This window comes from Aegilops tauschii, chromosome 7, assembly GCF_002575655.3.
Source record: "Aegilops tauschii subsp. strangulata cultivar AL8/78 chromosome 7, Aet v6.0, whole genome shotgun sequence".
NCBI classification, from domain to species: domain Eukaryota; kingdom Viridiplantae; phylum Streptophyta; class Magnoliopsida; order Poales; family Poaceae; genus Aegilops; species Aegilops tauschii.
The window spans coordinates 605,339,805-605,628,162 of record NC_053041.3 but is presented as its reverse complement, the minus strand read 5'-3'; the positions used below and the strand labels follow the sequence as shown (position 1 = coordinate 605,628,162).

Below are 288,358 nucleotides of genomic sequence, written 5' to 3'. Positions count from 1 at the left end.
CAGGCCCGAGGATACCTGCCTGAAAGTAACGCTCATGGCTCTGGAGATGAAGATAAAACACAAGATGACCGACGCATGCTTCGACGAGAACATGTCATTCTGGCACGAACGTCTTCCCAAGGGGAACAAGTGCCTGACCAGTTTCGAGGAGGCGAAGAAAATCGTGTGTCCTCTGGATTTACCGCACGTGAAATACCATGTGTGCATGAACAATTGCATCATTTATCGGGACGAGCACGCGGAGTCTACCATATGTCCGGTGTGCGGCGTCACTCGATACAACAAGAGGAAGAAAGCTCCTCGAAAAGTGGTGTGGTACTTTCCGATCACTCCTCGTCTGCAGCGGTATTTCGCGGACCCTAAGGTAGCAAAGCTCTTGCGTTGGCACGTGGATAGGGAGGAGAAGAAGCGAGAAGATGACGCAAATGATCCGGAGATAAAAAAAAAGATGCTGAGTCACCCTAAGGATGGGAGCCAGTGGCAAGCGTTGAACTTCGAACACCCAGAATTTGGGAACGATCCAAGGAACATCGTGCTGGGCGCGAGCACCGATGGAGTCAAGCCGTTTGGCAGCCAGAGAAGCACACATAGAACCTGGCCTGTGTTTGTGTGGATGTACAACCCTCCCCCCTTGTTGTGCATGAAGAGGAAGTACATTCTCATGAGTATGCTAATTGAAGGGCCGAAACAACCAAGGAACGACATCAATCTGTACCTGGGGCTGCTGAAAGAGGAGCTAGACACGCTGTGGAAAACGCCAGCCAATATGTGGGACGCCGCAGAGAAAGAATATTTCCCTATGAGAGCGGCACTGCTCACGACGGTGCACGACTATCTCGGTTACGGATATGTCACGGGGCAGGTGGTCCATGGATTTTCTGGATGCGTCAGGTGCATGGATGACACAACGTATCGCCAGCTAGATAGAGATCCCGGGTCTTCGAAAACCGTGTTCACGGGACATCAAAGGTGGCTTCGCGACGATGACTCATGGAGGAAACGCAAGGATCTGTTCGATGGTGAAACCGAAACCCGAAGACGCCCACGTACGAGGAGCGGCGAGGAAATAGACGAGCTGTTGAAAAATTGGAAAGATTGCCCACTGCTGGGAAAGAAGCAAAAGGCGCCAGAGCCGGGAAAGAAGCGAAAGGCGCAAGAGCCGCTGCTTAAGGTATGGAAAACGAGGTCTGTTTTCTGGGACTTGCCGTACTGGAAGATCCACCGTGTGCCTCACAGCCTTGATGTCATGCATATCACGAAGAACGTGTGCGAGAGTCTGCTTGGTACCCTGCTCAACATGCCAGAGAGGACCAAAGATGGGCCGAAAGCAAGGGCAGACTTGAAATCAATGGGCATCAGGGAGGAGCTTCACGCTAATGATGATGATGATGAGGCGAAGCAGGACACGGAAAGTCGTCGCAAAGGCAAAAAGGCCAAGAAGACCAGAAATGACTTCCCTCCCGCGTGCTTCACTCTAAGTCAGGAGGAGATCGATCAGTTTTTCACCTGCCTCGTAGGAGTAAAACTTCGTTACGGTTACGCGGGGAAGATAGGCAGATACCTAGACTCAGCGAAGCAGAAGTTCAGCGGAATGAAATCTCACGACTGTCACGTGCTGATGACGCAGATACTTCCAGTTGCAATCCGTGGGATCATGGACGCGCACGTCCGTGAAATGCTATTTGGCCTATGCAACTTTTTCGACGTCATCTCTCGGAAGTCGGTTGGCGTGAGGCAACTCAGAAGGCTACAGGAAGAGATCGTGGTGATACTATGCGAGCTTGAGATGTACTTCCCGCCTGCATTCTTCGACGTTATGGTGCATCTGCTGGTCCATATCGTGGAGGATATCATCCAACTCGGGCCGACGTTCCTGCACAGCATGATGCCATTCGAAAGGATGAATGGTGTCATCAAAGGATACGTTCGCAACATGTCACGTCCAGAGGGAAGCATAGCCAGGGGCTTTCTGACCGAAGAGTGCATCTCCTACTGCACGAATTATCTAGGCATCGAGAACCCCGTTGGTCTGCCCGTCAACAGGCACCTCGGCAGGCTCGCTGGATGGGGTCACCGTGAGAGTCGCCGCGAAATGCATGTCGACTTCGAGGGTCGACTCGCTGACTTTGAAAGAGCAAACCTAGTCGCGCTACAACACATAGACGTGGTCGATCCTTGGGTGGTAGAGCACAAAACCTTTATTGAGAAGACGTACAATGACCGAGGCCACCAGAGGACGGACGGAGATATAATGAAAGAGCACAACTCATGTTTCACACGTTGGTTCAAGCAGAAGCTTTTGTCGTACCCTTTACATGAGGATTCTTCCGCGGAAGAACAACTCATATTCGGCTTGTCACAGGGCGCCGAGCACAACCTGATGACGTATGAGGCGTACGATATCAACGGCTACACATTCTACACCGAGGGAAAGGACATGAAGAGCGATGGTTATCAGAACTCCGGTGTAACGATGGAATCCTACACCGGTAACGACAAGGAAAGATACTACGGAAGGATCCAGGAGATCTGGGAGCTGAGCTACGCTGGAGAGAAGGTCCCGATGTTCCGTGTCAGATGGGCCAAGAGCGTCCTAAAAGAAGACCGGTATTTCACCACCATGGTTATACCCGAAGCCAAATCCAAGACCGCGGGCGCCAACGTCACCGTGAAAAATGAGCCATGGGTACTGGCTTCCCAAGTGGACCAATGCTTCTTCATTACCGACCCGTCAAAGCCCAGTCGTGTTGTCGTGAGGAGAGGCAAAAGGAAGATCATCGGAATGGATGGAGTCGCCAATGAGCAAGACTTCGACAAGTACGGCGACCCGAAGATGGAACATGACGACGACGATGAAGTACCAGCATACACCACAAGAAGAAGCATGACCACCCTACCTAAAGGACGTCCGTTCAAGAGAAGAACTCCATTTACGAAAAATAAGGGCAAGAAGATTGTGAACAGATAGCTAGCTAAGATCGATTGTATTTAAATTGTAGCCTTCATTTCTTGATTGTATTTTGACATATTGAAATGATATTTCTTCCGTTCTAGTGTCCTCATGAATATTTATTTATGTTTATTATGGTATTGAATTTCTAACTCACAAAAAGTATTGAATTTGTTAATATTTTTTGAACTCATGGATATTTTTAAATTTCATGGGCACTTTTTGAATTCATGAATATTTTTTCAAATTTGATGATATTTTTTCATATTCAATATGAAAAAATATTGAATATTCATGAGGACACTCGATCCCGATCCCCCTCCATCTCGATCGCTATCCCCCCTCGCCAGACCCCCCTCGCCGCCGAGCACCCCCACCCTCCCCCGCTCCACCGCCGCCACCGACCCCCGCACCCTTCCCCACTCCACCGCCGCCGAGCACCCACCGCACCCTCCCCCGCTCCACCGCCGCCGCCGACCCCCAGCACCCTTCCCCGCTCAACTGCCGCCGAGCACCCACCACACCCTCCCCCGCTCCACCGCCGCCGCCGACCCCCCGCACCCTCCCCGCTCCACCGCCGCCGCCGACCCACCGCACCCTCCCCTGTCTCCTCGCTCGGTTCCCCCTCCCTCCCCCCGAGCGCCATTGCTATACAAAAAAAAGATTACTAATGGCGCACCTCTCTGGGGTGCGCCATTGCTATTCAAAAAAAAGATTACTAATGGCGCACCTCTCTGGGATGCGCCATTGCTATACAAAAAAAAGATTTCTAATGGGGCACCGCGTGTGGATGCGCCATTGCTATAAAAAAAAAATTCTAATGGCGCACCGCTCGGGGGTGCGCCATTGCTAACCCTTCCCCCCCACTAAAAAAATTTCTATCTTCCCCATCTCTCTCACCCGCCCACAGCTGCCCCGACCCGCCCACTGCCCCGACCTGTACTGCGTCGCCGCCGCCCCCGCGCCCCCGCCGCCTCCCCCGCTCCGACCCTCGCCCCGGCGGCGACGAGCCCTTCCGCCCCACCATCTCCTTCCCGTTCGAGGTGAGGCCCTCGCCTGGCCGCCCCGCCCGGCCGCCCGGTCCTCCCCTCCACCCCCTCCGCCTCTTCTTCCTCGGGGAAGCAGAGCCAAAGCGGAAGCAGAGCCGAACTCGCCGCTGTAGACGTGCTCGTCGGGGCCTCTCCTCCGACGTCACCGGTTAGCCACCACGCCCTGCCCTCTCCCTCTCTGCTCCTTCCTCCTTGCCCTCTCCCTCTCTACTCGATCCCCTCTCTTCTCTGTCTCCACCTTCTGTTCTTGCCTGTGAGGTGTTTGATTAAATGTCAATTCAAACAATTGATGCAGCCGCGTCCACCAGAGCACCACGACTGCGTCTGCGACCACCACCACCATGGCAACGACAGGGGCCACCACCACCACCACGGCAACGGCAGGGGCAAGGGGAAGGCCACGACGTGCTGGACGACGAAGTCACCTTGACGCTGCCGCACAACCAAGGTCTGCTCTGCTCTGCTCTAGCTTCCTTCGTTGCTGCACAAGGAAAACAGAGACATACTTGTAGTATTTGCTCCTGTTATTATTACCTATAAGTAACATGGCTACTGGTGGATACACATTGCTGCTTGCCTAGTGATGCCCCTGTTCAGGGTGTGGTGGACTAAACTTGTTTTTGTTCAGGAAATGTGTCTGTTGTAGGGCATCTTACTGATTATATGCTGGGGCTGCTAGTTATGGAAATGTGTCTGGTTGCAAGGCATTAGGCCATAAACTTCCATTACACCAGTGATATGCTACTTCTCTGCTCTTGCTGGTGTGCGCACATAGATTACCAAATCCCAATAGCATGATTGTTTATAGCATATAACAAAAGTGAGCTGCCATTTTTCACTAGAGCCACATCATGAAATTCTGTTTTTTCTAGTGCTCTTGTAACCATCTAGTCTCATACCAGGATTTTCTTGGCTCTCATTGCACTCACTTTGGTGTTTAACACGGATGTCTAAGTTTGTTGATTTATTTACCAGTAAACTATTAACCATAATCAAATGCTCAGCCCAAGCCCGACTGGAGTACATGATTTCTTGTAGCAAATTTTCCATATAACTTATTTCAATTGGTCAAATAATATTATTTCCAGTTTCAGAAACTAGTATTGAAAGTGGTTCCTAACTCAATTTCATTTTAATATGAGTGTCTGCTTGATTGCTAGGCATAAGTAACACTCCACTACATTTCTGAGCAATACAAATGGTTGAAGTCAAATGCTTTACACTGTTATGCCATCGTTTAGAAATTTGAATGTAAAATCTTTCTTATCCATATGGTCTTAACAGCTGGTATAATATTGCAATTCTTGATAGGAATTATTTTATACCCAACAGATTAGGAAAGTAAATTCATTCACAAAGACAGAAAAGAGTAGTCATTTTGCTGAACTATTGCAGTTCAGTTAACCACTAGTGCAGCAGGACTATTCAGTGCATACTTAGAACACTAACTTACTGTACCCACAAGCTTAGTGAGTTTTGAACCTAATTAGGTTCAAATGATAGTGCAGCAGGACTTCCCGGATTGGCGATTCAGGGCTGCTAGTGGTTTAGTGTGAATATGCACAGTAACTACCATTTTTATTCAGTTTGCTTTCTGCTATTTCCAAAGCCAGCATACTAAGTCATTTTTATCCAGTTTGCTTTCTGCTATGCCAAAGCCACCATACTAAGTCATTTTTATTCAGTTTGCTTTCTGCTATGCCAAAGTCAGCATACTAAGTCAATTTGTGGCTAGAAGATATATTGCTGGGTTTTGTCTCCGACCATCGTGTCGTGTTGTGGGGTTGCAGCGGGGAGGGGGTGGGATAATGATTTTCCAGGTACCCCGAGAGGCCCTTGAGTTTGCCGGAATGTCGATTAACTTCCGTTCCGGCAAATTCGGGTACTCCATATGTCCTATTTTCAGCAAAGGTCATGCTGAAATTTTCCGTGAATTTTAGCATGACTTTGCTAAAAATAGGACATATGGGGTACTTGCGACTAATGCATGGGCCAGGGTATCTTAGTACTTAATTAAGTAGGATCCTCTTTGTTTATTTGCCAGCGTAATCTCACGATTGGAGCTGGGGCGGCCACGTGTGCGCCATCCATGAGCCGTTGACCTCGCTCCTGTCCTGCCTGCCCACCTCCCCTACCTGGCCCTGACCGCCATTAAAGTAACCAATCAAGCTCCTCATCCACTGTGATCAGAAAGAAACTATGAAAATGACACAACAGAAGACAATACCCCCCGATGTAGTCTAAACACACTGGCTGGCTAGTAGTTAGTGTAGGTGTATATATACACATGAATCCACCTACATCCTGGAAATCCATTTAATCAGAGGAAGACGACGAACAAGAAGAGGAGGAGGAGGAGGTGACGTTGGTTAGCCAAGAGTCAAACCCTAAATGATAAAACCTTGGCTTTTAGGGTGCCTCGGTGTCGATAAAAACCTAAATGATCAATTTTCAGCCCTTGGATTAGTTTAGTATTTTTTCACACACTCAGACACCCTTGCTTGCCATGTGTGTGAGAGAGATAGTGAGAGGAGACAAGAAGAAGGGGGTTAGGAAGGGACTTGGACCTTAGCAACAACACACTAACAGCGAATTCCTCGAGAATTAGGTTATTTGGTCAACTTAGAGATCTTGTTCCTTGACAATAACCAACTTTTTGACCAAACTTTTTTCCTATTTAGAGTGAAACATGGCCCACAAAGATGAGGCCGGCGGTTCGGGCGGCAAGGCATTCTGGGAGCTGTCCCAGGAGATGGAGGAAGAAACTCACCGCTATGAGGACGCCGCGGAAGACACCGATCCTGACTACACAACCCCTAGTGGCGTCGGGGATGACACCACTGATGGTGCCGCGGAGGATGCCACCACTGATGATGGCAGCGCACGCAGAGATGGCAGCCAACCGAAGAGGCAACGGAAGGACCGGCGCCCGAACATGCTCGGCACCGTCAAGGAGGAATTTACTAAAGTGAACTGCGACAGGGATCCAACGGCGCCCAAAGAATTAGTCAAGGGGTACTCGGTTCAGCTCGGGTGCATTCTCCGGAGCACCGTCTCGATCAACACCGAGAACCTAAGGCATAAGGACTAAGGGAATTTGCGCAACCTCCTCTTCACGAAGCTGCACGAACGATACAAGTTCCCCGCTGAGTTTGCAAACACACGCCTCTCAGGGAATAAAGTGAACAGTGCCGCCCTCACGAAGATGAGCACGGCCCTGTCTACTTGGAGAAGCACGGTGAAGAGAATGATTAACAAAGGTGATAGTTATGAGAAGATCAACGCGAAAAATCCTTCGATCAGCCTACCGCCGCGCTTCGAGAAATACCGTGAGAAGCAGACCAGGAACTATGTTAGGGCCCAGTACAAGGAGGACCCGGTAACAAAGGAGCTTACCACGGATCCGAAGACCAAGGCGCTTGAGAAAGTTCTGGTAAGGAATACACCCCCGCGTAATTAGCTACATATATGGTTGCATTCTAGTTAATGAAGCCAAATTTCTAAATGGTTCACATTCCTTCCGCAGGAGACTGAAAGCAGTAGCGCGGGGTCGTCTCAGAGCTCCCCAGCTTGGGACAGCACTCTAACTAGGGCGTTGAACATGATGAAAAACAAGGATAAGCTCGGTAAGCCATCGTCAGCTGGTTGTGTGGCCGGCAAAGGCTTGTCCACAAAATGGTCGTCATACTATAACGCTGGTGGGCGAAAGGAGAAAAAGACCAGCTCGGAAAGCCAGTCACGCGAGGTTCAAGAACTCAAGGCACAAGTGGTGCGGATTCCGGAGATTGTCCAAGAGCAAGTGCAACAACAACTGGGAACGACGCTCACCGCCACTGTGCCTAGCTTGATTGAGGGGCTGCAGGCGTGGATTGCGGGCGGCCAACAGGGGCCGCCCCCGGATCCCAGCTTCACGGCCAGCAACTCACACAACACGCAGGCGGCGCCATTGGTGTCTCCGGCGGAGGCGGTATTGGTGTCTCCGGCGCCAGCACGGGCATTGGAGCTTAATGCACCCGGGTGTACGCCGGCCGGCACCTCGGCAGCAAGCGGCCCCTCCGTCAGTTGCACGCCCGCCATTGGCGTTGCCTCGACATTAGCCGAGCTCGACGCCATCACGGTAACTAAGCCTCTCGGCCGATGACTTCATCTCCTTGCCTTTGACTGGGCATCCCTGACGCCCTACATGTTTTCGTAGGGCGCCGCCGACATTCCATGCACTCTCCTGCACTTCGTGCGCGGCGAGTTGATCGATGTCGCCAAGGGCAGAATCGTTCAACTGGGCAACCCCGTGTTCCACGGTAATCCGATGCCACCCACTGTGTATAGGGTTGAACTGGTTCGGGTGCTGCCAGGCTGCGACGAGTGTTACCTCAGATTCGACCCGCTGGGGCCGACGAAGATGATGTGATGACCCTCAGCGCCTGCGTAAGCTGGCCCCTGCTTTGGCCGAAGAGCCAGATTCGTTTGGGGGCGGGGGACACCACCCCACAGACAACACGCCAGTCGTGCCGGCGCCAAGCCATGGCAAGACCGCCGCAACGCTACCGGACATGCCGGACATCCCTATGGCACAGGATCCGGAAATGCATATGGCACAGGATCCGGACGACGACGACAACGACGACGGTACATTTACCAACGTCGATAAGTACTTTGCCGAACATGGGTACGGTGACGAATTCCTGGGGCCTCCTTCTCAAGAACCCAACCCTGAAAAAGACGACCGCGATCGAGCTAGTACCGCGGAGAAACCCAATTGCAACAGGCGTCGTCTGGCGTTTAGTTCTCAGGAGACGCCTCCAGCTGCCGCCTTCACCGAGCCTCAGATAGCCGAGGTGCGGAATATTATCAGCCCCAAAACACTCAAGAAGGCGGTCTCTGAGTAGAACTCGATCCCATTACAGGAGATGAGGAAGAAGGGACGGAAACGAAAGAATAACAAGGGCGGTGCGAGCCAGCCGGCACCGAGTATGATCCGTGCTCAGGACGGGCCACCTTCACCTAAGGATATCTCGAGGAGGGTGCATGTGGCGGGTAGGCCGATGCTACCGACTAATCTGCTCAATGCTGCAACTGGTGCTATGCGGAGTCTGCATGACAGTATTCTTTCTTTGGAGAAGCGGTGTCTCTCCGAGAATGATGTGGCATACTCGGTTTTCGTGGCCAAGGTGCCAGAGGGCAAGGGCTTTGTGGGTAGCGCCATCGGGGGTACGATCGTCTTGCGGTTTGATGACATCTTCGCTATGTTTAACCTTTGTCCGCTGCACTACACCTTCGTTCGGCTATTTTCCCTGAGTATGGAGATGCGGATCATTAGAGACAAGACCCCAGACATTGTGATAGTCGACCCCTTCTACATGCGTGCCAAGATCTTGGGCAGCGCTGGGGACCGGCAAGTCGCGAGTTCACACCTCGAAGGCGTCATTCTGGCAAACCCAGATAAGGATAACTTCCTCGTGCCTTACTTTCCCGAGTAAGTCATCCCCTCACCGCGACGTAACATATGATTTCTTAGATTTCGATCGTTCTTTTTTTTCTAACATTCCGTGTTTTGTGTAGTGACACACATTGCACACTCATCTTCTTAAGCCCAAAATATTCCATGGCCACGTATTTCGACCCGGACCGTCAGTCGAAGAAAGACTACACAAATATCAAGAAAGTTCTTGATGATGTTCTCCCTGGCTACACCAGATCTAGAGGCACCTTCAGCAGGCCAATTCGTAGGTATGGCAAGCACATCTTCAGCCACAATACAACGTTCTCCTGCGTCAAGCAGCCGCCTAGCGGTCAGAAGGATGCCTATTACGCCCTCCATCACATGCGGGCGATCGTACGGGACCATAATCACCTTCTGCTACCAAGGAATCTCAAAGATTGGGCCGCATGCTTGTCGGCAATCCAGGACGCAGACATCAGACAAGAATTCTTTCGCATCCAGTCGGAGTTTGTGGAAATCATCCATCAAGATGTCCTTCGTACCTCGGGGCAGTTCTATCTTAGACATCAACCGTCCAACAGTGAGATAGAAACAACGCTACAAATGCAGCCTGACAACGCCCGCGATTTCATGACCATCACGAAAGACGGCGGCTTCATCCACGCTCCGGTCCCTGAGTCGAGTCGAAAGTAGTGATACTATGTAGTTCTGAAATGTCGATTGGCTCATGTTGTAATATTAAACTTTAATGAACTTGTATGTCTCTTTGGTTTGGACAGTCCTTCAACTTATATGTAATCGATGCTATTTATTAGTAGGACCATGAATCATGCTATTAATGTGTTGCTTTTCTCTTCCGATCTTTTTGTTGCATACTTATATATTGCTTATGTATTGTCTGTGAACTGCTACTAACTTTTTGTTTGGCTAGTGCATAGAGATTCCATCGTATGTCGTGTACAAGGGTAAGGTTCCCAGAGTCTACGACGACTGGGAGGAGTGTCGGAGACAGGCTCACCGTTTCAGCGGTAACAGTTACAAAGGGTACACCACTAGGGCGGAGGCGGAAGCTAGATACGCGCGCTATCCAGCAGGAGAGAGGAGGGAGCGAAGGAGGAACCGGATGAATACCAGTTTCATCACGATTAAAAATGATACTAATCGTGATGACCGCAACTCTCTTCTATGTGATGGTAGTTTAGATGATCGATATCGACTTGTAATGTGAAGACAAACTCGCTACTCGCGGTTTCGAGACTTGTAATGTTCTAACTTTGTTCGGTCTTTTGAATTCGGAGACTAATATGATGAATTGTATTCGGAGACTAATCTTCTATTGTATTCGATAACTCTGCTGTTTATATGTTGTGCTGTCTATATTCTATGTAGTAATATGTTTTGTAACCTGTGCAAATATCAGAAAAGAAAAGAAAAATAATCCCTAATATTAATACTAGCGGCGCACCACCCAGAACTTTAGTGGCGCACTGCAAAATGCACACTAGTGGCGCATCAGCAACAAGTGCCCCATTAGTAAGCCACAGACATGGTTAAATATGGCCCCCTGGGAGGCATTCTAATGGCGCACCGTATGGTCTACTAATGGCGCACTACATGGTGCGCCATTAGCCATTAGTAATAAAATCTAATGGCGTGGTGCTAGTGGCGCACCCGTAGTGCGCCATTAGTAGGCAAAACAGGTGCGCCACTAGCAGGCCTTTTCCTACTAGTGAGCGACAGTCTGGGTTAGTTCCATTAAAATCATGCAAATTAGAGTCCAAAACAAGAGCAAAAGTGTTTGGAAAAATAGATACGTTTGGGGCGTATCACGCGGCAGGGACGGTGGCTCCTCCTTGACTCGTGCTGGTGGCGATGGTGGTGTCGGGCCTATCTAACGGTGCGAATGCTCCGTCATGATCTCTATTTGCTATGGCTGTTCCTACTACTGCGGCATCTGGTCCTCCTCATCGTCGGAGGAGATGATGATCTCCTCCTTGCTGGAGGATCCGGTCACCATGGATGTCAAGGGGCACAGAGAGCAAGGGCAGCGGCGCCAAGATTCCGCTGATGATGAACTACCACCGCCATCGCCCCCGCCTGCCGGCGCGGGATCCATGACTTCGGCGTCGACGCTGGAGTTGGAGGGGCTTGGAGAGGAGGAGGGTCCCGGAGAGGACGAAATGCGGCTGCGCATCACCGGCGCATAGCTGAAATTTCCGCGGCCATGCCATGCGAAGGGCCCGTTAGCCGCTTCAATGAGACGGAACGACCGTAGTTGATTTCTCAGGAAGCTGCGTCCGCATTGATGTGGTGGCTCCCAAGAGGTCGCATAGGTCAGTGCTGCCCTCCTGTCCGGTCGTGTCGCTTGGCATTAATGTCGGCTGCTTGATACGTCTCCAACGTATCTATAATTTTTGATTGTTACATGCTGTTATATTATCAATCTTGGATGTTTTATAACCATTTTATAGTCATTTTATATCATTTTTGGTACTAACCTATTGACATAGTGCCAAGTGCCAGTTGCTATTTCCTGCATGTTTTTTACATCATAGGAAATCAATATCAGACGGAGTCCAAATGCAACGAATCTTTACGAAGATTTTTTAAGGACCAGAAGACACATAATGGGCCATGGCTGCACCTGGGGGTGCTCCGAGGAGAGCACAACCCACCAGGGCGCACCAGGAGGCCCAGGCGCGCCCTGGTGGGTTGTGCCCACCTCGGGTGCCTCACGGACCACCTCTTTGCTCTATAAATACCCCAATATTCCAGAAACCCTAGGGGAATCGACGAAATATTGATCCAGCCGCCGCAGAGTCCAGAACCACCAGATCCAATCTAGACACCATCTCGGATGGGGCTCACCACCTCTATTGGTGCCTCTCCGATGATGCGCGAGTAGTTCTTTGTAGACCTTCGGGTCCGTAGTTAGTAGCTAGATGGCTTTCTCTCTCTCGCTGAATTCTCAATACAATCGTCTCTTGGAGATCCATATGACGTAACTTTTTTGTGATGTGTTTGTTGGGATCTGATGAACTTTGAGTTTATGATCAGCTATATCTTTTTATATCCATGAAAGTATTTGAGTTTCTTTGATCTCTTTTATGCATGATTGCTTATAGCCTCGTATTTCTTCTCCAATATTTGGGTTTTGTTTGGCCAACTTAATCTATTTATCTTGCAATGGGAAGAGGTGCTTTGTAGTGGGTTCGATCTTACGGTGCTTGATCCCAGTGACAGAAGGGGAACCGACACGTATGTATCATTGCTACTAAGGATAAAACGTTGGGTTCTATCTCTACATAGATAGATCTTGTCTACATCATGTCATCGTTCTTATTGCATTACTCCATTTTTCCATGAACTTAATACACTAGATGCATGCTGGATAGCGGTCGATGTGTGGAGTAATAGTAGTAGATGCAGTGTATCGCTTTATACTCATTAACGACCCATTATTCTGTTGGGCCGCTTCCAGCCCGTGTTAACTTTCGGCCTTCTAAGGGCCCATTTATTCTTGGGCTCATTTCCAGCATTCGGTTACTTACGGTCCATTACTGGCATGTTCCGCTTGTGTGCCAAATTCAGCCCTTGGTATAGTCGGCCCGTTTGTGGCCCATTAATCCATTGGGCTATTTTCATAGTGTCATCAAGCGTGTGATGCCTATCGATAGACCTACGGGTCCGTAGGCAGTAGCTAGATGGCTTCCTCTCTCTCTTTTGATTCTCAATACAATGGTCTCTTGGAGATCTATTTGATGTAACTCTTTTTTGCTGTGTGTTTGTTAGGATTCAATGAACTTTGAGTTTATGATTGGATCTATATCCATGAAAATTATTTGAGTCTTCTTTTGATCTCTTATATGCATGATTATTTATAGCCTCGTATTTCTTCTTCGAGTCTTTAGTTTAGTTAGGCCAACTAGATCGATTTTTCTTGCCTTGGGAAGAGGTGCTTTGTGATGGGTTCGATCGTGCAGTGTTCTTTCCCAGTGATAGAAGGGGCAGCAAGACACGCATGTATCATTGCTATTAAGGATAACAAGATGGGGGCTATTCCTATATGAATAGATCTCGTCTACATCATGTCATCGTTCTTATTGCATTACTCCGTTTTTCCATGAACTTAATACACTAGATGCATGCTGGATAGCGGTCGATGTGTGGAGTAATAGTAGTAGATCAGGCAGGAGTCGGTCTACTAATCTTGGACGTGATGCCTATATAATGATCATTGCCTGGATATCGTCATGATTATTTGAAGTTCTATCAATTGCCCAATAGTAATTTCTTCACCCACCGTTTGCTATTTTTCTCGAGAGAAGCCACTAGTGAAACCTACGGCCCCCGGGTCTCTTTCTCATATATTTGCCTTTACCATCTACTTTTCCTTTGCATTTATTTTCAGATCTATTAAACTAAAATACAAAAATACCTTGCTGCAATTTATTCTTATTTATTTTGTTTGGCGTTTGATCTATCAATCTACTACAATTTCCTCACGTCAGTTTGCCCATCTTGGGGCGCCGCTACCCGAAAGGGATTGACAACCCCTTTAACACGTCGGGTTGCGAGGATCTGTTATTTCTGTGCAGGGGCTGTTTACGTTGTGTTGCTTGGTTCTCCTACTGGTTCGATAACCTTGGTTTCTTCACTGGGGGAAATACCTACCGTCGTTGTGCTGCATCATCCCTTCCTCTTTGGGGAAACACCGACGTAGTCCTAGCCGACATCAAAAGGAATTTCTGGCGCCGTTGTCGGGGAGAATCTTCAACATCTTCCATGTTCCTAATCACAAATATCATCTCCTTGCAATTTATATTATTTGCCATTTGCCTCTCGTTTTCGTCTCCCCCACTTCACAAAAAATTGCCGTTTTATTCGCCCTCTTTTTCGTTCTCTTTTTCTCGTCAGATCTGTTTTTGTTTGCAATCTTGTTTGTATCTCTGCTTGTGTTCCCATGTGTCTTCTATTTGCTTGCATCTTCGCTTGCTAAAAATCTATTGATATGGATCCTCATCCACTTGCTAATCTTTTCAAAAGATCCAATTATGTTGAACCAATTGCTAGTGAGTTGTGTGCACTTGATTATCTCTATGAAGTTTTGCTTGAAATTCATGAATCTGAAAATTTTGATGAAGTGTCGAAAGAAGAAATTGATGAAGTGACTCATGATAGCTCCTTGAATGAAAAGCATGATTGCAATGATGTTATTATAAATTCTATTCATGTCAATTGTGCTAATAATATGCAAAACCCCAAGCTTGGGGATGCTAATTTTGATATGACCACTACTTATTGCAATGATCATGATTGGGGTGATTCTTATGATCTTGAAAATTTATTTAAGCCTCATGATGAATATGTTTGCAATAATATTGAAAGTGGGTTTGGAAGAGTGTCAACTTTGCATGCATGTAGATCATGAAAAGAATATTTTATGTGAAAGTTATATTGTTGAATTTGATTATGATCCTACATGTAATTATAATAAGAGAGGAAAATATGGTTGTAGCCATTTTCATGTTACTAAATTTCTCTCGTTATGTTGAGATTGCTATAGTTTATTTGTTCTTCTTTACATGTGCTAGAAATTGCTTGTCTTGACAATTTGTTTTCCTATAAGATTCCTATGCATAGGAAGTATGTTAGACTTAAATGTGTTTGTCACATGTTTCATGATGCTCTCTTTGTGTTTCAATTATTATCTTTCGTGTGAGCATCGTTGAAATCTTATGCATAGCTAGGGGTGTAAAACGATAGCGCTTGTTGGGAGGCAACCCAATGAATAAAATTTATTTTTGTCTTTTTCTTTCTGTTCTTGAGTGTTTGCACAATTATGCTACTGTTATGATTGTGTTTTAATTAGTCTTTGTGCCAAATAAAGCCTTTAGGACCTTCTTGGGTTATAGTTGTTTGATCTTGCTGAAAAACATAAACTTATGCACTCACGAAAGTAATTTTCATAAATCACAGAAAAGTGCTTTTTCCCTGATTCTTTTTGTAGAAGATTAATATACAAATTACCCTGATCGTCCTAATTTTTCAGAATTTTTGGAGTTACAGAAGTATTCGAAATAGTCAGATTGCTACATACTGTTCTGTTTTGACAGATTCTGTTTTCTTTGCGTTGTGTGCTTGTTTTGATGGCTCTATGGTTTTCTTTGATGAGTTTTTGCCATAGAAAAGTTGGAATACAGTAGATATAATGAAAAAAAATGAATTTGTTTGATACATTACTTATTGTAGTGGTTTGCTTTCTTATACTAATGGATCTCATGAAGGTTTTGTTGAGTTTTGTGTGATTGAAGTTTTCATGTTTTGGGTTATCTTATGATGTATGAAGGAAGGATAGAAGAGCCTAAGCTTGGGGATGCCCCGGCATCACAAGCTATTATCCAAAAATGAGCAACCAACTAAGCTTGGGGATGCCCCCCAGTGGCATCGCCTCTTTCTTCTAACGACCATCGGTATTTTAATCGAAGCTATATTTTTATGCGTCACATACTATGTGTTTTGCTTGGAGCGTCTTGTATGATATGAGTCTTTGCTTGTTTTATTTTGTGTTAGAGGTCTTAATCCCTTGCTGGACACATCTATTTGAGAGAGCCAAAATTATGTCATGACTTGTTAGAATTGCTCTCTATGCTTCACTTCAATTTTTATGAGCTATGGACTTGCTCTAGTGCTTCACTTATATGTTTTTGAGCACGGTGTGCTTTAGTATTTTTGAAGAAATGCTCTCTTGGTTCACTTAGATTTATTTGAGAGTTAGTAAAATTTTCAAGAAGTTCTCTCTTGCTTCACTTAAATTATTTTGAGAGAAAGAAAAATTATGCTCATGATCTTCACTTATATTTGTTTGAGCTTATGAAAAGCAACACATGAAAATTAGTCCCAAAGTGATAGATATCCAAGAAGGATATAATAAAAACTTTCATGAAGATCATTGGACAAAATAAACTTGATTCTTAGTAATAGTTTTGAGATATGATGATGTGATATGTGAGTTATGTTGATAAGTAATTATGCTTTAGTAAGAATATTGGTGTTAAGGTTTGTGATTCCCTATGCAAGCACGAAAGTCAATAGTCATGCAATGAAATTATATCCTACTGATGGTGCATTATTCGGTGTTAAGTATGCTTAATGCTTGCTTATGAGATTATTCATTTCTTGGTTGGTCGCTTCTCAACCTTTTGCTAGCCTTCATTTTGCACTAAGTATGATCTCTACTTGTGCATCCAAAATCCTTTAAACAAGTTTTGCCACATGAGTCAACTATATCTACCTATATGCAGTATTCTTTTGCCGTTCTAAGCAAATTTGCATGTGCCATCTCTAATTTTCAAAATAAACTTCTCTTTTGTGTGTTCGTTTCGCTCGCTGAGCGGTGAGGGGTGGCTAATATTTTCCATGCTGGATGTCTTATTCTCACGATGAGTGTTTATTCACTTGTCATTGCACGAGTGTAAGCAAAGATTTTAGAGATGCCCAGTCCCGAAATAAAAAAATGAATTTACTTTATGTTGTCAAATAATAAATTTCTTGGAAAGTGTTGGTATGGAGGGCAACCGTGGATACGGCTAGTCATGGAAAGTGAAAGTATGGTGGAAAAGGAATAAAATTTATTTTTTGTTTGGGAACCGCCTATGATATATCTAGTATGGAAAGTGTTGGGAACTCTAAGTCGTTTTCGTTGGTGGGATGCATACACCTCCCAAAATGTTTTTATCTCTAAGTTTTTCGCTTTGAGCTTTGGCACCTCTAAAAATCCCTACTTCCCTCTGCGAAGGGCCTTTCTTTTACTTTATGCGATTTTTATTTTGAATTTGAGTCTCCATGTAACATCCCAATTTTCAATTTGGATGTTGATAAATAGATCATTCATATGCATCCATGATTTAAGCATTTTTTTCCTCCATTCGTTTTATTTGAATTTTGATCCAAGGAACTTTGAGCAACTCAAGGACCAAAAGAGAGAGTTGGAAGTTTCCCTAAGACCATTAAAAAAAAATTCAAAGTTGAGAATTTGGATCAATTTTGGTTTCATCAAAATTCATTTCCATTATATCAAAAATAAAATAAAGAGAGAAGATAAAATGACTTCTTCAAAATCTCAAGGAAAATATTGGAAATTGAATTTGAAATCAAAATATATTTATTTGGATTTATTTGCAAATTTATTTTTATGCACATTTTAAATGTTCATTTTTATAAATTTTTACTTGGGCCAGGAAAAATGTTCACATAAGTCCATTTATTAGGTGGGATTTACGAGAATGTTTCCAGGATTTTTAGAATGATTTATATATGTATTATCGGTGTTTTAGTGCTGCTGTAAAAAAAACGTGGGCAGCCAAGGCCGAAGGAAGGCCCAGCCTTCGTCACGACAGGGTCGTCTACAACCTCCAGTATGTACGCACGCAAGCAGGGCAGCATCCCACCCTAGCGCCCCACCCCTCCCCTTCCTCTCCCTCGCTCCAAAACGCCTCTGAACGGAATCCCTTGCCTTCCCCAACCTTTTTCCCTTCGCTAGTGCGCCATCAATCGAGGCGTAGTGGCCATTACAGAGAAACTGAACAGCCACCATTATACTCCATTGTCTGCTCGAATTCGGACCTCCCGAAGCCTATAAGAAGCACCCCGCAAGCCTCTCTCACCCCTCGTCCGAATACCTCTCCTTCTGGAGCTTTTCCCCCTCCCTATCCACGTCAATTGCTCGCCGGAGTTCGTGGATTCCGGCGGCTTCTCCACCACGCCAGGAGACGATACCGACCCCACGACACCGCTCCTCGGATCAGCCTCACGTTGCTCTTCACCGTCCCGCACACATCCTTTGCCGAAGCACACCGGAGCCGCTTTCTTCCTCGTCGCCGGTGACAAGTCCGGTGAGCACCCAGCAATAGGTCTGATTTTTTTCTCCTTTTCCAGTATTTTTTTCAATCTCAGATTCTATATCAAATCTTCTTTCTAATATATCTTTTAATATATAGATCTGATTTAGGTGATTCTTTTTCCTACTAGTTCATAAAAAATATCCTCTATCCAGAGAACCAAATGAAAAATATTTTTGAAAATTTTAAATTTTTAATTCAAACTATTCTGAATTCAAACTCCGTTAGGCCGTAACTCGAGTTCTGTAACTCCGTTTTGGGTGTTCTTTTTGCAAATCAAAGCTGATGACGTGTAATTTCTATTAAAACCAAAACCATTTATTTTTGCTTCTGTAAAAAATACGTTCTGTACAGAAACTTTATTTGGTTGTTTTTGAAGTTTTTCGAAGTCTTTTATTTCTTTTTCTTTTTGGATCTTTGCTTGTATGCTTATGTATGTTATTGCTTACTTACGCTAGATCATCCGGAGTATGAAGCTTGCTACCACGAATCTTTACAGTTCAACGAACGTCAGCAAGGCAAGTTCACACTTTGATCATACTTTTCAATACCCAGTTTTTACCATGTATTAGTTTCATCCTCAAAGATTGCATGAGTAGGATTGGGAACATGTGGTTATTGTATGTAGTTCATGTGATAGGAACCTATGACCTTTGATCACCCCGGGAATATTCGTTATGTCATATATTGCTTAGCCATGCTCGTAGACGGGGATTGGTATGAGTGATCCATGCAAGTTGTGAGAGATAATAATTTTGGGACAACATAAGGTGGCAACTTTAATACACATCTGGGTGGATTGTTTGGGGCATATGGAGTAACCAGTGCTTGCCCAAGGGGAATCCCGGAGTACCCGTGTGATTACCCTAGGTCCGCCACCCAGGCTCAAAGGGATCAAAAGATATTTCATGCCTAGAAACTTCCATGTGCAGCCACAAGCCATTATGAGCTCTGACATAGTTGAGTAAGTTGTGTGACCTCTTTCCGTGGTAGACTAGCTGATGTAGGGGAAAGTAGGTGTACCGGTCTACCCAGGGTTTGGAGGAAATATTTCAGAAAGGCTATGTCTCGATCTTCCGATCATGGAGGTGGTCGAGTCTTGTGGGGAAAAGTGCGCAAACCTCTGCAAGGTGTACAAACTAATCATGATTAGCCGTGTCCCCGGTTATAGACAACTTGAGTATGTAGAAGTGAATTATTGGTTGATCTCATCACTCTTTTTAATGAAATTATTGGGTTACTAATAACTTGGGAATTCTGGGATTGAGTTGGAGGAACTTTCTCAATAATGGCATTTTAATTTAGTAGTAAATAATAATTTATTCCTTGGTTGTAGGGAAAAATTAGCTTTATGCAAAAATTAGCTTTATGCAAAAATTTAAACTTAGAGCCTCCACCAGCTAAATTTGCATATAGAGATAGCCTTTTCATTTATTATTATTCTATGGTGTGAAATTGCCAGCATATTCCATGTGTTGACCTACGCGGCTGCAACGTCTCATGTTGCAAACTTTTCCGATGAGGATTAAATGTGCGATAGGTCGTTGTTCTGCATTAAGTTTGCCGTGGAGTTGGATGGACTCATTTACCTTCGATGCTTCCGTACTTATTTTTTATTTAGATGGCCTTTGGCCACATTATTGTAATAGATACTCGTTTGAGGACCTCAATGTAATAAAGTGTGTGATTTAATTTTGTTATAATTACTCGAGTACTGTGTGTGTCAGCATAACGATCCAGAGATGACACTTAAGCACAGAGACTTGGATCCATTTGGGTCGGGTCGCTACTCCACCTTCTCTTATAAAAGCACCAACTAGGAGGCAATATGGTCGTACTTAAGTATTGGGGGTAGCTAATATGCGAGTGTGTTTCATGAATGGATCAATAGTTGAGCATGACGTGCTAGAGATAACTTATTTTAGCGTTGATATTTTGAAAGACATGGTTGCTTGTTGATCTGCTTGAGTATTTAAATTATCATGTCAAAACTAGACTATTGCTTTGAATCACATAAAAGTCGAAATGTCCATGCTATAAAGAAAAGAATATGATATGACATGTTAGGCAGCATTCCACATCAAAAATTCTGTTTTTATCACTTACCTACTCGAGGACGAGTAGGAGTTAAGCTTGGGGATGCTGATACGTCTCCAACTATCTATAATTTTTGATTGTTCCATGCTGTTATATTATCAATCTTGGATGTTTTATAATCATTTTATATCATTTTTTGGTACTAACATATCTTATATTTACTAATTGAAAGCACCAACGGAGACTCCACGTTAATTCTTGAGAATTAGATTATTGACCATTAGATCTATCTAATAGTTATTGACAGCCGTTAGATGTATACAGAGTCCATGCATGATGTTCCACGCCTACCTCCCATAGTGTTTTTTGAGGGAGACTCATGACTAGATGGGCCGTACAGTCTAATTAGACTTTTCTTTAGAAAAACGTCCTAACTAGATGGACGTGATATCTGATCTGATTCTAATTCCTCAAAAAAAAATCTGATCTGATTCTAAAAAAAGATAGATGTGATATTATTTACCCTACCCTTCCTCACCTTCGTTTGTTCCTTGCAGAATTGGCCGCCGCCTATCCTGTTCGCTAGACATCCTCTTGGGGAGGTCTCCAGCGCCTCCTCCGCGGGTGTTCTGACCTTTCTTGCTGCTGCCAACAGAAGAGAACGATGGATCATCAGATCAGCGTGATGGATACAGACGACCTCACCCATCCACCCCTTTCTCAAGGCTGCAGCGACCACATCCCAGGTCCCATCGCCTCCGCTTCTGAAGTTTCTAGGAGGATTCGTCACGATCTCCTCTCCCGAAGGCCCCACACCAGTACATACGTCGCCTCTGCTTCGGAAGTTTCTATGAGGATCCGACGCGATCTCCTCCCTCGAGCACGTCACATGAGTAAGTACGTCCCCAGTTGTCTCTCCCTTTCTCCAAAATTGTTTGTTAGATTATTATTTATTCATCATATCGATATTGTTGTCTGCACGAACTATGTCATCGGTTTCTTTGAGGTGCTTTTGATGGTTTTTTTTCATCGAATTTTCTCACCAATGACGTCAGCGCCAACCTCGGAGTTGAAACAAAGAGCTGCAGATTTCAACGAATCAAACTGGAATCACTACCACAATACTAGCCTAGCTTCCATACTAATATGCCTAAAATAATGATGAATAAATAATCATAATAGAAAGGTATTCTTTTTTGTGCGTGTATAAAGAAACATGATCTAATCTTCTATAATATATATATATATATATATATATATATATATATATATATATATATGGAGACTATAGTAAGCTTTATGGTTTTGTTGGTGCTAAATATACAACTAAATATCCAATCTGTATGTGAAGTAGGTGACATATGCTCATACTGTCATGGTAGTCATGCGCATATCAGATACTGTCGCCTTTTGCAACTGAATAAACATACGGGTTCATGATTGACCCGTGTTTTTGCTTCTGCCGACGACTCTAGGTAATCAATGTCTACAGATTATGTTGCCGTTGGCATGTCTCCTACTTTGTGTCTCCCAAGTGATTAAGTACTTCCCTTTGGATTTTATGGATGGCATCAAATCGGTTATTATTTTTCTATGGGCTGTGATTTCTAATCCAAACTGAAACTTAGTTGACATTGCAAAATACATACCAGGTATTTCCCAACATCAAATTGCTTAGGTTATTTTTTGTACAAATACCATCCATATTGAAGCTACTACAGAAGTCAATACTTATGTACACATATATATTATTATCTTACACATGTACAATATAAAATGGTAAATATTTTCCTAACAAAAGAAGGGTTGAACCATGCCGACAAGTCAGCCACGTGGCACATGCTTAATGTCCATCATACAACTTTTTGGGCGTAATTTATGGTTTGTATATAGTAATTAAATAGTAAGGGTTACAATGGGCTTAGATTGTTAACTAAAATTGTTTTTGCAGGTATATACCACATAAAACTAATCTACTTTAATTTGAATATGCACTAAACTTCTCGCTTGCTCGAATTTAGAAATGAAACTTGCTTTGTGCAGAAGTTAAAGCCCGGGTCAATGGAAAGTTATCACTTTCTTACAAGTTGTCATGGTCATTGTGAAGTTTTCAAATGCCACCGAAATATCTTCTATAGATTATCGTGAAGTGTAATCCATTAATTATTTATCCCCTAACCTGTGGTCAATAGTGACCGGTATAATGTTTCCCACTTATGATTGTGACTTGGGCTCTTGGCACAAACAATGACTACTCTAAGTTTATCCCTTTCTCATGTTTTGTGACAAGTTGCTTTTCAAAATGTTATTATTCTGTGAATTTGTTCTTATTTAAGGAATCTGTATACTGTTCCCATGATGTTTGCTTACCTATTTTTTGACCTGTTTGTTCCTCAGAGTGTACAAATTATGGCTGACCTTTTCTTGCTCGATGCGACATCCCTTTCGAAAATTGCCAAGGATAGACAAACAGTCACATTGACCGGGAACTAAGAAAAGAATTATTATGTATATTTTCCTCATTTTTATCTCGTGACAATGTTTTATATAAATCATATACAAGAAACTAGCCCGTGCAGCCTGCACGGGGTGATGACTAGTTGACATAGTGCCAAGTGCCAGTTGCTGTTTTCTGCATGTTTTTTACATCGCAGGAAATCAATATCAGACGGAGTCCAAATGCAACGAAACTTTACGGAGATTTTTTATGGACTAGAAGACATGTAATGGGCCCTGGCTGCGCCGGGGGGGGGGGGTGCTCCGAGGAGGGCACAACCCACCAAGGCGCTCCAGGAGGCCCAGGCGGGCCCTAGTTGGTTGTGCCCACCTCGGGTGCCCACCGGACGTACGCCTCTTTACTCTATAAATACCCCAATATTCCATAAACCCTAGGGGAGTCGACGAAATATTGATCCAGCCACCGCAGAGTCCAGAACCACCAGATCCAATCTAGACACCATCTCGGATGGGGTTCACCACCTCCATTGTTGCCTCTCCGATGATGCGTCAGTAGTTCTTTGTAGACCTTCGGGTCCGTAGTTAGTAGCTAGATGGCTTCTTCTCTCTCGCTGAATTCTCAATACAATGGTCTCTTGGAGATCCATATGATGTAACTCTTTTGCGGTGTGTTTGTTGGGATCTGATGAACTTTGAGTTTATGATCAATTATATCTTTTTATATCCATGAAAGTATTTGAGTTTATTTGATCTCTTTTATGCATGATTGCTTATAGCCTCGCATTTCTTCTCCGATATTTGGGTTTTGTTTGGCCAACTTGATCTATTTATCTTGCAATGGGAAGAGATGCTTTGTAGTGGGTTTGATCTTACGGTGCTTGATCCAAGTGACAGAAGGGGAACCGACACGTATGTATCATTGCTACTAAGGATAAAATGATGGGGTCTATCTCTACATAGATAGATCTTCCACACCATGTCATCATTCTTATTGCATTACTTCGTTTTTCCATGAACTTAATACACTAGATGCATGCTGGATAGCGGTCGATGTGTGGAGTAATAGTAGTAGATGCAGGCAGGAGTCGGTCTACTAATCTTGGACGTGATGCCTATATAATGATCATTGCCTGGGTATCGTCATGATTATTTGAAGTACTATCAATTGCCCAGCAGTAATTTGTTCACCCACCGTTTGCTATTTTTCTCGAGAGAAGCCCCTAGTGAAACCTACGGCCCCCGGGTCTCTTTCTCATATATTGGCCTTTACGATCTACTTTTCCTTTACATTTATTTTCAGATCTATTAAACTGAAAATATAAAAATACCTTACTGCAATTTATTCTTATTTATTTTTTGACCTGTTTGGTGTTCGATCTATCAATTTACTACAATTTCCACACGTCTGTTCGCCCATCTTGGGGCGCCGCTACCCAAAAGGGATTGACAACCCCTTTAACACGCCGGTTGCGAGGATTTGTTATCTGTGTGCAGGGGCTGTTTACATTGTGTTGCTTGGTTCTCCTACTGGTTGGATAACCTTGGCTTCTTCATTGAGGGAAATTTCTACCGTCGCTATGCTGCATCATCCCTTACTCTTTGGGGAAATACCAACATAGTCCTAGCTGACATCACTGCTGCATGCTTTGGGCCGGCATGAATGCGGCGGGTGCATCAGACGAAAATTGCGGGAGGGTGTTTTGGTGTGCCAGGTTAGTTAGATTCTTGATTACGGGGATGGGGTGCTTCACATCAAGGATCTCAAAGGGCCGAAAAAGGAGGGAGACAAGAAGTCCACACTCGAAGACGTGGAGCAAGAACTCTTCAAGTGCCAGAGGATGGTGGAGCATGGAGTTGATTCTAACCACTCCATGATCAGGGATTTTGTCCATGAGTGGAAGTGGGACAGCGACAAGATCTCGGAGGCCATTGATCGTCTCCACGTCAGGATGGAGGATCTACAAGCACAAGTCTATGACCTATAGAACCAAAACTGTGAGTATGAAACTGGGTTTAAAAAGATGAGTTTAACTGCGGATTTCAGGATGTGGGAGACCATATCTACTCTTCTTAATGGAGAACCTATGCCTTGGAACAAAGATGACAAGTGTGCTGTTTCATCTCCGAAGAAGGAGACTTGAGTACTCGGGTATGGGCAGAATGATGATAGGACTTTGCATGCTTTGAACCTACTGTAGACACACCTAAGAATCCAAATGATATTTCTATTTCTGATGCTGATGAACATGAACCTAGTAATAAGGATAATGATGATGTTCATGTAGATGCTCAACCTAGTAATGATAATGATGTGGAGATAGAACCTGCTGTTGATCTTGATAACCCACAACCTAAGAATAAAAGATATGATAAAAGAGACTTCATTGCTAGGAAACATGGTAAAGAAAGGGAACAATGGGTTCAGAAACCTATGACTTTATCCCCTAAAGCTTCAAAGAATAAAAACGATGAAGAATTTGAATGGTTTGTTGAAATGCTTAGACCTGTCTTTTTTTGTTTGCGTTCGACTGATATTTTGAAAACTCCTTATGCTAAGTATATGAAAGATATTCATACAAATAAAATAAAGATATCAGAAGCTGAAATTTCCACCATGCTTGCTAATTATACATTTAAAGGTGGAATACCAAAGAAACTAGGAGACCCAGGAATACCAACTATACCTTGCTCAACTAAAAGAAACTATGTTAAAACTGCGTTGTGTGATCTAGGAGCCAGTGTTAGTGTTATGCCTTTCTCTTTATACAAAAGACTTGATTTGAATAAGTTGACACCAACTGAAATTTCTTTGCAAATGGCTGATAAATCAACTGCTATACCCATCGGTATTTGTGAGGATGTGCCCGTCGTTGTTGGAAATGTTACTATCTTAACAGACTTTGTTATTCTTGATATACCTGAAGACGACAGTATCTCGATCATCCTTGGTAGAACATTTTTGAACACTACAGGGGCTGTTATTGATTGCAACAAGGGCAAGGTCACTTTCACTACCAGAAACCGTAATATTTCTGTGGGTCGACTAATTTTACTATCGGGCTCGCAACTAGTCCACAGGAAAACGAATTGGGCTGTCGGTCGCCTCCTGCACGCCAGGGATATGTCCAATATTCGTGTGGGCTGAGTAAGGACCGACAGGAATACAAGTTTCGGCCCACTCGCGAAACACTAGGGTGCAAAAAAAATTCAGGCCCGCGCATCTGGAAACTATGCCCCGCCATGGCCCTCTTTTCTCGTCCATCATCGACGCCCAAATCCACCCCCAAATCTTATCCCTTCCTTCTGCGCCACCCAATCCCTCCCTTCCTTCGAGGCCTCCGACCACCATCCATGCCTTCCAAGGTCACCCGAGCGCCTCAACCTGCTCTATGTTATGGATCTGTACCCGCTGAACACCATCATCCATGGTTCCTCTGCTATTGGGACACGACGTCGTCCCATCTCCGTTCTGGACATTACCCTACGACACCAACGCTTGGCCTGCTCCTCCACCACGGCCCTGCTCGGACCACACCACCACCGACGCCACCATTGAGAATCCACCCCAACTTGAGCAGTTCACCGGCGTCATTGAGGTACGTGACCTAAATCTCAAATCTCGGTTGTTTCCTGTTTACTGCATCTCCGGATCCCCAAATCTGGTGCAGCTCTAGGAATCCCCAAATCCGACCTCAGATCTGATCTACAGAATTGTGGTTTGGATGCATAATAATCCCCAAAACTGGTGCAGCTCCTTGGATCTCAAATCTCGTTCTGGATTTCTGCAATGTCTTTGAGGAAATTGCAACCATTTATTGCTGCCTTATTATTACTTAAATAAGTATGGATACAACAGTACGTATCCGCAGGATCTGAAATTTTACTAAGAATGGGTGGGATACTTGGGGAGTTTCAATTAGTTCTCAAACTTGTAGTACAAATGGGTTGGATACCCATAATTTTGCATGTAATGTTATTTCAGCCTAAATGATAATTTTCTTTCTATTTCAGTGGTTTTTTTCATTGACTTACTGTACAACACCATAATTATTCAATCTCTATTTTTTTCTGTCCATACATTTTGATTTTACCTACTTTAAATATGTTGACATTCAGGAAGCACTGAGCTGCTGCATTGGAAATACGAGGAACTGTGCAAGAAGCTGATATTCACTAGACGGCAAGAAATAGTCTCATATTTTTCTTCCAAGTAGTATGAACCATTCCCCACTTTGATACTTATGAACACCCATTTGGTATATCCTTTTCCTAGTTACAGTTCATCCAGATCAGGAGTAGGATTTATGGTTCATGATCCAACTAAAAGAGAGGTGTAATATCCTCTGCCCTTGACATGGTACGGTACATACTGTTATTTCACTACATGTCTCCAAATTCATGTATTGATTAATTTCGATTCAAGTTTTCTATCTCGCAAGATCATGCTATCTTCAGTATGCTCGAGAACATCTGAAATGCACCTAGACGTTATATTTCAGATTATTGACAATGAAACTGTACCAGGAAACGCCTATTACCAACAACTATGCTCAAGATATGAATGCTCTGTTATAACAATTAACAAGACAAAGATATGCTCAGGGGCTCCTATTGTAGGCCATACTATATGTCATCTTAATTTAGTTAGTCCTTTTACTACTTGCTTCTTAGAATTTCTTACTGTCTTATTATCTAGTACTTAACAATTCTTGTGTATTCCTCATATTTAAGCTCACAGTGTTCTTCCTTCTCCCTTAAGTTGTATTTTGCTTTCGTTCTTATATTAAAGATTGAACAATTGCAGTGCAAGCACACAATTGGTTGTTCCTGCTGGAGAAGGTGCACAATCTTGCCGAGTTGCACACAATCAATTAAAATAGTATATTTGTACATTTTTGGAACTAGTTGATTGTAGCTCTTAGTTGTACAAGGTGGATGCAAGTGTCTGGGTGCGATGACCTGTAGATATTGCATTGCTCTGAAAATTATCAATACATTGCATAGATGAATGGATGTCACTCCTTACATTGTTGTTCTGAACTTCTGTACTAATTTACTGAAGCATCAAGTAACAACTGTCCTCTGTTTGGGGTCACCCCTTTCCCTAGTAGTATTGCATTCTATTTCCTTATGATTTTTTGATTGTCTTACTATCCATTAGAGTAAGAGTCTGCTCTCTAACTTGTTTGTCCATACCTTCTTATTTTAGTCTCTTTCATTATGTTTTTTTGGGAAGAATTAAATAAAATTATCAGTGCAACATAGAGGTTAAAGCAGGTGGTTGAGCTATCACTCAATTTCAAGAAATTGAATAAGATTCTTCCAAATTAAGTGGAAATATTCCCTTTCATATTTTGTTGTTCTATGCACGTGAACCTAGAAATTAAATATTGATCAACACCTGATCGATGTCTTATTTTGCTAGTTTGCAGTTCATTCTTATTAGGAGCAGAATTTAAGATTGGGGATCTATGAGAGATGCAAGAGCCTCTAATCAAGGTATTTTACTTTTGCTTTCACCATCATCTGCAAGTTTTATCAAGAATAATTGCCAGTAAAGTTTTCTCGCGTATATTAAAAACATATCATGCTATGTCCAGTGTGCCCAAGATCATGAGACCAACATCATTGAGCCAGTTGTTGCTATGTTGGTTTAGTGTGAACACAACCTCTTTGTATTTCTTTGGGGTCTTTTATTGTCTCACCATGATGTACAATTCCCATGCTGTTACATTATCGAATAAATGCATAATGTTTTTGCTTTTTTATTCTTATGGAGATATGGAGATGATGATGACTCTTCCCATCTTTCTTGAACATTTGAAATGGATAGACTTAAGAGTATTGACATTGGTAGTGTGGTTTCTTGCAAGAAGTCTCTAATGACTTATCTGCTCAGGAAGTTAGGTGATAATTCTGTCAAACTAATCCAGTTGTCATTTAAGTGGATTTTGCCAGTTGCATGGTTACTATCAAATCTGAGATATGATGCTAGAAAAAACCACCCCATTATTAGTCTATAAGCTGTAGAAGTTGGTAACTTTGCTGAGACAAAAACAAGTTGGGTATATATGCCAATGTTATTGGGAGAATCTGAGATACCAAATAGATTATGCTTATTATATCTTATAGATATCGTTCCTGTTTCTCGTACCTTTTTGTAGCAAACAGTTGGCACTTGCACATTTTTACAAGTTCAATAATATATCCACTGCAGGGTAACCTTGAAGAAAAGCTTGCAACTTAAGCTGCAACAAAAAGATTTTAGAAAATGAGATCTCTTGTGCATATTTAGTTGATGCACTTGTGTGTGTTTAGATGTTGCAGCTCTGTTTTCATTGACCTTCGATTCATGTACGTAAATTCTATGGAACTGTATCCGAAGACATGTGAATTTGTATCTCTGGTTGATGGAAACAATTGATAGTGATGTTTCTATGTTCTAAATATCATGGGTTATGGAATAACTATGTATAAAACCATCAATATTATTTTTCTTCATTGGTTTCTTTTTTTCCTGACGGTTATGTATGACAGGGATATACTATTTCCCTGGTTTGCCAATCCTGATGCCCATATAACCCTGTAGGGCCAAACCCGTCAGGGAAATATGGAAACCCGACAGGAATATAGTTCCTGTTGGCCAACCGACAGGCATAGTTTATTTTCCCTGTCAAGCTATCCCTGACGGCTAACCCTGACGGGTGGCCGACAGGAAATACTTTTCCTGTGGTACATCATATTTTCCTGTCGGTTTTGGACTCACAGGAAAATTCGAGTTTCTGGTAGTGTTTTCATGTTAATGGTAATGAACATACTATTGGAATAATTTCAACGATTACTATTGGAGGTTTTGAATTACCTATTCCTCCCGTCAAAAAGAAATATGAAATTCTTATTGTTGGGGACATGCATATCCCCGTTGAGGAAACGTAGTGCTATACGAAGATTCTCTGATTTCATGTCATTCGGAAGAAGTTTGTTAATAAGACTTAACCTTATTAATGGATTCCTTTTGACGGGCATGTTGTCGATGAATTTAGTAAACAAAATTTTCTGTACCCACTTTTTACTTTCTGTTATTTAGAGATAATAAAGTAGAAATACCCTGATTATGTTGTTTTCTGAATTATCCGTGCAATAAAAATGACCAGAAAATAAAAGTTCTCCAAATGCCCTGAAAATTTAATATGATTTTTTGAAATATTTGAAATTTTTTGGCACTGAACACACCCCAGGGGGGTGCACCTGTGAGCCACAAGCTCACAGGGTGTGCCACCCCCTGAGCGCGCGTAGCAAGATTGTGGGGCCCATGTAGCCCCCCTCACTTATTCCAGCCACCCATGCACTTCTTCCTCCAGAAAAAATCACACCATTGCTCAAACCCGTGTTCTTGCTCATCTTGCTGCTATTTTCGATCTCTTTGCTCGGAACTTTGTTTCTGAAACTGTTTTGGGGGATTGTTCATCAGTATGTGAGTCCTCCGTTGGTCCAATTAGTTTTTGCTCTAGTGGTTTATTATTTGCACATTTAGCAACTGTTGGTGATCATGTTCTTGAGCTTTCATGTCAAATCTATATGGTTGAAACTAGTTTTGATGCTTGATATAGCCTCTAGACACTTGTAGGAGTAGTTTCTATCAATTTTGTTGAGTTTTGTTCACTTTTATTTTGAGTCACTAAAAATTCAGAAATTTTCAGAGGAAGAAAATGTTTAGGAAGATGTTCCAAGGTGGTTCCTCCAAGAAGAAATCCCCAAGGCTCGCGATACGTGAGGCAAACCTTGAACCAGCGCGGGAAGCTCTAGTTAAACCTTGTGAATAGGCATTGATGTCGCTTGAAGCTATGTCGGTATTTCCCCAAAGAGGAAGGGATGATGCAGCACAGCTACAGAAGGTATTTCCCTCAGTTATGACACCAAGGTATCAATCTGGTAGGAGAACCAAGCAACACTATGTAAACGGTACCTGCAGACAAAGAACAAATACTTGCAACCCGACGCGTATAAGGTTGTCAATCCCTTTTCGGGTAACGGCGCCAGAAATTGTCAAGTTGACGGGATAAAAATTGTGGTAGATTGGATAAATAGATCTCGATAAAACGCGAAATAAAATAAGTAATAAAAAAGTGCAGCAAGGTATTTTTGGTTTTGTGGAATAATAGATCTGGAAATAAAAGCAAATAAAAATAGATCTCAAAGGAAATATGATAAAGAATAGATCCGGGGGCCGTAGATTTCACTAGTGGCTTCTCTCAAGAAATAGCACACGGTGGGTAAACAAAATACTGTTGGGCAATTGATAGAAGATTGAATAATTATGACGATATCCATGGCAATGATCAATATATAGGCATCACGTCCAAGATTAGTAGACTGACTCCTGCCTGCATCTACAACTATTACTCCACACATCGACCGCTATCCAGCATGCATCTAGTGTATTAAGTTCATGGAAAAATGTAGTATTGCAATAAGAACGATGACATGATGTAGACGAGATCTATTCATGTAGGAATAGCCCCGATCTTGTTATCCTTAATAGCAATGATACATGCGTGTCTTGCTGCCCCTTCTATCACTAGGAAAGAACACTGCACGATCGAACCCATCACAAAGCACCTCTTCCCATGGCAAGAAAAATCGATCTAGTTGGCCTAACTAAACCAAAGAGTCGAAGAAGAAATACGTGGCTATAAATAATCATGCATATAAGAGATCAAAAGAAGACTCAAATAATATTCATGGATATAGATCCAATCATAAACTCAAAGTTCATTGAATCTTAACAAACACACCGCAAAAAAGAGTTACATCAAATAGATGTCCAAGAGACCATTGTATTGAGTATCAAAAGAGAGAGAGGAAGCCATCTAGCTACTGCCTACGAACCGGTAGGTCTATCGATAGGCATCACGGGTCGTTAATGGGCCGTATTTGATGACACTATGAAAATAGCCCAACGGATTAATGGGCCACAAACGGGCCGACTGTAACCAAGGGCTGAATTTTGCCCACAAGCGGAACAGGCCAGTAATGGACCGTAAGTACGTAACCGAATGCTGGAAATGAGCCCAAGAATAAATGGGCCCTTAGAAGGCCGAAAGTTAACACGGGCTGGAAGCGGCCCAACAGAATAATGGGTCGTTAATGGGTATAAAGCGATACACTGTTCATTATGGCCCGGTTTCACCTCGGGCCTTTAATAGGCCCAGAGTTACAAAGGGCCTCATATGGACCGAAAGACGTCATGGGCCATACATGGGCCGGAAGTTACAATGGGTTGGAATCATATTGGACGGCCCAGATGACGCTACTGGGCCTAATTCGGATAGGCCATAACCTGGCTCGGATGGGCTATAACAGGCCATGAGTTGGCAGGCTGTAAATGGGCTATATGCGAACGGGCCGTTAACAGCCTTTCCGTGGGCTGGCCCGGTACCTTTTGACCAAGTAAAACGGGCCGTGCCACGTGTCGACGTACCTTAGGCGCCTCCTATCCAATGAGTGGATGACATCTGTCCAAACGCTGAGCCGACACGTAGTTCCTCTGGCCATTGAGAATTTTACACGTGGAAAATCCCCATTGGTCCGGGCTGTTAACGAGTTATCGAATCCAAACTGGAATCCGATAGCTTAACGGCGACCCATTATGTTGGATGCCACGTGTCAGTTACCCTTGACGAAAGAACTTCCATGACGTGTCATTTATCATCATGGAAGTGGACACTTCCGTGATGATAATTTTGGTATTGTCATGGAACACTTCTACGACAACACAGGTATGACTATCTTGATTCTGTCATAAAATCTTCATGGATGTACATGCATGAAAGAAAACGTGACCTACTGTGACAAACACGTATCATCACGGAAGTGGTATTTTTTATAGTGTAGGCAAATTAATAGGCTATGGAGATGCCCATCAATTGACATCGATGCAAGTGAGTAGGGATTGCCATGCAACGGATGGACTAGAGCTATTAGTGTATGGAAGCTAAATAAGAAACTAGGGTGTGCACCAACTTTCTTGCTCAGGAAGACCTAGGGCAATTTGAGGAATCCCATCGTTGAAATATACAATCCAAGTTCTATAATGAAAAATTCCCACTAGTATATGAAAGTGATAAAATAGGAGACTCTCTATCATGAAGAACATGGTGCTATTTCAAAGCACAAGTTTGGAAAAGGATAGTAACATTGTCCCTTCTCTCTTTTTCTCTCATTTTTTCGTTTGGGCTTCTTTGGCCTCTTTTTTTATTTGGGCTTCTTTGGCCTCTTTTATTTTCTTAAAGTCCGGAGACTCATCCCAACTTTTGGGCTTCTTTGGCCTCTTTTTTTATTTGGGCTTCTTTGGCCTCTTTTATTTTCTTAAAGTCCGGAGACTCATCCCAACTTGTGAGGGATCATAGCTTCCATCATCCTTTCCTCACATGGGATAATGCTCTAATGATGATGATCATCACACTTTTATTTACTTACAACTTCAAGAATTAGAACTCGATACTAGAACAAAAAATGACTCTATATAAATGACTCATGCATATGAGAACAATATGACAATGATGGTATGTGTCATAAAAAAATGAAACGGTGGAAGTTGCATGGCAATATATCTCAGAGTCGCCATGGAAGTGCCATAATAGGTAGGTATGGTGGCTGTTTTGAGGAATTATATATCGTGGGTTTAATGCATGGGCGAAAGTTGCGCGGTACTAGAGATGCCAGCAATGGTGGAAGGGTGAGAGTGCGTATAATCCATGGACTCAACATTCATCATAAAGAACTCACATACTTATTGCAAAAGTTTATTAGCCATCGAAACAAAGTACTAATAGGCATTCTCATAGGGGGTAGATTGGTAGGAAAAGACAATCGCTCGTCCCCAACCGCCACTCATAAGGAAGACAATCAAAGAATAAATCATGCTCCGACTTCATGACATAACGGTTCACCATACATGCATGCTATGGGAATCACAAACATTAACACAAGTATTTCTACCAATCCACAATTACTCACTAGCATGACTCTAATATTACCATCTTTGTATCTAAAAAAAATGCAAGGAATCAAACTTCTCATATATTCAATGCTCCTTGTATGAAAGTTTTTATTATATCCCTCTTGGATGCCCATCATATTAGGACTAAATTCATAACCTAAGCAAATTACCATGCTGTTTAAGACTCTAAAAATCATATACGTGAAGCATGAGAGTTCAAAATTTTCTATAAAATAAAACCACCGCCGTGCTCTAAAAAGATATAAGTGAAGCACTAGAGCAAACTTCCTAGCTCAAAAGATACTAGTGATGCACATAGAGTATTCTAAAAAATTTACGATTAAAGTTTTCCCTCTCAAAAGGTGTGTACAGCAAGGATGATTGTTGCAAACAAAAAAGCAAAGACTCATATCATACAAGACGCTCCAAGAAAAACACATATCAAGTGGTAAATAAAAATATAGCCTCAAGTAAATTTACCAATGGATTGAAGACAAAAGAGGGGCACTACTAGGAAAAGGCCTACTAATGGCGCACCTAATTTGGCCATTAATGGCGCATTAGTGGTGCGCCATTAGTGCCACGCCATTAGTATATTTTACTAATGGCGCATCACTGGTGCGCCATTAGTATCTGGTATACTAATGGCGCACCCCAGATGCGCCATTAGTATATACAATAGTGCGCCATTAGTATGCCTTCCAGGGGGCCATCTATACCCAGGTGCTTTGGCATACTAATGGCGCACAACTACAGGATGCGCCATTAGTAACTTCGGCATACTAATGGCGCACTGTTTAGTGATGCGCCATTAGTATCCTTTGGCATACTAATGGCGCACTATGATGTGATGCGCCATTAGTATGAATATTAGGTTTTTTTTATTTTTTTTCTTCTGTTTTTTGCACATGTTACAAAATGTATAATTGGACAAAATATAGACAGCACACATCAACAACAGATTCATCGAATACAATAGAAGATTAGTCTCTGAATACAATTCATCATTTTAGTCTCCGAATACAATTCATCATATTAGTCTCCGAATTGAAAAGACCGAACAAAGATAGAACATTATATTACAAGTCTCGAGACCGCGAGTTTGTCTTCACATTACAAGTCGATATCGATCATCTTAACTACCATCACATAGAAGAGAGCTGCGGTCATCACGATGAGCATCATCACGATGAAACTCGTCTTCATCCGGTTCCTCCAACGCTCCCTCCCCTCTCCCGCTAGATAGTGGGCGTATCTAGATTCGGCCTCGGCCCTAGTGGCGTACCCTTTGTAACTGTTACCGCTGAATCGGTGAACCTGTCTCCGACACTCCTCCCAGTCGTCGTAGACTCCGGGAACCTTACCCTTGTACACGACATACCACGGGATCGCTATGCAGTAGCGAAACGAAACGTTAGTACCAATTCACAGACAATACATAAGCAATATATAAGTATGCAACAGAACAATCGGAAGAGAAAAGCAAGACATTAATAGCATCGATTACATCTAAGTTGAACGACTCTCGAAACCAAAGATACATACTACAAGTTCATTAAAGTTTAATTACAACATGAGCCAATCGATGTTTCAGAACTAGACACAGCATCACTGCTTTCGACTCGACTCAAGGGACCGGAGCGTGGATGAAGCCGCCGTCTATCGTGGGAGTCATGAAACAACGGGCGTTGTCAGCCTGCATTTGTAGGATTGTGTCGATGTCACTGTTGGACGGTTGATTTCTGAGGTAGAACTGCCCCGAGGTACGAAGGACATCTTGATGGATGATTTCCGCAAACTCCGAGTGGATGCGAAAGAATTCTTGTCTAATGTCCGCGTCCTGGATTGCCGACACGCTCGCGGCCCAATCTTTGAGTCTACTCGGTAGCAGAAGTTGATGATGGTCCCGTACGATCGCCCGCATGTGATGGATGGCGTAGTAGGCACCCTTCTGACCGCCAGGCGGCTGCTTGACGCAGCAGAACGTCGTATTGTGGGAGAACACGTGCTTGCCGTACTTACGAATAGGCCTGGTGAAGGTGCCTCCAGATTTGACGTAGCCGGGGAGAACATCATCAAGAACCTTCTTGACATTTGTGTAGTCTACGTTCGACTGACGGTCTGGGTCGAAATACGTGGCCATGGAATATTTGGGGCTTAGGAGGATGAGCGTGCAATGTGTGTCACTGCAGAAAACACGGAATGTTAAAAGAAAAACGATCGAAATCTAAGAATTCATATGTTACGGGGCGGTTGAGGGGAGGACTTACTCGGGAAAGTAAGGCACAAGGAAGTTATCCTTATCTTGGTTTGCCAGAATGACGCCTTCGAGGTAAGAACTCGCGACTTGCCGGTCCCCAGCGCTGCCCAAGATCTTGGCACGCATGTAGAAGGGGTCGACTATGACGATGTCCGGGGTCTTGTCGCGATTGATCCGCATCTCCATACTCAGCGAAAATAGCCGAACGAAGGTGTAGTGCAGCGGATGAAGTTTCAACATAGCGTGGATGTCATCAAACCGCAGGACGATCATACCCCCGATGGAGTTATCCACAAAGCCCTTGCCCTCTGGCACCTTGGCCGCGAAAACCGGGTATGCCACATCCTTCTCTCCAAGACGCCGCTTCTCCAAAGAAAGAACACTGTCATGCAGACTCCGCATAGCACCGGTTGCAGCATCGAGCATATTTCTCGGTAGCATCGGCCTACCCGCCACATGCACCCTCCTCGAGATATCGTCAGTTGAAGGTGGCCCGTCCTGAGCACGGATCGTACTCGGTGCCGGCTGGCCCGCACCCTTGTTAGTCTTTCTTTTGCGTGCCTTCTTCTTCTCCTGTAATGGGGCCGAGTTCTGCTCACAGACCGCCTTCTTGAGTGTGTTGGGGCTGATCATATTTCGCACCTCGCCTATCTGAGGCTCGGTGAAGTCGGCAGCTGGAGGCGTCTCCTGAGAGCTGAACTACAGACGACGCCTGTTGCAACTTGGCTTCTCCGCGGTACCAGCTAGATCGCGCACGTCTTTTGTTGGGTTGGGTTCTTGAGAAGGAGGCCCCATGAAGTCGCCACCGTACCCATGATCGGCAAAGTACTGATCGACGTTGGCTAATGTATCGTCGTCGTCGTCATTCTGATCCTGTGCCATATGCATGTTTGGATCCAGTGGCATAGGGATGTCCGGCACCGTTGCGGCGGTCTTGCCATGGGGCCGACTTGGCGCCGGCACGACTGGCGGTGTTGTCTTTGGGGTGGTGTCCCCCGCCCCCAAACGAATCTGGCTCTTCGGCCAAAGCAGGGGCCAGCTCAGGCACGCGCTGAGGGTCATCACGTCATCATCGTCGGCCCCGATGGGTCGAATCGGAGGTAACAACTCGTCGCAGCCTGACAGCACCCGAACCAGTTGAACCCTAAACAAGTTGGGTGGCATCTGGGTACCGTGGAACAAGGGGTTGCCCGGTTGAACGATTTTGCCCTTGGCGACATCGACCAACTCGTTGTTCACGAAGTGCAGGAGAGTGCACGGAACGTCGGCGGCGCCCAGCGAAAACATGTAGGGCGTTAGGGATGCCCAGTCAAAGGCAAGGAGATGAAGTCCTCGGCCGAGAGAGGCTTAATTAGTTACCGTGATGATGGCGTCGAGCTCGGCTAATGTCGAGGCACCGCCAACGGCGGGCGTGCAGTTGACGGAGGGGCCGCTTGCTGCAGAGGTGCCGGCCGGCGTACACCCGGGTGCATTAAGCTCCCGTGCCGGCGTCGGAGACACCAATGCCGCCTCCGTCGGAGACACCAATGGCCCCGCCATCGCGTTCTGCGAGTTGCTGGCCGTGAAGCTAGGAATCGGGGGCGGCCCCTGTTGGCCGCCCGCAATCCACGCACTAATCCCCTGGATCAAGGTAGGCACAATGGCGGTGATCGTCACTCCGAGTTGTTGTTGCACTTGCTCTTGGACAATCTCCGGAATCCGCGCCACCTGTGCCCTGAGTTCTTGAACCTCGCGCGCCTGGCTTTCCGAGCTGGTCTTTTTCTCCTTTCGCCCACCAGTGTTATAGTATGACGACCATTTTGTCGACAAGCCTTTGCCGGCCACACGACCAGCTGACGTCGGCTTACTGAGCTTATCCTTGTTCTTCATTACATTCAACGCCCTATTTAGAGTGGTGTCCCAAGGGTTGCTCTTAATCGACCCCGCGCTACTGCTTTCAGTCGCCTACGGAAGGAATGTGAACCATTTAGAAATTTGGCTTCATTAATTAGAATGCAACCATATGGAGCTAATTACGCGGGGGTGTATTCCTTACCAGAACAAGCTCAAGCGCCCTGGTCTTCGGATCCGTGGTAAGCTCCTTTGTTTTCCTGTCCTTCTTGTACCGGGCCCTGACAAAGTTCCTGGTCTGCTTGTCACCGTATTTATCGAAGAGGGGCGGTAGGCCTTGCTCGGCACGGTCCGCCTCCTCCTTGTCCCATATAGGCTCCGCCACTCTGTAACCGCCGGGACCGAGTGTGTGTTCCCCTAAGTTCAGCTCTCGCATTTCTTTCCCCCACTTACTTGATTCGGAGTTTGCGGTGCTCGAGCAATTGATCTTGAAGTCGTTGTAGTCATCTTCGATGATCGAAGGATTTTTCTCCTTGATCTTCTCATAACTCTCACCTTTCTCGATCATTCTCTTCACATTGCTTTTCCAAGTAGACAGGGCCTTGCTCATCTTCGTGAGGGCAGCATTGTTCACTTTATTCCCTTTGAGGCTTGTGTTTTCAAATTCAGCGGGGAACTTGTATCGTTCGTGCAGCTTCGTGAAGAGGAGGTTGCGCAAATTCCCTCGGTCAGGATGCCTCAGGTTCTCGGTGTTGATCGAGACGGTGCTCCGGAGAATGCACCTGAGCTGAAGCGAGCACCCCGACTATTCGTTCGGGTGCCGTTGGATTCCCGTCGGAGTCCTCTTCAGTAACTTCCTCCTTGAGGGTGCGGAGCACGGTCGGGCGCCGGTCCTTCCGTTGCCTCTTCGGGTGGCTGCCATCTGTGCGTGCGCCGCCATCATCAGTGGTGGCATCCTCGGCGGCACCATCAGTGGTGGCATCAGTGGGGTCATCCTCGGCGGTACCATCAGTGGTCTCAGGATCGGTGGGGAAGGCGGCGTCCTCATACAAGTGAGGTTGTTCCTCCATCTCCTGGGACAGCTTCCAGAATGCCTTGACGCCCGAACCCCCGGCCTCATCGTTGTTGGCCATGTTTCTCTCTAAATAGGAACAAAGTTTGGTCAAAAAGTTGGTTATTGTCAAGGAACAAGATCATGGTCTCATCATTTAGGGTTTGTCGACACCGAGGCATCCTAAAAGCTAAGCTTTTATCATTGAGGGTTTTTCGACGCCGAGGCACCCTAAAAGCCTAAGCTTTCATCATTTCGGTTTTTATCGACACCGAGGCACCCTAAAAGCCATGCATTAGTCACAAGTACGCCGGGGCACTTGATCCTACTTAATTAACTACTAAGATACCCCGGCCCATGCATTAGTCACAAGTACCCCATATGTCCTATTTTTAGCAAAGTCATGCTAAAATTCACGGAAAATTTCAGCATGACCTTTGCTGAAAATAGGACATATGGATTACCCGAATTTGCCGGAACGGAAGTTAATCGACATTCCGGCAAACTCAAGGGCCTCTCGGGTGGACAAGGCAAAAAAGGCCTCCATCACAACATGGAAAATACATTGGCATGTGAAGAGGTGAAACAATATATGCATCTCCAAGCAGTATCATTCAACATTTTGGACAAAACACTACAAGCAACATGAGACACTGAAAACAATTGCTACCAATGAATCTACACTTCTATAACAAAATAAATCAGAAACTTAGTCTATCATCATTAGGCAGCCACCATTAGTTATTCCGTTATGTTAAAGCAGAAATAGAAAAATAGACTGAAAACACTAAAATCAGAAACAAATCCAACTGTACAGGCCAATGCATATAGGAAAAGTTAGGGGTTGAACTTCATTTTTTTTCAGGTTTTCTTGGGTGTATGAGGTCTGCTCTAATTTGTTTTGAAAAGTGAACCTGCTGTACTGGCCAATGCATATAGGAAAAGTGAAGCTGCTGTACAGGCCAATGCATATAGGAAAATTAAGTCATGGAGAGTTGTTCATGATGTTCCTTGCCTTTTTTTGTGATACATAAGGTAAGGTTCAACAACTTCAGAACTTTTTCTGTGATACAAATACTGCTTCAGTTTAAGAACATGTCTTAGTTTTGAATTCTCTTAGTGAAAACCTACTTCAGAGCATCAACACAAGTTGGGATACACAGCCAGACATACGCACATAAACATAAATGAATTCAGATCTAAAAAACTCATACAAAATTCGTTTTGCAGGAATTCGTTTACTCCCTATGCACACTCTATCAGTATAACAAACTTCCAACTAAACAAAGAAAGAAACTACGGGTGTTGGTAGCAAGAAACAATGCAACCACCTGAAAACTTCTTATGTTTCAGTCAATCATCACAACCAATATGATTTGCTTGGAGATTCAGAGCACAACCATGATACTGAGGATATCAGAGTGGTGGAGACATTGACTGCAATAAAGATGACTAAAAGAGAACTTTTCTGCCTCCTTAGATCTATCAAACGAAAAAGTGTACAAAATGGGCTGTCTTTGAGTGGAATGCATTTTCTCAAGGTAAAACAATCCAAGGTAAACCAGATATAAAGTTGTATTCCTTTATGCTGATCTTGACCATCAAAACTACTCCTCGAAAACAATTATAATGACCTGGTGTTTATAGTGATTCCATCAGGACTCATGCATAAGCTACTCATAGTGTACAAGCTGATTTCTCTTGCTAACCCCATTCTCTTTAAAAGGCAACCGAAACAAACAAGACAAGAAACACAATTATGTTCCTGAGCTTTCTTAGTTTTCCCATGAGCACAAGAAATGAGACGCTACTAAATCAAACAAGAATTAGCAATTGTCATAATGAACATGAAGCAATAGACAAGTCCGGGTGGTGGTGGAGCTCACGGGGGCGGTGGTGTGGACGGGGCGACAAGGTGGGGCGACGAGGTCCGGGTGGTGGTGGTGCGACGAGGTCCGGGAGGCGACGAGGTCCGGGTGGTGGTGGTGCTCCGAGGAGACGAGGAGAGCGGCGCCGAGGAGACGAGGACGACGGGGCGGCGGGGCGGCGGCGTCGGGAGAGGATAGGGCGGTCGCGGCGTCGGGGCATCGGGGCGGAGACGAGGACGACGGGGCGGCGTCGAGGCGGCGGGGCAGCGGCGTCGGGAGAGGAGAGGGGAAGGGATCGAGGGCGAGGGCGAGGGAGAGAGAGGGGATAGGTTTGGGCCGGGGATAGGAGAGGGGAAGGGGATCGAGGGCGAGGGCACAATACTAATGGCGCACCACCCCTCGGTGCGCCATAAGTACATCCATACTAATGGCGCACCTCACCCTGGTGCGCCATTAGTATTTTTTTTTGATTTCTGCTCGAGCCAACAGGTTATCTTCCACCTGACCTGATCCACACCAAGTTTCCTCTACTAGCTTGACTGGTCAGCAGCCAGTTCTCACACCAGGAGGTCCTGGGTTCGATTCCCAGGCTCCACAATTTTTTTATGCATTTAAAATGCTGTTTGATATTTATTTGTGTTTAAATATGTTCAAACTTGTTTAAATCATAACAGTAATATATTTTTATAAGACAGTAATAATTTTTTAAAAAATATCATCAAACAGTAATGCCGGTGGAGCGGGGGAGGGTGCGCGGGGTGCGGGGGGCCGGTGGACCGGGGGGTGCTCGGCGGCGAGGGGGACCGGATCTGGCGAGGTGGGATAGCGATCGAGATGGAGGGGGATCGAGATCGAGTGTCCATGAAATTTAAAAATATTCATGATAGTTCAAAAAGTGCCCATGAAATACAATCGAGAAATGAAGGCTACGATTTAAATACAATCGATCTTAGCTAGCTATCTGTTCACAATCTTCTTGCCCTTCTTTTTCGCAAATGGAGTTCTTCTGTGGAACGGACGTCCTTTAGGTAGGGTGGTCCTGCTTCTTCTTGTGGTGTATGCTGCTACTTCATCATCGTCGTCATGTTCGATTCTCGGGTCGCCGTACTTGTCGAAGTCTTGCTCATTGGCTACTCCATCCATTCCGATGATCTTCCTTTTGCCTCTCCTCACGACAACACGACTGGGCTTTGACGGGTCGGTAATGAAGAAGCATTGGTCCACTTGGGAAGCCAGTACCCATGGCTCATTTTTCGCGGTGACGTTTGCGCCTGCGGTCTTGGATTTGGCTTCGGGTATAACCATGGTGGTGAAATACCGGTCTTCTTTTAGGACGCTCTTGGCCCATCTGACACGGAACATCGGGACCTTCTCTCCAGCGTAGCTCAGCTCCCAGATCTCCTCGATCCTTCCGTAGTATCTGTCCTTGTCGTTACCGGTGTAGGATTCCATCGTTACCCCGGAGTTCTGATAACCATCGCTCTTCATGTCCTTGGCCTCGGTGTAGAATGTGTAGCCGTTGATATCGTACGCCTCATAGGTCATCAGGTTGTGCTCGGCGCCCTGTGACAAGGCGAATATGAGTTGTTCTTCCGCGGAAGAATCCTCATGTAAAGGGTACGACAGAAGCTTCTGCTTGAACCAACGCGTGAAACATGAGTTGTGCTCTTTGAGTATATCTCCGTCCGTCCTCTGTTGGCCTCGGTCATTGTACGTCTTCTTAATAAAGGTTTTGTGCTCTACCACCCAAGGATCGACCACGTCTATGTGTTGTAGCGCGACTAGGTTTGCTCTTTCAAAGTCGGCGAGTCGACCCTCGAAGTCGACATGCATTTCGCGGCGACCCTCACGGTGACCCCATCCAGCGAGCCTGCCGAGTGCCTGTTGACGGGCAGACCAACGGGGTTCTCGATGCCTAGATAATTCGTGCAGTAGGAGATGCACTCTTCGGTCAGAAAGCCCCTGGCTATGCTTCCCTCTAGACGTGACATGTTGCGAACGTATCCTTTGATGACACCATTCATCCTTTCGAATGGCATCATGCTGTGCAGGAACGTCGGCCCGAGTTGGATGATATCCTCCACGATATGGACCAGCAGATGCACCATAACGTCGAAGAATGCGGGTGGGAAGTACATCTCAAGCTCGCATAGTATCACCACGATCTCTTCCTGTAGCCTTCTGAGTTGCCTCACGCCAACCGACTTCCGAGAGATGACGTCGAAAAAGTTGCATAGGCCAAATAGCGTTTCACGGACGTGCGCGTCCATGATCCCACGGATTGCAACTGGAAGTATCTGCGTCATCAGCACGTGACAGTCGTGAGACTTCATTCCGCTGAACTTCTGCTTCGCTGAGTCTAGGTATCTGCCTATCTTCCCCGCGTAACCGTAACGAAGTTTTACTCCTACGAGGCAGGTGAAAAACTGATCGATCTCCTCCTGACTTAGAGTGAAGCACGCGGGAGGGAAGTCATTTCTGGTCTTCTTGGCCTTTTTGCCTTTGCGACGACTTTCCGTGTCCTGCTTCGCCTCATCATCATCATCATTAGCGTGAAGCTCCTCCCTGATGCCCATTGATTTCAAGTCTGCCCTTGCTTTCGGCCCATCATTGGTCCTCTCTGGCATGTTGAGCAGGGTACCAAGCAGACTCTCGCACACATTCTTCGTGATATGCATGACATCAAGGCTGTGAGGCACACGGTGGATCTTCCAGTACGGCAAGTCCCAGAAAACAGACCTCGTTTTCCGTACCTTAAGCAGCGGCTCTTGCGCCTTTCGCTTCTTTCCCGGCTCTGGCGCCTTTTGCTTCTTTCCCAGCAGTGGGCGATCTTTCCAATTTTTCAACAGCTCGTCTATTTCCTCGCCGCTCCTCGTACGTGGGCGTCTTCGGGTTTCGGTTTCACCATCGAACAGATCCTTGCGTTTCCTCCATGAGTCATCGTCGCGAAGCCACCTTTGATGTCCCATGAACACGGTTTTCGAAGACCCGGGATCTCTATCTAGCTGGCGATACGTTGTGTCATCCATGCACCTGACGCATCCAGAAAATCCGTGGACCACCTGCCCCGCGACATATCCGTAATCGAGATAGTCGTGCACCGTCGTGAGCAGTGCCACTCTCATAGGGAAATATTCTTTCTCTGCGGCGTCCCACATATTGGCTGGCGTTTTCCACAGCGTGTCTAGCTCCTCTTTCAGCAGCCCCAGATACAGATTGATGTCGTTCCCTAGTTGTTTCGGCCCTTCAATTAGCATACTCATGAGAATGTACTTCCTCTTCATGCACAACCAGGGGGGGAGGTTGTACATCCACACAAACACAGGCCAGGTGCTATGTGTGCTTCTCTAGCTGCGAAACGGCTTGACTCCATCGGTGCTCGCGCCCAGCACGATGTTCCTTGGATCGTTCCCAAATTCTGGGTGTTCGAAGTTCAACGCTTGCCACTGGCTCCCATCCTTAGGGTGACTCAGCATCTTTTTTTTTATCTCCGGATCATTTGCGTCATCTTCTCGCTTCTTCTCCTCCCTATCCGCGTGCCAACGCAAGAGCTTTGCTACCTTAGGGTCCGCGAAATACCGCTGCAGACGGGGAGTGATCGGAAAGTACCACACCACTTTTCGAGGAGCTTTCTTCCTCTTGTTGTATCGAGTGACGCCGCACACCGGACATATGGTAGACTCCGCGTGCTCGTCCCGATAAATGATGCAATTGTTCATGCACACATGGTATTTCACGTGCGGTAAATCATGAGGACACACGATTTTCTTCGCCTCCTCGAAACTGGTCAGGCACTTGTTCCCCTTGGGAAGACGTTCGTGCCAGAATGACATGTTCTCGTCGAAGCATGCGTCGGTCATCTTGTGTTTTACCTTCATCTCCAGAGCCATGAGCGTTACTTTCAGGCAGGTATCCTCGGGCCTGCATCCTTCATACAATGGAGTAACCGCGTCTATCTCCAGTTGATCCAGCTTGGCTTTCTCTCGGGCGGCAGCTCTTGCGTTATCCGTCTGCTTGAGAAGCAGCTCTTGAATATGAGGGTCCTGCACCCAGCCCATCGATGGTCCATCGTCGTCTGCTCCGGCATCTTCATCTTCATGATCATGCCATTCATCTGCTCCGGCATCTTCCTCATCATCATGTCCGGCATCTTCTACATGATGACTGTGTACTGCATCTACTTCGTGATCATGTCTGGAGATTCTTCGTCTTCTCGCCCGCCCTCGCCGCGGTTGTCTTGCTGCCCTTCCTCATGATATCTAAGGCAATGATCATGAATATAGGCATCACGTCTGTGACAAGTAGACCGACTCCTGCCTGCATCTTCTACTATTACTCCACACATCGACCGACTCCTGCTTGCATCTAGAGTATTAAGTTCATAAGAACAGAGCAACGCTTTAAGTAAGATGACATGATGTAGAGGGATAAACTCAAGCAATAGGATATATATAAACCCCATCTTTTTATCCTTGATGGCAACAATACAATACGTGCCTCGCTACCTCTTCTGTCACTAGGTGAGGACACCGCAAGATTCAACCCAAAACTAAGCACGTCTCCCATTAAAAGAAAAACCAATCTAGTTGGCCAATCCAAACCGATAGTTCAAAGATAAATACAAATATATTTTAATCATGCATAAAAGAGTTCAGAGAAGACTCAAATAATATTCATAGATAATCTGATCATAAATCCACAATTCATCGGATCTCAATAGACGCAACGCAAAAGATGATTACAACGGATAGAACTCTGAGCACATCGAGGAGAACGTTGTATTGAAGATCAACGAGAGAGAAGAAGAAGCCATCTAGCATGGAACAATCAAAAATTATAGATACGTTGGAGACGTATCACATATCAATACACCCGATGGCCCGACCCCGATGCATGTGCTAAGGTGCTATCGCAATGAACGTTCGACCTGAAAAGTCCGCCTCTAGTCCCCCACCCATCAGGAGGTCTAGTAGTGTCTCATGAAAAAAATTGTTTTCGCCAATGTCCACTAATTCATTTTTAGAAATAAAACATGTAAGCTACTTCTTCACTTGGAATTTGTAGAGACAAATAGAGTATGCCACTTTATCGTTCAGATCATCTTCCTTTTTTGATTGATTAGAATAGTTCTCTAAGATAGCTTTGGATGCGCTCTTACTTTTTAGACCCAAATATCTCAAAAAGAAACTTTTGATTGAACTCACACCAAGCTTCTAAATTGCATGGGCCAGCCCTGACCCAGTCCACTAACATGATATCTCTCCACTCTAGGAAATGTTGGGAAACCAACGTATAAAGTAAAAAACCAGCAAATGGAACGTGGTTTTCTCCTACTCATGGAGGAAACCATGGGCCAGTACACAAATAGACGTGTTGATATTTCCACGGGAAAAATATTATAGGTGCAACAATTATGGAGTGGAAAGTATGACACATGCAGGGGATGGGGGTCACCTTCCATCTATTGACCAAAAGATTTCCTCTCCTTCCTGGCTACTACCCCTATAAATAGCCCCCTACATCCTTAGCTCTTCCCATCAATTCAACCCTGCTCTTCGACCTCTGCATTGTTCTGCTTGTGGCGAGGAAGCCAATGTAGCCCTGTAGGAGGTAAGGAAGGAGGGACGTTTTAGTGTTTTGTGTTCTGTTTGTTTCTTGGTGTTTGTATTAATGATGTTGACTTTGCTAGGGTGGTAAGTCCGGAAGACAAAGTCAAGGTTGGTGAGGAAAAATGCAAGGGATAGAGGCGGTGGTTGAGGGCAACTTCACAAAGGGGTTGCGTATACTCATCGTTGAGGACGACCCCGTCTCCCTGAAGATCCTAGAGTCCCTCATGTGCAACTGCAAATACCATCGTGCGCCTACCGATCTTCATGCTTTCTCTAATCCATTAGAATCGAGGTTATATGAGTTATTCTCTATGAATAATGTTTTTTCTTAGTTTGATTTTGTGCACACAAAACGATGTAGCAACGATGGTGATGGATGCATAGATGGAACTAAAGATGCCCAGGAAGGGGAAGGATGAGTTGGACCGGGTGATTAGCAACATGCACATACCAGACATGGACGGTTTCATGCTCCTTCAGCTCATTAGAGTTGAGATGGATCTCCCTTCCATAAGTAGACTCTCTGCTTAATCCAATATCCTACTTTTTACACGAACTAGTGGTGGTGATTTGGACATTTATTACTATTAATCATTGAATATACAATGAGTGAATGTTCCTTGATAGAATTTAAGAATGGTCATCAATTGGTTCGGGATCCCATTCTTATGATTTTCACCAAGAAAAAATAGGGTGAGTGGAGGTGTATGTGATTTCATAACAAAATCTTGATATTGGTATTAAATGTTATCAAGGAACATTCACTCAATGTATATTGAACGCTTAATAGTAATAAATGTTCTTAATGACCACTGCTAGCTCATGTGAAGAAATAGGACTTTGGATTTTGCAGGGATATCCATCTCAAGTCTGATGAGCTGAAGGAACATGAAAGCATGGCATCCACATGTTATATATTGATCACCAGGTCAAACTCCTCCTTCCCCTTCCCGAGCATCTTTAGTGTTGTCTTCACATCCATCACCATCGTCGCTACATCATTTTGTTTCCATAAAATGAAACTAAGCAAGAAGCATTATTAATAGAGAACAACTCATACAACCTCAATTCTAATGGATTAGAGCAAGCATGAAGATTGAGAGGCTCTCGATGGTATTTGCAGTGGCGCAAGAGGGCCTCTAGGATCTTTAGGAAGACAGGGTGGTCGTCAACGGCAAGTACATGCAGCCCCTTTGGGATGTTGTAGTCACCCACCGCCTCTATCCCTTTCCTTTTGTCTTCACCAACCATCACCGTGTCTTCCGAATTTCGCACCCTAGTAAAGTCAACATTGTTATAATACATACCAAGAAGCAAATAGAAACCCCACAGATCCAGTAACTGAATACACAACCCTAAAAGATCCCTCCTTCCTCACCACTTACAAGGCTACAATGGCTTCCTCGCCACGGTCAGAAGCCAGGAAGGAGTGTAAATCTTTTTGTCCAAAGACAGAAGGTGTCCCCCAACCACGCATGTGTGATACTTTCCACTCCATAATGGTTACAGTTGTAATATTTTTCTGTCGGAAATTTCAACATGTCTATTTATGCATGGACATGTGGTTTCTTCAATGAGTAGGAGTAAACCACGTTCAATTTACTGGTTTTGCACTTTGTATTTTGGTTTACCACCAATTTCTAGAGTGGAGAGATATCATGTTATTAGGGCGTGTTAGGGATGGCCCATGCATTTAGTATTAGCTGAAGAGAAGTTACTTTTTGGGAGAATTTGGTCTAAAGAGTAAGAGAGCATCCAAAGCTATCTTATAGAACTGTTCTAATAAATCTGAAAACAAAGATGATCATAACTATAAAGTGTCCTAACGGCTCGAGAATTTGTGATATTTTATTTCATTTAATCGGAACTTTGTTACTTCTCGACTATTTCAAACGCTTACCCTTCAAAAGAGAAGAAAATTAATTTTTCCATTTTTGGTTGGAAATATCATATATGGAAGGAAACCAAGGAGAATTAGCCAAATGGAGCAACTTCCTTGTGGAAAGCCAAGCCACCACACAAAACAAAGAAAAAGACGGTCTTCCATACAACCACAAACGGTCATATGAGCGATCGCATGAATTGCCAAGAGCTCCGCCACGTCTATAAAAGACAATTTTGCGAAGGAGACCATGGGAGAAGAGAACCCTAGCCGCTACCACCATGTCGAGAACAGAAGAAGAAGGGATCCGAAGAACCTTCAGAATTTTTCTTAGTTTTGGTACTTTTATCATATCCATCATCCTCTAATCCTTCACTATTGTAAGAGGAATTCAAACTTGTGGGAACAAGTTGTAAACTCTATTCACTCTCATCTGGAGATCAATTCTAGTTGAATTATCCTTTTCATCTTATTGTGGATCTTCACGGTATTATCGATATGGCTTTCCTGGGTTTAATACCATGTGTGAATTGTTTCTCACTTACGATGTGTGATTAATTCCCCATAGGCGTGGAAGTTGTAGGTGAGTGGCAAGATTCGTCTATGTCTAATCTAGATGTCATCATTCGTATTTGTAGTAGGATGATCTGTGTAGTATGTTGTTATGATGTGGTGAACTCTATGCGTGTTGTCCAATTTAAGGGCCCACGCAACATGATCTCAAGACCTACATAGGTAACACATATTGTTTAGGAAATCTGCGACCTCCGACGTGACCGGTGGAGATATCTATGAGGATCAAAGGCAATATGAGATAACGGTGATCCACAAAACCTAATGCTTGTTTCCGTTCAAAGGACCTTAATTGTGGAAACGACCACTCTATGGCAACGGTGAAGCAGGACCATAGAATGAAATACAATCCCGAGAGGAGGAGGTTCATAACTTTAGTGTGATCCGCCTATAGAACACACATATCAAATACTTGATATATTATTACCATTAACTGAATTCTCTCCGCGCGTGATCTCTTCATTGCAGGAAACACAATTCTCATTTTCATTTATGTTATTTGCTTAATTGGTTTTTACCTTCATTACTACAAACCTTTTATCTGCTTTATTTGTCCACCAGGATAGTAGCAACATTTGCGAAAGTTCAAGCAGTTACTTCACACAAGAACTGTGATACCTTGTGTGCAACAGAAGCGCGACTATAAATACTCTCCGCTGCTCCTCGTTGGGATGATAACTAATTGGGATACTTCCACGAAAGTGCTACACAACCCTGTTTGGTTTGCATGCATCAAAACATTTTCTGGTGCCATTGCTGGGGTAAAGCTCAGCGTAGAGTATTTATTTTGTAGCTATTTCTGCAGGTATTGTTATTGTAGATTCTTCATGTAAGTCACAGGGGATCTACTCGTTCTGGAAGAATGTATTTACCAGATTATATTACTCATTTTCCTGAGGAGCAACAAGCTTCATTAATATATAAATACAAAAATAATCAAACAATTGAGCTTAACACTTTGTTTGCAGAGATGTCGATTACTCTGAAGCCAAAGAAGATTGTAAGAGATTATTGTGCTCCAGTTATTTCAAGATCTCCTATAGTATATACTACAAATTATTCGAAACAATAGTCGATTGACTATATGATCTCATTATGGAAGTTAAAAAGCATGCCTTTGTGGGAACCGAGGAGGAGGAGGACCCTCAAGCACATCTCCTGTTCTTTGATACATTATGTGGAACTATTAAATTGAAGAACATGTCACGGGAATTCATACTGTTAAGATGTTGGGGTATTCTCGCGACAGATGCGAGGGGGTGGCTTATCATGGGTGGGGCCAAGAGGATGTTGTCGGGCCCTGGAGGCGGGAGTGAGCACGAGCTCGATCGCACACAAGACGTATCCAGGTTCAGGGCTCTCATAGGAGACAACACCCCTAGTCCTACTCTGCGGGGTCTCCGCATGATGACTATGATCAAATGCTGGCTAAAAGGTTGCTCCTTGAGCTGAGTTGCTAGACGAGGAAGAAGGGCATAACTGCTACCTTGCTTCCCCTAGCTATGGTGTGTGTGTGAGTGAAGTAAGTGCTGAACCCTTTGCATGGGTGATCCTGGGGGCTTATATAGGCCTGCCTCCCAGGGGTACAATGGTAATATGGCCGGGTGTAGGACCCGGACTGCAGTGTATTGGGTCTCCGGGTTCTCTGCCGGGTACTGGGGCCAACCGCTTGGTGGGCCCTACCGGCTGCCGAGAATCTGTCCGATAGGTATGGCCCGCCGCCTGCGGGCCACGCTGATTGCCTTTTCCTGTAGCGTTGTACTTGATGACGGAGGCCTCGTGAGGAGTCGTATGGCTACAGTCCCGCCGCTTGGCCAGCGCACACTGTGGCCATACTCCGTCTCATTGGAGTAATTCTGCGTGGACTCTGAGCGAAGGGAAAAGAGGCCGCTCCGCCCCCGTAGCCGCCTTCTGGGAGCTCACGTATAGGTAGGGCCCGCCGCCTGCGGGCCGTACTGACCGCCCGTCGTGGGAGCATGGCCCTTGCTGACAAGGGCCATGTCATGAGCCGCATGGCTACAGTACCGCGCCTAGCAAGGAGGTGACCGCTTGGTCAGCTCGCACTCCAGCCACGCTCCTCCGGGATCTGAAGGAATGGGAGGCCTTGTAGCCATGCTCCATCTTGTCGTAGTGGTTGGGTGCAGATTTCAAGGGGAGGAAGGGCCACCTGCTAGGAGCCTGCCTCCCAAAAGCTGCCTTCTAAGTGGGCGTCGCCTTCTGGAAGCTGGCTGCTTGGACCCAGCCGGCGCAAGGAGCCGGCCGCGTGTCCGGAAGGTGCGAGGGGCTTTGCTAGCCCAGATGTCTTGAAACGCTAAGGGGTGTGGATGAGACTACCCATGGTTAATCCCTCCGACAGTAGTCCCCGATGCTGGTGAGGCACCGCGGCTCAAATCCGGAGTGACTCAGTAGTTTCCTCCTTCGAGAGATCCTGTGCCTTTGCTTTGTCCGGCTGGGAGAAGCCGTCTGACAGGAGCCGGCCGAGGCAGGGCCGGCTGCTTGGTGAACTTGAATCTTCATGGCGGGCGCCGGGCTGACGCCACCGGGTGGCGTGCCTGCCACCCGTTGCTCGCTTGCCATGCGTCGCCAGTAGGCCAGGGTGGCTTGCCAGCCCACACGCGCGATGGGACGTCGCCGCAGGCCCGGGCCCACCACTACAGGACCTCGGCGTGCGCGCGGATCCGCTGCGGCCGAGGAGGGCGGTTGCCCTTCCGAGGTGGAGTAAACACGCGCCATTACGATGCGGAATTCGCGGGATCGTGTGGGGCGTGGGCGCAGTTAATCCCCACGCCCCGACTTGGCGTCTGAGGGATCCTGGATTTAGGGGTCACCGGGCGTCCGGGCTATGTGATATGGGCCGGATTGATGGGCCGTGAAGATGCAAGATCGAAGACCTTCCCTCTTGTCCGGTTGGGACACTCCTTTGCGTGGATGGCAAGCTTGGCGTTCGGATGTGAAGATTCCTTTCTCTCTAAACCGACTCTGTACAACCCTAGGCCCCTCCGGTGTGTATATAAACCAGAGGGTTTAGTCCGTAGAGGCTATCACAAATCATAGAGGCTAGAACGTCATAGTTTTTCATTTGCGACCTTTTTGTGACAAAAAACAGAAGGTCAAAAGCTGGCAGTCGTAAACTGAAATTAGCGACCTTCTCTGTGAGAAGGTCGTAGATGTTTATGACCAAAATAGAAGGTCGTTGAACACATGACCTTTTGTTTTGGTCACTGGCTGTCTGCCTAGGCCATGTCGGATCCGACGTGGCAATCTGACGTGGCAAAATTGCGACCAATTGAAAATGTCAAAAATTAGAATCGGCCCGGTCCAATTGGTTGTTTATATGGGCCAAGCCCATTAATTCAACCCATTTATATAAAAAAATCTGCCAATTTTTGTTAGCTACCTGGGCCTGGACCAACAATTCGGCCTTTTATTTATTTCTGGGCCGTGGCCTTTTAACATTGTTTGGGCCATTATATTTTGAAGCTGGTCCCACCAATCAGATGGGTCCCACTTGTCATCATCTCACACATTGGGCCCACTTGACAGAAATTTCAAAACTGCTCAGATTATTTTCATAAAGTTGGTCCCACGAGTCAGGTTTCCATTCCACACGTTTTCAAATCACATACATAATCAATATTTCAGACCGAAGAGTACAAATGTAGTTCATCAAATAACACTAAGTCTACTACAATCTGTACATAGTCTATTACAACCCCAATATGCCTAATGTTACAATATTACAATATTTACAGTCTATTACAGTCAAACATAAGAGACAACTCTTTGCTGAGTAGGGCTATACTATATGGCTTCAAACTTCAAATTTCATAGAACTGGAGCTCCTGTAAAAGAGTGAACACATAGACTACCAGCATTAGAGTCGCTATTATTCCTGGACAATCGAAAAATTATATATTGAAAGAGATCTCATAGAAATGTAGATTTATGGACCAAATATATGATAAAGCAACAAGTTCAGCCAACTTCAAAGACCTAGATGTTTGTGATGCATCTTCACAGAACCACAAGAACACTATATATAGTATAATATGATTCCAGGAGACCAAAAGAGCATCAATCCGGAGACCAAAAGAGCATCAATCAGTAGCAGGTATATAGCTAGCAAACTACTACTAGACATCATTGACACTTGAACCATAGCATGTCCAGCAAGGAAACAAAAAATGGGACATCCAATGGATAACATGTCCAGCAAGTACTAATTATGGATAACATGTCCAGCAAGTACTAATTCTGGATAACATGTCCAGGAAGGCCATCCAATGGTTTCAGCCACATCCTAATAAACTAGCGGCACTCCAATACTACTAATTACCAGCAGCTAATCAAATGGCCAAATGAAGCACCAGCACTTGATCATCAACGCAACAGTCGGCAAGGACTCAACCACGGCGCAAAAAGCATCGAAATCCTAACTAACCCATGAAACAGAGCATGGTTGTAGCATAGCAAAGGGAGGAGCTCACAGTGGTGGTTTCTGCAACCGATGTCGAACAGCCTCCGTTCGTCGCTTGCGAGCACCATACACCTTGGTTGGCCATGAAGCCCTTGTCCTCTGATGCACGGATAATATCTAAAGCATCGCTGTTGCACATGGATAGGAGGAGTCAGAAATTTTGAGGTCAAATCGAAAAGGGAATAGCATATAGTTTGCAAGTGCATGAGGAAGGAAAGCAATGCAAAAGTATCACTTCGAGGTGTAGAATCCTAACCACAAGAGCATCAATTAGCAGCAGGCATATATATATATATATATATATATATATATATATATATATATATATATATATATATATATATAGCTAGCAATAATACCATGCACTCTCTTGTAAAGAAATATAAGAGAATTTAGATCACTCAAGTAGTGATCTAAATGGTCTTATATTTCTTTATGACGGGAGTAGTCAACAGCAGCATCAACACTTGTACCATGACATGTCCAGCAAGGAAACAAAAAATGGGAAAAATAATTTATTCTAGACTAGATACCAACTGAACTAGGCCATCCAATGGATTAAGGAACGTTCATACTAAACCTACAAATTCTAATTACGTGCAACAAATCAGTAGCATAGGCTAAACCTACAAATTCTAATTACGTGCAACAAATCAGTAGCATAGGCAGACTATACCGACTGAAGATCAAACTCCAGCCACATTGCTCTGTGTTCCTACACTAAACTGGAAACCACAGAAATCAAATGGGCTAAACAGCGAGTCAGAGCCCTCTTTCTAGAGTAGAGACTCCACTCTTACCTCCACATCACACTCCTAATGCTACTGATGCAAAACTACTCTTAATGGACTGCTAAGCTATACTGCAAGAAGTTACAGCTATACTCCATGTACTGCTCTCCAGGAGTACTCCAGTTCATCTTTTAAAAAATGTTCAAGGACTGACTAAAAAAGGAATGCAAAAAGAGATCCAGTACCCAGCTGTACTCCAGTGGAGAGCATCAGCCCAAAAGAAAACAAAGATAATGGCTGAAAAAATTACTCCAGTTTATACTCCTCTTTTAGCAGTATAGATTATAGCTAATGCAACATCATGGGAGCTGATGTATAGATCCAGCGAAGGGTTTCTTCCACTCATTGCCCAAGTCGCTCTTCTTGTATGCCTGGTTAGCCCACCTCTGGTTCCAGCGGTGGGTCTTGAGCTTGCGCCCAGCTCCCATACCACGTGTCTTACTGTAATAAGAATCCATCCACAATTACATTAATTAAAAAGATCTCAAAAGTTGTGTAGATGTGTATAAGAGCATGTCACTGAGCTGAGCTGATGAATACTGCATGTATACACAGATGTTCCAAGCATTTCACCTCGAATACTAAACTAGAAACTAGTTAACATATTATAATCATGTTATTGCAATCACAACAAGGAGGTGGATATATTCTAAACATGGCAACCATACAGAGCATCATGAAAACCAAGGTAGATATTATCTAGCTACCTACTCTAATAACAGGCAACATGCGCCAGCCTAGAGGCTAAAAAGGAAGACGTCCTGTATGCTACCATGCATAACTTCCATGGCCCAATCATCTGGATAATGGAATACAGATACCACGGCAGCAATGAATTCATGTCGCTCCACACATCCTAGTACTGAATTTCCTCACACTTGATAGTGCTACAAGCAAGCAAGCATGCAAACATGCAAATACAAGCAGTAGTATTGGTTGTCTAGTGAATGGGATACAGGATTCTCCTCAAATAAAATAGACAAAGTTTTCTTCTTCTTTTTTCTAGTTAATGACAAGCAGTCATCAATCAAGCAAGCAACATCACGTTGGTACAACAGCTAGCATCGTTCAGCATATAACACCTACTAATTTTATTTTATTTGTTTGCATCGAGTCAGCACCTACTAGATGGGATGGAAATGCATCTTCTATATTAGTTGTGGAGCATGCGTGTATTATTAGCAACGAAAGCACTTGTATTTTTCATCAGCGCAAGGCGAGGCGAAGAGCAACTCCTCGCTACGTGCACAAGAGCTTGATGATCCTCCTGCCCCACATCCACTTCAGCAGGATCTTCATGTGGGTCTTGCTGTTCAGGCCGTCGATCGCAGCATCCTGTCGCCATGGTCAGATATTTTTCATCAGCGCAAAGCATATAAGCACTAGTATTACATGATCCCCAAATCATAAGGTCTTGATTAGATATAAACAGTAGTACTGAATGTTAGATATAAAAAGTAGTATTGCCTGAGCTCAATTTTTTTTGCAAAGACAAGCATGTCCTAAACCGCCACGGCGCCACTGTGAGATCGTTCAAGTACTAGATGCCAGAATGTAAGAATGGATAAAACAGAACATGAATGTTCTCAAGTGCCATGAATTGAGCAAGCAGGTAGTCAGAATAACTGCATGTTTAGAACAGATTCAGACTCACTGCATGTCCTGAAGGACGGGCCATTCCCAAGCATTTCAAGACACCGACAGAAACTTGGATGCTATCTATCCATACTAGTATATAATGATACGAGGCCAGTAGAAACTGTTTGCTACCGACAAGCTCACCAAGGTGCACAGTTGTTCAGAAAGGAAGCACATTTGACTAAAGTACCATATTTCAGAGTTTGTAATAGCATCATGAACAACAGTTGTAAATTACTAAATGTTACCATACTGAATGCTATCTAGAAAGATAGATATGATGCAGGTGGTGTCCATTACCGACGATCTTACCGAGGTGCATGGAGATGGAGTTGAGCTGGGCATTGTTCTCGTAGAGGTGGTTGACCGCCTTCCTGGACTGCACCAGCTCCTTGGCCAGCGCCTTCAGGAACAAGCATCACCTGCAGAGGAAACCAAATCAGTAAATTAGCCCAAATCGATCCATGGCGCAGAGTATACATGTAGGTAGGTACCTTGGCGGCGTCCCGGATGGCCTTCTCCACCTTCTTCTCCTCCTTCTGCACGTCTGCGCACCGGCCCCAAAACCAAAAATCAGCAACCAATTGAAGGCCTAGAGCCCTAAATTGGATCGAATCGGGGAGGGAGGGGAGGGGAACCTTGGATCTGGCGCTCGATGTTGCGGCCCTGCGGAGGCGGCGCTGCCACTCGCGCAGCTGCTGCTGCGGTGTCGACTTCGGCTTCAGGAGGCTCTTCACCACCTCCATCGGCGCTCCGCTCCGATCCGCGCGGTGGAGGCGGCGGGTGGTGGTGCTCCGGTGGGATCGATCGGAGGCGGAAGCAGTGGGGAAGGAGGAGAAGGAGTTGCTGCTGTGTGCGGAAGTGGAAGCCCCAGACCTGGTCGAGGAGGCTGTGTGCGGAGGCGTGGTGGACGCCGACGCGGAGGAAGTTGGAGAGGAGTGCGGGCGGGAGCAACAGGTCGAGGAGGACGATGAGGAGCCCGATGAGGAGCAGGTCGGGGCGGCGGCGCGTCGAGCTCCAGAGGGAGGGAGTGGGGGCGGCGGCGCGTCGAGATCCAGAGGGAGGGAGTGGGGTTGGGGGCGGCGGCGGTGGATCCAGAAGGAGGAGTGGTGTGCGGCGGCGGTGGATCCAGAGGGAGGGAGAGGGTGAGAGCGCTAGGGTTCGCTACGCGTGGAGAGAGAGGAGTGGTGTGCGGTGGTTTTTTTTTGAGGGGTAGCTCGCGGTGGGTGGGTGAGAGGGTGAGCTGCGGGCCGTTGGATCCCGGAGCATCCGACGGTGATTTATCCGCGATCCGCGTGAGAGACCCCTGGACCAATCAGAACGCAGTATACAGATATGATATTTTGACCATTTAAATTGGTCGCAATCGACTAAAATAAGGTGCTAAATCATGTTAGCTATTTTATTATGACCTGAAAAATTGAAAAAAAAACTTCTCATTGTGTCAGCAAATTTGACTATAGTTTTAAGGAATAATCACAAATTGAAATAAGACAAATATTTTTTTAAAAAGTTATGAGAAATGAGTTCTTTTAAATCATTTTTTTATTTTTCGACAGTCCAAATTGAGTTCTTTTGTGAAGGACCTATAATATATTTGTTGCAAAATTGGACCAAATCAATTTTCTAAAATACTAGGACATATTTAATGCACAATTGACCAAATGGTTGGGTGTCAAAAGATTGGATCCACCTCTGGTGAAAAAGACAAATTTCCGCCCATTCAGCAAGAAGCAGGTCAAATTTGAACTGCAGCTGCCTCATAGTTTGCTCTTTATTTTTTCCAAAAATCATTTCTAGGTACATAAGTATCTACTTAATCATAGAAACACCAAAAAAACCAAGATTCAACCACTAGCTAGGAACGGTCAAGCCCGCCGTTTTGACCGCATTTTGAAACGGGCATAAAAAATTAAAAAAAATAAAAAATTTGGAAAACCTTCGCATTGTGTCATTATATGTGACCAAGTTCCCAGGAAAAATAATAAACTTGTAATACGGCAGTTATTTTAAAAAAGTGTTCTCAGAAACGAGCTATCACGTGTGGAGACCAATGGCTTTCAAGCGAAATGATCAATCTTATGGCCACATTCATGGCATAGTTTGTTTAAATGATCTCATATTGTGCACAAGGGTGCATATTGGAATGGCAAACAATGTTGCCTAAGGAAGTTTTCATTTTCTTTGGACGAAAAAACCATTTTTCATTTTTCGAGTGCCCAAAAGGAGGTTTTTTTGTGAAGGACCTCCCAAATAATTGTTGCAAAATTGGACCAAATCATTTTTCTAAAATACTAGGCCATATTTAATGCACAATGCACCAAATTGTTGGGTGTAAAAAGTTTTGATCCACCTCTCGTGAAAAAGACAAATTTCCGCCGATTGAGTTGGAAGCGGGTCAAATTTGAACTGTAGCTGCCTTGTAGTTTGCTCTTTATTTTTTCCAAAAATCATTTCTAGGTACATAAGTATCTATTTGATCAGAGAAACACCAAAAAAATTCCAAGATTCAACCACTAGCTAGGAACGGTCATTCCCGCCGTTTTGACCGCATTTTGAAACGGGCATAAAAAATTCAAAAAAAATCAAAAATTTGGAAAACCTACGCATTGTGTCATTATATGTGGCCAAGTTACCAGGAAATATAATAAACTTGTAATACGGAAATTATTTTAAAAAAGTGTTCTCAGAAACGAGCTATCACGTGTGGAGATCGATCAATGGCTTTCAAGCCAAATGATCAATCTTATGGCCACATTCATGGCATAGTTTGTTTAAATGATCTCATATTGTGCACAAGGGTGCATATTGGAATGGCAAACAATGTTGCCTAAGTAATTTTTCATTTTCTTTGGACGAAAAAATCATTTTCCATTTTTCGAGTGCCCAAAAGGAGGTTTTTTTTTATGAAGGACCTCCCAAATAATTTTTGCAAAATTGGACCAAATCATTTTTCTAAAATACTAGGCCATATTTAATGCACAATTGACCAAATGGCTGGGCGTAAAAAGTTTTGATCCACCTCTCGTGAAAAAGACAAATTTCCGCCGTTCAGTTGGAAGCGGGTCAAATTTGAACTGTAGCTTCCTTGTAGTTTGCTCTTTATTTTTTCCAAAAATCATTTCTAGGTACATAAGTATCTATTTTATCAGAGAAACACCAAAAAAAATTCCAAGATTCAACCACTAGCTTGGAACGATCATTCCCGCCGTTTTGACCGCATTTTGAAACGGGCATAACAAATTAAAAAAAAATTGGGAAACCTTCGCATTGTGTCATTATATGTGGCCAAGTTCCCAGGAAGAATAACAAACTTGTAATACGGCAATTATTTTAAAAAAGTGTTCTCAAAAACGAGCTATCACGTGTGGAGATCAATGGCTTTCAAGCCAAATGATCAATCTTATGGCCACATTCATGGCATAGTTTGTTTAAATGATATCACATTGTGCACACGGGTGCATATTGGAATGGCAAACAATGTTGCCTAAGGAAGTTTTCATTTTCTTTGGACGAAGAAACCATTTTCCATTTTTTGAGTGCCCAAAAGGAGGTTTTTTTGTGAAGGATCTCCCAAATAATTGTTGCAAAATTGGACCAAATCATTTTTCTAAAATACTAGGCCATATTTAATGCACAATTGACCAAATGGTTGGGTGTAAAAAGTTTTGATCCACCTCTCGTGAAAAAGACAAATTTTCGCTGATTCAGTTGGAAGCGTGTCAAATTTGAACTGTAGCTGCCTTGTAGTTTGCTCTTTATTTTTTCCAAAAATCATTTCTAGGTACATAAGTATCTATTTTATCAGAGAAACACGAAAAAAATTCCAAGATTCAACCACTAGCTAGGAACGGTCATTCCCGCCGTTTTGATCGCATTTTGAAACGGGCATAAAAAATTCAAAAAAAACAAAAATTTGGGAAACCTTCGCATTGTGTCAGTATATGTGGCCAAGTTCCCAAAAAATAACAAACTTGTAATACAGCAATTATTTTGAAAAAGTGTTCCCAGAAACGAGCTATCACGTGTGGAGATCAATGGCTTTCAAGCCAAATGATCAATCTTATGGCCACATTCATGGCATAGTTTGTTTAAATGATCTCATATTGTGCACAAGGGTGCATATTGGAATGGCAAATAATGTTGCCAAAGGAAGTTTTCATTTAGTTTGGACGAAAAAACCATTTTCCATTTTTCGAGTGCCCAAAAGGAGGTTTTTTTGTGAAGGACCTCCCAAATAATTGTTGCAAAATTGGACCAAATCATTTTTCTAAAATACTAGGCCATATTTAATGCACAATTCACCAAATTGTTGGGTGTAAAAAGTTTTGATCCACCTCTCGTGAAAAAGACAAATTTCCGCCGATTGAGTTGGAAGCGGGTCAAATTTGAACTGTAGCTGCCTTGTAGTTTGCTCTTTATTTTTTCCAAAAATCATTTCTAGGTACATAAGTATCTATTTGATCAGAGAAACACCAAAAAAATTCCAAGATTCAACCACTAGCTAGGAACGGTCATTCCCGCCGTTTTGACCGCATTTTGAAACGGGCATAAAAAATTCAAAAAAAATCAAAAATTTGGAAAACCTACGCATTGTGTCATTATATGTGGCCAAGTTACAGGGAAATATAATAAACTTGTAATACGGAAATTATTTTAAAAAAGTGTTCTCAGAAACGAGCTATCACGTGTGGAGATCGATCAATGGCTTTCAAGCCAAATGATCAATCTTATGGCCACATTCATGGCATAGTTTGTTTAAATGATCTCATATTGTGCACAAGGGTGCATATTGGAATGGCAAACAATGTTTCCTAACTAATTTTTCATTTTCTTTGGACGAAAAAATCATTTTCCATTTTTCGAGTGCCCAAAAGGAGGTTTTTTATGAAGGACCTCCCAAATAATTTTTGCAAAATTGGACCAAATCATTTTTCTAAAATACTAGGCCATATTTAATGCACAATTGACCAAATGTCTGGGCGTAAAAAGTTTTGATCCACCTCTCGTGAAAAAGACAAATTTCCGCCGTTCAGTTGGAAGCGGGTCAAATTTGAACTGTAGCTTCCTTGTAGTTTGCTCTTTATTTTTTCCAAAAATCATTTCTAGGTACATAAGTATCTATTTTATCAGAGAAACACCAAAAAAAATTCCAAGATTCAACCACTAGCTTGGAACGGTCATTCCCGCCGTTTTGACCGCATTTTGAAACGGGCATAACAAATTAAAAAAAAATTGGGAAACCTTCGCATTGTGTCATTATATGTGGCCAAGTTCCCAGGAAGAATAACAAACTTGTAATACGGCAATTATTTTAAATAAGTGTTCTCAGAAACGAGCTATCACGTGTGGAGATCAATGGCTTTCAAGCCAAATGATCAATCTTATGGCCACATTCATGGCATAGTTTGTTTAAATGATATCACATTGTGCACAAGGGTGCATATTGGAATGGCAAACAATGTTGCCTAAGGAAGTTTTCATTTTCTTTGGACGAAGAAACCATTTTCCATTTTTTGAGTGCCCAAAAGGAGGTTTTTTGTGAAGGATCTCCCAAATAATTGTTGCAAAATTGGACCAAATCATTTTTCTAAAATACTAGGCCATATTTAATGCACAATTGACCAAATGGTTGGGTGTAAAAAGTTTTGATCCACCTCTCGTGAAAAAGACAAATTTTCGCTGATTCAGTTGGAAGCGTGTCAAATTTGAACTGTAGCTGCCTTGTAGTTTGCTCTTTATTTTTTTCCGAAAATCATTTCTAGGTACATAAGTATCTATTTTATCAGAGAAACACGAAAAAAATTCCAAGATTCAACCACTAGCTAGGAACGGTCATTCCCGCCGTTTTGATCGCATTTTGAAACGGGCATAAAAAATTCAAAAATAACAAAAATTTGGGAAACCTTCGCATTGTGTCAGTATATGTGGCCAAGTTCCCAAAAAATAACAAACTTGTAATACAGCAATTATTTTAAAAAAGTATTCCCAGAAACGAGCTATCACGTGTGGAGATCAATGGCTTTCAAGCCAAATGATCAATCTTATGGCCGCATTCATGGCATAGTTTGTTTAAATGATCTCATATTGTGCACAAGGGTGCATATTGGAATGGCAAACAATGTTGCCTAAGGAAGTTTTCATTTAGTTTGGACGAAAAAACCATTTTCCATTTTTCGAGTGCCCAAAAGGAGGTTTTTTGTGAAGGACCTCCCAAATAATTGTTGCAAAATTGGACCAAATCCATTTTCTAAAATACTAGGACATATTTAATGCACAATTGACAAAATGGTTGGGTGTAAAGTTTTGATCCACCTCTCGTGAAAAAGACAAATTTCCGCCGATTCAGCTGGAAGCGGGTCAGATTTGAACTGCAGCTGCCTCATAGTTTGCTATTTATTTTTTCTAAAAATCATTTCTAGTTACATAAGTACCTATTTAATCATAAATGCATGGTTTGGTGGCGATACGTCGAGGTTTGGGCGGTGGCCGAGGGCCCCAACTCTAGAGCACGTAAACTCGCATGCCCGCCGCGTGGTCACTGCGTGACCGTGGCGTTGCCATGTGTTCTGGGCGGCCTAGGCATGTCTAGTGGGTTGGGCACTCCCCAGGTAGGTGCTAGGAAGAAAATTACAACATAAGATTCTCACGAGGAGACTAATCGATGCTCAAACATGAATGAGCAGCCAATTGTTTGATTAGCGGTACGGGAAATGTACATGGCTAATGGGCGTGAGTTTTGGCTGAGGATGATCAGTTACTAAGAAGACCGTCTTCACAAATTTTCAGCTCAAAAGGAGGAGCCTAGGTGGTACTTGCTTTGCAAAGTACCACACTGGACATAAATACGAATGTTGAAGCTGGGCTCAAAATAATGAATGGATTGAGCTGGCATTTGGTGGAGGATGGTTATTTGGGCATAGGAAAGCACTGTAGAAAATGGATACTATTTGGACATGCCAAAGTGGTACTTCCTTCACAGTGTTGTTCTGAACAGAATAAGAAAATGAATATTGTTGAATTATTTTTGAACTAGGCAAGGAAGGTTTTTTTTACATATTTGACGAAGATATAACCCAAAGAATTTATGAGATTTTTTTGGGAATTTTGGGAATGACAAAAATATAGGTTGCTTCACAACCAGGGGCAAAAAATGCCACATGGACATGACACATAGGCAAAACTGATAAGGTGGCGCCTAGTCATAGAAACCCACCACAATTTACGAGGTTATGACCATCTATATTGGTCGTGATCAACTAGAAATAAGGCAGCGCACTAGTGCTATCTGCTTTATGACCATTTCGTGTATGGAAATTGCGACCTTTCTGACCAAAATGGTTGTTATAGTTTAGGGTTTGGAGCCCTCCGAACAGCTTTTGACCAATTGGTCTGAAATGGTCATAGATCTATGACCAATTCTTCCAGGGTCACTGACGAAAGGTCACTAGTTGACATATTTCTTGTAGTGTAGACAACTAGGGTTTAGCTATTACGATCTCGAGGTACATCAACTCTTGTAACCCTTATACTCATCAAAGTCAATCAAGCAGGAAGTAGGGTATTACCTCCATTAAGAGGGACCGAACCTGGGTAAACATCGTGTTCCCCGCCTGCTGTTACCTTTGATCCTTAGACGCACAGTTCGGGACCCCCTATCTGAGATCTGCCGGTTTTGACACCGACATTGGTGCTTTCATTGAGAGTTCCTCTATGTCGTCGATAGAAGGGTTGATGGCTCGCCTTGTCATCAAGGACAGTATCACTTCCGGAGGAGCCCTAGTTTCAGGGCAAACCCTCCGGCTTGGCTGCTTCACTATGGGCGCCCGTTCGGCCGTTAAGCCAAAGGCGGCCCAGCTTGTCACCGAATACTCTGACAAGATGGATCCGGCCGATGTATCGTCCTTGAACGAACTGCTAGATCGCACCGCCGCCCTGGGGGTCGCAACTGACTATGATCTAATTGGGCTTAAACCCGATCATTGAGAAATCAAATCTCCACCGATCACCTATCAGGTAGCGGTTGTGGAGGAACTAGCTGACAATAACTCTTCTCCTACGTTGAGAACAGTCTATGTTCGGATTTCCGAGCCCGGAGAGCCAGATACCCATCTTTGGGAGGACACTTCCTGTCCTCCGAACAAAGAATCGGGCGTTGGGCCTGAGAACTCACCGGACACTCCGGAGCCCAGGCTGGTAACCTCGAAAATTCTTCAAACTCTGGACTTCACAATGGGTCAGGATTTGGATTTAACCCCAACCACCCACCACAAGCAATATTCCCCAAGAAATTCCGGTCCTCCGGATATATGCGACCTAATGTACGTGTGGCAGCAGCATCAGGAAGCAGTCCATAACTTGTGGGCCAGATTCCTCCTTGTTAAAAACAATATCAGATATTGCTGCGACGACGACACGATCTCAGTATTTTGTAACAACTATACGGATGTGGGAATCCTTAATGCCCTCAACCGCCGCCGCGTACTGGACTTTGCAGATTTGGCACACATAGTACAGAAGTATTGCCTAGCGGTGTTCCAGACTTCAACTCCAAGTTTTCTGGATTGCGTTTGTTCCAAGAAACATCATCGCGAAGGTTTCATTCCGTTACGATTCCGTTTGGTATTCCTTTTCTGTAAAACACTGAAATAGGCAAAAAAACAGAAACTGGTACTGGTCCTTCGGTTAATAGGTTAGTGCCAAAAATAATATAAAAGAGCATATTAAAGCCCATTAAACATCCGAAACAGATAATATAATAACATGGAACAATCAAAATTGTAGATACGTTGGAGACGTATCAACGTGCTAGGGATAACTTATTTTAGCGTTGATATTTTGAAAGACATGGTTGCTTGTTGATATGCTTGAGTATTTAAATTATCATGTCAAAACTAGACTATTGCTTTGAATCACATAAAAGTCCAAATGTCCATGCTATAAAGAAAAGAATATGATATGACATGTTAGGCAGCATTCCACATCAAAAATTCTGTTTTTATCACTTACCTACTCGAGGACGAGTAGGAGTTAAGCTTGGGGATGCTGATACGTCTCCAATGTACTATAATTTTTGATTGTTCCATGCTATTATATTATCAATCTTGGATGTTTTCTAATCATTTTATAGTCATTTTATATCATTTTTTGGTACTAACCTATTTACATAGTGCCAAGTGCCAGTTGCTATTTTCTGCATGTTTTTTACATCGCAGGAAATCAATATTAGACGGAGTCCAAATGCAATGAAACTTTATAGAGATTTTTTATGGACCAGAAGACACGTAATGTGCCCTGGCTGCGCCTGGGGGGGGGGGTGCTCTGGGGAGAGCACAACCCACCAGGGCGCTCCAGGAGGCCCAGGCGCGCCCTGCTGGGTTGTGCCCACCTCGGGTGCCCCCCGTACGTACGCCTCTTTGCTGTATAAATACCCCAATATTCCATAAACCCTAGGGGAGTCGACGAAATATTGATCCAGCCGCCGCAGAGTCCAGAACCACCAGATCCAATCTAGACGCCTTCTCGGATGGGGTTCACCACCTCTATTGGTGCCTCTCCGATGATGCGTGAGTAGTTCTTTGTAGACCTTCGGGTCCATAGTTAGTAGCTAGATGGCTTCCTCTCTCTCGCTGAATTCTCAATACAATGGTCTCTTGGAGATCCATATGATGTAACACTTTTGCGGTGTGTTTGTTGGGATCTGATGAACTTCGAGTTTATGATCAATTATATCTTTTTATATCCATGAAAGTACTAGAGTTTCTTTGATCTCTTTTATGCATGATTGCTTATATCCTCGTATTTGTTCTCCGATATTTGGGTTTTTTTTGGCCAACTTGATCTATTTATCTTGCAATGGGAGGAGGTGCTTTATAGTGGGTTCGATCTTACGGTGCTTGATCCCAGTGACAGAGGGGGAACCGACACGTATGTATCGTTGCTACTAAGGATAAAATGACGGGGTCAATCTGTACATAGATAGATCTTGTCTACATTATGTCATCGTTTTTATTGCATTACTCTGTTTTCCATGAACTTAATACACTAGATGCATGCAGGATAGCGGTCGATGTGTGGAGTAATAGTAGTAGATGCAGGCAGGAGTCAGTCTACTAATCTTGGACGTGATGCCTATATAATGATCATTGCCTGGATATCGTCATGATTATTTGAAGTTCTATCAATTGCCCAGCAGTAATTTGTTCACCCACCGTTTGCTATTTTTCTCGAGAGAAGCCACTAGTGAAACCTACGGCCCCCGGGTCTCTTTCTCATATATTTGCCTTTACGATCTACTTTTCCTTTGCATTGATATCGACAGGAGCCCCCGGGCCTGGGTCACACATAAGCGCGACACGTTGTTGGGCCAGGCCCAAAATGGTGCGCGGGCAGGCGGGGTGGTTTTTACCGTGGTAAGACTTTTCGCGCGCTGCGCTTCCCACGACCCACGCGCGCGGCGGGGCGTGGAAGGGTGTGCGTGACGTGGGCGGCATGCGTGGGGCGGTTTCCACACCCTTGCATCACATCGCAGTAAATGGGCAGCGCGACTCGCGGCTTCCCCATAAAAAGGGATAAACGCGGGCGCACTGTTCCTTTTACCCTTCGCGCAACCCCAATCTCGGAAACCTCTGCTTGCCTTCCTCTTCTTCTCCAAGCTTCGTTCCTGCTCGCCGCCATTGCGCTTCCGCCGCCCTCTGTCCTGCCCTCCTACCCCAGCCGCCATGGCGCCAAAATCCACCAAGGGCAAGGGAGTGGCCAAGGACGCCGGAACCGTGGAGCCGCCGGAGAGTGCGCTTGCAGTGCAGCGGGCGCAGTCTGCCTTCTTCCCCTCGACAGTTGATGTGTTCGAGGTTTGGGACTCCTTCAGGCCCCTGTGGGGAGTGAAGATGGGGGGGGGGAATTCGGCGCATCCAGCCACGCGCGTCATCCCTGCCGACTGCGCCGAGGCTGCCCCCAATCGGTACCCCTTCTTTGTCGATTATTTTTCCTGTGGGCTCTGTCCTCCCTTCTCTGATTTCTTCAGCGACGTCATGCATACCTTTGGCTTCCGCCTCCTGGATTTTACTCTGAATGCGGTGGCGTGCATGGCCCTTTTCGCGCATCTCTGCGAGGGCTTCGCCGGGGTGCACCCCAACGCAACGCTCTTTCGCCATTACTTCTCCCCTCGGATCCAACCAGGGGGCGCCATCTCAGGTTGCATTGCCTGGGTCTCAAGATCCAAGGGAGCGTATCCGGAGGGCGCCATGAAGGAGAGGTGGGAAGAATGGCGGGGCCGGTGGTGCTGGATCGAGGAGAAGGACCCGCCGGCGTTCTGCGAAGTTCGCCGGGCGCCGCCGGTCCGCAAAAGCGATTGGAGCGACGTCGATGCTGACGATGAGAAGCTCAATGTCGCCACCACCAGGATCCTCCGGCTCACCGAGGCCGGCTTCACCCTTGAGATGATCGGGGCGGACTTCATCCGCCGCCGGATCGCTCCACTGCATAACAAGGGGAGGCCAGCCTGGCTCTTCACGAACCCCGCCGACATCATGCGGCTTCGTCCCGGCCTCGACCACAATTTAACGGTGATGGGGCATGCCCATCTTTGCCAGCGGCTCTTCCAGCTTGACGTGGGCCGCGACGGCGAGGTCGAGCGGACCGGCAAGGTCGCGAGGGCGGCCGCGAAGGCCGGCAAGGTCCTCAAGGGGCCTCTGTTCAAGGTACCGACGGGGGTGGTCCCGTTGTGCAATAACTCGCGCCGGTCCGATATCATTGCCATGATGCCGGACTGCAATGCGCATGGCCTTGACCCGAGCTGGAAGGAGCCGGAGGACACCGAGATGCAGCAGTTCTTTGATATTCTGCACGAGGGGTACGTCAATGCCGACGCTGAGCGGCTGCTTGTCCAGGACACCACCCAGGCGGAACTGGACTACATTGCCACCAGGGCGAGGGAGGCACAACTTGCCGAGGAGGCCGGCAGTGCTGGCGTTGTGGAGGACAAAACCGCGACGGCCGCAGAGGAGGAGCTCGCCCGGTGGGCGGCGGCCGCCGGGGAAGCCAGCAGCGCCGGCACCGAGGCTCCTCTGGTTGAAGATGTGGTCCGCGAGTTGTCGTCGGAGGAGGCCGGGACCGCCGGCCCGACGCCGGCTATGGGAAGAGGGCGAGTCCTGCGGCGGGCCAGTTCCGGCGAGCCGGTCCGGCCCGGCAGGGCTGCGTGGCCGCAGCTGACCTTGGAGGGGTCTGGGCGCCATATGAGGGCCGCGGCGGCAAAGAAGCCGGCGAAGGCCGCGGTGAAGAAGAAGACAGCCGCCCCTTCTTCGTCCACGCGTGTCCAGACACCACCTCCTTCCCCCCCTCCGGCGGATGCTGACACGGAGGTTACTTTCGATTATGGATCCTTCAGCCCGAGGAGGAAGAGGAAAACAGCAGAGGAGGAGGCGGACGATGAGTAAGTATCTGGTTTCTTTTTGTTATCTCTGCCTCCTCAATCTGTGTTGCTCGTCTTGACTTGTCTTCGCCTTTGCAGGGACGTGGAGATGCTGGCCCAGAGAGTGAAGAGGGCCAAGGTCTCGGCGGGTGGCCAGCCCCCGGTTGGTACTTTGAGGGCGCCACTTGTGGTGTTGAGGAGCCCGGACAGCAGCCCCCGGCATAGCCCCCATGCGTAAGTTCATCATTCTTCCCCCATCGACATGTGTCAGGGGCACGACACTTTGGTGCTGACCTTGCCAGGTATGCAGGAGGAGAGCAGCAACAGGAGGAGCCGCAGAGGGCTATGCCTAACACGCCGCCTCCATCGACCACGCCGCCCCGAGGGACGTCCCCGGCAAGGGCGCCAAGCACCGAGCCCACACACATGGAGGAGGAGGAGGAGAACTTGGGCGCCGGCGGCTTTGCCTCGACGCCAAATGTTGGCGGGGAGGGGACTTCCGTTTCCCAGCCTGGTACCGGCATAGGTAAGTCGTTCGCCGTTCGTCCCTGTTTCTTTTTCTTTCTGGCTCTTGGTCCTGGCCTTGCCTCACCCCCTTCTTCGGCGTCTAGATTCCTCCTCGGTGAACCCAGAGGACGTGGACACCGTCATCGAGGACGTCGCCAAGGCTGCCGAGGCGGACGCCGAGAAGATCGCCGCCGAAGAGGCCGCCAAGGGCGCTGCCAAGGACGTCGCCAAGGGGCCTACCGGGGAGGCCGGCAAGGCTTCCGCTGAGGAGACCGTCAAGGGGCCTGCCGGAGAGGCCGGCGGGGCCGCTGCCGAGGAGGAGGAGGAGGTGGCTGATGACCAGCCTTCCTCTTCTGCTGCTTCCGGCTCCGGCAAGTACCTGCGGGTGAGCGACGACTTGTTCGTCCACCTTCCAGGCACGTCGATCACCAGGACACCCGTTGAGGGAGAGGTGTTCGACGACGAAGTGCTTGCCGCTGCCGGGCATGAAGTTGTTGACGAGCCGATCGTTGGTGGCGACGGTTCGCAGGAAGAGCGGCTCCTCCACGCCCTGGGCGCCAGCTTCCGGAAGCTCCAGGCGCTCCACCACGCCCGCCTGGACAAGGCTAACTCCAGGAAGGCGGTGGTGGAGATGGCGGAGGCGGACCTCCAGAAGGCGGAGGTGGAGAGCTTGCCAGAGGGTACTGACCTCGCGCCGCTCAGGGAGCGCATCAAGCCCATCATCAGCCGAGTCGGCGAAATTCAGAGGGTGGAGGGCCAGCGCCGGGATTAGGCACCCCGTTCTTTATCGCCGCTGCAGGTTCACAACCAAGACAATTGCTATCTCTAGTTAGAACCGCAGCAACAATTCGATGTAATATAACTCTGCAGCACTTTCAGTATCATGCATGTTATTTTCCTGTTCGATTTTCCTTTGTATGTCCACCCTACGCTACCTGGGTAGGTTTGCCGGCGCGTAAACCCAGGGCGGCGTCTTGGGGACGGATCCCCATTGGCCTGCCGGGTGTGCTTGCTGCCGGGCAAACCACCTTCCCGCCCTTAGCGCGGCCGCCCGAACTGTCGAGCTTGACTCGAGTCAGAATCGAGAGCGTTGCCAGGTGCGGAAGGCTACCCCGCCATTCTCGACGCGGCTTCTTGAGCTGTTGAGCAGACTCGAAACAGAACAAGGGCGTTGCCAATTCTGGGAGGGCCCCTTTGCGTGCAGGTCTCTCATACATAGGCGAAATCTCCGAGGACGATAACCTTATATATAGGAGGAAATAACTCAAAGCTCTGAATGACTTAGCTTTTCTGTTGCCGCGCTGGCATCGTTCCTCCGGCCGCCTTCTTCTCAGGAGCCATGGCGACGAGGAACTGCTAGGCTAACTACTAGACCACATTCTCACAATTGCGCCCTCTACCTGGCACGCCAAAGATGTCGGGGGAAACGACACCTATGGGATCACAAGAATCCCTACTATGTTGCGGGGGCGCAGGGTTGGAAGAAGAGCAGGATCAGTAGCCAGCACAAGGAGCATTTACCCAGGTTCGGGCCGCGAGGATGCGTAAAACCCTAGTCCTGCTTTGGTGGGTGTATTTCAGAGGGTTCTTGAACTCTCGAACTAGCTGTGGTGAGTGCGTGGTTCGAAAGAGCCGAATCCTTCTCCAGTATGCCATGGGCCTCCTTTTATAGTTGAAAGGGGCTGCCAAAGTGGCACACAGGAGGTGGAAAGGCGCACAGTGCCCTGAGCTTATCGCTCGTATTACAGGACAAGATGCATTTAATGCGTAGCTTAGGTGTCCCCCTACTTTAGCGGGGACGGGGGCGAGGCCCGTCCCGTCTGTCGCCGCTCCTCCTTGCTTCGACATGCACTTTGGCCAGCGATGCATGCGGCGCCATGTAGGCAGGCAGGCAGCTGAGGTGGCGCGGTGGTGGAGCCTTCACGAAGATCTGCATGCCGCCACGCAGGCGCTCGATGAGTTGGCCTGGGGGCTGCAGGTTGCCACGCAGGTGCCCGCCCAGCTGGTTGGGCTGGCAGCTGCATGTGAACGGCGGTGGAAGCTTGGTTGGCGTGGGCCTGGTGGTGGCCCTGCTGGCGTCCTTGGTGAGGGCCTTGCCGGGTGGCCCGGCAAGGGTCTTGCCGTGTGGCCCGGCAAAGGTCTTGCCGTGGCGCGCTGTCGTCCCCGGCAAGTGCCTTACCGGGGGTCTAGTGGCCTTCCTCGGCAAGGATCTTGCCAAGGATCGTCGTCTTCTAATCCACATCTGATCTTGAATATGTCTTCACAAAGATCTGCATGCCACCATAGAGGTGCCTTCTCCAGCCCTGGCCCCACATGGATGATGGCGTTGGGGACCGTGGGCTCAAGGGTGGCTCGCTCTGTTGGTGTGGGGCGAGCTGCCCCGGGAAGGGTCTTGCCGGGGCTGCAGAGGCTGCCCCGGCAAGGGTCTTGCCGGGGGAGCCTGCTTCGTCCCTCTGCTCCTTGTGGTCTCGGCCTTGGCGTTGCTCTGATTATCTTGGGCTTCGGTCTTACCTTCACTCACATCCCCTGTTCTGCTTGGTGTGACCGTGGGCGCGGCTCCGGCTGCCCGTGCATAGGTAAAGGGGTACAAAAGCGTGCCCCTCTTTTTGTACACCGACAACGTTGGAGACGTATCACGTATCAATACACCCGATGGCCCGACCCCGATGCATGTGCTAAGGTGCTATCAGAATGAACCTTCGACCTAAAAAGTCCGCCTCTAGTCCCCCACCCATCAGGAGGTCTAGTAGTGTCTCATGAAAAAAATTGTTTTCTCCAATGTCCACTTATTCATTTTGAGAAATAAAACATGTAAGCTACTTCTTCACTTGGAATTTGTAGAGACAAATATAGTATGCCACTTCATCGTTAAGATCATCTTCCTTTTTTGATTGATTAGAATAGTTCTCTAACATAGCTTTGGATGCGCTCTTACTTTTCAGACCCAAATATCCCAAAAAGAAACTTTTGATTGAACTCACACCAAGCTTCTAAAATGCATGGGCCAGCCCAGACCCAGTCCACTAACATGATATCTCTCCACTCTAGGAAATGTTCGGAAACCAACGTATAAAGTAAAAAACCAGCAAATGGAACGTGGTTTTCTCCTACTCATGGAGGAAACCATGGGCCAGTACACAAATAGACGTGCTGATATTTCCATGGGAAAAATATTATAGGTGCAACAATTATGGAGTGGAAAGTATGACACATGCAGGGGATGGGGGTCACCTTCCATCTATTGACCAAAAGATTTCCTCTCCTTCCTGGCTACTACCCCTATAAATAGCCCCCTACATCCTTAGCTCTTCCCATCAATTCAACCCTACTCTTCGACCTCTGCATTGTTCTACTTGTGGCGAGGAAGCCAATGTAGCCCTGTAGGAGGTGAGGAAGGAGGGATGTTTTAGTGTTTTGTGTTCTGTTTGTTTCTTGGTGTTTGTATTAATGATGTTGACTTTGCTAGGGTGGTAAGTACAGAAGACATAGTCAAGGTTGGTGAGAAAAAATGCAAGGGATAGAGGCGGTGGTTGAGGGCAACTTCACAAAGGGGTTGCATGTACTCATCGTTGAGGACGACCTCGTCTCCCTGAAGATCCTAGAGTCCCTCATGTGCAACTGCAATACCATCGTGCGCCTCTTGATCCTCAGGATTTCTCTAATCCATTAGAATCGAGGTTATATGAGTTATTCTCTATGAATAATGTTTTTTCTTAGTTTGATTTTGTGCACACAAAACGATGTAGCAACGATGGTGATGGATGCATAGATGGAACTAAAGATGCCCAGGAAGGGGAAGGATGAGTTGGACCGGGTGATTAGCAACATGCACATGCCATACATGGACGGTTTCATGCTCCTTCAGCTCATTAGAGTTGAGATGGATCTCCCTTCCATAAGTAGACTCTCTGCTTAATCCAATATCCTACTTTTTTACACGAATTAGTGGTGGTGATTAGGACATTTATTACCATTAATCATTGAATATACAATGAGTGAATGTTCCTTGATAGAATTTAAGATCGATATCTAGAATATTCTTAACATACACATCCACTCACCCTATTTTTTCTTTGTAAAAATCGAAAGAATGGTCATCAATTGGTTCGGGATCCCATTCTTATGATTTTCACCAAGAAAAAATAGGTGAGTGGAGGTGCATGTGGTTTCATAACAAAATCTTGATATTGGTATTAAATGTTATCAAGGAACATTCACTCAGTGTATATTGAATGCTTAATAGTACTAAATGTTCTTAATGACCACTGATAGCTCATGTGAAGAAATAGGACTTTGGATTTTGCAGGGAGATCCATCTCAAGTCTGATGAGCTGAAGGTACATGAAAGCATGGCATCCACATGTTATTGATCACCAGGTCAAACTCCTCCTTCCCCTTCCCGAGCATCTTTAGTGTTGTCTTCACATCCATCACCATCGTCGCTACATCATTTTGTTTCCATAAAATGAAACTAAGCAAGAAGCATTATTAATAGAGAACAACTCATACAACCTCAATTCTAATGGATTAGAGCAAGCATGAAGATTGAGAGGCTCACGATGGTATTTGCAGTGGCGCAAGAGGGCCTCTTGGATCTATAGGAAGACAGGGTGGTCGTCAACGGCAAGTACATGCAGCCCCTTTGGGAAGTTGTACTCACCCACCGCCTCTATCCCTTTCCTTTTGTCCTCACCAACCATCACCGTGTCATCCGAATTTCCCACCCTAGTAAATTCAACATTGTTATAATACATACCAAGAAGCAAATAGAAACCCCGCAGATCCAGTAACTGAATACACAACCCTAAAAGGTCCCTCCTTCCTCACCACTTACAAGGCTACAATGGCTTCCTCGCCATGGGCAGAAGCTAGGAAGGAGTGTAAATCTTTTTATACAAAGACAAAAGGTGTCCCTCACTCACGCATGTGTGATACTTTCCACTCCATAATGGTTACAGTTGTAATATTTTTCAGTCAGAAATGTCAACATGTCTATTTATGCATGGACATATGGTTTCTTCAATGAGTAGGAGTAAACCACGTTCAATTTACTGGTTTTGCACTTTGTGTTTTGGTTTACCACCAATTTCTAGAGTGAAGAGATATCATGTTATTAGGGCATGTTAGGGATGGCCCATTCATTTAGGATTAGCTGAAGAGAAGTTGCTTTTTGGCAGAATTTGCTGTAAAAAGTAAGAGTGCATCCAATGCTATCTTATAGAACTGTTCTAATCAATCTAAAAACAAAGATGATCATAAATATAAAGTGTCCTGACGGCTCGAGAATTTGTAATATTTTATTTCATTTAATCAGAACTTTGTTACTTCTCGACTATTTCAAACGCTTACCCTTCAAAAGGGAAGAAAATTCATTTTTCCATTTTTGGTTGGAAATATCATATACGGAAGGAAACCAACGAGAATTACTTCAAATCAAGCTAAATGGAGCAACTTCCTTGTGGAAAGCCAAGCCACCACACACAACAGACAAAAAGACGGTCTTCCATACAACCACAAGCGCTCATATGAGTGATCGCATGAATTGCCAAGAGCTCCGCCACGTCTATACAAGACAATTTTGCGAAGGAGACCATGGGAGAAGAGAACCCTAGACGCTACCACCATGTCGAGAATAGAAGAAGAAGGGATCCGAAGAACCTTCAGAATTTTTCTTAGTTTTGGTACTTTCATCATCTCCATCATCCTCTCATCCTTCACAATTGTAAGAGGAATTCAAACTTGTGGGAACACATTGTAAACTCTATTCACTCTCATCTCGAGATCAATAATAGTTGAATTATCCATTTCATCTTATTGTGGATCTTCACGGTATTATCGATATGGCTTTCCTGGGTTTAATACCATGTGTGAATGGTTTCTCACTTATGATGTGTGATCAATTCCCCATAGGCGTGGAAGTTGTAGGTGAGTGGCAAGATTCGTCTATGTCAAATCTAGATGTCATCATTCGTATTTGTAGTAGTATGATCTGTGTAGTATGTTATTATGATGTGGTGAACTCTATGCCTGTTGTCCAATTTAAGGGCCAACGCAACATGATCTCAAGACCTACATAGGTAACACATATTGTTTAGGAAATCTGTGACCTCCGACGTGACCGGTGGAGATATCTATGAGGATCAAAGGCAATATGAGATAACGGTGATCCAGAAAACCTAATGCTTGTTTCCGTTCAAAGGACCTTAATTGTGGAAACGACCACTCTATGGCAACGGTGAAGCAGGACCATAGAATGAAATACAATCCCGAGAGGAGGAGGTTCATAACTTTAGTGTGATCCGCCTATAGAACACACATATCAAATACTTGATATATTCTTACCATTAACTGAATTCTCTCCGCGCGTGATCTCTTCATTGCAGGAAACACAATTCTCATTTTCATTTATGTTATTTGCTTAATTGGTTTTTACCTTCATTACTACAAACCTTTTATCTGCTTTATTTGTCCACCAGGATAGTAGCAACATTTGCGAAAGTTCAAGCAGTTACTTCACACAAGAACTGTGATACCTTGTGTGCAACAGAAGCGCGACTATAAATACTCTCCGCTGCTCCTCGTTGGGATGATAACTAATTGGGATACTTCCACGAAAGTGCTACACAACCCTGTTTGGTTTGCATGCATCAAAACATTTTCTGGTGCCATTGCTGGGGAGCTCAGCGTAGAGTATTTGTTTTGTAGCTATTTCTGCAGGTATTGTTATTGTAGATTCTTCATGTAAGTCACAGGGGATCTACTCGTTCCGGAAGAATGTATTTACCAGATTATATTACTCGTTTTCCACAGGAGCAACAAGCTTCATTAATATAAAAATACAAAAATAATCAAACAATTGAGCTTAACACTTTGTTTGCAGAGATGTCGATTACTATGAAGCCAAAGAAGATTGTAAGAGATTAGCGTGCTCCAGTTATTTCAAGATCTCCTATAGTATATCCTATGAATTATTCGAAACAATAGTCTATTGACTATATGATCTCATTATGGAAGTTAAAAAGCATGCCTTTGTGGGAACCGAGGAGGAGGACCCTCAAGCACATCTCCTGTTCTTTGATACTCAATGTGGAACTTTTAAATTGAAGGACATGTCACGGGAATTCATACGGAGAAGATGTCGGGGTATTCTCGCGACAGATGCGAGGGGGTGGCTTATCATGGATGCGGCTAAGAGGACGTCGTCGGGCCCTGGAAGCGGGAGTGAGCACGAGCTCGATCGCACACGAGACGTATCCAGGTTCGGGGCTCTCCGAGGAGATAACACCCCTAGTCCTGCTCTGCGGGGTCTCCGCATGATGACTATGATCAAATGGTGGCTACAAGGTTGCTCCTTGAGCTGAGTTGCTAGAGGAGGAAGAAGGGCATAACTGCTACCTTGCTTCCCCTAGCTATGGTGTGTGTGAGTGGAGTAAGTGCTGAACCCTTTGCATGGGTGATCCTGGGGGGCTTATATAGGCCTGCCCCCCAGGGGTACAATGGTAATACGGCCGGGTGTTGGACCCGGACTTCAGTGTCTAGGGTTGCCGGGTTCTCTGCCGGCTGCTGGGCCCAACCGCTTGGTGGGCCCTGCTGGCTGCCGAGAATCCGGCCGATAGGTAGGGCCCGCCGCCTGCGGGCCACGCTGATCGCCTTTTGCTGTAGCGTTGTACTTGATGACGGAGGCCTCGTCAGGAGTCGTATGGCTACAGTCCCGCCGCTTGGTCAGCGCACACTGTAGCCATACTCCGTCTCGTCGGAGTAATTCTGCACGGAGTCTGAGGGGAGGGAAGGGCGGGCTACTGGACGGCGCTCCGCCCCCAGAGCCGCCTTCTGGGAGCTCACGGATAGGTAGGGCCCGCCGCCTGAGGGCCGACCTGACCGCCCGTCGTGGGAGCATGGCCCTTGCTGACAAGGGCCATGTCATGAGCCGCATGGCTATAGTACTGCGCCTGGCAAGGAGGTGACCGCTTGGTCAGCTCGCACTGCAGCCACGCTCCTCCGGGATCCGAGGGATTGGGAGGCCCGGTAGCCACGCTCCATCTTGTCGTAGTGGTTGGGTGCAGATTTCAACGGGAGGAAGGGTCACCTGCTAGGAGCCTCCCTCCCCAAAAGCTGCCTTCTAAGTGGGCGTCGTCTTCTGGAAGCCGGCCGCTTGGGCCCAGCCGGCGCAAGGAGCCGGCCGCGTGTCCGGAAGGTGCGAGGAGCTTTGCTAGCCCCGATGTCTTGAAACGCTAAGGGGTGTGGATGAGACTACCCCTAGCTGGTGAGGCACCGCGGCTCAAAGCCGGAGTGCCTTAGTAGTTTCCTCCTTCGAGAGATCCTGTGCCTTTGCTTTGTCCGGCTGGGAGAAGCCGTCTAACAGGAGCCAGCCGAGGCAGGGCCAGCCGCCTGGTGAACTTGAATCGTCATGGGAGGCGCCGGGCTGATGCCACCGAGTGGCGTGCTTGCCGCCGGTTGCTCGCTTGCCACACGTCGCCAGCAAGCCAGGCCGGCCTGCCAGCCCGCGCGCGCGATGGGACGTCACCGCAGGCCCGGGCCCACCACTACAGGACCTCGGAGCGCGCGCGGATCCGCTGCGGCCGAGGCGGGCGGTTGCCCTTCTGAGGTGGAGTAAACACGCTCCATTACGGTGCGGAATTCACGGGATCGTGTGGGGCGTGGGCGCAGTTAATCCCCACGCCCCACTTGGCGTCTGAGGGATCTTGGATTAAGGGGTCCTCGGGCATCCGGGCTATGTGATATGGGCCGGATTGATGGGCCGTGAAGATGCAAGATCGAAGACCTTCCCTCATGTCCGGTTGGGACTCTCCTTTGCGTGGATGGCAAGCTTTGTGTTCGGATATGAAGATTCCTTTCTCTGTAAACCGACTCTGTACAACCCCAGGCCCCTCCGGTGTGTATATAAACCAGAGGGTTTAGTCCGTAGAGGCTATCACAAATCATAGAGGCTAGACATCTAGGGTTTAGCTATTACGATCTCGAGGTAGATCAACTCTTGTAACCCCTATACTCATCAAAGTCAATCAAGCAGGAGGTAGGGTATTACCTCCATTAAGAGGGCCCGAACCTGGGAAAACATCGTGTTCCCCGCCTGCTGTTACCTTTGATCCTTAGACGCACAGTTCGGGACCCCCTAACTGAGATCTGCCGGTTTTGACACCGACATTGGTGCTTTCATTGAGAGTTCCTCTGTGTCGTCGACAGAAGGGTTGATGGCTCGCCTTGTCATCAAGGACAGTTTCACTTCCGGAGGAGCCCTAGTTTCAGGGCAAACCCTCCGGCTTGGCAGCTTCACTATGGGCTCCCGTTCGGCCGTTAAGCCAAAGGCAGCCCAGCTTGTTACCGAAAATGATTTCCACGTCGGCCCCGAATAATCCGACAAGATAGATCTGGCCGATGTATCATCCTTGAGCGAACTGCTAGATCGCATGCCGCCATGGGGGTCGCAACTGACTATGATCGATTGGGCTTAAACTCGATCAGAGAGAAATCAAATCTCCACCGATCAGCCATCAGGTAGCGGTTGTGGAGGAACAAGCCGACAATAACTCTTCTCCTATGTTGAGAACAGTCTATGTTCGGATTTCCTAGCCCGGAGAGCCGGATACCCAAGGACACTTCCTGTCCTCTGAACATAGAATCGGGCGTTGGACCTGAGAACTCACCGGACGCTCCGGATCCCGGGATGGTAACCTCGGAAATTCTTCAAACTCCGGACTTCACAGTGGGTCAGGGTTCGGATTTAACCCCACCCACCCACCACAAGCAATATCCCCAAGAAATTCCGGTCCTCCGGATATATGCGACCTAATCTACGTGTGGCAGCAGCCTAAGGAAACAGTCCATCACTTCTGGGCCAGATTCCTCCTTGTTAAAAACAAGATCAAAGATTGCTGTGACGACGACGCGACCTCAGTATTTTGTAACAACTGTACGGATGAGGGAATCCTTAATGCCCTCAACCGCCGTTGCGTACTGCACTTTGCAGATTTGGCACACATAGTACAGAAGTACTATGCAATGGAAAGCGCCTGGAAAACTCAGACAGCCCGATGGGTACCGCAGGCCTTTAAGCCATCTCCCGAACGGGCAAAAAGGATGCACCCTCACGGGGCATCTTCTCATCATCCCGTGGACAAGAAAATCAAGCCCTTTACAGGACATAGAACTGTCCTTGAGGAATGGCTCGACAGGCCGTGTCAAATTCACATGACACCGAATACCAAACCAACCCACAGCCTCCAAGCATGTTGGATACTCTGGCAAGTGGCCAAGAGCGGCGAGGTTATCCTCACCAACACTACCCTAGAGAAGTACTCTTCAGAGGACGACAATCTCAAAGTATTTACGGTCTCTGAGACTTTTTCATCAAATAATCGGCGTAAAAGGGCGCTCCACAACCTTGCCGAAGTCTGCCAAGTAGCAGAAATAAATCCTTGGAACGATACGGTGATCACTTTCAATACCGATGACGAAGCAAGATCCCGCTCAGTCCGGGCACCAGCCGATTTGGTCCTAAATCCAATCGGGGACATATTTTGGCTCACTAAAGTGCTAATGGACGGCAGCGGACTGAACCTCATCTACGAAGACACGCTCAATCAAATGCAAATTGACAGGAGTCGTATTGAGCAAAGTAACACAACCTTTCGAGGCATTATCCCCAGTCGGGAAGCAAGATGCTCGGGGAAAATCAAACTCGATGTGGTATTCGGTACGCCGGCGAACTATAGGTCCGAAGAGTTACTCTTCCATGTGGCACCTTTCAACAGTGGGTATCACGCCCTGTTGGGGCGAGACGCATTCACACGCTTTCAAGCCATACCCCATTACGGGTATATGAAGCTCAAAATGCTTGGACCAACCGTTATCACTATAACTAGTGATCCGGACATAGCACTCCATGCCGAAAACAAAACTGCCTCCCAGGCCCTCGAGGCACTATCCGAGGCCCTCGCGGCCGAAGAATTAACCACCCTACGTTCCACAGCGGATAGGGCGACGTAATCCTCGATAAGAGACCTAAGTCCACTTCCTTCAAACCAGCCGACGAAATAGTCAAATTTCAAATTCACCTGACGGACCCCAAGAAGACAGCTTCCATTGGGGCACAGCTGGACCCGACGGTCGATGCTGCATTACGCGTGTTTCTACGCAAGAATTGGGACATCTTTGCGTGGCACCCTTCGGATATGCCAGGTATCCCACGGTGACTGGCCGAACATAGTCTCAATATACTGAAGGCATACAAACCAGTCAAGCAAAGGCTGCGGCAATTTTCCGAACCCAAACAACAGGCTATGGGGGAGGAGCTAGCCAAGCTACTCGAAGCCGGGTTTATCAGCGAGATCAAACATCCGAAATGGCTAGCAAACCTGGTCATGGTACCAAAGAAGGATAAATCCTGGCGCCTGTGTGTCGACTTCAAAGACCTAAATAAGGCCTGCCCTAAGGACCCCTTCCCACTACCTCGCATTGACCAGATTATTGACGCAACCGCGGGACACGATTCACTGTGTTTCCTCGACGCATACTCCAGATACCATCAAATTAAGATGAAGGAATCCGACCAGGCCGCAACGGCATTCATCACCCCGTATGGGCCTTTCTGCTTCAACACTATGCCTTTCGGGCTCAAGAACGCCAGAGCCACTTACCAACACATGATTCAAACATGCCTGGAAAAGAAAATCGGCAAGACTGTTGAGGCATACGTAGATGATGTAGTCATCAAAACCAAGCATGTTGAATCATTGGTGGATGACTTACGCCGTACATTCGACAACCTCCGAACATGTGACATACGGCTCAGTCCGGAAAAGTGCGTTTTTGGCGTTCCCGCCAGAAAACTGCTTGGGTTCATTGTCTCCAATGGAGGAATCGAAGCAAACCCAGCCAAAATTTGAGCCTTGTCACAATTGGAACACCAACAGACCCGAAGCAGGTCAAAAAAACTAGCCGGGTGTGTGGCAGCTTTGACCCGTTTCATCTCCAGATTAGGACAAAAGGCCTTGCCTTTGTATCGCCTGCTCCGATGCACCGACCACTTTGCGTGGACAGACGCTGCGACAGCCGGACTGGAAGAAATACATTTTTTTTAGCGAGCAACCCGATCCTTGCTGCACCAAACGTCGGTGAACCTGTGTTGCTCTACATATCCGCAACTCACCAGGTGGTGAGTGCGGTGCTCGTCGTCGAACGAGAGGAAGAGGGACAAAAATCCCCACTCCAAAAACTAGAATACTACATATCGACGATCCTTACGCCATGCAAATCCCGATACCCGCATTATCAAAAGATAGCATATGCGGTCTTTATGGCATCCCAGAAGCCGCGGCACTACTTTCAGGAGTGCTCGATCACGGTGGCTTCTGAAGTACCACTCAATGATATCATAAACAACCGGGATGCCACCGGACGGATCGCCAAATGGACCATTTGAAATAACATACAAGCCATGCCAAGCCATTAAATCTCAGGTGTTGGCCGACTTCGTCGCCGAATGGACAGAGGCCGAACTCCCTAAAGAGTACGGCACATATTCTAACTGGGTGCTGCACTTCGACGACTCTAAAATGCTAGCAGGACTTGGGGCTGGTGTCCCGGCCCCGCGCCAACCCTGTCGCCGCGCCGCCTCGGCGACCCCGACCTCGACCTCGACCGCTCCTCGCCCTCAAGTAAGTGTGCCCGGCCTAGGGTTCAAAATCTGTTATGATTGCCTGGTACTGTCTGCCCATGATGCCAAAATGATAGCACAATCAAAAGGCCTACCCTAGGTTATCTCAATGTCTTAGAAGAATGCATCGAGCAGATCAAGGTTGGTGTGCTATTATACACCACTCATTTTAACATAATGTACAGTGCTAACAACCCGCTGGTCATAATTTTAGATCCAGCAGAAGTTGCAAACACCATTTCTGCAAACCATGAGCTCGAGGAGAACATATAATAGAAGAATGCATCGAGCTTTAACTATCAGTGCGCTACAAAAATTCAATCCTATTGTTGAACATTGCTAAAATGCAGTCAAGTTTCTAGTTTTGAAAGCAAGGGTTCACTACACAAGTTCTAGTTAGTTTTTGTTTTTGGTTTAGATTGAATGCTCCCTCTTGATTGTTGTTGAAGATCTGCATCGGTAGTAATAAGTGCGAGAAACACAGAAGATCTGGTGGCTGTCATAAAGGTTCAGAAATTAACAATTTCAGAGTAGTTTCAGACTTGTTTCAAAATTTCAGAGTATATTTCCATGTCAAGTTTTTTTAGCTGTTAAGAGTTATGGTCTCGTTGAGGGTGAACACAATACACCGGGCATAGTTGTGTATATGTTGTTCTTATTTTCACGACCCTCAAGAAACCATGCTTTATTATTACAGTCAATCTCCACCACTCTTAGATCTTCATATCATGGTTGTTCTCATGATCTCAAAGCAAATCATCTTGGTTGAGATGACTGACCGAAACTGAAACTTTCAGGTGATTGTATGTTAGCAGTTCTGTAAGATACTAGATTAGCGTGGGCACCCTGTTTTTGCTTTCCTTTCATTTTGGTAACTTATTTTTTGTACTGGGATCTCTCAACCAACACTCCTAGTTTCTTTCTTTTCTTTAGTTGAATGTTTTTATACTGTTAGTTGCCTAGGTTGCCGACCGAAAGAAGTTAAAATAGTTATTATATGAAATTCAACTAAAGTCAGCATTTATGTGTCTAGCCCGTGCGAAGGCACGGGTTGTCGACTAGTGCTACTAATAAATCTTGTGCTCAGCCATAGTATGTCAACCTAGAGCCATCATATGTCCACAAGTGCATTGCTTTTTGAATGTGAAATGATCACTTCATGTAGTTGATTATCTTCTTCTCAAAACTTCTGCTGCTATAATGTTGTAACGGTAGTAATTTGGTCTCTTCTGCTGCTTATCAGAGATGGGGGGAAGCCGCTACCGCAGGCTCCGCTCTGCCACACCGGTGTACGAGTTCTGTAACTCCGTTTTGGGTGATTCTTTTTGCAAATCGAAGCTGGTGACGTGTACTTTCTGTTAAAACCAAAACCATTTATTTTTGCTGCTGTAAAAATTACGTTCTGTATAGAAACTTTATTTGGTTGTTTTTGAAGTTTTTTGAAGTCTTTTATTTGTTTTTCTTTTTGGATCTTTGCTTGTATGCTTATGTACGTTATTGCTTGCTTACGCTAGATTATCCGGAGTGTGAAGCTTTCTACCACGAATCTTTACAGTTCAACGAATGTCAGCAAGGCAAGTTCACACTTTGATCATACTTTTAAATACCCAGTTTTTACTATGCATTAGTTTCACCCTCAAAGATTGCATGAGTAGGATTGGGAACATGTGGTTATGCTATGTAGTTCATGTGGTAGGAACCTATGACCTTTGATCACCCCAGGAATATTCGTTATGTCATATATTGCTTGGCCATGCTCGTAGACGGGGATTGGTATGAGTGATCCTTGCAAGTTGCTAGAGATAATAATTTTGGACAACATAAGGTCGCAACTTTAATACACATTTGGGTGGATTGTTTGGGGGCACCAGGAGTAACCAGTGCTTGCCCAGGGGGAATCCCGGAGTACCCGTGTGATTACCCTAGGTCCGCCACCCAGGCTCAAAGGGATCAAAAGATATTTCATGCCTAGAAACTTCCGTGTGCAGCCACAAGCTATTATGGGCTCTAGCATAGTTGAGTAAGTTGTGTTACCTCTTTCCGTGGTAGACTAGCTGATGTAGGGGAAAGTAGGTGTACCGGTCTACCCAGGGTTTGGAGGAAATACTTCATGGAGGTGGTCGAGTCTTGTGGGGAAAAGAGCGCAAACCTCTGCAGAGTGTACAAACTAATCATGATTAGCCGTGTCCCCGGTTATGGACAACTTGAGTATCTAGAAGTGAATTATTGGTAGATCTCATCACTCTTTTTAATGAAATTATTGGGTTACTAATTACTTGAGAATATTGGGATTGAGTTGGAGGAACCTTCTCAATAATGGCATTTTAATTTAGTAGTAAATAATAATTCATTCCTTGGTTGTAGGGAAAAATTAGCTTTATGCAAAAATTTAAACTTACAGCCTCCACTAGCTAAATTTGCATATAGAGATAGTCTTTTCATTTATTAGTATTCTATGGTGTGAAATTTCCAGCATATTCCATGTGCTGACCTACACGGCTGCAACCTCTCATGTTGCAGACTTTTCCGACGAGGATTGAAGGTGCGATAGGTCGTTGTTCTGCACTTAGTTTGCCGTGGAGTTGGATGGACTCATTTACCTTCGATGCTTCCGCAGTTATTTTTTATTTAGATGGCCTTTGGCCACATTATTGTAATAAATACTCGTTTGTGGACCTCGATGTAATAAAGTGTGTGATTTAACTCTGTTATAATTCCTCGAGTACTGTGTGTGTCAGCATGCCGATCCTGGGATGACACTTAAGCACAGAGACTTTGATCCATTTGGGTTGGGTCGCTACACTCCACCTTCTCTTATAAAAGCACCAACTAGGAGGCAATATGATCGTACTTAAGTATTGGGTGTAGCTAATATGCGAGTGTGTTTCTTGAAATAGTTGAGCATGACGTGTGCTACCTCTTGAGCATGCGTTGGTTTTCCCTTGAAGAGGAAAGGGTGATGCAGCAAAGTAGCATAAGTATTTCCCTCCGTTTTCGAGAACCAAGGTATCAATCCAGTAGGAGATAACACGCAAGTCACCTAGTACCTGCACAAACAATCAAGAACCTTGCAACCAATGCGATAAAGGGGTTGTCAATCCCTTCACGGTCACTCGCAAAAGTGAGATCTAATAAAGATAGTAAAGTAAATATTATTCGTATTTTTGTTGTATAGATTGGAAAGTAATAAAATGAATAGGAAACTAGAATTGTAGATCGGAAGCTTATATGATGTAAAATAGAAGATTATATGATGGAAAATAGACCCGGGGGCCATAGGTTTCACTAGTGGCTTCTCTCAAGATAACATGTATTACGGTGGGTGAACAAATTACTGCCGAGCAATTGATAGAAAAGCGCATAGTTATGAGAATATCTAGGCAATGATGATGAACATAGGCATCACGTCCTTGTCAAGTAGACCGAAATGATTCTGCATCTACTACTATTACTCCACACATCGACTGCTATCCAGCATGCATCTAGAGTATTAAGTTCATAGGAACAGAGTAACGCATTAAGCAAGATGACATGATGTAGAGGGATAAAATCAAGCAATATGATATAAACCCCACCTTTTTATCCTCGATGGCAACAATACAATACGTGCTGTGCTGCCCCTGCTGTCACTGGGAAGGACATGATAATCCCCAAGTGCAGGGAATCATCGTAGCAATTTCCAAAGGTGGAAGTGATAAGTATGGAGTGTCGGACCCACAAGGAGCTAAAGGTAAGATCAGTATTCTCTCAAGCCCTATCTGCCACTGATACGACTCTACGTACACCGAACGTTTGCTTCCAACTAGCAACGAGAAATAAAACTACGTTGTGGGTATGAAGACGATAACTTTGTATGGTATCGGAGAGCTAAAACATAAAAGTAGGTGCTGCTATCATAAAGTTAGAATATAATACTAAATATTATAAATAGCGAGTGTGGAATACTGGTGGATCAGTGTGCGGAATTGTCCTAGGCAATTGTTATCAAGACCGATAGTCATCATTGCAATTTCATATGAGGGAGAGGCATAAGCTAACATACTTTCTCTACTTGGATCATATGCACTTATGATTGGAACTCTAGCAAGCATCCGCAACTACTAAAGATCATTAAGGTAAAACCCAACCATAGCATTAAAGCATCAAGTCCCCTTTTATCCCATACGCGACAATCCCCTTACTCGGGTGTATGCTTCTGTCACTCAAGCCACCCACTATAAGCGAATCATAAACGTATTGCAACACCCTACAGTGGGAATCCCTCACGCTTGCGCGACATGGAGGGCACCATAGGACAGCACCAAAATAAAACAAACAACTCGTACCAATCTTGATCATCAATCAACCTGAGGACAAAAGATATCTACTCAAAACATCATAAGATGGCAACACATCATTCGATCATAATATGTGGCATAAAGCACCATGTTCAAGTAGGGATTACAGCAGGGTGCGGGAGAGTGGACCGCGTAAAATAGATGAGTATGGTGATGGTGATGGTGATGTTGATGAAGACGATCACCACCGTGATGATTCCCCTCCCGATGGCACTCCGGCGCCACTGAGAGAGGAGGAGAGGTTCTCCCCCTTGTGCTTCCTCCTCCATGGTCTCCCCCTTAGATGGGGAGAGGTTCTCCCTCTGGTCATTGGCCTTCATGGCGATGATGGACTCTCCGGGATCCTCCTCCATGGCCTCCGGTGATGATGGCCCCCTCCGGCAGGGTGCCAGAGAGGGCCTAGATTGATTTCTCGTGGCTACAGAGGCTTGCGGCGGCGGAACATCCGATCTAGGTTAATTTTCCGAGGTTTCTGTATTTATAGGAATTTTTGGCGTCGGTCTCACATCAAGGAGGTGCCCGAGGCGTCCACGAGGCAGCCCCACGCGCCTGGGGGGGGGGGGCGCCCCCACCCTCGTGGACGCCCCGCGACTCTCCTGGCCCAACTCTTTTACTCCGGGGTCTTCTTTTGGTCCATAAAAAATCGTCAAAAATTGGCACGTCAATTGGACTCCGTTTGATATTCCTTTTCTGTAAAACTCAAAAACAAGGAAAAAACAGAAACTTCATATAAAATAGCATATAAATGCATATAAAACATCCAAGGTTGATAATATAATAGCATGAATACTTCATAAATTGTGGATACGTTGGAGACGTATCAGCATCCCCAAGCTTAATTCCTGCTCTTCCTCTAGTAGGTAAATGATAAAAGAAATAATTTATGAAGTGTGAATGCTAGCAAGTGCATAAGTTTCATCAATGATAGTTTCAAACACTTTTTATAGCATCATTATATATCATAACAGTAGCTCATCTTCATAAAACTCTTCATGATCAAGTAACAAGCTATTCACATGTTAAAGTATAGATCATAAACTTTCTTAAAACTAACAAACTATATTCTCAGTCATCAAACAATTGCAATTCATCTTATTTACAGGAAGGGTCTATGTCAGAGCTTTGATTTAGCAAACTCCACATACTCAACTATCATTTAATCTTTCATAATTGCTAACACTCACCTGATATTTATGGGTTCAAAGTTTTAATCGGACACAGAGAAAGATAGGGGCTTATAGATTCGCCTCCCAACCTTTATCTCAAGGGTAATGTCAACAATAATAGTTCATGATAACTTACATCCAATTGGATATATATATCAGGATCTTTCCAACACAATGTGCTTGTCAAAGGATAAAATGTAAAAAGGAAAGGTGAAGATCACCATGACTCTTGCATAGGGTAGAAGATAAAAGTAAAAGATAGGCCCTTCGCAGAGGGAATTAGAGGTTGTCATGCGCTTTTATGGTTGGATGCACAAAATCTTAATGCAAAAGAACGTCACTTTATATTGCCACTTGTGATATGGACCTTTATTATGCAGTCCGTTACTTTTATTTCTTCCACATCACAAGATCGTATAAAGCTTATTTTCTCCACATTAATAGATCATACATATTTAGAAGGCAATTTTTATTGAATGCACCGATGACAACTTACTTGAAGGATCTTACTCAATCCAAATGTAGGTATGGTGGACTCTCATGGCAAAACTTGTTTTAAGGGATGTTTGGAAGCACAAGTAGTATCTCTACTTGGTGCAAAGAATTTGGCTAGCATGAGAGGGAAAAGCAAGCTCAACATGTTGGAGGATCCATGACAATATACTTTATTTCGGATATAAGAAAACATAACCCATTACGTTGTCTTCCTTGTCCAACATCAACCTTTTAGCATGTCATATTTTAATGAGTGCTCACAATTACAAAAGATGTCCAAGATAGTATATTTATATGTGAAATCTCTCTTCCTTCAATATTCTTTCATGAATTGTTCAAGTGACCAATTCTACGTTTGCTAACTTTCAATGAGTTTACTACCTATACTTATTATGTGTGAAGTCATTACTCCCCACGTTATAAGCATATGAAACATATATAAATTCAGATTTATGCCATTCAATTCATTCAACCTTTTACTCACAGTATATACATGAAGCACGTGAGTTATTGACAAACTACTCCAAAACGATACAAGTGAAGATCAGTGAGTAGTAAAATAATTAACTAGCCATGGGAGGATTCTTTTTCATTAAATATTTCAGATCCAATGATTTTATTCAAACAGCAAGTAAAATTGAAAACACGCTCCAAGCAAAACACATATCATGTGACGAATAAAAATATAGCTCCGAGTAAGGTATACCGATAGTTTTGAAGACGAAAGAGGGGATGCCTTCCGGGGCATCCCCAAGCTTAGGCGCTTGAGTCTTCCTTGAATATTACCTTGGGGTTCCTTGGGCATCCCCAAGCTTAGGGTCTTTCCACTTATTATTCTCCTCATATCGATATCTCACCCAAAGCTTGAAAACTTCAATCACACAAAACATAACAAAACTTCGTGAGATAGGTTAGTATGATAAAGGGTAAACCATTAACTTTGGTACTGTCTAAGACAAGGTTCATAATTGTTCCCACACAATGCCTACTGTACCATATCATTTCTACAATCTATATTGATAAATATAAGCCATAGAAACTAGAAAACAAGCAAACTATGCAATGAAAACAGAATCTGTCAGAAACAGAACAGTCTGTAATGATCTGAACAGCAACCATACTTATCCTACTCCAAAAATTATGAAATAACTATCAAAAATGCCCGTGCGTTGCAATGGGAGAAAAAGAATATCATAGGACATAGTTCAATAAACATGAACCAATAATATGTGCATGCCCTAATATTTGAACATAGGTACCCATATGTATCGTTCACTTCAAAAAAATGTGTTATGGCACTGCTAATAGAACGTTATAGCACTAAGAATAATGTCTCGCTAATAGCACGCTATTGTTGCTTATCCTCCTTGTCTTGCCGACAAGTGGTCATGGTATACACTTGCTAATATAACAAATGTACCTCACTACATATAAGTGAATCAAGGAACTTCTGCAATTGACATGAGCAGATGAACAATATATGCTCACCTCAAGGAACAAAGTCAGGTCCATTTAGATGCTACCTCCAGGTTAATATGCCATAACGTCACACCTTGTGAAAGGAACATTGCGTTAAACCGTGAGCCACAAACAATCTAGTTTATTGACATAATTAAAGTAATTATTTATTTTATTTTTTCAGAACCTATGCAAGGTAGCCAACCGTTGCAGACCTCTCTTCCCTATAAATAATTCAAAGTAGACAGAATTTTTGGGCAAAAAGTCTAGTTTATTGACATAATTAGAGTAAATTAATTATTTACTTGATCAAGAACCTATGCAAGGTAGCCATCCGTCGCAAACCATTCCTATAAATAATCTGAAGAAGACAAATTACCAAGTTTTGGGCAAGCAAATTACCGTTGAAACGGTGCCGTTATAAATAATTCTCAAGTGGTTGCTTGTTTGTTTTTTATGAAATGCAACAGGCACCATTTTTCATTCGTTAAGAGGGAAACGGAGAAGTTATAAGGTATATAGGCCATTTTAAAGTGACCGAAACAGAAGAGAAATGGCAAACACTATTAGTTACAAGCTAGAAGGTTCACTGCAGACCATAAGATGACTACCCCATCCATTTCACTCCTTTCATTCCCTGCATCAAGGAAGGCTCAGAGCTCTTCCGTGATTGAGGTGAATCATTAGCCCACGTGCCACCGCTATCTAAAATAAAGATCAATGGAACCAATGTTTTGTTGGGCTTGGCACTAATTTTAAAAATTATTAACATGCATTATAATAGCATATTTGGAATCTACACATTTTTCTGATGAATTTTAATATATGACATGTTAGATTTGGAGCTAGGATTTAAAAGGTATAATTTTTTAAAGTATTTGATCTTTTAAAAAAAGAAAAGAAAAAGGTTGAAGGGGGTTCGAACCCACGATCTCCAGCATGGTAGCTGAAGACCCCAACCACTGGGCTACAAGCATGGTTGTTTTACTGGATGGGATTCCGCCCTATTGACCTAAGCTAACGTTTTTTTCTACTTACCGGTGGCATGGTGGGTAATTATTCACAACTTCGGGGATAATTTAGATGATGGACGACCAGAAACACTATTTGCTTTATTATTAGGTAGAGAATTGGTTGACGTGAGGAATTTTCCAATTAATCTTCTGCAAAAAGAATCAACTCAAAATCACTCTTCTGTAAAAATGGTAGCTAATCTCGTGAGCGCAAAGTTTCTGTTTTTACAGCAAGATCATATTAACTTTCACCCAAGTCTTCCCAAAGGTCTTACTTGGCACTTTATTGAAAAAAACCTATAAAACATGATTACTACAGTAGCTTAATCATGTAAACACACAAAAACAGTAAGGGTAAATATTGTGTTGTCTCCCAACAAGCACTTTTCTTTAATGCCTTTTAGTTAGGCATGATGATTTCAATGATGCTCACATAAAAGATAAGAATTGAAACATAAAGAGAGCATCATGAAGAATATGACTAGCACATTTCAATCTAACCAAGTTCCTATGCCTAGGGATTTTGTGAACACATAATTTTATAGGAACAAGAATCAACTAGCATAGGAAGGCAAAACAAGTATAACTTCAAACTTTAAGCACATAGAGAGGAAACTTGATATTATTGCAACTTCTACAAGCATATATTCCTCCCTCATAATAATTTTCAGTAGCATAATGAATGAATTCAACAATATAACCATCACATAAAGCATTCTTTTCATGATCTACAAGCATAGAAATTTTTTCTACTCTCCACATAAGCAAAATTCTTCTCATTCGGAATAGCGGGATCACTAGTTCCTAAAGTTGACACTGTTCCAAACCCGCTTTAGATGATAGTATTATTCATACTCCAAATGATATAAGTGAAGTTCATGGAGAATCCTACAATTAATATAGGCTAACCAATATCCAAGCTCAAAGTGTATAAGTGAAGCACACAAAGCATTCTATAAAACCATACTCAAAAGATTTAAGTGAAGCACAAAGAGCAATTCTATAAGATCATATTTAAAAGATATAAGCGAAGCACATGAAGTATCCTATAAATTGATGAAGGGACATCTCATACTATCATGGTTCTTAAAGAAAAAGAAAAACTCAAAGGACACAAATCATGTGAACAAAACAAAAACCGAGGTAGACCGATATTTGTTGAAGAAGAAAGATGGGATGCCAACCGGGGCATCCCCAAGCTTAGATGCTTGAGTATCCTTTGAAATATTTACTTGGGGTGCCTTGGGCATCCCCAAGCTTGAACTCTTGCCTCTCTGTATTCTTCTCACACCGGTAACTCCTCGTTCTTCGAACACTTCATCCACAAAAACTTAAGAAAAACTTTGTGAGATCCGTTAGTATAACAAAGCAAATAACTACTATAATTACTGTTGCAAACCAATTCATTTTTTGTTTTTGCATTATAGCTACTGTAACATAACTTTTCCATGGCTTAATCCACTGATAGAAATCGATAGTTTCATCAAAACAAGCAAGCAATGCATCAAAAACAGAATCTGTCTTAAACAGGACAGTCTGTAGTAATCTCGAAGTTCAGCAAACTTCTGTAACTCCAAAAATTATGAAATAAATTTGACAATTTGAAATTTTTTTATAGAAGTAATGTTCAAAAAGTTTCAGATCCATTTGAATTTCCAGTAAGAAATGTAAAATCACGCGCTACAGCCAAAGTTTCTGTTTTTGTTCTGCACATAGTAAACAAGCAATCTAATCATCCTAAAACCAAAGATTGGCACATTATTTTTATGATACAATGGATATATACAAGGGGATAATTATTTACAGAGAAACTTCCATGAAAAATTCTACATTGTTTCCGTGAGCATGAACACGAGTGCTCAAGGTCGACCCTCACTTCTTCAACGCATAACTTTCCAAACACTTCTCTTTTTGAAAAAATACTTTTTAGGCATAAAGTTAGAATATAATACTAAATATTATAAACAGTGGGTGTGGAATAATGGTGGATCAGTGTGCGGAATTTTCCTAGGCAATTGTTAACAAGACCGATAGTCCTCATTGCAATTTCATATGAGGGAGAGGCATAAGCTAACATCCTTTCTCTACTTGGATCATATGCACTTATGATTGGAACTCTAGCAAGCATCCGCAACTACTAAAGATCATTAAGGTAAAACCCAACCATAGCTTTAAAGCATCAAGTCCCCTTTTATCCCATACGCGACAACCCCCTTACTCGGGTGTATGCTTCTGTCACTCAAGCCACCCACTATAAGCGAATCATTTTGCAACACCCTACAGTGGGAATCCCTCACGCTTGCGCGACACGGAGGGCACCATAGGACAGCACCAAAATAAAACATACAACTCGTATCAATCTAGATCATAAATCAACCCGAGGACAAAAGATATCTACTCAAAACATCATAAGATGGCAACACATCATTCGATCATAATATGTGGCATAAAGCACCATGTTCAAGTAGGGATTACAGCGGGGTGCGGGAGAGTGGACCGCATAAAATAGATGAGGATGGTGATGGTGATGGTGCTGTTGATGAAGACGATCACCGCGGTGATGATTCCCCTCCCGATGGCACTCCCGCGCCACCGAGAGAGAGGAGGAGAGGTTCTCCCCCTTGTGCTTACTCCTCCATGGCCTCCCCCCTAGATGGGGAGAGGTTCTCCCTCTGGTCCTTGACCTTCATGGTGATGATGGCCTCTCCAGGATCCTCCTCCATGGCCTCCGGTCATGATGGCCCCCTCCGGCAGGGTGCCAGAGAGGGCCTAGATTGATTTCTCGTGTCTACAGAGGCTTGCGGCGGTGGAACTTTGGATCTAGGTTAATTTTCCGAGGTTTCTGTATTTATAGGAATTTTTGGCGACGGTCTCACGTCAAGGAGGTGCCCGAGGCAGGCCAACGCGCCTGGGGGGGGGGGGGGGGGTGGGCGCGCCCCCACCCTCGTGGACGGCCCGGGACTCTCCTGGCCCAACTCTTTTACTCCGGGGTCTTCTTTTGGTCCATAAAAAATCGTCAAGAATTGTCACGTCAATTGGACTCCGTTTGATATTCCTTTTCTGTAAAACTCGAAAACAAGGAAAAAACAGAAACTGGCACTGGGCACTAGGTTAATAGGTTAGTCCCAAAAATCATATAAAATAGCATATGAATGCATATAAAACATCCAAGGTTGATAATATAATAGCATGAATACTTCATAAATTATAGATATGTTGGAGACGTATTAGGACACCACAAGATTGAACCCAAAGCTAAGCACTTCTCCTATTGCAAGAAAGATCAATCTAGTAGGCCAAACTAAACCGATAATTCGAAGGGACTTGCAAAGATATCAAATCATGCATATAAGAATTCAGAGAAGAACCAAATATTATTCATAGATAGACTTGATCATAAATCCACAATTCATCGAATCTCGGCAAACACACCGCAAAAGAATATTACATCGAATAGATCTCCAAGAATATCGAGGAGAACTTTGTATTGAGAATCAAAGAGAGAGAAGAAGCCATCTAGCTAATAACTATGGACCCGAAGGTCTGTGGTAAACTACTCACACATCATCGGAGAGGCTATGGTGTTGATGTAGAAGCCCTCCGTGATCGATTCCCCCTTCGGCGGAGCGCCGGAAAATGCCCCAAGATGGGATCTCACGGGTACAGAAGGTTGCGGCGGTGGAAAAGTGGTTTCCTGGCTCCCCCTGATGTTTTTAGGGTATAAGAGTATATATATGCGCAAGAAATAGGTCGGTGGAGCTCCGTGGGGCCCACGAGGGTGGGGGCGCGCCTACCCCCTGGGCGCGCCCTCCTGCCACGTGACTGCCTCGCGGTGTTCCGGACTTCAACTCAAAGTCTTCTGGATTGCGTTTGTTCCAAGAAACATCATCGCGAAGGTTTCATTCCATTTGGATTCCGTTTGGTATTCCTTTTCTGCAAAACACTGAAATAGGAAAAAACAGAAACTGGCACTGGGCCTTCGGTTAATAGGTTAGTGCCAAAAATAACATAAAATAGCATATTAAAGCCCATTAAACATCCAAAACAGATAATATAATAGCATGGAACAATGAAAAATTATAGATACGTTGGAGACATATCAACGTGCTAGGGATAACTTATTTTAGCGTTGATATGTTGAAAGACATGGTTGCTTGTTGATATGCTTGAGTATTTAAATTATCATGTCAAAACTAAACTATTGCTTTGAAGCACATAAAAGTCCAAATGTCCATGCCATAAAGAAAAGAATATGATATGACTTGTTAGGCAGCATCCCACATCAAAAATTCTGTTTTTATCACTTACCTACTCGAGGACCCATAGGAGTTATGCTTGGGGATGCTGATACGTCTCCAACGTATCCATAATTTTTGATTGTTCCATACTTTTATATTATCAATCTTGGATGTTTTATAATCATTTTATAGTCATTTTATATCTTTTTTGGTACTAAGCAATTGACATAGTGCCAAGTGCCAGTTGCTGTTTTCTGCATGTTTTTTACAGCGCAGGAAATCAATATCAGACGGAGTCCAAATGCAACGAAACTTTACGGAGATTTTTTATGGACTAGAAGACACGTAATGGGCCCTGGCTGCGCCTGGGGGTTGCTCCGAGGAGAGCACAACCCACCAGGGCGCTCCAGGAGGCCCAGGCGCGCCCTGGTGGGTTGTGCCCACCTCGGGTGCCCCCCGGACGTACGCCTCTTTGCTCTATAAATACCCCAATATTCCATAAACCCTAGGGGAGTCGACGAAATATTGATCCAGCCGCCGCAGAGTCCAGAACCACTAGATCCAATCTAGACACCATCTCGGATGGGGTTCACCACCTCCATTGGTGCCTCTCCGATGATGCGTGAGTAGTTCTTTGTAGACCTTCGGGTCCGTAGTTAGTAGCTAGATGGCTTCCTCTCTCTCGCTGAATTCTCAATACAATGGTCTCTTGGAGATCCATATGATGTAACTCTTTTGCGGTGTGTTTGTTGGGATCTGATGAACTTTGAGTTTATGATCAATTATATCTTTTTATATCCATGAAAGTATTTGAGTTTCTTTGATCTCTTTTATGCATGTTTGGGTTTTGTTTGGCCAACTTGATCTATTTATCTTGCAACAGGAAGAGGTGCTTTGTAGTGGGTTCGATCTTACGGTGCTTGATCCCAGTGACAGAAGGGGAACCGACACGTATGTATCGTTGCTACTAAGGCTAAAATGATGGGGTCTATCTCTACATAGATAGATCTTGTCTACATCATGTCATCGTTCTTATTGCATTACTCCATTTTTCCATGAACTTAATACACTAGATGCATGCAGGATAGCGGTCGATGTGTGGAGTAATAGTAGTAGATGCAGGCAGGAGTCGGTCTACTAATCTTGGACGTGATGCCTATATAATGATCATTGCCTGGATATCGTCATTATTATTTGAAGTTCTATCAATTGCCCAGCAGTAATTTGTTCACCCACCGTTTGCTATTTTTCTCGAGATAGGCCACTAGTGAAACCTACGGCCCCGGGTCTCTTTCTCATATATTTGCCTTTACGATCTACTTTTCCTTTGCATTTATTTCCAGATCTATTAAACTAAAAATACAAAAATACCTTGCTGCAATTTATTCTTATTCATTTTGTTTGGTGTTCGATCTATCAATCTACTACAATTTCCTCACGTCCGTTTGCCCATTTTGGGGCGCCGCTACCCAGAAGGGATTGACAACCCCTTTAACACGCCGGGTTGCGAGGATTTGTTATCTATGTGCAGGGGCCGTTTACATTGTGTTGCTTGGTTCTCCTACTGGTTCGATAACCTTGGTTTCTTCACTGAGGGAAATACCTACCGTCGTTGTGCTGCATCATCCCTTCCTCTTTGGGGAAATACAAACGTAGTCCTAGCTGACGTCACTGCTGCATGCTTTGGGCCGGCATGAATGCGGCGCGTGCATCAGACGAAAATTGCAGGAGGGTGTTTTGGTGTGCCAGGTTAGTTAGATTGTTGATTACCGGGATGGGGTACTTCACATCAATGATCTCGAAGGGCCAAAAAATGAGGGAGACAAGAAGTCCATGCTCGAAGACATGGAGCAAGAACTCTTCAAGTGCCAAAGGATAGTGGAGCATGGAGTTGATGCTAACCACTCCATGATCAGGGATCTTGTTCATGAGTGGAAGTGGGACAGCAACAAGATCTCAGAGGCCATTGATCGTCTCCATGTCAGGATGGAGGATCTACAAGCACAAGTCTATGACCTATAGAACCAAAACTGTGAGTATGAAACCAGGTTTAAAAAGATGAGTTTAATGGAGAACCTATGCCTTGGAACAAAGATGACAAGCGTGTTGTTTCATCACCATCTTCTCCGAAGTAGGAGACTTGAGTACTCGTGTATGGGCAGAATGATGATAGGACTTTCCATGCTTCTAGTGAACCTACTGTAGACACACCTAAGAATCCAAATGATATTTCTATTTATGATGCTGAAACACAATCTGGTGATGAACATGAACTAGTAATAAGGATAATGATGATGTTCATGTAGATTCTCAACCTAGTAATGATAATGATGTGGAGAGGGAACCTGCTGTTGATCTTGATAACCCACAACCTAAGAATAAAAGATATGATAAAAGAGGCTTCATTGCTAGGAAACATGGTAAAGAAAGGGAACCATGGGTTCAGAAACCTATGACTTTGCCCCCTAAAGTTTCAAAGAATAAAGACGATGAAGAATTTGAATGCTTTGACCTGTCTTTTTTTGTTTGCGTTCGACTGATATTCTGAAAACTCCTTATGCTAAGTATATGAAAGATATTCTTACAATAAAATAAAGACATCATAAGCTGAAATTTCCACCATGTTTGCTAATTATACATTTAAAGGTGGAATACCAAAGAAACTAGGAGACCCAGGAATACCAACTATACCCTGCTCAACTAAAAGAAACTATGTTAAAACGGCTTTGTGTGATCTAGGAGCCAGTGTTAGTGTTATGCCTTTCTCTTTATACAAAAGACTTGCTTTGAATAAGTTGACACCAACTGAAATTTCTTTGCAAATGGCTGATAAATAACCTGCTATACCCATCGGTATTTGTGAGGATGTGCCCGTCGTTGTTGGAAATGTTACTATCTTAAGGGACTTTGTTATTCTTGATTTACGCGAAGACGACAGTATCTCGATTATCCTTGGTAGACCATTTTTGAACACAGTAGGGGCTGTTATTTATTGCAACAAGGGCAAGGTCACTTTTCATGTTAGTGGTAATGAACACACTATTGGAAAAATTTCAGCGATTACTATTGGAGGTTTTGAATTACCTATTCCTACCGTCAAAAAGAAATATGAAATTCTTATTGTTGGGGACATGCATATCCCCGTTGAGGTAACCTAGTGCTATACGAAGATTCTCCGATTTCATGTCATTCGGAAGAAGTTTGTTAATAACACTTGATCAACCTTATTAATGGATTCCTTTTGACGGGCATGTTCTCGATGAATTTAGTAAACACAACTTTCTGTACCCACTTCTTACTTTCTGTTATTTAGAGATAATAAAGTAGAAATACCCTGATTATGTTGTTTTCTGAATTATCCATGCAATAAAAATGACCAGAAATTAAAAGTTCTCCAAATGCCCTGAAAATTTAATATGATTTTTTTGTAATATTTGAAATTTTTTGGCATTGAGCACACCCCAAGGGGGTGCACCTGTGAGCCACAAGCTCACAGGGCACGCCCACCCCCTGGGCGCACGTAGCAAGCTTGTGGGGCCCACGTAGCCCCCCTCACTTATTCCAGCCACCCATGCACTTCTTATTCGTCCAGAAAAAAATCACACCATTGCTCAAACCCATGTTCTTGCTCATCTTGCTGCTATTTTCGATCTCTTTTTTGGAACTCCGTTTCTGAAACTGTTTTGGGGAATTGTTCATCGGTATGTGAGTCCTCCGTTGGTCCAATTAGTATTTGCTCTAGTGGTTTATTATTTGCACATTTAGCAACTGTTGGTGACCATGTTCTTGAGCTTTCATGTCAAATTTATATGGTTGAAACTAGTTTTGATGCTTGATATGTCCTCTAGACACTTGTAGAAGTAGTTGCTATCAATTTTGTTGAGTTTTTTTCACTTTTATTTTGAGTCACTAAAAAATTCAGAAATTTTCAGAGGAAGAAAATGTTTAGGAAGATGTTCCAAGGTGGTTCCTCTAAGAAGAGATCCCTAAGGCTCGTGATACGTGAGACGAACCTTGAACCACCGCGGGAAGCTCTAGTTAAACCTTGTGAATGGGCATTGATGTCGCTTGAAGCTATGTCGGTATTTCCCCAAAGAGGAAGGGATGATGCAGCACAGCTACGAAAGGTATTTCCCTCAGTTATGACACCAAGGTATCAATCCGGTAGGAGAACCAAGCAACACTATGTAAACGGTACCTGCAGACAAAGAACAAACACTTGCAACTCGACGCGTATAAGGTTGTCAATCCCTTTTCGGGTAACGGCGCCAGAAATTGTCAAGTTGATGGGATAAAACTTATGGTAGATTGGATAAATGGATCTCGATAAAAGGCGAAATAAAATAAGTAATTAAAAAGTGCAGCAAGGTATTTTTTGTTTTGTGGAATAATAGATCTGAAAATAAAAGCAAATAAAAATAGATCTCAAAGCAAATATGATAAAGAATAGATCCGGGGGCCGTAGATTTCACTAGTGGCTTCTCTCAAGAAATAGCACACGGTGGGTAGACAAAATACTATTGGGCAATTGATAGAAGATCGAATAATTATGACGATATCCATGTCAATGATCAATATATAGGCATCACGTCCAAGGTTAGTAGACTGACTCCTGCCTGCATCTATTACTATTACTCCACACATCGACCGCTATCCAGCATGCATCTAGTGTATTAAGTTCATGGAAAAATGGAGTAATGCAATAAGAACGATGACAGGATGTAGACGAGATCTATTCATGTAGGAATAGCCCCCATCTTGTTATCCTTAATAGCAACGGTACATGCATGTCTTGCTGCCCCTTCTATCACGGGGAAAGAACACTGCACGATCGAACCCATCACAAAGCACCTCTTCCCATGCAAGAAAAATCAATCTAGTTGGCCTAACTAAACATAAGATTCGAAGAAGAAATACGAGTCTATAAATAATCATGCATATAAGAGATCAAAAGAAGACTCAAATAATATTCATGAATATAGATCCAATCATAAACTCAAAGTTCATTGAATCCTAACAAACACGCCGCAAAATAGAGTTTCATCAAATAGATCTCCAAGAGACCATTGTATTAAGAATCAAAAGAGAGAGAGGAAGCCATCTAGCTACTGCCTACGGACCCGTAGGTCTATCGATAGCCATCATGGGTCATTAAATGGGCCGTATTTGATGACACTATGAAAATAGCCCAACGAGTTAATGGGCCACAAACGGGCTGACTGTAACCAAGGGCTGAATTTGGCCCACAAGCGGAACAGGCCAGTAATGGACCGTAAGTAACCGAATGCTAGAAATGAGCCCAAGAATAAATGGGCCCTTAGAAGGCCAAAAGTTAACATGGGTTGGAAGTGGCCCAACAGAATAATGGGTCGTTAATGGGTATAAAGCGATACACTATTCATTATGGCCCAGTTTCACCTCGGGCCTTTAATAGGCCCAGAGTTACAAAGGGCCTCGTATGGTCCGAAAGACATCATGGACCATACATGGGCCGGAAGTTACAACGGGCTGGAATCATTTTGGATGGCCCGTATGACGCTACTGGGCCTAACACGGATAGGCCATAACCTGACTCGGATAGGCTATAACAGGCCATGAGTTGGCGGGATTTAAATGGGCTATATGCGAATGGGCCGTTAACAGGCTTTTCGTGGGCCGGCCCGCTACCTTTTGACCAAGTAAAATGGGCCGTCCCATGTGTCGACGTATCATAGGCGCCTCCCATCCAATGAGTGGATGACATCTGTCCAAACGCTGAGCCGACACGTAGTTCATCTGGCCATTGAGAATTTTACACGTGGAAAATCCTCATTGGTCCGGGCTATTAACGGGTTATCGGATCCAAACTGGAACCCGATAGCTTAACGGCGACACATTATGGTGGACGCCACGTGTCAGTTACCCTTGACGAAAGCACTTCCATGACGTGTCATTTATCATCATGGAAGTGGACACTTCCGTGATGATAATTTTGGTATTGTCATGGAACACTTCTATGACAACACATGTATGACTATCTTGATTCTGTCAGAAAATCGTCATGCATGTACATGCATGACAGAAAACGTGACCTACTGTGACAAACACGTATCATCACGGAAGTGGTATTTTTTGTAGTGCAGGCAAATTAATAGGCTATGGAGATGCCCATCAATTGACATCGATGCAAGTGAGTAGGGATTGCCATGCAACGGATGGACTAGAGCTATTAGTGTATGGAAGCTAAATAAGAAACTAAGTGGGTGTACATCCAACTTGCTTGCTCAGGAAGACCTAGGGCAATTTGAGGAAGCCCATCATTGAAATATACAAGCCAAGTTCTATAATGAAAAATTCCCACTAGCATATGAAAGTGATAAAATAGGAGACTCTCTATCATGAAGAACGTGGTTCTATTTCAAAGCACAAGTTTGGAAAAGGATAGTAACATTGTCCCTTCTCTCTTTTTCTCTCATTTTTTTCGTTTGGGCTTCTTTGGCCTCTTTTTTTATTTGGGCTTCTTTGGCCTCTTTTATTTTCTTATAGTCCGGAGACTCATCCCAACTTGTGAGGGATCATAGCTTCCATCATCCTTTCCTCACATGGGACAATGCTCTAATAATGACGATCATCACACTTTTATTTACTTACAACTTCAAGAATTACAACTCGATATTAGAACAAAATATGACTCTATATGAATGACTCATGCATATGAGAACAATATGCCAATGATGGTATGTGTCATAAAAAAACGAAACTGTGGAAGTTGCAAGGCAATATATCTCGGAATCGCCATGGAAATGCCATAATAGGTAGGTATGGTGGCTGTTTTGAGTATGGATATATGGTGGGTTTAATGCATCAACGCAAGTTGCACGGTACTAGAGATGCTAGCAATGGTGGAAGGGTGAGAGTGCGTATAATCCATGGACTCAACATTCATCATAAATAACTCACATACTTATTGCAAAAGTTTATTAGCCATCAAAACAAAGTACTAATATGCATGCTGCTAGGGGGGTAGATTGGTAGGAAAAGACAATCGCTCGTCCCCGACCGCCACTCATAAGGAAGACAATCAAAGAATAAATCATGCTCCGACTTCATGACAAAACGGTTCACCATACGTGCATGCTACGGGAATCACAAACATTAACACATGTATTTCTACCAATCCACAATTACTCACTAGCATGACTCTAATATTACCATCTTTATATCTCAAAACAAATGCAAGGAATCAAACTTCTCATATATTCAATGCTCCTTATATGAAAGTTTTTATTATATCCCTCTTGGATGCCCATCATATTAGGACTAAATTCATAACCTAAGCAAATTACCATGCTGTTTAAGACTCTCAAAATAATACACATGAAGCATGAGAGTTCAAAATTTTCTATAAAATAAAACCACCGACGTGCTCTAAAAAGATAATAGTGAAGCACTAGAGCAAACTTCCTAGCTAAAAAGATAATAGTGAAGCACATAGATTATTCTAAAAATTTTACGATTAAAGCTTTTCCCTCTCAAAAGGTGTGTACAACAAGGATGATTGTCGCAAACTAAAAAGCAAAGACTCATATCATACAAGACGCTCCAAGCAAAACACATATCATGTGGTAAATAAAAATATAGCCTCAAGTAAATTTACCAATGGAATGAAGACAAAAGAGGGGATGCCATCCGGGGCATCCCCAAGCTTAGATGCTTGGTTGTCCTTGAGTATTACCTTGGGGTGCCTTGGGCATCCTCAAGCTTAGGCTCCTGCCACTCCTTATTCCATAGTCCATCAAATCTTTACACAAAACTTGAAAACTTCACAACACAAAATTTAACAGAAAACTCATAAGACCCATTAGTATAATGTAACATCCCTACTATCACACTACTGTGATCTCTCTGTAACAGTGGCCATGTTACCATGATCACTCAGTCAATCTGCCACTTGTCCAAAACCAAACTCAAATTCAAATTGAAATTGCATGTCAAATTATTTTCTTCAAAAATTAAAAGACAAAAATGTTTGTTGGGTTGAAAATATTAACTAGCTAATTATCATGTAGAAATCAACATCAATTGGTTCACCATTTAATTCCTAGGAGAATATAAAGTGGTCCAACAGCATATTAGTTGACCTATTCAATTTCTAAAAATGCTTGAACAATTCCATTGGCTCTAAAACTTTTTATGCAACACCACAATATTGTTCTTGAATTGTGTGCCAGTTTTCAAGTTAGAATAAATTCATTTTGTCACTCAAATGAATACTAAACAATAGCTAACTTAAATACATAAAGGGGAAAATAGAAAATGCCCTAACTAACTACTGTGCAACTGGGCCTTTGATGACCATAGTGCTTTTGGCCCAGCCCAATCGCGCCTCTTCCTACCTCCTGTTCACCTCGTTCCCGTGGACGCCCGTGTGCCGTCCAGCATGCGGATGTCACGCTGCCTCCCATCCCGCGATTGAGGAGCTGGATAAGAGCCCCCCTCGACTCCCCTCTCTCCCTCCTCGAACCCTAGCCCCAGTTTTTCCCCTCCCCCTCGCTCTCCTCCCCGATCTAGAGAGGCCCCTGTACGCAACCGTCAACGCCATGGCCTTCGTCATCTTCGTGGCCACCGAGCTTCCCGCGACCCCTACCTACGCGCCAGAAGGACCGCCGTCGACCGCTTCGTCTACTAGTGAATCGTGTTGCCGTCGGGAGCCACTACAACGTCGCCATCTTCCTTGTCTTCTTCCTCGGGCAGACGAGAATGCCGCCTTCAACACGTCGTCTCCGGCGCTCCATCGAGCCCGCTAGCCTGCCCTGCTGCTTCGCTGTGAGCCTCATCTCCTCCTCAACCTCCCCTTGTTCCTTACCGTGCCCCGTAGGCTAGCTTCCGTAGAGCACCGCCGCTTAGCCGTATTCGGTAGTCGCCGTTGACGCCGATGCCGACCTCGTCTACACGCGCCCGTAGCGCCCTTAGCTCCTCCCGCCGCGCTCGCTTGTGCACCCCCCTGGCTCCTCTGCCCGCGCGCCGCCTCTGCCGCTTGCGCGCTGTGCCCCCTGGCCAGCGCCGTAACCGCCGGCGCTCCCGTGTGTGCGCGTGCGTGCTATGTGTGTGTGGTGTGTGCGTGCATGCAGTGTGTGTGCATTGGGTGAGTGGTCGAGCCCGCCTCTGCCCGGCCACGCCCACCTCCAGCATCGCCGCGCCGCTGTACTGCTGCTCCTCTGCTACAGTAACTGAACGTTACTGTAGCAGTAGCCAGCTTTGCATCTATTACGCTGACTGGCCCTCTCAACAACCTCAAACCAGCAACTAAACAAAGCCTAACATAGCTAAAATAAATATGTGCGGGTAGTACACTTGACAGGGTTCAATTCTTTCCATTGGACCAAATCCAAAAGTTGGCTGGATTAATTCCTACGAAAATCACAAAACGCTAAGTGAAGAACCGAAAAACAGCTTTATTTTTATAGCTACTTTAGAGCTGTTTATGATCAAGCTAATGAACTCTAATATGGATAAAAGTGATACAAACATGTAGATCGTAGGAAAATGCTCATAATTGATGTAAGGAATAGCCTCCGAAAAACAGCTAAGTGATGTTTTAAAAAACTGATGCAATCCTCAGACTTGGCCAATTTTCAGGAATTCCAGAATATGTCTAAAACCTTTGAAAATTCAAAGAAAATAAACCGTAAATCGGATGAAAATGTTTTCTACATGAAAGTTTCTCAGAAAAACGAGATGAATCCGAATACGCGGTCCGTTTACATGTTAGATGCCTCTATCTATCTGAACATAGAACATTCCCCCTCCGGTCATTTGTCTGACACAGGTCCGGAACCAGGAATACCTTCCCAGTTGAATTCCATCTTCACCTTTAATGTCTAGCACTGCGTTAGTTCATATCTAACACCGCCTATTACCATGTTATGCTTTATGATGCTTTGTTTGCTGTATATTTATTGTTTCTTCCCCTCTCCTCTCCGGTAGACCCCGAGACTGATGTTGCCCCTGTGATCGAGTACGTCGACGACGACCCCCTCCTTGCCAGAGCAACCAGGCAAGCCCCCCTTTGATCATCCCGATATCGCCCATTTCCTTTCTCTCATGCTTCCATTAGATTTTGCTACTGTAATTGTTTGCTCCTATTCTGATGCATAGCCTGCTTTTGTAACCTGCATATTGTTACCTACCTGCTTATCCTAAACTGCTTAGTATAGGTTGGTTAGTAATCCATCAGTGACCCCAGCCTTGTCCTTGTTGCCCCTGCTTCATCATCGAAGACCAGATCAACGGGATCGAAGACCATGCCCCGGTACCGCACATCACTTTCCCTTAGTTGCTCGACACTACTGGGTTACTATTGAGTGCTGAGGGTGAGACCTCATCGTCACTTCTGATGTTAACCCTGTAGTGTAGCTATTCGGTCGTGGTCATCGAGGGTGATTCCGCCTTAACCACTTCCGATACGACTCTGTCGTGTAACCCCTCAACTGTGAACCTCGAGGGTGGATCCTCTTACATTCACCTTGATGATTACATCGAGTGGAATACGTCAAGGGTGATTCCTCAGGTTTTCCCCTCGGTGTTAGACACATGGTTACTATGGTTACTATGACTTTACACTGAACCCTGTTACTAAAGACGGGTCGGCCCTAAGGGATACCCGCGCGAGAATATTTGCGAGTGATGAGGAGTCGGGTTAACCTGGAGGGTGCCTGCGAGATAATTATGAGGCATGGCCGGACATTCTTAGCCCTTCCGCAAGTCCTCGAGACGGGGCGACAGGGTCACATCTTTCGTGAGACTCTGCCTTTTATCGCGCCTTCCTAATCCACTACGATTTGGTTATTTGATCCGAGGGGCCTCTGGCCTGATAGCACTAACCATCATATGGGCATAGTATGGGTGTTCTGCGTCGTATGCATCAGCCGAAGCTTAATAGACGTCTGCGCCTGAGCGGCGAACGCCGGGTTGGACTGCGTAAGTACCTGCCTTTTTAAGGAGGTAGCTAGGTCTCCTCACCGGCCGCCCTCGCAACATGCAGGAATTCCCGGGGTGATGGCCCATGACCCCTGGGGCATAGGTTTAGTCCGGCGTGCTTGACTTCTCTATTAATCCTAGGTTGGGTTGCGGCGTATTGTTTGGCCGAGGCCGGGCATGACCCAGGAAAGTGTGTCCGGCCGGAGTTAATCGAGCATGGTGGGTAAGTTGGTGCACCCCTGCAGGGAAGAAAACATCTATCGATAGCCTGTCCTACGGTAACAGACAGTTGGAGTTGTATCCCGATCGATACAACTAGAACTGGATACTTGAGGTGATAACTGGATAGTATGGCTCTAGGATTCCTTTCTCGCAGGGAGTCGAGAAAGGATCTCTGGCCGAGGTTGATAACACTACTACTACTTTACTTTATGCTATTCTGTACTCTTCTGAATGCTGCAAGATGCTTGGAGCTGCTTGAAGATGCTAGTCTTCGATAGGCTAGGCTTTCCACTTCTCTTCTGGCATTCTGCAGTCCAGTCCACAGATACAACCCATTTCATTGATACCGATGCATATGTAGTGTAGATCCTTGCTTGCGAGTACTTTGGATGAATACTCATGGTTCCTTTGCTTCCCCTTTTCCCCATTTCTTGTTCTTTCTGGTTGATGCAACCAGATGACGGAGCCCAGGAGCCAGTTGCTACCGTCGATGCCTACTACTACGTGGAGGCCGCCGATGACCAGGAGTAGTTAGGAGGCTCCCAGGCAGGAGGCCTTGCCTTTTCAATCGTTGTTGCTTTTGTGCTAGCCTTCTTAAGGAAAACTTGTCTAACTCATGTCTGTACTCAGATATTGTGGCTTCCGCTGACTCTTGTGTTTTCGAGCTATGTATTCGAGCCCTCGAGGTCACTGGCTTCTAATATAAAGCTTGTATTATTTTAATTTGTGTCTAGAGTTGTGTTGTGATATGTTCCCGTGATTCCTTGATCTTGATCGTACACATTTGCGTGTATGATTAGTGTACGATTGAATCAAGGGCGTCACAAGTTGGTATCAGAGCTGACTTCCTGTAGGAATCCCCCTTTCGAACTCCTTGGCCGAAGTTGAGTGTAGTATTTGAAAACTGTTTTACTAACATGGCTGTGTGGCTTACGGGCCCACGTCGCCATTGGGTGGTATTAGGATCTTTTATTCCTCATCTATACTCTGGGACTCTGATCTCTCGTCTATTCAGGTTAAACATTTTACTAACTCTAACATTAGGTTGTCGTACCCACTTCCTCCCGGAGAGCCCCGACATTACCGATGATCGCTTGCTTCGGCAGAAGATTCTGCAGATACTCCTCGATGATTCTCGAGACCCTGTGCCCACTGACTTGCAGTTCCTAACAACCGATAATCCCCGTGAATAACATCCTTGTTGTTTGTACCTTCATCCCCAGTTGCTCTTGTTGTTACAAGTTACCACTAACACTCTCCTTTGTTCCAAGAATCCTTTGTGCCTTCTCCTTTGCAGCTTCTTTTCGCATGGCGGATAATTCACTTACCCGGGGTCCGTTCACCCTCAGTTGTTCATATGCTTTCCAAAATACTTGGAAATGCTATCTGATCTTCCGAAAATTGTCTGCAGCCTACTACTCTTGATTTTCCTTGCCTGCTTGCATTATGGTTAATTACATATGACTAGCAGTATTCATTGACGTCCCTTGTCATTATAATCTAGAGTCCCTCAATTCGAAATGGTTGTAAATAGTAGCAACCAGTAGTTCACCATTATAAAGTATCTTTCCGGCTCAGACATCTTCCCGAACATGAGCTGGTTCCCGATGAATCAATTTGTCGTCGCTTGTACCCCTAAGTATATTCTATTAACCATCCTTAGTCAGAGTGTTTGCTTCTGATCGCTTGCTAATGCCTTTGCATTTGAGCTTTGAATTAATGCCTTTGCATTGATTCTTCTTCTGGTTGTCTGCCTTTGCTCACGTCAGCTCCGTTATGGACTGTCAGGTCCTTTGATGAGTTATCATCCGACAGTCCTTAACATCCAAAATACTTTTGAGTTATTTCCCCGATACATAATGCCTTTCGTTAAATTGTATCCTCTTTTTTGTCAACCATGCTCTGCTGTCCAGCTTTTCTGCTCGATGGCATCTACAAGAGTCTCCCAAAAAAATTTGTCGTGATCACCATGAACACTTTGGTTTCTTCAGGGATGTCAATTGAATTCATGGCTAGAAATACCATCCCTGCCCCTCGATGATTTGTGATATCATCGATGACATCTTGACTTTCTACCAACACAGACCTGGTTGTGCTTGGTTATTCCTTACGTTCTGAGACAATCTTGGAATTGTTTCTCGGTATCTCTTGAGATCTTCGAACCAAATCTTTACTTGACAACATATCATTGCTGCATCGAAGCATGACTGTGGTATTCCGAATATCAACAAGAACATCGGAAGCATAATACAAAATGTTTCTCATTCAATTATCCTCACACCATTGTATGGGTAATATCATGATTCTTCCCTCGCCCCATTATGTAAATGCTTTTGAACTTGCTGTCCTATCATGTATATCCTGCTCTGCTTTTCCTTGGGAAGGATATACTCCCAACTCTTATGTGTAAACACATCTTCCTTTCCATTGGACTGTTGGATCTGATAATCATATTTTTCCTGTCCATTGGTTTGTTTAAACCTTTCTTGTGATCTATATGATATAATCAGAAATAAATTCTTATAAAACACCCCGCTGTACAACCTTGTCAGTGAGACCCTGTTACTAATGTTGCTGACATTTCGGTATCATCGATGGACACGAACTTTGCCTATTGGTCCGCCTCGAATTAACGAGCAGGAAAATGGTTCTCTTCGTCCCTCGTCCATGGAACTGATGTTGTTACCGACATAACTGACAGACTATCCTCTGACATACCTTGTTGTCGCGGCCAGTAAGATGTCACCTTCCAACCTACTATCGATCGACTTTCATCATAGTTCCAAAGGATCGGAAACTGACTCTCCTGTACAACCTTGATTTCGAAGAATCCTATGCCCTTGGTTTTGTGTGTTATCACGAGCCACCTTTCGAGAGATGATCTATTCTCGATGCTCTGAACCCCTTTTCACACTCTGTTAAGGTATCGATCAGATGTCCATTCGCTTGAAAACTTTTTATTGTACCTTCATACTTTGCTCTCGATGTTTCCTAAGTTTCAACTCGAGAGATACTTCTTCCACATTTCCTGAAATGTTCACCAAATAATTAACCCTATCAAGGGTCAGTTCTCTCGAAGTTAACCTTCACTTCCCCACATAAATCGCGGGACGATATTTATTGTAGTGGAGGAGATTTTTAACATCCCTGCTATCACAGTACTGTGATCTCTCTCTAACAGTGGCCATGTTACCATGATCACTCAGTCAATCTGCCACTTGTCCAAAACCAAACTCAAATTCAAATTCAAATTGCATGTCAAATTATTTCCTTCAAAAATTAAAAGACAAAAATGTTTGTTGGGTTGAAAATATTAACTAGCTAATTATCATGTACTCCTAGCTAAAAAGATACTAGTGAAGCACATAGATTATTCTAAAAAAATTACGATTAAAGCTTCTCCCTCTCAAAAGGTGTGTACAGCAAGGATGATTGTCGCAAACTAAAAAGCAAAGACTCATATCATACAAGACGCTCCAAGCAAAACACATATCATGTGGTAAATAAAAATATAGCCTCAAGTAAATTTACCAATGGAATGAAGACAAAAGAGGGGATGCCATCCGGGGCATCCCCAAGCTTAGATGCTTGGTTGTCCTTGAGTATTACCTTGGGGTGCCTTGGGCATCCTCAAGCTTAGGCTCCCGCCACTCCTTATTCCATAGTCCATCAAATCTTTACACAAAACTTGAAAACTTCACAACACAAAATTTAACAGAAAACTCATAAGACCCGTTAGTATAATGTAACGTCCCTACTATCACACTACTGTGATCTCTCTGTAACAGTGGCCATGTTACCATGATCACTCAGTCAATCTGCTACTTGTCCAAAACCAAACTCAAATTCAAATTCAAATTGCATGTCAAATTATTTTCTTCAAAATTTTAAAGACAAAAATGTTTGTTGGGTTGAAAATATTAACTAGCTAATTATCATGTAGAAATCAACATCAATTGGTTCAGCATTTAATTCCCAGGAGAATATAAAGTGGTCCAATAGCATATTAGTTGACCTATTCAATTTCAAAAAATGCTTGAACAATTCCATTGGCTCTAAATCTTTTTATGCAACACCACAATATTGTTATTGAATTGTGTGCCAGTTTTCAAGTTGGAATAAATTCATTTTTTTCACTCAAATTAATACCAAACAATAGCTAACTAAAATACATAAAGGGAAAAATTAGAAAATGGCCTAACTAACTACTATGCAACTGGGCCTTTGATGGCCATAGTGCTTTCGGCCCAGCCCAATCACGCCTCTTCCTACCCTCCTGTTCACCTCGTTCCCGTGGACGCCCGTGCACCGTCCAGCATGCGGATGTCGCGCTGCCACCCATCCCGCGGTCGAGGAGCTGTATAAGAGCCGCCCCACCTCGATGCTCCTCTCTCCCTCTTCGAACCCTAGCCCCAGTTTTTTCCCTCCCCCTCGCTCTCCTCCCCGATCTGGAGAGGCCCCTGTACGCAACCGTCGACGCCATGGCCTTCGTCATCTTTGTGGCCACCGAGCTTCCCGCGACCCCTACCTACGCGCCAGAAGGACCGCCGTCGACCGCTTCGTCTACTAGTGCATCGTGTTGCCGTCGGGAGCCACTACAACGTCGCCATCTTCCTCGTCTTCTGCCTCGGGCAGACGAGATTGCCGCCTTCAATACGTCGTCTCCAGCGCTCCATCGAGCCCGCTAGCCTGCCCTGCTGCTTCGCTGTGAGCCTCATCTCCTCCTCAACCTCCCCTTGTTCCTTACCGTGCCCCGTAGGCTAGCTTCCGTAGAGCACCGCCGCTACCGCCGCTTAGCCGTCGTCGGTAGTCGCCGTTGACGCCGATGCCGACCTCGTCTACACGCGCCCTTAGCTCCTCCCGCCGCGCTCGCCTTAGCACCCCCTGGCTGTTGTGCCCGTGTGCCGCCTCTGCCGCTTGCGCGCTGCGCCCCCTGGCCAGCGCCGTAACCGCCGTTGCGACCGTGTGCGTGCGTGCGTGCTGTGTGTGTGTGTGGTGCGTGCGTGCGTTCGGTGTGCATTGAGTGGGTGGTCTAGCCGTCCTCTGCCCGGCCACGCCCACATCCAGCATCATCGCGCGGCTGCACTGCTGCTGCTTCTCTGCCCGCTGCTGCTCCTCTGCTACAGTAACGTTCAGTTACTGTAGAAGTAGCCACTTTTGCATCTATTACGCTGACTGGCCCTCTAAACAACCTCAAAACGGCAACTAAACAAAGCCTAACATAGCTAAAGTAAATATGTGCGGGTAGTAAACTTGACAGGGTTCAATTCTTTCCATTGGACCAAACCCAAAAGTTGGCTGGATTAAATCCTATGAAAATCACAAAATGCTAAGTTCTGTTAAGTGAAGAACCGAAAAACAACTTTATTTTTATAGCTACTTTAGAGTTGTTGATAATCAAGCTAATGAACTCTAATATGGATAAAAGTGATACTAACATGTAGACCGTAGGAAAATACTCATAATTGATGTAAGGCACGGGATCATACGATATACAGATCAACAGCTATAGCCTCCGAAAAACAGCTAAGTGATTTTTTTAAAAACTGATGCAATCCTCAGACTTAGCCAATTTTCAGGAATTCCAGAAAATGTCTAAAACCTTTGAAAATTCATAGAAAATAAACCGTTAATCGGATGAAAATGTTTTCTACATGAAAGTTGCTCAGAAAAATGAGAGGAATCCGAAAACGCGGTCCGTTTACCTGTCAGATGCCTCTAACTATCTGAAGATGGAACATTCCCCCTCCGGTCATTTGTCCGGTACCAGGAATACCTTCCTAGTTGAATTCCATCTTCACCTTTAATGTCTAGCACTGTGTTAGTTCATCTCTAACACCGCCTATTACCATGTTAGGCTTTATGATGCTTTGTTTGCTGTATATTTATTGTTCCTTCCCCCTCTCCTCTCCGGTAGACCCCGAGACCGATGTTGCCCCTATGATCAACTACGTCGACGACGACCCCCTCCTTGCCAGAGCAACCAGGCAAGGCCCCCATTTGATCACCCCGATATCGCTCATTTCCTTTCTCTCATGCTTGCATTAGATTTTGCTACTTTAATTGTTTGCTCCTATTCTGATGCATAGCCTGCTTTTGTAACCTGCTTATTGTTACCTACCTGCTTATCCTAAACTTCTTAGTATAGGTTGGTTAGTGATCCATCAGTGACCCCCACCTTATCCTTGTTGCCCCTGCTTCATCATCGAAGACCCGATCAACGGGATCGAAGACCAGGCCCCGGTACCGCACATCACTTTCCCCTTAGTTGCTCGACACTACTGGGTTACTATCGAGTGCCGAGGGTGAGACCTCATCAGCACTTCTGATGTTAACCCTGTAGTGTAGCTATTTGGTCGTGGTCATCGAGGGTGATTCCGCCTTAACCACTTCCGATACGACTCTGTCGTGCAAACCCTCAAGTGTGAACCTCGAGGGTGGATCCTCTTACGTTTACCTTGATGATTACATCGAGTGGAATCCGTCAAGGGTGATTCCTCAGGTTTTCCCCTTGTTGTTAGACACACGGTTACTATGGTTACTATGACTTTACACTGAACCCTTTTACTAAAGACGGGTCGGCCCTGAGGGGTAACCACGTGAGCATATTTGCGAGTGATGAGGAGTCGGGTTGACCTTGAGGTTGCCCACGATATAATTACGAGGTGTGGCCGGGCATTCTTAGCCCTTGTTGTTTTTATAACTACTTTGGAGTTGTTGATAATCAAGCTAATGAACTCTAATATGGATAAAAGTGATACTAACATATAGACCGTAGGAAAATACTCATAATTGATGTAAGGCACGGGATCATACGATATACACATCAACAACTATAGCTTCCAAAAAACAGCTAAGTGATTTTTTAAAAAACTAATGCAATCCTCAGACTTAGCCAATTTTCAGGAATTCCAGAAAATGTCTAAAACCTTTGAAAATTCATAGAAAATAAACCGTTAATCGGATGAAAATGTTGTCTACATGAAAGTTGCTCAGAAAAACGAGAGGAATCCGAATACGCGGTTCGTTTACCTGTCAGATGCCTCTAACTATCTGAAGATGGAACATTCCCCCTCCGGTCATTTGTCCGGTACCAGGAATACCTTCCTAGTTGAATTCCATCTTCACCTTTAATGTCTAGCACTGCGTTAGTTCATCTCTAACACCGTTTATTACCATGTTATGCTTTATGATGCTTTGTTTGCTGTATATTTATTGTTCCTTCCCCCTCTCCTCTCCGGTAGACCCCGAGACCGATGTTGCCCCTATGATCAACTACGTCGATGACGACCCCCTCCTTGCGAGAGCAACCAGGCAAGGCCCGCATTTGATCACCCCGATATCGCTCATTTCCTTTCTCTCATGCTTGCATTAGATTTTGCTACTTTAATTGTTTGCTCCTATTCTGATGCATAGCCTGCTTTTGTAACCTGCTTATTGTTACCTACCTGCTTATCCTAAACTGCTTAGTATAGGTTGGTTAGTGATCCATCAGTGACCCCCACCTTGTCCTTGTTGCCCCTGCTTCATCATCGAAGACCCGATCAACGGGATCGAAGACTAGGCCCCGGTACCGCACATCACTTTCCCCTTAGTTGCTCGACACTACTGGGTTACTATCGAGTGCCGAGGGTGAGACCTCATCAGCACTTCTGATGTTAACCCTGTAGTGTAGCTATTTGGTCGTGGTCATCGAGGGTTATTCCGCCTTAACCACTTCCGATACGACTCTGTCGTGCAAACCCTCAAGTGTGAACCTCGAGGGTGGATCCTCTTATGTTTACCTTGATGATTACATCGAGTGGAATCCGTCAAGGGTGATTCCTCAGGTTTTCCCCTTGTTGTTAGACACACGGTTACTATGGTTACTATGACTTTACATTGAACCCTTTTACTAAAGACAGGTCGGCCCTGAGGGGTACCCACGTGAGCATATTTGCGAGTGATGAGGAGTCGGGTTGACCTTGAGGGTGCCCACGAGATAATTACGAGGTGTGGCCGGGCATTCTTAGCCCTTGTTGTTTTTATAGCTACTTTAGAGTTGTTGATAATGAAGCTAATGAACTCTAATATGGATAAAAGTGATACTAACATGTAGACCGTAGGAAAATACTCATAATTGATGTAAGGCACGGGATCATACGATATACAGATCAACAGCTATAGCCTCCGAAAAACAGCTAAGTGATTTTTAAAAAAACTGATGCAATCTTCAGACTTAGCCAATTTTCAGGAATTCCAGAAAATGTCTAAAACCTTTGAAAATTCATAGAAAATAAACCGTTAATCGGATGAAAATGTTGTCTACATGAAAGTTGCTCAGAAAAACGAGAGGAATCCGAATCCGCGGTCCGTTTACCTGTCAGATGCCTCTAACTATCTGAAGATGGAACATTCCCCCTCCGGTCATTTGTCCGGTACAAGGAATACCTTCCTAGTTGAATTCCATCTTCACCTTTAATGTCTAGCACTGCGTTAGTTCATCTCTAACACCGTTTATTACCATGTTATGCTTTATGATGCTTTGTTTGCTGTATATTTATTGTTCCTTCCCCCTCTCCTCTCCTGTAGACCCCGAGACCGATGTTGCCCCTATGATCAACTACGTCGATGACGACCCCCTCCTTGCCAGAGCAACCAGGCAAGGCCCGCATTTGATCACCCCGATATCGCTCATTTCCTTTCTCTCATGCTTGCATTAGATTTTGCTACTTTAATTGTTTGCTCCTATTCTGATGCATAGCCTGCTTTTGTAACCTGCTTATTGTTACCTACCTGCTTATCCTAAACTGCTTAGTATAGGTTGGTTAGTGATCCATCAGTGACCCCCACCTTGTCCTTGTTGCCCCTGCTTCATCATCGAAGACCCGATCAACGGGATCGAAGACTAGGCCCCGGTACCGCACATCACTTTCCCCTTAGTTGCTCGACACTACTGGGTTACTATCGAGTGCCGAGGGTGAGACCTCATCAGCACTTCTGATGTTAACCCTGTAGTGTAGCTATTTGGTCGTGGTCATCGAGGGTTATTCCGCCTTAACCACTTCCGATACGACTCTGTCGTGCAAACCCTCAAGTGTGAACCTCGAGGGTGGATCCTCTTACGTTTACCTTGATGATTACATCGAGTGGAATCCGTCAAGGGTGATTCCTCAGGTTTTCCCCTTGTTGTTAGACACACGGTTACTATGGTTACTATGACTTTACATTGAACCCTTTTACTAAAGACAGGTCGGCCCTGAGGGGTACCAACGTGAGCATATTTGCGAGTGATGAGGAGTCGGGTTGACCTTGAGGGTGCCCACGAGATAATTACGAGGTGTGGCCGGGCATTCTTAGCCCTTGTTGTTTTTATAGCTACTTTAGAGTTGTTGATAATGAAGCTAATGAACTCTAATATGGATAAAAGTGATACTAACATGTAGACCGTAGGAAAATACTCATAATTGATGTAAGGCACGGGATCATACGATATACAGATCAACAGCTATAGCCTCCGAAAAACAGCTAAGTGATTTTAAAAAAAACTGATGCAATCTTCAGACTTAGCCAATTTTCAGGAATTCCAGAAAATGTCTAAAACCTTTGAAAATTCATAGAAAATAAACCGTTAATCGGATGAAAATGTTATCTACATGAAAGTTGCTCAGAAAAACGAGAGGAATCCGAATACGCGGTCCGTTTACCTGTCAGATGCCTCTAACTATCTGAACATGGAACATTCCCCCTCCGGTCATTTGTCCGGTACCAGGAATACCTTCCTAGTTGAATTCCATCTTCACCTTTAATGTCTAGCACTGCTTTAGTTCATCTCTAACACCGCCTATTACCATGTTATGCTTTATGATGCTTTGTTTGATGTATATTTATTGTTCCTTCCCCCTCTCCTCTCCGGTAGACCCCGAGACCGATGTTGCCCCTATGATCAACTACGTCGACGACGACCCCCTCCTTGCCAGAGCAACCAGGCAAGGCCCCCATTTGATCACCCCGATATCGCTCATTTCCTTTCTCTCATGCTTGCATTAGATTTTTCTACTTTAATTGTTTGCTCCTATTCTGATGCATAGCCTACTTTTGTAACCTGCTTATTGTTACCTACCTGCTTATCCTAAACTGCTTGGTATAGGTTGGTTAGTGATCCATCAGTGACCCCCACCTTGTCCTTGTTGCCCCTGCTTCATCATCGAAGACCCGATCAACGGGATCGAAGACCAGGCCCCGGTACCGCACATCACTTTCCCCTTAGTTGCTCGACACTACTGGGTTACTATCGAGTGCCGAGGGTGAGACCTCATCAGCACTTCTGATGTTAACCCTGTAGTGTAGCTATTTGGTCGTGGTCATCGAGGGTGATTCCGCCTTAACCACTTCCGATACGACTCTGTCGTGCAAACCCTCAAGTGTGAACCTCGAGGGTGGATCCTCTTACGTTTACCTTGATGATTACATCGAGTGGAATCCGTCAAGGGTGATTCCTCAGGTTTTCCCCTTGTTGTTAGACACACGGTTACTATGGTTACTATGACTTTACACTGAACCCTTTTACTAAAGACGGGTCGGCCCTGAGGGGTACCCACGTGAGCATATTTGCGAGTGATGAGGAGTCGGGTTGACCTTGAGGGTGCCCATGAGATAATTACGAGGTGTGGTCGGGCATTCTTAGCCCTTGTCACAAGTCCTCGAGACGGGGCGATGGGGTCACATCTTTCGTGAGTCTCTGCTTGTTACCGCGCGTTCCTAATCCACTACGATTTGGATCTTTGATCCGAGGGGCCTCTGGCCTGATAGCACTAACCATCACGTTGGCATAGTATGGGCGTTCTGCGTCGTATGCATCAGCCGAAGCTTAATAGACGTCAGCGACTGAGCGGCGCGCGTCAGGTTGGACTGCGTAAGCACCTGCCATTTTGAGGAGGTAGCTAGGTCTGCTCACCGGCCGCCCTCGCAACGTGCAGGAGTTCCCGGGGCGATGGCCCATGATGCCTGGGGGCATAGGTTTAGTCCGGCGTGCTTTACCTCTCTACTAAGCCTAGGTCGGGTTGCGGCGTATTGTTTGGCCGAGACCGGGCATGACCCAGGAAAGTGTGTCCGGCCAGAGTTAATCGAGGGGGATGGGTAAGTTGGTGCAAACCTGCAGGGAATAAAACATCTATCGATAGCCTGTCCTACGGTAAAAGACACTTGGAGTTGTATCCCGATCGATACAACTAGAACTGGATACTTGAGGTGATAGCTAGATAGTATGGCTCTGGGATTGCTTTCTCGCAGGGAGTCGAGAAAGGATCTCTGGCCGAGGTTGATAACACTACTAATACTCTACTTTATCCTATTCTGTACTCTTCTGAATGCTGCAAGATGCTTGGAGCTGCTAGTCTTCGATAGGCTAGGCTTTCCCCTTCTCTTCTGGCATTCTGCAGTCCAGTCCACAGATACATCCCATTTCATTGATACCGATGCATATGTAGTGTAGATCCTTGCTTGCGAGTACTTTGGATGAGTAATCACGGTTACTTTGCTCCCCCTTTTCCCCATTTCTTCTTCTTTTCGGTTGATGCAACCAAATGATGGAGCCCAGGAGCCAGATGCCACCGTTGATGCCTACTACTACGTGGAGGCCGCCGACGACCAGGAGTAGTTAGGAGGCTCCCAGGCAGGAGGCCTTGCCTTTTCGATCATTGTTGCTTTTGTGCTAGCCTTCTTAAGGCAAACTTGTCTAACTCATGTCTGTACTCAGATATTGTGGCTTCTGCTGACTCTTGTGTTTTCGAGCTATGTATTCGAGCCCTCAAGGCCCCTAGCTTGCAATATAAAGCTTGTATTATTTTAATTTGTGTCTAGAGTTGTCTTATGATATCTTCCTGTGACTCCTTGATCTTGATCGTAAACATTTGCGTGTATGATTAGTGTACGATTGAATCGAGGGCGTCACATATAATAAAATAAATCACCACTTTAGGTACTGTTGTGAACTCATTCAAAATTTTTATTGGTTTAATATCTACTGTATTCCAACTTCTCCATGGTATAAACCCCCTGATACTACCCATAGATTCATCAAAATAAGCAAACAACACATAGAAAACAGAATCTGTTAAAAACAGAACAATCGATAGTAATTTGGAAATTTCGTATACTTCTGTAACTCCAAAAATTCTGAAAAAATCAGGAAAACCTAGGTAATTTGTATATCAATCTTTTGTAAAAAAAACTCAAGAATTTATCACGTTCTAGCAGCTCAGATCAATTCTATTACTGGGCGCAAAAGTTTCTATTTTTCAGCAAAATGAAATCAACTATCACCATGACCACCCCAAAGGTCTTACTTAGCTCAAACACTAATTACAATACCAAAACACAATTACTACAGAAGTAATAATGTGTATACTCATAAAAATAGAAAATAAAAATATTGGGTTGTCACTGGTGTGCGTCGGTCCCCTTCCATGACGGCATTTGGAACCATATCCAAGTGAGTGTGGGTGATAGGGGGGTCCTTCCCACACGACCCAGAAACCGTCGGGGATATGCCCTCCTGGCACACACGTTCGGCAAAATGAGGTCATGTGCGACCGGCGAGCGCTCAAATACGAAAGTACGTACAGTAGAGCTAAAAAATATAATTAGACGGTGAAATTGTTTCCGGTCACAAGTACATCCCACACAGTCAGTCCCCGCTAAACGTTTCCGTTCGTATGCACATCCCACACAGTCGCTACAAGGAAAACGTTTCCGTTCACAGTTACATCACACACAATTTTTCCCGTTAAATCGTTTGCATTATTGAATGTATCACACACGGTCCGTAGAAGAAACTGTGTGGCGAAGGTTGTCCATCACACACAGTTTTTATGTGGTAACGTTTGCGCAAGGTGGCCTAACGCAAACAGTTTTCAAGAAAAGTCATGTGTGATTGTTCATTGATCCAACACGGGTTATTCCTAGAAACTGTGTGTGTTGCCTGAGGTCATCGCCCGCGGTATTATTTCAACAACCGTTTGCAATAGCAAAACCCAATTAGCAGGCAAATTCGCCATTAGCAGGCTAATTATCCGATTATTCATAATCCATTTATTAATTTAATTGACATTTCATATTAAGCACACAATATATTTCATTTCTATATTTAGGAAGCAGAATTTCATAATTGAAATACATCAGAGTACAACATGATATAGCTTCAGCACTCAGCTACCCCATTACACAATTGCACCAGCAGCAAGTTTCACATGCAAGATCTAGAACCTTACGAAATTAGCATCATAGATGGTATATAGATAGATGCATCTCATCTGGAAAACTGCTGAAGTGGAAGGCGAATATTAAGTCTTCATTCATGTTGAAGGTCTTTGCAACTTTAGGCCAGTGCCTGTGGATGATTGACCGTCCGTCCTTCGTCCTCTTCAGGAACACTTCAATATTGAACCTGGGTGTTGTATGAAAACCTTCCTTGCCTCCTGACCATAGAGGTGGTTTGAGAGGTAATCATTAGTGAACTGCTTTGGAAAGGCCTGAAAACAAGGATGTGCATAAATATCTTCTCTATATTGAAAATGGGGCAAAGGAATAAAATTATGAACAATGGTTGGTATGTTTCAAATGTATGTGAAATAACAAACATTCAGTGATTTATGTAATTTGGATCACCAATATGTGGTACTACTTTGGTAGTGCATTTAACATACTAATATAATGGTTTGTTGGAGTATGTATTTTACACCACTGTTTTTTCAAAATTCAATGTGTATAAGAAAAAAATATATACTAGCCCGTGCGAATGCACGTGTTGGCGACTAGTACTCCTAATAGAAGATCAGATAGTTAACCAAAAATTAACTACAACCAATTGTAGCAATTGTATTTGTTTCTCATGTATTTACTACAACCAAATTCAATTTATTCCTCACATGGTATACAATAACAGAATGCACCCACAATTTTGTAAAGATAAATTCGATTTATTTCTCACACGGAAGACAATACAAAATTGCAGCCTGAAGAATTGAACATCACATTTGCAGAATTGAACCAAACACTTAACTGAAGACGAGAACTAATTAACAAAACAGTTAATAAGTGAGCACTGCACTGCACTGCACGACATATAGAACATATACACTAGAGCAACAGATTGCATGGTAAAATTAGATAGCAGAATTCACTAGAATTTGTGAAGGAAAGGGAGGAGCAGCACACACAACGGGTAAACCGAGCATCCTTAATCGGCGTAGCTAGCAAATGGCAAAGTTCTCCTTCAAGATCCGGGTGTCGGCACGAATGGCAGCCATCGCGTCCTCATCTGCGCGTGCGGCCGCGATTTGCTTCCCCGCTGCCAAATGCTCCTTGAGGTCCTGGCTATACTGCGTGCACCATGGCTTAGGCCAGCGCTTATTTGGTGGAGGGGTCGATGACTTGGGTGGAAGGTGTAGCGCGCTCTATGACGGTCGGGGCATGTGGGATGTGGAAGGAGGAGGAGGATGGTGGTCGGGTGTGGATTACCTGCCTGGATAGAGGAGGTTGAGCAGCGTGAAGGAGGGTCGCCGACGAGGAGGCGGCGCTGCAAGCAAGGAGTGAAGGTTTCAACTTGGAAAGGAAGGCGGAAAGAGGGGAAATGTGACTTTTGGTAGGGGGAGGGGGCGGGGAGTTAGATATTTCCGCGGAAGCCAAAAATTTGGAATCGCTTCAGCGAAAAAACTGGCGCGCAAAGTGTCATCAGACACGGTCCCTTATTCGGAACTGTGTACGATATGTGGACATCACAAACGATTCAGATAGCTTAACCCGTTTGAACGTCAAAAGTTTTGGTTCGAATTTCCTTGCTTACAGTGGTCATCCACGTCATTGCATAATTTGGGTACACAAAGGAGACTACAGCACACCCACACTTCTTAATCGAGCAAGTTCAAATATTAAAAAGATCTAGCTGATCTAAACATTAATCTAACAAATTAAAGACCAACGCTCTTAATTAAACAAAACAAATAGTGCTACTACGGCTGGTGCTCGTCGATCTCCACCGCCACCTCCATGTCCAGCTCGCGCCCGACGGTTTCCTAGGGAAGGGGTTCCATGGCATCCATCGCACCATACTTGGCAAGCACCTCGCCATCTGCGTCCGCCATCTCTTTGGAAAAGGCCGCCACGAGCTGGGCATGGGCGGACTCGATCTGGACATGGACGGGTTCCGTCATTGCAAGGTATGCGGTGGAGGAACGGACGACTGCTCGAACGCTCTTGGCGTTTGCCAGCTCTTCGGCCGTGGGTTGCCGACCGTTGTCGGAGAAGCTTCGTTCGATTTGTGCGGTGACCGCCAGGAGCTGGGCGTGGGCGGCATCCATCAGGGCTAAGGCCGCCGCTGCGAAACGGACAGCTGCTGTGCCGCTCTCGTCAGTTGCTATCCCCGAGGCAGATGTTGCTGCCGCCACCTGAGAAGCAACAGCAGCCATTTGGGCTGCCTTTGCCGCCCGGTCGCAGATTGTGGCCGCGCTCATGCACCTTGTTAGCACGCGCATGGTGGCTACGACCGTGCTCTCGCCGGAGTGGGCCACCGAAGTTTCCCTCACGACGCGGGTCCACGTGCCCATCTTTCACCGGCGATGATTGAACAGTGAAGTGATATTTGGGGAGCGAGCTAGTGTGCTAGAGACGCCGGTTGTGGACTGTAGCGGACGCACCTTCTCGCGTAAGACATAGGCGTACTATACACCGACGGTGCTCCAGGATATTTTGTGCTGCATCTCACACGGTTGCTGATAATAAACTATGTGTGATCTACTTGATTTTTCATCTTGATTTGAATTACATAATGGGGTCACAGCGGCAATGGACGGTGTTTGAATTGCTAGACCTTTTATCTAGAGTGAACATCCAACTATATGTGTGTAGTAAAAGAATTGGAATTATTCAGGGGTCGTTTGAACATTTAATACATTAAATTGGATTTCTAACCATTTTAGGTGAACAATTCAAATTTGAACTACATGCACATGCTCCAGTGCATATAAATTGGTCGAAAAATCAAATCTGTGTCCTTGGGTGCATGCTTAGGTCCCATGCAAGGAATGGGAATGAATTTCAAACACTAGGACATCGTTGATTGCCGGCAAAACATTGAGATGCCTAGTTTTTAAATTCTAGTAAATCAAAAACTCGTCTGAAATTCATGAAACTTGGCATGCTATCAAGGAGCTGCATCAACATGCCGTGGTAAATTTTTTGTCCCATTTGGGGCAGGTTTGGGTATATTCTTTTGACTTTACATGGTAAGGCAATGCCCCACTGCAATTTTTATAAATATAACAAAAGGTCTAAAACAGAAGAAACAAAAGGCTTGAGCTAAGCCACAGTAGAAAAGAAAAAAAAGAAAGATGGAAAGGTTTGGGTATATGCTTCTCACAAACCGGAGCTTCTCACAACAGTATATTTTTTTGACTGTACACCGTTGATTGCCGGCAAAACATTGAGATGCCTGGTTTTTAAATTCTAGTAAATCAAAAACTCGCCTGAAATTCATGAAACTTGGCATGCTATCATAGAGCGGCATCAACATGTCGTGGTACAAATTTTGTCCCATTTGGGGCAGGTTTAGGAATATGCTTCTCACAAACCGGAGCATCTCACAACAAGCATGATGGTTTTCGGTAGGGAACGTCCCACCTTTGGGGACAAAACGATATCCATTGCCTCTTATTGCTTTCAATTTTTTTCTCATGTCAACATAGAACAATAGGAGTGTTGTGCGAATATTTGTGATTTTTGGGGGGTTCGTTTGGAATTTTTATGCATTAACTGAGTTTTCAATTCATTTATGTGCATAATTCAAATTTGAACTACGTCCACATGCTCCAGTGCATATAAATTGGTCGAAAAATCTAATATGTGTCCTTGGGTGCATGCTTAGGTCCCATGCAAGAAATGGGAATGAATTTCAAACACCAGGGCATTGTTGATTGCCGGCAAAACATTGAGATGCCTGGTTTTTAAATTCTAGTAAATCAAAAACTCGCCTGAAATTCATGAAACTTGGCATGCTATCATGGAGCGGCATCAACATGCCGTGGTACAAATTTTATCCCAATTGGGGCAGGTTTGGGTATATGCTTCTCACAAACCGGAGCTTCTCACAACAAGCATGATGGTTTTCGGTAGGCAACGTCCCACCTTTGGGGACGAAACGATATCCATTGCCTCTTATTGCTTTCAATTTTTTTCTCGTGTCAACATAGAACAACAGGAGTGTTCTGTGAATTTTTGTGATTTTTCGGGGTTCGTTTGGACATTTTTATGCATTAACTGAGTTTTCAATTCATTTATGTGCATAATTCAAATTTGAACTACATCCACATGCTCCAGTGCATATAAATTGGTCGAAAAATCTAATATGTGGCCTTGGGTGCATGCTTAGGTCCCATGCAAGAAATGGGAATGAATTTCAAACACCAGGGCACCGTTGATTGCCGGCAAAACATTGAGATGCCTGGTTTTTGAAATTCTAGTAAATCAAAAACTCGCCGGAAATTCATGAATCTTGGCATGCTATCATGGAGCGGCATCAACATGTCGTGGTACAAATTTTGTCCCATTTGGGGCAGGTTTGGGTATATGCTTCTCACAAACCGGAGCATCTCACAACAAGCATGATGGTTTTCGGTAGGGAACGTCCCACCCTTGGGGACGAAACAATATCCATTGCCTCTTATTGCTTTCAATTTTTTTCTCGTGTCAACATAGAACAATAGGAGTGTTGTGCGAATTTTTGTGATTTTCGGGGTTCGTTTGGACATTTTCATGCTTTAACTGAGTTTTCAATTCATTTATGTGCATAATTCAAATTTGAACTACATGCACATGCTCCAGTGCATATAAATTGGTCAAAAAAACAAATCTGTGTCCTTGGGTGCATGCTTAGGTCCCATGCAAGGAATGGGAATGAATTTCAAACACTAGGACATCGTTGATTGCCGACAAAACATTGAGATGCCTGGTTTTTAAATTCTAGTAAATCAAAAACTCGCCTGAAATTCATGAAACTTGGCATGCTATCATGGAGCGGCATCAACAAGCTGTGGTACAAATTTTATCCCAATTGGGGCAGGTTTGGGTATATGCTTCTCACAAACCGGAGCTTCTCACAACAAGCACGATGGTTTTCGGTAGGCAACGTCCCACCTTTGGGGACGAAACGATATCCATTGCCTCTTATTGCTTTCAATATTTTTCTCGTGTCAACATAGAACAACAGGAGTGTTGTGTGATTTTTTGTGATTTTTCGGGGTTCATTTGGACATTTTTATGCATTAACTGAGTTTTCAATGCATTTATGTGCATAATTCAAATTTGAACTACATGCACATGCTCCAGTGCATATAAATTGGTCAAACAATCAAATATGTGTCCTTGGGTGCATGCTTAGGTCCCTTGCAAGAAATGGGACTGAATTTCAAACACCAGGGCACCGTTGATTGCCGGCAAAACATTGAGATGCCTGGTTTTTAAATTCTAGTAAATCCAAAACTCGTCTGAAATTCATGAAACTTGGCATGCTTTCATGGAGCGGCATCAACATGCCGTGGTACAAATTTTGTCCCATTAGGGGCAGGTTTGGGTATATGCTTCTCACAAATCGGAGCTTCTCACAACAAGCATGATGGTTTTCGGTAGGGAACGTCCCACCTTTGCGGACGCAACGATATCCTTTGCCTCTTATTGCTTTGAAATTTTTTTCTCGTGTCAACATAGAACAACAGGAGTGTTGTGCGAATTTTTGTGATTTTTTGGGGTCCGTTTGGACATTTTTATGCATTAACTGAGTTTTCAATTCATTTATGTGCATAATTCAAATTTGAACTACATGCACATGCTCCAGTGCATATAAATTGGTCAAAAAAAATCTGTGTCCTTGGGTGCATGCTTAGGTCCCATGCAAGAAATGGGAATGAATCTCAAACACCAGGGCACCGTTGATTGCCGGCAAAACATTGAGATGCCTGGTTTTTAAATTCTAGTAAATCAAAAACTCGCCTGAAATTCATGAAACTTGGCATGCTATCATAGAGCGGCATCAACATGTCGTGGTACAAATTTTGTCCCATTTGGGGCAGGTTTAGGAATATGCTTCTCACAAACCGGAGCATCTCACAACAAGCATGATGGTTTTCGGTAGGGAACGTCCCACCTTTGGGGACAAAACGATATCCATTGCCTCTTATTGCTTTCAATTTTTTTCTCATGTCAACATAGAACAATAGGAGTGTTGTGCGAATATTTGTGATTTTTGGGGGGTTCGTTTGGAATTTTTATGCATTAACTGAGTTTTCAATTCATTTATGTGCATAATTCAAATTTGAACTACGTCCACATGCTCCAGTGCATATAAATTGGTCGAAAAATCTAATATGTGTCCTTGGGTGCATGCTTAGGTCCCATGCAAGAAATGGGAATGAATTTCAAACACCAGGGCATTGTTGATTGCCGGCAAAACATTGAGATGCCTGGTTTTTAAATTCTAGTAAATCAAAAACTCGCCTGAAATTCATGAAACTTGGCATGCTATCATGGAGCGGCATCAACATGCCGTGGTACAAATTTTATCCCAATTGGGGCAGGTTTGGGTATATGCTTCTCACAAACCGGAGCTTCTCACAACAAGCATGATGGTTTTCGGTAGGCAACGTCCCACCTTTGGGGACGAAACGATATCCATTGCCTCTTATTGCTTTCAATTTTTTTCTCGTGTCAACATAGAACAACAGGAGTGTTCTGTGAATTTTTGTGATTTTTCGGGGTTCGTTTGGACATTTTTATGCATTAACTGAGTTTTCAATTCATTTATGTGCATAATTCAAATTTGAACTACATCCACATGCTCCAGTGCATATAAATTGGTCGAAAAATCTAATATGTGGCCTTGGGTGCATGCTTAGGTCCCATGCAAGAAATGGGAATGAATTTCAAACACCAGGGCACCGTTGATTGCCGGCAAAACATTGAGATGCCTGGTTTTTGAAATTCTAGTAAATCAAAAACTCGCCGGAAATTCATGAATCTTGGCATGCTATCATGAAGCGGCATCAACATGTCGTGGTACAAATTTTGTCCCATTTGGGGCAGGTTTGGGTATATGCTTCTCACAAACCGGAGCATCTCACAACAAGCATGATGGTTTTCGGTAGGGAACGTCCCACCCTTGGGGACGAAACAATATCCATTGCCTCTTATTGCTTTCAATTTTTTTCTCGTGTCAACATAGAACAATAGGAGTGTTGTGCGAATTTTTGTGATTTTCGGGGTTCGTTTGGACATTTTCATGCTTTAACTGAGTTTTCAATTCATTTATGTGCATAATTCAAATTTGAACTACATCCACATGCTCCAGTGCATATAAATTGGTCGAAAAATCAAATCTGTGTCCTTGGGTGCATGCTTAGGTCCCATGCAAGGAATGGGAATGAATTTCAAACACTAGGACATCGTTGATTGCCGACAAAACATTGAGATGCCTAGTTTTTAAATTCTAGTAAATCAAAAACTCGTCTGAAATTCATGAAACTTGGCATGCTATCAAGGAGCTGCATCAACATGCCGTGGTAATATTTTTGTCCCATTTGGGGCAGGTTTGGGTATATTTTTTTGACTGTACACAGTAAGGCAATGCCCCACTGCAATTTTTATAAATATAACAAAAGGTCTAAAACAAAAGAAACAAAAGGCTTGAGCTAAGCCATGGAAGAAAAGAAAAAAAAGAAGAAAGATGGAAAGGTTTGGGTATATGCTTCTCACAAACCGGAGCATCTCACAACAAGCATGATGGTTTTCGGTAGGGAACGTCCCACCTTTGGGGACGAAACGATATCCATTGCCTCTTATTGCTTTCAATATTTTTCTCGTGTCAACATAGAACAACAGGAGTGTTGTGTGATTTTTTTGTGATTTTTCGGGGTTCATTTGGACATTTTTATGCATTAACTGAGTTTTCAATGCATTTATGTGCATAATTCAAATTTGAACTACATGCACATGCTCCAGTGCATATAAATTGGTCAAACAATCAAATATGTATCCTTGGGTGCATGCTTAGGTCCCATGCAAGAAATGGGACTGAATTTCAAACACCAGGGCACCGTTGATTGCCGGCAAAACATTGAGATGCCTGGTTTTTAAATTCTAGTAAATCCAAAACTCGTCTGAAATTCATGAAACTTGGCATGCTTTCATGGAGCGGCATCAACATGCCGTGGTACAAATTTTGTCCCATTAGGGGCAGGTTTGGGTATATGCTTCTCACAAATCGGAGCTTCTCACAACAAGCATGATGGTTTTCGGTAGGGAACGTCCCACCTTTGCGGACGCAACGATATCCTTTGCCTCTTATTGCTTTGAAATTTTTTTCTCGTGTCAACATAGAACAACAGGAGTGTTGTGCGAATTTTTGTGATTTTTTGGGGTCCGTTTGGACATTTTTATGCATTAACTGAGTTTTCAATTCATTTATGTGCATAATTCAAATTTGAACTACATGCACATGCTCCAGTGCATATAAATTGGTCAAAAAAACAAATCTGTGTCCTTGGGTGCATGCTTAGGTCCCATGCAAGAAATGGGAATGAATCACAAACACCAGGGCACCGTTGATTGCCGACAAAACATTGAGATGCCTGGTTTTTAAATTCTAGTAAATCAAAAACTCGCCTGAAATTCATGAAACTTGGCATGCTATCATGGAGCGGCATCAACAAGCTGTGGTACAAATTTTATCCCAATTGGGGCAGGTTTGGGTATATGCTTCTCACAAACCGGAGCTTCTCACAACAAGCACGATGGTTTTCGGTAGGCAACGTCCCACCTTTGGGGACGAAACGATATCCATTGCCTCTTATTGCTTTCAATATTTTTCTCGTGTCAACATAGAACAACAGGAGTGTTGTGTGATTTTTTGTGATTTTTCGGGGTTCTTTTGGACATTTTTATGCATTAACTGAGTTTTCAATGCATTTATGTGCATAATTCAAATTTGAACTACATGCACATGCTCCAGTGCATATAAATTGGTCAAACAATCAAATATGTGTCCTTGGGTGCATGCTTAGGTCCCTTGCAAGAAATGGGACTGAATTTCAAACACCAGGGCACCGTTGATTGCCGGCAAAACATTGAGATGCCTGGTTTTTAAATTCTAGTAAATCCAAAACTCGTCTGAAATTCATGAAACTTGGCATGCTTTCATGGAGCGGCATCAACATGCCGTGGTACAAATTTTGTCCCATTAGGGGCAGGTTTGGGTATATGCTTCTCACAAATCGGAGCTTCTCACAACAAGCATGATGGTTTTCGGTAGGGAACGTCCCACCTTTGCGGACGCAACGATATCCTTTGCCTCTTATTGCTTTGAAATTTTTTTCTCGTGTCAACATAGAACAACAGGAGTGTTGTGCGAATTTTTGTGATTTTTTGGGGTCCGTTTGGACATTTTTATGCATTAACTGAGTTTTCAATTCATTTATGTGCATAATTCAAATTTGAACTACATGCACATGCTCCAGTGCATATAAATTGGTCAAAAAAAAATCTGTGTCCTTGGGTGCATGCTTAGGTCCCATGCAAGAAATGGGAATGAATCTCAAACACCAGGGCACCGTTGATTGCCGGCAAAACATTGAGATGCCTGTTTTTAAATTCTAGTAAATCAAAAACTCGCCTGAAATTCATGAAACTTGGCATGCTATCATGGAGCGGCATCAACAAGCTGTGGTACAAATTTTATCCCAATTGGGGCAGGTTTGGGTATATGCTTCTCACAAACCGGAGCTTCTCACAACAAGCACGATGGTTTTCGGTAGGCAACGTCCCACCTTTGGGGACGAAACGATATCCATTGCCTCTTATTGCTTTCAATTTTTTTCTCGTGTCAACATAGAACAACAGGAGTGTTATGCGAATTTTTGTGATTTTTCGGGGTTCTTTTGGACATTTTTATGCATTAACTGAGTTTTAAATTCATTTATGTGCATAATTCAAATTTAAACTACATCCACATACTCTAGTGCATATAAATTGGTCGAAAAATCAAATCTGTGTCCTTGGGTGCATGCTTAGGTCCCATGCAAGGAATGGGCATGAATTTCAAACACTAGGACATCGTTGATTGCCGGCAAAACATTGAGATGCCTAGTTTTAAAATTTAGTAAATCAAAAACTCGTCTGAAATTCATGAAACTTGGCATGCTATCAAGGAGCTGCATCAACATGCCGTGGTAAAATTTTTGTCCCATTTGGGGCCGGTTTGGGTATATTTTTTTGACTGTACACAGTAAGGCAATGCCCCACTGCAATTTTTATAAATATAACAAAAGGTCTAAAACAGAAGAAACAAAAGGCTTGAGCTAAGCCATAGAAAAAAAAAGAAAGATGGAAAGGTTTGGGTATATGCTTCTCACAAACCGGAGGTTCTCACAACAAGCATGATGGTTTTCGGTAGGGAACGTCCCACCTTTGGGGACGAAACGATATCCATTGCCTCTTATTGCTCTCAATATTTTTTTCGTGTCAACATAGAACAACAGGAGTGTTGTGTGATTTTTTTGTGATTTTTCGGGGTTCGTTTGGACATTTTTATGCATTAACTGAGTTTTCAATGCATTTATGTGCATAATTCAAATTTGAACTACATGCACATGCTCCAGTGCATATAAATTGGTCAAAAAAAATCAAGTCTGTGTCCTTGGGTGCATGCTTAGGTCCCATGCAAGAAATGCGACTGAATTTCAAACACCAGGGCACCGTTGATTGCCGGCAAAACATTGAGATGCCTGGTTTTTAAATTCTAGTAAATCCAAAACTCGTCTGAAATTCATGAAACTTGTCATGCTACCATGGAGCGGCATCAACATGCCATGGTAGAAATTTTGTCCCATTTGGGTCAGGTTTGGGTATATGCTTCTCACAAACCGGAGCTTCTCACAACAAGCATGATGGTTTTCGGTAGGGAACGTTCTACCTTTGGGGACGAAACGATATCCTTTGCCTCTTATTGCTTTCAAATTTTTTTATCGTGTCAACATAGAACAATAGGAGTGTTGTCTGAATTCTTGTGATTTTTCGGGGTTCGTTTGGACATTTTTATGCATTAACTGTGTTCTCAATGCATTTATGTGCATAATTCAAATCTGAACTACATGCAAATGCTCTAGTGCATATAAATTGGTCGAAAAATCAAATCTGTGTCCTTGGGTCCATGCTTAGGTCCCATGCAAGAAATGGGAATGAATTTATAACACCAAGGCACCGTTGATTGCCGGCAAAACATTGAGATGCCTGGTTTTTAAATTCTAGTAAATCAAAAACTCGCCTAAAATTCATTAAACTTGGCATGCTTTCATGGAGCGGCATCAACATGCCGTGGTACAAATTTTGTCCCATTAGGGGCAGGTTTGGGTATATGCTTCTCACAAATCGGAGCTTCTCACAACAAGCATGATGGTTTTCGGTAGGGAACGTCCCACCTTTGGGGACGAAACGATATCCTTTGCCTCTTATTGCTTTCAAATTTTTTTCTCGTGTCAACATAGAACAACAGGAGTGTTGTGCGAATTTTTGTGATTTTTCGGGCTCCGTTTGGACATTTTTATGCATTAACTGAGTTTTCAATTCATTTATGTGCATAATTCAAATTTGAACTACATGCACATGCTCCAGTGCATATAAATTGGTCAAAAAAACAAATCTGTGTCCTTGGGTGCATGCTTAGGTCCCATGCAAGAAATGGGAATGAATCTCAAACACCAGGGCACCGTTGATTGCCGGCAAAACATTGAGATGCCTGGTTTTTAAATACTAGTAAATCAAAAACTCGCCTGAAATTCATGAAACTTGGCATGCTATCATGGAGCGGCATCAACAAGCTGTGGTACAAATTTTATCCCAATTGGGGCAGGTTTGGGTATATGCTTCTCACAAACCGGAGCTTCTCACAACAAGCACGATGGTTTTCTGTAGGCAACGTCCCACCTTTGGGGACGAAACGATATCCATTGCCTCTTATTGCTTTCAATTTTTTTCTCGTGTCAACATAGAACAACAGGAGTGTTGTGTGATTTTTTTGTGATTTTTCGGGGTTCGTTTGGACATTTTTATGCATTAACTGAGTTTTCAATGCATTTATGTGCATAATTCAAATTTGAACTACATGCACATGCTCCAGTGCATATAAATTGGTCAAAAAATCAAATCTGTGTCCTTGGGTGCATGCTTAGGTCCCATGCAAGAAATGGGACTGAATTTCAAACACCAGGGCACCGTTGATTGCCGGCAAAACATTGAGATGCCTGGTTTTTAAATTCTAGTAAATCCAAAACTTGTCTGGAATTCATGAATCTTTGCATGCTACCATGGAGCGGCATCAACATGCCATGGTAGAAATTTTGTCCCATTTGGGTCAGGTTTGGGTATATGCTTCTCACAAACCGGAGCTTCTCACAACAAGCATGATGGTTTTCGATAGGGAACGTTCCACCTTTGGGGACGAAACGATATCGTTTGCCTCTTATTGCTTTCAATTTTTTTTATCATGCCAACATAGAACAATAGGAGTGTTGTCTGAATTCTTGTGATTTTTCGGGGTTCGTTTGGACATTTTTATGCATTAACTGTGTTTTCAATGCATTTATGTGCATAATTCAAATCTGAACTACATGCAAATGCTCTAGTGCATATAAATTGGTCGAAAAATCAAATCTGTGTCCTTGGGTCCATACTTAGGTCCCATGCAAGAAATGGGAATGAATTTAGAACACCAGGGCACCGTTGATTGCCGGCTAAACATTGAGATGCCTGCTTTTTATATTCTAGTAAATCAAAAACTCGCCTGAAATTCATTAAACTTGGCATGCTTTCATGGAGCGGCATCAACATGCCGTGGTACAAAATTTGTCCCATTAGGGGCAGGTTTGGGTATATGCTTCTCACAAATCGGAGCTTCTCACAACAAGCATGATGGTTTTCGGTAGGGAACGTCCCACCTTTGGGGACGAAACGATATCCTTTGCCTCTTATTGCTTTCAAATTTTTTTCTCGTGTCAACATAGAACAACAGGAGTGTTATGCGAATTTTTGTGATTTTTCGGGGTTCTTTTGGACAGTTTTATGCATTAACTGAGTTTTAAATTCATTTATGTGCATAATTCAAATTTGAACTACATCCACATACTCTAGTGCGTATAAATTGGTTGAAAAATCAAATCTGTGTCCTTGGGTGTATGCTTAGGTCCCATGCAAGGAATGGGAATGAATTTCAAACACTAGGACATCGTTGATTGCCGGCAAAACATTGAGAAGCCTAGTTTTAAAATTTATTAAATCAAAAACTCGTCTGAAATTCATGAAACTTGGCATGCTATCAAGGAGCTGCATCAACATGCCGTGGTAAATTTTTTGTCCCATTTGGGGCAGGTTTGGGTATATTTTTTTGACTGTACACAGTAAGGCAATGCCCCACTGCAATTTTTATAAATATAACAAAAGGTCTAAAACAGAAGAAACAAAAGGCTTGAGCTAAGCCATAGAAGAAAAGAAAAAAAAAGAAGTAAGATGGAAAGGTTTGGGTATATGCTTCTCACAAACCGGAGCTTCTCACAACAAGCATGATGGTTTTCGGTAGGGAACGTTCCACCTTTGGGGACGAAACGATATCCATTGCCTCTTATTGCTTTCAATATTTTTTTCGTGTCAACATAGAACAACAGGAGTGTTGTGTGATTTTTTTGTGATTTTTCGGCGTTCGTTTGGACATTTTTATGCATTAACTGAGTTTTCAATGCATTTATGTGCATAATTCAAATTTGAACTACATGCACATGCTCCAATGCATATAAATTGGTCAAAAAATCAAATATGTGTCCTTGGGTGCATGCTTAGGTCCCATGCAAGAAATGGGAATGAATTTCAAACACCAGGGCACCGTTGATTGCCGGCAAAACATTGAGATGCCTGGTTTTTAAATTCTAGTAAATCCAAAACTCGTCTGAAATTCATGAAACTTGGCATGCTACCATGGAGCGGCATCAACATGCCATGGTAGAAATTTTGTCCCATTTGGGTCAGGTTTGGGTATATGCTTCTCACAAACCGGAGCTTCTCACAACAAGCATGATGGTTTTCGGTAGGGAACGTTCCACCTTTGGGGACGAAACGATATCCTTTGCCTCGTATTGCTTTCAAATTTTTTTATCGTGTCAACATAGAACAATAGGAGTGTTGTCTGAATTCTTGTGATTTTTCGGGGTTCGTTTGGACATTTTTATGCATTAACTGTGTTCTCAATGCATTTATGTGCATAATTCAAATCTGAACTACATGCAAATGCTCTAGTGCATATAAATTGGTCGAAAAATCAAATCTGTGTCCTTGGGTCCATGCTTAGGTCCCATGCAAGAAATGGGAATGAATTTAGAACACCAGGGCACCGTTGATTGCCGGCAAAACATTGAGATGCCTGGTTTTTAAATTCTAGTAAATCAAAAACTCGCCTGAAATTCATTAAACTTGGCATGCTTTCATGGAGCGGCATCAACATGCCGTGGTACAAATTTTGTCCCACTAGGGGCAGGTTTGGGTATATGGTTCTCACAAATCGGAGCTTCTCACAACAAGCATGATGGTTTTCGGTAGGGAACGCTCCACCTTTGGGGACGAAATGATATCCTTTGCCTCTTATTGCTTTGAATTTTTTTTCTCGTGTCAACATAGAACAACAGGAGTGTTGTGCGAATTTTTGTGATTTTTTGGGGTCCGTTTGGACATTTTTATGCATTAACTGAGTTTTCAATTCATTTATGTGCATAATTCAAATTTGAACTACATGCACATGCTCCAGTGCATATAAATTGGTCAAAAAAACAAATCTGTGTCCTTGGGTGCATGCTTAGGTCCCATGCAAGAAATGGGAAAGAATCTCAAACACCAGGGCACCGTTGATTGCCGGCAAAACATTGAGATGCCTGGTTTTTAAATTCTAGTAAATCCAAAACTCGTCTGAAATTCATGAAACTTGGCATGCTACCATGGAGCGGCATCAACATGCCATGGTAGAAATTTTGTCCCATTTGGGTCAGGTTTGGGTATATGCTTCTCACAAACCGGAGCTTCTCACAACAAGCATGATGGTTTTCGGTAGGGAACGTTCCACCTTTGGGGACGAAACGATATCCTTTGCCTCTTATTGCTTTCAAATTTTTTTATCGTGTCAACATAGAACAATAGGAGTGTTGTCTGAATTCTTGTGATTTTTCGGGGTTCGTTTGGACATTTTTATGCATTAACTGTGTTCTCAATGCATTTAGTGCATAATTCAAATCTGAACTACATGCAAATGCTCTAGTGCATATAAATTGGTCGAAAAATCAAATCTGTGTCCTTGGGTCCATGCTTAGGTCCCATGCAAGAAATGGGAATGAATTTAGAACACCAGGGCACCGTTGATTGCCGGCAAAACATTGAGATGCCTGGTTTTTAAATTCTAGTAAATCAAAAACTCGCCTGAAATTCATTAAACTTGGCATGCTTTCATGGAGCGGCATCAACATGCCGTGGTACAAATTTTGTCCCATTAGGGGCAGGTTTGGGTATATATGCTTCTCACAAATCGGAGCTTCTCACAACAAGCATGATGGTTTTCGGTAGGGAACGTCCCACCTTTGGGGACGAAACGATATCCTTTGCCTCTTATTGCTTTCAAATTTTTTTCTCGTGTCAACATAGAACAACAGGAGTGTAGTGTGAATTTTTGTGATTTTTCGGGGTCCGTTTGGACATTTTTATGCATTAACTGAGTTTTCAATTCATTTATGTGCATAATTCAAATTTGAACTACATGCACATGCTCTAGTGCATATAAATTGGTCAAAAAAACAAATCTGTGTCCTTGGGTGCATGCCTAGGTCCCATGCAAGAAATGGGAATGAATCTCAAACACCAGGGCACCGTTGATTGCCGGCAAAACATTGAGATGCCTGGTTTTTAAATTCTAGTAAATCAAAAACTCGCCTGAAATTCATGAAACTTGGCATGCTATCATGGAGCGGCATCAACAAGCTGTGGTACAAATTTTATCCCAATTGGGGCAGGCTTGGGTATATGCTTCTCACAAACCGGAGCTTCTCACAACAAGCACGATGGTTTTCGGTAGGCAACGTCCCACCTTTGGGGACGAAACGATATCCATTGCCTCTTATTGCTTTCAATTTTTTTCTCGTGTCAACATAGAACAACAGGAGTGTTATGCGAATTTTTGTGATTTTTCGGGGTTCTTTTGGATATTTTTATGCATTAACTGAGTTTTAAATTCATTTATGTGCATAATTCAAATTTGAACTACATCCACATACTCTAGTGCATATAAATTGGTCGAAAAATCAAATCTGTGTCCTTGGGTACATGCTTAGGTCCCATGCAAGGAATGGGAATGAATTTCAAACACTAGGACATCGTTGATTGCCGGCAAAACATTGAGATGCCTAGTTTTCAAATTTAGTAAATCAAAAACTCGTCTGAAATTCATGAAACTTGGCATGCTATCAAGGAGCTGCATCAACATGCCGTGGTAAAATTTTTGTCCCATTTGGGGCAGGTTTGGGTATATGCTTCTCACAAACCGGAGCTTCTCACAACAAGCATGATGGTTTTCGGTAGGGAACGTTCCACCTTTGGGGACGAAACGATATCGTTTGCCTCTTATTGCTTTCAAATTTTTTTATCGTGCCAACATAGAACAATAGGAGTGTTGTCTGAATTCTTGTGATTTTTAGGGGTTCGTTTGGACATTTTTATGCATTAACTGTGTTTTCAATGCATTTATGTGCATAATTCAAATCTGAACTACATGCAAATGCTCTAGTGCATATAAATTGGTCGAAAAATCAAATCTGTGTCCTTGGGTCCATACTTAGGTCCCATGCAAGAAATGGGAATGAATTTAGAACACCAGGGCACTGTTGATTGCCGGCTAAACATTGAGATGCCTGCTTTTTAAATTCATTAAACTTGGCATGCTTTCATGGAGCGGCATCAACATGCCGTGGTACAAATTTTGTCCCATTAGGGGCAGGTTTGGGTATATGCTTCTCACAAATCGGAGCTTCTCACAACAAGCATGATGGTTTTCGGTAGGGAACGTCCCACCTTTGGGGACGAAACGATATCCTTTGCCTCTTATTGCTTTCAAATTTTTTTCTCGTGTCAACATAGAACAACAGGAGTGTTATGCGAATTTTTGTGATTTTTCGGGGTTCTTTTGGACAGTTTTATGCATTAACTGAGTTTTGATTCATTTATGTGCATAATTCAAATTTGAACTACATCCACATACTCTAGTGCATATAAATTGGTCGAAAAATCAAATCTGTGTCCTTGGGTGCATGCTTAGGTCCCATGCAAGGAATGGGAATGAATTTCAAACACTAGGACATCGTTGATTGCTGGCAAAACATTGAGATGCCTAGTTTTAAAATTTAGTAAATCAAAAACTCGTCTGAAATTCATGAAACTTGGCATGCTATCAAGGAGCTGCATCAACATGCCGTGGTAAAATTTTTGTCCCATTTGGGGCAGGTTTGGGTATATTTTTTGACTGTACACTGTAAGGCAATGCCCCACTGCAATTTTTATAAATATAACAAAAGGTCTAAAACAGAAGAAACAAAAGGCTTGAGCTAAGCCATAGAAGAAAAGAAAAAAAAGAAGAAAGATGGAAAGGTTTGGGATATGCTTCTCACAAACCGGAGCTTCTCACAACAAGCATGATGGTTTTCGGTAGGGAACGTTCCATCTTTGGGGACGAAACGATATCCATTGCCTCTTATTGCTTTCAATATTTTTTTCGTGTCAACATAGAACAACAGGAGTGTTGTGTGATTTTTTTGTGATTTTTCGGGGTTCGTTTGGACATTTTTATGCATTAACTGAGTTTTCAATGCATTTATGTGCATAATTCAAATTTGAACTACATGCACATGCTCCAATGCATATAAATTGGTCAAAAAATCAAATATGTGTCCTTGGGTGCATGCTTAGGTCCCATGCAAGAAATGGGAATGAATTTCAAACACCAGGGCACCGTTGATTGCCGGCAAAACATTGAGATGTCTGGTTTTTAAATTCAAGTAAATCCAAGACTCGTCTGAAATTCATGAAACTTGGCATGCTACCATGGAGCGGCATCAACATGCCATGGTAGAAATTTTGTCCCATTTGGGTCAGTTTTGGGTATATGCTTCTCACAAACCGGAGCTTCTCACAACAAGCATGATGGTTTTCGGTAGGGAACGCTCCACCTTTGGGGACGAAACGATATCCTTTGCCTCTTATTGCTTTCAAATTTTTTTATCGTGTCAACATAGGACAATAGGAGTGTTGTCTGAATTCTTGTGATTTTTCGGGGTTCGTTTGGACATTTTTATGCATTAACTGTGTTCTCAATGCATTTATGTGCATAATTCAAATCTGAACTACATGCAAATGCTCTAGTGCATATAAATTGGTCGAAAAATCAAATCTGTGTCCTTGGGTCCATGCTTAGGTCCCATGCAAGAAATGGGAATGAATTTAGAACACCAGGGCACCGTTGATTGCCGGCAAAACATTGAGATGCCTGGTTTTTAAATTCTAGTAAATCAAAAACTCGCCTGAAATTCATTAAACTTGGCATGCTTTCATGGAGCGGCATCAACATGCCGTGGTACAAATTTTGCCCCATTAGGGGCAGGTTTGGGTATATATGCTTCTCACAAATCGGAGTTTCTCACAACAAGCATGATGGTTTTTGGTAGGGAACGTCCCACCTTTGGGGACGAAACGATATCCTTTGCCTCTTATTGCTTTCAAAAAATTTTCTCGTGTCAACATAGAACAACAGGAGTGTTGTGCGAATTTTTGTGATTTTTCGGGCTCCGTTTGGACATTTTTATGCATTAACTGAGTTTTCAATTCATTTATGTGCATAATTCAAATTTGAACTAAATGCACATGCTCCAGTGCATATAAATTGGTCAAGAAAACAAATCTGTGTCCTTGGGTGCATGCCTAGGTCCCATGCAAGAAATGGGAATGAATCTCAAACACCAGGGCACCGTTGATTGCCGGCAAAACATTGAGATGCCTGGTTTTTAAATTCTAGTAAATCAAAAACTCGCCTGAAATTCATGAAACTTGGCATGCTATCATGGAGCGGCATCAACAAGCTGTGGTACAAATTTTATCCCAATTGGGGCAGGCTTGGGTATATGCTTCTCACAAACCGGAGCTTCTCACAACAAGCACGATGGTTTTCGGTAGGCAACGTCCCACCTTTGGGGACGAAACGATATCCATTGCCTCTTATTGCTTTCAATTTTTTTCTCGTGTCAACATAGAACAACAGGAGTGTTATGCGAATTTTTGTGATTTTTCGGGGTTCTTTTGGATATTTTTATGCATTAACTGAGTTTTAAATTCATTTATGTGCATAATTCAAATTTGAACTACATCCACATACTCTAGTGCATATAAATTGGTCGAAAAATCAAATCTGTGTCCTTGGGTGCATGCTTAGGTCCCATGCAAGGAATGGGAATGAATTTCAAACACTAGGACATCGTTGATTGCCGGCAAAACATTGAGATGCCTAGTTTTAAAATTTAGTAAATCAAAAACTCGTCTGAAATTCATGAAACTTGCCATGCTATCAAGGAGCTGCATCAACATGCCGTGGTAAATTTTTTGTCCCATTTGGGGCAGGTTTGGGTATATTTTTTGACTGTACATAGTAAGGCAATGCCCCACTGCAATTTTTATAAATATAACAAAAGGTCTAAAACAGAAGAAACAAAAGGCTTGAGCTAAGCCATAGAAGAAAAGAACAAAACAGAAGAAAGATGGAAATGTTTGGGTATATGCTTCTCACAAACCGGAGCTTCTCACAACAAGCATGATGGTTTTCGGTAGGGAACGTCCCACCTTTGGGGACGAAACGATATCCATTGCCTCTTATTGCTTTCAATATTTTTTTCGTTTCAACATAGAACAACAGGAGTGTTGTGTGATTTTTTTGTCATTTTTCGGGGTTCGTTTGGACATTTTTATGCATTAACTGAGTTTTCAATGCATTTATGTGCATAATTCAAATTTGAACTACATGCACATGCTCCAGTGCATATAAATTGGTCAAAAAATCAAATCTGTGTCCTTGGGTGCATGCTTAGGTCCCATGCAAGAAATGGGAATGAATTTCAAACACCAGGGCACCGTTGATTGCCGGCAAAACATTGAGATGTCTGGTTTTTAAATTCAAGTAAATCCAAGACTCGTCTGAAATTCATGAAACTTGGCATGCTACCATGGAGCGGCATCAACATGCCATGGTAGAAATTTTGTCCCATTTGGGTCAGGTTTGGGTATATGCTTCTCACAAACCGGAGCTTCTCACAACAAGCATGATGGTTTTCGGTAGGGAACGCTCCACCTTTGGGGACGAAACGATATCCTTTGCCTCTTATTGCTTTCAAATTTTTTTATCGTGTCAACATAGGACAATAGGAGTGTTGTCTGAATTCTTGTGATTTTTCGGGGTTCGTTTGGACATTTTTATGCATTAACTGTGTTCTCAATGCATTTATGTGCATAATTCAAATCTGAACTACATGCAAATGCTCTAGTGCATATAAATTGGTCGAAAAATCAAATCTGTGTCCTTGGGTCCATGCTTAGGTCCCATGCAAGAAATGGGAATGAATTTAGAACACCAGGGCACCGTTGATTGCCGGCAAAACATTGAGATGCCTGGTTTTTAAATTCTAGTAAATCAAAAACTCGCCTGAAATTCATTAAACTTGGCATGCTTTCATGGAGCGGCATCAACATGCCGTGGTACAAATTTTGCCCCATTAGGGGCAGGTTTGGGTATATATGCTTCTCACAAATCGGAGTTTCTCACAACAAGCATGATGGTTTTTGGTAGGGAACGTCCCACCTTTGGGGACGAAACGATATCCTTTGCCTCTTATTGCTTTCAAATTTTTTTATCGTGTCAACATAGAACAATAGGAGTGTTGTCTGAATTCTTGTGATTTTTCGGGCTCCGTTTGGACATTTTTATGCATTAACTGAGTTTTCAATTCATTTATGTGCATAATTCAAATTTGAACTACATGCACATGCTCCAGTGCATATAAATTGGTCAAAAAAACAAATCTGTGTCCTTGGGTGCATGCCTAGGTCCCATGCAAGAAATGGGAATGAATCTCAAACACCAGGGCACCGTTGATTGCCGGCAAACATTGAGATGCCTAGTTTTTAAATTCTAGTAAATCAAAAACTCGCCTGAAATTCATGAAACTTGGCATGCTATCATGGAGCGGCATCAACAAGCTGTGGTACAAATTTTATCCCAATTGGGGCAGGCTTGGGTATATGCTTCTCACAAACCGGAGCTTCTCACAACAAGCACGATGGTTTTCGGTAGGCAACGTCCCACCTTTGGGGACGAAACGATATCCATTGCCTCTTATTGCTTTCAATTTTTTTCTCGTGTCAACATAGAACAACAGGAGTGTTATGCGAATTTTTGTGATTTTTCGGGGTTCTTTTGGATATTTTTATGCATTAACTGAGTTTTAAATTCATTTATGTGCATAATTCAAATTTGAACTACATCCACATACTCTAGTGCATATAAATTGGTCAAAAAATCAAATCTGTGTCCTTGGGTGCATGCTTAGGTCCCATGCAAGGAATGGGAATGAATTTCAAACACTAGGACATCGTTGATTGCCGGCAAAACATTGAGATGCCTAGTTTTAAAATTTAGTAAATCAAAAACTCGTCTGAAATTCATGAAACTTGGCATGCTATCAAGGAGCTGCATCAACATGCCGTGGTAAAATTTTTGTCCCATTTGGGGCAGGTTTGGGTATATTTTTTTGACTGTACACAGTAAGGCAATGCCCCACTGCAATTTTTATAAATATAACAAAAGATCTAAAACAGAAGAAACAAAAGGCTTGAGCTAAGCCATAGAAGAAAAGAACAAAAAAGAAGAAAGATGGAAAGGTTTGGGTATATGCTTCTCACAAACCGGAGCTTCTCACAACAAGCATGATGGTTTTCGGTAGGGAACGTCCCACCTTTGGGGACGAAACGATATCCATTGCCTCTTATTGCTTTCAATATTTTTTTTGTGTCAACATAGAACAACAGGAGTGTTGTGTGATTTTTTTGTCATTTTTCGGGGTTCGTTTGGACATTTTTATGCATTAATTGAGTTTTCAATGCATTTATGTGCATAATTCTAATTTGAACTACATGCACATGCTCCAGTGCATATAAATTGGTCAAAAAATCAAATATGTGTCCTTGGGTGCATGCTTAGGTCCCATGCAAGAAATGGGACTGAATTTCAAACACCAGGGCACCGTTGAATGCCGGCAAAACATTGAGATGCCTGGTTTTTAAATTCTAGTAAATCCAAAACTCGTCTGAAATTCATGAAACTTGGCATGCTATCATGGAGTGGCATCAACATGTCGTGGTACAAATTTTGTCCCATTTGGGGCAGGTTTGGGTATATGCTTCTCACAAACCGGAGCTTCTCACAACAAGCATGATGGTTTTCGGTAGGGAACGTTCCACCTTTGGGGACGAAACGATATCCTTTGCCTCTTATTGCTTTCAAATTTTTTTATCGTGTCAACATAGAACAATAGGAGTGTTGTCTGAATTCTTGTGATTTTTCGGGGTTCGTTTGGACATTTTTATGCATTAACTGTGTTTTCAATGCATTTATGTGCATAATTCAAATCTGAACTACATGCAAATACTCTAGTGTATATAAATTGGTCGAAAAATCAAATCTGTGTCCTTGGGTCCATGCTTAGGTCCCATGCAAGAAATGGGAATGAATTTAGAACACCAGGGCACCGTTGATTGCCGGCAAAACATTGAGATGCCTGGTTTTTAAATTATAGTAAATCAAAAACTCGCCTGAAATTCATTAAACTTGGTATGCTTTCATGGAGCGGCATCAACATGCCGTGGTACAGATTTTGTCCCATTAGGGGCAGGTTTGGGTATATGCTTCTCACAAATCGGAGCTTCTCACAACAAGCATGATGGTTTTCGGTAGGGAACGTCCCACCTTTGGGGACGAAACGATATCCTTTGCCTCTTATTGCTTTCAAATTTTTTTATCGTGTCAACATAGAACAATAGGAGTGTTGTCTGAATTCTTGTGATTTTTCGGGGTTCGTTTGGACATTTTTATGCATTAACTGTGTTTTCAATGCATTTATGTGCATAATTCAAATCTGAACTACATGCAAATGCTCTAGTGCATATAAATTGGTCGAAAAATCAAATCTGTGTCCTTGGGTCCATGCTTAGCTCCCATGCAAGAAATGGGAATGAATTTAGAACACCAGGGCACCGTTGATTGCCGGCAAAACATTGAGATGCCTGGTTTTTAAATTCTAGTAAATCAAAAACTCGCCTGAAATTCATTAAACTTGGCATGCTTTCATGGAGCGGCATCAACATGCCGTGGTACAGATTTTGTCCCATTAGGGGCAGGTTTGGGTATATGCTTCTCACAACAAGCATGATGGTTTTCGGTAGGGAACGTCCCACCTTTGGGGACGAAACGATATCCTTTGCCTCTTATTGCTTTCAAATTTTTTTCTCGTGTCAACATAGAACAACAGGAGTGTTGTGCGAATTTTTGTGATTTTTCGGGGTCCGTTTGGACATTTTTATGCATTAACTGATTTTTCAATTCATTTATGTGCATAATTCAAATTTGAACTACATGCACATGCTCCAGTGCATATAAATTGGTCAAAAAATCAAATTTGTGTCCTTGGGTGCATGCTTAGGTCCCATGCAAGAAATGGGTATGAATCTCAAACACCAGGGCACCGTTGATTGCCGGCAAAACATTGAGATGCCTGGTTTTTAAATTCTAGTAAATCAAAAACTCACCTGAAATTCATGAAACTTTGCATGCTATCATGGAGCGGCATCAACATGTCGTGGTACAAATTTTGTCCCATTTGGGGCAGGTTTGGGTATATGCTTCTCACAAACCAGAGCATCTCACAACAAGCATGATGGTTTTCAGTAGGGAACGTCCCACCTTTGGGGACGAAACGATATCCATTGCCTCTTATTGCTTTCAATTTTTTTCTCATGTCAACATAGAACAATAGGAGTGTTGTGCGAATATTTGTGATTTTTCGGGGTTCGTTTGGAATTTTTATGCATTAACTGAGTTTTTAATGCATTTATGTGCATAATTCAAATTTGAACTACATCCACATGCTCCAGTGCATATAAATTGGTCGAAAAATCTAATATGTGTCCTTGGGTGCATGCTTAGGTCCCATGCAAGAAATGGGAATGAATTTCAAACACCAGGGCACCGTTGATTGCCGGCAAAACATTGAGATGCCTGGTTTTTAAATTCTAGTAAATCAAAAACTCGCCTGAAATTCATGAAACTTGGCATGCTATCATGGAGCGGCATCAACATGCTGTGGTACAAATTTTATCCCAATTGGGGCAGGTTTGGGTATATGCTTCTCACAAACCGGAGCTTCTCACAACAAGCATGATGGTTTTCGGTAGGCAACGTCCCACCTTTGGGGACGAAATGATATCCATTGCCTCTTATTGCTTTCAATTTTTTTTCTCGTGTCAACATAGAACAACAGGAGTGTTATGCGAATTTTTGTGATTTTTTGGGGTTCGTTTGGACATTTTTATGCACTAACTGAGTTTTCAATTCATTTATGTGCATAATTCAAATTTGAACTACATCACATGCTCCAGTGCATATAAATTGATTGAAAAATCTAATATGTGGCCTTGGGTGCATGCTTAGGTCCCATGCAAGAAATGGGAATGAATTTCAAACACCAGGGCACCGTTGATTGCCGGCAAAACATTGAGATGCCTGGTTTTTAAATTATAGTAAATCAAAAACTCACCTGCAATTCATGAAACTTTGCATGCTATCATGGAGCGGCATCAACATGTCGTGGTACAAATTTTGTCCCATTTGGGGCAGGTTTGGGTATATGCTTCTCACAAACCGGAGCATCTCACAACAAGCATGATGGTTTTCGGTAGGGAACGTCCCACCTTTGGGGACGAAACGATATCCATTGCCTCTTATTGCTTTCAATTTTTTTCTCATGTCAACATAGAACAATAGGAGTGTTGTGCGAATATTTGTGATTTTTGGGGGTTCGTTTGGAATTTTTATGCATTAACTGAGTTTTCAATGCACTTATGTGCATAATTCAAATTTGAACTACATCCACATGCTCCAGTGCATATAAATTGGTCGAAAAATTTAATATGTGTCCTTGGGTGCATGCTTAGGTCCCATGCAAGAAATGGGAATGAATTTCAAACACCAGGGCACCGTTGATTGCCGGCAAAACATTGAGATGCCTGGTTTTTTAATTCTAGTAAATCAAAAACTCGCCTGAAATTCATGAAACTTGGCATGCTATCATGGAGCGGCATCAACATGCTGTGGTACAAATTTTAGCCCAATTGGGGCAGGTTTGGGTATATCCTTCTCACAAACCGGAGCTTCTCAAACCAAGCATGATGGTTTTCGGTAGGCAACGTCCCACCTTTGGGGACGAAACGATATCCATTGCCTCTTATTGCTTTCAATTTTTTTTCTCGTGTCAACATAGAACAACAGGAGTGTTATGCAAATTTTTGTGATTTTTTGGGGTTCGTTTGGACATTTTTATGCACTAACTGAGTTTTCAATTCATTTATGTGCATAATTCAAATTTGAACTACATCCACATGCTCCAGTGCATATAAATTGATTGAAAAATCAAATATGTGGCCTTGGGTGCATGCTTAGGTCCCATGCAAGAAATGGGAATGAATATCAAACACCAGGGCACCGTTGATTGCCGGCAAAACATTGAGATGCCTGGTTTTTAAATTCTAGTAAATCAAAAACTCACCTGCAATTCATGAAACTTTGCATGCTATCATGGAGCGGCATCAACATGTCGTGGTACAAATTTTGTCCCATTTGGGGCAGGTTTGGGTATATGCTTCTCACAAACCGGAGCATCTCACAACAAGCATGATGGTTTTCGGTAGGGAACGTCCCACCTTTGGGGACGAAACGATATCCATTGCCTCTTATTGCTTTCAATTTTTTTCTCATGTCAACATAGAACAATAGGAGTGTTGTGCGAATATTTGTGATTTTTGGGGGTTCGTTTGGAATTTTTATGCATTAACTGAGTTTTCAATGCACTTATGTGCATAATTCAAATTTGAACTACATCCACATGCTCCAGTGCATATAAATTGGTCGAAAAATTTAATATGTGTCCTTGGGTGCATGCTTAGGTCCCATGCAAGAAATGGGAATGAATTTCAAACACCAGGGCACCGTTGATTGCCGGCAAAACATTGAGATGCCTGGTTTTTTAATTCTAGTAAATCAAAAACTCGCCTGAAATTCATGAAACTTGGCATGCTATCATGGAGCGGCATCAACATGCTGTGGTACAAATTTTAGCCCAATTGGGGCAGGTTTGGGTATATGCTTCTCACAAACCGGAGCTTCTCAAACCAAGCATGATGGTTTTCGGTAGGCAACGTCCCACCTTTGGGGACGAAACGATATCCATTGCCTCTTATTGCTTTCAATTTTTCTCGTGTCAACATAGAACAACAGGAGTGTTATGCGAATTTTTGTGATTTTTTGGGGTTCGTTTGGACATTTTTATGCACTAACTGAGTTTCCAATTCATTTATGTGCATAATTCAAATTTGAACTACATCCACATGCTCCAGTGCATATAAATTGATTGAAAAATCAAATATGTGGCCTTGGGTGCATGCTTAGGTCCCATGCAAGAAATGGGAATGAATTTCAAACACCAGGGCACCGTTGATTGCCGGCAAAACATTGAGATGCCTGGTTTTTAAATTCTAGTAAATCAAAAACTCACCTGCAATTCATGAAACTTTGCATGCTATCATGGATCGGCATCAACATGTCGTGGTACAAATTTTGTCCCATTTGGGGCAGGTTTGGGTATATGCTTCTCACAAACCGGAGCATCTCACAACAAGCATGATGGTTTTCGGTAGGGAACGTCCCACCTTTGGGGACGAAACGATATCCATTGTCTCTTATTGCTTTCAATTTTTTTCTCATGTCAACATAGAACAATAGGAGTGTTGTGCGAATATTTGTGATTTTTGGGGGTTCGTTTGGAATTTTTATGCATTAACTGAGTTTTCAATGCACTTATGTGCATAATTCAAATTTGAACTACATCCACATGCTCCAGTGCATATAAATTGGTCGAAAAATCTAATATGTGTCCTTGGGTGCATGCTTAGGTCCCATGCAAGAAATGGGAATGAATTTCAAACACCAGGGCACCGTTGATTGCCGGCAAAACATTGAGATGCCTGGTTTTTAAATTCTAGTAAATCAAAAACTCGCCTGAAATTCATGAAACTTTGCATGCTATCATGGAGCGGCATCAACATGCTGTGGTACAAATTTTATCCCAATTGGGGCAGGTTTGGGTATATGCTTCTCACAAACCGGAGCTTCTCAAACCAAGCATGATGGTTTTCGGTAGGCAACGTCCCACCTTTGGGGACGAAACGATATCCATTGCCTCTTATTGCTTTCAATTTTTTTTCTCGTGTCAACATAGAACAACAGGAGTGTTATGCGAATTTTTGTGATTTTTTGGGGTTCGTTTGGACATTTTTATGCATTAACTGAGTTTTCAATTCATTTATGTGCATAATTCAAATTTGAACTACATCCACATGCTCCAGTGCATATAAATTGGTTGAAAAATCTAATATGTGGCCTTGGGTGCATGCTTAGGTCCCATGCAAGAAATGGGACTGAATTTCAAACACCAGGGCACCGTTGATTGCCGGCAAAACATTGAGATGCCTGGTTTTTAAATTCTAGTAAATCCAAAACACGTCTGAAATTCATGAAACTTGGCATGCTATCATGGAGCGGCATCAACATGCCATGGTAGAAATTTTGTCCCATTTGGGTCAGGTTTGGGTATATGCTTCTCACAAACCGGAGCTTCTCACAACAAGCATGATGGTTTTCGGTAGGGAACGTCCCACCTTTGGGGACGAAACGATATCCTTTGCCTCTTATTGCTTTCAATTTTTTTTATCGTGTCAACATAGAACAACAGGAGTGTTGTCTGAATTCTTGTGATTTTTCGGGGTTCGTTTGGACATTTTCATGCATTAACTGTGTTTTCAATGCATTTATGTGCATAATTCAAATCTGAACTACATGCAAATGCTCTAGTGCATATAAATTGGTCGAAAAATCAAATCTGTGTCCTTGGGTCCATGCTTAGGTCCCATGCAAGAAATGGGAATGAATTTAGAACACCAGGGCACCGTTGATTGCCGGCAAAACATTGAGATGCCTGGTTTTTAAATTCTAGTAAATCAAAAACTCGCCTGAAATTCATTAAACTTGGCATGCTTTCATGGAGCGGCATCAACATGCCGTGGTACAAATTTTGTCCCATTAGGGGCAGGTTTGGGTATATGCTTCTCACAAATCGGAGCTTCTCACAACAAGCATGATGGTTTTCGGTAGGGAACGTCCCACCTTTGGGGACGAAACAATATCCTTTGCCTCTTATTGCTTTCAAATTTTTTTCTCGTGTCAACATAGAACAACAGGAGTGTTGTGCGAATTTTTTTTTGATTTTTCGGGGTCCGTTTCGACATTTTTATGCATTAACTGAGTTTTCAATTCATTTATGTGCATAATTCAAATTTGAACTACATGCACATGCTCTAGTGCATATAAATTTGTCAAAAAAACAAATCTGTGTCCTTGGGTGCATGCTTAGGTCCCATGCAAGAAATGGGAATGAATCTCAAACACCAGGGCACCGTTGATTGCCGGCAAAACATTGAGATGCCTGGTTTTTTAATTCTAGTAAATCAAAAACTCGCCTGAAATTCATGAAACTTGGCATGCTATGATGGAGCGGCATCAACAAGCTGTGGTACAAATTTTATCCCTATTGGGGCAGGTTTGGGTATATGCTTCTCACAAACCGGAGCTTCTCACAACAAGCACGATGGTTTTCGGTAGGCAACGTCCCACCTTTGGGGACGAAACGATATGCATTGCCTCTTATTGCCTTCAAATTTTTTCTCGTGTCAACATAGAACAACAGGAGTGTTATGCGAATTTTTGTGATTTTTCGGGGTTCTTTTGGACATTTTTATGCATTAACTGAGTTTTAAATTCATTTATGTGCATAATTCAAATTTGAACTACATCCACATACTCTAGTGCATATAAATTGGTCGAAAAATCAAATCTGTGTCCTTGGGTGCATGCTTAGGTCCCATGCAAGGAATGGGAATGAATTTCAAACACTAGGACATCGTTGATTGCCGGCAAAACATTGAGATGCCTAGTTTTAAAATTCTAGTAAATCAAAAACTCGTCTGAAATTCATGAAACTTCGCATGCTATCAAGGAGCTGCATCAACATGCCGTGGTAAAATTTTTGTCCCATTTGGGGCAGGTTTGGGTATATTTTTTTGACTGTACACACTAGGGCAATGCCCCACTGGAATTTTTATAAATATAACAAAAGGTCTAAAACAGAAGAAACAAAAGGCTTGAGCTAAGACATAGAAGAAAAGAAAAAAAAAGAAGAAAGATGGAAAGGTTTGGGTATATGCTTCTCACAAACCGGAGCTTCTCACAACAAGCATGATGGTTTTCGGTAGGGAACGTCCCACCTTTGGGGACGAAACGATATCCATTGCCTCTTATTGCTTTCAATATTTTTTTCGTGTCAACATAGAACAACAGGAGTGTTGTGTGATTTTTTTGTGATTTTTCGGGGTTCGTTTGGACATTTTTATGCATTAACTGAGTTTTCAATGCATTTATGTGCATAATTCAAATTTGAACTACATGCACATGCTCCAGGGCATATAAATTGGTCGAAAAATCTAATATGTGTCCTTGGGTGCATGCTTAGGTCCCATGCAAGAAATGGGAATGAATTTCAAACACCAGGGCACCGTTGATTGCCGGCAAAACATTGAGATGCCTGGTTTTTTAATTCTAGTAAATCAAAAACTCGCCTGAAATTCATGAAACTTGGCATGCTATCATGGAGCGGCATCAACATGCTGTGGTACAAATTTTATCCCAATTGGGGCAGGTTTGGGTATATGCTTCTCACAAACCGGAGCTTCTCAAACCAAGCATGATGGTTTTCGGTAGGCAACGTCCCACCTTTGGGGACGAAACGATATCCATTGCCTCTTATTGCTTTCAATTTTTTTCTCGTGTCAACATAGAACAACAGGAGTGTTATGCGAATTTTTGTGATTTTTTGGGGTTCGTTTGGACATTTTTATGCATTAACTGAGTTTTCAATTCATTTATGTGCATAATTCAAATTTGAACTACATCCACATGCTCCAGTGCATATAAATTGGTTGAAAAATCTAATATGTGGCCTTGGGTGCATGCTTAGGTCCCATGCAAGAAATGGGAATGAATTTCAAACACCAGGGCACCGTTGATTGCCGGCAAAACATTGAGATTCCTGGTTTTTGAAATTCTAGTAAATCAAAAACTCGCCTAAAATTCATGAATCTTGGCATGCTATCATGGAGCAGCATCAACATGTCGTGGTACAAATTTTGTCCCATTTGGGGCAGGTTTGGGTATATGCTTCTCACAAACCGGAGCATCTCACAACAAGCATGATGGTTTTCGGTAGGGAACGTCCCACCTTTGGGGACGAAATGATATCCATTGCCTCTTATTGCTTTCAATTTTTTTCTTGTGTCAACATAGAACAATAGGAGTGTTGTGCGAATTTTTGTGATTTTCGGGGTTCGTTTGGACATTTTTATGCTTTAACTGAGTTTTCAATTCATTTATGTGCATAATTCAAATTTGAACTACATCCACATGCTCCAGTGCATATAAATTGGTCCAAAAATCAAATCTGTGTCCTTGGGTGCATGCTTAGGTCCCATGCAAGGAATGGGAATGAATTTCAAACACTAGGACATCGTTGATTGCCGGCAAAACATTGAGATGCCTAGTTTTAAAATTCTAGTAAATCAAAAACTCGTCTGAAATTCATGAAACTTCGCATGCTATCAAGGAGCTGCATCAACATGCCGTGGTAAATTTTTTGTCCATTTTTGGGGCAGGTTTGGGTATATTTTTATGACTGTACACAGTAAGGCAATGCCCCACTTCAATTTTTATAAATATAACAAAAGGTCTAAAACAGAAGAAACAAAAGGCTTGAGCTAAGACATGGAAGAAAAGAAAAAAAAAGAAGAAAGATGGAAAGGTTTGGGTATATGCTTCTCACAAACGGGAGCATCTCACAACAAGCATGATGGTTTTCGGTAGGGAACGTCCCACCTTTGGGGACGAAACGATATCCATTGCCTCTTATTGCTTTCAATATTTTTCTCGTGTCAACATAGTACAACAGGAGTGTTGTGTGATTTTTTTGTGATTTTTCGGGGTTCATTTGGACATTTTTATGCATTAACTGAGTTTTCAATGCATTTATGTGCATAATTCAAATTTGAACTACATGCACATGCTCCAGTGCATATAAATTGGTCAAAAAATCAAATCTGTCCTTGGGTGCATGCTTAGATCCCATGCAAGAAATGGGACTGAATTTCAAACACCAGGGCACCGTTGATTGCCGGCAAAACATTGAGATGCCTGGTTTTTAAATTCTAGTAAATCCAAAACTCGTCTGCAATTCATGAAACTTGGCATGCTATCATGGAGCGGCATCAACATGGTATGGTAGAAATTTTGTCCCATTTGGGTCAGGTTTGGGTATATGCTTCTCACAAACCGGAGCTTCTCACAACAAGCATGATGGTTTTCGGTAGGGAACGTCCCACCTTTGCGGACGAAACGATATCCTTTGCCTCTTATTGCTTTCAATTTTTTTTATCGTGTCAACATAGAACAACAGGAGTGTTGTCTGAATTCCTGTGATTTTTCGGGGTTCGTTTGGACATTTTTATGCATTAACTGTGTTTTCAATGCATTTATGTGCATAATTCAAATCTGAACTACATGCAAATGCTCTAGTGCATATAAATTGGTCAAAAAAACAAATCTGTGTCCTTGGGTCCATGCTTAGGTCCCATGCAAGAAATGGGTATGAATCTCAAACACCAGGGCACCGTTGATTGCCGGCAAAACATTGAGATGCCTGGTTTTTAAATTCTAGTAAATCAAAAACTCACCTGAAATTCATTAAACTTGGCATGCTTTCATGGAGCGGCATCAACATACCATGGTACAAATTTTGTCCCATTAGGGGCAGGTTTGGGTATATGCTTCTCACAAACCGGAGCATCTCACAACAAGCATGATGGTTTTCGGTAGGCAACATCCCACCTTTGGGGACGAAACGATATCCATTGCCTCTTATTGCTTTCAATTTTTTTTCTCGTGTCAACTTAGAACAACAGGAGTGTTATGCGAATTTTTGTGATTTTTCGGGGTTCATTGGACATGTTTATGCATTAAATGAGTTTTCAATGCATTTATGTGCATAATTCAAATTTGAACTACATGCACATGCTCCAGTGCATATAAATTGGTCAAAAAATCAAATCTGTCCTCGGGTGCATGCTTAGATCCCATGCAAGAAATGGGACTGAATTTCAAACACCAGGGCACCGTTGATTGCCGGCAAAACATTGAGATGCCTGGTTTTTAAATTCTAGTAAATCCAAAACTCGTCTGCAATTCATGAAACTTGGCATGCTATCATGGAGCGGCATCAACATGCCATGGTAGAAATTTTGTCCCATTTGGGTCAGGTTTGGGTATATGCTTCTCACAAACCGGAGCTTCTCACAACAAGCATGATGGTTTTCGGTAGGGAACGTCCCACCTTTGCGGACGAAACGATATCCTTTGCCTCTTATTGCTTTCAATTTTTTTTATCGTGTCAACATAGAACAACAGGAGTGTTGTCTGAATTCCTGTGATTTTTCGGGGTTCGTTTGGACATTTTTATGCATTAACTGTGTTTTCAATGCATTTATGTGCATAATTCAAATCTGAACTACATGCAAATGCTCTAGTGCATATAAATTGGTCAAAAAAACAAATCTGTGTCCTTGGGTCCATGCTTAGGTCCCATGCAAGAAATGGGAATGAATCTCAAACACCAGGGCACCGTTGATTGCCGGCAAAACATTGAGATGCCTGGTTTTTAAATTCTAGTAAATCAAAAACTCACCTGAAATTCATTAAACTTGGCATGCTTTCATGGAGCGGCATCAACATACCGTGGTACAAATTTTGTCCCATTAGGGGCAGGTTTGGGTATATGCTTCTCACAAACCGGAGCATCTCACAACAAGCATGATGGTTTTCGGTAGGCAACATCCCACCTTTGGGGACGAAACGATATCCATTGCCTCTTATTGCTTTCAATTTTTTTTCTCGTGTCAACTTAGAACAACAGGAGTGTTATGCGAATTTTTGTGATTTTTCGGGGTTCATTGGACATGTTTATGCATTAAATGAGTTTTCAATGCATTTATGTGCATAATTCAAATTTGAACTACATGCACATGCTTCAGTGCATATGAATTGGTCGAAAAATCAAATCTGTGTCCTTGGGTGCATGCTTAGGTCCCATGCAAGAAATGGTAATGAATCTCAAATACCAGGGCACCGTTGATTGCCGGCAACACATTGAGATGCCTAGTTTTTAAATTCTAGTAAATCCAAAACACGTCTGAAATTTCATGAAACTTGGTGTGCTATCATGGAGCGGCATCAACATGCCGTGGTAGAAATTTTGTCCCATTTGGGTCAGGTTTGTGTATATGCTTCTCACAAACCGTTAATTCTCACAACAAGCATGATGGTTTTTGGTAGGGAACCTCCCACCTTTGGGGACGAAACGATATCCATTGCCTCTGATTGCTTTCAAATTTTTTTCTCGTGTCAACATAGAACAACAGGAGTGTTGTGTGAATTTTTGTGATTTTTCGGGGTTCGTTTTGACATTTTTATGCATTAACTGAGTTTTCAATGCATTTATTTGCATAATTTAAATTTAAACTACATGCACATGCTCCACTGCATATAAATTGGTCAAAAAATCAAATCTATGTCCTTGGGTGCATGCTTAGGTCCCATGCAAGAAATGTGAATGAATTTCAAACACCAGGGCACTATTGATTGCCGGCAAAACATTGAGATGCCTTGTTTCTAAATTCTAGTAAATCCAAAATTCTGTTAACCATTCACGTGACACCATGTGTCTTGGTTTTAATGGCTGTAGGAGGTGCCGTACGGACAGCTGCTTGACCTTGACTGAATGGGAGGCGTGCGAGCGCCGTCCAATGCGCAGGCTGACTGAGAGGCGTGCAAGCTGTCCTCTAGTGCGCGGGCTCACCGAGAAGCGTGCGACCTGTACGCTGCGCAGGCTCACTGGGAAGCGAGCCCTTTGACTTCCATGGCCGCCCGCCTTGCTCGCATCCTCTCCATTAATGGCGCACAAGCCGCAATTTAATTCGCTTTTTAAATATAAAACACTCATCGCAAACGTTTTAGTTAGAACACCCGTATGCAAACCGACAGCTTCCCCAGGAATCCAAGAGAAAATGTGCCGAGCAGGATTTCTGCAGCTCTTGATCGCAAACGTTTTAGATAGGACACCCGTATGCAAAGTGAGAGCAGCGCAGGATTTGTGCATCCCTTCAACGCAAACGGTTGTTCTGGATGACCCGTGTGCAACCATGTACAAACAATTTGGTAAGATTTGTCAATCCTTGTAACACGGCTATTTGTCAAAATTTAGTAATTAAGCATAAATTTCATTCATAGATTAAGCAGTCGTTCTTAGTTTATACAAACTGTTCAACTCTACAGCTGAACCGACCAAACTTTTCCCCAATTGTTGCCAACCACATACTGAAATAGCTAGTTGAACTATATATACTAGCTAATTTTAAGTACGTTGTACAGTTCCACCACATCTATAGTCAGATGAACTGAACAAAATAGCCCCTAAATACTACTACTACTACTGTGGGGGGCTTTGTACTACTTCCGGGTGCCTCTCCTCTGCCGAGCGCGCTCAGTAAGAGGCAGAGGAGGAGTAGCCTACCGACGAGTTGGGCAACCGCAATGCGGTGCCTGCCGTTAATGCAGCTTCAGCGACGTTGACCTCGAACGTCCTCTGCTGCTCCAGACGACCCCTCTCGAAGAGGTGGTTCTCCTCGTAGATTTCCTGATTCCTCGCCTCTGAGGCAGTGTGTGCCGCGGCCACGGCGGCGGTAAGGCTCTTTGCGTGCTCGACGAGGCGCTCCTCCTCCTCCCGCAGGAACTCGGTGTAGCGTGCAAGGTCGCTGACGCACGTGCAGGCATCCACCTCCGCCTTCCGCCTTCGGGCGGAGGTGGAGGAGCGGGTGATGACACCGGCGGTCGACGGTGGGCTGGCGGCCACGGCTGCCGACGACGGGGTGGCGGCCACGACCACCACCTCCCGCCTTCAGGCCGCGGCGGCGGAGTGGGCGATAGCCCTGGCTTTCGACGGTGTGTGGCGGCAATGGAGGCCGGCAACAGCTGCCTACGGGCACCGGTGGCGGAGCGTGTCGTGGGTGTTCCGCGCACACCCAACAGGGACGCAACATGCACTACACTACGTCGGGGACTGCGCTGCCGCCACGGTGTAGCCTCCCAACTGGAGCTGTCCTCTGATGACGGCGGACTAGCTGAGCGACGACGACGAGGACCGGTGCCATTGGCGATTGTGGAAGAAGCAGACGAGATAAGCTACAGGGATGGAGGGGAAAATGCGACGCAGGACTCGCCGGCCGTCAGGGTTTTATAGCAGGCCGGTAAGCATTGGGATTTTGGGGGATTTCACCAAGTCGGGCGGGATGCTTGCGCGGGAACCTGCGAGGTTGCGTGGGAACAGGCTCACCAACGATTCATTGGCGCCACCGTTTGGCAAAAAGCACGCCCCCACGCGCTGCGCAAGCTTGCGCTGTAAGGCGTCTGCGGCAGCGGCTTGACAAGACGTGCGAGAGGAGGACGAAAGGCCATGTACACATACGATTAATAAAAAAACGTCTGCGATTTAATTACCTACTATACCACCATCCTGGTTTATAAGTATGATTTAACTAATAAAATACAAATGCATGTTGCCAAAGATTATATAGTTGGATTTGTTTTTTAACATAGTTTCCAATTATATAATTTTTAAAACATGAATGAACATTTTGTTGGTTAAATTTGAGGGCAAAGTATGGCACGGAATATAAAGGAGACTACAGACTAGACGGAGGTGGTACCACACGGCCGCTCTCTACGCAGCGACGCAACTGTCGGCCGGCTTGTAGGTGACCATTTCCTGCGTGTTCAACTGCTCTATGCGTGTGGTTGCTTGTGGTTCAGGCGTCCCTCCGGGTGCTCTGCTCTCGCGTCCCTCTGGGTGCTCTGCCCTCATCCCTCCACGCGCGCTGCCAGTGTTTGGGGCCGGCGCACGATCATGCACGTTCGTGCGCAAGCGGTTGCGCCGGGCGCGGCGTGACGATGTAGTTACCCGCTGCAAAAAATGCCATGCGTACGCGCCGACAATCCACGCCGCCCGGCCCCCTTTTATTCCTGCAGCCATTTACCAACATCACTCGTCTCACACGACACAATAAGCACACCCACGAGGACACATACAGAGAGGACATCCAGCGGTTCCAATGGTGCTCCCCGTGGCTCCAATGGCGCTCCCAGCGGCGACGACGACAACGGCGGGTAGTTCACCACACATCACGTAGTGGACACCCACGTGAGGGGGAAGGCCCTCTCGGTGGTGTACACGAACGATCCGGTCTTGGTGGAGAGCTCCATCCAAACTATGGAGCAGTTCCTTGCCGAGGACAAGTACCGAGTGGTCGGCTTCGACCTCGAGTACACCATCGGTCGTGTTGGGCATGATCAGAACGTTGCCGTCGCCCAGTTGTGCGTGCGACATGACGTCCTCGTCTACCACTTCCACCTTGCCACAAGGCCTTGCGGTCGTTTCTCCAGGTTTATCAAGAGCTCCGACTACAGTTTCGCTACGGTGGACACCACCAACGATCTAAAAGCGCTCAAGGTTTCGGACTTGAAATGCCCAAATCTCGTCAACATCTAGCACCACTACAAGGTCTGGGGCAGCAACAAAAACAAACTGAACTCCCTGGTTGACCTCGCCTCGGCCATCATCGACCCCTACTACACGAAGATGAAGGAAGAGAGCAATAAGGACAAGAACGCCTGGCACAGTGTGTGGCATAAGAGACTCGATGAACAGCATGTCAAGTACGCGGCCATGGGGACGCGTACACAAGCTACGAGATCTACAGGCGGATCATTGACATGAGGAACTGTCTTCTTCCTGACAAAAACGAGGGATCGAGCCGCATAGCAGTGGCGGGAGCGTCACAAGAAGTAGATGAGTAGACGATCGTTTCTCCTACTTTAGAATGCATGCAATTGTTTATTGAGGTGTGTGCGAATGATCTGTATAGTCTCTTATATAATTGGATGTTTATTTCAATTATACATATATATATATACATGTTATTCTACTGTAGATAGAGCAATTCACACAAGTTATTAGTAGCAATCGTCCGTGTTATTATTGGTCTTCGCACACATTTCAGATTACGGACCTGTTTGCCGCGTATCACACACATCTTGTTCAGTTGAACTGTTTCCATTGTATTGCCTAATCACACACAGTTTATCCCAGTGAACCGTATGTTGTATATCGCACACACCTTCATCTGGCTGCACGTTTCTTTTGTGCCTCCTCATCCCAAACAGTTAATTGAGCTGAACCGTATGCCCTGCATCGCACTCGTAACTAGATTCTGAACCGTGTTTGATGCATCTGTCATCGCAAACGTTTTGCACCTTTTTAACGGGTTTTTTGCACCACCGTTTGTGATTATGGCATCACACACAGTTTCGTCGAAGGGTCTCTGATGATATTGTCGCGTTTGGACCATCCTGCAGTACTGTGTCTCCCAACAAGCGCTTTTTTAAAGACTTTGAGCTAGGCATTGATAATTTTAAAGATGCTCACATTAAAGACAAAAAATTGAAGCACAAAGATAGCATCATATAGCATGTGAAAAGTAAGTTTAAGTCTAACATACTTCCTATGGATAGGCGTTTTATATAGAAAATATTTATCAAGACAATAAAAAACTAGCATATGCAAGGAAGAAGAAGGAAACAATAGCAATCTCAACATTACGAGAGGTAATTTAGTACCATGAAAATTTCTACAACCATAATTTCCTCTCTCATAATAATTACCTGTAGGATCATAATTAAATTCAACAATATAACTATCACAAAAAATATTCTCTTCATGATCCACATTCATGCCAAGTTGACACTCTTCTAAAATAGTGGGATTATCGTCAAATAAAGTCATGACCTCTCCAAGCCCACTTTTATCAAAAAATTCATAAGATTAATCATACTACAAAGTAGTGGGATAATTATTACCTAGAGTTGACACGCTTCCAAACCCACTTTCAATATTACAGCAACCATATTCATCATGAGGCTTAAATAAATTTTCAAGATCATAAGAACATTATCACCCAATCATGATCATTGCAATAAGTAGTGGACATGGCAAAATTAGCATCCCCAAGCTTAGGGTTTTGCATATTATTATCAAAATTGAAATTAACAGAATTTATAATAACATCATTGCAATCATGTTTTTGTTTCAAGGAGCTATCGTGAATCACTTCATAAATTTCTTCTTTTAACACTTCATCATGCATTTCAGATTCATGAATTTCAACCAAAACTTCATAAAGATAATCTAGTTCACTCAACTCACTAGCAATAGGTTCATCATAGTTGGATCTTTTAAAAGGATTAGCAAGTGGATGAAGATCCATAAACCCCCTTTTTTCTTTGCTTTTGATTTGAATAAACACACAATTATGGCAAGCAAAATAGCAAACAAAGCAAGTAAGACATAAGGGCAAACGAAAAGGCAAACGGAAAATATTTTTGCATTTTTCTAAAAACGTTTTAGAAGTGGGGGAGAGGAAAATGAGAGGTAAATGGCAAATCATGTAAGTGCAAGAGATGAGAGTTTATGATAGTTACTTGGTAGGCTTGATGTAGAACCTCCCTGGCAATGCCCCTAGAAATTCTTCCTCCTCCTTCTTAAGCTTGCGTTGATTTTTCCCTTGAAGAGGAAAGGGTGATGCAGCAAAGTAGAGATAAGTATTTCCCTCAGTTAAGAACCAAGGTATCAATCCAGTAGGAGGCACAAGCAAGTCTCCAATATATGCACCTGCACAAACTAACAAACACTTGCACACAACGCGAAAAATGGGTTATCAATCCCTTCACGGACATGAACAAGAGTGAGATCTAAAAGAGATAGATATAAATGATAAATATAAGAGCAAACTAAAGTAAATATAAATAAATTGCAGCAAGGTATTTTCGGGTTTTTTTTATAGATCTGAAAATATATGATGGAAAATAGACCCGGGGGCCATAGGTTTCACTAGAGCCTTCTCTCTTGAATAAAGCATATGGCAGGTAAAGAAATTACTGTTGAGCAATTGATATAAAAGCGCATAATTATGATGACATCTAAGGCAATGATCATGAATATAGGCATCCCATCTATGACAAGTAGACCGACTCCTGCCTGCATCTTCTACTATTACTCCACACATCGACTGACTCCTGCCAGCAGCTAGAGTATTAAGTTCATAAGAACAGAGCAGCGCTTTAATTAAGATGACATGATGTAGAGCGATAAACTCAAGCAATAGGATATATATAAACCCAATCTTTTTATCCTTGATGGCAATAATACAATACGTGCTTCGCTACCTCTGCTGTCACTAGGTGAGGACACCGCAAGATTGAACCCAAAACTAAGCACCTCTCCCATTAAAAGAAAAACCAATCTAGTTGGGCAATCCAAACCGATAGTTCAAAGAGAAATACAAATATATCTTAATCATGCATAAAAGAGTTCAGAGAAGACTCAAATAATATTCATAGATAATCTGATCATAAATCCACAATTCATCGGATCTCAACAAATGCACCGCAAAAGAAGATTACAATGGATAGAACTCTGAGAACATCGAGGAGAACATTGTATTAAAGATCAAATAGAGAGAAGGACTAGCCATCTAGCATGTAACAATCAAAAATTATAGATATGTTGGAGACGTATCACGTATCAATACACCCGATGGCCCGACCCCGATGCATCTGCTAAGGTGCTATTGCAATGAACCTTCAACCTGAAAAGTCCGCCTCTAGTCCCCCACCCATCAGGAGCTCTAGTAGTGTCTCATGAAAAAAAAAATTCTCCAATGTCCACTAATTCATTTTGAGAAATAAAACATGTAAGCTACTTCTTCACTTGAAATTGGTAGAGACAAATATAGTATGCCACTTTGTCGTTAAGATCATCTTCCTTTCTTGATTGATTAGAATTGTTCTCTAAGATAGCTTTGGATGCGCTCTTACTTTTTAGACCCAAATATCCCAAAAAGAAACTTTTTATTGAAATCACACCAAGATTCTAAAATGCATGGGCCAGCCCTGACCCAGTCCACTAACATGATATCTCTCCACTCTAGGAAATGTTGGGAAACCAAAGTATAAAGTAAAAAACCAGCAAATGGAACGTGGTTTGGTCCTACTCATGGAGGAAACCATGGGCCAGTACACAAATACACGTGTTGACATTTCCATGGGAAAAAATATTATAGCTGCAACAATTATGGAGTGGAGAGTATGACACATGTAGGGGATGGGGGTCACCTTCCATCTATTGACCAAAAGATTTCCTCTCCTTCCTGGCTACTACCCCTATAAATAGCCCCCTACATCCTTAGCTCTTCCCACCAATTCAACCCTGCTCTTCGACCTCTGCATTGTTCTGCCTGTGGCGAGGAAGCCAATGTAGCCCTGTAGGAGGTGAGGAAGGAGGGATGTTTTAGTGTTTTGTGTTCTGTTTGTTTCTTGGTGTTTGTATTAATGATGTTGACTTTTCTAGGGTGGTAAGTACGGAAGACATAGTCAAGGTTGGTGAGGAAAAATGCAAGGGATAGAGGCGGTGGTTGAGGGAAACTTCACAAAGGGTTTGCGTGTACTCATCGTTGAGGACGACCCCGTCTCCTTGAAGATCCTAGAGTCCCTCATGTGCAACTGCAAATACCATCGTGCGCCTCTCGATCCCCAGGCTTTGTCTAATCCATTAGAATCGAGGTTATATGAGTTATTCTCTATGAATAATGTTTTTTCTTAGTTTGATTTTGTGCACACAAAACGATGTAGCAACGATGGTGATGGATGCATTGATGGAACTAAAGATGCCCAAGAAGGGGAAGAATGAGTTGGACCGGGTGATTAGCAACATGCACATGCCAGACATGGAAGGTTTCATGCTCCTTCAGCTCATTAGAGTTGAGCCGGATCTCCGTTCCATAAGTAGACTCTCTGCTTAATCCAATATCCTACTTTTTTACACGAACTAGTGGTGGTGATTAGGAAATTTATTACCATTAATCATTGAATATACAATGAGTGAATGTTCCTTGATAAAATTTAAGATCGATATCTAGAATATACTTAACATACACATCCACTCACCCTATTTTCTCTTTGTAAAAATCGAAAGAATGGTCATCAATTGGTTCGGGATCCCATTCTTATGATTTTCACCAAGAAAAAATAGGTGAGTGGAGGTGTATGTGATTTCATAGCAAAATCTTGATATTGGTATTAAATGTTATCAACGAACATTCAGTCAGTGTATATTGAACGCTTAATAGTAATAAATGTTCTTAATGACCACTGCTAGCTCATGTGAAGAAATAGGACATTGGATTTTGCAGGGAGATCCATCTCAAGTCTGATGAGCTAAAGGAACATGAAAGCATGGCATCCACATGTTATTGATCACCAGGTCAAACTCCTCCTTCCCCTTCTCGAGCATCTTTAGTGCTGTCTTCACATCCATCTCCATCGACGCTACATCATTTTGCTCCCACAAAATGAAACTAAGCAAGAAGCATTATTAATAGAGAGCAACTCATACAACCTCAATTCTAATGGATTAGAGCAAGCGTGAAGATTGAGGGGCTCATGATGGTACTTGCAGTGGCGCAAGAGGGCCTCTATGATCTTTAGGAAGACAGGGTGGCCGTCAACGGCAAGTACATGCAGCCCCTTTGGGAAGTTCTAGTCACGCACCGCATGTACCCCTTTCCTTTTGTCCTCACCAACCATCACCGTTTCTTCTGAACTTCCCACCCTAGTAAAGTCAACATTGTTATAATACATACCAAGAAGCAAATAGAAACCCCGCAGATCCAGTAACTGAATACACAACCCTAAAAGATCCCTCCTTCCTCACCACTTACAAGGCTACAATGGCTTCCTCACCACGGGCAGAAGCCAGGAAGGAGTGTAAATCTTTTCGTCCAAAGACAGAAGGTGCCCCCCACCCAAATGTGTGATACTTTCCACTCCATAATGGTTACAACTGTAATATTTTTCAGTCGGAAATGTGAACATGTCTATTTATGAATGGTCATATGGTTTCTTCAATGAGTAGGAGTAAACCACATTCAATTTACTGGTTTTGCACTTTGTATTTTGGTTTACCACCAATTTCTAGAGTGGAGAGATATCATGTTATTAGGGCATGTTAGGGATGGCCCATGCATTTAGTATTAGCTGAAGAAAGTTACTTTTTGGGAGAATTTGGTCTAAAAAGTAAGAGTGCATCCAAAGCTATCTTATAGAACTGTTCTAATCAATCTAAAAAGAAAGATGATCATAACTATAAAGTGTCCTCACGGCTCGAGAATTTGTGATATTTTATTTCATTTAATCGGAACTTTGTTACTTCTCGACTATTTCAAACGCTTACCCTTCAAAAGAGAAGAAAATTCATTTTTCCATTTTTGGTTGGAAATATCATATATGGAAGGAAACCAAGGAGAATTACTTCAAATCAAGCCAAATGGAGCAACTTCCTTGTGGAAAGTCAAGCCACCACACACAACAGAGAAAAAGACAGTCTTCCATACAACCACAAGCGCTCATATGAGCGATCGCATGAACTGCCAAGAGCTCCACTACGTCTATACAAGACAATTTTGCGAAGGAGACCATGGGAGAAGAGAACCCTAGCCGCTGCCACCACGTCCAGAACAGATGAAGAAGGGATCCGAAGAACCTTCAGAATTTTTCTTAGTTTTGGTACTTTCATCATCTCCGTCATCCTCTCATCCTTCACTATTGTAAGAGGAATTCAAACTTGTGGGAATAAGTTGTAAACTCTATTCACTCTCATCTGGAGATCAATACTAGTTGAATTATCCATTTGATCTTATTGTGGATCTTCACAGTATTATCAATATGGCTTTCCTGGGTTTAGTCCCATGTGTGAATGGTTTCTCACTTATGATGTGTGATTAATTCCCCATAGGCATGGAAGTTGTAGGTGAGTGGCAAGATTCGTCTATGTCTAATCTAGATGTCATCATTCGTATTTGTAGTAGTATGATCTGTGTAGTATGTTGTTATGATGTGGTGAACTCTATGCGTGTTGTCCAATTTAAGGGCCCAGGCAACATGATCTCAAGACCTACATAGGTAACACATATTGTTTACGAAATCTGTGACCTCCGACGTGACAGGTGGAGATATCTATGAGGAACAAAGGCAATATGAGATAACGGTGATCCACGAAAGCTAATGCTTGTTTTCGGTCCAAGGACCTTAATTGTGGAAACGGCCACTCTATGGCAACGGTGAAGCAGGACCATAGAATGAAATACAATCCCGAGAGGAGTTGGTTCATAACTTTAGTGTGATCCGCCTATAGAACACACATATCAAATACTTGATATATTCTTACCATTAACTGAATTCTCTCTGCGCCTGAACTCTTCATTGCAGGAAACACAATTCTCACTTTCATTTATGTTATTTACTTAATTTGTTTTTACCTTCGTTACTACAAACCTTTTATCTAGTTTATTTGTCCACCAGGACAGTAGCAACATTTGCGAAAGTTTAAGTAGTTACTTCACACAAGAATTGTGATACCTTGTGTGTGACAGATGTGCCACTATAAATACTCTCCGCTGCTCTTCGTTGGGATGATAACTAATTGGGATACTTCCACGAAAATTGCTACACAACCCTGTTTGGTTTGCATGCATCAAAACAATTTCTGGTGCCATTGCTGGGGAGCTAAGCGTAGAGTATTTGTTTTGTAGTTGTTTCTGCAGGTATTGTTATTGTAGATTCTTCATGTAAGTCAAGGGGATCTACTCGTTGCAGAAGAGTTTATTTACCAGATTATATTACTCGTTTTCTCAGGAGCAACAAGCTTCATTAATATAAAAATACAAAAATAATCAAACAATTGAGCTTAACACTTTGTTTGCAGAGATGTCGATTACTCCAAAGCCAAAGAAGATTGTAAGAGATTAGTGTGCTCCAGTTATTTCAAGATCTCCTATAGTATATCCTATGAATTATTCGAAACAATAGGCGATTGACTATATGATCTCATTATGGAAGTTAAAAAGCATGCCTTTGTGGGAACCGAGGAGGAGGAGGACCCTCAAGCACATCTCCTGTTCTTTGATACTCTATGTGGAACTTTTAAATTGAAGGAAATGTCACGGGAATTCATACGGATAAGATGTCGGGGTATTCTCGCGACAGATGCTAGGGGGTGGCTTATCATGGATGCGGCTAAGAGGACGTCGTCGGGCCCTGGAAGCGGGTGTGAGCACGAGCTCGATCGCACACGAGACGTATCCAGGTTCGGGGCTCTCCGAGGAGATAACACCCCTAGTCCTACTCTGTGGGGTCTCCGCATGATGACTATGATCAAATGGTGGCTACAAGGTTGCTCCTTGAGCTGAGTTGCTAGAGGAGGAAGAAGGGCATAACTGCTACCTTTCTTCCCCTAGCTATGGTGTGTGTGAGTGGAGTAAGTGCTGAACCCTTTGCATGGGTGATCCTGGGGGGCTTATATAGGCCTGCCCCCCAGGGGTACAATGTTAATACGGCCGGGTCTTGGACCCGGACTTCAGTGTCTAGGGTTGCCGGGTTCTCCGCCGGCTGCTGGGGCCCACCGCTTGGTGGGCCCTGTCGGCTACCGAGAATCCGGCCGATAGGTAGGGCCCATCGCCTGCGGGCCATGGTGATTGCCTTTTGCTGTAGCATTGTACTTGACGACGGAGGCCTCGTCAGGAGTCGTATGGCTACAGTCCTGCTGCTTGGTCAGCGCACACTGTAGCCATACTCTGTCTCGTCGGAGTAATTCTACGTGGACTCTGAGGGGAGGGTAGGGCCGGCTGCTGGATGCCGCTGCGCCCCCGGAGCCGCCTTCTGGGGAGTGCCGCCTTCTGCGGGCCGTACTGACCGCTCGTCTTGGGAGCATGGCCCTTGCTCACAAGGGCCATGTCATGAGCCGCATGGCTATAGTACCACGCCTGGCAAGGAGGTGACCGCTTGGTTAGCTCGCACTGCAGCCATGCTCCCCGGGGATCCGAGGGATTGGGAGGCCCTGTTGCCACGCTCCATCTTGTCGTAGGGGTTGGGTGCAGATTTCAAGGGGAGGAAGGGCCACCTGCTAGGAGCCTGCCTCCCCAAAAGCTGCCTTCTAAGTGTGCGTCGTCTTCTGGAAGCCGGCAGCTTGGGCCCAGCTGGAACAAGGAGTCGGCCGCGTGTCCGGCAGGTGCGATGGGCTTTGCTAGCCCCGATGTCTTGAAATGCTAAGGGGTGTGGATGAGACTACCCGTGGTTAATCCCTCCGACAGTAGTCCCCGAAGCTGGTGAGGCACCGCGGCTGAAAGCCGGAGTGCCTCAGTAGTTTCCTCCTTCGAGAGATCCTGTGCCTTTGCTTTGTCCGGCTGGGAGGAGCCGTCTGACAGGAGCCGGTTGAGGCAGGGCCGGCCGCCTAGTGAACTTGAATTGTCATGGCGGGCGCCGGGCTGACGCCGCCGGGTGGCATGCCTGCCGCCTGTTGCTCGCTTGCCACGCGTCGCCAGCAGGCCAGGCTAGCCTGCCAGCCCACGCGCGCGACGGGACGTAGCCGCAGGCCTGGGCCCACCACTACAGGACCTCGCACTACTAGGGAAAACCTTATACACATAACTTTAGCAGTAGCGCTTGTTAAAAAAGCGCGCTAGTGCTAAATAGCAGTAGCGCATGCAGGATAAGGGCACTACAGATACAAACATAGCAGTAGCGCGCCTAACTATAAATGCGCTACAACTAAAATTCTCACGACTAAGCCGATAAGCTACATATAGTAGTAGCGTTCTTAATTAAACCGCTCTACCGCAATGTATATTGTACCAGCGCATTTATGTAGAAAGGCGATGCTGCTAACGAAAAGAAAATAAATCGAACAACAAATAGAAAAGTAAATGAAAATGAAAGAAAATAGAAAAAGGAGAAAGGAAAAAATAAAATGTAAAGAAAAATAGATGAGAAAGGGAAAAAAAGAGACAGGCTTAGCAGTAGCGCGTTTTGTGAAACGCGGTATAGCTAACTTAGCTATAGCGTGTTTCCTTTAACGCGTTACCGCTATGTTTCACTTAACCAGCGGTTTTCCCTCCACCCTGCCACCACTTCTCCCCGAAATCCCTCGCCCCCACTTCACCGCCGTGTCCCCAATTCACCATCGCCCCACTTCGTCGCCGTCTCCTGCCGGCGTTGATGCCCCCGGAGCCACCAGAGCCGCGTGCCGTCGATGCCACCAGAGCCGCCCCCAACGCCACCGGAGCCGCGCGGCCTCATCAACGCCACCGGAGCCGCCCTCGGCGCCATCGGAGCCACCCTCGATGACCCTGCCTCCCTCGCCACAACTTCCTCCCTCGCCGTCACCGGAGACGCCCCTAGCTCCCTCGCCAGCACTGCCTCCCTCGTCACCACCGGAGCCATCGTCTGTAAGCACCCCTCCTCTCTCTCTGATGTATAGCACAAACATTGGACATACTAACTAGCTAGGTTAACTAGCTTAATTAGGTTAATTTTCTAGGTTAGTGCAAAAATGTAGTTAGGGCTTTGACAGAGAACTAGTTAGGTTAACTAGTTTAATTAGGTTAATTATCTAGGTTAAGAAAACATTTATTTAGGCTTTGACAGAGAACTAGCTAGGTTAACTAGTTTAATTAGGTTAATTATCTAGATAAACTAGGTTAACAAGCTAGGTTAACTAACTAGCTAGGTTAATTTGGTTCGTTAGGTTAACAAGCTAGGTTAACTAGGTTCGCTAGGTTAGAGGAAAAATTAATTTTCGACCACTATTTTTCTAGGAAAAGAATTTAGGCAAGTTTTATTTTAAAGATGATCCCTTCCTAGACTTTTATTATTGATTATATCTTTTCATTGAAGTGGTCATGTTATATCTTTTCATTGAAGTGGTTCGATTGTGCCCAAGTGGCCTTTTGTTGTTTCCGGGGAATGAAGCTGAGTGGCATATGTTTTGCCGGAATGTTGATTCATTTCCGTTCCGGCAAATTTCAGGTTCTCGATTTTTCCACTTTTTAGCAAAGGTCATGCCGTAATTTTCCGTGAATTTCGGCATGACTTGCGCTACAAACTAGGACATACCAAGTGCCCGGGAGTTGCCGCACCGGGAAGAAGTCAACGTTCCTGCAAAACATAGGTCTTTTTTATGTCATTATTCATTTTATTAGGTCTAGAATTAATTGACTAGATTTAATCGTAGGAAACATGGCTAGCAACGACGAAGGACAGGGTTCTGGTTATTGCGACGACGTCTACCTGGCGGCAGACGAATTTTTGAGCCTTGCCGACGATCAACCGATGTTGTTGCTGGGCCCACCGGTCGCATCAGGGACTGAGACCGACACGCAGACCGGTGCTGAGACCGAGACCAGCGCTGAGACTCAGACCGGCATCGAGACCGGCGCTGAGACTGAGGCCGGTGCTGCCTCGGGGAGGGGAGTGATAACCCACATGTATAGGGGATCGCAACAGTTTTCGAGGGTAGAGTATTCAACCCAAATTTATTGATTCGACACAAGGGGATCCAAAGAATATTCTCAAGTATTAGCAGTTGAGTTGTCAATTCAACCACACCTGGATAACTTAGTATCTGCAGCAAAGTATTTAGTAGCAAAGTAGTATGGAAGTAACGGTAACGGTAGCAAAGTAATATTTTTGGGTTTTGTAGGGTAGTGATTGTAACAGTAGCAACGGAAAAGTAAATAAGCGAAGAACAATATGTGAAAAGCTCGTAGGCATTGGATCGGTGATGGAGAATTATCCCGGATGCGGTTCATCATGTAACAATCATAACATAGGGTGACACAGAACTAGCTCCAATTCATCAATGTAATGTAGGCATGTATTCCGAATATAGTCATACGTGCTTATGGAAAAGAACTTGCATGACATCCTTTGTCCTACCCTCCCGTGGCAGGAGGGTCCTAATGGAAACTAAGGGATATTAAGGCCTCCTTTTAATAGAGTACCGGACCAAAGCATTAACACAGTGAATACATGACCTCCTCAAACTACGGTCATCACCCGGAGTGGTCCCGATTATTGTCACTTTGGAGTTGCCGGATCATTACACATAGTAGGTGACTATAGACTTGCAAGATAGGATCAAGAACTCACATATATTCATGAAAACATAATAGGTTCAGATCTGAAATCATGGCACTCGGGCCCTAGTGACAAGCATTAAGCATAGCAAAGTCATAGCAACATCAATCTCAGAACATAGTGGATACTAGGGATCAAACCCTAACAAACTAACTCGATTACATGATAAATCTCATCCAACCCATCACCGTCCAGCAAGCCTACGATGGAATTACTCACGCACGGCGGTGAGCATCATGAAATTGGTGATGGAGGATGGTTGATGATGACGATGGAGACGGATTCCCCTCTCCGGAGCCCCGAACGGACTCCAGATAAGCCCTCCCGAGAGAGTTTAGGGCTTGGCGGCGGCTCCGTATCGTAAAACGCGATGAATCTTTCTCTCTGATTTTTTCTCCCCGAACACGAATATATGGAGTTGGAGTTGAGGTCGATGGAGCTCCAGGGGTCCCACGAGGCAGGGGGCGCGCCCAGGGCGGCAGGCGCGCCCCCACTCTCGTGGAAAGGGTGTGGGCCCCCTGGCCATGATTCTTTCGCCAGTATTTTTTAGATTTTCCAAAAATAATCTCCGTGAAGTTTCAGGTCATCCCGAGAACTTTTGTTTCTGCACAAAAATAACACCATGGCAATTCTGCTGAAAACAGCGTCAGTCTGGGTTAGTTCCATTCAAATCATGCAAGTTAGAGTCCAAAACAAAGGCAAAAGTGTTTGGAAAGTAGATACGACGGAGACGTATCAACTCCCCCAAGCTTAAACCCTTGCTTGTCCTCAAGCAATTCAGTTGATAAACTGAAAGTGATAAAGAAAAACTTTTACATACTCTGTTTGCTCTTGTTGTTGTAAATATGTAAAGCCAACATTCAAGTTTTCAGCAAAGATTATTAACTAACCATATTCACAATAACCCTTAGGTCTCATGTTTACTCATATCAATGGCGTAATCAACTAGCGAGCAATAATAATAAATCTTGGATGACAACACTTTCTCAAAACAATCATGATATGATATAACAAGATGGTATCTCGCTAGCCCTTTCTAAGACCGCAAAACTTAAATGCAGAGCACCTTTAAAGATCAAGGACTGACTAAACATTGTAATTCATGGTAAAAGAGATCCAATCATAGTCATACCCAATATAAATTAATAGTAATGGATGCAAATGACAGCAGTGCTCTCTAGCTGGTGCTTTTTAATAAGAGGGTGATGACTCAGCATAAAAGTAAATAGATAGGCCCTTCGCAGAGGGGAGTAGGGATTTGTAGGTGCCAGAGCTCGATTTTAAAGTAGAGATAAATAATATTTTGAGCGGCATACTTTCATTGTCAACATAACAACCGAGAGATGGCGATATCTTCCATGCTACACACATGATAGGCGGTTCCCAAACAGAATGGTAAAGTTTATACTCCCCCTCCACCAACAAGCATCAATCCATGGCTTGCTCGAAACAACGAGTGCCTCCAACTAACAAGAGTCTCGGGGGAGTTTTATTTGTAATTATTTTGATTTGATTTGCATAAAGCATGGGACTGGGCATCCCAGTGACCAGCCATTTTCTCGTGAGTGCGGAGCAGAGTCCACTCCTCTTGAGAATAACGCGCCTAACATGGAAGTAACGGACAGCCCTAGTTGATACATGAGCTATTCGAGCATACAAAATAGAATTTTATTTGAAGGTTTAGAGTTTGGCACATACAAATTTAGTTGGAACCGCAGGTAGATACCGCATATATAGGAAGGTATAGTGGACTCATATCGAATAACTTTGGGGTTTAAGGGATTGGATGCACAAGCAGTATTCCCGCTTAGTACAAGTGAAGGCTAGCAAAAGACTGGGAGGCGACCAACTAGAGAGCGACAACAGTCATCAACATGCATTAAAATTAATAAACCTTGGGTGCAAGCATGAGTAGGATATAATCCACCATGAACATAAATATCGTGGAGGCTATGTTGATTTTGTTTCAACTACATGTGTGAACATGTGCCAAGTCCAGTCACTTGAATCATTCAAAGGAGGATACCATCCTATTATACCACATCACAACCATTTTAATAGCATGTTGGCACGCAAGGTAAACCATTATAAACTCCTAGATAATTAAGCATGGCATAAGCAACTATAATCTCTAATTGTCATTGCAAACATGTTTATTCATAATAGGCTGAATCAGGAACGATGAACTAATCATATTTACAAAAACAAGTGAGGTCGAGTTCATACTAGCTTCTCTCATCTCAATCAGTCCATCATATATCGTCACAATTGCCTTTCACTTGCACGACCGAACGATGTGTATAATAATAACAGTGCACGTGCATTGGACTAAGCTGGAATCTGCAGGCATTCAATAAACAGGAGAAGACAAGGCAATATAGGCTCTTGGTTAAGTCAACAATAAAGCATATAAGAGCCACTTTAACAATTTCATTATGGTCTTCCCCTATCGACCCCCAAAGGAAAGAAAAGAAATAAAACTATTTACATGGGAAAGCTCCCAAGAAGCAAAAGAAGAACGAGAAATCTTTTTAATCTTTTTGGTTACTTAAAGTTTTTCAAACACACAAGAAGAAGGCATAAAAAGGAAAAATAAACTAGCATGGATATTACAATGAAAGAGTATGAACACCGACAACTAACAGTGAGTGTGTGAACATAAATGTAATGTCGGTGAGAGATACGTACTCCCCCAAGCTTAGGCTTTTGGCCTAAGTTGGTCTATTGCCACGACTAGCCTAGCGGATATCCATAGTTATAACTGGGGTCGTACTGTGAAGAAGCCTCGGATTGCCACTGGTTGGCAATCATCTCCGGATCCCACTGGTAATTAGACTGTCGTGGAGGATCAAATTGTGGTTCCGGCTCTGGCTCTGGCTCTATAGGGTTCCGATAAGCCTGGATGGCCGTCAGCGGAACGAGATACTCGCCTGCAGATAAATCAAACAAGGAAGGAGCAGGCAAGGTAATAGTCTCAGGGTGATTTTTATGAAATAACAGTTTGTATTTAAGCGCCCTTTCCCTATGCTTAACAATAAATTCATGCTCTACCATACTCTTATAGTCTAGAAAAACAGTAGGCAACAACTTTTCTTCTTTCTCATAGTGCCTAATAGGTATGTTATAGTATGCAGCGCGGCGCGAGGCGAAGATGCCTCCCAAGATGGGGCCCTTAGTACGGTTAAGATTTAACCGTTTTGCAACAATAGCGCCCATACTAAATATATCATCACGAAACAAGGCATGACACAAAATAATAATATTAGGAACACTCATGTTTCCACAGTTTCCGCGACCAATTAAGCACCTACTAGCAAATATAGCAAAGTAACGTAGAACAACAAAGTGTATGCTAGTGATTCGTGCGTCGGAAACCTTCCTCGTTTCCCCTACAGCAATTGTATCAATAAACCCCTCCACATTGTTACGATGTGGTTCCTCTATGAAACCCGGAAAAGGTAACATGCAAACTTCACAGAATTCACGAAGGGTCATCTCCTTATACTCATCAAATAAATAAAAATCCACCGTAGGTGGTGACCTCCTAGAATGGAAATGAAAAATTTGGACAAAGGTATTGGTGAGTAAGAGATACTGTTCGCATTGGTCGCGGAGGAAGTCGGTGAGGCCTGCATTCTCAGCCAACTCTTAAAAATCATCATAAATCCCGGCTGCTCTCAAGAAATCATCGCAAGGCCATTCACACGGCCGAACCTCCGCGGTGCGAGGAAGAATATATTTGGGCCTCTCTTCTTCTTCACTTTGCTTTTCCTTTGAGCTTCGGCTCGACGAACCCCTCAAAAATCTCTTCATCATTTTCTGAAAATTTCTGAATTTTTTAGTAACTACAAATAAAAGTGAACCAAGCTCAACCAAATTGATAGCAACTACTCCTACAAGTGCCTAGAGCCTATATCATGCATTAGAACTACTTGGAACCACATAAATTTGACATGCAAGCTCAAGAACATAGTCACCTAGGCAGCAAAAATTTGCAATGAATAAAGCACTAGAACCAAAACTAAATGGACCAATGGAGGAGTCACATACCAAGGAACAATCCACCAAAGCAGTTTTGTGAGAGGTGCTTTGAGCAAGGAGATCGAAAATCGTAGCAAAATGAGCTAAATTCATGCCTGAGCTGGTTGGTGATTTTTTTGGGAGGAAGAAGTGTGTGGGTGTAGGAATAAGTGGAGGGGAGCCACCGTGGGCCCACAAGGCAGTGGGCGCGCCCTGGACCCTCGTGGCCAGGTGCCAGCTCCCCCTACTGTGTTCTCAGTGCCAAATATTCTCAAATATTCCAGAAAAGATCATAGTTAAATTTCAGGGCATTTGGAGAACTTTTATTTTCGGGGTATTTTTTATTGCACGGATAAATCAGAAAACAGACAGAAAAATACTATTTCTTACTTTATTTCAACTAAATAACAGAAAGTAAAGAGAGAGTACAGAAGGTTGTGCCTTCTAACTTCATCCATCTCATGCTCATCAAAAGGAATCCACTAACAAGGTTGATCAAGTCTTGTTAACAAACTCATTTCGAATAACATGGAACTGGAGAAATTTCGAATAACACTATGTTACCTCAACGGGGATATGCACGTCCCCAATAATTAGAATATCATATTTCTTTTTGACTGTAGGAAGAGGAAATTCAAAACCTCCAATAATAATCGATGGAATTTTTCCAATAGAGTTGATACTGTGGACTTGAGGTTGTTTCCTCGGAATGTGTACCGTATGCTCATTACCATTAACATGAAATGTGACATTGCCTTTGTTGCACTCAATAACAGCTCCTGCAGTATTCAAAAAAGGTATTCCAAGAATAATAGACGTACTATCGTCCTCGGGAATATCAAGAATAACAAAGTCCGTTAATATAGTAACGTTTGCAACCACAACAGGTACATCCTCACAAATACCGACAGGTATAGTAGTTGATTTATCAGCCATTTGCAAAGATATTTCAGTAGATGTCACCTTATTCAAATCATGTCTACGATATAAAGAGAGAGGCATAACACTAACACCGACTCCAAGATCACACAAAGCAGTTCTAACATAGTTTCTTTTAATGGAGCATGGTATAGTTGGTACTCCTGGATCTCCTAACTTCTTAGGTATTCCACCCTTAAAAGTATAATTAGCAAGCATGGTGGAATTTCAGCTTCCAGTATCTTTCTTTTATTTGTGACAATATCTTTCATATACTTAGCATAAGGATTCATTTTGAGCATATCAGTTAATCGCATACGTAAGAAGATAGGTCTAATCATTCCAGCAAAGCGCTCAAAATCCTCATCATCCTTTTTCTTGAATGGTTTGGGAGGAAAAGGCATGGGTTTCTGAACCCATGGTTCTCTTTCTTTACCGTGCTTCCTAGCAATAAAGTCTTTCTTATCATAACGTTGATTCTTTGATTGTGGGTTATCAAGATCAACAGCAGGTTCAATCTCTACATCATTGTCATTGCTAGGTTCACTACAGGAATCAGCTAATTTTCCGTCTGCCACGGCAGACGGCAAAGGCAAGGATGGCGGACGGCAAAAGCCTCCGGCAAAGTAGGCTACGGTAAAGAGCTTCTTTGCCGTCTGCTTTCTGAAGCGGACGGCAAAGGGGCCTTTGCCATCAGCGGCTGACGGCAAAGAAAGCCGACGGCAATAAATGTGCTGTTAGTCCGTTAGGCGGCTAACGGCAACCTTTGCCGTCCGCCGCTGACGGCAAAGAGCATCCGGCCTTTGCCGTCCGCCGAATGACGTCAGCTGGACATCACTACGGGACAAGCCTTTGCCGTCTGCCACTATAGGCAAAGCCTTTGCCGTCCGCCGCTGTAGGCAAACTGACCAAACGGGTCAGCTCCCAGGGAGCACAGGTGGCCGCCGCGTGGCTTCTTTGCCGTCCGCGGCAGATGGCAAAGGCGCCTTTGCCATCAGCGGCTGACGGCAAAGGTGCCTCTTTTTTCTGTTTTTTTAATCCAGCAATTTTCACAGCAAATATATGACATATATATATATATATATCACAGGGCTATTTAACAGCAAACATATGACATATCCAGCACATAAGTTTCATCGTGCATACATATATAGTGCCATCCATTCATACATAGCAAGTTGCACATACACATTGTTCCATCCATACAAATTACAATGCAAAGTTTCATCAAGATAGCAAGTTCCATCATAGCAAGCTAGAAGAATTCTAGAGGAGAATGAAAGAAAAAACAAGCACTCCAGCATAGCAAGCTAGCTTCCGTGAAGTGAATGAAATCTGCAAAAAGGCAAATAAGAAAGTTAGAAAAAGGTGACTAGAAGAAGAACTATATGCCATTTATGAGCTAACTTAGGTGAAATGGATCATTTATGAGCTAACTTAGTTGAAATGGATCGTTTATGAGCTAACCTAGGTGAAATAGATCGTTTATGAGCTAACTTAGGTATAATGCATCATTTTAGAGCTAACCTAGGTAAGATGGGTCATTTTGGAGCTAACCTAGGTGAAATGGATCGTTTTTTAGCTAAGTTAGGTGAAATGGATCATTTATGAGCTAACCTAGGTCAAATAGATCATTTATGAGCTAACTTTGGTAAAATGCATCATTTTAGAGCTAACCTAGGTGTGATGGGTCATTTTGGAGCTAAACTAGCTAAAATGGATCGTTTGTGAGCTAACCTAGGTGAAATGGATCGTTTATGAGCTAATCTAGGTAAAATGGGTCATTTTAGAGCTAACTTAGGTAAAAATGCATCATTTTGGAGCTAACCTAGGCAAGATGGGTCATTTTGGAGCTAACCTAGGTAAAATGGGTCATTTTAGAGCTAACATAGGTAAAATGGATCATTTTGGAGTTAGTCTAGGTAAAATGGGTCATTTTAGAGCTAACTTGGGTAAAATGGATCATTTATGAGCTAACTAAGGTATAATGGGTCATTTTAGAGCTAACTTAGGTAAAATAGATTGTTTATGAGCTAACTAAGCTAATTATGCCATTTTTGACATAAGTAAGCTAAGTACATGTCATTATTGAGCAAACCTAGTTAACTAAGCATACTAGAGCTAACTTAGGTCATTTTGGAGGAAACAGAGCTAAGTATAGATCGTTTCAGAGTTAACTTAGGTAAAATGGATGGTTTTGGAGGTCAGTAAGCTTATTAAGTCATTTTGGAGGAAAAGAAGCTAACTCTAGGTCATTGTGGTAAGCATATTGGAGGAAATAAGGCTAAGTCTAGGTCTTTATGCATTTGTTAAGCAAAAAACTAGAAGAAACTTACCAGCGCCCACCATCTTTCAACACCTGCCATGACAAAGAGTAAACGAAATTAGTACAACATAAAAAAATTACCGACATGAATAATAATATGTATATCACTTAAGTGTATCATCATCAAGTACAACATAAAAAAATTGAATACCTGACACTAGTAATAATCTCGATCACTATCATCAATAAATGCATAATCATCATCATCACTATAATCAATGACTGGCTCATAGGGTTCAGTGGCATCAACATGTGGAAGGCCACCTTGACGTAATCGGTCAAGCATTGACAGGTCATCCCTAACAGTAACCTCTTCTTGTTCCGGATCTTCTTGTTCCTCCTCTAGGTTGATGTCGGATTCACTGTCGCTGTCTACTTCAATGTTTTGGGGTGAAGTATAGCGCTTCTTGAAACGCTTTTTGGAAAGACGTGTCTCTTGGAAGAATTCCCCTTCATATGTGTCTGGGTTAATGTGAGGTTCATAATCCTCTTCCTTTGGGGCAGATGGTCTAGCACGTGGCGGCACTTCATAAACGACATCCCAACCTTTTAGATTTGGATTAGTTTGGCAGGCCGACGGTAGATAGAATACATGGGTCGCCTGTTGAGCCGTAATATAGACATCAGGAACATCTAAATGGGTGCTTTGTTTGATTTCAACTAGCCCTATATGTTCATGAGTCCTTCTAGTCTCCTTCGGCTGAAACCAATAACATTTGAAGAGTACGACATTCGGCGGGTTGTTACCATAGAATAGAAGTTCATAAATTGCTTCAACCCTCCCATAATACTCGGTACCTCCTTCGCCGATAGTAGATACACAACAATTTGTAGACTGTCGGTCGGGCATAGATAGCTCTTTGCCATAGGTACGAAAACGATACTCGTTGATGTCGTATTTGTCAAATGGACGGACCTTATAGTCAAAACCATTAGCGACTTGTCTAAATTCGGCGTCCATAGACTATGAATTAGCCTACAAGTTTAATACGAAAGGATTGTTGCATTAGGCATAAATTAGCGAATGAAATGAAATGGTCTAATAGAAATTACCGTTTGTTTGAACCAAGAGATGAAACCGGGATAGCCACCTCCTTGCTTTGCGAGAAGCTCATACTCTTCGACGGAATTCTTTTGGATCACCGCTCCATACGAGAATATGGCGATGTATCGACTGTATGAAATATCCAGGAATAAGAGCAGTTCAAAGGAAATAGAAGTTGCGAAACAATTTACCGAGAACTTACTCGATGTAAGGCCGCACTTCTGTCAGGTTGTTGAAGATATACAACGTAATGGTCCGCCATTCTTTGTTATCCAAAGATACTGGTTTTGAACCACTTGCTGGTGCGAGATTCCCTTTGAATAGGCTGAGGTTGGATCCACCCTTTTGAGGTTCGTCGGCATTGTACCGAGGTTACGGATTATGCAAATGACGATTTTTGGCTTCGTAGTGTGCTGTCACGAAGTTTGCCGCCTCCTCAGTGATGAATGCCTCAGCCATCGATGCTTCAATTCTACGTTTATTTTTACATTTTTGTCGAAGCGTCTTCTGCATCCTCTCAGTTGGGTAGCACCAACGATTTTGCACGGGCCCCCCAATCTTGCCTCGGTCGGGAGATGCAAAATCAAATGCTGCCTTGGATTAAAGAAGCCCGGTGGAAATATCTTCTCTAACTTGTAGATCAACTCCGGCGCCAACTCTTCCATTTCTTCTAGCACGCCAGGCGATAGTTCTTTCGCACAAAGAACACGGAAGAAATAGCTGAGTTCTGCCAGTACTAGCCATTCATCCTCAGGGATGAAGCCACGCAACATCACCGGCATTACCCGCTCAAACCATATGTGCCAATCATGACTCTTGAGACCAAATATCTTCAATTTATCAAGACTCGCTCCCCTCTTTAGATTCGCTGCATACCCATCGGGGAACATCAACTGCATTTTCACCCACAAGATAATTTCCCTCATAGCTGGCCTTCCAAAATTGAACCATGCCTTTGCCTTCGTCCAGTTCTGCTTTCCTTTCGGTTCTTTCATGTTTTGTAATGGCTTATCACATAGCTCCTCTAGATTGACTCTAGCCTTAGTATTATCCTTTGACTTCCCATCTATGCCGAACAATGTACCAAAAAGTGCCTCGGCGATATTCTTCTCAGTGTGCATCACACCGATGTTGTGTGGGCAAAGGAGGTCTTTGAAGTAAGGCAGATCCCATAAGCATGTCTTGTGAGTCCAGGCGTGCTTAGAATTATACCCCTTGAAGTACCCTAGACGCTCTGGATCTGGCTCGAGAGCGTTTAACTGATCCAGGGTCTGTTGGCCTGTCAACGCAGGTGGTGCAGTGTTTTTGACAACTCTACCTCTGATGAAGTTCTTCTTGTCTTTCCTGAACTTATGGCGAGGATCCAGGAACTGTCTATGCATGTCGAAGCAAGAAAACTTGCGACCGGCCTGAAGCCAACGAAACTCAAGAGCTCCCTTGCATGTGGGGCACGGGAACCTTCCATGCACACACTAGCCAACGAATAGCGCATACGCTGGCAAGTCATGCGTCGAGTACATGTACCAGACACGCATTATGAAGTTCCGTTTGCTATTGGCGTCGTATGTCTTGAACCCATTATCCCAGGCTTCTTGCAATTCGTCCTTAAGCGGCTGCATGTACACATTCATATTTTTCCACGGAGAGTTGGGCCCTAGAATTATCAATGTCAGAAAAATGTTCTTTCTTTGCATAATCTGTCCGGGGGGGAGATTGAGTGGAAAGACAAATACGGGCCAACAACTGTATTGGGCTGCCGTCAGACCAAACACACTGAACCCATCCGTGCTGATGCCGACTCGAGGATGCCTCGGATTTGCCGCTTTGTCAGCATGTATTTCATCAAACTTTTTCCACGCAACACCATCCGATGTGTGTACGATCATCAGATTCCCATCTGCATCTAGTTCGGTTCTTTTGCCCATTTTGTGCCATGTCATCTGTCTGGCCGTCTCTTCGACCATGAAAAGACGTTGAAGTCTTGGTACAATTGGCATATACCGAAGAACACTGACGGGGATTTTGGTCTGTGTCTTCTCACCCATACCGTTGTCTACCAAAACATACCTGGAAGACTTGCAAATGGGACAATAGTTCAAGTCCGCATAGTCAAGCCTAAATAAGACACATCCTTTCTCATAGGCATGTATCTTCTCATAGGGCATCTTCAGTGCATGGAGGATTTTGTCCAACTGGTACAGGTTTGCAGGCATTACATGGCCTCTGGGTAGAAAGCGTCCAAATACTGTCATCATTGCGTCGTAGCACTCTCTGCCCAAGTTGAACTGAGCCTTCAGAGCTATTACTTGTGAGATTGCATCCAACTGACAAAGCTCAGTGTGCTCGTGGAGCGGTCGTTTTTGAAGACTCCAACATTTCATTGAAGGCCTTTGCAGATTCCTCCATCTCCTCGTCCGAATCCCGAGCATCATCGAAGTCTTGCACCATGTTTTCCATCCCGGTACCATGCTCGTCGGTGCGACGACGATCCACCTCAGCTCGGTCACGTTGGGCAGACTCACCATGATATGTCCGCACCATATAATCGGGCATAAAACCACTCTTCTGCAGGTGTTTGCCCATTGCAGCCGCTGTCCTCTTTTCCCAATTGCCGCACCATAAACAGGGGCACCAGGTTTTCCTCTGGCCATTTGCAAATGCGGCTTGCACAAACCCCTTGGTTTTTGTGAACCATTCAGTGCTCCATTTGTTCTGACCAGTGTGACCGGTGTACATCCACGCACGATCACTCATCTTGACTTTCAGAGCTACTAGACACACAACAAATATATATATATATATATATATATATATATATATATATAATTCACCATGTATATATTCATCAGTTGATCTACTTTGTCAATTTTATTACGTCCATGCAACCTACACTCTAATAGGTAATGATAGGTCCTAATCCCACCCGAGTATGTGTAGATTGGGTTCATTTTCCCATGCTATGCTCCGGATCCGACGCAAAATTTCGGCAGCACCTCCCCGCTGTTCTCCTGATACACGTCTCTGCAATAAACAGAGAGGATTTGTACCCGGAGAACAACAGGGGAGGCACTGACGAAATTTATGCGTCGGATCCAGAGCAAAGCATATGGGAAAACGAACCCAATCTACACATACTCGGGCTGTCCATGGATAGCGTTGGACAATTCGAAAGAATCACGGTTATAAATATGCAAATGCATGCATATTTATAATTATAACACTTTCGAACGGGAGACACATATTGGTTACGCATACTGATGATTGACACCTATAGCTAGCAAGTTTCATTGGCACGAAGACCGGAACAGAGCAAATGAAGGGGGAGGAGGAGATGTCATTTGTGCTCACCAACGATCGCAGGGGCGGAGCTCGTCGAACGCATGGGGAGGTCGTCAAACACCACACCCTCGCAGCGACGAAACAACTGCACATTTGAATCCACCCGATAAACACAAATATGTATGATGCTTTGCATAACAAAATCGAAAAATATACGACTTAGCTCATAATTCACAAATATAGGACCCCGCCGGCCTCTGGAAGGCCAAAGAGCACCTTCTACATATTCTTCTTTTCTTCTTTTCTTCTTCTTCATCTTCTTCTTCTCCCCTCCTCTTCTTCTCCTACACCTACACTTTCTTCTTCTTCTTCTTATTCTCCCCTCCTCTTCTTCTCCTACACTATCTTCTTCTTCTTCTTCTTCTTCTTCTCCCCTCCTCTTCTTCTCCTACACTATCTTCTTCTTCTTCTTCTCCCCTCCTCTTCTTCTCCTACACTTTCTTCTTCTTCTTCTTCTCCCCTCCTCCTCTTCTTCTTCTTCTTGTTCTTCTTCCCCTTCTACATATTCTTCTTTTCTTCTTCTTTTTTCATCTTTTTTCTACTTCTTTTAATTATATGACTAATTATCTAAAAGCCATGCACTAAATCTAACACTAACACATATATATCTAGCACTAAACCTAACACTAACAATTAAACAGCAAAAAAAGAAAAAAATAACTCACCGGACCGCTGTGGCGGGTGGCGGGGGCGGCGGCGACGCTGGGGTGGTGGGGCGCTGGGGCGGCGGGGTGGTGGGGTGACGGCACGGGGTGGGGGCGGCGGAGGGTGGCGGGGGCGGCAGGTGGTGGGGGTAGCGAGGGCGGCTGATGGGTGGCGGGGCGGCGACAGGTGGTGGGGGCGGCTGGTGGGGGTGGCGGCGGGTGGAGGGGGCGGCGGCACGGGGTGGGGGCGGCGGGTGGCGGGGGCGGCGGCAGGGGGTTGGGGCGGCGGCGGGCAGCGGGGCGGCGGCGTGCTGGCTCGGGGAGGAGAGAGGAGAGAAACAGATAGATGGATCCAGGGCGGGGTGGGTCTCGCCGTTAGGTAGGTTAGTTCTTTGCCGTCCGCCAAACCTTTGCCGTCAGCTTTTTTCCTCTTTGTCGTCCGCTAGCTGACGGCAAAGAGGGGGGACGTTAAGTTTTTTTAATCAGCTCGTTAGTAGGGACCACCACCCTCTTTGCCGTCTGCTAGCTGATGGCAAAGATTCTTTGCCGTCCGCTAGCTGACGGCAAAGAGTAGGCAGATGGCGAAGACCGTTCTTTGCCCTCTGCCTACTCTTTGCCGTCCGTTTTCTGCAAGCGGACGGCATAGACCTTCTTTGCCGTCAGCTAGCGGACGGCAAATTAGCTAATTCCAGTAGTGGTTGAGCATCATCATGAACATTATCATTAATATTATCACTAGATTCATGTTCATTACCAGATTGTGTTTCAGCATCAGAAATAGAAATATCATCGGGATTCTCAGGTGTGTCTACAACAGGTTCACTAGAAGCATGCAAAGTCCAATCATTTTTCTTTTTCTTCTTTTTAGAAGGACTAGGTGCATCTATATTATTTCTTTGAGAATCTTGCTCAATTCTCTTAGGATGGCCTTCAGGATACAAAGGTTCCTGAGTCATTTTACCAGTTCTAGTAGCCACTCTAACATCATAGTCATTTTTCTTACTATTCAATTAATTGAGCAAATCATTCTGAGCTTTAAGTACTTGTTCTACATGAGCGGTAACCATAGAAGCATGTTTACTAATGTGTTTAAGTTCACCTTTAACTCTAGACATATAATCACCCAAGTGTTCAATCATATATGCATTTTGTTTTAATTGTCTACCAAAATAAGCATTAAAATCTTCTTGCTTAACCATAAAGTTATCAAACTTATCCAAACATTGGCTAGCAAACTTAGTAGGAGGGATTTCAGCTTTATCATATCTATAGAGAGAATTTACCTTTACCACCTGTGTCGGGTTATCAAGACCATGAGTTTCTTCAATAGGTGATGAATTAAGATCATATATTTCTTCAATAGGCGGTAAATTAAGACCATTTATTTCTTCAATAGGAGGTAAATTCTTAACATCTTCAGCTTCAATACCTTTTTCTTTCATAGATTTCTTTGCCTCTTGCATATCTTCAGGACTGAGAAATAGAACACCCCTTTTCTTCGGAGTTGGCTTAGGAGTTGGTTCAGGAAGTGTCGAATTATTTTCATTAGTCAACATATTATTCAATAGAATTTCAGCTTCATCTGGAGTTCTTTCTCTGAAAACAGAACCAGCACAACTATCCAGGTGGTCTCTAGAAGCATCGATTGGTCCATTATAAAAGATATCAAGTATTTCATTTTCCTTGAGAGGATGATCAGGAAAAGCATTAAGTAATTGGAGAAGCCTCCCCCAAGCTTGTGGGAGACTCTCTTCTTCAATTTGCACAAAATTATATATATCCCTTAAACAGCTTGTTTCTTATGAGCAGGGAAATATTTAGCAGAGAAGTAATAAATCATATCCTGGGGACTACGCACACAACCAGGATCAAGAGAATTAAACCATATCTTAGCATCACCCTTTAACGAGAACGGAAATATTTTAAGGATGTAATAGTAGCGACTTTTCTCATCATTAGTGAACAGGGTGGCTATACCATTTAATTTAGTAAGATGTGCCACAACAGTTTCAGATTCATAGCCATAAAAGGGATCATATTCAATCAAAGTAATTATATCAGGATCAATAGAGAATTCATAATCCTTATCAGTAACAAAGATAGGTGAAGTAGCATAAGCAGGATCACATTTCATTCTAGCATTCAGAGTTTTTTGTTTCAACTTAGCTAATAATTTCTTAAGATCACTTCTATCATTGCAAGCAAGAAAGTCTCTAGCAGTTTCTTCATCCATAACATAGCCCTCAGGCACAACAGGCAATTAATATTTAGGGGGAGAGTCTTCATCATCACTTTCATCAATATTATCAGTTTCAATAATTTCATTCTCTCTTTCCCTAGCAAGTTGTTCATCAAGAAATTCACCAAGTGGCACAGTAGTGTCAAGCATAGAAGTAGTTTCATCATAAGTATCATGCATAGCAGAAGTGGCATCATCAATAATATGCGACATATCAGAATAAATAGCAGAAGCAGGTTTAGGTGTCGCAAGCTTACTCAAAACAGAAGGTGAATCAAGTGCAGAGGTAGATGGCAGTTCCTTCCCTCCCCTCGTAGTTGAGGGATAAATTTTGGTTTTCTCGTCTTTCAAGTTCTTCATAGTGACCAGCAGATATAAATCCCAAGTGACTCAAAGAATAGAGCTAAGCTCCCCGGCAACAGCGCCAGAAAATAGTCTAGATAACCCACAAGTATAGGGGATCGCAACAGTTTCCGAGGGTAGAGTATTCAACCCAAATTTATTGATTCGACACAAGGGGAGCCAAAGAATATTCTCAAGTATTAGCAGTTGAGTTGTCAATTCAACCACACCTGGATAACTTAGTATCTGCAGCAAAGTATTTAGTAGCAAAGTAGTATGGAAGTAACGGTAATGGTAGCAAAGTAATATTTTTTGGTTTTGTAGTGATTGTAACAGTAGCAACGGAAAAGTAAATAAGCGAAGGACAATATGTGAAAAGCTCGTAGGCATTGGATCAGTGATGGAGAATTATACTGGATGCGGTTCATCATGTAACAATCATAACATAGGGTGACAGAGAACTAGCTCCAATTCATCAATGTAATGTAGGCATGTATTCCGAATATAGTCATACGTGCTTATGGAAAAGAACTTGCATGACATCTTTTGTCCTACCCTCCCGTGGCAGCGGGGTCCTAATGGAAACTAAGGGATATTAAGGCCTCCTTTTAATAGAGTACCGGACCAAAGCATTAACACATTGTGAATACATGAACTCCTCAAACTACGGTCATCACCGGGAGTGGTCCCGATTATTGTCACTTCGGGGTTGCCAGATCATAACACATAGTAGGTGACTATAGACTTGCAAGATAGGATCAAGAACTCACATATATTCATGAAAACATAATAGGTTCAGATCTGAAATCATGGCACTCGGGCCCTAGTGACAAGCATTAAGCAGAGCAAAGTCATCGCAACATCAATCTCAGAACATAGTGGATACTAGGGATCAAACCCTAACAAAACTAACTCGATTACATGATAAATCTCATCCAACCCATCACCGTCCAGCAAGCCGACGATGGAATTACTCACGCACGGCGGTGAGCATCATGAAATTGGTGATGGAGGATGGTTGATGATGATGATGGCGACGGATTCCCCTCTCCGGAGCCCCGGACGGACTCCAGATCAGCCCTCCCGAGAGAGTTTAGGGCTTGGCGGCGGCTCCATATCGTAAAACGCGATGAATCTTTCTCTCTGATTTTTTTCTCCCCGAACATGAATATATGGAGTTGGAGTTGAGGTCGGTGGAGCTACGTACAGGGGGCCCACGAGGCAGGGGTGCACGCCCAGGGGGGCAGGCGCGCCCCCCACCCTCGTGGAAAGGGTGTGGGCCCCCTGGCCTTGATTCTTTCGCCAGTATTTTTTATATTTTCCAAAAATAATCTCCGTGAAGTTTCAGGTCATTCCGAGAACTTTTGTTTCTGCACAAAAATAACACCATGGCAATTCTGCTGAAAACAGCGTTAGTCCGGGTTAGTTCCATTCAAATCAAGCAAGTTAGAGTCCAAAACAAGGGCAAAAGTGTTTGGAAAAGTAGATACGACGGAGACGTATCACGGAGCCGGTGTAGAACCGAAAGCAAAGAGGCAACAGCTTCCTAGCATACTCAGGACTACTAGACTGGTGGTCACGGCGGTGGACGATGGCAATTTTGAGCCAACCGCGCCCGAGGAAGCTCGCGCGTGCTACGGCAATCAAATAGGCTGCATCGTACGGACAACCGCCACCATCAACGATGAGAAACTACAGAAGATAGATAATATGAGGCCCCCCCTCCTAAAGAAGCTGCACCAGATATTCTTGTTCCCGTGCCGGAATGAAAAGGATTATAAAGATCCAGATAAGGACCCGGTGTCGGTGTCAAAACCGGCGTATCTCGGGTAGGGGGTCCCGAACTGTTCGTCTAAGGCTAATGGGAACAGGAGGCGGGGGACACAATGTTTACCCAGGTTCGGGCCCTCTTGATGGAGGTAATAACCTACTTCCTGCTTGATTACCAAGAGTCCTAGCCGAATACGCCGGTGGGGAGGAGTCCTTGTCTTGGTCACCAAGTCTTGGGGAATCTTCCTTGTATGCGGCAGCTATCCGAATTGGCCCATGAGTATACGGCCATGGGGGTCCTCGGCCCAATCTAACAGATCGGGAGATGACGTGGTGAGTACCCCCTAGTCCAGGAAACCGTCAGTAGCCCCCTGAACCGGTCTTCAAGTTAGGTACGCTCCTCGATTCTTCCGAACTGTTCTTCATCTTTGATCGTCGGTCTTGAAAACTGGTTCAACAAATTTTCCCATCATCTGTCTTGAGGATTGCCGAGCTAAATCTAACGAGTTTATACGTCGGGTATCCGAGGAGCCCTTTAAGTCTTCGGCCTTTATCAATGCCTTGTTATTTTTATGCCATGCCTTGGGTTCGAAGTTGTTCCCGGGCGGCAGTGTCCTCTTGCGTCGAAGCACGCCGGACTGTATTCGAGGTATCCTTTGCAGCCAAGCACAAACGCCGGACTGTGTCCAAGCTCCAACGCCGGACTGTATCCGAGCTCCAACGCCGGACTATATCCGAGGTGTCATAGATCACCTTCGTTCAAAAAAGTTGAAGGAGTTTAGCCGAGCATAATGCCGGAAATGCCCTCTATGGAGCCAGCCACTGGCGCCCGAGCTTTATGCCGGACTGCTTCCGAGGTGGTGCACCACCCGACAGCGGGCTGATTTTTTAGGGATTTTATTTCCGATGCGCATAAATTTATTAGCTGTCAACATGTATAACTAGTAGCCCTCAAGGTGTGTGTCGGTCTAAAAACCGAGATGCACCTAAAGGAAAACATGAAACCGCTGATCCTAGTAGCCCCTGAGACTATGGTCGATGCGCGAAATCGGCCTGAGGATCAACTCCTAGCTCGGTAGCGCACGTAGGAATAAAAACGTAGTGTAATATATTAGAGATAATAGTGATCGGCGAACGGGCCCCTGAGAGAGGGTCGTGAGAAGTCGCCGCAATATACTAGCTTGACGCCGGATAGGTCCAAATGGTACCTATTGTTATCCAAAGACACGTTTGCCCATAGTTCGGTCAAACCGAACACTGAGCCCTTTGGATTTTCTGTATTGAATAGGCAATGCAGTAGCCCCTGAGACACTGGTCGGGTGGCAACACAAGATCAGGGGATCGATGTACCCCTTTAATATTTATAAATAATGAGAACGAAGCCCAGTAACTCCCGAGCCTTATTGTGGGCACGGGTGGCCGAATTAAGGATCGATATCCAGAGTAAAATCATAGATTATGTGTAATGATTCTATTTATCCGAGTACTTGACATCATTATTTTGACTCCATTGCGACCGTTTATTAGTTGAAAGTGGCCCATCGCCGGCTTCTACCCCTTGGTAGATACTATGCAGGGTGTTTCCGCACTAACAAAACAACCCTTAGCCGACGTCTCGGTGCCCGGAGGCGGTTGTGTTAGCAGAAACGAGGCAATCAGATATGCTGGCTTTATAATTTTCACTTAGTCATAGGAGCTTAAAGTTGGAAGGCCAGTTACTAGCCTCCGGTTAGTGTTCGGCGATAGTCGAGGTCAAGCCGTAAACACTTCGACCAATATTATGAACGGCCCGTCATTTAACACAGTCATCGGATCACTGACCAGTTTACGCTTATTGTGACAATCAGTTTTCGGCTTTCTCCACTGAGGCGCTTAACCATGCTAGCTGGAAGCACAATCGCAGTGGTTCTCCCGTTGTGCACCTAGCCAAACAAAGCGGAACGTAGGAGGCAAGCACAGGAGCCGGGCAACCCAACTGTTGACCAGAGACGCAATTCGAAACTGATGCATATATAGCAATGTCCGAACATGTTTTGGCCGAATCCCTAAAGGTGTCCGGCGCCGCACTACGAGACTAATGTTGGAAACACACAAATAGTTTAAAAGTGCCATAGGCTTGGAAAACCGAAAACTTTAGTAAAAACTGGACGCCCGAACTAGATCAAGTGTTTGGTGCCAAATCGAAAATTGGTCTTAGAAAAAAAGGTGCTTATGTCGTGCTTTATCATGACACATCTTATCTCAAGACCTCAAGCGGGTCAGCCTACGACTTCAACCTCCTATCCCGAAGGCGGAGTACTTCTCGTTAGGCCAGCTTAGCAAACTAAACTCTAACGGCTTTGAGAGAGAAATTAGGCTCCCTGGCTAGTGACCACACACTCGTGTCGAAAAAAGGAGTAATAAATAATAATAGTAACTTTGCAATGACTAAGAAGAAGAACACTTATTATAAAACGTCTCATATAAATTTAAGAGCCCCCAAGTGACTTGGGTAAAAGAATTTTATGTATAATGATAATATGTACCAAAGTACTTATATCATATATGTGTTCACCCGAACTTTAGACGCGTCTTAACCGACCGTCGGCTTCTCCCTCTTCGGTCAAGGGCCAAAAAGTGTTATGTACTCCACCTGTCGAGAATATCGACGGTGTTTCTGATAACCAGGCAATCAGGCCATAAGGCTGTAACAGACAAAGCGTGCTCAGGGAACTTATGCTATATTACTGACGAAGTGTAAGAAGCATCTTCGAAGAAAATAGTACCCCCACCGATACCTTTCTTCAGTGCTCATTGTTACTATGAGACTTGTGCGATAGATTTTTTGTACTCATGAGTTCCGTTGTGTGCCGACCATAATTGAAAACAATAAGAGCGCTAGCTTTCGGCTTCACCCAGTCTAAGGTCCGGCTCGGATGACCCGATCGTGACAATCGCAGAGGTGCTCCCTTTACTCCCTAGCCGAACAATCGGGAACATAGGGGTAAACACAGGAGCGAGGCAACCCAGCTTGCAAATCGCTTATGTCAATATGGTGCATATTGTGGCGTAATACACGAACAAGGAACGAAGCCGTACAAGTATAATCATATGCAAGAGGAAAAGCTTCATAAAGGAAGCCCCCAAGTAAACGGGGTATTTCAATTTGTGTGTCAGAAACAAAGTTTCGACAAGGAAGTTTTTCACAAGCCACTTTTTGCCAAAAAGGTATATTCCTTGGTCGAATCGAACAAAATTTAAAACTGGGAGTTTTTGAGCGTCAAAGCGACTTAGCTGGTTAATATGTTCGGCATTGATGACACGGTCCGAGCTTGGTGTGGGACAAGGTCTCAGCCCCCAAGCCCGATGTGGTCGAGCGAAGAACTTGGCACTCTGAAGAGGTGACATAGCGCGACCAATGCAGGCCGCCGAAGTCCCAGGCGTGGGTTAATGAGGTGTTGACGAAGCTCCCCGTCCAGCTGAGGCGACGTGGTATGTCAGTACGCCGAGGTGACAACACTGCCCAACCCGAATCATTTACCTGTGCACAAAAAATAGTGCAAACCGGAGATAATTATAATAATGATAAATTAAAAAAAGTGTTGCATAATAAATAATTTATGCAAAGTGAGTAATAAAGGAAATATGGCCTGGCGCCGAAGTCAATGTCGATGCAAGGCGTCGGCGTGATGCGGTAAAGGTGTGGCAAAGCCTGAATTCACAGGTCGGTCCGAGTTCCGGATGTGGCGTTCGCCGGACTATGTACGGAAACTGACCGAACCACCATGCGACCGTCGTTAATGCGGCCATCATTTGATAGACCTGTGTACAGATGATGGACAAACCAGAGTAATAATTCCTTGGGAAAAATAAACCCAAACAAGCGAAAAATACTAGGATTAATAGCACCTGGTTTATTTGTTGTAGCAATCCAAAGAAATGTGACTCCCAAAATTGGGACTCGATCCGCATTCTCAATGCCTGATGGGCGGTGAAGCGACGGCATGGCGATGCTGGTAAAGGTTGGCTCACCAAGGCAAAGCCCCCAGTCCAGCTAACGTGATGAAGCCGGTTGACTGGTGACGCCGAAGTCTCCGGAGTAGGTTGATGAAGAGATGGCGAAGCCCCCGGTACAGCCGAGGTGTTGAAGCCTCGATGTCAGCCGATGAGTCGAAGTAGGTCGGCGTGATGGACATCGGCTTGAAAAAGCAACAGTGTGGCCCCGCCGATCCAGGTCGTGACTCGTGACGTTGTCAATGCCAGCTTGATGAAGTGACCGTGCGGCGACGCCGGCGTGCCCGCTCCGTGTAATCCATGGGGCAGCGATTTTGGTTATGATTTATCCTTTGCGATGCCGGACTCCTGTTCGGCTTGCCGAGATGATGATCCGAAGAAGTTGAGCTCGGCTCAACAAAGTGACGACGTGTCTAGTGCAGGTCGACAGCCGTGGAGCAATATTGCCGGACTGGTTTGACACCAGCATGATGGTGAAGATCATGTTCAAAAGATTTTAAAGTTAGTGGGATGTGTTCGGGAACAAGACACAATACCCCATACAAAACTTCCTTCAAAAAGGATGTCCGAAATCCCGTTCATAAAAAAGACGAACTCGGGTCGGATTTGTTTTTGCGCAGAAAACAGATCCGAAAAGTGATGCACTAATCGGAAGGTTCCCGAAGTTTGGACGGTCGGATCGAGCTGAAATTTTGAGGGGTGGTAGATATAGGAATTCCGCAGCCGATCAACGGTTGGATCTTCCAAAGGACGTCCGAGCTAGAAGCTGGACACCATGCCCTAAACTCGTCCAGAATCCCGTCCAGATTTGACAGGGCTCCGGTATATCGCGGATTGCCAGATTCCTCCATCGGAACTCGACAAAATTTTCCGGGGTTGCTATAGACCCAATTCCGCGCAATTCCACCGAAGCAATCGTTAAAACGACACTTGAGGAGGCGGTGGCCGCGGATACAAGTTCGTTGTCCAGAAAAACAGCACGGTCGTCCGAGGGCAATGTTGACGTTGAGCCCCCGGGCTCCCTGGATGATTCCTCCATGATCTTGATAGAGATAGGAGTTGATTTTGATGAAGGCCCTCATCTGAACAAGACGATCAGAGGTAGGGTGCAGTCCTCGGTCCAGTAAAGGTGACTAGCCGAGCCAGTGACAAAGAAGCCGACGTTGCAGTTGATCTGCAGTCGAGCCATTAATCCTTTTGCCGATCACACAGCAGAACTCTCAATGAAAGCACCAATGACGGTGTCAAAACCGGCGGATCTCGGGTAGGGGGTTCGGAACTGTGCGTCTAAGGCTAATGGTAACAGGAGGCGGGGGACACAATGTTTGATTGATCTTGATGATATGAGTATTACAAGAGTTGATCTACCACGAGATCGTAGAGGCTAAACCCTAGAAGCTAGCCTATGATTATGATTGTTGTATATAATCTATCGACTAGCCTGGCCCCGGTTTATATAATGCACCAGAGGCCTAGGATAACGAGAGTCCTAGCCGAATACACTGGTGGGGAGGAGTCCTTGTCTTGATCACCAAGTCTTGTGGAATCTTCCTTGTATGCGGCAGCTGTCCGAACTGGCCCATGAGTATACGGCCATGGGGGTCCTCGGCCCAATCTAACAGATCGGGAGATGACGTGGTGAGTACCCCCTAGTCCAGGACACCGTCACCCGGCAATGAAGAAGATAAACAAACACGCCATGTCCAAGTTTAGCGACGCGTTGGCCGACTGGAAAACCAGGGTGAAAGCAAGGATCATCGACAAAAAGGAACCCTACTCCAAGATTGTAAAGGATAATCTGACAATCACGGCAGAGCACTTTGAAATATTCAAGGCGGCTTGCGAGGCCGAAGATGCCATAAAAAGTCGAAGGACATGAAGGGGCTTCAACAGAGGAACATTGGGTGCCACCACCTCGGAAGCCGTGGTTACGGCGGGAAGAGGTCCACATGGGCCAAGGAGGACGCGGAAGCCACGAGTCTGGGCATCCCAGACCCCTTGGCGGAGTTCACCGTCCCACAGGAGCATGACATCCTCAGGGCCCGGCACCGTTGGGACCCAGTGAAGAAGGTTTTCAAGACGAACGCGGTCACGACGGAGTTCATGAGACTGCTGGTAATTTTAGTTTCTGATCAATTCGAATACACGTTAGTCATGTTTGTAAACGATCCTTGGGCCTTTTTCAGAGACAGCAGCACAGGATTGCGGCCGAAAGCGACTCGCCGTCTGAGGCGTTGGCGAGGCCCAAGTGCGACACTCCATTCAACCGGGCATTGAACATATTGAAACGACTCCCGGTGGAGACTCGACCGTCATATGGACGCGTGCACGGTGTCAGAGACGGCACCACGTGGAAGAAGTACTACCCTGAGACCACGGAGGAGAGAAAGGAAAGACCGAGGTTAATTGAAGAAAACATCGACAAGAAGGTTGAGATTGCGGTGGAGAAAAAATCATCTCAGACAGTCGCGACAGCGGTAGCTGCCGCAAAACAGATGGTTGTAGATATGTCTACTTCCTTGGTTCCGGCCATTTTCAATTGGACCAGGCAAAATCCAGAAAAAAATGCAGCAGACTTTCCCCTTGCAGACTTCTTGGGGAGCAGCTCGACTAGCATAGCACCAGCACCTGCAGCTGCACCTGCTCCCGCACCGGCTCCCGCACCGTCTCCCGCACCGTCTCCGGCAGCGGACGTGCTCGGCGGTGCTTCGTCTTTGGCTGAGCTCGACGCCCTCACGGTATCTGTCACACCGGCCTCCTTCAATAAATTTATAATCTCCCGTTTTTGTTGCCTTTCGGATGTCTCATGTCGCAGACTTTTCTTTGCAGGCCGACGAAACCCCGTGCACCATAATGTACACCATCGGCGAACAGAAGGTGGACGTGGGGAAGGCAACGATAATGAAGCCGAAGGAACCGTTGTTCCACAGCCGGCCGATCCCCCCGAACGTCTTCAAGGTTTCCGTGGCCAGTGTCAAACCGGGCCACGAAAATTTGCCTCCTCTGGTACTAGTGGGGGATGACGACGAGACCCCGCGGCGGCTTGGTGATTGTTGCAATAGGTGGGTCTTGTTGTGGCCAAAGAGTCTCCTTCGTCTGGAGGCGGCCGGGAGCACACCCATGAGCACGCAGTTAGGTATGAACATCAACACCTCACCTACCCAATTAGCGTCGGCTGTCGTGCAGGGTGATAGCGGAGGGGGTGAGGAAAAGGCTCCATTAGTCGCTGGTGACGTCGCCATAGATGAGGATGAGGATGACGATGGCACCCAATAGTATGTCTATACTGGCGCCTACTTAGGGTTTGAGCGTCATGAGTCGGTGCCTCAATTGCCATCTCCGGAGGCTGAACGTATTATGAACGACCTTTCGGTAGTAAAGAAGTCTAGGAAGAGATCAAGGAAAGGCAAAAAAGCTGATTCTATGATCAAGCCGCCTCAGCAGCCTCGGGTTCAAGACCGTATAGCTATCCCCGATGCGGATAAATGGCATATCCCCGGTCAACCAATCCTACCTACAGCAGCGCTATGGGCCAGATTCGGCGATCTAAGGAGACTTCATGACGATGTGCTGCGGATAGAGAAAGGCCTCATCGCCTCGAAAGATCCAGGATACCCACTCTACGTGGTTAACATTTCGCGGCAATTGTCGTACGTCGACTTCTTCCCCGCGGATAAGTTCTTCCTTTGATTCGATTACATATTCGACATGTTTCACGTGAAGAAGCTGGATTTTACGTTTGTCCGCCTTTATGCCTTGCACATGAACTACATCATCGGGGTTGAGCAGCTACCTCATATCTGTGTCGCTGACCCGTACTTCATGCACGAGGGCATATTGGGAGTCTGCGCCAAGCACCGTGAATACGCGAGGGAATACATCGTCAATTTCATGCTCGCCAATAAGGACAAGGAGGCAATTCTCGTGACTTATCATCCCATGTAAGTCATCCGCGCGGATATCTTTCCTTCGATTTCAATCATTCATTTGCACGGTGGAGGCTAATTAATTTGAGGTGTACTTATTTTGCGCAGCGGCGGGCGTGCTGTCCTCATCATCCTCTACCCCCGAGACTTCCACGCTCTTTACTTGGACTCGTCGAAGAACATTAACAAAAAGGATTACACCCACATCAAGGATGTTCTCGACAGTGCTATGTTTTACTACGACGCACGGCGTGGAGAGGTCAAGGACAAGAAGAGAAGGGGCAGAAAGCCCGCCCTCGGCCATAATACCGACTTCTGCTGCATCCAGCAACCGAGTGATTCTCTTAATGATGGATTCTATGTCCAACACCACATGCTGGAGTACAGATGGGATCACCAGAACATTCACATGTCACCTACATCCGGCGATGCCCATATTCTGCAATGGGCAAAGAACGTAGAGATATCGAGGATCATCGACTTCGAGCTGAGTTTTATCACATCCAGCGCGAACTTGCCCAAATCATCATGAAGGAGGTCTTTGGAAAAACAGGGATGTTCTACGAAGAAGGACAAATGTCGCGGGAAGACGTCCGAACACGGGTAGCCTCTCAGCGTCTCGACCTGAAGCCTTTCACTAGGCTCGGGGACTATCTCCCTGACTTGGATGGATGGCACGACATGTTGGAGTGATTGTCGATATATGACAATGTGTCTTTAGTCTATACTTTCTGTATGACGAAACTTTGAGTTATGCACGACGAAACTTTATTTGTGATGTAATTAAACCGTCCTCCTCGACTAGCGACAATCACTCTAGTGAGGGAATTTTGGGTACAATCAACTTTGTTATTCATGCTTATGATATGTTGCTTCTATTTTTGCCAAGTCAGTCTCTTTCTGTTGCTCAACTATATATGTCGCATATCATCGACTCATGTGACGATGCAGGTGCATAGATCATCGATGGGGAAGAAGTGATACGCCAGGATTATATATACGACGAGTGGCCGGAGTGTCAGGCCTAGGTGTACCGGTTTCCGGTTTTCGAGTGACAGGCAGTGGTTAGTTTAGGTTCACGCTAATGCGAGAGAGGGATACGAACTCATGTACTGCATAGTTCTGCTCTCACTCAAAGTGATAGCTCTTCTCGCGTATATCATTGTTTAGATGGATGACGATGTATTTGCAGGTAATCAAGACTTGTATCGCTATTTTCGAGATGATGACGAGAGACCACTTTGTGTTGGATGATGACATGATTTGATGAGACTAGTTGTATGTATATGCTATGATTACATTTGTATGTGTATGATATGCTAAAGATTATTGTATAAAGCCTATTCAAATACAAAACAAATATGTAGAAAAAATAACTAATAAAACCAGCAGTAGCGAGGGGAATAAAGTTAGCAGTAGCGTCGCCTTACCAGTAGCGCTTCCTCTAAAAAGCGCTGCAGATATTAGCAGCAGCGCTCTTCACCAAAGCACGCTACTGCTATCCATGTATAGCAGTAGTGTGGGACGACAGGCGCTACTGCAACACGTTAGCTATAGCGCCTTATCAGTAGCGCGTTGTCCCGCGCTACTGATAGGCAAAATACCCGCACTACTGCTAGGGTTTTCCCTAGTTGTGTCGGCGCGCGCGCGGATCCGCTGCGGCTGAGGCGGGCAGTTGCCCTTCCGAGGTGGAGTAAACACGCGCCATTACGGCGCATAATTCATGGGATCGTGTGGGGCGTGAGCGCAGTTAATCCCCACGCCCCCACTTGTCGTCTGTGGGATCCTGGATTAAGGGGTCCTCGAGCGTCTATGCTATGTGATATGGGCCGGACTGATGGGCCGTGAAGATGCAAGATCGAAGACCTTCCCTCGTGTCCGGTTGGGACTCTCCTTCGCGTGGATGGCAAGCTTGGCGTTCGGATATGAAGATTCCTTTCTCTGTAAACCAACTCTGTACAACCCTAGGTCCCTCAAGTGTCTATATAAACCAGAGAGTTTAGTCCGTAGAGGCTATCACAAATCATAGAGGCTACACATCTAGGGTTTAGCTATTACGATCTCGAGGTAGATCAACTCTTGTAACTCCTATACTCATCAAAGTCAATCAAGCAGGAAGTAGGGTATTACCTCCATTAAGAGGACCCGAACCTCGGTAAACATCGTGTTCCCCGCCTCCTGTTACCTTTGATCCTTAAACGCACAGTTCGGGACCCCCTACCCGAGATCTGCCGGTTTTGACACCGACATTGGTGCTTTCATTGAGAGTTTCTCTGTGTCGTCGACAGAAGGGTTGATGGCTCGCCTTGTCATCAAGGACAGTATCACTTCCGGAGGCACCCTAGTTTCAGGGCAAACCCTCCGGCTTGGCAGCTACACTATGGGCACGCGTTTGGCCGGTAAGCCAAAGGCAGCCCAGCTTGTCACCGAAAATCATCTCCGCGTCGGCCCAGAATACTCCGAAAAGATGGATCCGGCAGATGTATCATCCTTGAACGAACTTCTAGATCGCATCGCCGCCCTGGGGGTTACAACTGACTATGATCGGATTGGGCTTAAACCCGATCAGAGAGAAATGAAATCTCCACCGATCACCCATCAGGTAGCGATTGTGGAGGAACAAGCCGACAATAACTCTTCTCCTATGTTGAGAACAGTCTTTGTTCGGATTTCTGAGCCCGGAGAGCCGGATACCCATCTTCGGGAGGACACTTCCTGTCGTCCGAACATAGAATCGGGCGTTGGGCCTGAGAACTAGCCGGACACTCCGGAGCCCGGGCTGGTAACCTCGAAAATTCCTCAAACTCCGGACTTCACAGTGGGTCAGGGTTCGGATTTAACCCCGCCCACCCACCACAAGCAATATTCCCCAAGCAATTCCGGTCCTCTGGATATATGCGACCTAATGTACATGCGACAGCAGCCTTAGGAAACAGTCCATCACTTCTAGGCCAGATTCCTCCTTGTTAAAAATAAGATCAAAGATTGCTGCGACGACGACACGATCTTAGTATTTTATAACAACTGTACGGATGAGGGAATCCTTAATGCCCTCAACCGCGTCGCCTACTACACTTTGCAGATTTGGCACACATAGTACAGAAGTACTGCGCAATGGAAAGCGCCTCGAAAACTCAGACAGCCCAATGGGAACCGCAGGCCTTTAAGCCATCTCCCGGACAGGCAAGAAAATCAGGCCCTTTACGGGACATAGAACTGTCCTTGAGGAATGGCTCAACAGGCCCTGTCAAGTTCACATGACACCGAATACCGAACCAACCCACAGCCTCCAAGCATGTTGGATACTCCGGCAAGTGGCCAAGAGCGGCCAGGGTATCCTCACCAACACTACCCCAGAGAAGTACTCTTCGGAGGACGACAATCTCAAAGTATTTATGGTCTCCGAGACCTTTTCATCAAATAATCGGCATAAAAGGGCGCTCCCGACCTCGCCGAAATCTGCCAAGTAGCAGCAATAAATCCTTGGAATGATACGGTGATCACTATCAATGCCGATGACGAAGCAAGATCCCGGTCAGTCTGGGCACCAGCCGCTTTGGTCCTAAACCCAATCGTGGACGGCTTTCGGCTCACTAAAGTGCTAATGGACGGCGGCGACGGACTGAACCTCATCTACGAAGACACGCTCAATAAAATGCAAATGGACAGGAGTCGCATTGAGCAAAGTAACACAACCTTTCAAGGCATTATCCCCAGTCGGGAAGCAAGATGCTGGGGGAAAATCAAACTCGACGTGGTATTCGGTACGCCGGAGAACTATAGGTCCGAAGATTTACTCTTCCATGTGGCACCTTTCAACAGTGGGTATCTCGCCCTGTTGGGGTGAGACGCATTCATACGGTTTCAAGACATGCCCCATTACGAGTATATGAAGCTCAAAATGCCCGGGCCAACCGGAGTTATCACTATAACTAGTGATCCGGACATACACTCCGTGCCGAAAACAAAACCGCCTCCCTGGCCCTCGAGGCACTATCCGAGGCCCTCGCGGCGGAAGAATTAACTACCCTACGTTCCACAGTGGATAGGGATGACATAATCCTTGATAAGAGACCTAAGTCCACTTCCTTCAAACCAGCCGACGGAATAGTCAAATTTCAAGTTCACCTGACGGACCCTAAGAAGACAACTTCCATTGGGGCACAGCTAGACCCGACGGTCGATGTCGCATTACGCGCGTTCCTGTGCGAGAATTGGGACATCTTCGCCTGGCACCCTTCGGATATGCCAAGTATCCCACGCGGACTGGCCGAACATAGTCTCAGTATACTGAAGGCATACAAACCAGTCAAGCAAACGCTGCAGCGATTTTCCGAACCCAAACGACAGGCTATGGGGAGGAGCTAGCCAAGCTACTCGAAGCCGGGTTTATCAGAGAGATCAAACATCCGGACTGGCTAGCAAACCTGGTCATGGTACCGAAGAAGGATAAATCCTGGCGCGTGAGTGTCGACTTCAAAGACCTTAATAAGGTCTGCCCTAAGGACCCCTTCCCACTACCTCGCATTGACCAGATTATTGACTCAACCGCGGGACACGATTCACTGTGTTTCATCGACGCATACTCCGGATACCATCAAATTAAGATGAAGGAATCCGACCAGGCCGCAACGGCATTCATCACCCCGTATGGGCCTTTCTGCTTCAACACTATGCGTTTCGGGCTTAAGAACGCCGGAGCAACTTACCAACGCATGATTCAAACATGCCTGGAAAAGAAAATCGGCAAGACTCTTGAGGCATATGTAGATGATGTGGACATCAAAACCAAGCATGTTGAATCATTGGTGGATGAATTACGCCTTACATTCGACAACCTCCAAACATATGACATACGACTCAATCCGGAAAAAATGCGTTTTCGGCGTTCCCGTCGGAAAACTGCTTGGGTTCATTGTCTCCAATAGAGGAATCGAAGCAAACCCAGCCAAAATCCGAGCCCTGTCACAATTGGCAACACCAACTGACCTGAAGCAGGTCCAAAAACTAGCCGGGTGCGTGGTAGCTTTGAGCCGTTTCATCTCCAGATTAGGAAAAAAGCATTGCCTTTGTATCGCCTGCTCCAGCGCACCGACCACTTCGCGTGGACGGACCCTGCGACAGCCGGACTGGAAGAAATAAAAACTTTGTTAGCGAGCAACCCGATCCTGGCTGCACCAAACGTCGGTGAACCTATGTTGCTCTACATATCTGCAACTCACCAGGTGGTGAGTGCGGTGCTCGTCGTCGAACGAGAGGAATAGGGACATAAATTCCCACTCCAAAAACCAGTATACTACGTATCGACGGTCCTTACGCCATGCAAATCCCGATATCCGCATTATCAAAAGATAGCATATGCGGTCTTTATGGCATCCCGGAAGCTGCGGCACTACTTTCAGGAGTGCTCGATCATGGTGGCTTTTGAAGTACCACTCAATGATATCATAAACAACCGGGACGCCACCGGCCGGATCTCGAAATGGGCCGTTGAGCTCTTACCATTTGGAATAACGTACAAGCCACGCCGAGCCATTAAATCTCAGGTCTTGGCTGACTTCGTCGCCGAATGGACAGAGGCCGAACTCCCTAAAGAGTACGGCACATATTCTAACTGGGTGATGCACTTTGACGGCTCTAAAATGCTAGCCGGACTTGGGGCTGGTGTCGTCTTGACATCCCCCACAGGAGACACAGTCCGTTATGTGCTCCAAATATTGTATACAGACTCTAAGAATGCAGCCGAATACGAGGCCCTATTGCACGGTCTCCAGATGGTCGTCTCTATGGGCATACAACGACTCGAGGTGCGCGGGGATTCAAACCTTGCAATATCACAAATAAACGGCAAATTCGACGCAAAAGATCCGAAGATGGCGGCTTACCGCAACGTCGTACTCAAAATATCAGCTCGGTTTGAGGGACTCAAGTTTCATCATGTGGCTCGAGAGATTAATCAAGCTGCGGACGTCCTTGCTCGCATCGGCGCTAAATGCGACCCCGTCCCACCTAACACCTTTGTGGAGAGGCTCTTCAAGCCATCCGTGGCGTGGCAAGACGAGAGTGGCAACACTGGTCCAGAGCCGATCATACCCCCACATTCCGAACACAATTCTGATATCATCGGGGGCTCGGGCACCGAAATAACACCATCGGCCCACGAAATAATGGCTGTAATTGCCCCGTGGAATGAACTTTTCCTCGCCTACCTTACTAGGAAGGAGCTCCCTGATGATCAGGCTGAGGCCTGTCGTATTGTTCGACGCTCGAAAGCCTACAAAGTTCATGAAGGAGAGCTATACAAGAAAAGCACTACCAGAGTCCTTCAAAGATGTATCTCCGAAGAAGAGGGACGACAGCTCTTGGCTGAAATACACGCTGGTCTTGGTGGCCATCACGCCGCAGCTCGGGCCCTTGTAAGTAAGGCCTTCCGTATGGGTTTGTTTTGGCCCACGGCCCGAGCAGACGCAGAGAACCTCGTACAGCGCTGCGCTGGATGCCAGGTTTTTGCCAATCAAAGCCATATGCCGCCCACTACCCTACGAACTATCCCCATTACTTGGCCTTTTGCGGTCTGGCACTACTGGAATCAGGATCTTTGCCGTGAGCCAGATCTTTGCTGTCAGCTAGCTGATGGCAAAGAAGGTCTTTGCCATCAGTACACAGAAAGCTGACGGTAAACAAAGAGCTGACGGCAAAGAGCACGTTTGCCGTCAGCCAGATCTTTGCTGTCAGCTACCGGACGGCACATAAGCTTTGCCGTCAGCAAGCGGACGGCAAAGAGGCCGAGTGGCCCACTAGTGAGAACCACCTAACGGCCACTTTCTTTGCCGTCAGCTAGCAGACGACAAAGAAAGTGCTTAAACTGATGTCCGTTAGGTAGGCTCTTTGCTATCTGCTAGCAGACGTCAAAGAACCGTGCCCTAACTAAAAATCAAACACGCCCGCGCCTGACCACTCTCTCTGTCCTTTCTCCTCCTCGAGCCCGAGCCGCCGCCGCCCCGTGCCACCCCCGTCGCCGGCCCTGCCCCCGTGCCGCCACCACCCCGTGCCACCCATATCGCCACGCCGCCCTGCTGACCCCCTTTCCGCCCCGTCGCCGGCCGCCCCGCCCCCGTGCCGCCGCCGCCCCGGCGACCCCCTCTCCGCCCCGCGCCAACCCCGTGGCCGCGCCTCCCCGGCGACCCCGACCTCGACCTCGACCGCTACTCGCCCTCAAGTAAGTGTGCCCGACCTAGGGTTCAAAATCTGTTATGATCTTTGTGTTATGTTCATATGTACAGTTCTAGTTAGTTTTGATTTGCCTGGTACTGTCTGCCCATGATGCGAAAATGATAGCATAATCAAAAGGCCTGCCCTAGGTTATCTCAGTGTCTTAGAAGAATGCATCGAGCAGATCAAGGGTGGTGTGCAATTATACACCACTCATTTTAACATAATGTACAGTGCTAACAACCCGTTGGTCCTACTTTTAGATCAAGCAGAAGTTGCAAACACCATTTCTGCGAACCATGAGCTCGAGAAGAACATATAATAGAAGAACGCATCAAGCTTTAACTATGAGTGCGCTACAACAATTCAATCCTATTGTTGAACATTGCTAAAATGCCAGTCAAGTTTCTAGTTTTCAAAGCAAGGGTTCACTACACAAGTTCTAGTTAGTTTTTGTTTTTGGTTCAGATTGAATGCTCCCTCTTGGTTGTAGTTGAAGATCCGCATCGGTAGCAATAAGTGCGAGAAACACAGAAGATCTGGTGGCTGTCCTATAGGTTCAGAAATTAACAATTTCAGAGTAGTTTCAAAATTTCAGAGTATATTTCCATGTCAAGATTTTTTAGCTGTTAAGAGTAATGGTCTTGTTGAGGGTGAATACAGTACGCCGGGCATAGTCGTGTATATGTTGTTCTTATTTTCATGGCCCTCAAGAAACCATGCTTTATTATTACAGTCAATCTCCACCACTCTTAGATCCTCATATCATGGTTGTTCTCATGATCTCAAAGCAAATCATCTTGGTTGAGATGACTGGCCGAAACTGAAACTTTCGGGTGATTGTGTGTTAGCAGTTCTATAAGATACTAGATTAGAGTGGGCACCCTGTTTTTGCTTTCCTTTCATTTTGGTAAGTCATTTTTTGTACTGGGATCTCTCAACCAACACTCCTAGTTTCTTTCTTTTCTTTAGTTGAATGTTTTTACTGCTAGTTGCCTAGGTTGCTGACCGAAAGAAGTTAAAATAGTTATTATATGAAATTCAACTAAAGTAAACATTTTTGTGTCTAGCACGTGCGAAGGCACGGGTTGACGACTAGTGCTACTAATAAATCTTGTGCTCAACTCTAGTATGTCAACTTAGAGCCACCATATGTCCACAAGTGCATTGCTTTTTGAATGTGAAATGATAATTTCGTGTAGTTGATTATCTTCTGCTCAAAACTTCTGCTGCTATAATGTTGTATGCTAATGTTGTAACGGTAGTAATTGGTCTCTTCTGCTTCTTATCAGAGATGGGTGGAAGCCACCACCTCAGGCTCCGCTCTGCCACACCGAAGCTACCACTTGCACGGTCACAGTAAGCTTGCGCCGAGTCCGCGGCGTCGAGCAGCCGTCGACCGCGCCAGGACAACCTCGCCGCTGCCCCGAGCCGTCTTGTTAAGCCGTGCGGCGCCTCGCGCCCCCACCGCCGTTTCACCCTTGCGGAGAGCCACCCCGCGCCGAACGGCCTAGAGCCGCTACTGCAAGCCGCTGTGCCAACCGGCCTGAAGTCACCGCTGTCGCCCTACCTCCTGACGAAGTCGCCTCCCATCCGGGTTGCCATCGGACCTTGGCCTCTTCCGCACCCATCCGCGTGGCGACTCTTCCCGGGTACACCTGCCCTTGCTGAGTTGTTTGCGCTTGCGAGTCACCTTCTCCGTTGCGGCGTAATCCGTCTCGACCCGCCCTCGTTGTCCCTTGCCTGGAGCCGGTGGCTTGTTTTCTGTCATTAAGGCCTATTGTCAAGCAACAGAAGCTGATGATAAACTGCAACAAACCGAAGGACCAAAAGATGCTCTTTTCCATAATGGAATCTGATATTTTTGGAACGGAAGGATGTACATACTGGAGAAACAACTCCATCAGTCTAAAGATGCCAGGAAGTTTCTAGTGCTCAAGTTAAATTGCTGCTGAGTTTCGGCGGATACAGAGAACATACTTGCTAAGGGTTTTTTCCTGCTGGTGAGCTCAGGGATTTTTTGGGTGTGTTGAAGGGCCCAGCCTCACTTCTGCCTCCGTCCACAAAATTCAGAGGAGATGTATTTATCTACTATCAGCATCCGGATCATGCCAGGCGCTGCCTCCGCCGTCGCGTCAAGCTGCTGTGGTTCAAGCCGCCGCCCACGACTCAGCTCTGAGTCTCCCAGCCTCACGTCAAAGTGTTCAGCTGATTGCTATTGTGGGGATATCAAGATTTTTAATAGAACTGGTGTTAAAAAAAGGAGCTACGGCAAACCTCTGCAACCGCTGATCATCAGAGTATTATGTATACACCCGATGGGCTATACTATTGTTAGCTTATTGATGGATATTACATACGGATCTTCCGACGTCCGGACAAATCAGGTGATATCCATCTAAATCTAGTTTCTTGGTATATATTGTTTTTATCAAGGGAACAATTACTTTGGACCGTATATTTTGATATGCATGACAATTATTCATTATAAACGTGGTTTATACCATGGGTACGGAGCACGCGCTGGCAACGTCCTGCCCGGTGTTCGTCCGTGCCACAGTACACGGTGAATGGACGCGTGCAAGACGCCGCCCTTACCGCCCGGTTTACATCAGCTTGCTGGGACCGCGCCTGCGTTTGACTCGCCCGTCTGGACCGGTTTACAACGCCGCGGCCGACTCATCTGTCTGTGCCGCCTCTGATGCTGCGGTCATATTTTCCGTCCGTCTCTTGCGGCCTAGTCTACATCAACACGCCAGGCCGCACCTGTCTACATGAGCTGTTTATTGCGTATGAGCAAGTCACAGCTTGGGTAGCCCGGTTTTCTTTCAACAAAATGGAGGCAAATTGTCATATACAATCAACCGCCGTCTGCACTGGGTGGCCCAATGGGCAGGCGCACAAGTCGCGGTCACTACAGTTTGGTTAACTTCAAATAGCCAGTTGGAAGAAACCATTGGCCGAGTTGCTGACACGACTCATACGGATCATTTATAACCTGCCGCAGTCACCTCAACCTTCTGTGGATTCACATCGTGCTATCAACACCAATGATATACCAGTTATGCCGGTTTATATCATGGTCAAATATGGAGAGTCTCAAGCCAACTCCTCGAGTCACCTTTGAGACTCGGGGGCTACAATGACATGACTCAGGAAATCTTGCCAGTTTCAGCAATTTAAGAACCCCAGGACGATGGAGGGAAAGATAGCCCGGTCCCGGAGGCTATTTTTATATTGATGAAAATTTAAAGGACGTCAGAAAATTTCTGGCTTAGAAAGTATATGACAGTTACAAAATCCCGGCTCAATGAAGAAGTTCCACGTCATCAGAAAGGATTCTGGTTTAAAATCCGGCTCAAGGGATGTCAGTCTCACTGAAGCTCTCAAATATCCGGTTTACAATCCGGTTCAAGGGAAATCTATTCTCCCACAAAGCTCTGAAGCGCTCAAAACCGGTTTAAAAATGTCTGGTTCAAAAAGGAATTAACTTCTCGCAAGTTCGAGTTTAAAGGCCGTCAGGAAATTTCCGGCTGAAAATGAAGATTCCGGTTTAAAATCCGATTGAAGGGAAAGATGTCTCCCACAATGATTTGAAGCTCTCAATATCCGGTTCAAAATCCCGGTTCAAGAAGAATTTATCTCTTGCAAAAAGTTAAAGGTTGCCGAAGAGGACGTGCTGCCATGAGCGCGGTTCAAACATGGATATCCTACCTTATTGGCTTATCATATTATTTCTCATGTGGGGCTTCTGTTCATAAAGCGGAGTCCGGTTTACCCCTTGATCCAGCTTATAAAGCTTTATATAAAAATCACTTGGGGGCTTGGTTGTATTCGAACCATAGCTACACCTCTTGATCGGCGCAATACCACAAAATCACTTGGGGGCTTGGTCGTGTCCAAACCATAGCTACACCAGAAAACTACTCCGGGGCCAAAGAGATTGTTGCAAAACAACAAGTCAAACATAGGCACCCACTAAGCACAACTCAAAATGTTACTTGGGGATTCTTTGCTGTCGCAATGAACAAAGAATCTACACTTGTAATGGGCTATCAAGCCGCGGCTTGGAAGCCTGGTGTATACACCTAAAACCCCGGGTTAGCCTGCCTTCTTAAGTAAGTCACTCCGCCCAGGTAAACCTGGGATGACCCGTCGAACTTTGACAAGTTACTCTGATAAGACCCTGAACTTGTCAAGTTAAAACGATAATTGGTTAAGGATTGATGACCATCTTAAAAGGCTTTGTGAAATGGTTTAACTCAGTGGCCTGGCAGCCCATGAAAAGCCTCGAATTTGGGGCCTGGCAGCCCGTGAAAAGCCTCGACTACAAGTTTTCATATGCTTTTATTTGCCAAGTTTTTCTCCTTTGATGAGATTTATGATGTTTTTGATAAACCGGCGTTCATTAACCCGGTTCGGCTTTCAACTACAAAGTTGTCAGTGCATGATCAATTATAATCCGACGTTTATTAACCCGGTCTGGTTTCGACTATAAGTCGCCAATATTATATATGGTTAATCCGGTGTTTATCACAACCCGATACGGTTTTATCATAAACCAGCACAGTATGAAAGGAGCTATCATTACTCAAGATTGGGGTTATCACTCTTACTACAAAAAGTTGGTAAACCAACGATGTGATTCAATGTCACATGTATGATATATTACATATTTGAGCATTATGACCCGTCCGGGTTATATGTTGGGCATTATGACCCGTCCGGCGGTAAACCGCCAGTACACTTTAAATTTGTTGTATGCAGAAACAGGTTGAATAAAGCATGATTATAAATCACCGGCGTTTATTAACCCGGCCTGGCTTTCGACTATAAGTTGCCAGTATGATGATAAATTATCCAGTGTTTATTAACCCGGACTGGCTTGGGATTATAAGTCACCAGTATATATTTGGATTGCGCCATTGGAATTATGCGCTCATAAATCATTGGATTATATTATTCAAATATTTAAATAGCCAACATGGCTGGATTTTATTATGGTTATCAATAACCAGTATTATGATTAAGGTTTTCAAAGTCGCTTTAGCGCAATGGCTATTATATTATCAATACGTATGATTTATTCTACAATTGAAGGAATAGTCTCGAGTCGCTCCAGGCTTACGACCCGGCACTTGGGGGCTACATTATTCACGTTGAGATTTAATCAAATATGCAAGTCTCATGTCGCTGCAAGCATGCACCATGACACTTGGGGGCTAATGCAAAGTCATTTTTTGCTCACTTTATTGAAGACCCGACTCATCACATTGTAATGAGCCGGCACTTGGGGGCTACCAATTGCTCATGTCAGAAATTCAAGGTACACAAGCTTTAATCCATTATATTGAAGGGTCCACTGCTCAGTTGGTAGAGTACAAAGCTCTTAACCTTATGGACGTGGGTTCAAGCTCTTAACCTTATGGACGTGGATCATATCTGCAAAGTCCCTGCTCATTATTGCATAATGACCCGGCCCTTGGGGGTGTGACACCCAAAATTTCATTTTTGGTTTTATTAAAATCTTTTATTTGATTTGAGGAGGGTATTTAAATTTTCTTCTAAAGAACTTTCCCGCTCAAAATATTTCCTTTTTATGACAAGTGTTTGTTTGGTTTCACCCTAGACTTGATTGATGGTCTTGGAGGTTTTTAGTCCCATGTTGGCTCAAGGGTTTTTCATTTGGAAGAATATTCTTGAAAATCTTTTAAATAGCCCTACGGCATTTGGAGTGATCTTTTCCCCTTTCAAAATCCCTCTTGCCATGACCCAAGTGGAAATCCCCTCCCAAAAGCCTTTCCCCATCTTTGGATCATGATATATTTCAAGTCCAGTAGTTTGAACCTCCCCATAAATTTTCTTTCATTCATTTCTCATCAAAAAGAATTTCTGCCTTCTATCTTGACCCTTGGAGGTTTTCAAAGGAACTACCATTTCTACTTTGAGTTTGGCCTCCAAACAAGTTTCCCTAGCTAGTCCTTTGAGCCCTCAACCAAGATCCATGAAGATCCACTGGTCTCCAGTTCAAATATTTCAAATTCTGCTTGCTGCGAGTTTGGACCAGATTTGCCAAATTTGATGAAATTCATTTGAATTCCCCTCCTAAAAATCTGAGAAAATTCAGGCAGCCTCTGGGTGCATTGAGAGGTCACCTCACCAAGTCCCAGCTCCAGGAAAAAATTTCTTCATGCCAAATCATTTCGTCGAACACCTCACTGGCACTGTTGCTATCATGTTCAGAAAGTTCAGAGAAACAGTTTCAGTAAACTGCTGTTGTTTTCTTCAGAGCCCGACGTCGATCTCGCCAGTACCGCGGTGGCGCCTTGCTCCCTGTCCCCTCCTTCTTATCCCTGCGCCGCACGAGCCCCTGGAGTCTTGCGGGCGTCGGCGACGAGCAGGAGGAGGTGCGCCACCCATGAGCGACGGCAGCAGCGGCTTTACGGCTGTCAGAGAGAGGCGCCGCATGGACGGCGCCGCCCAGCGCCACCCAAGCCACCCGAGCCCGCCGCGTGGCCATCCACTCCCCCGTGCGCGCTGCCACCCTTCGTCATGAACTGCTAGGCGCGGAGCGCGCTCTCTGCCGCCGCCGTGCCCGTACGGCCGCCCCGTCGATGATCGGCGCATTACGCCAAGCCCGACCGAGGTTTAGCGGGGGAACGGCACCAGTGAACCTCCCTGATGTTGCCTGACCACTTAAACCCCCTGCCCAACCCCTGCCTCGCCGTAATCGCTTGCCGGAGCAATCCCGTTCACGGCCACCCCCTCGGATCGCCTATAAATAGAGGCCCCGAGCTCGAACTCGAAACCACACCACCTCTGCACTCCACCAATACCACGCCAAGCCAATGGAAGAGCCCCGAGGGAGCCTTCTTCCCCAACTCCGGCCGCGTCAACCCGCCACGGGACCCAGCTCGATTCGCTCCCGTGCGTGCACCTCTACCCCTCATCTCTTGCCAGTAGCTTCCTGATGCATCCACTCTCCTGACCCGCACTTCAATTTGGAGTTTGCAGCACCCACCGGAGTTCTCCACCATCGCCCGAACCACCGTCCGCCGGAGAAAGTGTCGCCGTCGACGTGGTGCTCTCCGACGGCCAAGACCACCACCCACCGACGCGGAAGAACACACTGAACCTCTTGGTACCCTCCGATCTCCCTGCCTCGCCGTGGTTCGACGCCGGCGACCACCGCAGCCTTCGGGCGCCGGCGAGGTTTTAAACCTGACGTGTGGACCCCCCCCCCCCGTCAGCCTCTCTTCTTCCTCCCCCTCGAACCATTTTCTGTTGGTGCCTTCGGGCAAATGCATTTTCCCTTTGGGCTGGCGCATTCCTTTCCGAACCGTTTTCTGTTTTCTCAGTTAAGTCCCTGGTTCTTTTCTGTTTCATCACAGATCAGTCCCTGGACTAAAACCCTTATAACTTTTTAATAAAAGATGATTTTTGATTGATTCTTTTTCTGTCAGTCTTATAATTTTGTCTAGTTGTTTATAGTATTTATTTGGAAAAAATTTGGAACAATTTTTATGCACGCGATGATTTTTACGTTAGTATACGTTTTCGCTATACCGTAGGTTCCGGAGGAGGTGACGGAGCCGCGAACTTCGCCGAGCTAGAATCCGACTTCTCCGAACCAGGCAAGCATGTTTGAACCTTCGATATGATAGGTGTTTTGCATGTTTGCTTGAATGGTTGTGCATGGCATATGAGCATCGGTGAGTATCTCGTTGCATGCAAGGCAACTGACCCTGTGTTTCGAAGTTATCATGATCTTTGATGAGAGATGACCTGATCATGTGGTGACATGAAAGGTAGTGAGGTGGTATTGTTGTAGCATGCCAGCCTTACGTCATCCGTTAAACTCCGACGTTAACGTGGACTGAGTCACGTTACCGTTCTTTCCCTTTCGTGCTGCCACATGTTTTCTGCAAAGAATACGGTTTAGTAAGTTGTTAACCTCTTTCCTTGTACACACCAAATAGAGGGGCCGGGATGAGGGTTCCATGGCCCTGGATTAAAGCCAGTCATCCGGTCAGGGGGCATGGGTGTTTCCGGTTGGGACCGAGAGGGGGGCACCCCTTAGAGCGCGCGTATATAAATTTGATCCCATGCTACGCGAGGTTGTAGCCTCCCCGTCTCAAGGTTTTTCTTGAACGTTGCCGAGGGTGATTCCTGGCATCGGAATGTTGAATGGGTGTGTACAGGTTAGATGTGTTTCTCCTAAAACACCGTAAACGGAACTAGTCCTCGTGACTACTGAAATCCGTTGGCTGTGGTTATAGTACAAACTCTACAGAGTCAAATCCTTCCGAGTCATCGTGTCCGTGATCAAGGACCATGGCCAGTATATCCATATCTATGTCAGTCCTCGTGGTAAATCCCCGGTGAACAAGCTTAAGTGGTATACCGGTTTGAATTGTTATTCCTGTGGATGGACTAACCTTTATTTTATCTCGTACTTGAATATTCCCGCGAACTGAATTAAATTCATGAGCTACTGAATTATTGAGTTATGAAATATAAGCCCTTTATGTGATGTCGCTCAGACGTCCGACTGTGGCATGTCCGTTATTTACTTTTGATATAAGCCCTTTATGTGATGTCGCTCAGACGTCCGACTGTGGCACTCTTGTCATTTACTTTCAATATAAGCCCTTTATGTGATGTCGCTCAGACGTCCGACTGTGGCATGTCGTTATTTACTTTTGATATAAGCCCTTTATGTGATGTCGCTCAGACGTCCGACTGTGGCACTCTTGTCATTTACTTCGATATAAGCCCTTTATGTGATGTCGCTTCAGACGTCCGACTGTGGCACGCACTGTCATTTATATTCTATTATAAGCCCTTTATGTGGTGTCGCCTTGACGCCCGACTGCGGCATTGTTATTGCATTTTTACCCTTCCGAGGAGTCTTTCAGACACTCGATTGGCCCTCAGTATTACTTTGGATTTTCGGGAGGACTACCGCCCGACTTCCCTTTTATTTTCCATGCATTGCTATCTCATTGTCTGAGTGCGCTTGTTAATCTGTTCCTATGCATCATGTTTACATTTGCTATATCTTATGTCTGAACTGTCTTGCGAGTACTTTCATAGTACTCACCTGGCTTGTTGATTTGGCCAGATGTTGACGAAGGCGATCTCATGGATGAAGAGTTCGATAGTGAGTCCGACGCCTAGAGGAATCCCAGTCAGTCCCGTGCGATCCTGGATATTGGTCACTTGTATTATATACGCTTCCGCCACCCACAATAAGTATCCTCGAGCTTCACTCCGACACTCGAAGAGCTGTTAGTTTCAGGAGTCATGTCACCCAATCCACTGTGGTATTTCCACCACCGCTTTTATCGTGAGTCAGTAGTTATGCCACCCTATCCGCCTTTATGTGTAATATTGGCGTGTTGTAATAAATGGTTGAGCAGTCTCCGCTCAGCCTTGTGTTATATTTAGTACTCCTGGTTTTTCTTCTGTGATCAAGACATTGTCTACCAGTGAGGAGGAATTCTTCTCTACTGGTCCGTAAAAGGGATCGGTTTCTCAATAAATATTTTTATTGAAAAGCCGGTCGTGACAAGCTTGGTACCAGAGCCAGGCTGACTGTAGGAAGCCACTAGGTGCGATCGCTAATCGGTTATTAGCGTCTTTGGTGCTTTTTCAGCATTTTGCAAATGTAGCTATTTTCTGTTGGTCATCATAAATTTATGATTTGACTACTCAGAATTTTTGCCTACTTTTGTAGATGGCTGGCAACGACTGCGAGACTCGGGTGTTCACTCACGTGCCCGAGGGGTTTGTCAAACTCCTCGTCTCCATCACCAAGCTCGCGATCGAGCCAGCGACGCGTCCGGAGTTCACGCTTTACCAGCACAAGCTCAGCGACGATGTGTCTATGCACCAAGCCGTGGTGCAATTCAAGGGAGGACGTTCTGCGTCACGCCACTTCCGTTTTGTGGGAAGGGCCATGCCTACGGAGAGGCATGCCATGCAGATGGCCGCCCGTGAGGCAATAGCTCGCCTTCGGGATATCCTTCCTATGATGAAGACTCGTCGCTACCGCTACCTCCCATGCCATGTGCCATATACTTGTCACTATGCATTCGCCTGCCGTAGGGGAGAGCGGGATGAAGCTATCGAGATGCTTGTCGAATACCTCAAAGCTCTGGAGGAATCTTTCGACAACCTCGTGGACGATCTTGTGGCTGCCCGCATGGACTTAGTTCGGGGCGGTCCCGCCAGCAGGAAGGAGCTTCTCCACATGGCACCGCCACTGACTTTCGTCTCGTCCTCGGCATCTTATTCACCGGCCATTTTGGCCACTGCTCGCCGTCCGCCTACCACTGAGGAGTTCGACCGAATCATCGCTCCTACTCCAGTCAGAGCTGCACCGCCTGCCGCACCCGCACTGCCGCCTGTCGCACCCGCGCCATCACCTCAGCGCAGTGCTACGCGCCTGGAGCCTACTAGGGAGGAGGTGGAGGTTGAGTCTCCTGCACCGCTGGGTCTTACCCTCGGCAAGGGGAAGGACATATTCACCATCTCCGACTGAGTGTGCTTAGTAGCCGCACGTTGTGCCTGCATGTATGTTATGTTTTATGTGTACTTAAGTTTGTAGTAGTTGTGTGCGCTGCATTCCAGAGGGGTGTGCTAGCCTTAATAACGTGTCAGGATTGTGTACGCACATCCTGAGTGATGTATCGTATGTTCGCGTATCGCGTGTAAGATATGTGCTAAGCAGTCCTTCTCCGTGCGCAGTCAAATATTTTCTTGGAAAATCTTGAGGTCTTTTAAATTTATTGTTTTTGCAAGATTTTCCTTGTGCCGCACAGTTCTTCTCATGTTATTTTTGCAAAATAATACCCCAGAGTGCAAAATGTCTCGTTCGTGGACTCGTTCCATGCCCAATCAACCAGAAGAAGTTTATGGAACACAGACCAGCAACAACTTCACTCAGGGACAGTCTAGTCAACAGGACAGTGAGGCAGCCTTATCTCAAGTATGCCGCCTCTTCGAACAAAGCCAGCAACAACACCAAGAAATGATGAATCACGTCATCAATATGGGAAACCACCGTGAGCCATACCAACCACACTCCAAGTTGTCTGAACTGCAGAAGATGCGCCCTTCAACATTTGCTCACACTGATAGGCCCCTGGAAGCCGATGATTGGCTTCGTGACATCGAAAGAAAGCTGATTATTGCGCAATGTTCAGATCATGAGAAGGTGCTTTATGCACCCCACTACCTTACTGGAGCAGCTGCAGCATGGTGGGAGAACTTCCTACACATGCATCCCAGTGAACACAACATCACCTGGGAGGAGTTTAAGGAAGGCTTTCGTGGGGCACACATCCCCAGGAGCATCATAAAAATCAAGAAAAGAGAATTTGATGACCTCAGGCAAAGAGGCATGTCAGTGACAGAATACAACGGTCAGTTTACCCGGCTATCTCGTTATGCCTACGATGAACATATGACTGAGAACAAAAGGATGGAAAAATTTCTGGACGGCCTGGCGCCAGCATTAAGATGCCAACTGGTCGTACACACTTTCCTAGATTTCAAAACTCTGGTTGACAAGGCCATTACCTTGGAGAATGAGCGCCGCAGTCTGGAGGATATCCGTAAGCGAAAAAGGGACAAGACGACTCTTGCTCGCAACAATCGAAGCAAGACTGAGGTTCCGAGGAATGAAGCGAGAAAACCCACGACGACTGATCTAAGGCCAACCAGACAGTTTCATTCCAGAGACAAGGACTTCACGTACCGTCCAGGGGTCACTTGCTATGCTTGTGGTGAAGAAGGGCACTATGCCAAACAGTGCCCAAAACCAAGGAACTCGGCCCCCAAGCCGTACAATGGTGGAAATAATCCAGCCCCCAAGCGCAACAATTTCAATCCCAACAACAATCACAGGGAGGGTCACCTGAACCATGTGACCAGGGAAGAAGCCCAGAATGCCCCAGACATCGTGCTCGGTACGTTCCCTGTCAACACAGTACCTGCCACGGTTTTGTTTGATTCTGGAGCTTCTCACTCGTTCATTTCGAAGAGTTTTGTTTTGCAACATGGTTTTCCGATACTTCCTTTGGAAAAATCTATGATCATCAAGTCCCCCGGAAATAAGCAGATCGCTCAGAGTTACTGCCAAGGAGTGATCATTGAGTTTGAAGGACTAAAGTTTCAGGCTAATCTCATCGTGTTGGAAAACAAAGGACTGGATGTCATCCTAGGGATGGACTGGTTGACCACCAACAAAGGATTTATTGACTGTTTCAATCGGACTGTGATTCTCACTCATCATCACGGCAAGACAATAAAGGTTACAGCTCAAGAGAGACCACGGTCACGGCAACCAAAGCTGAACAAAGTGGATATTTCAGAATTGAGAAAAGTTCCAGTGGTGTGCGAGTTTCCAGACGTATTTCCTGAAGAACAACCAGGCATGCCACCAGACCGAGAGATAGAGTTCAGCATTGAACTAGCACCTAGTACCACTCCCATCTATAAGAAACCTTATAGAATGGCACCCTCAGAATTGGTAGAATTGGAGAAGCAGATAAAGGAGTTACTGGACAAAGGATTTATTCGAGCCAGCTCCTCACCATGGGGTTCGCCAGTATTATTCGCCAAGAAAAAGGATGGGACACTGAGATTGTGCATAGACTAACGAGCTCTCAATATGGTCACCATCAAAAACAAATATCCGATGCCACGGATAAATGATTTGTTTGATCAGCTCGCGCAAGCCAAGGTGTTCTCAAAAATTGATTTAAGATCGGGATATCATCAATTAAAAGTACGGATAGAAGATATCCCTAAGACGGCATTCACCTCCAGATACGGATTATATGAGTTCACAGTAATGCCGTTTGGACTGACGAACGCCCCCGCATATTTCGTCCACCTCATGAACAAAGTGTTTATGAAATTCATGGACAAATTTGTTGTGGTGTTCATTGACGACATCCTGGTATATTCAAGGACACCAGAAGAACATGCCGAACATCTCAGAATTGTTTTGGGAGAATTAAGGAAACATCAATTGTACGCCAAATTTAGCAAGTGTGAATTTTGGCTAAGACAAGTTGGTTTTCTAGGCCATATATTAACCCAAGAAGGCGTGGCCGTAGACCCAGAAAAGGTCAAGGCCATACTTGACTGGAAACCACCAGCCAATGTGACAGATGTGCGGAGTTTCCTGGGAATGGCCGGATATTACAGAAGATTTATTGAAGGATTCTCCACTGTGGCAAAACCGATGACACAGTTGCTCAAGAAAGACAGGAAGTTTGTATGGACGGAAGCATGCGAGAAAAGCTTCCAAGAACTCAAGAAGAAACTAACAACAGCACCAGTTTTGACCGTGCCAGACATACACAAGAGTTTTGAAGTGTATTGTGACGCGTCCCGGAAGGGCCTCGGATGCGTGCTGATGCAGGATGGAAAAGTTGTCGCATATGCTTCCAGGCAACTACGGAAGCATGAGGAAAATTATCCAACTCATGACTTGGAGCTAGCAGCGGTCATCCATGCACTCAAGGAATGGAGGCACTTTCTGTTGGGAAATCGTTGTGAAATATATACGGACCATAAGAGCCTTAAATATATTTTCACACAACCAGAGCTGAATTTACGACAACGACGCTGGTTGGAATTGGTCAAGGACTATGATGTCGGTATTCACTACCATCCAGGGAAAGCAAATGTAGTGGCAGATGCTCTTAGTCGGAACCCCAGCCCGGGCAACGACAGTCCACAGAACTTGAGACCTGAGTTTCAGCAGGAGTTCGCTAGACTCAACATGGTGTTAGTTTCTGAGGGCAACGTATCAAATCTGGAGATACACCCCACCCTAATGGAACAAATTAAGAAGGCTCAGCAGGGACATCCCAGCATCGAAGGTATAAAGAGAAAAATGAGCCTAGGCAAGGCTTCAGAGTTCGTCACAGACAGTGAAGGAATATTATGGTACGGGGACAGACTTTGTGTACCAAACACTGAGGAACTCAAGCAACAAATCCTAACCGAAAGCCACACCGCTCCATATTCGATCCACCCTGGAGGAACCAAAATGTACAAAGACATTCAGGAAAGATTTTGGTGGCACGGTATGAAAAGGGATATAGCCGCATTCATTGCTTGTTGCGATTCATGTCAGCGCATAAAAGCCGAGCATCAAAATCCGGCAGGACTGCTACAGCCAAACCGGATACCTGAGTGGAAATGGGATGAAATTGGAATGGACTTCATCGTCGGACTACCTCGATCACAACGCGGAAATGACGCCATATGGGTCATCACAGATAGGCTAACCAAGGTAGCACATTTCATTCCCGTGAAGACGACCTATTCCACTCAAAGGCTTGCCAAGCTTTATCTCTCCCGTATAGTTTGTCTGCATGGAGTCCCAAAGACTATAATATCCGACCGAGGCACTCAATTTGTCTCTAAATTCTGGGATCACTTACAACAAGCTCTGGGCACTCAACTAGCATTCAGTACAGCGTACCACCCTCAGACTGATGGACAAACGGAACGCGTGAACCAAATCCTAGAAGACATGCTGAGAGCCTGTGTGCTCACCTATGGATCCAGTTGGGAAGAAAGTTTGCCGTATGCCGAGTTTGCTTACAACAACAGTTACCAAGCCAGCCTGCAAATGGCACCTTTTGAAGCATTGTACGGACGGAGGTGTCGTACCCCACTAAATTGGTCAGAAACAGGTGACAGTCGCATCTTCGGCCCAGACATGCTCAAGGAGGCCGAGGAGAAAGTTAAACAGATCAGGGACAGACTCAAGACAGCTCAAAGCCGACAAAAGAGCTACTACGATCAAAAACCTCGTGAGGTCAGCTTTGAACCCGGTGATTACGTATACCTACGAGTATCTCCTATGAGGGGCCTACAACGGTTCAAAATTAAGGGGAAGCTAGCCCCAAGATTTATTGGACCATTCTATGTGATTGCACGAAGAGGCATAGTAGCCTACCAGCTAGACCTACCCAAAGAGCTATCAGACGTCCACGACGTGTTCCACGTCTCACAGTTGAGGAAATGTGTTAGTAACCCGGAAAAGCATGTATCTCATGAGAGCATTGATGTGCAACCAGATCTCACCTACAGAGAACGGCCAGTAAAGATTTTGGAAGAGTCTGAAAGGAGGACCCGTCAGAAAACAACTAAAATTTTCAAGGTTCAGTGGAGCAACCACACCGAGGATGAAGCTACATGGGAAAGGGAAGATTTTCTCTAGGCAGAGTATCCATATCTATTTGAGGATCTGCAGAAATCTCGGGGATGAGATTTTTCCTAAGGGGGTAGGTGTTGTGACACCCAAAATTTTATTTTTGGTTTTATTAAAATCTTTTATTTGATTTGAGGAGGGTATTTAAATTTTCTTCTAAAGAACTTTCCCTCTCAAAATATTTCCTTTTTATGACAAGTGTTTGTTTGGTTTCACCCTAGAATTGATTGATGGTCTTGGAGGTTTTTCGTCCCATGTTGGCTCAAGGGTTTTTCATTTGGAAGAATATTCTTGAAAATCTTTTAAATTTCCCTATGGCATTTGGAGTGGTCTTTTCCCCTTTCAAAATCCCTCTTGCTATGACCCAAGTGGAAATCCCCTCCCAAAAGCCTTTCCCCATCTTTGGATCATGATATATTTCAAGTCCAGCAGTTTGAACGTCCCCATAAATTTTCTTTCATTCATTTCTCATCAAAAACAATTTCTGCCTTCTATCTTGACCCTTGGAGGTTTTCAAAGGAACTACCATTTCTACTTTGAGTTTGGCCTCCAAACAAGTTTCCCTAGGTAGTCCTTTGAGCCCTCAACCAAGATCCACTGGTCTCCAGTTCAAATATTTCAAATTGTGCTTGCTGCAAGTTTGGACCAGATTTGCCAAATTTGATGAAATTCATTTGAATTCCCCTCCTAAAAATCTGAGAAAATTCAGGCAGCCTCTGGGTGCATTGAGAGGTCACCTCACCAAGTCCCAGCTCCATAATTTTTTTCTTCATGCCAAATCATTTCGTCGAACACCTGACTGGCACTGTTGCTATCATGTTCAGAAAGTTCAGAGAAACAGTTTCAGTAAACTGCTGTCGTTTTCTTTAGAGCCCGACGTCGATCTCGCCACTACCGCGGTGGCGCCTTGCTCCCTGTCCCCTCCTTCTTATCCCTGCGCCGCACAAGCCCCTGGAGTCTTGCGGGCGTCGGCGACGAGCAGGAGGAGGTGCGCCACCCGTGAGCGACGGCAGCAGCGGCTTTGCGGCTGCCAGAGAGAGGCACAGCGTGGACGGCGCCGCCCAGCGCCGCCCAAGCCACCCGAGGCCGCTGCGTGGCCATCCACTCCCCCGTGCGCACTGCCACCCTTCGTCGTGAACCGCTAGGCACGGAGCACGCTCTCTGCCGCCGCCGTGCCCGTACGGCCGCCCCATCGATGATCGGCGCATTACGCCAAGCCCGACCAAGGTTTAGCGGGGGACGGCACCAGTGAACCTCCCTGATGTTGCCTGACCACTTAAACCCCCTGCCCAACCCCTGCCTCGCCGTAATCGCTCGCCGGAGCAATCCCGTTCAAGGCCACCCCCTCGGATCGCCTATAAATAGAGGCCCCGAGCTCGAACTCGAACCCACACCACCTCTGCACTCCACCAATACCACGCCAAGCCACTGGAAGAGCCCCGAGGGAGCCTTCTTCCCCAACTCCGGCCGCCTCGACCTGCCACGGGACCTAGCTCGATTCGCTCCCGTGCGTGCACCTCTACCCCTCATCTCTTGCCAGTAGCTTCCTGATGCATCCACTCTCCTGACCCGCACTTCAATTTGGAGTTTGCAGCACCCACCGGAGTTCTCCACCATCGCCCGAACCACCGTCCGCCGGAGAAAGTGTCGCCGTCGACGTGGTGCTCTCCGACGGCCAAGACCACCACCCACCGACGCGGAAGAACACACTGAACCTCTTGGTACCCTCCGATCTCCCTGCCTCGTCCTGGTTCGACGCCGGTGACCACCGCAGCCTCCGGGCGCCGGCGAGGTTTTAAACCTGACGTGTGGACCCCCCCCCCCCCCCGGTCAGCCTCTCTTCTTCCTCCCCCTCGAACCGTTTTGTGTTGGCGCCTTCGGGAAAATGCGTTTTCCCTTTGGGCTGGCGCATTCCTTTCCGAACCGTTTTCCGTTTTCTCAGTTAAGTCCCTGGTTCTTTTCTGTTTCATCACAGATCAGTCCCTGGACTAAAACCCTTATAACTTTTTAATAAAAGATGATTTTTGATTGATTCTTTTTCTGTCAGTCTTATAATTTTGTCTACTTTTTTATAGTATTTATTTGGAAAAATTTTGGAACAATTTTTATGCACGCGATGATTTTTACGTTAGTATACATTTTCGCTATACCGTAGGTTCCGGAGGAGGTAACGGAGCCGCAAACTTCGCCGAGCTAGACTCCGACTTCTCCGAACCAGGCAAGCATGTTTGAAACTTCGATATGATAGGTGTTTTGCATGTTTGCTTGAATGGTTGTGCATGGCATATGAGCGTCGGTGAGTATCTCGTTGCATGCAAGGCAACTGACCGTGTGTTCCGAAGTTATCATGATCTTTGATGAGAGATGACCTGATCATGTGGTGACATGAAAGGTAGTGAGGTGGTATTGTTGTAGCATGCCAGCCTTACATCATCCGTTAAACTCCGACGTTAACGTGGACTGAGTCACGTTACCGTTCTTTCCCTTTCGTGCTGCAACATGTTTTCTGCAAAGAATACGGTTTAGTAAGTTGTTAACCTCTTTCCTTGTACACACCAAATAGAGGGGCCGGGATGAGGGTTCCATGGCCCTGGATTAAAGCCAGTCATCCGGTCAGGGGGCATGGGTGTTTCCGGTTGGGACCGAGAGGGGGGCACCCCTTAGAGCGCGCGTATATAAATTTGATCCCATGCTACGCGAGGTTGTAGCCTCCCCGTCTCAAGGTTTTTATTGAACGTTGCCGAGGGTGATTCTTGGCATCAGAATGTTGAATGGGTGTGTACTGGTTAGATGTGTTTCTCCTAAAACACCCTAAACGGAACTAGTCCTCGTGACTACTGAAATCCGTTGGCTGTGGTTATAGTACAAACTCTGCAGTATATCCATATCTATGTCAGTCCTCATGGTAAATCCCCGGTGAACAAGCTTAAGTGGTATACCCGTTTGAATTGTTATTCCTGTGGATGGACTAACCTTTATTTTATCTCGTACTTGAATATTCCCGTGAACTGAATTAAATTCATGAGCTACTGAATTATTGAGTTATGAAATATAAGCCCTTTATGTGATGTCGCTCAGACGTCCGACTATGGCATGTCCGTTATTTACTTTTGATATTAGCCCTTTGTGTGATGTCTCTCAGACGTCCGACTGTGGCACTCTTGTCATTTACTTTCCATATAAGCCCTTTATGTGATGTCGCTCAGACGTCCGACTGTGGCATGTTCGTTATTTACTTTTGATATAAGCCCTTTATGTGATGTCGCTCAGACGTCCGACTGTGGCACTCTTGTCATTTACTTCGATATAAGCCCTTTATGTGATGTCGCTTCAGACGTCGGACTGTGGCACGCACTGTCATTTATATTCTATTATAAGCCCTTTATGTGGTGTCGCCTTGACGCCCGACTGCGGCATTGTTATTGCATTTTTACCCTTCCGAGGAGTCTTTCAGACACTCGATTGGCCCTCAGTATTACTTTGGATTTTCGGGAGGACTACCGCCCGACTTCCCTTTTATTTTCCATGGATTGCTATCTCATTGTCTGAGTGCGCTTGTTAATCTGTTCATATGCATCATGTTTACATTTGTTATATCTTATGTCCGAACTGTCTTGCGAGTACTTTCATTAGTACTCACCTGGCTCGTTGATTTGGCCAGATGTTGACGAAGGCGATCTCATGGATGAAGAGTTCAATAGTGAGTCCGACGCCTAGAGGAATCCCAGTCAGTCCCGTGCGATCCTGGATATTGGTCACTTGTATTATATACGCTTCCGCCACCCACAATAAGTATCCTCGAGCTTCACTCCGACGCTCGAAGAGTTGTTAGTTTCAGGAGTCATGTCACCCAATCCACTATGGTATTTCCACGACCGCTTTTATCGCGAGTCAGTAGTGATGCCACCCTATCCGCCTTTATGTGTAATATCGGCGTGTTGTAATAAATTGTTGAGCAGTCTCCGCTCAGCCTTGTGTTATATTTAGTACTCCTGGTTTTTCTTCTGTGATCAAGACATTGTCTACAAGTGAGGAGGAATTCTTCTCTACTGGTCCGTAAAAGGGATCGGTTTCTCAATAAATATTTTTATTGAAAAGCCGGTCGTGACAGGGGGCTACACTGGTTGAAGTTTTTTGAACATTAGGCAATTACAAGTCCCAGGTTGCTGCAAGCATGACAACCCGGCACTTGGGGATACATATATGGAATATTCAGTTTTTACTAAAGTGACTGGGATGAACATGGATTTCTTCCTAAATGGCAGTATTTATATTGAAGCAAGTCTCAAGCCATCACTTTGTTCTGCTCAAGACTTGGGGGCTACATGTATTATATAATTATTGAAGAATACTTTCAAATTTTCTGTTTGAGCAAAACAGATTGACCCGGCGTCACCAATCGTTATGACCCTGTGGCTGCAACCCGGCGTCAACAACAATTATGACCTGGCATCGTCTGCTTTATAACCTGGCAATTTTGGTAATGATAAACCGACAAGTTCTATATTTTCAAGCCGACTGAATATCAGTTGGATATTTCAAGACCAATATTTTTGTCAAGTCAGAGCATTGAAGGCCGATTCAAATGGATTCTTTATTTACAAAATATCTTCTGCAAGCAAATTGATTATGAAGATTTTTATTGACTCGGATTTTTCAGAAGGAATAAATGACAAGGACTTAAGGATGATCAAGTGCCGGTTTATAAGAATATTTAAACCGGAGCACAACCCGCCAAGTTTGTTCTTGTGTTTATGTTGCAGATCAGTTTAACATGGATAAATCCAAATTAAACTGGGGGCTAATGTCGGGGATATACCCCGCCGCGTAACCCGGCCGGAAGTATAACCCGGCCGGACTGGACGACTCACTGGTAACCCGCGCGGAGCTTGGCGATTCACGGGTAACCCGCCCGATCTTGGCGGTTCATTAGTAACCCGGCTGGCCGGTCAGATGGATGACGAGGCCCAAGGCACAGAAGGTCGGTTCACGTTTAATGGTGGGCCGGTTTATGAGGAAAACACAAGGAATATTCCCTTACAAAGGAAGCAAGACTAGGACTCCACTTGTAATAGAGTAATCCTAATCCAACTAGGACTAGTCATGTAAACTGCCCCTTCAACATATATAAGGAAGGGCAGGGCTCCCCAAAGGGGGACAAGCAAGAAGAAGAAACAATCTCTAGGGCTAGACACAAAGAGTCGGTTTACCGACGACTCCCTCGTGATGATAATGAGACCTGGCCACAAACAGCATGTAGGGTTGTTACCGGATGATGTTTCCCGGGGCCCGAAGCTGTCTAAATCCTTGTCTTATGTTGCGTCTCTCGATTCCGCTCAACCCCTCTCAAGCTACCACATATATGCGTTGGCCTCGCGACTAAGTCCTGACACTGAGGACATCTGTCGTGACAAAACCACGACAGTATCATACTTGGGACTTCCTCCAAGAGGCAGGTATATAAAAGGAGAGATCTCCCCTTCACCCATCTGATTATGATAACTCAGCTGTTTGCTACATCACCCCTTGTCCCAAACTGCAGAGGCTGCCTGACACTTTTATGAAGATGCTGGACGGCCATCGGCCAAAGAATCTGAAGCTGTGACAGGCCGGCAGCGGGCTGCGCAGGCATTGGGATGTGGAGTTGGTGATCAGGTATGGCCACATGTACCTGTTTCGTGTCTGGGAGCAGTTCTACCTTGCCTACGACATGCGACACAGGTACTTCCTTCTCTTCAGGTACGTCGGAGACGCCATGCTCACCGTGAAGGTGTTTAACATGACTATGTGTCGCATGCGCTACCAGGACGACGATGATGCGAGTACGTTGTGCCTCTTCTTCCTCTACATTTGGCTTTGTCTCACATCGATTGTTAACGGTCATTGTTGCATTTGGTCAGGCAATGGGAGCAGCAGCAGCGACTCTGGCTGAAGTAAAAGCAGCAGCGAGGATGATCCAGAATGGAGTGGGGAAGAAGAGGAACAGAGTGGGGATGAGGAGGTGTAGGCTGACGATGGGCAATAGATGGTGGTGGCTGAGGATGACCTAGCGATGGTGGTGGCTGGCGATGGGCAAGAGATGGTGGTGGCTGAGGATGACCTAGCGATGGTGCTGCTTGAAGATGGCCTCGCGAAGGTGGTGGTGCCTGACAATGACCTCGCAATGGTCGTGGCGTCGGCGATCCTACAGCCGGGCGACATGACCATGCCAATTGTGGTAGAAGACTACATCCCACTGCCTCCACCGCCTCGCCACTCTTGGCGCATCAGGATGAGGAAGTAGAAGCAGAAGAAGAAGGAGGAGTGAACTATGTCAGGTATGTCAGATCTCCAAAATGATCTATATATACTTAGCTTTGTTTCCACCGAAATGACATAAGTTGGCTCTAATATGCTTAGTTTCCTAGGTTTGGTCCATAATGACATACACTTGGCTTACTTGTGTAAAAATGGCATAATTATGATCCATTTAACCTAGGTTAGCTCCAATATGATCCATTTTACCTAGGTTAGCTCCAAAATGACCAAGTTTACCTAGGTTAGCTCCAATATGATCCATTTTAGCTAGGTTAGCTCCAAAATGACCAAGTTTACCTAGGTTAGCTCGAAAATGACCAAGTTTACCTAGGTTAGCTCCAATATGATCCATTTTAGCCAGGTTAGCTCCAAAATTACTTATTGATACGTCTCTAACGTATCTATAACTTTTTATTGTTCCATGCTATTACATTATCCATCTAGGATGTTTTATATGCATTTAGATGCTGTTTTATATGATTTTTAGGACTAACCTATTAACCTAGAGCCCAGTGCTAGTTTCTGTTTTTTCCTTGTGTTTGAGTATTGCAGAAAAGGAAAACCAAACGGAGTCCAATTGACCTGAAATTTCACGGATATTTTTTTTGGACCAGAAGAAGCCCATGGAGCATCGGAGATGGACCAGAAGAGTCCCGAGGCCACCACGAGAGTGGGGTGCGCGCCCTACCCCCCCGGGCATGCCCCCTACCTCGTGGCTGCCTCGGAGACCCCCTGACTTGGTCTGGACGCCAACACCTCATATATATACCCAAACTTCCAGAACATAACCTAGATCGGGAGTTCCGCCACCGCAAGCCTCTATAGCCACCGAAAACCAATCTAGACCTGTTCCGGCACCCAGCGCTCTCCTTACGAGGAGGGAGTAGTTCACCCTCGGGGCTGAGGGTATGTACCAGTAGCTATGTGTTTGATCTCTCTCTCTCTCGTGTTCTTGATTTGGCACGATCTTGATGTATCGCGAGCTTTGCTATTATAGTTGGATCTTATGATGTTTCTCCACCTCTACTCTCTTGTAATGGATTGAGTTTTCCCTTTGAAGTTATCTTATCGGATTGAGTCTTTAAGGATTTGAGAACACTTGATGTATGTCTTGCATGTGCATATCTGTGGAGACAATGGGATATTCACGTGATTCACTTGATGTATGTTTTGGTGATCAACTTGCGGGTTCTGTGACCTTGTGAACTTATGCATAGGGGTTGGCACACGTTTTCGTCTTGAATCTTCGGTAGAAACTTTGGGGAACTCTTTGAAGTTCTTTGTGTTGGTTGAATAGATGAATCTGAGATTGTGTGATGCATATCGTATAATCATACCCACGGATACTTGAGGTGACATTGGACTATCTAGGTGACATTAGGGTTTTGGTTGATTTGTGTCTTAAGGTGTTATTCTAGTATGAACTCTAGGATAGATCGAATGGAAACAATATCTTTGTGTTATTTTACTACGGACTCTTGAATAGATCGATCAGAAAAGATATCTTTGAGGTGGTTTCGTAACCTACAATAATCTCTTCGTTTTTTCTCCGCTATTAGTGACTTCGGAGTGACTCTTTGTTGCATGTTGAGGATAGTTATATGATCCAATTATGTTATTATTGTTGAGAGAACTTGCACTAGTGAAATTATGAACCATAGGCCTTGTTTCCTAGCATTGCAATACCGTTTGCGCTCACTTTTATCGCTTGCTACCTTGCTATTTTTATATTTTCAGATTACAAAAACCTATATCTACCATCCATATTGCACTTGTATCAGCATCTCTTCACTAACTAGTGCACCTATACAATTTACCATTGTAATGGGTGTGTTGGGGACACAAAAGACTCTTTGTTATTTGGTTGTAGGGTTGCTTGAGAGAGACCATCTTCATCCTACACCTCCCACGGATTGATAAACCTTAGGTCATCCACTTGAGGGAAATTTGCGACTCCTACCAACCTCTGCACTTGGAGGCCCAACAACGTCTACAAGAAGAAGTTTGCGTAGTAGACATCAAGCTCTTTTCTGGCGCCGTTGCTGGGGAGGGAAGGAAAGCGGCACTAACACCCCGTCAACTAAGCTATTTTCTGGCGCCGTTGCCGAGGAGGTGACTTCTTAAAGGTATATCTTTAGATCTTGCAATCGAATCTTTTAGTATCTTGTTTTATCACTAGTTTGGTCTATAAAAGAAAACTACAAAAAAAAAATATGGAATTGAGGGTGCCTCATATGCTTCATCTTTTTAATGTCTTCTGTGAAAATAAGGATTCCGATAATTGTGCTCAATTGCTAGAGGAAGAATGCATTAAAATGTTTGGCACTAAATCTTTGAATGATGAGCATGATTGCAACGTTGTTAGTATGAATTCTTTGAATACCCATGATGCTAATGATATGCAAATCGACAAGATTGGGGATGTTATGTTTGATGAAGATGATATGTTTAGTCCCCCAAGTTTTGATAAGCAAATTTATTATGATGAAAGCACGCCTCCTATCTATGATGATTATTGTGATGACACGTATACTATAAAGAATAAAGATAACCGTGAAACTTGTCATCATGATTTTAATTTTCAATTGGATTATGCTTCACATGATAATTATTTTGTTGAGTTGCTCCCACTACTATTCATGAGAAGAAGTTCGCTTATGTGGAGAGTAGTAAAATTTATATGCTTGTGCATCATGAAAATAATGCTTTATGTGATGGTTATATTGTTGAATTCATTCATGATGGTACTGAAAATTATTATGAGGGAGGAACATATGCTTGTAGCAATTGCAATAATATCACGTTTCCTCTCTATGTGTTGAAAATCTTGAAGCTATGCTTGTTTTACCTTCCTATGCTAGTTGATTCTTGTTCCCATAAGTTGTTTTCTCATAAAATCCATATGCATAGGATGTTGGTTAGGCTTAAATGTGCTAGTCATATGCTTCATGATGCTCCCGTTATGTTTCAATTCTTATCTTTTATGTGAGCATCATTGTCATCATCATGCCTAGCTAGGATGGCATTAAAGAAAAGCCCTTGTTGCGAGACAACCCAATATTTATCCTTACTATTTTTGTGTGTTCACATGATTATGCTACTGTAATAATCATGTTTTATAGGTTTTGTTTCAATAAAGTGCCAAGTAAGACCTTTAGGATAGCATACGGTGATAGTTGTGTTGATCCTGCTGAAAATCAGAAACTTTTGTGCCCAGTAAATTAGTTTTGATAATTCACAAAAACGTTGTTTTGATCTGATTCTTTTTGCTCTAGATTGGTACACAAATTGCTCAGGTTTTCCTAATTTGGTAGGATTTTTGGAGTTACCGAAGTATTCTAGAGTTACAGATTACTATAGACTGTTCTGTTTTTGACAGATTCTGTTTTCTAGGTGTTGTTTGCTTATTTTGATGAATCTATGAGTAGTATCGGAGGGTATGAACCATACAGAAGTTGGAATACAGTAGATATTACACCAATATGAATTTACAATGAGTTCACAAGAGAACCTAAGTGGTGATTTATTTTCTTATACTAACGGAGCTTACGAGTTTTCTGTTGAGTTTTGTGTTGTGAAGTTTTCAAGTTTTGGGTAAAGATTCGATGGACTATGGAATAAGGAGTTGCAAGAGCCTAAGCTTGGGGATGCCCAAGGCAGCCCAAGTTAATATTCAAGGACAACCAAGAGCCTAACCTTGGGGATGCCCCGGAAGGCATCCCCTCTTTCGTCTTCGTTCATCGGTAAATTTACTTGGAGCTATATTTTTATTCACCACATGTTATGTGTTTTGCTTGGAGTGTGATTTTGTTTTATTTTGTTTTGCTTGCTGTTTGAATAATATCCAAAGATCTGAAATTCCTAAATGTTAGAGAGTCTTCACATAGTTGCATAATTATTTGAGTAGTCATCGATCTTCACTTATATCTTTCGGATTAGTTTGTCATTTGCTCTAGTACTTCACTTATATCCTTGTAGAGCACGGCGGTGGTTTTATTTTCAAGAAATAGATCAAATCTCATACTTCACTTATATTATTTTGAGAGTCTTAAACAACATGGTAATTTGCTTTGGTTATGAATTTAGTCCTAATATGATAGGCCTCCAAGAGGGATATAATAAAAACTTTTATATAAAGTGCATTGAATACTAAGAGAAGTTTGATTCCTTATGATTGTTTTGAGATATGAAGATGGTGATATTAGAGTTATGCTAGTTGAGTAATTGTGAATTTGAGAATTACTTGTGTTGGAGTTTCCAAGTCCCATAGCATGCACGTATGGTAACCGTTGTGTAACAAATTTGAAGCATGAGGTATTTCTTTGATTGTCTTCCTTATGTGTGGAGGTCGGGATTGCGCGATGGTTAACTCGTACCAACCCTTCCCCTAGGAGCATGCGTGTAGTACTTTGTTTTGATGACTTGTAGATTTTTGCAATAGGTATGTGAGTTCTTTATGACTAGTGTTGAGTCCATGGATTATACGCACTCTCACCCTTCCACCATTTCTAGCCTCTCTTGTGCCGCGCTACTTTCGCCGGTACGATACACCCACCATATACCTTCCTCAAAACAGCCACCATACCTACCTATTATGGCATTTCCATAGCCATTCCGAGATATATTGCCATGCAACTTTCCGCCGTTCCGTTCATTATGACACGCTTCATCATTGTCATATTGCTTAGCATGATCATGTAATTGACATCGTATTTGTGGCAAAGCCACCATTCATAATTTTCATACATGTCACTCTTGATTCATTGCACATCCCGGTACACCGCCGGAGGCATTCATATAGAGTCATATTTTGTCTAAGTATCGAGTTGTAATTCTTGAGTTATAAGTAAATAAAAGTGTGATGATCATCATTATTAGAGCATTGTCCCAGTGAGGAAAGGATGATGGAGACTATGATTCCCCCACAAGTTGGGATGAGACTCCGGACAAAAAAAAAGAGGCCATAAAAAAAGAGAAAAGGCCCAAATAAAAAATATAAAAAAATGAGAGAAAAAGAGAGAAGTGGCAATGCTAATATCCTTTTACCACACTTGTGCTTCAAAGTAGCACCATGATCTTCATGATAGAGTCTCCTATGTTGTCACTTTCATATACTAGTGGGAATTTTTCATTATAGAACTTGGCTTGTATATTCCAATGATGGGCTTCCTCAAAGTGCCCTAGGTCTTCGTGAGCAAGCAAATTGGATGCTCACCCACTTAGTTTTTTTTTCAGCTTTCATACACTTATAGCTATAGTGCATCCGTTGCATGGCAATCCCTACTCACTCATATTGATATATATTGATGGGCATCTCCATAGCCCGTTGATACGCCTAGTTGATGTGAGACTATCTTCTCCCTTTTTGTCTTCTCCACAACCACCATTCTATTCCACCTATAGTGCTATGTCCATGGCTCACGCTCATGTATTGCTTGAAAGTTGAAAAAGTTTGAGAATACTGAAGTATGAAACAATTGCTTGGTGGAAACCGGGGTTGTGCATTATTTAAATATTTTGTGTGATGAAGATAGAGCATAGCCAGACTATATGATTTTGTAGGGATAGCTTCCTTTGGCCATGTTATCTTGAGAATACATGATTACTTTCTTAGTATGCTTGTATTACTATTTTTATGTCAATATTAAACTTTTGTCTTGAATATGGATCTGAATATTCTTGCCACAATAAAGAGAGATTACATTGATAAATAGGTTAGGTAGCATTCCACATCAAAAATTCTGTTTTTATCATTTACCTACTCGAGGACGAGCAGGAATTAAGCTTCGGGATGCTTGATACGTCTCCAACGTATCTATAATTTTTTATTGTTCCATGCTATTATATTATCCATCTTGGATGTTTTATATGCATTTATATGTTGTTTTATATGATTTTTGGGACTAACCTATTAACCTAGAGCCCAATGCCAGTTTCTGTTTTTTCCTTGTTTTTGGACCTGAAATTGACCTGAAATTTCATGGAGTTTGTTTTTGGACCAGAAGAAGCCCACGGAGCATCGGACATAGACCAGAAGAGTCCCGAGGCCACCACGAGGGTGGGGGGCGCGCCCTACCCCCCTGGGCGTGCCCCCCTACCTCGTGGCCCCCTCGGAGACCCTCCCGACTTGTTCCCGATGCCAACACCTCTTATATATACCCAAACTTCCAGAACATAACCTAGATCAGGAGTTCCGCCACCGCAAGCCTCTGTAGCCACCGAAAACCAATCTAGACCCATTCCGGCACCCTGCCGGAGGGGGGAATCCCTCTCCGGTGGCCATCTTCATCATCCCGGCGCTCTCCATGACGAGAAGGGAGTAGTTCACCCTCGGGGCTGAGGGTATGTACCAGTAGCGATGTGTTTGATCTCTCTCTCCCTCGTGTTCTTGATTTGGCACGATCTTGATGTACCGCGAGCTTTGCTATTATAGTTGTATCTTATGATGTTTCTCCCCCTCTACTCTCTTGTAATGGATTGAGTTTTCCCTTTGAAGTTATCTTATCGGATTGAGTCTTTAAGGATTTGAGAAGACTTGATGTATGTCTTGCATGTTCTTATCTGTGGTGACAATGGGATATTCACGTGATTCCCTTGATGTATGTTTTTGTGATCAACTTGTGGGTTCTGTGACCTTGTGAACTTATGCATAGGGTTTGGCACACGTTTTCGTCTTGACTCTCCGATAGAAACTTTGGGGCACTCTTTGAAGATCTTTGTCTTTGTTGAATAGATGAATCTGAGATTGTGTGATGCATATCGTATAATCATACCCACGGATACTTGAGGTGACATTGGAGTATCTAGGTGACATTAGGGTTTTGGTTGATTTGTGTCTTAAGGTGTTATTCTAGTACGAACTCTAGGATAGATCGAACGAAATGAATAGCTTCGTGTTATTTTACTACGGACTCTTGAATAGATCGATCAGAAAGGATAACTTTGAGGTGGTTTCGTACCCTTCAATAATCTCTTCGTTTGTTCTCCGCTATTAGTGACTTTGGAGTGACTCTTTGTTGCATGTGGAGGGATAGTTATATGATCCAATTATGTTATTATTGTTGAGAACTTGCACTAGTGAAAGTATGAACCCTAGGCCTTGGTTCCTAGCATTGCAATACCGTTTACGCTCACTTTTATCGCTTGCTACCTTGCTGTTTTTATATTTTCAGATTACAAAAACCTATATCTAGCATCCATATTGCACTTGTATCACCATCTCTTCGCCGAACTAGTGCACCTATAAAATTTACCATTGTATTGGGTGTGTTGGGGACACAAGAGACTCTTTGTTATTTGGTTGTAGGGTTGCTTGAGAGAGACCATCTTCATCCTACACCTCCCACGGATTGATAAACCTTAGGTCATCCACTTGAGGGAAATTTGCTACTGTCCTACAAACATCTGCACTTGGAGGCCCAACAACGTCTACAAGAAGAAGGTTATGTAGTAGACATCACTTATGTTAGCACAAAAATGACCTATACTTACCTTATTTTCCTCCAAATTGACATAATTAGCTTAGTTAGCTAAAAATTGGCATAATTACCTATGTAAGCTCTAAAATGACACAAATAAGGAATAAGAAGAAGAAAAACAAGGAAGAGTTGAAAAAGAAAGAATAGAAGAAGAAAGAGAAGAAAAATAAAGAATAAAAGAAGAAGAATGAGAAGGAAAAGGGTAAAATCCTTCTTCTTCTAGTCTTCTTCTTCTTCTTCTAGTCTTCTTCTTCTTCTTCTTCTTATTCTTCTTCTAGTCTTCTTCTTCTTCTCCAAAATGATCTAAGTTAGCTCTAATATGCTTAGTTACCTAGGTTAGTTCAATAAAGACCTATACTTAGCTGCTTTATATCAAAAAAGGCATAATATGATTAGTTCACTCAAAGATGGCATAATTAGCTAGGTTAGCTCAGTTTTACTTAAGTATGCCTAATTCTTCTTCTAGTCTTCTTCTTCTTCTTCATTTTCTTCTTCTTCTTCTAACTTTCTTGTTTCCCATTTTGCATATTTCATTTAATTCACGGAAGCTTGCATGGATGTAGTGCTTGTTTTCCCTTTCTGCTTTTATTTTGTATCGATGAACTTGCACGGATGGAACTTGTTATATGGATGGATGGATAACGGTGTTGGATGAACAATGTGGAACTTATGTAATATGTATGGATGGAACTATGTGTTGGTTATGTATGTATATATGATGAAACTTGTGTGTTGGATATGTCTTCTGTGAAATTTGTGTGCTGAAATTTGTGTGTTGAAACTTGTGTGTTCAAATTGAATGAATTTAAGAAAAAACAGAAAAAATAGGGGCTATACAGGATCTTTGCCATCTGCTGGCAGACGGACAAGAGATTTGCCATAAGCCAGCAGACGGCAAAGATGCCACATGGCAGCTACCTGTACAACCTGGGGACTGGCCTATTTGGTTACTTTGCCGTCTGCTGGCTGATGGCAAAGGTGCAATGGTCTTTGCCGTCTGCCAGCGGACGGCAAAGCGCACCGTTTGCCCCCTAATGGCCATAAGCTACCACGTGTGCCGTCTAGGACCTTTGCCGTCAGTCGGTTGACGGCAAAGACCATTTCATCTTTGCCGTCCGCCAGCGGACGGCAAAGACGCCTTTGCCGTAGCCTATTCAGCCGGACCTGTTGCTGTCAGCTGACGGGCGGCAAAGGCATTTGCCGTCGGACTACAAAGTTCCTGATTCCTGTAGTGTGGGGGCTAGACATGGTCGGACCCCTTAAAGGGGGAAGCCATAAGAAGAAATATTTGTTGGTTATGGTCGACAAGTTCACTAAGTGGATAGAAGCCAAACCAGTCAAAACGGCTGAAGCCGGACCGGTGATAGACTTTATATCCGGTGTCGAACACCGTTATGGTGTCCCGCACAGTATTATTACTGACAACAGCTCTAACTTTACAGCCGATGAGGTGAAAAATTGGGGCGCTAATTTGGGCATCAAGCTCGATTACGCCTCTGTATGTCACCCTCAGACAAACGGTCAGGTCGAACGAGCTAACGGCCTGATAATGAGCGGCAGTCTACGATCCCTGCAAGAATCGGACAAGCACTGGGTTGAGGAACTCGATTCCATACTCTGGGGGCGGCGGACCACGCCCAATCGCATGACCGGATATACACCTTTCTTCATGGTGTACGGCGCGGAGGCGGTCTTGCCTTGCGACATTATTCATGACTCACCTCGAGTGCGCATGTACGAAGAGAGAGAAGCCGAGCTCGATCGACAGGACGATCTGGACGGCCTGGAGGAGGAGCGTGATGTCACGAAGGCCCGTTCCGCATTCTACCAACAGTAGGCTCGGCGATGTCAAAGCAGAGAAGTACGGGCAAGGACTTATAATGTCGGGGAACTTGTTCTACGCCTACCAGAGAAGAAAAAGGACAAGCTCAAGCCCAAATGGGAGGGTCCCTTCATTATAGATGAAGTTCTCACTGGAGGATTCTACACCTATCGCCTTCGCAATGCTTCGGATAATCGCTTGGAGCCAAACACATGGAACGCTGCCTGGCTCGGAAGATTCTACGCCTAAGTCCGCACACATACTTTTTTCCTCGTTCCTTCTTTTCTCCTTTTCACCTTTTTCTCTTTTCTCGTTTTTATACGACTTCCAGCTCGTGTTAGGACAAACCGCACACTTAAGGGTTATACATCCTTAAATGTACATACCCCCCAATACCTGGGGGCTTCTTTTCACAGAAGCTTATTATTATTATTTTTTGAGCATCAAGCTCACCGTATATATGTGTCGTCTGATCATATATGTCTTTTATTCGCCATTATATGCACTCTTTATGACTTAAGTTTTTGCCAAGCTGGGTTGCCTGGCTCTTGTGCTTATGCCCTACTTTCCCGCTTGTTCGGCTAGGGCATAAAGGGAGCACCTCTGCGATTGTTACAACTGGGTTATCCGGATATGTACCTCAAACTGGGTGAAGCCGAAAGCTAGCATTCTTAAGGGAATAATTGGTCGGCGGACAAAAGACGAACTACCCTCGTTGCAATATAAGCCCCCAAAATATAACACGTAATGTGATTTTTAGCATCACAATTTAGGCATGCATTAATAACGCATGCTGACCCAGGGAAAGGAACCCTTAACTGAACTATTTTCCTTGGAAGATGTTTCTTACCATAAAAGGTAATATAACATAACTCCCCAAATACAACCTGTCTGTTCAAGCAACTATGACCGGACTGCCTGGTTTCCTAACGTACTTTGGTGTCTACTGACGGTATAGTATTCAGAAAGACTCCAAACCTTTCGGAGGTTGAAGCAGAAGGTCTGCCATGACAATCGTTTTACAATTCGGCTGGAGATAAGTTTGCAAATAAAAGTACATTGCTACTTGGACTCAAAAAACCTCCTCCTCTAACCATGTAGCAGGTTGTCTAGTTTACAATCCTATTGTGAAAACTTCGTGGCTATCTTTACTTGGTCGTACACCAAGCTAACAGGCATTTCTTGTCCATCTTGTCCCCGAGGTCCGACCCGGGCCATATGATTTGGATCAAGTCCGGTGTACCGCGTTTTCACCATGGCTCAGGCCTCTTGTGCGCCTTCGCAGCATGCCGACATCTTCCATAGCCCAAAACAGCAACGAGATCCCTTGAATAAATTCACGAGTTCTTCCATACTTCCTGGAGAAGAATCGGATGTCCATAAAGCCTTAGCGATGTTCCTCATCCCCTTTCGAGCTCGCTCATGCACTTTGGACAGTTCTTGTAGCAGCTCGCCTTGGAATCCGGACACTGCTCCTTCGGGCCGCCCAGTCAGCACACCTACAGAAACAAACTTGTTAAATTTTCCATCAGGGACCATACGAAAGTAAGGTTAAAGAGCATACTGAATATGCCGCCGTTAAGCTTTCTGTGCTCCTTCAAGGCATCCGCCAATTGGGCTCGTATGTCCTTCAGCTCTTCGGCTTGCTTGATGTTTGCATCTTATAGTTTGTTCTTCTCATTAATGGTCCGTGTTGATACACGTTGACCAGGGGCTTCTTGCCCTTCGGCATGTTCTTTGTCTGCCTGAGCAACCCTTAGCCTCTCGCCTAACCGGTCTGGCGATCCTGCCGTTGCATACAAAAACAATGCATAGTGGGAATCATTGTGGGTACGGAATAATATTCTCCGGATACTTTTATGCTTACCATCCGTGCCCCCTTGGATTTCTTTAAATCTTGAAGTTCGGCGGTGGCAACAGTTAGCCTAGTTCGGCATTCTTCCAGCTCCTTGGATAATGTGTTATTCTTCTCCGTGAGTACCTGATGGCGTAATGACCCTTAAACCAGTTGGGCCAACTGCTTCAAGGCTCAGGGGCTACTAGCATATAATTATTAAATCTACACAAAAATTCATACCCACATATCCTTTGAAAGCTGGTGAGTGGCTCCGGCAAGCCCATCCCGAGCAGCTCGGATGTATGCATCCGCTGAGCTGAAAGCATTGAATGCTTCTTTGGTGAAATTTGGGTCGCGCATAGCCGCCCTCTGGCGTCGATGGTTCATTGCACTCTCCACTGCGGAGTTGGTGATTGAACAGTATCCGAATCCTCGGGGAGAGGACAATTTGCATTGCACCTGTATCAACCCTAGTCCTTGGGGCAGGGTCCGGGGTTGGATTGGTTGATGCATGACCAGTGAGGTCTCTGGACACAGTCCGATGTATGCTCTTACTAAAGATGTGGCACAACATGAAACGTCACAACTGGTATGTCAGCCTAGTGCATATTAAAAACCATACCTCTTTGGTGAAGGTGGGGTGAGGCGCGATGAGAAAACTCTTTTGGAGGAGACGTCTCCTAGGTACTTACGTGGGAGGAGGGGAGAAGGCCGGGGTAATCGGCTATAAGAACCACTTCTGTGCCATCGTAGCTCACCTGATAAAAGACCCCCTCCGTGAGCTCTATAAATATATTCGGATCTTCTTCATACCCGGGATCTAGGTCTCCAATCTGGACCTCTGGCAGCGGAGCGGGGCTGTGGATCCCCTCGACGACATTTTTCCACTCCTGCTACAAATGGCCTGATTAAATTCGACTATTGCAACTCGGGAAGGAGATTAAGTGGAGCCAATGATCGAGGAAAACTCACCCAGGGGATGGGATTGTACATGGAAAAACCATCCCGACATTTCAAAAGAGTGAAGTCTTCCTTCTCCCCTTTGAAAAGATCAGCCAACATGGCGGTCAGGGCGGCAAAATTATCCGGATCCTTGTGACCACAGCGGGAGGCGTCGTCCTCCCCGTTGTAATGCCACATGGGAAGCCCTCTGGATTGGAGTAGCTGAACACATCGTGTTATTGAAATGGACATTACCTTGATTATGGACAATCTGGAGTTGGCGAGGACTCTAATTTTGCTTGCTAGCCTCTTAACCTCTGCACTGTCCTCTTCCTCGAGCCTTCGAGCAAGCCAGCTGGTGCGCTTCTTCAAAGGAGTGGTGGAGAATTCGGGAAGACCACCCGGATTGGATCCGGGAGAACGATGTCTTCGATGTAGAACCATTCCGAGGGCCACTCTTCGAAACCAGCGATGCGCCAGACTTCGGTGCCGCCCACCTCGAATATGGATCCCTTTTGGGAGTGGGGGACGAGGCAGAAAAATTTCCTCCATAGCTCGAAATGCGCCTCACAGCGTAGGAACAGCTCGCAAAGAGCAATGAAGCCCGCAATGTGCAGGATTGAGCCCGTCGTCAGATTGTGCAGTTGGAGGCCGTAATATTCCAGGAGACCTCTAAGGAAAGGGTGGATTGGAAACCCTACACCTCTCAGCAGGAAGGAAACAAAGCACACCCGCTCCCCTTCGGTGGGATTGGGGAAATTCCCTACCAGGGCTTCGCCGTTGATGGACGTTAATCCAGCCCGAACGGGGACTAGATCCATGGGAGGCAGGTATCCCTGTATCTGAAGTTTATTCAGATGAGCGTGGGATACTGAACAGCTTTCCCAGTCGCCTTTTCGAGGGCTATGAGGGCGTGAGGAGGAGCTAGGAGCTCTAGCCATGTTTGAGCGATTTTCTGTGGGAAGATCTAAGGATTTTCTGAGATCTCATCTCTTTAAATAGACGTTTTCCCTACGCGGTCAAGTGGTTATTTGTAAAAATGTTTAGACCCTTCGTATTCATCCGACGCATGGAAGCCAAGATGGCGGCGGCGCCGAAGCTGAAGAGTGCGGTTTTCAATGTAAAGCCGAACTATCCGAGGTATAATGAAGAACCCACCTTGCAAAGCCAAAGACATAAAACAAGATGTGACGTCGTCATTGAAGGCAAGTTCGGGGCTACTGAGGGAGTCCTGGATTAAGGGGTCCTCGCGCTTCCGGGCTATGTGATATGGGCCGGACTGACGGGCCGTGAAGATGCAAGATCGAAGACCTTCCCTCGTGTCTGGTTGGGACTCTCCTTTGCATGGATGGCAAGCTTGGCGTTCGGATATGAAAATTCCTTTCTCTGTAAACCGACTCTGTACAACCCTAGGCCCCTCCGTTGTCTATATAAACTGGAGGGTTTAGTCCATAGAGGCTATCACAAATCATACAGGCTAGACATCTAAGGTTTAGTAATTATGTTCTCGAGGTAGATCAACTCTTGTAACCCCTATACTCATCAAAGTCAATCAAGCAGGAAGTAGGGTATTTCCCCCATTAAGAGGGCCCGAACCTGGGTAAACATCATGTTCCCCGCATCCTGTTACCTTTGATCCTTAGATGCATAGTTCGGGACCTCCTACCCGAGATCTGCCGGTTTTGACACCGACGGCGTCGCCTCGACTCCGCCACTGCCACCACATAAATAGGAGAGAGGGGGTGCGGCCGAACGCACGCCCCCCTCCGCTGTTCACCTTCTTCTTCTTCCTCTCTGCTGCTGCTGGGATGCCGCGCCGCCTGCCTCCAAAGTGCTGCTGCAGCTCATCACCGCTCAGAGGCGCTGCGCCTTCGTAGACTCGCCACCGCTCCACCGGCGTCTAGCCTCACCGTGCCGCCGCCAAGTCACCGCTAGCCATGTTGTGCGGCGATTGGGACGGTTCGAACATGCACGATGGCCACCTCGACTTCCTCCATGTGACGCGGAGGCTTCCCTGCATGGCGAGGGTGGGGACGTGGCTCCCAGAGGAAAGGGAGATCTCGCCGGCGCCAAAGGATGGCCAACTCGTAATCTACCGGAGCCACTTCCTCCGAGGCTTCGGGCTACCGGCGAGCGACTTCTTTCATGCGTTCCTCAACTTCTACCGCCTGGAGCCTCATCACCTCACGCCCAACACTGTGATGCTCATTGCCGCCTTCGTCACTTTCTGCGAGGGCTACCTCGGCGTCCCGCCCACACTCGAGCTATGGGGCAGGTTCTTCTACCTCAAGCTCGACACCCGGGCCAAGGACGAGCCGGCCCAGTGTGGCACCTGTGTGGCCGTGCGGCGCACAGGCTCTGGGACCCGCTTTCCTGCTGTCATCGTGCAAGAGTCGGCCAAGCTGTGGCAGAAATCTTATTTCTATGTCTGCAACTTGGTTGCGACTCGCGACTACATCAACCTGCCGGCTTACGTAGCCAGCCAGCCTCCTGAGCCATGTAACAACTAGGGCCAGCAGCCGACGCCGCTGCCGGCTGTCATCACTAGTGCCCTCGCCTGGCTGCAGGAGATGACAGACTCGGAGGGCCTCAAGGCATCGGACCTGCTGGCAGCCTTAATCGAGCACCGGGTGTTGCCTCTCCAAGCCCAACCCCATCTGATGTGCGAGATGAATGGCCTCCGGGATCCGTGCCGGATGTCGACGAAGGAGCTGCCGACTGTTGAGGTGGTCTGGCACAGCAACTATTTCTCCGGCAGCAAGATCAGCGAGACTGTGTGGCGATTCGGCAAGGAGCCGTACAGTCGCGCCAACCCGCCGCCTCCGGTTAGTATCTGGTCGCCTTTCTTTTCCCATGCATTTATCTTCATCCGACCCGACCATCCGGACCCGGGGCAGCATTTCCCTGGCTAGGCGGCAGTCAGCGCGCCGGCTCCGGGCCACCAGTGAATGTCGGATCGTGAAGAGAGCAACGTGGGCGACCTAGAGCTGGCGGCGATCGCGCTGGAGGACGAGCGCGACAACGACGCCACTGGGGGTGGCGGCGATGGAAGAGGCGGCAATGTCCGAGACAGGCCAGACGACGACGAAGACGGTGACAAACAACGCCGCCCTGAGGGCGCCGACAGGACCGGCGCCGGCTCCTCAACGGTGCGGCCGACAGGTGGAGCACCGACTGGAGCACCCGGCGCGTCGAAGCGCCATGCCGACGCGGGGATGTTCGACAGCAGTCCAACCAAGAAGGGCAAGTCGACGGCCGCCGCGACCAAGCGGCACGAGGCCGCGAAGGCGGCGGCCGTCCGGAGGACCCCGAAGGAGCGCCCTATGGTGTTCGGGTGAGTGCTCAGGCTGCTCTTGTCTTAGTTGTTTCTCTCTTGCGAGTTTCTTATTTCCGCTTGCTTCTTTCTTGCAAACACCTCATATTTGCTTGCCTTGCTGTACAGGGCTCCCCTTTCTGTATCGCGGGCTCCCTCCGCCTCGCTGATTGGATCAGTAGGCGACTCTGAGCAGGCGCGTCACGTGGACTCGGCCGCCGCCCTTCAGGAGGCGACGGAGAGGAACGCGCGCGAGGCGCAGGAGGAGCGGGACGCCGCGGCTCGGGCGGAGGCTGAGTCGGCGACCGCAGTGCAAGCGGAGGCCGATGCCGCGGCCAAGGCGCAGGTGGATGCCGCGGCCAATGTCAGGACCCCGATCCTAAGTCACACCAATCTAGCATGTAGAACATCATATCACTTTGCGGCCTCACGCACGGTATTCCCATGGGTGCCACCTCACCTGGCCCGGGACCATTTGCGCCTTTTGGCTCACGTATATGATAGTGTCGCTAGCATCCATATGACAGAGAACCCGGGCCGACATGACTAGTCGTGAACCCAAAGTGGCGCTAACTTACGGGGACAGGCATACATGAACCAGCATCGAACGTGTCGGTCATCAGCGTATGAATCCGGGCTGTAGCAACTGGGCTAACAGGACTCCGGGAATCTGGGCTGTAGCAGGCTAGCAGGACTCCGGATGTCACCGCGTAACATTTGCCCAAAGGTACAGACACAGGAACGAAGTGGATCACATGCCGGCCAGTCTAAGTGTTCCGGAGCAGTAGTAACTAGGCTAGCAGGACTCCGGTAAACCGGGCTGTAGCAGAATACCATGGCTCAGTGGAAGCACTAGACTACATTTCCCCATAAGAGAGGCTACGAAGGATAGACAACTAGGTTGTCGGATCCCACACATACCAAGCATTTCAATCATACACACAATATGCTTGATATGTGTAAATACAACATGGCATCACAACAAAACTCTACAACTCAAAGTATTTATTCATTAGGCTCCGAGGAGCCAAGTATTACAAACATGGGTCTCATGACCCAACATACAGAGCATACAAGCATCAAGCGGAAGCATACACATGTCTGAGTACGGACAACTACAAATGAAAAAGGCTGAGAAGCCTGACTATCTACAAGTCCCTCCCAAGGGTACAAGATCGTAGCTGAGGTAACAAGCTAAACGTCGAAGTCCACGCGGAACTACTAGCGAGACTGAAGTCTCTCTACAAAACATAAAATAAGCAAACATGAGTACAAATGTACCCAGCAAGACTTACATCAGAACTAGCTACACATGCATCGGTATCAACAAAGGGGTTGGTGGAGTTTGACTGCAGCAAGCCAGCTTTGACTCAGTGGCTATCCTAAACTATGACTGCAAGTAACTCTTTTGAAGTGGCGCACACGAGTCCACATATTCACCATATCAATACACCACTATGGATCCACTCTCGTCTCCCTACGAGAAGGCCATCCATAGCACCCACGCTTATCTTGCGCATTTTAGAGTATGCACTTTCACTTGTCTATGAACTGTACAGGCAACCCAGAAGTCCTTTTCCGCGGACACGGCTATTCGAATAGATGATGTTAACCCTGCAGGGGTGTACTTCTTCACACACGCTATTGCCACTTACCACCATGTACACGTCGTGTATCTCGGCAACCTTCAAGCGGAAGCCTGGCGAGGGAGTCGGCCACGACCTGACTAACCACACAAGTCTGTAGTCCAGGTTTATCGCCTATTCGGGTTCCATCCGCAAGGAGATCCAGACGGGGTGTCGCTCACGGCCCCAAACGATGTGAGTAGGGTTCCCAAGCCCACCATCCGGGTGCCACTTGGTACACCGTACCACTGTGCCTAGTCTGTCCCAAGCCCACCTGTACCGGGTGCCACTTGGTAGACTACTAACACTACCTACAAACACCAGAAACTAGTTGCAACTCCTGGACAGAGATCAAGTTGATTAATAAGTCGAGAAGGGTCGAGTTACCGGAACCCAATGTGTGGTAGTAACTGTTCATGGATCATAAACACAAAACTCAGTTCCTGAGGACGGCTTCAATGAGACAACCCACCATGTACTCCTACAAGGCCCCTCACCGATACCTTTACCAAATCGTGTTCACACACTTAGCTCTCAATAGTAGGACATGTTCACACACCTCCAATTCATCCCCGATGAACCGGACCTGACACAACTCTAAGAAATAGTAGGCATGACAAACAAGCATGAATGAGTAGGCACATCAAGGCTCAAACAACTCCTACTCATGCTAGTGGGTTTCATCTATTTACTGTGGCAATGACAGGTCATACAGAGGATAGGGGTTCAACTACCGCAGCATGCAACAGTTGAATCGTTGTTGTCCTAATGCAGTAAAAGAGAGCAGGAGCGAGAGAATGGGATTGTATTGAAATGAACAAGGGGGTTTTGCTTGCCTGAAAGATCAACAGGGGGGCACTGCTCCTTAGATAGGTACTCTGGAGCACTCTCCGGAGCAGGACCTATCGAGAAGGACGGTGTCGACAATCAATACACAAGCATATGCAACAATATGATGCATGAACATGGCATGAAGATGTGATGTGGTTTGTTCTAATGCATCTAGAATTCTATTTGAATGAAGTCCATTTGAACCAAGGGTTCAAATGCAACTCCAAATTAAACATTTGTATATGCCATTCATGTGTTTTCACCTATACAACAGGTTTAGGTGGGTTTGTCATGCATGAAACTGGTACAGATGGATAGATTGAAATTTTCTAATAATTTTCCATATATAAATTATTTCATTCTGAGCTACGGTTGAATTTCTATGATTTTTAGAAGTTTAGGACATTTTCTAAGAATAACTAAATCATTTAGATTTATTTGAATTCCAGAAAAGGCTTTATGACGTTAGAGTGACATCAGCACCACGTCAGCAAGTCAACTAGTCGGTCTAGGTCAAACCTGACCGGTGGGGCCCACTAGTCAGTGACCCAGTGCCAGTTTGTTTCACAGACAGGTGGGGCCAGTCAACGGTGACGTCAGCGGGTCAACTGACGTGTGTGGTCCACTGTGGTTAGGTTAAAACTTAACAGGGGTTTACCCCGTGGTTAAATAGAGGGTGGGACCCATATGTAAGTGGGTGAGGGGTTTAATTAGCGGGTGATTAGTACCTCATTAAGTGGCCACGTCGGCGGTTAACCGCCGGTGACACACAGATGCGGCGGCGGCGCTCGTTCCGGCGATTCCGGCGACGAGAGGAGGCGGGGTTGGTCCCTATGGCTGCTGCGCGATGAGGCGCGTCGGTTGGTGGCCGTAGGCGGTGCCGGGGCGGACTGCAGCGGCGACGGCGATGACAACATCGGCGGCCAGAGCACGGTTATGCGCGGGCGCGGTGCTCTGGTGGGGTTTTGGACAAGCTGAGCTGCGCTTAGGCTTCCTGTGAGCTCCACGAGCTCGAGGCCGTGCTCGGACGCGAGGACGGAGACCTACAACGACGATGGCGACTGGCGCGGCGGCGGCAGGCTTGCGGCCATGGCGGCTCGTCTAGCTGGAGCTCGAAATCGAGCACGGGAGTGGAGGGGAAAGACGAAGGAGCTCACTGCGGTTCGGTGGATAAGCACGGCGCGGTCGGCGAGGAGCTGGAACAAGCGAATCGACGGCGGCAGTCGTCGGTGCCGAAGCTTGAAGACGACGAAGATGCCGCCAAAGTGGGGCTCCCGTGGTCGTGGCCGTTGGCTTGTCGACGTGTGGTGATGAGGCGGAGCCGATGGACACGCTAGCTAGGTGAGGGAGGTTTGGTGGGCGAGGCGACAGTGGACGGTGGCAACGAGCTTCGCTCGGTGGTGCTCGAGGAAGGGGGACAGACGAGGGATAGGCACGGGAGAGAGGGGGAGAGTGACCAGGGTGTTGCGGGCGTCTCCGTGGCGCTCGAGTGAGGACGGGGGAGGCAGCAGGAGGTGGAAGCAGGAGGTGGCCGCGAGCGAGCGCGCGCGACAGCAGCTCCCTGCCTGCCTGGCAAGACGTAGCAGGTGACTGGCAGGGGCCAGTGGGCTGGGCCTCTGCTGGCCACCAGGTGGGCTGCACAGGTAACTCTCTTTCCTTTTTCTTCTGTTTTGCATTGTTTGTAATTTGTTTTGATTTAGTTTTAGACACTAAATCATTTTTGTTGCTTCTGATAATTCTTGTAGGGACTAGTTGGATTATTCCAAAGCCCCTCATGAAAAAAATCAGAAGTATTGGAGCTACTAAATATTTATATGAATTAATAACCCCAATTCAAATACAATATGAATTCATTCAAAATTCCAAATGTCATGGAAAAATGTGCATCATCTCTGGTTACTGTTTCCAGCATTTTCCTAAAATGATGGACATTTTTGAAGGCCATTGGGGTTCATTGAAAAATATTTTTAGTTGAACCTATTTAAATTGGTTTAGTGCTAGGGCTTGGTCATCCCCAATTCAAATTTCCTTTGAATTTAAACTTGATGCATGGATGCAGATGCAACTAATCACAAACAAATTCTGGGTATGTGACAACTCACCCCCACTAAACAAGAATCTCGTCCCGAGATTCAAGACGCGAGGTAAGAAGACAGAGGGGGCACAAAGTTAGCACAATCTTCATGATCCAAGTGCCCTTCTTGAAGATGTTGATTCATTGCTTCAAATTGATCTTGACGTCTTTGCTACCGATATCTTCATGCAACACGAGGACAAAAGATCGAGATAATTCTACAGGGATGGATCATCTTAATGGTCACGGGATCAACTCACGGAATGAGACGTAGAAACATCACTTGAGCTGAGAGACAAAACACACATCAGGAGCAATAGAAAGAAGTAGATGACAAGGGTTCAATTTGGTAGGCAACAATTCCACGCTTGAGTAAGATGGTGCATGGTTTCAGAGTAGCAAGGAGATAATTTCCATGATTCCATAATGCGACACCTTAGGGAAGGTGACTCGTAGAATTATTCCCTTAAGTGGCAAAAAGAATTACTTTTGATGCATAGATCAATGAAATTCTCTATACCATCCTACGACAATTCATAATTGATCATTTGAAGGAATTCGAAAGAATGACATATTCAGTTTGAAAAAGAAACTAGAGTTATAAGACAACTCGGCAAACGGAAAGCACATTCCAATTGATACGGAGGATATAACCTAGTGTCTGAGCGTGCTCTCAAGAACTTGAGCATTTCCATATTCATTAGAGTTTTACCAACATCTGTGCCAAGATTTTGGCAACATTTCGTACTACCATGATGAATAGTGATGGAAGACGCAGATTTTACCTTAGCAATGCCAAGGAAACACAATATGAATGATTGACCGAGAGATAGTTAGCACTCTGCTTCTAATGTTCTCCTTGATGTAATAGGTACCATCGCCAATGCTCAAAAGCATCAGCATGGCCATCAAGTAAAGGTCGGACTTCGGGAGAAGAAAAATCCATAGGGAACAACTTGTGGAATAAGTCATACCAAATCCTCATGGAGAAGATGGTCAAATTGTTCAATCAAGAAGCTACAATAATAGATTTTCCAGCTAGGTGTGTCTACCAACATCAACCTTTCCGGATACTACATCAGAGATCTTGGGAGAATTCCAACCATCATATCTGCCTGAGATTCAGATCTGGTTAGTAACAGGATATTTCAGACAGCATGTCTGAAAAGGAAAGGTTGCAACACAAATAGATGACGTTGCGAGATTCTCGGGAAATGAACTACGATAGCAAGATCCAAACATGAGCTGGTTCTGCTACACACATGTGACACGCTGTACCAGACAAGCATGGCCATATAGTAGTCTTACCTTAGCCAGGACAGGTCCCGATCTGGCTCATGAGGTTGGGAGTTTCTGAGGAGCTTGCCGATCCGTCCGAGAGGGCCTCGCGGGAAGCAAACGCCAGCGATGGCAGGGCATGAGTGCTGCGCGCGCGCTATACCCAGCCCCCGCTCGCGAGGGGCTCACGTGGGGGAGGCAACGGGTGCGAACTCCAAATCAAGGTAAGGAACCAGATTGCAAGAAATCGCGTGAACGAGAAAAGGCACCCCCAGTGCACAACAATGAAAATTCAGCTTGAAGCTTAAATCCAAAGCCAGAAAACAGGGCTACAGAAAAGAGGTTAAAAGAAAATGGCCGCATCCGGCGCCTAGTCTAGTCTTCTTGTCTTCTCACCAGCGCGGAGCTAAGTGCTGCCACTAGGACGTGGGAGTGAGCCCCCGAGGCCCGAGGGCGGCACTCCTGGGACTCCGGGGCATGTACAGCCCCACTCATTATTACGTGAGAGTGTCATGAGCGGAGACCTTCACAGATGTGAGCCTTACTTCATATCGCTAGACGAGGGCCCCGCCTTGCGCCACCCTCGACCACCATTGGAGGCGTCCGGAAACCAGGACGACGCAAAGGGGCAAAGGGGACGCCAGCAACACCCTCGGCGACCACGGGTCCTCTGCCGGGGGGAAGGTTCACCAGCGCCTACCCGGAAGAGGGCCTACCTCCGGGGGGCGCCCTACTCCGTGCGGCGTGGGGAGGGGCCTTGCTCCCGGCCCCTCTCCTGCAGCCCCAGTGCGCTCCTCCTGGCGGAAGGGAGGCCGTCGAGCTGGGGCCGCCATCCGGCGCTGTGACCTGATCCTCCTGCGACCCATGGTTAGCGGAAGCTTGCTCCTGAGAGATTAGCGGTACCCTGTAGCTGTTGTCGCCGGCACGGTCGGCGAGGTTCCCGGGAGTCTCCTGGAAGGCCTCAGCTTCAAGCGCCTCCTCCTCCCAGCCTGGTTCGAGGAACGAGCCAGGGTCGTGTTCCATCGGGTACTCCTGGTCCAACATGCGGGGCACATAGGCATTCGAGGCCGTCGCCATGAAGAGCTCACCGAAGTGCCCCACGCTCCATGTTGCCCGGCCCAGCACACCACCCTGAGGATGGTAGGGCGGCATTCCTCTGGGGCCATAGGTGGTGACGCTCGTGCCCACGCTCGCCGGAGGTGGCGCGGGTGCGATTGGGCATCCGGTGATGCTGGTCGCGCCAACGTCGATGAAGCCTCTGGGTGCACCCGGGGGCGCGCGGGCGTGGCAAGGCCCGCCATGCGATCCGGCCGCGGCCTGTGGCGTAAGCTGGGAGCAGAAGGGCGGTGCCCCCAAGGCCGCGGCATCCAGGAGCTCGGCGACGCGCTCCAGCAACGCATCCCGGCCCCTTTCCATCAGCCGGCATCACAGCAGCTCCCAAGCCACCGTGAGCACGCCCCTCATGTTTGCTTGTTCCCTCGGGTGTGCGGCGCTGTGGCCGCAGCATGGCTTGAGGCCCTTGCGGCTGCCCGTGCTTGTCATGGAGTAAGGGCGGAGGGCGTGTGACCGCGCCGCCCGCGCCCCGCGGCGTTTGGCGGTGCACGTGCTGCCTGGGGTGCGGGGTTGAGGTCTTCTTGGCCAGACGGGGCCGCCCGGGCTGGCCAAGCTGCCCAGCGGCCGGCGTTGGTCCTCGGGTCGCCGGACATCGGAGCCACGGAGTGTTGGTGGATCAACTGGTGGAAGGAAAGCTCCGGCGCACCCCTACCTAGCGCGCCAAATGTCGGATTCTGGGTTCCGGCAAAACCCATGAGGTTCGAACACTGGGGTGCGCACGAAGATCTCTCCCTACCTGATCACGCCCACAGCCTCGCCGCGAACTCAAAGCCTCGCTCGACGAACCGGCAACACAAGAGACACAAGATTTATACTGGTTCGGGCCACCGTTGTGGTTTAATATCCTACTCCAGTGTGGTGTGGTGGATTGCCTCTTGGGCTGAAGATGAACAGTACAAGGGAAGAATAGCCTCCTGAGGTGAGGTGTTCTTGTGCTTGGTGAACTTGTGTGGGTGAGGGTGATCTGAATTGGTTGCCTCCTACTGTGGTGCCAGTCCTATTTATAGAAGCCTGGTCCTCTCCCCAAATATTGAGCGGGAAGGGACCCAACAACGGCCAAATTCGAAGGGAGACAACTAGTACAAGTTATCCTGACAAAAGTGGTATTCGCCTGCCAAAGGCTTTGGTGGTGACGCCGTATTGGGATCCATGGTGAGCTCCGTCTTGCTGCCCTGCTGGTCTAGTTCTCGTTGCACCAATATGGAAACCTTTGCCTGATGCATCGGGACTCCTCGCCTGCGCTTGCCCCTTTAGCACCAAAGAGGAAATGAGGAGACTGCGCGCTGGCACCCGCCTGGCTTCGACCGTCATTGCTTGCATCACAAGGACCTCGCGAGGTGTCCCTTGCCTTGATCTCTCCGCCCCTCGCGAGCCGGCCTGGTGAAGCCACTCCCGAGGAGGTCTTGCGTCGTCCCCCTCGCGAGGCTTGGCCCCTCGGGAGGGTCTTGAGTGTTTGTTGGTGAAGATGGGCCGTACGGGGCCGCTAGTGGAGCCACGCCATGGGCCGCAGGCAGGCAAGTCTGGGGACCCCCGTTCCCAGAACGCCGACATATATGTCACATCCTAGCTAGTTCATGCATTAGAGTGTTGCATCATGTTTACTTTTCCAGAAACTTGAAATGGGGATGACAGAACCCCCAGCACCCCCCTGAAAACAACTAGGGTTTACTAAAATCTTTTTCAATGAACCTGAAATGCCCTTCTAAAAAGTCCACCCTTTTTGTCTTGGTCCAGAACCTCTGCCAAAATTGGTTCACATTTTTCTAGGACACGTAAGGTCACTGGATTAAATCATTACCTATTTGCATTTGGGCATTTAAATGCTATAAAATAATTCAAATGCCCAAATAATTCTGAAGTTAAGTGTGGGCTGTTGGGAATAATCTAAACAGAGCCCACAATTATTTTCAGGATTTTTGGAAACGTTTTAGTATTTTAAATAAAGCCCAACAGTTGCAGAAAATTAGAAAACAGAAAACAATTTAGAAAAGAGAGAGAGGGAAAGGCCAGAGGCCACTTACCTGGCTGGCCCGGCCCATCTGGCCCGTGCCAGTCATCACCTACCTCTGCTAGTAGGCAGAGGAGGGACACCGCAACGCCGCTAAGCTCGCCACGGCGCCAGCTGCTTGCCGCCCGCGCCTCTGGACGCGTAGGTCGACCTCCACGTCGCCCGCTCGACCACCCCGACACCCCATTCGCCCTCCTGCACCTCTCCCTCGCCTCTCCTCACCATGGCCGACGCTGCCGCGCTCGCGCCGACATGAATACCGCAGCCACCGTCGGTTCCCCGGCGTCTCGAAGTGTCCAGAAGCATCGCCGCCGTCCACTTCACCAAGCTAGTCGAGCCCGAGCGCTCGCCTGCCCTAGAGCCACCCCAACAGCCTCGTCTTCACCGATCGCCGCCGGAGATCCTTTTCGCCACCACACCTGCACCAGCTCGTCCCCGACCTCGCCGTCAACACCGCCGTGACTGCCGTGAGCCCTGCTACCTCCACCTCCTCTCCGTTCGCCTTCTCGTGCACCACAGCGACCACACCGAGCTTGCCCGCACGCGCCGCCGCCTCCGCACGTCGCCGTCGTGGCCACAGCCACGCTGGCTCGATTCCGAGCACGCCATCGCATTCGCCGCAGCCCAAGCAGCCCGTAGAACTGCTCCATGCACCTCGCCGTGCCTCCTAGCGACGAGTCCGAGCTTGTCCGAGCTCCGGCCGCTGCCAAACTCATCGCCGGCGTCGTTTCCGGCGACCACGAGCCCAACCACCAACACCACTTGACGCGGCTCGTTCCCAGCTACGTGTAGATGACCTCCGCCGCCCTTTTGGTCGCCGGAGCACGAAACCCGCATCGTCCCGCCGCGTCTGGCCTCGCCGGCGGCTAAACGCCGGCTAGTTGACCCCGCTGACCGTTGACGTGTAGGCCCAGTTTGACCCCCTGGGTCACTGACGTGTGGGCCCGAGGCCACTAACTAAACTAAATTAGTATTAGTTTAACGCTAACTAAACTTAGTTAGTTTAACTGACACTGACAGACGGGACCCATAGGTAAGGGTTGACCTGGACCGTCTCTGTTGACTGATGACGTCACCCTGACGCAATGCTGACGCAGTAAATCATTTACTGGAATTATTCTTATACAGGAAATTCCAGAAAATACTACAAACTTCAAAAAATCATAGAAATTAATCTGTAACTCCAAATGCAAAGATTTATATATGAATTTTGACCAGAAAAATTCAATCTTTCCATCTTTACTGGTTTCAGGCATGTCAGAACACTTTAACCCTACTGTTTAGATGAAACAAGTAAATGAACTAATATGACCTCTTACTTTGGGTTAGCATTTGAATCCTTGATTCAAATGAACTCAAACTATTCTGTTCTAAGCTACATTAGCCAAAACACACTCATTTTGCCATGTCATTGCATGCATCATATTGTTGCATATTGCCATGTGGTGATTGTGTTTTGATGTGTTCTTCGTGGTAGGTTCTTCCTCCGAGGATATTCACGAGTATCCAACTGAAGGGCAGTATTCCACTACCACTCTGCCAGGCAAGCAACCCCATTGATCATTTCGATACAAATCCATCTTCTCGCTTCTGCTCTCATTTACTGCATTAAGACAACGCGTTTCAAACTGCTGTGTGTTGCGGTAGTTGAACCCACTCCCTTTGCATGACCTGTCATTGCCACAGTAACTAGATGAAACCCACTAGCATGTGTAGGAGTTGATTGAGCCATGTTTGTGTTTCCTACCATGCTATGCTTGCTATGCTTACAGTCGTGTCAGGTCAGGCTCATCGGGGTGATGAGCTAGAGTGAATGGTTGTGTCGGTAATGAGAGTGAAGTGTTGAACATGATTTGGTAAAGGTATCGATGAGAGGCCATGTAGGAGTACATGGTGGGTTGTTTCATTGAGGCCGTCTTAAAGAACTAAGATCTGTATGCGTGATTTAAGATTCAGCTACTACCACACATTGGGCCCTGAAATATGACCCCGCTCGACTTACGGACCCCTCTCGCCCTTTGTCCAGGAGTTGCAAGTAGTTTCTGGTGTTTGTAGTTGCTGGAGGCCGTGCGCAGCGCTGACCTTAGGGGTGGGCTGTGATGCGGTAGGCTCGTGGCACGGTGTACCGAGTCGCCCGTTTGGTGTCTCGGGACCACTGCACACATTGTTTGGGGCCGTTGAGGACACCCCGGCCGGATTTCCTTGCGGACGGAACCCGAATAGGCGATAAACCTGGACTAGAGACTTGTGTGGTTAGTCAGGTCGTAGTCTACACCCACGTTGGCTTTCACTTGAAGTCTGCCGAGCACATGTCGTGTGCAGACGCTAAGTGGTGAAAACATGTGTGACGAAGTACACCCTTGTAGGGTATAAAACTATTCGAATAGCCGCGTCCGCGGTAAAGGATTACTTGGTCGCTTATGCAGTTCATAGACAAGTTCATGGCTACTACTAAAAGACTCAAGATAAGTGTGAGTATCGCGGATGGCCCTCTCGTAGGATGACGAGGGAGGATCCACGGTGGAGTATTGAGATGGTGATTAGTGGACTCGTGTGCGAAAACTATTTTACAAGTGGTGTCTCGTAGGATAGCTTAGCCAAGAGTCAAAGCTGGCTTGCTGCACTAACTCCACTACCTTCTTGATAATGTGCATGTATAGTAGGATCTGTTGTAAGACTTGCTGAGTACCTTTGTACTCATGTTGCTTTAATTACTCTTTTCATACGACAACACCGCCCCCTCCGATGGGTTCTATGTAGATCTCGGAGGTGACGTGTAACTTGCAACCCAGGTGGTGATCTGAGCTTGTGAAGGGCCTGTGTAGATAGACAGGCTTCGTCAAGCCTTCTTTCTTTCTAGTTGTCTGTACTCAGACAAGTTTGCTTCCGCATGTGCTTGTATGTTCGTATGACTTGAGTGTCGGGTCATGTGACCCCTATCTGTATGAACATGTTATGTATGGCTCTCCGGAGCCTTTAAATAAAGTACTTTGAGTTGTAGAGTTTTGTTCTGATGCCATGTTGTATTTACACATATCGAGCATATTGTGTGTATGATTGAAATGCTTGGTATGTGTGGGATCCGACAATCTAGTTGTTTATCCTTGGCAGCCTCTCTTATGGGGAAATGTAGTCTAGTGCTTCCATGAGCCATAGTAGTCCGCGATAGCCCGGTTCACCGGAGTCCTCCTAGCCCAGCACTACTGCTCCAGACACTTGACTGGCCGGCATGTGTTTCACTTCGTTCCTGTGTCTGTCCCTTCGAGGAAATGTCACGCGGTGACATCCGGAGTCCTGCCTAGTCTACTACAGCCCGGGTTCCCGGAGTCCTGTTAGCCCAGTGCTACAGCCCGGATTCACACGCTGCTGACCGACATGCTCGATGTTGATTCATGTATGTCTGTCCCCGTAAGTTAGTGCCGCTTTGGGTTCACGACTAGCCATGTCGGCCCGGGTTCTCTGTCATATGGATGCTAGCGACACTGTCATATACGTGAGCCAAAAGGCGCAAACGGTCCCGGGCCATGGTAAGGCGACACCCGTGGGAATACCGTGCTTGAGGCCGCAATGTGATATGAGGTGTTATAGGCTAGATCGGTGTGACTTAGAATCAGGGTTCTGACAGCGTTGGCCTCAGAGCCGGACTGCCTGTAGGTTCGTTGAGCCAAACTGGTCGATGTCGAGTCTAGAAATGCTTTAGTTATATGTAGGGGAATTGATTGTGGGAGGGAACGTAAGGCTCTTTTTACTCCTTTACCTTATGCCCTCTGATCTAAGTCATTCTCTTCTCATTCTACGTGGGTTAAGGACTAGGCTCTCTTCTCTCTATCAGGTTCACGTGTTACTAATCCGTAGTAACTTATAGGATTGTTGGTTACAAACCCAGTTCAGTTTCTACTATTTTTTAGTATGTTGCCAGTTGAACCAGAACCTTGATATGATGTTGTTGAGTGTCTATGCAAACTGTTTTGAATGTCTCGAATCTTTTTCTAAGCATTTACACCCGTTATGCTGTCCAATTTCTCCTAGAAAATTCTAATACCTTTGCATTATTTCGTGCTTTCAGATGGCCACCCGTTCCCAGAATCAAGTGGTTCATCTGACTCGGTGCCTCGATGTACCTGGTCACACGGCCATGCTGGTCCGAGTGATGATCGAGACAGGCTATCGATTGTATCCTGAGTATACCGTTGAGGAGCAGTTTCGAGACTTTAATCAGAGCCAATACCGTTGTACGGTCAGGATATTCCCTTCCTATCCTGGAGCTACTGAACCCCTCCATTGCTTTTATGGACATGGGGTTACCATCGAGATGTCCGTGCAGGACGCAGCTTACTCGATGATGACTATCATACGAGCCAGAACTGCCTTGCTTCAGAACACTGATTTCCGCTATCTGCCAGCATCACTCCCTGGGGCACAAGGGTACTATCAGGCTATTTACTGTGACTCTACCCATGAGGATTCACTACTCCGCACCACCACCGAGATGCTTGAGGACAAGGACCATGAGAATCGTGCCTTGCGAATGGAGCTCTTCAACGCTCGTTCTGATCACTGGGCCACCCTGACACGGTTTGCACCTGCCGTGCAGGCTGGGTATATGGACATGAGGGACTTGTACCCCGTGCGGTCTGGTCTGCCAGATTGTATGGACTGGCGTGATGTAGGAGGTATCACCCCTCCTCGTGGACCCCGTCTGCCACCGTTTGTTGAACCAAGGCCACATCCGAGTCCTTATGGACCGCAAGCTCCACAGGACCGACTGTTTCCAGATGATCATGTTCAGCTCCCAGGACGCGGTGGTAATTTCTATGATGATTACTACGGAGACGTCTGAGTTGGTAGTAGTTTCACTAGTATTGTAACAGTTGTATTCTCCACAGTCCTGCGTGACTCGTGGGATACGACTTGGTGTGTATCACGTTTCGGAGGTGTAAAAAAATAATGTATAGGAGCTTGGAATGCCTCCGATGAGATGTATCGTCTTTCACCGTAGTTGTACTTTAGCCAGGGTTTGTACTAAACTATGTACGGTGTGTATGACCGTTGGTATATATATGGCTGTTTCTATATTTCCATGTCATACGGATGAACATCTCTGCATTCCGTGTTATCCATTACATTCCGCACTTCCTTGCCAAGATTTTGCCATCCTTGTCTAAACCGTTATCTTGTTTCCCTAGGATGGTCAACGCACGCAACAACCCTGCTGTCCAGGCGCAGGGTGAAGCCAGTGCAGCTAGGGATGAGAATCTGCCTCAACCGCCTTCTCTGGCCGAAGTTATGCTAGAGGCGGAAAGAAACAAGCGTGAGACTAACCGCTTGCTGGAATGGATTGAGCAGAATACTGCACGTCATCAGAGAACGACTTGGTGTCAATCAATGACTTTGTCAAGTTGTACCCACCGAAGTTTAATCATTCCGTCGAGCCCCTCGATGCGGATGATTGGCTTCGCAGCATCACCCATAAGATACGTTCTGCCAATGTCGCCGAAGCTGATAAGGTTACCTACGCTGCCTATCACCTCGAAGGCCCTGCTAGCCTTTGGTGGGAAAACTTTGAGGCTATGCGCCCAGCCGGCCAAATCACTACTTGGGCTGAATTCAGTGAGGCTTTCCGTGAGCATCACATCCCGGAAGGTCTCATGGATCGTAGGAGGGAAGAGTTCTGCAATTTCACCCAAGGCAGACTGACTGTGGATGCATACAGCCGTGAGTTTGGAAATCTAGCACGTTATGCTCCTGAAGAGGTATCCACCGACACCAAGAAGCAGGCAAGGTTCCACAAGGGACTTAGCCCCGAGCTTCGCCGTGATCTTCGTCTGCACGAGTGCACCTCGTTCCAGAAGCTGGTCAATAAGGCCATCAGTGCTGAGACAGGTCAGACTGACTATGACGCTTCACGCAAGCACTCCCGTGACTTTGGTTCTTCATTCGGCTCTGGATCTCAGAAGCGCCGGGTCTGGATTATAAACACAGCTCTGCCACCCAGGTTCACTCTAAGGCCATCCTTTGAGGCGCCTCGCCCCAACCAGCAGTATGCACCGCCCAAGACCTATGGTGGCCCCGCTGCTAATGCTGCTCCACGCCCCAATGTTGTGACATGCTTCAAGTGTGGAGAGACGGGTCACTACCTGCGCGAGTGCCCCCAGAACAACCCCAATTAGGCTGGAAAGTCCGTTGGCCGTGGTAAGCCAGCGGGAAAGACTTACTATGCCAAGCCCGCCACCACAACACGTGGCCATGTCAACTATGTCTCAGCTGAGGAGACTCATGAGGATCCCAACGTCGTCCTTGGTACGCTCCTTGTTAATTGCCATCCGGCAACTGCTCTTTTCGATACTGGAGCATCTCATTCATTTATCTCTGAGAGATATGCTCGATTGCACAACACCACATTTTGTGACATGCCCACCTCCATGGTAATTAATTCAAACCCCTGGTTCTAAATGGCAAACCTCTAGGATAAGCCATGGGAATGAAATTCTTGTCGACAGATTGGTCTTCCTTGCATCACTAATAGCTCTCAAGTCCTCGGACATAAACATCATCTTGGGTATGGACTGGATGTCAGCCCATTATGCTAAGACTGATTGCTCTACTAGAACTGTTCAACTCACCCATCCATCGGGCAAGACAGTCAATGTTTTGACCCGAGTGTCTGAGCGTCAGCTCTACTCCATAAATGCCAACCCTCTTCCAGACCTTGAAGATATTCCGGTAGTCCGTGACTTCCCGGATGTCTTTCCAGAAGAACTGCCAGGTGTTCCACCTGACAGGGATGTCAAATTCGTGATAGACCTTGTTCCAGGAACCGTCCCAATCTCTAGAAGACCCTATAAGATGGCACCCCTAGAACTAGCCGAGCTTAAGAAACAACTCGATGAGTCCTTGAAAAAGGGTTTCATCCGTCCTAGTTCTTCTCCATGGGCTTGCCCCGTCCTCTTCGTCAAGAAGAAGGATGGAACGGACCGGATGGTTGTAGATTACCGACCTGTCAACTTGGTCACTATCAAGAACAAGTATCCGCTCCCCAGGATCAATGATCCGTATGATCAGCTCGCTGGATCCTCAGTCTTTTCCAAAATGGATTTGAGGTTAGGCTACGATCAAATCAAAATCAAGAACGGGGACATTCCTAAAACGGCCTTTGTCACTCGTTATGGCCAATACGAGTACACCGTCATGCCCTTCGGCTTAACCAACGCTCCAGCCACCTTCTCTCGGTTAATGAACTCGATCTTCATGGAGTATTTGGATAAATTCGTCATGGTATACCTCAATGATATGCGCATCTACTCCAAGAATGAGTAAGAACATGCCGAGCATCTAAGGCTAGTGTTGATGAAACTTCGAGAGCATCGCCTTTATGCCAAATTCTCCAAGTGTGAATTCTGCTTACCAGAAGTGACCTATCTAGGCCATGTAATCTCTGGCAAGGTTATTTCTGTCAATCCCGAGCGAGTTCAAGCCATCCTTGATTGGACTCCACCTGAAACGGTCAAGCAAGTTCGGAGTTTCCTTGGCTTAGCGAGCTACTATCGCCGCTTCGTCGAGAATTTTTCCAAGGTTGCTAAACCTCTAACTGAACTCCTCAAGAAAGATAAAAAGTTTGAGTGGACCCCACAGTGCGAGTTCAGCTTTCAGGAACTGAAAAGACGCCTGACATCTGCTCCCGTACTCGTACCACCAGATTTTTCTAAGGACTTTGTTATCTATTGCGACGCCTCGCGACAAGGACTAGGTTGCTTACTCATGCAAGATCGTCATGTGATTGCCTACGCTTCTCGACAGTTGCGTCCACATGAGGATAACTATCCCACACATGATCTAGAGCTTGCAGCTGTGGTCCATGCACTCAAAACATGGCGACATTACCTTCTCGATAATCGTTGCGAGATTTACACCGATCACCAAAGTCTGAAATACATCTTCACCCAACCGGATTTGAACCTCAGGCAAAAACGTTGGGTCGAGTTGATCACAGATTACGACTTAGGAATAACTTACACCCCGGGCAAAGCCAACGTCATGGCTGATGCGCTAAGTCGTAAATCTTATTGTAACAACCTGATGCTACAACAAAGTCAACAACTTCTCCACGAGGAATTTCGTAAGCTCAACCTTCACATAGTTCCTCGAGGATTCCTATCCACCCTGGTGGCGAAACCTAACCTTACGGATCAAATCATAGCTGCCCAGAAGCGTGATAAGGGCATATCTCGCATCCAGGAGAACATTGCTAGCGGAGTTGCTAAATGTTTCTCTATGGTTGATCGAGGTGTTGTCTTCTTTGAAAACCGTCTAGTGGTTCCCAAGAACCGACATCTACGACAATTGATCCTTAAGGAAGCTCATGAATCTCCTCTCACCATTCCTCCTGGTAGTACTAAAATGTATCAAGACCTACGCCAGAGGTTTTGGTGGACTAGGATGAAGAGAGAAATTGCTCAATACATTGCTAATTGTGACGTCTGTCGTCGTGTTAAAGCAGAGCATCAACGGCCTGCTGGCACCCTTCAACCTTTGGCTATTCCTGAATGGAAATGGGATAAAATCGGTATGGATTTCATTACCGGGTTTCCCACGACCAAGAGAGGGAATAATGCTATCTTCGTTTTTGTCGATCGTCTTTCCAAAGTAGCCCACTTCCTACCTATTCGTGAGAGTATAACCGCTAGCCAGCTAGCTGACTTGTACATCTCCCGAATAGTGTCTCTTCATGGTGTTCCATTGGAGATCAACTCAGACCGTGGAAGTCTCTTCACCTCTCGATTTTGGGAAAGTATCCAAAATGCTATGGGAACTCGTCTCTCCTTTAGGACCGCCTTCCACCCCCAATCAAGTGGTCAAGTAGATCGAGTCAATCAAATTCTGGAGGATATGCTTCGAGCTTCTGTCATCTCTTTCGGTCTGGATTGGGAGAAATGCCTTCAATTCGCCGAGTTCGCTTATAACAATAGTTATCAAGCTAGCTTGGGCAAAGCTCCTTTCGAAGTTCTCTATGGACGAAAATGCCGAACGCCTCTCAACTGGTCAGAAACCGGGGAGAGACAACTCTTTGGCCCGGATATGATTCAGGAAGCAGAAGAGGAGGTTCGCATTATTTGTGAGAAATTGGAAACAGCCCAATCTCGTCAAAAGAGCCAATATGACTGCAAACATAACCTCATGACTTATGAAGTCGGGCGAGAAGGCTTACCTTCGGGTTACTCATTTGAAGGGAACCCATCGTTTTGGTATCAAAGGCAAATTGGCTCCTCGTTATATTGGACCCTTTCGCATTCTTGCCAAACGAGGAGAAGTTTCCTACCAATTCAAACTACCTCCGCATCTTTCCAGAGTTCATGATGTCTTCCACGTTTCTCAACTCAGGCGTTGCTTCTCGGATCCTATCCGTGGAGTGTACCACGAAACGCTTGATCTCCAAGATAATCTCACATATCGGGAATATCCCGTTCGCATCCTTGATCAAGCTGAGCGTACCACTCGACGCCAGAATATCAAGTTTCTCAAGGTTCAATGGTCACACCATTCCGAGAAAGTAGCTACTTGGGAAAGGGAGGATCGTCTTCGACTTGAGTACCCCACCTTCTTTCCGGAAGATCCTAAATCTCGGGATGAGATTCTTTTGAGTGGGGGTGAGTTGTCACATCCTAGCTAGTTCATGCATTAGAGTGTTGCACCATGTTTACTTTTCCAGAAACTTGAAATGGGGATAACAGAACCCCCAGCACCCCCCTGAAAACAACTAGGGTTTACTAAATCTTTTTCAATGAACCTGAAATGCCCTTCTAAAAAGTCCACCCTTTTTGTCTTGGTCCAGAACCTCTGCCAAAATTGGTTCACATTTTTCTAGGACACATAAGGTCACTGGATTAAATCATTACCTATTTGCATTTGGGCATTTAAACGCTATAAAATAATTCAAATGCCCAAATAATTCTGATGTTAAGTGTGGGCCGTTGGGAATAATCTAAACAGAGCCCACAATTATTTTCAGGATTTTTGGAAATGTTTTAGTATTTTAAATAAAGCCCAACAGTTGCAGCAAATTAGAAAACAGAAAACAATTTAGAAAAGAGAGAGAGGGAAAGGCCAGAGGCCACTTACCTGGCTGGCCCGTGCCAGCCATCACCTACCTCTGCCAGTAGGCTGAGGAGGGACACCGCGACGCCGCTGAGCTCCCCATGGTGCCAGCTGCTTGCCGCCCGCGCCTCTAGACGGGCTGGTCGACCTCCACGTCGCGCGCTCGACCGCCCCGACACCCCATTCGCCCCCTGCACCTCTCCCTGGCCTCTCCTCACCATGGCCGACGCTGCCGCGCTCGCGCCGACGTGAATACCGCAGCCACCGTCACCTCCCTGTCGTCTCGCCGTGTCCAGAAGCTTCGCCGCCGTCCACTTCACCAAGCTAGTCGAGCCCCGAGCGCTCGCCTGCCCTGGAGCCACCGCAACTGCCTCGTCTTCACCGATCGCCGCCGGAGATCCCTTTCGCCGCCACGCTTGCACCAGCTCGTCCCCGACCTCGCCGTCAGCACCGCTGTGACCGCCGTGAGCCCTGCTACCTCCTCCTCCTCTCCGTTCGCCTTCTCGTGCACCACAGCGACCACACCGAGCTCGCCCGCACGCACCGCCGCCTCCGCACATCGCCGTCGTGGCCACAACCATGCTGGCTCGATTCCGGGCATGCAATCGCGTTCGCCGCAGCCCAAGCAGCCCATAGAACTGCTCCATGCACCTAACCGTGCCTCCTAGAAACGAGTCCGAGCTCGTCCGAGCTCCGGCCGCCGCCAAACTCGTCCCCGGCGTCGTTTCCGGCGAACCCGAGCCCAACCACCACCACCACTTGACGCGGCTCGTTCCCAGCTACGCGTAGATGACCTCCGCCGCCCTTTTGGTCGCCGGAGCACGAAACGCGCATCGCCCCACCACGTCTGGCCTCGCCGGCGGCTAAACGCCGGCGAGTTGACCCCGCTGACCATTGACGTGTGGGCCCGGTTTGACCCGCTGGGTCACTGACGTGTGGGCCCCAGGCCACTAACTAAACTAAATTGGTATTAGTTTAACGCTAACTAAACTTAGTTAGTTTAACTGACACTGACAGATGGGACCCACAGGTCAGGGTTGACCTGGACTGTCTCTGTTGACTGATGATGTCACCCTGACGCAATGCTGACGCAGTAAATCATTTACTGGAATTATTCTTATACAGGAAATTCCAGAAAATACTACAAACTTCAAAAAATCATAGAAATTAATCTGTAACTCCAGATGCAAAGATTTATATATGAATTTTGATCAGAAAAATTCAGTCTTTCCATCTGTACTGGTTGCATGCATGTCAGAAGAATTTAACCCAGCTGTTTAGATGAAACAAGTAAATGCACTAATATGACCTCTTACTTTGTGTTAGCATTTGAATCCTTGATTCAAATGAACTCAAACTATTCTTTTCTAAGCTGCATTAGCCAAGACACACTCATTTTGCCATGTCATTGCATGCATCATATTGTTGCATATTGCCATGTGGTGATTGTGTTTCGATGTGTTCTTTGTGGTAGGTTCTGCCTCGGAGGATATTCACGAGTATCCAACTGAAGGGTAGTATTCCACTACCACTCTGCCTGGCAAGCAACCCCATTGATCATTTCAATACAAATCCATCTTCTCGCTTCTGCTCTCGTTTACAGCATTAAGACAACGCGTTTCAAACTGCTGTGTGTTGCGGTAGTTGAACCCACTCCCTCTGCATGACCTGTCATTGCCACAGTAACTAGATGAAACCCACTAGCATGTGTAGTAGTTGATTGAGCCATGTTTGTGTTTCCTACCATGCTATGCTTGCTATGCTTAGAGTCGTGTCAGCTCTGGCTCATCGGGGTGATGAACTAGAGTGAATGGTTGCGTCGGTAATGAGAGTGAAGTGTTGAGCATGATTTGGTAAAGGTATCGATGAGAGGCCATGTAGGAGTACATGGTGGGTTGTTTCATTGAGGTCGTCCTTAAGAACTGAGATCTGTATGCGTGATTTAAGATTCAGCTACTACCACACATTGGGCCCTGAAATATGACCCCGCTCGACTTACTGACCCCTCTCGCCTTGTGTCCAAGAGTTGCAAGTAGTTTCTGGTGTTTGTAGTTGCTGGAGGCCGTGCGCAGCGCTGACCTTAGGGGTGGGCTGTGATGCGGTAGGCTCGTGGGACGGTGTACCGAGTCGCCCGTTTGGTGTCTCGGGAACCCCGCACACATCGTTTGGGGCCGTTGAGGACACCCCGGCCGGATTTCCTTGCGGTTGGAACCCGAATAGGCGATAAACCTGGACTAGAGACTTGTGTGGTTAGTCAGGTCGTGGTCTACACCCACGTCGGCTTTCGCTTGAAGTCTGCCGAGCACATGTCATGTGCAGACGCTAAGTGGTGAAAACATGTGTGACGAAGTACACCCCTGCAGGGTATAAAACTATTCGAATAGCCACGTCCGTGGTAAAGGACTACTTGGTCGCTTATGCAGTTCATAGACAAGTTAATGGCTACTACTAAAAGACTCAAGATAAGTGTGAGTACCGCGGATGGCCCTCTCGTAGGATGACGAGGGAGGATCCACGGTGGAGTATTGAGATGGTGATTAGTGGACTCGTGTGCGAAAACGATTTTACAAGTGGTGTCTCGTAGGATAGCTTAGCCAAGAGTCAAAGCTGGCTTGCTGCAATAACTCCACTACCTTCTTGAGAATGTGCATGTATAGTAAGATCTATTGTAAGACCTGCTGAGTACCTTTGTACTCATGTTGCTTTAATTACTGTTTTCAGACGACAACACCACCCCCTCCGATGGGTTCTATGTAGATCTCGACGTTGACGAGTGACTTGCCACCCAGGTGGTGATCTGAGCTTGTGAAGGGCCTGTGTAGATAGACATGCTTCGTCAAGCCTTCTTTCTTTCTAGTTGTCTGTACTCAGACAAGTTTGCTTCCGCATGTGTTTGTATGTTTGTATGACTTGAGTGTCGGTTCATGTGACCCCTATCTGCATGAACATGTTATGTATGGCTCTCCGGAGCCATTAAATAAAGTACTTTGAGTTGTAGAGTTTTGTTGTGATGCCATGTTGTATTTACACATATCGAGCATATTGTGTGTATGATTGAAATGCTTGGTATGAGTGGGGTCCGACAATCTAGTTGTTTTTCCTTGGTAGCCTCTCTTATGGGGAAATGTAGTCTAGTGCTTCCATGAGCCATAGTAGTCCGCTACAGCCCGATTCACCGGAGTCCTGCTAGCCCAGCACTACTGCTCCGGACACTTGACTGGCCGGCATGTGTTTCACTTCGTTCCTGTGTCTGTCCCTTCGGGGAAATGTCACGCGGTGACATCCGGAGTCCTGCCTAGCCTGCTACAGCCCAGGTTCCCGGAGTCCTGTTAGCCTAGTGCTACAGCCCGGATTCACACGCTGCTGACCGACATGTTCGATGTTGATTCATGTATGCCTGTCCCCGTAAGTTAGTGTCGCTTTGGGTTCACGACTAGCCATGTCGGCCCGGGTTCTCTGTCATATGGATGCTAGCGACACTGTCATATACGTGAGCCAAAAGGCGCAAACGGTCCCGGGCCATGGTAAGGCGACACCCGTGGGAATACCGTGCGTGAGGCCGCAATGTGATATGAGGTGTTACAGGCTAGATCGGTGTGACTTATAATCGGGGTTCTGACAAGATATCCCGATTCTCACGGAGGAAATCGACGAGCTCGCTTTCCTATTTGCCGCCTAGGCTTGACCCTATGACAGCGAACTTCTCCGGGTGCACCGGGTCCAAGATGATCTTCTTGGTTTCCTTGGCCGGCTGGAAGGAGCCCTCGGCCTCTGCCTCCTGGGGGTCTGATGGGATGTCCGGCTGCTTGCTGGCCATGGCCACCACCCGGTCAAGGAGGCGCTTCTCTTCGGTGATGACGAGGGACTCCGCCAGCCGAGAGCTGGTGGCAGCGCACGTGAGCGACTTCTATTAGTCGCCAGAAATGGTGATGATGCCCTTGGGACCTGGCATCTTCATCTTCAGGTAGGCGTAATGCAGCACTGCCATGAATTTGGCAAGTGCAGGCCGGCCCAAGAGCGAGTGGTAGGGGCTGTCCAAGTCAACCACCTGAAACCAGATTGGATCGCGGCAGAAGTGGGTCTTGTCGCCCAATAGGACATCAATATTGATTTTGCCGATTCAAGAGCAGGAAAGCCCAGGGACAATGCCATGGAACACGGTTTGGCTAGGATGGAGTTGCTTCTCTTTGATGCCCAGCTTCTCCATGGTGTCGCGGTAGAGGATGTTGATGATGCTACCGCCGTCTATCAGCACTAGGGATAAGCGGCAAGCCTGTCTCTCCGTTGAGAAGGTGGAATCTAGCACCATTGCATAAGCACACGGGACTGGCATCACAGCTCCAGGTGATGGGCCTCTCAGACTAGTGCATAAATTGGGGGACCTCTGAAACAACCGTGTTCACCTCGCGGTGGTGCTGACAACGGTTGTGCTTTTCGTTGGCATCACTGGTGAAGATGACGTAAGTGGCGTTCTCATTGGGGAACTCATCTTGGAGCATGCCGACTGGGCGGGGCGCCTGCTGCTGAGGAGCCGGAGCCGCCGGGCCGGCTGGTGGAGGCGGCAAGCCCTCACCCTTGGTGATTCGGGCGAGCCAGTTGCACTGCCGGGTGGTGTGGTTGGACGGCTTCGCGCCGGTGTGGAACTTGCACGGGGCATCGAGGGCTTGCTCGAAGGAGAAGGAAGGCAGCCAGGCACCCTTGCGGCCCTTCTGGCGCTTGGGGCCGGGTTGCCCGGACGGCTGCTGATCCTCGACAGTGGCCACTTGCCGGTTGTTGGAAGCCGGCTGCTGGGCCTTGCGCTTATTGTCATTCGGCTGTTGGCACTGGTTAGTGTCACCAGCCGGCGTTTGAGGAGCCGGCGGGAGCACCTTCCCAGACGTGTCAACCCGGATCTCCGACTTCATGGAGGATTCGGCAGTGGCGTACTTGTCCGCCACGACCAAGAGCTCGTCCAAGGTAGCCGGCTCGTCACACAGAAGCTTGTGCTTGAGCAGAGTGCCCTCTCTGCACCCAGCGGTGAAGTACTCGATGGCCTGCACATCATGCACCCCTTCGTAGGAGTTGCGCAGCTCGGCCCAGCATGTCAGGTAATCGCGGGTGGACTCATCCGGACCCTGAACGCACATGGAGAGCTGGCGAGGCTTGGGGGCCGCTTGTAGGTGCTGGTGAATTTGCCGACGAAGATGTCGGCGAAGTCCAACCAGCTGTTAACGCTGTAGGGTTTGAGGCTATTCAGCCATGTCCGGGCCAGGACCCTGAACGCACATGGAGAACTGGGGAGGCTTGGCGGGCCGCTTGGAGGTGCTGGTGAAGTTGCAGACGAAGATATCGGGGAAGTCCAACCAGCTATTGACGCTGTAGGGTTTGAGGCTGTTCAGTCGTGTCCGGGTCGTGCCATGGAGCATGAGCGGAACATACTTCACGGCAACACGCTTGTTGCCATTTGCTATGCTGACTGCAGTGGCGTAATTGGTCAGCAAGTCCTCCAGCTTCACGGAGCCGGTGTATTTGGGGGTGTCGCGAGGGAGCGTGAACCCTTTGGGGAAGGGCTCATTGCTGCTGCGGGGGCCGAAGCAGGCCGGGCCGACTGTGTCCTCCTCCTCGACCGCCTGGGACCTAGCCAGCCACTCGATCTGGTGGCGTGCATCATTCCCGCCGACTCTTCGCGGGGGACTAGCCAGCCGCCCAGAGTCGGGTGATCAACCGGCGTCGGAGAGGCCAACCTCTCCCTGCGTGGGGGAGGTGGACGCTCATCCTGCTGGCGTCGGCCCTCCACTCTCGGAGGATCCTGCCGGCTATGAATATCCGTCTGGCGACTGTGCCAGCTGCGGCTAGCAGCCGGCTCCCGGTTCAGCTGCCTGCGGCCTCTGCTGCTTGGGGACTTGGAGGTCGCTCCAATGTCATGGCGGGGTGGATGGTTTTCGGCCTACTTGCCGGGTGCCACAATGCGGTTGCACATGTCTTGCTGCGTCTTCGCAGCGTTGAGGAGTTCCTGGAGGCGCGCCATCTGGCTGCGCCGCTCATCGCCCTCCAGTTTCTCCAACTCTTCTGTCGCCGCTCATCGCCCTCCAGGTTCTCCAACTCTTCTGTCGCAGCCTGGGCGGCGCGTAGGTTCTCCACTTGGGTGTTGTAGACCGGGCGTCTGACTCCCAGCATGCTGGCTATGGCTGTGCCGCATTGCCGGATGGCACCGGCTCGGCTGGACTCAGGCCCAGCCGGCGTGCTGCCCGCTATGCGGTCGATCTCGTGCTGCCCGCTATGCGGTCGATCTCGTGTTGGCGCTATCGAGGAGCTTCACATGGAACTCTTCCAGTGTTGCTCCGTCGACGTTGGCATCGACGGGAGTGTGCAGGCCCTGGATTGCTGCTCGCAACGGGTGCTGGGTAGCCCCGCCGGAGTTCCGGCCGTGGCCAGTGACCATCACATCCGCGACGATGCCAGCGTCGGCGTTGCCGGTGACAGGAGGGAGCGGATCATCGACAAGAACCACGTCGCCGGGAAAGGCATCGATGGAGGACGCGTCGGAGTGGGTGTGCCTCTTGAAGAGCTCGGTGAGGGAGTCGGCGGCCAGACCCCTCCCGATGAATAGGAACCCGTTTTGACCGTGGCCGGTCGAACACAAGGCCGTTTCCTCCGTCCTGCGGGACACCAAACCTCGTTTCCATCGGCTGTTCCGTCCAAGCCGGTTGGCTCCCGATGAACACGACGCATTCCATTGCCTCCCCATGAACACGACAACGACGCAGTTTCTCTATTTCGACCCAGCCATGTACATGAGCCCTAGCTATACGTATGCGCGAGTAGACGTTCGAGACCCCGCCCATATGTACGTATGTGGCCGTATATTCTTCCTTGCACCCGGCCGCTGTATGTACGTGTACATGCTATGTGCGTGCCTCTACTACGACACGTGCGCGCCTGTACATCGACCAATATGTACGTACACATTCGCGACCAGAATGACAACACTACGTACGCTTCGACTAGGTGGATCCCGACTGTCACGCACTTCCTTGCGCGCGAAGATGTAGCTGGTGGGTCCCAACAGTCAAGGGGGTCATTTTTTGCCCGTAATATGGACGCACTTTCTTGCGTGCGAAGATGTAGCTGGTGGGTCCCAGCAGTCAGGGGGGAATGTTTTCTTCGTGAAATACGGTGGCCCGTCTGGTGGGTCCCTGCTGTCAGGTGGAGGAATCATTATTTTGCGCGTAATAAGGAGGCACTTCCTTGCTGCGGCCGTGGACCCAGCTGTCAGCCTCTCCACGTACAGTACTCTTCCGATGGAAGTCGTTTGTTGACCACATTGACCACGCCGCGCCGAGAGCACCAAGGCGGTGGACGACGACGAGTCCTAGGAAGGGGACGACACGGAGCCGGGGAAGACGCGGCAGTGGAGGCCCACACGGAGAGGAGTACGAGGGTTCACTGGTTCGGCTGTGGTGTGTGGCTGCCGTCGCCGCTGGGCCTGGCCAGCGGTGGGAGTGATAGGGGGCGGTGAGGCCTCCGCGGTAGCATAGCCGGCCACGGGAGGCAGGAGCAGGTGGCACGACCGGCGCTGCTTTGGGCGGCTGGAGCAAGAAGACCAGAGGTTGAAGAATCACGACGGCTGTTGGATGGACATCGTACGGTCACTGCAGCTAGAATCGTTTATATGGACTAAGTTGAGAAAGCCCTTGGTACGCATCAACTTAGTAGTCCCATAGGTCAGCCTCTGAAACGGTGCGCCCCAGATGTCAGGGGGAGGAATCATTTTTTGGGCGGCTGAAGCTAGAATATCCGGGATTGAAGAAGAAGCACAACATACGTTGGATGGACATCCAACGGACACTGCTACTAGAACCGTGTGTTGACTATAAGTTGACAAAGCCTTGCATACGTGTCAACATACTTTTTTTAGGGGACGCGTCAACTTAGTAGGCCCACAAGTGTGTGGCAGAGAACTTATAGCCCATTTGCGATTTGTAAGAATATACAGCCCATTTTTGAATTCTAATGGAATTTACTAGAGCCCATTTTCTAGCTAGGACAACGATTAATGATTTCAACCAACCGTTCAAAACAGAATTCAATAAAATTTCCCACATTTTGATGTGATCTGAAATATTTTTATCCCAAAATTTCTAGTCAGATTAAATACAATTTCAATGTAAATTTGTATTATGTAAAAATCCAACGAAACATTGCGCGCGCAACAATTAATATAATTAAAAATTTCGAAATCCAAAAGTAATATTTTATAAACTAATTAAGTGTTTGGTGCATTTTATTATAGTTATTGCCCAGTTTTTATAATTACATCCCATTTATTACTTCTTAAAGCCCATTTTCTTGTTAAGCCTAATGCATCCCTCCTAGGAAAGATTTGCAGCCCAGCGGGGCAAAGAATAACAAGTTGACCCGGATTGTGTACAACTGTCAGCCCAGTTGCATTGCTGATGTTGAAAAAACGGCATGTGTAGTACAGTACAACCTTACATGGCTACTCAGCCCACATTCAGCGACGCCGGAAAGGCCCAAACAAGGCTTCTGTACAACTTTTTGAAGTCACTGAGCTCAATTAATAACTTAAGAAAAAAGTTAGAGTACAGTGGAACCTAATTAAAAGCTGTCACGAGCGAAGAAATAATTCAACGGGTCCCACTTCTACGCGCGCGCGTGTGTGTGAGAGAGAGACCCATCGGTCGATGCTCGTAAATACATCTTTCAGCCATATACATTGATGATGCTCAGTAAAAACTTATATAGTTGACACAATCATATAGAACATCATAGCACACTGAACTTGCATACAAATATTTCACGCAGGCGGCACAATCAGGGTGGAAGCAGTGGATTCCTACAGGTAGGGCTATGTTGAAACCAACGAACTCGTACATAATGGTTCATCATCTTTATCAATGACGGGGAAATATCTTGATTGCTGTGCAAAGAAAACAGAGAGACAACACAATATATAAGTTCTGCTAGAACATTAACTTGACGTACATCCCTTTCTTAAAAAAGTTTAGGTAAAAAAATAGAACATGCCACAATTAAATGTACTGGCACATCAGTGCTTCACACCCATAGCTCGGATTTAACTAGTACAGTATCTAACAAGATTCAGTTGTTACCTCAAATTAGAGCACATCCAGGAAGCCAGCCCTGCCTCTTCTCCCAAATAAGCAGTGGCCTCCGCCGCACGATGGAGTAGGCCCTGTGCCATCCATCATTCCGAGCAACACGGGGAAAGTCTAACTTTGACTCAGGTAATGGACGTCGTCGACAGACCCGCGCACCAGCGGTGGCGGCAGGACTTCGATTGATGGATTGACCACTTCTTCGACATGCACGAACACTCGATACAGGTACATCCCTAACGTGGTCTGCGGCGGCCTTGGTGGCGACGAATAGTACAACCCCGGTTCCTGCACCGGTATCTCAACACCAATCACCTTCGGTATGGTGGACGACTTCTTCATCCATGCCATAACCATCACAGCCCAGCTGTCTGGAGGAACAAACATACTTACGAGCTCACCTCCAAGGTCATTGATAAGCTCATTCATGGGCTTGCTGTTCCAAGCACGTCGAGGCATGCCGTGGAAGGTAAGCTTTGTTAAAAACTGAAGCTCAGAGGGCACCGAGCCCCGTCCTGGGTGGCACCGATAAAAGCTCACTAGCGCGCCATCGCAGAACAAATGCCGGGAAGATTCGAACACATGATTGCAGTCAAAAGTTGTCCGGAACCTGACGAAGAAATTAGCCGGTGGCAAACAAACTTCGACAAGCAAGTCACTTATTTGGATGTCGTGCACAATGCCAAGAGCTTTGACAAGGTCGTGCGGCGAGACGGGAGGCCGGTCGCCATTGATGGTTACCATCAGCACTTTGCCGGCACACTGGTCGTCAAGCGCCGCCATGCCACTGTTGAGCGACAGCACGCAGCGCCCGAAGGCAGGACAGACCTCAAGATCTTTGGCTCGGAGATCCGCATTGACCGGCGACATGATAGTGCGCTTGAGTATAGGGAGTACAGGAGGGGGATTTGGGGGAGCTGGAGTAGGAATCAAGATTCCGGAGGTGGGGGAGGCGCGGGAGATTGGGGATGAAAAGGTAGCATGAATTTGGAACACGCGCCAATATGCTCTCGGTGCGCAAGTTCACGAAAACACCGGTGGCGCCCACATGTCAGCCTAAGAGTCCCTTTTCTTTCTTTTTTTGAAAGCCCGGTCTTTTTTTGAGGATCTTTTGAGAGCCCGGCTTGAGAGTCATAATTGACATATTTGGCATTCCGTTACTACTCGGCCCATATTCAACAACACCTCACTGGCCGAAACAAGTGTACATCATCGAAACGACACTGAGCTCAAATTGTTACATGAAAAAAGGAGATATACTCTGAACACTGGAGAATGGTGATGCCCTCACTTAGCCCACCAGCAGTTCGACACAATAAACAGTTCGAAACAACGATATATACAACATTCAAACACTGACTTGTGACTACTACTGACATAAACAGCAAGACATGATAGTTCATAAGAAGTCTTGCTACACCACCAAAACGCACCCATCTGCAACGCTCAGACTCTCATGATCCAGACGAGAATGACATTCTAACTAGAGGCAACTATTACATAGTAAGAATACATAGACGAGGATGACCAAATGACAAGGAATATGCATAACAAAAGAGAGAACTACCCGTCCAGAACAAGCAGCAAAGACAACAAGTCATTCGAAGAGGGATGATCCAACACCATCATAATTTGCAGCCCCGGTTCAGCCACCACTGATCTGAAGACACCAGTACTCCACCCTTTCGACGCAACACCCCAATTACCTATCAACCTGAAGGCTTGAGCCACATCACTGCCTGTCGGACTCGACACATCCAAGGATCAAAGTTAATCCAGATGCCTTTGTCATTCTCACCTTCGTTTTGCTGCAGGCTGTATTGTTGACAATCAGGGGAGTTTGCTCTCGAACTCCTAGGGCTCGCCATGTAGACACAATTTTCCATAGCAAACAGAGCCTCTCTGCCATCAAGGTCCTTGCCAACGGTGATCTCTTGGTTAATCGGATAATTGAGTCTGAGAAACAGAGAGTGTGAACCAAGGCTGTTTACCCGCCTCCAACTAAAAAATCCTGAAGGCCCCAACAAGCTGGTATCCTGCTCATAGACGTAACAGCCACTGTCCGGAAACTCAAGTATTTCATGGTGCTTGCATACAGTGGGGTTTTTGCAATATAACTTTTCCAGCTCATGTGTCCGAATGATCATCAGCATTTTGCCGTCGTCTGATCGAGCAAGGAACTAGTTGTGCTTCCCTATTTTTGGAAAAGGTGGTGTGATTACTGTCGGTGTCAAAACCGGCGGATCTCGGGTAGGGGGTCCCGAACTGTGCGTCTAGGATCGATGGTAACAGGAGACGGGGGACACGATGTTTACCCAGGTTCGGGCCCTCTCTATGGAGGTAATACCCTACTTCCTGCTTGATTGATCTTGATGAATATGAGTGTTACAAGAGTTGATCTACGACGAGTTCGTAATGGCTAAAACCCTAGAAGTCTAGCCTATATGTATATGGTAATGAATGTCCCCTATCCGGACCATGCTCTCCGGTTTATATAGACACCGGAGAGATCTAGGGTTACATGGAGTCGGTTACATAAGAAGGAATCTTCACAGCTGGTCGCCTAGCTTGCCTTCCACGCCAAGGAAAGTCCAATCCGGACACGGGTATAGTCTTCGGCCTTCGTATCTTCACAGTCCATCAGTCTGGCCCAAAGAATAACAGGCCGGACGCCCAAGGACCCCTTAGTCCAGGACTCCCTCAGTAGCCCCTGAACCTGGCTTCAATGACAGGGAGTCCGGCGCGCAGATTGTCTTCGGCATTGCAAGGAGGGTTCCCCTTTTTCCGAACTCCAACATAGTCTTCGGACGTGATGATTGTATCCGGACCTGTTATACACCATACACAACCGCAGACAGAATACAATATTTGCACAAATCTAATCTGTTGACAGCTTCTTTACAACACGACATCGCGTCTGTCCGGTCATAATTTCGAGCCCTTTTTCTTCTGCCATCCCACGTTTCGAGACGCGGTTGCTATTGGCACGTCTTGTCGAAACAGAGATCGTGTCCCCTTATTACGGGATTCTCATCAATGCGAGCATGGGTAACTCAACCGTGCCGTTTATACAGCCCTTGGGAACAGGCGAATCTTAAGGCGAGTGAGGAGGCGTTTAATATTTGCTGCCTTTATAAGGGGATAAGGATTCCCCCTTCCTCTTCTCACGCTCTCTCTCCGTCTCCGCCTTTCCGATCTCAAGCTCCAACACCCAAGTTCTCATATCCTTTCCACTCAAGCAACCATGTCCGGATCTGGTGGTCAGGGCAAGTGGATGGTCTCCTCCGTCAAGGAGGAGGACATTACTGAGCTCCGGGAGGCCGGATATTTGGCGAAGGAGATCGCCCATCGTCTGTCGGCCAAGGGACAAGTCGTCCCCATGCCGGAGCCCACAGAGAGGGAAGTATTCATCCCCCATTTCTTCCGCAGGCTAGGGTTTCCACTCCATCCTTTCGTCCGCGGGCTGATGCATTATTACGGGATAGATTTCCATGATTTGTCCCCGAATTACTTCCTCAACATCTCGGCGTTTATCATCGTGTGTGAGGCCTTCCTCCGCATCCATCCCCACTTCGGGCTCTGGCTCAAAGTCTTCAACGTGAAGCCGAGGGTGGTGGATGGCCAGCACATGTAGTGCGGAGGACCCATGGTGAGCAAGATCTCCAACGTCTCCTGGCCCAAAGGCACTTTTGTGGAGACAGTAAAGAAATGGCAGAAGCAGTGGTTCTACATCACAGAACCTCGCGGCACCACCTGGGCCGCCGCCGCCAAATTCCGCTCCGGTGCTCCCATGCGACTCACCTCCTGGGTCGAGAAGAGTCCGGACTGGTGTTCACCTGACGAGCTGATAGCGCTGCAGACGCGCGTTCAAAGCATGGTGACCAAGAACGTCAAGCTTGTTGACGTCATCCAGGTGATGCTAGTCCCCCGGATTCTTCCGTGCCAGCGCCGAAGCCGCCCTTTGTGGGAGTTCAATTCAAAGAAGCACCAGACCTTGAAAAGGCTCTTCGAGACTTCTCACGAAGGGGCCTGGAAGTTGCTCTTTAAGGGCAACGAGAAGCCACCGGCCACAGTCTCAGACCATGGTCACGATTGTAAACACCCCGCCAGTGAGGTATGTTTTTTCTGACGTATCCCCGACTTAAATGTTTCGAGGATGATATGTAAGCTTTTATTATTGCTCTTTCAGGACTGGATGGAGAGGGCGAGGCGGGTCCAGTGTCCGGCTGCGCTGCCCGGAGAACCTGTCATCCCGCGCCGAGAGAAGATGCTGGTGCCGGCGCCATATAAGGCGCCGGAGAAGAAGGCCAAGCAGAAGGCACTCCGGACGTGATGTTCGAAGATGACGAAGCTCATTCCTCTATCCCCGAGGACAATGGCGAGGAAGAGGAGGAGGAGAACAACCCTCCCCCCGAGGAGAAGAAGAAGAAGAGGCCGGCTTCGACGCATCTGTAGGCGGAGACGCCCAAGAAGGGGAAAGGCAACCCAGTGGTCAACATCGCATGGGATGTCGATAGTAGTCCGGAACGACGCCCCCGCTGAGGGAGTCCTGTATTAGGGGGTCCTCAGACAGCCGGACTATATACTTTGGCCGGCCTGTTGGACTATGAAGATACAAGATTGAAGACTTCGTCCCGTGTCCGGGTCAGACTCTCCTTTGCGTGGAAGGCAAGCTTGGCAATTCGGATATGTAGATCTCCTCCCTTGTAACCGACTCTGTGTAACCCTAGCCCCCTCCGGTGTCTATACAAACTGGAGGGTTTAGTACGTAGGACGACAACAATTATAAACATAGGCTAGATTCTAGGGTTTAGCCTCTACGATCTCGTGGTAGATCAAATCTTGTAATACTCATATCATCAAGATCAATCAAGCAGGAAGTAGGGTATTACCTCCATCGAGAGGGCCCGAACCTGGGTAAACATTGTGTTCCCCCGCCTCCTGTTACCATTCGCCTTAGACGCACAGTTCGGGACCCCCTACCCGAGATCCACCGGTTTTGACACCGACATTGGTGCTTTCATTGAGATTTCCACTGTGCCGTCACGATAAAGGCTTGATGGCTCCTTCGATCATCGGCAACGATGCGATCCAGGGTGAGTATTTTCTCCCCGGACAGATCTTTGTATTCGGCGGCTTCGTACTGGGGCCAACTCGCTTGGCCATCTGGAGCAGATCGAGAGCTACGCCCCTGGCCGTCAGGTCAGGTTTGGAAGCTTAAACTATACTACCAACATCCGCGGAGACTTGATCTTTGACGGATTCGAGCCCATGTCAGGTGCGCCGCATAGTCACGACGAGCATGACTTAGCCCTGCCGTCGGACGGTGTTCGGGAGATCACACCTGCGGTTACTCCGGCCCTCAATCCGGAGCAGATCGTGCCATCCGATGACGGTGGATGGACCCCACCACGGAGGCCACACACTCAGCGGCGATAAAGCCGAATACTGACTTCACGTCCTACGAGACCTGTGTCATCGAACCCTTGGATTCGTCCCCGGCCACAGGCTCCGAACCGCTTGCGTCCGTGCCTATCAAACTTGATTGGGCACCGATCATGGAGTTTACCTCCGCGGATATTTTCCAGCACTCCCCTTGGGCGACGTGCTAGATTCATTAAGGTCTCTCTCCTTGTCAGGAGACCCTCGGCCGAACTATGTCTGGCTCGAGTGGTAAGCGGACGACGAAGAAATTCGTTCCCCACCCACCACCCACTTAATAGCCACTGTCGACGATTTAACCGACATGCTTGATTTCTACTCCGAAGACATCGACGGTCTGGACGACGATGCAGGTGAGGAACAGGAACCACCGCCCACAGGGCACTGGACAGCCACTTCATCATATGATATATACATGGTGGATAAACCCAAAGAAAACATCGACGAGGAACGGAAGAATGCATCGATGGATAATCCCCTCGAGAAGCAACCAAAGAGACGACGTAGGCGCCGCTCCAAATCCCGTCTCAGCAACAACAGCGATGACAGCCCAAGAAAGAATAATACCCCGGTCGACTCCAAAGGAAACGACGACCACATGGACCCAGCGATGGAGCAGGATGAGCCAGCGGACGGCGAACATAGTACGGAGCCGCTGTCCGATCACGGTGACGCCGAGGGTAAAACTAATCAACCTGTCTCCGGAGAGGAGAATAGTCCGGACGACGACGCACACATCATCCCGGAAAGGCACTTGGAACAAGAGAACCTCCATAGAAGGCTTATTGCCACCGCGAGGAGCCTGAAGAAGCAGAAACAAAGGCTTAAAGCCGCGCAGAGTGCACTCAACAGCAGATGGATAAAGTGCTTGACACTGAAGAAAAGAACGGCGGTAGTCGCCACACAAAGAGCTGTCCAAAGCGCAAGCTGCTACCTGAATTCGACGACGAGGCTTTAGAGCCCATTCAACCAAAAAATAAAACGGCAGATCAGTCGGACCGACCACCCCATGGCCGTGACAGGGCGGCTAACGATGTCGCACACAAGTCAGCACACGATTTACGTGAGGACCTACACAAAAAAGCCGGTATGACCAGGTCCATTTACGGATCTAGGAAGCGTGCTCCGGCACAAAATCATGGCCGCCCGAACGACTATACTGACCGAATAACAGCTCGGAATCAAAACCTAACACTGCAACCTTCAGAAGAATGCCATGACACATCCAAACACAGGGGTGCCGCGCACCCCCTATGCTTCATCGATGAGGTGCTGGATCATGAATTTCCAGAGGGATTCAAACCCATGAACATAGAGGCATACGACGGAACGACAGACCCTGGGGTCTGGATTGAGGACTTTATCCTTCACATCCACATGGCTCGCGGAGATGATCTCCACGCCATCAAATACCTGCCCCTCAAGTTGAAAGGACCAGCTCGGCACTGGTTGAAAAGCCTCCCCGAAAACTCAATTGGAAGTTGGGAAGAGCATGAGGATGCTTTTAGGGCTAATTTTCAAGGGACCTATGTCCGACCTCCGGATGCAGACGATTTAAGTCATATAATTCAACATCCCGGAGAGTCAGCTCGAAAGCTTTGGAACAGATTTCTCACTAAGAAGAATCAAATCGTCGACTGCCCCGATGCCGAAGCCTTAGCGGCTTTCAAACAGAGTGTCCGGGACGAATGGCTCGCCAGACACCTCGGCCAGGTAAAACCGAGCACAATGGCAGCCCTAACAAGCCTTATGACCCGCTTTTGCGCGGGCGAAGTCAGTTGGCTGGCCCGTAGCGGCACCAGGAACCCAGGCACATCCGAACTCAGGGATGGCAATGGGAAACCACGACGCAATAAAAGCAAGCGTCGAAACAATGAAGACAACCCAGACAACACGGTGGTAAACACCGGATTCAGGGGCTCTCGACCTGGTCACGGAAAAAGCCATTTAAAGGCAGCAGAGATGGACCGTCTAGCCTAAACAAGATTCTAGACAGATTATGCGGATTCATGGCACCTCCGACAAACCTGCAAATCACACCAACAGAGAATGATGGGTTTTCAAGCAGGACGGCAAGCTAAACGCCGAACACAAAGGGAGGGAGACACCAAGTGAAGACGAGGATGAGCCTCGCCAGCCAAACACTAGGGGACAGAAAAAATTCCCACCAGAGGTCAAAACAGTGAACATGATTGACGCAACTCACATACCGAAGAGGAGGCGCAAACGCGCACTCCGAGACGTATACGCCGTGGAACCCGTCACCCCCAAGTTCAACCCTTGGTCGGCCTGCCCGATCACTTTTGATCGCAGGGACCACCCGAGTAGTATCCGGCATGGAGGATCGGCTGCCTTGGTGCTAGACCCAATAATTGACGGATACCATCTCACCCAAGTCCTTATGGACGGCGGCAGTAGTCCTAATCAGATATATCAGGACACCATCCGCAAAATGGCGATAGACCCGACAAGAATCAGCCAAAGCAATACTAACTTTAAAGGAGTAATACCAGGCCCAGAGGCCCGCTGCACGGGCTCTCTAGTACTAGAGGTTGCATTCGGTTCTCCCGACAACTTCCGAACCGAAGAATTAACCTTCGACATTGCTCCATTCCAAAGCAGCTATCACGCACTACTCGGAAGAACGGCCTTCGCTCGTTTTAATGCATTACTGCATTACGCTTATCTTAAGCTTAAAATGCCCGGTCCACGTGGCTTCATCATAGTTAGAGGAAACACAGAGCGTTCCTTACACGCGGAGGCATATGTGGCGGCTCTAGCAGCCGAACACTGAACGGCCTCTCCAACCAGAATAAATGATCGGTCGTCAAGACCGTGGACACGGCTAGACGAGTCCGGCGCACCACTAGCTGTAACAGCTCAAATAAACCTGAGATTGGGTTGATGGATATACGCCCATAGGTGGTGCTAGGGGCTTCCCGCATGTAAAAAGGGCTACAGTTCGGCTTGACCCTATTTAGATTGCATTTTAATGGTTCATTAAGAATAACCAATTTTTCGCATGAACACTTTCACCTGGGTTTTTTTCTTTTACAGATGATCATCGTGCTACACCCTTCCAGGATATGGCACAACGCAGACACAGGCGCAGACGTGTAGCAGGGCCCCGCTCAAAGGTTTCTTTTTAGATTAAGACCCTGTGTAAACCTTTTTTACTGTCTCTTGTTGCTTCACACCCTCTGGATACTCAACACAACCGAGAGGGATGCTGGCGTTATTGGCATTTCGTCACATCAGACTAATGCACGTACCTGGAAATTAAGGGCTCATTATCAAGGGCGTTACTCAGCCCAATATATGTTGTAAAGTCCGAATACCTTAGGGAGTGTTCGGCGTCGTGAGTTTGGCCTTATATGCATCGGCTCCGAATCATGTCTTTGGTCAATAGTTGGGTTTGCCCGGATCCCGTGTTTTTCTACCGTACGTTCCGCTCTATCGGCTAAGGTGGCACCGGGAGAACTGTTGCGATTGTGCCCTGGTTCATCTGGATGAGCACCTCAGTAGAGAAAGCCGAAAACTGACTGTCATGATAAAGCGCGAGACTGGTCAACCACTCGATGACTCAGCGGAATCTTCGTGATTCCTCCGCATTCCCGAAGGACCGGTTTCCCGGTCATGTATGTACGCGCATCGTATTCGGATGAGCGCGAAAGTACCAGGGGCTATATAGTAGCCCCACCGTCAAACTCCTATGGCTAAGTGGAAGTGTTAAAGCTATATAGTCCGATTGCCTTGTTCGCCACGCTATCACCTCCTTAATGGACCAAGACGTTGGATCAAGTGTGAATACGCGCTTTTCTGAACACCCCAGCATTATATGCGTGGGGGCTGAAGCCGACGACTGCAAACTTTCAGGTTATATACATACATAAACGGCGGCACAGGAGGCATCATAATACTTTCAGGCATAAGTATAAACATAACCTTTATAATCCAAATAGCATTGTTTTTACAATTGGGATACATGTCACTCGAACATGATACTCTTCGAGCACTGAGCCTCTATTAAACGAGCGCCTTCTAGGACTTCTAGGACTTCTTCAAAATAGCGGTGGCCTCCATCTCTACCCAGTATGTCTTAACACGGGCAAGAGCCATCCGCGCACCCTCTATGCACGCCGACCTCTTTACAGCGTCGATATGCGGCACAACACCAAGGAATCGTTGCACTAAACCAAAATAACTATTCGGCCTTGGTCCCTTCGGCCAAAGATATTCCACGACAGAACTCATGGCAAGTCAGGACAACCTATGGAGCTTGGCCCACTCGGCCATTTGTTCATTTAACAGCAGCGGACGCGTTGGAGCACTGAACTGCGACGAGAACAACCTTTCAACTTCATGATCTTTCATATCTTTGAAAAACTCAGTCGCATCAGCAGCACTGATTGCCAAGTCCAAGTACGCGTCTGCAGCACCCCATAATTGATCCAGAGGGGCATACTTTGGATCTCCCAGCCGTGATATCTCTGGCTTGACGGAGCTGCTCCTTCGCCGCTCTGATTTTAGAGCGGGTTTCCTTGGCTGCTTCCATGGCTTTCTTCAGGTCCGCCGCTTTCGCTTGGCTTTCTTTTTCAAGAAGCTCATACCGGCCGGCGGCATCTTTCACCTCAACAGCCATCTTGGCTATTTTATCTTCGCTCTGGCGATGAGCAGCCTGTTCGGCTCATAACTCTTCAGCCGCCTTTAGGGCGGCCGCATCACTTCTCCTTCCTTCTTCCTTGGCTTGGGCAAGTTCCACCCGAAGGGTCTCCACGGCGGCAGCTCCATCTGCAGTCACAACAAATTATAGCACTAGCATCATGGTCCTCTTAATATCTGTTGACCACCGAAAATACATACCCTGTGCCTCATCAAGCCGCTTGTTCACAAGCGCGATGTCGGCATCTGCCGCATCAAGCTGCCGCCTCAGTTCGGCAAACTCACCAGTCCGGCCAGCCACCAGACCCTCAGCCGCTTGCACATGAAAGCAGCATGATCATTACCTAGGTCTATGATCCTCTGTTTGCCTCCTTTGGACAACAACCAGAGTCTCAGGGGCTACTATCTGTATAGGGCACTCCTAGCATGTGCGGTACAATCAATATATATATATATTACTTTGCGTACCTCAAAGCCTCTTAGCAGGCTCGTAAAAGCTTCGTGCAACCCACTTTTGGCAGATGAAATCCTCTCAACCACCGTACCCATTAAAGTACGATGCACCTCTGAGATAGCCGCTTGCTCCAGAAGACCCATCAGTGCGTCCGATTGTGCACCGGACAGTCCCAGACTCTTTATGTTGCTCTCCTTAGGAGCCGAATACTCCGGACATCGGGTGGCCGAAGGGTTACCTTCTGGCCTTGGCGGATCAAGAGATATCCTCCGTGACGACACCTCAGGGTCATCCGCCCCATGAGGCGGGGAGACAGGGGGAGGCGTTTCGCTCTCCATCATCTCCGGAAGAAGATCCCCTAAAGATGAACTCTGTCGAGAAGGGCTACGATCTAGACTGCAAGACATACATCTCGGTTATTGTCCTCGGAGATAAAGCAGGATATATTTACCAAAAGTACTCTTGTTCACTTACAGTTCGGTGGAGTGCTGACCCCCTTGCGGGCACTGTGCGGTAAGGATGCCCTCCGGGGCAGGGCCCCCTGGCGAAGGTTTCTTCCCTCGTTTGGAAACCCTCGTTTCCAAGTCTTCAGAGGCGGTCCTTTTCCTTCTTGGGGGAGAGGGGATTCTAGATTCTTCTCCCCGATTATCCTCCTTCGCGGAGACACTAATTCCCCCGGTTTGGATGAGTAATGCGTGAGGCCCGCTTTCGGCTTCTTTATTCCTCCCTTTATGGCACTTGATAAGGTGCGTGCTCAAGCATCCTGGCTAGTACAGGATCCGGTGAGCCTTCGGGAAGGGGGGCCGAACACCTGATCATCTTCGCCTTTCTTATCCAGTCCTAGCCAAGAGCGATTTTTTTAGAATGATGTTGTGACATATAAAAAGACAGCATGTTCGGCCGCAGAATTACTTACGTGGGTATCTGGACGATTGCAGTTGAGACCCGCATCCTCGGTGGTTTTGGACACTTTATTCGTGATCCGAAGAACAATTCATACATCTCTTCGAGCGTCATGCTGAAAAATTGCTGAATAGTTCGCGGTCCTTCCGGGTTGAACTCCCACATACGGAGAGATCGACGTTGGCATGGCTGGACCCGACGAACTAGCATAACTTGCATTACCTTGACAAGACTGATCGACGTTGGCATGTTGGCACGTCATTAACTGGCCCCCAGTCCAGCCCCTCGTTGACCCATGATGCCAGTTGTGGCGGGGGGCCCGAAAGGAAGGCAGGGGCAGCTACCAACTTAGTACTTCGGGGAGCTGTGATGTAAAACCACTCCCGCTGCCATAAGTTGGACATCTCCGGGAAGGAACCCTTTGGCCATGGAGCATCGACGCCTTTGCTTATTATGGCACCTCCGCATTCTGCGTGTCGCCTATCGATCATCTTCGTCTTCACATTGAAGGTCTTGAGCCATAAGCCGAAGTGTGGGGTGATGCAGAGGAAGGCCTCACACACGACGATAAACGATGAGATATGAAGGATGGAATCTGGAGCTAGATCATGGAAATCGAGCCCGTAATAGAACATAAGCCCTCTAACAAAGGGATCAAGACTAAAGCCTAGCCCTCGGAGGAAGTGGGAAACAAATACAACACTCTCATTGGGTTCGGGAGTGGGGATGACCTGCCCTTGAGCAGGCAGCCTGTGCGAGATTTCAGCGGTCAGAAACCTGGCTTCTCTTAGCTTCTTGATGTCCTCCTCTGTGACAGAGGAGGCCATCCACCCACCTTGAAAGTTGGATCCGGACATGATTGAAGGTCCGAAGCACTTAGCCTGAGCCTTGGGTGTTGGAACTCGAGGTCGGGGAAGGGAAGGATCGAACGCGAGAAGAAAAGGACAAGCCTTGGCCCCTTTATAAAAAGGGTGAATATCAAGCGTCCTCCGCGTGGCCGTTTGGAACTTGCCTAAAATCGAGGAGTCATACTAACAAGCATGATTGGGTTACCCCCACCCGTATTGATGAGAATCCCGTGATAAGGGGAACACGATCTCTGCTTCGACAAGACGTGCCAATAAAACACCCTCGCAACACGTGCAGTGGCAGGCTGGGAAAAACGGTTCGTAATGACCAGACCACGGCAGGATGTCATGTTATGAAAAGTTTTCAGCAGATCATATTTGTGGAATAATATACTCTCTACGGTGGTATGTGGAATTTGTTTTGCAGAGCTACTGAGGGAGTCCTGGATTAGGGGGTCCTCGGACAGCCGGACTATATACTTTGGCCGGACTGTTGGACTATGAAGATACAAGATTGAAGACTTCGTCCCGTGTCCGGGTGGGAGTCTCCTTTGCATGGAAGGCAAGCTTGGCAATTCGGATATGTAGATCTCCTCCCTTGTAACCGACTCTGTGTAACCCTAGCCCCCTCCGGTGTCTATATAAACCGAAGGGGTTAGTCTGTAGGACAACAACAATCATAATCATAGGCTAGCTTCTAGGGTTTAGCCTCTACGATCTCGTGGTAGATCAACTCTTGTAATACTCATATCATCAAGATCAATCAAGCAGGAAGTAGGGTATTACCTCCATCGAGAGGGCCCGAACCTGGGTAAACATTGTGTCCCCCGCCTCCTATTACCATCTGCCTTAGACGCACAGTTCGGGACCCCCTACCCGAGATCCGCCGGTTTTGACACCGACACCCGCACTAAGCCCCAGGCCGCATCGTAAGTGACATGGCTTATTTATGCGCACATCCAACCCTTTCTCTTTATTATTTTAACATGGTTAACTACACCATTGCAGTCCGGCCCGTGACCTTGACTAGCGATCCTCATCTGAAGGTCCGTTGGCTCCATCGGAGATGGCGAGCATGTCGCCACCGGCTGCTTACTCCCCCGGGGCCAGGGACGACACCGAAGTGCTGTCCCGAAGGACCGCTCCGAAGGGAGGAGCCCAGGACGTTGTCCGGGAGGCACCACAAGGCGAGACCTCCACCGCCGGACATATGGGGGAGCCAATCCCCCTGAAGACCGGCGAGGAGGGCCGTATCCAGTTGGGCCCTTAGCCGAATACGATTCCAGAGATCCATATGGCTCCGGAGTCGGGCGAGCAGCCCCCTTTGAAGGAGGGGGGTGCGCCGCCTCCATCGATGGCTCCTGTCTATCCAGGAGCGCTATGAAGCGCCTCCGTCGGGGACGAGCACCGTGTCCTTATGGGTGCGGTGATCGAGAAGGTTCAGTCCGCCAAGAGCAGACATATTGGAGCCTGCAGCAGCCTGTTAACAGGTTTTGAGGTAAGAAAGATAAAAACCCCGTGTAGTCCGTAGCCCCTGAGACGCTGTCCGGTGTTTGGCGAGAAGAACCGGACAGAGGATCAATCCTTAACTATAAGAGGTTCACTGAATATGTATTGATAAGTAGGCGTCCCTGTTGGCCGCGACCTCGCACGCTGCTGAGGTCTCCGAACTGAAGCGGAGGCTGGAGCGGACCGAGAACGAGCTCGGTGAGGTTAGAATTCGGCTCCAGGAGCAGCAAGGTGAGTAATGACTTGTTGTATGTTCGGGAAAAGGATAAGCGTTGTATATTGACAGCGGTATTGTGATGCGTGCAGAAGCCGCGACCGAGGTCGAGGCCCTAAGGAAGGCCCTGGGTGAGGCCGAGGGGCAGGCTGTCCAGCAGCAAGCCGCCCGTAAGAAGCTAGAGGCCCGGGTCAAAGAAGTCCAACAGGATCTCCGGGATGCGGTTAACAAATGTGAGACCTTGGAGAGTGATGCATCGGCTCAAGGGGCTGAGCTCACCAAGGCTCGTCAGAGCACGGATACCGCTCGGAATGAGGCCCAGGCCGCCCTCCAGCGGATCCAGGAGGCCAGGAAGATCACAGCGGGTAAGGCTTTTAAGATGCAAAGCAAGTATGCGGAGAAGCAGTACCTTTTACTAACCCGGGTTCGGAGTTCCCCAGGGGCTTTTGCTGATCTACCATGCAGTGTATCGGACGCCGTGGAGTTCTATCGAGCCGAAGGAGGGGGTTCCACGGAGAAGCTCTTCCGGTCGCAATATGCGGTGTCAGAGCCTCCCGTGTCCTTCACCGATCAGCTGAAACAGCTGGTGGAGCTGCACAAGGTGGCCGAATTAGCGATGAAGGATTTGACAATCCGGCTATGGCCAGCCGAAGCTATGCCTGGCAGCTACTTCGGACTCGTGAGGCGGATGGTAAACGCCTATCCTCGGCTGGACGTCATCAAGCGCTCCGCCTGTATTGAAGGTGCCTGTATGGCCTTCGCTCGCTTCAAGATGTGGTGGGCGAAGATGAATGTTGTTGAAGTTGCTAGTGGGCCGCCGGAGGGCAAGGAGCACCGCACACCCGAGCGATATTTCGCGGATGTCGTAGAGGGGCCTCGACTTGTAGCGGCGCAATGTTCGCAGGACATTGTATTTGAATAAATGTATTCGTGTTGCCTTTGCCTTGTATTATATGAACAAAGCCGGTTTTTGTAAAATAATTTTATTATGCTTTGAATTGTTTCCTCCTGTGCGGCCGTGTTATTTGTAATCTGATGGTTGGCCAGTCGTCGGCTTCTGCCCTTGCGTGGGTAGTACGGAGGTGTTCAGGATGGATTCTAAACAATCTTGATCCAATTATATGGTCCTTTGGAGGAGTTGTTTAGCGCAACGAACAAGGGAATCGGACTGTACGGCTTAAACGCCCTCACTTAGCCATAGGAGTTTTCTAATTAAGCTAGTGCGCAGCTCCTGGTCCAAGCCAGGGTGCTGTCAGCATCTGATCGGGAAGTGCCGATCCTTCTCATGGTGCGGAAAAAATCTCCAAAGATTTTGTAACCCTCGAAGAGCTGCCGGCTCTCGCCGTATCATGACAGTCCGTTTTCGACCAATCAAGGCCAGGGCACAATTGCAGTAGTTCTCCCTTTACTACCCTAGCCGATAGAGCGGAATGTAGGGTAGCAAGCACAGGAGCCGGGCAACCCAACTATTGACCAAAGACATGATTCGGAGCCAATGCATATAATGCTAAATTTGGGGTGCCGAACTTATATAAAAGAAGTGTTAGGAGTTTGCTGCCGTATTGTGGGGCGACAAGTAGCCCCTGGCGAGTGTGAAACGTAAAGAAGAGTATCGATGCAGGAAATAAGCATATCGAAATAAAACAAAGTAAGAAGTGAAAACCACAGAAACTAGGCCACAAACCATTTTTATTATAACTGGATGGATACGTCAAGGCATATCTTGTACAGATGGTGCGAGAAGTATCCGGCTATTTAACATGCCGGAATCAATAGGGCGCAGCATGCGGGTCCTGAGAAATAAGTATGAATACCGTCAAGAAGAACGTATAAAGGTTACCCTACACACCTGTGCTGCTTGCCTCCGTTGTATGCCAATCCTTCTAAAGGACTCGCGATCAGGCCCGCGGAAAAAGGAACCTGAAACAAGAAAAAAGTAAAAGTACGAGTGTCCGGGATCTTCTGGCCGAACTGTAGATCCCGGGTTATCTTGTGCCTCCGTCAATGTCCATGGAATTTTGAGTGTGTAATTGTGTACGTGTGGTACGAATGCCACTACCTCATTGGGACTGGGACGGAGGCCGAATTGCTAGTCGAGCTCTTGACGAGCTGCGCCGTCCTATTGTAGTGAAGTTCGGAACCTCTTAATGATGTCTGAGGGCTCGACAGCCGTACTATGGTGCTGCTTGAGAAGGCCGCTCTGTACTTCTGCTGCTAGGGCGGCGGTATGCTCCTCTGTTCGGAGGGAGCGTTCAGTATTGCCAATGACTGTTATGACGCCGCGTGGACCGGGCATCTTTAGCTTAAGACAAGCATAGTGTGGCACTGCGTTGAATCCAGCAAACGCGGTTCGTCCAAGCAGTGCGTGATAGCCGCTGCGGAAGGGGACGATATCAAAGATTAACTCTTCGCTTCGGAAGTTGTCCGGAGAACCGAAGACCACCTCCAGCGTGATTGAGCCCGTACAGCGGGCCTCTACGCCTGGTATGACTCCTTTAAAGGTAGTCTTTGTTGGTTTGATTCACGAGGGGTTAATGCCCATCTTCCGCACTGTGTCCTGATAAAGCAGGCTGAGGCTACTACCACCGTCCATCAGGACTCATCTTAGGTGAAACCCGTCAATAATTGGGTCGAGGACTAGTGCGGCCGAACCGCCATGGCGGATACTAGTTGGGTGATCCCGACGATTGAAGGTGATCGGGAATGAGGACCATGGAATGAATTTTGGGGCGACTGGCTCTACCGCGTAGACATCCCTAAGTGCTCGCTTACGCTCCCTTTTGGGGATGTGCGTAGCGTATATCATGTTCACCGTTTTGACTTGAGGGGGAAATTTCTTCTGCCCCCCAGTGTTCGGCTACTGGGGCTCTTCGTTCTCGTCCTCACTTTGTGATCCCTTTTCTTTGTTTTCGGCATTTAACTTGCCGGCCTGCTTGAAGACCCAACAATCCCTGTTGGTATGATTGGCTTGCTTATCCAGGGTGCCGTGAATTTGGCACGGACGGTCGAGTATGCGGTCCAGGCTGGAAGGTACTTCGCTGTTTCTTTTGTAGGGATTCTTCCGTTGGCCGGACTTGGAGCCACTGAATCCAGCGTTGACTACGGTGTCATCGGTGTTGTCGTCATTGCTTCGGCGTTTGTGTCTATTGCGCCGGAGCTTGCCGGTCCTGTTCTTGGCCTCGGTGGGGCCTGCCTCGCTGGCTGTGTTTTTGCTACGAGCCAGCCAGCTGTCCTCACCTGCACAGAAGCTGGTCATGAGTGCTGTAAGGGCTGCCATTGAAATCGGCTTTTCTTGGCCGAGGTGGCATGCTAGCCATTCATCACGGATGCTGTGTTTGAAGGCTGCTAGGGCCTCGGCATCCGGACAGTCAACGATCTGGTTCTTTTTGGTTAGGAACCTAGTCCAGAATTTTCTGGCTGATTCTCCAGGTTGTTGAACTATGTGGCTTAGGTCATCGGCATCTGGTGGTCGGACATAAGTTCCTTGGAAGTTATCAAGGAAAGCCTCTTCCAGGTCCTCCCAGCTACCGATGGAATTCTCGGGCACGCAATTTAACCAGTGCCGAGCTGGTCCTTTGAGCTTTAATGGGACGTATTTGATGGCGTGGAGGTCATCTCCTCGAGCCATATGGATATAGAGAATGAAATCCTCGATCCATACTGCGGGATCGGTTGTGCCGTCATATGATTCAATGTTGACAGGCTTGAACCCCACGGGGAATTCGTGATCCAGTACTTCATCTGTGAAGCAGAGAGTGTGTGCGGCGCCTCTATATCGGGCCGCGTCGTGGCGTAGCTCTGATGGAGTCCATCTGCGGTATTCGTCCCGGGTGTGGTTAGGTTTATCACGTCCGAATAGGTAGCCGTCGTCATGCCCCGAGGCACGCCCTCGCGATCCATAGATCGATCTTGTATGTCCTACTCTATCATCCAGGATCTGCTGGAGGTCGTACGTGTGACCCCGAACTCTTCCGTCTCTATTTTTACGAGGCGGTGGGGCAAGCTGCTGTTCGGCCTGAGTTGCCGCTTTATCCCGGCCGCGGGGTGGCCAGTCGGCCGCCCTGTCTGGACCACGTGGCGGTATTTCCGCATTACGCGAGGGAGATGTGTGTTTTGATGCTTCCTCATCGAATTGAGGTAGCAGTCTGCGTTTCGGGTAGCTCTTGGCCAGGCGCCTGAGGCCGTATTCTTCGATTGTCAGGACATGAGTCCATCTGTCAACGAGAGCAGATCTTGTTCAGCTTGAAGCTTCTGCTGTTTCTTTTTGAGGCTCCGTGCAGTGGCTATGAGCTGAAGCTTAAAGCGCTCCTGCTCCAAACGATCCTCAGGCACGATGAAGTCTTCGTTGCCGAGGCTTGTCTCCTCCTCGGAGGGTGGACAATAAGTATCGTCCTCCGAGTCATCTTCTATTGCTTCTTTATTAGGGTTGTCTTGCCTGTTGCCGTGTTCCTCCTGATCGGATGCAGCTCCGACAGGGTCTTCATTGTTTTCGGCGTCGCCTGGAGTACTATTTTCTCCGGTGCTGGTGTTGCCGTCCTTCGAGCGACGAGGCATAGGGCGGCGTTTGGGGCGTCGGCGCTTGGACTACGTCTCCGAGGTTTTATTCTCATCTGGCTCTTCTTTGTCGTCGCCAGATCCTTTGGGTGTATCAACCATGTACACGTCGTACGAAGAGGTAGCCGTCCAACGTCCGGTGAATGGCGGTCTTGGCCTTGCTCCTTATCGGCATCGTCGTCCATACCGTTGATATCTTCGGAGCCATAGTCAAGCACGTCGGTTAAGTCATCGACGGTGGCTATGAAGTGGGTGGCGGGTGGGAAGCAAAATTCTTCGTCATCCGTCTCTAGCTCGAACCGGACGTAGTTCAGCTGTGAGTCCTTCTCCAAGGACAAATTCTTTAAATATTTTAGCACGTCGCCCCAAGGCGAGTGCTGGAAAACGTCAGCGGCGCTGAACTCGAAGATCGATAACCGATCTAGCTCGGTGTCCGCGGGCGTACACAGTCAAGAACTTATAACCGGAGACAAGTCCGAAGTTCCGTTAAAGAGAATATTGCAGGGCGTTGAGTCCGGGTGCGGCTCCAATGCCGCGGACTTTGCGGCCTCGGATGGCACGATTTGCTTTCGTTCTAAGGCCATTGCAGCAGCAGGAACCATCTCCTGGGTGTGATCCGATGACAGATTTAAGTCACATTCATCGTGGTGAGGGGGAGCGGTCGCCGCGGGCTCAAATCCCTTGAAGATCAAGTCTCCACGGATATCCGCAATGTAGTTCAAGCTTCCGAATCTGACCTGATGGCCAGGGGCGTAGCTGTCGATCTGCTCCAGATGGCCAAGCGAGTTGGCCCGCAGTACGAAGCCGCCGAATATGAAGGTATGTCCGGGGAGGAAGGTTTCCCCCAGGACAACGTCATTACTGACGATTGAAGGGGCCATCGATCCCTTTGCCGACGGCACAGTGGAACTCTCAATGAAATCACTAATGTCGGTGTCAAAACTGGTGGATCTCGGGTAGGGGGTCCCGAACTGTGCGTCTAGGATCGATGGTAACAGGAGACGGGGGACACGATGTTTACCCAGGTTCGGGCCCTCTCTATGGAGGTAATACCCTACTTCCTGCTTGATTGATCTTGATGAATATGAGTGTTACAAGAGGTGATCTACCACGAGATCATAATGGCTAAAACCGTAGAAGTCTAGCCTATGTGTATACGGTAATGAATGTCCCCTGTCCGGACTATGCTCTCCGGTTTATATAGACACCGGAGAGATCTCTAGGGTTACATGGAGTCGGTTACATAAGAAGGAATCTTCACAGCTGGTCGCCTAGCTTGCCTTCCACGCCAAGGAAAGTCCAGTCCGGACACAGGTATAGTCTTCGGCCTTCGTATCTTCACAGCCCATTAGTCCGGCCCAATGAATAACAGGACGGACGCCCGAGGACCCCTTAGTCCATGACTCCCTCAATTACAAAGGGCAGTAACTGTAGGGATACTGCATCATATGAAAAGGTACAGGCATTGTTAATGTAAGATCAGCATTGTTTAGAGTATGAGTAGGATAATGCAAGAAACAACATTGATATGTCCCTGTTGTAACTAAGAGGAAAATACAAGGAAATGTATACTAGGTTCGAAAATATAGAAGTGCCATGGATGGTTATACTCATGTTATCTCATAATCGATTCTTCACAGGAAACTAACATGTCATGCATGTTATGTAATCATGTTCTGTCCTCACAAACAAATTCTTCAAGGAAACTAACAGACCATGCATTGTTATATACTCATGTTCTGTGGGCAAAAATTTTGTGAGCATATTATTCTTGCCATTGATTGCTGAAGGGCGAACATAGGTATGTACACATGGTAAGCATTACAGGATTTAACTACTTCCAAATATAGAGTTCTCAATATGCACATTTACTTCCCTAATGTATGGTTAGATGAAACCTACAGTGTGATGCATGTTTCTACATCATGAAAATGAGGAAACTAACATGGCCATTGATACACACTCATATTTAGTAGTATATAGATTACTATAAAATAAGGAGAATATCAATATCTTCCTAACCGTTTGATTATTCAGGGGTACAAATTGGCTGTAATGACATGGTCACAATCGCATGAATTAACTCATTCCAAATATAGCTGATTTACGGCATCTCTAATACATTGCCATAGTTCTACTCAAATTCTGCTCAAATAGGGATATGTCAATCATCAAAAAAAATTCAAATAGTGTCATGGCGTCATCATTAACATCAGACGGAAACAACTTACACGCGCCGTCCCAGCAATACGTGGTGCCATCTGCTTTGTCAATCGCGTAGATGATGCCATTGTGTTCAATAGCATCACAGAAGTGTGTATCAGCTTTGACGATGATTCACTACGAGCTGAGCTGTTCTAGCTAAAGAAGGCACCGGCGGAAAGATAGGCGAGGCCCTTGTTGAACAAGGCAATTACCTTGAAGTCTGCGTAATACGCATGTCGTGTGGGCACTTGGCAGATTACAATCTTCTGCAAAACAACGTGCATCCAACTAACGACGTAATCTAGATGACTTGGACCGCAACGGTAAAACTCTATATCATCCAACGGAGGAAGGATAATCTCATGGGAGGTCTGGAAGTTCACGAGCACCAGTTTTTTCCCGTCTTCTCTGATGGCAGCCATCTAGTGGGAGTTCATGCCAACCCAGTACATACCTGCAAGAAGTTTCGGGCGATGGTGATCGGATCGAAGTTGAGGGAAATGATGTACGGCGACCCACTACATACCTGCAAAGTAGTTTTGGCTAATGGAGGTCGGATTGAAGTCGAGGGGCATCATGTATGCCTCCGTATCATGGTGAGAAATCTCGCAAGACCAGATAGCGGCAAGCAGGGTGTCTTGAAAAGCTTAGGCCTCGCTTCGAAGATGGTCGTGTGCATGCCCCTCGAACATGCAGCCAGCCGCAGGGCGCTCAACATATCCATACACGAACAACAATGGTCTTGGATGTCACTAGGGAGATTGCTCCAATCGCGGCTCATATGGATGCTGCGCGGTTCGCGTTCGGCCATGGTGGAGTTTGGAAGGTGGGGTTTTGGGGGGCTTGATTTACGGGGGAGAAGGCTCTCGGTGCTGGAGCGGCTAGCGAGGGAATAGTGGTACTGGGGGAGGTGACCGAGGCAAGGGTACGCGGGGGCACAGTGAGATGATGAAGAGTGACCTCAGGATCTCCGGCGAGATGGAGATGGAGATGGAGTGGTGCTAGGGGAGAGGGAGACGAGGCGAGGCATGCTATACAGCGGCGGTGACAGTGACTGCACAGTGCACAAGGTGAGGCTGACTTTGGTAACCCGGACACGCGCCTGGACTGGTGTCACCTCGGGCGCAGGGTCTTGTCACTTCACTGTGAGGAACGGATGAATAATAGTATTTTGACCATCAAGTGTACCACAGTTGTACTACTACTACTAGTAGGAGTAGTAGGAACATGAGTAGTACTGCCGTGCTAGCATGCCTCTGGGTTCACTTCATCCTCCAGGTATCACTACAGGAATTAGCTACTTTGCCATCCACCAAGGCAGACGGCAAAGGCATGGATGGCGGACGGCAAAAGGCGCCGGCAAAGATAGCATCGGTAAAGACCTTCTTTGCCATCTGCTTTCGGAAGCGGACGGCAAAGGGGCCTTTGCCATCAGCGGCTGACGGCAAGGAAAGCCGACAGCAATAAATTCATTGTTAGTCCGTTAGGTGGCTAATGACAGTCTTTGCCATCCGCGGATGACGGCAAAGAGCAGCGGCCTTTGCCGTCGGCCAAATGACGTCAGTTGGATGTCACTGCCCACCAAGGCTTTGCGGTCCGCCGTTGTAGGCAAACGCGGTGATCCTTTGCCGTCTGCCACTGTAGGCAAAGGCTTTGCCGTCCGCCACTGTAGGCAAACTGACCAAATGGGTCAGCTTTCTAGAAACACAGGTGGCTGCCACGTGGCTTCTTTGCCGTCCGCGGCGGACGACAAAGAGCCCGTTGCCGTCGGTGGCTGACGGCAAAGAGCCTGCATTGCCTCTTTTTCTGTTTTTTTAAATCCAACAATTTTCACAGCAAATATATATGACATATATATATATATTTCACAGGGCTATTTCACAGCAAACATATGACATATCCAGCACATAAGTTTCATCGTACATACATATATAGTTCCATCCATTCATACATAGCATGTTGCACATACACATTGTTCCATCCATACAAATTACAATGCAAAGTTTCATCAAGATAGCAAGTTCCATCATAGCAAGCTAGAAGAATACTAGAAGAGAATGAAAGAAAAAACAAGCACTCCATCATAGCAAGCTAGCTTCCGTGAAGTGAATGAAATCTGCAAAATAGCAAATAAGAAAGTTAGAAAAAGGTGACTAGAAGAAGAAGTATATGTCATTTATGAGCTAACTTAGGTGAAATGGATAACTTAGGTGAAATGGATCATTTATGAGCTAACTTAGTTGAAATGGATCGTTTAAGATCTAACTAAGGTGAAATGGATCATTTATGAGCTAACTTAGTTGAAATGGATCATTTATGAGCTTACTAAGGTGAAATGGATCATTTATTATCTAACTTAGGTGAAATGGATCGTTTATGAGCTAACTTAAGTGAAATGGATCGTTTATGAGCTAATTTACGTGAAATGGATCGTTTGTGAGCTAACTTAGGTGAAATGGATCGTTTATGAGCTAACCTAGGTGAAATGGATCGTTTATGAGCTAACTTAGGTAAAATGCATCATTTTAGAGCTAACCTAGGTAAGATGGGTCATTTTGGAGCTAACATAGGTAAAATGGGTCATTTTAGAGCTAACCTCGGTAAAATGGATCATTTTGGAGCCAACCTAGGTAAAATTGGTCATTTTAGAGCTAACCTCGGTAAAATGGATCATTTATGAGCTAACTAAGGTAAAATAGGTCATTTTAGAGCTAACTTAGGTAAAATGGATCGTTTATGAGCTAACTAAGGTAAAATAGATCATTTTAGAGCTAACTTAGGTAAAATGGATCGCTTATGAGCTAACTGAGCTAATTATGCCATTTTTGACATAAGTAAGCTAAGCACATGTCATTATTGAGCAAACCTAGCTAACTAAGCATATTAGAGCTAACTTAGGTCATTTCGGAGGAAACAAAGCTAAGTATAGATCGTTTTAGAGCTAACTGAGGTAAAATGGATGGTTTTGGAGGTCAGTAAGCTTATTAATTCATTTGGAGGAAATAAAGCTAAGTCTAGGTCTTTATGCATCTGTTAAGCAAATCACTAGAGAAACTTACCGTGATCATGGAGGTGTAGGAGCGGGCTACTAATAATCTTGATCACTATCATCAATAAATGCATATCATCATCATCACTATCATCAATGACGTGCTGATAGGGTTCAGCGGCATCAACATCTGGAAGGCCACCTTAACGTAATCGGTCAAGCATTGACAGGTCATCCGCAGTAGTAACCTCTTCTTGTTCCGGCTCTTCTTGTTCCTCCTCTGGGGTGATGCCGAATTCACTGTCGTTGTCTACTTCAATGTTTTGGGGTGAAGTATAGCAGTTCTTGAAATGTTTTTTGGAAAGACGTCCTCTTGGAAAAATTCTCCTTCATATGTGTCTGGGTTAATGTGAGGTTCATAATCCTCTTCCTTTGGGGGAGATAGTCTAGCACGTGGCGGCACTTCATAAACAACATCCCAACCTTTCAGATTTGGATTAGTTTGGCAGGCCCACGGTAGATAGAATACTTGGGTCGCCTGTTGAGCCGTAATATAGACATCAGGAACATCTAAATGGGTGCTTTGTTTGATTTCAACTAGCCCTATATGTTCATGAGTCCTTCTAGTCT

At 45.7% G+C, this 288,358-nt stretch overlaps 1 protein-coding gene and 1 long non-coding RNA gene across 7 annotated transcripts; one reads left to right on the top strand and one right to left on the bottom strand.

Annotated features, from left to right (window-relative positions):
- The first annotated feature begins 26,087 nt into the window (after nucleotides 1-26,087).
- LOC109743129 (uncharacterized) lies at nucleotides 26,088-30,987 on the top strand. Of its 6 annotated transcripts, none has more exons than XR_012189826.1 (4): nucleotides 26,088-26,429; nucleotides 26,950-27,013; nucleotides 27,113-28,332; nucleotides 28,434-28,991. It is a non-coding gene; the product is annotated as an uncharacterized lncRNA (long non-coding RNA). The 6 variants fall into 6 exon arrangements; XR_006666571.2 differs by having other exon boundaries at nucleotides 26,089-26,429; nucleotides 26,950-27,190; nucleotides 27,638-28,332; XR_005762711.3 differs by lacking the exon at nucleotides 28,434-28,991 and adding an exon at nucleotides 30,534-30,987 and having other exon boundaries at nucleotides 26,950-28,332.
- A 23,647-nt stretch (nucleotides 30,988-54,634) lies between these two features.
- Nucleotides 54,635-232,693, bottom strand: LOC109743113 (uncharacterized). The gene is made up of 7 exons (XM_073504542.1): nucleotides 232,526-232,693; nucleotides 232,246-232,443; nucleotides 231,584-231,697; nucleotides 56,453-56,978; nucleotides 56,309-56,361; nucleotides 56,127-56,217; nucleotides 54,635-55,511 (listed from the first exon to the last, which is right to left on the bottom strand). The coding sequence occupies exons 1-7, from the start codon at nucleotides 232,691-232,693 to the stop codon at nucleotides 55,330-55,332; spliced, it is 1,332 nt and encodes a 443-aa protein (XP_073360643.1). The 3' UTR covers nucleotides 54,635-55,329.
- Between the last annotated feature and the right edge of the window lie 55,665 nt (nucleotides 232,694-288,358).

Bases quoted from the DNA above. Each gene is read 5' to 3' on its own strand.
- LOC109743113 (XM_073504542.1), bottom strand. From the start codon at position 232,693: ATGTGGCATTACAACGGGGAGGACGACGCCTCCCGCTGTGGTCACAAG. The intron at 231,698-232,245 runs GTAAGTACCTAG...TTACGCCATCAG, and splicing joins GCCTTCTCCCCTCCTCCCAC to GTACTCACGGAGAAGAATAA. The intron at 56,979-231,583 runs GTAAGCATAAAA...CTCCACGCGTAG, and splicing joins AATCCAAGGGGGCACGGATG to CGAACCCTAGCGCTCTCACC.